We start from the raw sequence: 263,399 nt of genomic DNA, 5'->3' as shown, positions 1-263,399 counted from the left end.
TAAACACAGAAATGAAAAAGGAGGATGATATTTTAAGAGAAATGCTAAAAAGAAATAAAAATTCACTCAAAAAGTTAATTATTTTTTAATTTAGAAGTTTTTGAGAACTCAGATGATGTTCAATACAGGTGTCAATACAAGGTGTTCAGAATAAAGAATGAATGTGATACGAATGGTGAGAAAATGAGTTTAGGATTGATTATGATATTTCTTAAATCATAATCAGGGGGGACTGTAAAATATTAATCTTTTATGATATAAAATATTACATATAAGCTCTCAGAAGCTTAGTCTCATGCTTAGTAGGTTCAGAGCGTGACAGAGGTTATTCTGAGAACCTTGGCAGACACATCTGTTCTGTACATCAAATCTATAGGACTCGTTGTCAACATGGGTTATTTAGAGATAACGAACGATGAAAAGTCCTTAGCCATATGTTTGAAATATGCCAACATGAAGTAATTGTACACAGTCGAAAATACATACTCTATTATAGGTTACTGCCATATCAGCAAACCGCCATATTGGGTTATGTAACTGTAAAAAATAGTCTCCAATGTATATCTATGAGGCAAGATGGTATATAAGGAGAGGCATCAGTATGGTGGGTAGATTCTCATACCTTGAGGTCTCCACCACGGACCGTCACATACTGCCAAGACTGGATACGTAAGAACTTATAACTGTTTTCTTTTAACCTGATACTTCTTTTGTTGTGTGCTATGAACTATTTTCTTTCCATCTTTTGTAATCACCTTTTTGAATGAACATTAAATAAGCTTTTGTTTTATCCACACAATTCAAAGACTGATTTCCCTTTTATCTTCACTGTGCCCTTATCTAACATAAGGAAGTGTTAATTTTTCTAACACAGGAGTGGGAGCCAAAACCAGGAGTGGGTGATAAATGCAGAATTGGTGACTTGTTTCTATTCTACCTTTTCTCTGATTGTTCCTCACCTGGTTTTGGCTCCCACTCCTGAGAAAAAATACTGACCGTATACTGACCAAATACTGATAGTGGGGCCGTGGCCTTACACTAAGGCTTCCATGCACATAAGACTAAAGTCAACAGGTTCAGCCAACACTTTGATGTGTATGGGGCCTCTCGACTTTCCTTCTGTACTTTATGTGAGGGAAGGGAAGGATCCGGCGTGTTGGAATTCCAATGGTTGATCCTCTTGTTCTCTCTGAAGATAAGCTGCCACTCGATGAGCCAGACATCTGCTAATAGAGAGCACAAGAACGTTTGGTGAACTGCTCCTGTGTATGTGTTCGTCAGGGGAGATAGCTGTCTGCTATAAAGCCATTTGTCTGACAGCCATCTAATATATTTGAGGGCTTTAAAGGTTCTCTGTCAGTAGAGAATGACTGTTCAAACCAAGCACAGGTGCTCAAGGCACCCTTGGTGCTGCCAAGGATTTAAGTGCATCGTCCCACCTACTTGTTTTCCATCTATCTCCACCCTTCTCTGGTTCTATAAAGCCAGAGTTGTCAATCAAAGTAGAGGAAGGGCGGAGAGAGAGAAAAAAACAAGTAGATGATAAGGGACACTTAAATGTGTGGCCACACCAAGGGTGCACGGAGCACCTGTGCTTGCTTTGAATTCTGTGCTGAGTCCTTTTAAAGGGTTTGTGAAGACCTAGGGTCTTCCATGGGCATAATACTACTCAGACAACACAGGTGAGGGTAAAACAGTGTGGCAATACTTTATTGAACCACAAATCGGACAACAAACAGATAGAACAGTCCCAGCAAATACCCAAGATGGTGCAAAAATTACACAGTCTCACCCTTCCGCTGGCCCGCCTAGGATAGAACAGCTGCGACTTTGGGACTTCCAGAGCTTTCCCGAGCTTAAAAAAGAGATCTCCAGCCACGTCGACTCTGATATGAAATATGGAATAACTGATGTTCCTTAATTCTGACAATAACGAGACCCATATTTTTGGTGGCCGGGACAGCTAAGAAACAAGATGCTCAGTTTTTCATAGTCGTAAGCCCCTCTGGGGAGCTGTAGCACAAAAACACCAGAATAGCAGACTGCAGCAATGCGATGTGTGGTCTCTACATGAAGGTAAAATCATAATAGAAAATATGGTATTACTTTTGGACTTCTGGGATCAACGCACGATGAGTTATCCCAAAAACAGGTTTTTCATACAAATCTGAAGGGTGGAGCCCAGCCCCTGTGATATCATCACAGGGGGGTCTCTCCCTTCAGCATAAAATAGTTTGTTGAGGCTGAAGCCGTGTTCTTTGCCCGGGAGTATATGTCTATTATAGCGGAGGACCCTGTTCGATAACAGTAAGCGGAGCTTCTCCCCTCCACCTATATTGATTCGTCACAGCGATCTTTATAATGTAAGTTTCTCCTTTTATCCTGTTTTATTTTATGTAACTGCCTATGTATTTTAATGTCTCCTTTGTAACATCCTTGTATATATTTTCCTAAACACTGCTTCCCTTTTGGATTAAATATAAAATTTAATAGTTCTGTTTCTTTTGTCCTGTAATCGTTCCCTCTCCCGAAGCCATATACGCTACCAAAACTCAGGCGTCTGCCCAGGCCTGTATATATTTTTCAAATCTGGATGGTGGTGGCAGAGAATAATAATAATAATCGGGCTATCGTGCAGCTGACAGCAACCATATGGGGCGTACACACATATTCCTGGAGCTGGAATTCGGAGGTGTGACGCCATACTCTCACTGTTATGATCTGCTACAAGCACTAAGGAAAGACAGGAGATCTGTCCCTACAATAGAACTAAACTGGATCCCTACGATGTAACGGGGAACCTGATCCTGCGATCAGACCCGCTAAAGTCCTCGGCTAGTCTGTACGAAGACCTATAGATGCAAGGGAGGGATCCCTACAAGAACTAGGGACTGGGATAAAGTTGGACACCACCTAGCAGAAATTGTAGCAGTCAAAGACAAACACACAACAAAGAACATAGAGGTCCGAAGAACTAGCAAAACTAACAGAGAACTGTTAGAACCTTGCTGTTAGGTTTTTTTTCCTTTGCTGGTCACATGACCTTGTTGGCCTATTTAATCCTGCTCCGCCCTTCTGGCTTTGCTGGACTTCATTGTATATCTACTTTCTAGCTAGCCTGTGCTCTGTATCTAACTCTGTTAGTTTGCTTGGTCTACGGACCTCTAGGTTCTATCTATTTTGTTTGTTCGTCTGTCTGCTACTATTTCTGTTAGGAGGTGTCCCATATTCCTCCCAGTCCTTAGTACTTGTAGGGATTCCCTCCCCAAATCTATAGGTCTCCGTACAGACTAGATTAGGACTTTAGCAGGTCTGATCGCAGGATCAGGTTCCCTGTTACATCGTAGGGATTCAGCTGAGTCTTATAGTAGGGACAGATCTCCTCTCTTTCCTTAGCTTTGGTAGCAGAACATAACAGTAAGTCCAGCCTGTAAATTCTCTAAGGAAAGATTTTTTTTTGTTCCATCATGGTGTCGGTTCAGGATTTGGCTAAACACCTGCAGGGACTCTCTCTGGAAGTGGCCGAGCTCCGTCAGCACGTGAGTAACTGTCCTGGAGCATATTTCTTGGAGCCTAAGGTATGTTTGCCGGATTTATTTTTTGGTGAACATCGAGAATTTTTTTCATTTAAAAATGCTTGCTTATTGTATTTTCGTTTGAGACCCAAGTCCTCTGGGGATGAATCCCAGCGCGTAGGGTTCATAATGTCACTTTTGCGCAAAGAGCCTCAGGAGTGGGCCTTTTCTTTGCAACCTAGTGATACATGCTTCAGATCAGTGGATAGTTTTTTTTCTGCTTTAGGACTATTATATGATGATCCTGACCGTGTGGCATCAGCTGAGACTGAGTTGAGACGTTTAAAACAAGGATCAGGTAATATGGAAAAATATTGTACACATTTTCGTCGTTGGTCCACTCAAACAGGGTGGAACGATTCTGCTCTGAAAAGTCTATTTCTTGCTGGGCTCAGTGAAAAGGTTAAAGACCTGCTAATTGCTTATCCTACACCTGAGGATTTGCAACAGGCTATGCAATTAGCTATACGGGTGGACAGAAGACTGCGTGCTAGGGTTAATGAGAGCAAATCCTCTGCTATGTCAGTTTCTGGTTATGATAATGTGTGTACTAACAGTGGTGAACCGATGGAGATTGGATCGGTGGCACCTCGCTCTCAAGAAAAACACCGTCGTTTTTCAGAAGGCTTGTGTTTCTATTGCGGGAAATCTGGTCATTTGATTAAAGGCTGTGAGCTTCGTATGAAGAAAGAAAAAAAAATGGTCAGTCATGCCCGTATTGCCTGTTTAAATTCCAAGGGTATATTTTTAGCTGCTTCCACGATTGCTCAGGAAAAATTAATGGAATTTCGGGTGTTTGTTGATTGCGGGTCTACACTGAATGTTATTGATGGGGGATTCGTGGAAAAACTCAATTTAAAACCTGAACCTTTATCATCCCCCATTGCTGTGGTTTCTGTGGATGGCTCCCCTTTGAAGAATATTACTCTCAAGGTCAGTGAATTTCCTCTCACTATTAATGGTGTTCACCATGAGAAATTGGATTTGGTAGTGTTGAATAACTTGCCTTCTCCAGTAATATTGGGTTTGCCCTGGTTAAAATTTCACAATCCTGTACTGGATTGGTCTACCAGTGAAATTAAATCCTGGAGCCATAAATGTTATGACAAGTGTTGTAACGGGCGTATTGCAGCTTTGGATAGGGGAGAATTGCCTGTTCCTATTCAGGATTTTTGGAGAGTTTTTTCTGAGAAAGAATCGCAGGTTTTGCCTCCCCATAGAGACTATGATTGTTCTATTGAATTTGTCCCTGGAGCGACTCTTCCTAAAAGTCGTTTATTTAACCTTACTATTCCTGAGAGGAAGGCTTTGGAGGAATACATACAGACAAGTTTGGCCGCCGGTCACATTAGGCCCTCTAAGTCTCCTGTGGCGGTTGGATTTTTTTTTGTAAAAAAAAAGGACGGCGGTTTACGTCCTTGTCTGGATTTTCGTGAGATTAACAAAATTACGGTACGCAATCCTTACCCACTGCCATTGATTCCTGATCTGTTTAACCAGTTATTGGGGGCCAAGTGGTTCTCTAAAATTGACCTTAAGGGGGCATACAATCTGTTGCGCATGAAGGAGGGTGATGAATGGAAGACTGCTTTTAACACTCCTGTGGGTCATTTTGAGAATCTGGTTATGCCTTTTGGTCTTACTAATGCTCCTGCATTTTTTCAGAATCTTATTAATGACATCCTTAGACCTTTGATCGGTAAAAATGTGGTTGTGTATTTGGATGACATTTTGATTTATTCGCCAGATCTGGAGTCTCATTGGCGGAGCGTGCGTGAGGTATTACAGTTATTAATGGACAATTCGCTTTTTGCTAAGCTGGAGAAATGTGAGTTCGCTGTACAGAGAATTAGTTTTTTGGGCTACATTATCTCCAGCAAAGGTTTTGAGATGGATCCGGTTAAGGTTCAGGCTGTGCAGGAATGGCCTAGGCCTATTGGTTTGAAATCAATACAGAGGTTTTTGGGTTTCGCCAATTACTATAGAAAATTCATAAAAAATTTTTCTAGTATTGTCAAACCTCTGACTGATCTCACCAGGAAAGGTGCTGATGCGGTTCAGTGGTCTTCTGAGGCCATTGAAGCTTTTGTGTATCTCAAGGAGAGGTTCACCTCTGCTCCCATCCTTATGCAGCCTGATGTTACTAGGCCGTTTTTGGTTGAGGTTGATGCTTCCTCTGTGGGGGTTGGCGCAGTATTGTCTCAGGATAACGGGGATGGATTACATCCCTGTGCATTTTTTTCAAAAAAATTTTCGGAGACTGAATTGAATTACGATATTGGTAATCGGGAATTATTGGCTATTAAACTCGCATTTGAACACTGGCGCCACTTCTTGGAAGGTGCGGAATTTCCCGTTCAGGTTCTTACGGATCATAAAAATCTGATATATCTTGACGCTGCCAAGCGCCTGAATGCCCGTCAGGCTAGGTGGGCACTGTTTTTCTCGCGGTTTAATTTCTCCGTTACTTACATCCCTGGTACTAAGAATGTTAAGGCGGATGCCTTGTCTCGCAGTTTTTCTCCCATAGTCGGTGCTGAGAAAGAGGAGAACATTTTACAAGAAGGTGTTGTGATAGCTGCTTTAGACTCCGTTTTGGAAGATGAGATTCTTAAAGCTCAGGAGAATGCCCCATCTAACACTCCTCATGGGAGGTTGTTTGTGCCTGGGACCTTTAGGAGAGATTTGTTTGTTGAGTGTCACGAATCTCGGTTGGCAGGTCATCCCGGAATCTCTGAGACCAAGAGACTGGTGGGTCGCAGTTTTTGGTGGCCTGGATGGCAGAAGGAAGTCATTAAGTGGGTGCGCCAATGTACTATATGTGCTAGATCTAAGTCCTCACATACTCCTGCTGCGGGGTTGCTTTGTCCTTTGGAGGTCCCCAGTGCTCCTTGGACACATTTGGCTATGGACTTTATAACTGACCTTCCCCCCTCTGAGGGTTTTACTGTCATCTGGGTGGTCGTGGACCGTTTTAGCAAGATGTGTCACTTGGTTCCCTTCGTCAAACTGCCCTGCGCTAAAACTCTCGCTAAGGCCTTTGTCAAGGAAATTGTCAGACTTCATGGCGTTCCTACTGACATTGTTTCTGATAGGGGTCCTCAGTTCGTGGCTCGTTTTTGGCGTGCCTTTTGTGACAGGTTGGGAATTCATTTGTCGTTTTCGTCCGGATATCATCCTGAATCTAATGGCCAGACAGAAAGGAAAAACCAGGATGTTGAGCAGTTCTTGCGTTGTTTTGTGGCAGACAATCAAGAGGGGTGGTCTGAGTTTCTGCCACTTGCCGAATTTGCTCTGAACAATCATACATCTTCTTCTGCTGGTTGTTCGCCTTTTTTTTGTTGTTCTGGGAGACATCCGTCGTTTGGGTCGTTCTCCAAGTTGGGATCTGCCGTGCCTGAGGAGGAGAATTTTTCCGGTGATTTGGAAAGAGTTTGGACGGATGTGCGTGGTAATCTTCAGGAGGCCAACAGAAAATCTAAAGACTACTTTGATAGGAAACGACAGGAGGTTTTGTTCGCTGTTGGTGACATGGTTTGGTTGTCCTCTAGGAATCTGCGGTTGAGGATTCCTTCTAAGAAATTGGGTCCCAAGTTTGTAGGGCCCTTTAAGGTGCTTCAGGTTGTCAACCAATCTGCTGTTAGGTTGGAGGTTCCTACCTCCTGGAGAATTAATCCGGTCTTTCATGTCTCTCTGTTAAAAAAAGCTGTTGTGTCGGATGGTGACGCCTCTGCCTCTGTTCCTCCGGTGGTGGAGGACGGGGAATATGAAATTTCTCGCATCCTTGACTCTAGACGGTATAGAGGTAGTTTGCAGTATCTTGTGGCCTGGAAAGGTTTCGGACCCGAGGATAACTCTTGGGTGAGGTCAGATGATGTTTCCGCGTCCAGACTTATCAGAGCGTTTCACAGGAGATTTCCTGATAAGCCTGGTCCTAGGGGATCCGGAGGATCCTCTTAGAAGGGGGGGTACTGTTAGAACCTTGCTGTTAGGTTTTTTTTCCTTTGCTGGTCACATGACCTTGTTGGCCTATTTAATCCTGCTCCGCCCTTCTGGCTTTGCTGGACTTCATTGTATATCTACTTTCTAGCTAGCCTGTGCTCTGTATCTAACTCTGTTAGTTTGCTTGGTCTACGGACCTCTAGGTTCTATCTATTTTGTTTGTTCGTCTGTCTGCTACTATTTCTGTTAGGAGGTGTCCCATATTCCTCCCAGTCCTTAGTACTTGTAGGGATTCCCTCCCCAAATCTATAGGTCTCCGTACAGACTAGATTAGGACTTTAGCAGGTCTGATCGCAGGATCAGGTTCCCTGTTACATCGTAGGGATTCAGCTGAGTCTTATAGTAGGGACAGATCTCCTCTCTTTCCTTAGCTTTGGTAGCAGAACATAACAAGAACAGTAACAGAGCACCAAGCTAGCTCAAGAGTAGTAAATACAATGAAGTCCAGCAAGGCCAGGAGGGCGGAGCCGGATTAAATAGGCAAAAATGGTCATGTGACCAGCAAACTAGAAAAAACCTAACAGGAGAGTTCTAACAGTACCCCCTCTTCTAAGAGGATCCTCCGGATCCCCTAGGACCGGGCTTATCAGGAAACCTCCTGTGAAACGCTCTGACAAGTCTGGAAGCAGAAACATCATCCGCCCTCACCCATGAGTTATCCTCGGGTCCGAAACCCTTCCAAGCGACCAGATACTGCAAACTCTCTCTATACCGTCTAGAATTTAGGATGCGGGAAATTTCATATTCCCCGTCCTCCACCACTGGAGGAACAGTGGCAGAGGCGTCACCAACCGACACATCAGCTTTTTTCAACAGAGAAACATGAAACACCGGATTAATCTTCCAGGAGGTAGGAACCTCCAACCTAACAGCAGATTGGTTAACTATCTGAAGCACCTTAAAGGGCCCTACAAACTTGGGACCCAATTTTTTCGAAGAAATCCTCAATCGCAGATTCTTAGAGGACAACCAAACCATGTCACCAATAGCAAACGAAACCTCTTGCCGTTTCCTATCAAAGTACCTCTTAGATTTTTTGTTAGCCTCCTGAAGATTACCACGCACATCCGTCCAAACTCTCTCCAAATCACCGGAAAAACTCTCCTCCTCCGGCACAGCTGATACCAATTTGGAGAATGACCCAAAAGACGGATGTCTCCCAGTACAACAAAAAAAAGGCGAACACCCAGCAGAAGAGGATGTATGGTTGTTAAGAGGAAATTCAGCAAGTGGCAGAAACTCAGACCACCCCTCTTGATTGTCTGCCACAAAGCAACGCAAGAACTGCTCAACATCCTGGTTCTTTCTTTCTGTCTGGCCATTAGACTCAGAATGATATCCGGATGAAAACGACAAATGAACTCCCAACCTGTCACAAAAGGCACGCCAAAAACGAGCCACGAACTGAGGTCCCCTATCAGAAACAATGTCAGTAGGAACACCATGTAGTCTGACAATTTCCTTGACAAAGGCCTTAGTGAGTGTCTTAGCGCAAGGCAGTTTGATGAAGGGAACCAAGTGACACATCTTGCTAAAACGGTCCACGACCACCCAGATGACCGTGAAACCTTCAGAGGGGGGAAGGTCAGTAATAAAGTCCATAGCCAGATGTGTCCAAGGTGCACTAGGAACCTCCAGAGGGCAAAGCAACCCCGCAGCAGGAGCATGCGAAGACTTAGATCTAGCACACACAGTACATTGACGCACCCACTTGATGACTTCCTTCTGCCATCCAGGCCACCAAAAACTGCGACCCATAAGTCTCTTGGTCTCAGAAATTCCTGGATGACCTGCCAATCGAGACTCATGACACTCAACAAACAAATCTCCCCTAAAGGTCCTAGGCACAAACAACCTCCCATGAGGAGTGTTAGATGGGGCATTCTCCTGAGCTTTAAGAATCTCATCTTCCAAAACGGAGTCCAAAGCAGCAATCACAACACCTTCTTGTAAAATGCTCTCCTCCTCCTCCTCAACACCGACCATGGGAGAAAAGCTGCGAGACAAAGCATCAGCTTTAACATTCTTGGTACCCGGGATGTAAGTAACGGAAAAATTAAACCGCGAGAAAAAAAGTGCCCACCTAGCCTGACGGGCATTCAAGCGCTTGGCAGCATCAAGATAGATCAGATTTTTATGATCAGTGAAAACCTGAATGGGAAATTCAGCACCTTCCAAGAGGTGACGCCAGTGTTCAAATGCGAGTTTAATAGCCAATAATTCCCGATTACCAATATCGTAATTAAGTTCCGTCTCAGAAAATTTTTTTGAAAAAAAGGCACAGGGATGTAATCCATCCTTGATTTCCTGAGACAACACCGCACCGACCCCCACCGAAGAAGCATCAACCTCAACCAAAAATGGCTTAGTCACATCAGGCTGCATAAGGATGGGGGCAGAGGTGAACCTCTCCTTACATATACATAGTTACATAGTTAGTAAAGCCGAATAAAGACTTGCGTCCATCAAGTTCGACCTGTTAGTTCTGTAATTGCTAAAGTTGATCCAGAGGAGGGCAAAAACCCCAAATGATTTGGCCAATCTTCACCTGAGGAAAAATTCCCTCCCGACTCTGAAACCAGCAGTCAGAATAAATCCCTGTATCAACCTACTATTTTATTCTATTTTTAAGTATATGCAGAAATCTGCCTGGTATCTAGAAATGCATCCAGTCCCCGCTTGAACTGGTTTAGTGAATCCGACATTACCGTCTCCTCACTCAGTGAATTCCATATTCTCACTGCTCTTACCGTAAAGAACCCCTTCCTATGCTGGTGCTGAAACCTTTTCTCTTCCAGTCTTAGTGAGTGCCCTCTTGTTACCGTAATATCCCTCCTTTTGAACAAATCCCGGGCAAGGTCTCTATACTGTCCCCTAACATATTTGTACACATTTATTATGTCCCCCCTCAACCTTCTCTTTTCCAGGCTGAATAGTCCTAGTTTTGCCAACCTCTCTGGGTATTGCAGTCCCTCCATTCCCCTTATTAATTTTGTTGCCCTCCTTTGTACCTTTTCAAGCTCATTTCTATCCTTTCTATATAGTGGGGCCCATAACTGAGCACAGTATTCCAAGTGTGGTCTGACCAGTGCTTTGTACAGTGGAAGAACAATGTTCTCCTCCTTTGCAGCTATACCTCTTCTGATGCATCCCATTACCCTGTTTGCCCTTACAGCAGCCGCCTGACTTTGGGCACTCCAATTTAGTTTGCTATCAATCAAGATGCCCAAGTCCTTCTCCATCTCTGAATTCCCCAATGGTTTCCCATTCAGTGAGTACTGGTGACTTCCATTTTTCCTTCCCATATGTATGACCTTACATTTCTCCTCATTAAACCTCATTTGCCATTTAATGCTCCACCTACCCAGCTCATCCAAATCCCTCTGTAGGTCTGCACTGTCCTCTTTTGTATTAATTATTTTACATAACTTTGTGTCATCTGCAAATATTGATATTTTACTATTTATCCCGTTGACTATGTCGTTAATAAAGATATTAAATAACATTGGGCCTAGTACAGACCCCTGTGGTACCCCACTAGTGACGCTTACCCAATCTGAGTATATTCCATTTATAACCTCCATCTGCCTTCTATCCTTTAGCCAGTTAGCTACCCACTTGCAGACATTTTCCCCCAGCCCCATCATTCTCATTTTGTATACCAACCTATTATGTGGCACGCTATCGAACGCTTTTGAGAAGTCGAGATACACGACATCCACTGGTTCCCCCTGATCTACTCGAGAGCTCACCTCCTCGTAGAAGTCAATCAGGTTTGTTTGGCAGGAGCGATTCCTCATGAATCCATGTTGGTTCGGGGTTAATAGATTATTAGCATCAAGATGCTCCATGATTGCCTCATTAATAAAGCCTTCAAAAATTTTGCCCACAACGGACGTCAGACTCACCGGCCGATAGTTTCCGGCGTCACTTTTCGCTCCCTTTTTGAATATTGGCACTACATTCGCCTGTCGCCAATCAAGTGGCACAGACCCAGTCTCAACAGAGTCCTTAAATATAAGATATAACGGTCTGTCTATCACATTACTTAGTTCCCTTAGTACCCGTGGGTGTATGCCATCAGGTCCTGGTGATTGGTTTATTTTAATGTTACTGAGGCGTTTCTGTACCCCAGCTTGGGTTAGATTTGTCATACTTAGTGGAGGATTAAGCTTGTCACTTCTCATTTCGCCTGTTAGTTCTTTTTCCTTTGTGAAAGTTGACGAAAAAAATGTATTTAATAGATTAGCTTTATCCTCATCTTTCTCTATGATTTTACCTTCATCACTTTTTATCGGTCCAATATTATTCGATTTAATCCTTTTACTATTTATATACGTAAAGAACAGTTTGGGATTTGATCTACTTTCCCTAGCAATACGTCTCTCTGTTTCCTCCTTCGCTATTTTTATTTGTTTTTTACAGGTTCTCGTTTTTTCCTTGTAACACATTAGTGCCTCCTTACTGTTTTCCTGTTTTAATCTCTTGAATGCCTCTTTTTTGCTATTTAACGCCCCTTTTACGTTCTTGTTCAACCATACTGGTTTCCTCTTATTTCTGGCCCTTTTATTCCCATACGGTATATACCTCTCGCACTGAGTATTCAGAATTCTTTTGAAGGTTTCCCATTTACTATTCGTATTTCCTTGATTAAGAACTTTGTCCCAGTCTATAAGTTGAAGGTTTTCTTTCAGCTGATCAAACTTCGCCCTCCTAAAGTTTAATGTTTTTGTTGTTCCCTTATTGATAACCCTACTGAAGGGCATTTTGAAATTGATAATATTATGATCGCTATTACCTAGGTGCCCCCCTATCTGTACCTCAGTTATTCTATCAGGCCTATTAGTCAATATTAAGTCCAACACGGCCTTCCCTCTCGTTGGTTCCTGCACTAGTTGGGAGAGATAATTATCCTTGATATTTGTCAAGAACCGTTTTCCTTTCTGCGATCTACAGGTTTCTGTTTCCCAGTCAATATCCGGGTAGTTGAAATCCCCCATAACAATCACTTCATTATGTTTTGCTACTTTGTCTATTTGTCCTAATAGCAGATTCTCATTCTCCTCTGTTATATTGGGTGGCTTATAGCAGACCCCCAGTAATATTTTATTATTATTTTTTGCCCCCTCTATCTCTACCCACATGGACTCGACCCCCTCTTCTCCCTCTCCTATATCTTCCCTTAGTCTGGGCTTTAGACGTGACCTTACATATAAGCAGACTCCTCCGCCCTTCCCCTGTTTCCGGTCCCTTCTAAATAAACTATAATCTGTTAAATTTACCGCCCAGTCGTAGCTATCGTCTAGCCAAGTCTCTGTTATACCTACGATGTCATACCTCTCCTCCGATATAAGCGCCCGCAGCTCATCCGCCTTATTGGTCAGGCTTCTTGCGTTGGTCAGCATGCAAGATAAAACTTTGGGGTTATTTAGCATCCTATTCTTCTCTAACGATCTAACTGTACTATCCCCACCCCCCTCTCCACCCTCATTATATTCACTTCTCCCCTTCCCCCTTGCTTGCCTCACATCCCACCTATTTCCTTGGTTTCCCCCCCCGTCTCTAGTTTAAAAACTCCTCCAACCTATTAGCCATCTTCTTCCCCAGCACCGCTGCACCCTCCCCATTGAGGTGCAGCCCGTCCCTACGGTAGAGCCTGTAGCCGACAGCGAAGTCGGCCCAGTTCTCCATGAACCCAAACCCTTCTGCCTTGCACCAACTCTTTAGCCACTTATTCACCTCCCTAACCTCCCGTTGGCGCTCCTGTGTGGCTCGCGGGATTGGTAGTATTTCTGAGAAAACTACCTTGGAGGTCCTTGCCCTAAGCTTCCTACCTAGGTCCCTGAAATCATTTTTAAGGACCCTCCATCTACCACTCACTTTGTCATTGGTGCCAATGTGGACCATGACCGCTGGGTCTTCGCCAGCCCCACCCAGTAACCTGTCAACCCGATCCGCGATGTGCCGGACTCGAGCGCCAGGGAGGCAGCACACCGTTCGGCGATCCCGGTCTTTGTGACAGATTGCCCTGTCTGTCCCCCTAATAATAGAGTCACCCACTACCAGGACCTGTCTAGCCTGCCCTACACTTCCCCCCTCCCCCTCATTACTGGAGCATACACTCCCCCGGCGGTCAGAGGATCTGTCGTGCTCCAATAATGCCGGTTCTGAACCAGCCTTCCTATACTTCTTCCCTCTATCCCTTCTAACTGTTACCCAGCTCCCTGCCTGTTCAGCCTGCGCTTCCCCACTAAGCTCCACCCCCAGTGTTGACCCATTGAGTGTCTGCTCGGTGAGCAGCAAACTCCGTTCCATGTTGTCGATGCTCCTCAGTACCGCTATCTGAGCACTTAGATCCAGGATTTGGGCTTCCAAGTGCACGATATGCTCACATCTCTCGCAGCAGTATGGATCCCTGAGCGGTAGCTCAGGGAATGCATACATTGCGCAAGATGTACACTGCACGGCTCCGGCCAACATGGACGTCATTCTAAATATGGGGATACAGTCAGTATATATGTACAAGTACAAAACACAATTATTTATATATAGGTGTATGGACGGGGATCAATTAGGGATGTGCATGTATCCTTGAGATACACAAAAGCTTCAATGGCCTCAGAAGTCCACTGAACCGCATCAGCACCTTTCCTGGTGAGATCGGTCAGTGGTTTGACAATAATAGAAAATTTTTTTATGAATTTTCTGTAATAATTGGCGAAACCCAAAAACCTCTGTATCGATTTCAAACCAATAGGCCTAGGCCATTCCTGCACAGCTTGAACTTTAACCGGGTCCATCTCAAAGCCCTCGCTGGAGATAATGTAGCCCAAAAAACTAATTCTCTGTACAGCGAACTCACATTTCTCCAGCTTAGCAAAAAGCGAATTGTCACTCAATAACTGTAATACCTCACGTACGCTCCGCCAATGAGACTCCAGATCAGGCGAATAAATCAGAATGTCATCCAAATACACAACCACATTCTTACCAATCAACGGTCTTAGGATGTCATTAATAAGATTCTGAAAAAATGCTGGAGCATTGGTAAGACCAAAAGGCATAACCAGATTCTCAAAATGACCCACAGGAGTGTTAAAAGCAGTCTTCATCCCCCTCCTTCATGCGCAACAAATTGTATGCCCCCCGGAGATCAATTTTAGAGAACCACTTGGCCCCCACTAACTGGTTAAACAAATCAGGAATCAATGGCAGTGGGTAAGGATTGCGTACAGTAATTTTATTAATCTCACGAAAGTCCAGACAAGGACGTAAACCGCCATCTTTTTTTTTTAACAAAAAAAAATCCAACAGCCACAGGAGACTTAGAGGGCCTAATGTGACCGGCGGCCAAGCTTGTCTGCATGTATTCCTCCAAAGCCTTTCTCTCAGGAATAGTAAGATTAAATAAACGACTTTTAGGAAGAGTCGCTCCAGGGACAAATTCAATGGTACAATCATAGTCTCTATGGGGAGGCAAAACCTGCGACTCCTCCTCAGAAAAAAACTCTCCAAAAATCCTGAATAGGTACAGGCAATTCCACTTTTTCCACCGCAGCAATACGTCCGTTACAACACTTGTCATAACACTTAGGGCTCCAGGACTTAATTTCATTGGTAGACCAATCCAGTACAGGATTATGCAATTTTAACCAGGGTAACCCCAATATTACTGGAGAAGGCAAATTATTCAATACTACCAAATCCAAATTCTCTTGATGAATACCATTAATAGTGAGGGGAAACTCACAGACCTTGTGAGTAACACTCTTCAAGGGAGAGCCATCAACAGAAACCACAGCAATAGGGGATGACAAAGGTTTAGGTTTTAATGTAAGTTTTTCCAAGAATCCCCCATCAATCACATTCAGAGTAGAACCACAATCCACAAATACCCGAAATTCAATTAATTCTTCCTGAGCAGCGGTAGTAGCAGATAGGAATACTCCCTTTGTATTTAAACAGGCTATACGTGCATAACTGACCATTTTTTTTTTCTTTGTTCATACGAAGCACACAGTTCTTAATAAAATGAACAGAATTTCCACAATAGAAGCACAAACCTTCAGAAAGCCTGAGGTCTTTTTCCTGAGAGCGGGGTGTCATCACCCCAATCTCCATCGGCTCTCCTTTGTCAGCACTGAACCTCTCAGGACTCGGAGCTGACATAGCAGAGGATTTGCTCTCATTAACCCTTGCACGCAGTCTCCTGTCCACCCGTATAGCTAATTGCATAGCCTTCTACAAGTTTCCAGGTGTGGGATAAGCAATCAGCAAATCTTTAACCCTTTCACCTAGCCCCGCAAGAAACAAACTTTTCAAAGCTGAATCGTTCCACCCCACCTGGGCAGACCACCGACGGAAGTGAGAACAATACTTTTCCACATTACCTGATCCCTGCCTCAAACGTCTCAATTCAGACTCAGCAGATGAGACACGATCAGGATCATCGTACAACAAACCCAAAGCAGAAAAAAAACTATCCACTGATCTAAAGCATTTATCACTAGGTTGGAGAGAAAAAGCCCATCCCTGAGGATCCTTGCGCAAAAGTGACATTATGAACCCTATGCGCTGTGATTCATCACCAGAGGATCCGGGTCTTAAACGAAAATACAATAAACAAGCATTTTTAAAGGAAAAAAAATCTTGTTGATCACCAAAAAATAGATCAGGCAGACGTACCTTTGGCTCTACCAAATGTGCTCCAGAACAGCTACTCACGTGTTGTTGGAGCTCGGCCACCTCCAGAGAGAGTCCCTACAAGCGTTGAGTCAAATCTTGAACCGAGACCATGATGGAAACTGGAGGTCTTTCCTTAGAGAATTTTTTTGGGCTGGACTTACTGTTATGATCTGCTACAAGCACTAAGGAAAGACAGGAGATCTGTCCCTACAATAGAACTAAACTGGATCCCTACGATGTAACGGGGAACCTGATCCTGCGATCAGACCCGCTAAAGTCCTCGGCTAGTCTGTACGAAGACCTATAGATGCAAGGGAGGGATCCCTACAAGAACTAGGGACTGGGATAAAGTTGGACACCACCTAGCAGAAATTGTAGCAGTCAAAGACAAACACACAACAAAGAACATAGAGGTCCGAAGAACTAGCAAAACTAACAGAGAACAGTAACAGAGCACCAAGCTAGCTCAAGAGTAGTAAATACAATGAAGTCCAGCAAGGCCAGGAGGGCGGAGCCGGATTAAATAGGCAAAAATGGTCATGTGACCAGCAAACTAGAAAAAACCTAACAGGAGAGTTCTAACAGTACCCCCTCTTCTAAGAGGATCCTCCGGATCCCCTAGGACCGGGCTTATCAGGAAACCTCCTGTGAAACGCTCTGACAAGTCTGGAAGCAGAAACATCATCCGCCCTCACCCATGAGTTATCCTCGGGTCCGAAACCCTTCCAAGCGACCAGATACTGCAAACTCTCTCTATACCGTCTAGAATTTAGGATGCGGGAAATTTCATATTCCCCGTCCTCCACCACTGGAGGAACAGTGGCAGAGGCGTCACCAACCGACACATCAGCTTTTTTCAACAGAGAAACATGAAACACCGGATTAATCTTCCAGGAGGTAGGAACCTCCAACCTAACAGCAGATTGGTTAACTATCTGAAGCACCTTAAAGGGCCCTACAAACTTGGGACCCAATTTTTTCGAAGAAATCCTCAATCGCAGATTCTTAGAGGACAACCAAACCATGTCACCAATAGCAAACGAAACCTCTTGCCGTTTCCTATCAAAGTACCTCTTAGATTTTTTGTTAGCCTCCTGAAGATTACCACGCACATCCGTCCAAACTCTCTCCAAATCACCGGAAAAACTCTCCTCCTCCGGCACAGCTGATACCAATTTGGAGAATGACCCAAAAGACGGATGTCTCCCAGTACAACAAAAAAAAGGCGAACACCCAGCAGAAGAGGATGTATGGTTGTTAAGAGGAAATTCAGCAAGTGGCAGAAACTCAGACCACCCCTCTTGATTGTCTGCCACAAAGCAACGCAAGAACTGCTCAACATCCTGGTTCTTTCTTTCTGTCTGGCCATTAGACTCAGAATGATATCCGGATGAAAACGACAAATGAACTCCCAACCTGTCACAAAAGGCACGCCAAAAACGAGCCACGAACTGAGGTCCCCTATCAGAAACAATGTCAGTAGGAACACCATGTAGTCTGACAATTTCCTTGACAAAGGCCTTAGTGAGTGTCTTAGCGCAAGGCAGTTTGATGAAGGGAACCAAGTGACACATCTTGCTAAAACGGTCCACGACCACCCAGATGACCGTGAAACCTTCAGAGGGGGGAAGGTCAGTAATAAAGTCCATAGCCAGATGTGTCCAAGGTGCACTAGGAACCTCCAGAGGGCAAAGCAACCCCGCAGCAGGAGCATGCGAAGACTTAGATCTAGCACACACAGTACATTGACGCACCCACTTGATGACTTCCTTCTGCCATCCAGGCCACCAAAAACTGCGACCCATAAGTCTCTTGGTCTCAGAAATTCCTGGATGACCTGCCAATCGAGACTCATGACACTCAACAAACAAATCTCCCCTAAAGGTCCTAGGCACAAACAACCTCCCATGAGGAGTGTTAGATGGGGCATTCTCCTGAACTTTAAGAATCTCATCTTCCAAAACGGAGTCCAAAGCAGCAATCACAACACCTTCTTGTAAAATGCTCTCCTCCTCCTCCTCAACACCGACCATGGGAGAAAAGCTGCGAGACAAAGCATCCGCTTTAACATTCTTGGTACCCGGGATGTAAGTAACGGAAAAATTAAACCGCGAGAAAAAAAGTGCCCACCTAGCCTGACGGGCATTCAAGCTCTTGGCAGCATCAAGATAGATCAGATTTTTATGATCAGTGAAAACCTGAATGGGAAATTCAGCACCTTCCAAGAGGTGACGCCAGTGTTCAAATGCGAGTTTAATAGCCAATAATTCCCGATTACCAATATCGTAATTAAGTTCCGTCTCAGAAAATTTTTTTGAAAAAAAGGCACAGGGATGTACTCCATCCTTGATTTCCTGAGACAACACCGCACCGACCCCCACCGAAGAAGCATCAACCTCAACCAAAAATGGCTTAGTCACATCAGGCTGCATAAGGATGGGGGCAGAGGTGAACCTCTCCTTACATATACATAGTTACATAGTTAGTAAAGCCGAATAAAGACTTGCGTCCATCAAGTTCGACCTGTTAGTTCTGTAATTGCTAAAGTTGATCCAGAGGAGGGCAAAAACCCCAAATGATTTGGCCAATCTTCACCTGAGGAAAAATTCCCTCCCGACTCTGAAACCAGCAGTCAGAATAAATCCCTGTATCAACCTACTATTTTATTCTATTTTTAAGTATATGCAGAAATCTGCCTGGTATCTAGAAATGCATCCAGTCCCCGCTTGAACTGGTTTAGTGAATCCGACATTACCGTCTCCTCACTCAGTGAATTCCATATTCTCACTGCTCTTACCGTAAAGAACCCTTCCTATGCTGGTGCTGAAACCTTTTCTCTTCCAGTCTTAGTGAATGCCCTCTTGTTACCGTAATATCCCTCCTTTTGAACAAATCCCGGGCAAGGTCTCTATACTGTCCCCTAACATATTTGTACACATTTATTATGTCCCCCCTCAACCTTCTCTTTTCCAGGCTGAATAGTCCTAGTTTTGCCAACCTCTCTGGGTATTGCAGTCCCTCCATTCCCTTTATTAATTTTGTTGCCCTCCTTTGTACCTTTTCAAGCTCATTTCTATCCTTTCTATATAGTGGGGCCCATAACTGAGCACAGTATTCCAAGTGTGGTCTGACCAGTGCTTTGTACAGTGGAAGAACAATGTTCTCCTCCTTTGCAGCTATACCTCTTCTGATGCATCCCATTACCCTGTTTGCCCTTACAGCAGCCGCCTGACTTTGGGCACTCCAATTTAGTTTGCTATCAATCAAGATGCCCAAGTCCTTCTCCATCTCTGAATTCCCCAATGGTTTCCCATTCAGTGAGTACTGGTGACTTCCATTTTTCCTTCCCATATGTATGACCTTACATTTCTCCTCGTTAAACCTCATTTGCCATTTAATGCTCCACCTACCCAGCTTATCCAAATCCCTCTGTAGGTCTTCACTATCCTCTTTTGTATTAATTGTTTTACATAACTTTGTGTCATCTGCAAATATTGATATTTTACTATTTATCCCGTTGACTATGTCGTTAATAAAGATATTAAATAACATTGGGCCTAGTACAGACCCCTGTGGTACCCCACTAGTGACGCTTACCCAATCTGAGTATATTCCATTTATAACCTCCATCTGCCTTCTATCCTTTAGCCAGTTAGCTACCCACTTGCAGACATTTTCCCCCAGCCCCATCATTCTCATTTTGTATACCAACCTATTATGTGGCACGCTATCGAACGCTTTTGAGAAGTCGAGATACACGACATCCACTGGTTCCCCCTGATCTACTCGAGAGCTCACCTCCTCGTAGAAGTCAATCAGGTTTGTTTGGCAGGAGCGATTCCTCATGAATCCATGTTGGTTCGGGGTTAATAGATTATTAGCATCAAGATGCTCCATGATTGCCTCATTAATAAAGCCTTCAAAAATTTTGCCCACAACGGACGTCAGACTCACCGGCCGATAGTTTCCGGCGTCACTTTTCGCTCCCTTTTTGAATATTGGCACTACATTCGCCTGTCGCCAATCAAGTGGCACAGACCCAGTCTCAACAGAGTCCTTAAATATAAGATATAACGGTCTGTCTATCACATTACTTAGTTCCCTTAGTACCCGTGGGTGTATGCCATCAGGTCCTGGTGATTGGTTTATTTTAATGTTACTGAGGCGTTTCTGTACCCCAGCTTGGGTTAGATTTGTCATACTTAGTGGAGGATTAAGCTTGTCACTTCTCATTTCGCCTGTTAGTTCTTTTTCCTTTGTGAAAGTTGACGAAAAAAATGTATTTAATAGATTAGCTTTATCCTCATCTTTCTCTATGATTTTACCTTCATCACTTTTTATCGGTCCAATATTATTCGATTTAATCCTTTTACTATTTATATACGTAAAGAACAGTTTGGGATTTGATCTACTTTCCCTAGCAATACGTCTCTCTGTTTCCTCCTTCGCTATTTTTATTTGTTTTTTACAGGTTCTCGTTTTTTCCTTGTAACACTTTAGTGCCTCCTTACTGTTTTCCTGTTTTAATCTCTTGAATGCCTCTTTTTTGCTATTTAACGCCCCTTTTACGTTCTTGTTCAACCATATTGGTTTCCTCTTATTTCTGGCCCTTTTATTCCCATACGGTATATACCTCTCGCACTGAGTATTCAGAATTCTTTTGAAGGTTTCCCATTTACTTTTCGTATTTCCTTTGATTAAGAACTTTGTCCCAGTCTATAAGTTGAAGGTTTTCTTTCAGCTGATCAAACTTCGCCCTCCTAAAGTTTAATGTTTTTGTTGTTCCCTTATTGATAACCCTACTGAAGGGCATTTTGAAATTGATAATATTATGATCGCTATTACCTAGGTGCCCCCCTATCTGTACCTCAGTTATTCTATCAGGCCTATTAGTCAATATTAAGTCCAACACGGCCTTCCCTCTCGTTGGTTCCTGCACTAGTTGGGAGAGATAATTATCCTTGATATTTGTCAAGAACCGTTTTCCTTTCTGCGATCTACAGGTTTCTGTTTCCCAGTCAATATCCGGGTAGTTGAAATCCCCCATAACAATCACTTCATTATGTTTTGCTACTTTGTCTATTTGTCCTAATAGCAGATTCTCATTCTCCTCTGTTATATTGGGTGGCTTATAGCAGACCCCCAGTAATATTTTATTATTATTTTTTGCCCCCTCTATCTCTACCCACATGGACTCGACCCCCTCTTCTCCCTCTCCTATATCTTCCCTTAGTCTGGGCTTTAGACGTGACCTTACATATAAGCAGACTCCTCCGCCCTTCCCCTGTTTCCGGTCCCTTCTAAATAAACTATAATCTGTTAAATTTACCGCCCAGTCGTAGCTATCGTCTAGCCAAGTCTCTGTTATACCTACGATGTCATACCTCTCCTCCGATATAAGCGCCCGCAGCTCATCCGCCTTATTGGTCAGGCTTCTTGCGTTGGTCAGCATGCAAGATAAAACTTTGGGGTTATTTAGCATCCTATTCTTCTCTAACGATCTAACTGTACTATCCCCACCCCCCTCTCCACCCTCATTATATTCACTTCTCCCCTTCCCCCTTGCTTGCCTCACATCCCACCTATTTCCTTGGTTTCCCCCCCCGTCTCTAGTTTAAAAACTCCTCCAACCTATTAGCCATCTTCTTCCCCAGCACCGCTGCACCCTCCCCATTGAGGTGCAGCCCGTCCCTACGGTAGAGCCTGTAGCCGACAGCGAAGTCGGCCCAGTTCTCCATGAACCCAAACCCTTCTGCCTTGCACCAACTCTTTAGCCACTTATTCACCTCCCTAACCTCCCGTTGGCGCTCCTGTGTGGCTCGCGGGATTGGTAGTATTTCTGAGAAAACTACCTTGGAGGTCCTTGCCCTAAGCTTCCTACCTAGGTCCCTGAAATCATTTTTAAGGACCCTCCATCTACCACTCACTTTGTCATTGGTGCCAATGTGGACCATGACCGCTGGGTCTTCGCCAGCCCCACCCAGTAACCTGTCAACCCGATCCGCGATGTGCCGGACTCGAGCGCCAGGGAGGCAGCACACCGTTCGGCGATCCCGGTCTTTGTGACAGATTGCCCTGTCTGTCCCCCTAATAATAGAGTCACCCACTACCAGGACCTGTCTAGCCTGCCCTACACTTCCCCCCTCCCCCTCATTACTGGAGCATACACTCCCCCGGCGGTCAGAGGATCTGTCGTGCTCCAATAATGCCGGTTCTGAACCAGCCTTCCTATACTTCTTCCCTCTATCCCTTCTAACTGTTACCCAGCTCCCTGCCTGTTCAGCCTGCGCTTCCCCACTAAGCTCCACCCCCAGTGTTGACCCATTGAGTGTCTGCTCGGTGAGCAGCAAACTCCGTTCCATGTTGTCGATGCTCCTCAGTACCGCTATCTGAGCACTTAGATCCAGGATTTGGGCTTCCAAGTGCACGATATGCTCACATCTCTCGCAGCAGTATGGATCCCTGAGCGGTAGCTCAGGGAATGCATACATTGCGCAAGATGTACACTGCACGGCTCCGGCCAACATGGACGTCATTCTAAATATGGGGATACAGTCAGTATATATGTACAAGTACAAAACACAATTATTTATATATAGGTGTATGGACGGGGATCAATTAGGGATGTGCATGTATCCTTGAGATACACAAAAGCTTCAATGGCCTCAGAAGTCCACTGAACCGCATCAGCACCTTTCCTGGTGAGATCGGTCAGTGGTTTGACAATAATAGAAAATTTTTTTATGAATTTTCTGTAATAATTGGCGAAACCCAAAAACCTCTGTATCGATTTCAAACCAATAGGCCTAGGCCATTCCTGCACAGCTTGAACTTTAACCGGGTCCATCTCAAAGCCCTCGCTGGAGATAATGTAGCCCAAAAAACTAATTCTCTGTACAGCGAACTCACATTTCTCCAGCTTAGCAAAAAGCGAATTGTCACTCAATAACTGTAATACCTCACGTACGCTCCGCCAATGAGACTCCAGATCAGGCGAATAAATCAGAATGTCATCCAAATACACAACCACATTCTTACCAATCAACGGTCTTAGGATGTCATTAATAAGATTCTGAAAAAATGCTGGAGCATTGGTAAGACCAAAAGGCATAACCAGATTCTCAAAATGACCCACAGGAGTGTTAAAAGCAGTCTTCATCCCCCTCCTTCATGCGCAACAAATTGTATGCCCCCCGGAGATCAATTTTAGAGAACCACTTGGCCCCCACTAACTGGTTAAACAAATCAGGAATCAATGGCAGTGGGTAAGGATTGCGTACAGTAATTTTATTAATCTCACGAAAGTCCAGACAAGGACGTAAACCGCCATCTTTTTTTTTTAACAAAAAAAAATCCAACAGCCACAGGAGACTTAGAGGGCCTAATGTGACCGGCGGCCAAGCTTGTCTGCATGTATTCCTCCAAAGCCTTTCTCTCAGGAATAGTAAGATTAAATAAACGACTTTTAGGAAGAGTCGCTCCAGGGACAAATTCAATGGTACAATCATAGTCTCTATGGGGAGGCAAAACCTGCGACTCCTCCTCAGAAAAAAACTCTCCAAAAATCCTGAATAGGTACAGGCAATTCCACTTTTTCCACCGCAGCAATACGTCCGTTACAACACTTGTCATAACACTTAGGGCTCCAGGACTTAATTTCATTGGTAGACCAATCCAGTACAGGATTATGCAATTTTAACCAGGGTAACCCCAATATTACTGGAGAAGGCAAATTATTCAATACTACCAAATCCAAATTCTCTTGATGAATACCATTAATAGTGAGGGGAAACTCACAGACCTTGTGAGTAACACTCTTCAAGGGAGAGCCATCAACAGAAACCACAGCAATAGGGGATGACAAAGGTTTAGGTTTTAATGTAAGTTTTTCCAAGAATCCCCCATCAATCACATTCAGAGTAGAACCACAATCCACAAATACCCGAAATTCAATTAATTCTTCCTGAGCAGCGGTAGTAGCAGATAGGAATACTCCCTTTGTATTTAAACAGGCTATACGTGCATAACTGACCATTTTTTTTTTCTTTGTTCATACGAAGCACACAGTTCTTAATAAAATGAACAGAATTTCCACAATAGAAGCACAAACCTTCAGAAAGCCTGAGGTCTTTTTCCTGAGAGCGGGGTGTCATCACCCCAATCTCCATCGGCTCTCCTTTGTCAGCACTGAACCTCTCAGGACTCGGAGCTGACATAGCAGAGGATTTGCTCTCATTAACCCTTGCACGCAGTCTCCTGTCCACCCGTATAGCTAATTGCATAGCCTTCTACAAGTTTCCAGGTGTGGGATAAGCAATCAGCAAATCTTTAACCCTTTCACCTAGCCCCGCAAGAAACAAACTTTTCAAAGCTGAATCGTTCCACCCCACCTGGGCAGACCACCGACGGAAGTGAGAACAATACTTTTCCACATTACCTGATCCCTGCCTCAAACGTCTCAATTCAGACTCAGCAGATGAGACACGATCAGGATCATCGTACAACAAACCCAAAGCAGAAAAAAAACTATCCACTGATCTAAAGCATTTATCACTAGGTTGGAGAGAAAAAGCCCATCCCTGAGGATCCTTGCGCAAAAGTGACATTATGAACCCTATGCGCTGTGATTCATCACCAGAGGATCCGGGTCTTAAACGAAAATACAATAAACAAGCATTTTTAAAGGAAAAAAAATCTTGTTGATCACCAAAAAATAGATCAGGCAGACGTACCTTTGGCTCTACCAAATGTGCTCCAGAACAGCTACTCACGTGTTGTTGGAGCTCGGCCACCTCCAGAGAGAGTCCCTACAAGCGTTGAGTCAAATCTTGAACCGAGACCATGATGGAAACTGGAGGTCTTTCCTTAGAGAATTTTTTTGGGCAGGACTTACTGTTATGATCTGCTACAAGCACTAAGGAAAGACAGGAGATCTGTCCCTACAATAGAACTAAACTGGATCCCTACGATGTAACGGGGAACCTGATCCTGCGATCAGACCCGCTAAAGTCCTCGGCTAGTCTGTACGAAGACCTATAGATGCAAGGGAGGGATCCCTACAAGAACTAGGGACTGGGATAAAGTTGGACACCCCCTAGCAGAAATTGTAGCAGTCAAAGACAAACACACAACAAAGAACATAGAGGTCCGAAGACCTAGCAAAACTAACAGAGAACGGTAACAGAGCACCAAGCTAGCTCAAGAGTAGTAAATACAATGAAGTCCAGCAAGGCCAGGAGGGCGGAGCCGGATTAAATAGGCGAAAATGGTCATGTGACCAGCAAACTAGAAAAAACCTAACAGGAGAGTTCTAACACTCACTGGTCGCTTGCCGATACCTAAGAAGTGAGTAGTCTGGATCGTGTGCTCGCGATTCCGGACGAAATACTGACAGTGTGATGGCAACGGCGAGATATTGCGTGATCAAAAAAGAAATAAAAATAGCAAAGGAGGAAACAGAGAGACGTATTGCTAGGGAAAGTAGATCAAATCCCAAACTGTTCTTTACGTATATAAATAGTAAAAGGATTAAATCGAATAATATTGGACCGATAAAAAGTGATGAAGGCAAAATCATAGAGAAAGATGAGGATAAAGCTAATCTATTAAATAAATTTTTTTCGTCAACTTTCACAAAGGAAAAAGAACTAACAGGCGAAATGAGAAGTGACAAGCTTAATCCTCCACTAAGTATGACAAATCTAACCCAAGCTGGGGTACAGAAACGCCTCAGTAACATTAAAATAAACCAATCACCAGGACCTGATGGCATACACCCACGGGTACTAAGGGAACTAAGTAATGTGATAGACAGACCGTTATATCTTATATTTAAGGACTCTGTTGAGACTGGGTCTGTGCCACTTGATTGGCGACAGTTGAATGTAGTGCCAATATTCAAAAAGGGAGCAAAAAGTGACGCCGGAAACTATCGGCCGGTGAGTCTGACGTCCGTTGTGGGCAAAATTTTTGAAGGCTTCATTAATGAGGCAATTACGGAGCATCTTGACGCTAATAATCTATTAACCCCGAACCAACACGGATTCATGAGGAATCGCTCCTGCCAAACAAACCTGATTGACTTCTACGAGGAGGTGAGCTCTCGAGTAGATCAGGGGGAACCAGTGGATGTCGTGTATCTCGACTTCTCAAAAGCGTTCGATAGCGTGCCACATAATAGGTTGGTATACAAAATGAGAATGATGGGGCTGGGGGAAAATGTCTGCAAGTGGGTAGCAAACTGGCTAAAGGATAGAAGGCAGAGGGTGGTTATAAATGGAATATACTCAGATTGGGTAAGCGTCACTAGTGGGGTACCACAGGGGTCTGTACTAGGCCCAATGTTATTTAATATCTTTATTAACGACATAGTCAACAGGATAAATAGTAAAATATCAATATTTGCAGATGACACAAAGTTATGTAAAACAATTAATACAAAAGAGGACAGTGCAGACCTACAGAGGGATTTGGATAAGCTGGGTAGGTGGAGCATTAAATGGCAAATGAGGTTTAACGAGGAGAAATGTAAGGTCATACATATGGGAAGGAAAAATGGAAGTCACCAGTACTCACTGAATGGGAAACCATTGGGGAATTCAGAGATGGAGAAGGACTTGGGCATCTTGATTGATAGCAAACTAAATTGGAGTGCCCAAAGTCAGGCGGCTGCTGTAAGGGCAAACAGGGTAATGGGATGTATCAGAAGAGGTATAGCTGCAAAGGAGGAGAACATTGTTCTTCCACTGTACAAAGCTCTGGTCAGACCACACTTGGAATACTGTGCTCAGTTATGGGCCCCAATATATAGAAAGGATATAAATGAGCTTGAAAAGGTACAAAGGAGGGCAACAAAATTAATAAGGGGAATGGAGGGACTGCAATACCCAGAGAGGTTGGCAAAACTAGGACTATTCAGCCTGGAAAAGAGAAGGTTGAGGGGGGACATAATAAATGTGTACAAATATGTTAGGGGACAGTATAGAGACCTTGCCCGGGATTTGTTCAAAAGGAGGGATATTACGGTAACAAGAGGGCACTCACTAAGACTGGAAGAGAAAAGGTTTCAGCACCAGCATAGGAAGGGGTTCTTTACAGTAAGAGCAGTGAGAATATGGAATTCACTGAGTGAGGAGACGGTAATGTCGGATTCACTAAACCAGTTCAAGCGGGGACTGGATGCTTTTCTAGATACCAGGCAGATTTCAGCATATACTTAAAAATAAAATAAAATAGTAGGTTGATACAGGGATTTATTCTGACTGCTGGTTTCAGAGTCGGGAGGGAATTTTTCCTCAGGTGAAGATTGGCCAAATCATTTGGGGTTTTTGCCTCCTCTGGATCAGCTTTAGCAATTACAGAACTAACAGGTCGAACTTGATGGACGCAAGTCTTTTTTCGGCTTTACTAACTATGTAAACTATGTAACTATCTCCCCGGTGTCATCCCTGTAGACGAGCACTGACACCTAACTATGGGATAGGTGATAACTTGCTGATCAGTGAGTGTGCGAACGCTGGGACCTGCACCAATAGAAAGACCCTGTTTTGCCTATCGCCGTTACAAAATGGACCGGCTGGTTGGATGCCTGATGATCACTACTCTGTTCATTCTCAATGAAAAAGTAAAGCGCTCGGCAGCCCCATAGAGCAAGAATGGAGCTCAGATGGAGCATGTGCACTGCGGCTCAATTCTAAAGGCTCGCTCACACTAGCGTATAATCGCTCCCATTCTCATCCAGGAGAGTGGGAGGATTTTTTCTCACTTGTCATCTATATACCATCTGTTCTTTCACTGCAGCAGCTGTTAATCATTTACAGAACCATTTACCGTTTCCCATCTTACAGAATTGTAATGTATCCGTAATAATCGGATGCCACTGATGGTCTGTACGGCATCTGAATTGTTTTCTCACACCCATCAGATTTCAGAGTGAAATGGTAGCACGCTGAATACAGCGGAGAAAATCCCCAGATCTACACGGTCTCATTATAACATTGGTCTGAGTGCAATCTGATTCTTTACCGAATTGCACTCATCCGAGTTATATGCCAGTGTGAGCGAGACCTTAGAGAGATAAAGGTGCCCCATTGTGCTGACCAGTGCAGGTCCCCAGTGTTGGACACCACCGATCACCTATCCTGTTAGGTGATAAAGGCGGCGTCTGAATAAAACAAGTTCTCTCTATTCATGTGTGGAAGCCTCGGCATAAGATACAGATTCCCTCAGTGAGATTTTAGTATTATGTGTACCTGGGGTGGCCAATTTTCCCAAAGGGCCACAGGAGAGACTGTGAATGTTGTAGAGAGCCGAGCCAATAGGCTGAAATTAATTCTGCTCAATATTAACCCCTTTACAGCCCAGGACATACTAATACGTATCTGTGCCCTGGGCTTTAAGAGCCAGGTACGTATTAATACGCCCTGGCGATTTCACCCGCACACAGGCTGTGCAGGCGCGAACGCTGCCGAGTGTGAACTGATAGTCGCAGCTGACACCCGGTACTATGTGCTGGAGCGGGGCCGCACAGCTCCCGGAATGCTGCCATCGACTTCGGAGGTAAGCGCCGGTACTCACCTCCTCTCCGGCGTCCCGCGCTGTCTAAGGCCGGGTCCTGTGGTTCTCATGGTGACCCGGATGTCATCATGACAACATCCGGGTCACCAGACAGCCAGAAGATACTTTGATCATGTGCAGGGCATGACCAAAGTGTCTTCTGCATCTGCAGCTCTGACAGCCTGTATAGCACAGGGATGGGGCTCCATCCCTATGCTATACAGGCGATCAGAGTAAAAAAAAGTGAAAGTGCCATAGTGGGACAAATAATAAAAGTAAAAAAAGTGTTAGAAAATGAAAAAAAAAAAAAAAATGTAAAAATAAAATAAAAAAATAATACCCCAAAAATAAAAATATATTGTATCCATCAATAAATACGGTATTATTATGAAAAAACAAACAAACAATAAAAGTACACATATTTGGTATCGACGCATCCGGAACGACTTGACCTATAAAACTGTCCCACTAGTTAACCCCTTTAGTGAATACAGGAGAAAAAAAACTAAGCAAAAAACGATGCAAAAAACAATGCTTTATCATCATACCGCCAAACAAAAAATTGAATAAAACGTGATCAAAAAGACGAATATAAATAAAAATGGTATCGCTGAAAACGTCATCTTGTCCTGCAAAAAATAAGCCGCCATACAGCTCCAACGGCCAAAAATAAAAAAGTTATAGCTCTCAGAATAAAGCGATGCAAAAAATATTCTTTTTTCTATAAAAGTTTTTATTGTGTAAAAGCGCCAAAACATAAAAAACGATATAAATGTGGTACCGCTGTAAACGTACCGAGCCGAAGAATAAAGCTGCCTTATCAATTTTACCACACCCGGAGCAGCATAAAAAAAATTTAAAAAAACAATTCCTGAATTGCTGTTTTTTGTGTATTCTGCCTCCCAAAAATTGGAATAGAAAGCGATCAAAAAATGTCACGTGCCCAAAAATGGCACCAATAAAAACGTCAACTCATCCCGCAAAAAAACAAGCTGTCACATGACTCTGTTGGCTGAAATATAGAAAAATTATAGCTCTCAAAATATGGCGATGCAAAAACTAGTCTTTGCAAAAAAATTTGTTTTTTAGTGTGTGACAGCTGTCAATCATAAAAACCCCATATGATTCTGGTATCACTGTAATCGCACCGACCCAAAGAATAAGGTCGTCTAATCACTTATACCGCACGAGGAACGGCGTAAAAAATAAACTCTAGGGTTATGGTTGTATTAGGGTTGTGATTTTTTCGAAAGGAAAGAAAAAAAAAAAGATGACGATATGGCAACTAGTGTTGAGTGCTCGCTACTTCAGTTTGCATCGGGTACTCAGGTATGCACCATGTACAGCGTGTGCTCGAGTGACATGCTCGAGTCCCTGCCCCGCATGTTTCACGGTTGTTAGACACCCAAAAAAAACCATGCGGGGATCGCTCGTGAATGGCAGGCAATCCCAGCGAGTTTTTTTGACTGTGAAGCATATGGAGCGAGACTCGAGCATGTCACTCAAATACCCACGATACTCAATGCATACCTGAGTACCCAATGCAAACTCAAGTAGCGAGCACTTGCGGTCAAGACTAATGACAACTTATTCAATATGACGACCTAATGTTATCAAATTCTGTGTCGTACCTCTGGGGTCAAAATGTTCACCATACCCCTTGATAAAATCCTTGAGGGGTGTAGTTTCCAAAATGGGGTCACTTGTGGGGGAGCTCCACTGTTTAGGCGCATCAGGGGCTCTGCAAACAGAACATGGCGTCCGCTCTCAATTCCAGCCAATTTTGCGTTCAAAAGGTCACACAGTGCTCCTTCCCTTCTGAACTCTGCCGTGCGCCCAAACACTGTATTTTCCCCACATATGGGGTATTGGCGTACTCAGGAGAAATTGCACAAAAGTTTTTTGGGGTCCATTTTCTCCTCTTACCATAGCGAAAATAAAAAATTTGGGGCTAAAACATAATATTTGTGGAAAAAGTTAGATTTTTTGATTTTCACAGCTCCATGTTATAAACTTCTGCGAAGTACCTGGGGGTTCAGGGTGCTCACCACACATCTAGATAAGTTCCCTGAGGGGTCTAGTTTCCAAAATGGAGTCACTTGTGGGGGGTTTCCACTGTTTAGGCACATCAGGGGCTCCCCAAACGCAACATGGCGTCCGCTAATTATTCAAACAAATTTTACATTCGAAAAGTCAAATGGCGCTCCTTCCCTTCCGAGCCCTGCCGTGCGCCCAAACAGTGGTTTTCCCCCACATATGGGGTATCTGCATGATAAGGAGGAATTTCACAACAAATTTTGCGTCCATTTTTTCCTGTTACCCCTGCGAAAATATAAAAATTGGGTCTAAAGTAACATTTTTGTGAAAATAAAATAAATGTTCATTTTTTTCTTCCACATTGCAAAACTTCCTGTGAAAAACCTGAAGGGTTAATAAACTTCTTGAATGTGGTTTTGAGCACCTTGAGGGGTGCAGTTTTTAGAATGATGTCACTTTTGGGTATTTTCTGTCATAAAGACCCCTCAAAGTGACTTCAAATGTGATGTGGTCCCTAAAAAAATGGTTTTGTAAATTTTGTTGGAAAAATGAGAAATCGCTGGTCAACTTTTAACCCTTATAGCTCCCTAACAAAAAAAAATGTTGGTTCCAAAATTGTGCTGATGTAAAGTAGACATGTGGGAAATGTTATTTATTAACTATTATGTGTGACAAATCTCTCTGATTTAAGGGCATGAAAATTAAAAGTTTGAAAATTGCGAAATTTTCGCCAAATTTCACTTTTTTTTTTTATAAATAAACGCAAATGATATTGAATAAATGTTACTACTATCATGAAGTACAATATGTCACAAAAAAAACAATCTCAGAATCAGGGGGATCCGCTGAAGCTCCAGAGTAATTACCTCATAAAGTGACAGTGGTCAGAATTGTAAAAATTGGCCTGGTCATTAACGTTCTAACCACCCTGGGGGTAAAGGGGTTAATATATTACTATTTTATATTATTTGTATCACTTAATACTGAGCAGAATTAATTCCGCTGACTCACTGCTACATGTTACGATAGGGATTATTGTAACTCGTGTCCTTACTTGTAGCAGCGAATCAGCACCAGATAATTCACTGCTTTTTATAAAATTCATAAATCATTTGTTCCCGTTATTCAGCCATTGTACCTTGATAAACAGCTACACACAGTACGATGTCCCCACATCCCTCCCACACACAGTACGATGTCCCCACATCCCCCCCACACACAGTACAATGCCACCACATCCCCCCCACACACAGTACAATGCCACCACATCCCCCCCACACACAGTACGATGTCCCCACATACCCCCTGCACACAGTACAATGCCACCACACCCCTCCCACACACACACAGTACTGTGCCCTCACATCCCTCCCACACAGTACAATGCCACCACATCCCTCCCACACAGTACAGTGCCCCCACATCCCTCCCACACAGTACAGTGCCCCCACATCCCTCCCACACACAGTACAGTGCCCCCACAGCGCTACCACACACAGTACAGTGCCCCCACATCCCTCCCACACACAGTACTGTGCCCCCACATCCCTCCCACACACAGTACAATGCCACCACATCCCTCCCACACACAGTACAATGCCACCACATCCCTCCCACACACAGTACAATGTCACTACATCCCTCCCACACACAGTACAGTGCCCCCACATCCCTCCCACACACAGTACTGTGCCCCCACATCCCTCCCACACACAGTACTGTGCCCCCACATCCCTCCCACACACAGTACAATGCCACCACATCCCTCCCACACACAGTACTGTGCCCCCACATCCCTCCCACACACAGTACTGTGCCCCCACATCCCTCCCACACACAGTACTGTGCCCCTAAAGCCCTCCCACACACAGTACAATGCCACCACATCCCTCCCACACACAGTACAATGCCACCACATCCCTCCCACACACAGTACAATGCCACCACATCCCTCCCACACACTGTACAATGCCACCACATCCCTCCCACACACTGTACAATGCCACCACATCCCTCCCACACACTGTACAATGCCACCACATCCCTCCCACACACTGTACAATGCCACCACATCCCTCCCACACACTGTACAATGCCACCACATCCCTCCCACACACTGTACAATGCCACCACATCCCTCCCACACACTGTACAATGCCACCACATCCCTCCCACACACAGTACAGTGCCCCCACAGCGCTACCACACACAGTACAGTGCCCCCACAGCGCTACCACACACAGTACAGTGCCCCCACATCCCTCCCACACACAGTACTGTGCCCCCACATCCCTCCCACACACAGTACTGTGCCCCCACATCCCTCCCACACACAGTACTGTGCCCCCACATCCCTCCCACACACAGTACTGTGCCCCCACATCCCTCCCACACACAGTACAATGCCACCACATCCCTCCCACGCACAGTACAATGTCACTACATCCCTCCCACACACAGTACAGTGCCCCCACATCCCTCCCACACACAGTACAGTGCCCCCACATCCCTCCCACACACAGTACTGTGCCCCCACATCCCTCCCACACACAGTACTGTGCCCCCACATCCCTCCCACACACAGTACTGTGCCCCCACATCCCTCCCACACACAGTACTGTGCCCCCACATCCCTCCCACACACAGTACTGTGCCCCCACATCCCTCCCACACACAGTACAATGCCACCACATCCCTCCCACACACAGTACAATGCCACCACATCCCTCCCACACACAGTACAATGTCACTACATCCCTCCCACACACAGTACAATGCCACCAGATCCCTCCCACACACACAGTACGATGTCCCCACATCCGTCCCACACACACACAGTAAGATGTCCCCACAGCCCTCCCACACACAGTACAATGCCACCAGATCCCTCCCACACAATACAGTGCCACCACATCCCTCCCACACACACAGTACTGTGCCCCCACATCCCTCCCACACACACAGTACAGTGCCCCCACATCCCTCCCACACACAGTACGATGTCACCACTTCCGTCCCACATACAGTGCTGTGCCCCCACATCCCTCTCACACAATACAATGCCACCACATCCGTCCCACACACAGTACCGTGCCTCCACATCCGTCCCACACACAGTACCGTGCCACCACATCCGTCCCACACACAGTACCGTGCCACCACATCCGTCCCACACACAGTACCGTGCCACCACATCCGTCCCACACACAGTACCGTGCCACCACATCCGTCCCACACACAGTACCGTGCCACCACATCCATCCCACACACAGTACCGTGCCACCACATCCGTCCCACACACAGTACCGTGCCCCCACATTCCTCCCACACACAGTACCGTGCCCCCACATTCCTCCCACACACAGTACCGTGCCCCCACATTCCTCCCACACAGAGTACCGTGCCCCCACATCCCTCCCACACACACAATACAATGCCACCACATCCCTCCCACACACACAATACAATGCCACCACATCCCTCCCACACACACAATACAATGCCACCACATCCCTCCCACACACAGTACTGTGCCACCACATCCCTCCCACACACAGTACTGTGCCACCACATTCCTCCCACACACAGTACTGTGCCACCACATTCCTCCCACACACAGTACTGTGCCACCACATTCCTCCCACACACAGTACTGTGCCCCCACATTCCTCCCACACACAGTACTGTGCCCCCACATTCCTCCCACACACAGTACTGTGCCCCCACATCCCTTCCACACACAGTACTGTGCCCCCACATCCCTTCCACACACAGTACTGTGCCCCCACATCCCTCCCACACACAGTACTGTGCCTTCACATCCCTCCCACACACAGTACGATGTCCCCACATCCGTCCCACACACAGTACAATGTCCCCACATCCCTCCCACACACAGTACTCTGCCCTCACATCCCTTCCACACACACAGTACAATGTCTCCACAGGTCACTAACATAATTTGATGGCCCCACACAGACAGTATGATGGCCACACAGTATGGAGCCCCCTCCACACATGGTTTGATGGTCCCCACACCCACCACACGCAGCCTCCCACAGTGATGGCACCCATATCCCCCCACAGACAGTAATGATGGTCATCACAGCCCACCCCACACACAGCACAGTCATCACAGCCAGCCACACACGGTAGGACTGCCCTCACAGGGCCCAACACATGGTATAATTGTTCTCACTGGCCTCTATACACAATATGATCCACCACAGTCCCCCTATATAGCATAAGCTCCAACACAGCCCCCCTATATACTAAGGAGACCCCACACATTCACACCAACAAAAAAATACCTTGCTCCCATTCCCCCGGCGCTCTGGTTCTTTGTTTCCTGTGTGCACGGAGGTTCTGCACAACAGACGCGATGTAGTGACATCCTCACGTCTGCTGTCACAGTTGCTTGCGCTGAATAGTGGGAGTAGACAGCGCCTCCCTCTCCTCCATTATACATGGGGACGCTGGCAGGGTCGCCTCCTCCATTATACATGGGGACGCCGGCAGGGTCGCCTTCTCCATTATACATGGGGACGCCGGCAGGGTCGCCTCCTCCATTATACATGGGGACGCCGGCAGGGTCGCCTTCTCCATTATACATGGGGACGCCGGCAGGGTCGCCTCCTACATTAAATATTGGGACGCCGGCAGGGCCGCCTCCTCCATTCTACATGGGGACGCCGGCAGGGCCGCCTCCTCCATTCTACATGGGGACGCCGGCAGGGCCGCCTCCTCCATTCTACATGGGGACGCCGGCAGGGCCGCCTCCTCCATTCTACATGGGGACGCCGGCAGGGCCGCCTCCTCCATTCTACATGGGGACGCCGGCAGGGCCGCCTCCTCCGTTATACATGGGGACGCCGGCAGGGCCGCCTCCTCCGTTATACATGGGGACGCCGGCAGGGTCGCCTCCTCCGTTATACATGGGGACGCCGGCAGGGCCGCCTCCTCCGTTATACATGGGGACGCCGGCAGGGCCGCCTCCTCCGTTATACATGGGGACGCCGGCAGGGCCGCCTCCTCCGTTATACATGGGGACGCCGGCAGGGCCGCCTCCTCCGTTATACATGGGGACGCCGGCAGGGCCGCCTCCTCCGTTATACATGGGGACGCCGGCAGGGCCGCCTCCTCCGTTATACATGGGGACGCCGGCAGGGCCGCCTCCTCCGTTATACATGGGGATGCCGGCAGGGCCGCCTCCTCCTTTATACATGGGGACGCAGGCAGGGTCGCCTTCTCCATTATACATGGGTACGCCGGCAGGGCCGCCTCCTCCATTATACATAGGGACGCCTGCAGGGCCGCCTCCTCCATTATACATAGGGACGCCTGCAGGGCCGCCTCCTCCATTATACATGGGGACGCTGGCAGGGTCGCCTCCTCCATTATACATGGGGACGCTGGCAGGGTCGCCTCCTCCATTATACATCGGGACGCTGGCAGGGTTGGCTCCCATATTACTTCTACAACTGATCAGGCTGTATGGGCCACAGGGGATGGTAAGGGGCCACAGAAGGCCAGGATACACTGCTGGGACCTAATAAATTGGTTACATAAGTGATTATCACGTTTTTATTTACCGTATTTTTTGTACTATAAGACACCAAAATTTGGGGTGAGGAAAATAGGGTAAAAAAAAGAAAGTGTGGGGGGGTCCATCTTATAGTTCGAATTTATGGTAGCTTACCTGAGGGTCGGCGGAGCGTGGCCATAGGAGGCAGGGTCTCTGCGGCAGGAAGCAGGCGGCGGCAGAAGTGTGGTAAGGCTGGCAGGAGGGGCGTCCGTGGTGAGGCAGAGCGGAGTGCATGGATTTCCCGGCGGTGGGCTGCAGAAAGATGAGCAGAGACCCCCATCTGCCCACGCACCGCTTCCAGAGGCCATTTTCCTGAAGCCCACCGCCGGGAAATCAATGCACAGAGCCAGCACCCCTCCTTCCAGTCCAGGGCCCGCAGCCTCACCTTACTTCTGCAGCAGGGACCCTGCCTCCTGTGACCCCCGCTCCAGCACCGACCACCACCGGTAACCTATATTCAGGCTGTAAGACGCACCATCATTCTCCTCCCAAATTTGGCTGAAAAAAAAAAAAAGTGCGTCCTAAAAATCCGGTAAATACTAATGAGGACAGGAAAGAAACGGTCAGTGAGCTCTGTAGATTTACTGCGGGTGGTGAGGACTCGGAATATAGAAATGATAATTCAGCCCATTGTTCTCAAACAGTTTTATTAAAACAAATAAGTAACAAAAAGGAGAAAGATATAAATCTATTTACACATAAAAGTCTACAACAATGGAGTTTACAAAGCAACAGAACTAATCCAGAGATGAGGAGGAAACAAAGAGCACAGGAGGGACAGCGCCCCCCACAGCCACCAGCACGCAGCCCACCTAAGGCTGTGCGCCCACGATGCGGTTTTTAAGCGCTTCCGCAGTGGCAAAAATGCTTATAAAACGCTTTGTAGAAGGTTCGCTATGTCCCCCAATGATAATCCGCTTGTGCTGTGCACATCCTGCCGAAATATCCACTGCGGATTATCATTGCGGAAAAATCCACAGCACTACCAATTATTTTGGGAATCGCTGCGTTTTCTCCGCCATTGACTTGCATTGGACCGCATGGAATCCGCATCACTGTATATGTAGATGCGTAATTGGCGCGTTCTAATGTGCAGATGGTACCGGGGTGTGGAGAAGAGGAGACTCAACAACGGACCCGGGTACCAATAAAAAAGCTGTAGAAAAAGAATAAAATTAAAAACAAAGATTATATTCACCTTCCGCTGGCCCCCGGAGTCCTTCCCTGTGCTGGCTGCCGACAGATCACGCAGGACTGAAGGACCTGCGCTGACGTCATAGTCATGTGACGGCAGGTCCTTCAGTGTACCGCGATCTGCCGGCAGCCAGCACAGGAGCGCAGCAAGACAGCGCGGGCCATCGGAGGGCAAGGATAGGTTTATTTTTTACCATTCTTTTGGTCACACTATATATGCCGGTTGTATGGATTTATATTGTGTGACCAAGTTGTCAAGCACTTTCCAAGTGATGCTAAAATCACAACCCGCATGCAGAAATGCAAGTGAACAACACGTCACATCCGCATGTCCCTGGCAGGAAAACACATGTACAATCCGCATGCACAATCCGCACCCACAATCCGCACGTACCATGCGCCTGCACAATCCGCACCCACAATCCGCACGTACAATGCGCCTGCACAATCCGCACGCACAATAAGCCTCCACAATCCGCATGTACAATCCGCACGCACAATCTGCCTCCACAATCCGCACGCATAATCTGCACGCACAATAAGGATCCACAATCCGCCTGCACAATTCGCACGTACAATGCGCCTGCACAATCTGCCTCCACAATCCGCACGCACAATAAGGATCCACAATCCGCAGGCACAATCCCCACGCACAATAAGGATCCACAATCCGCCTGCACAATTCGCACGTACAATGCGCCTGCACAATCCGCACGTACAATACGCCTGCACAATCTGCCTCCACAATCCGCACGCACAATAAGCCTCCACAATCCGCACGCACAATCCGCATGTACAATAAGGATCCACAATCCGCCTGCACAATCCCCACGTACAATGCGCCTGCACAATCCGCACGCACATTCCGCAAGCACAATCCGCACCCACAATCAGCACGTACAATGTGCCTGCACAATCCGCACGCACAATAAGCCTCCACAATCCGCATGTACAATGCGCCTGCACAATAAGCCTCAACAATCCGCACGTACAATCCGCCTGCACAATAAGCCTCAACAATCCGCACGTACAATCCGCACCCACAATGCGCCTGCACAATCCCCACGCACAATAAGCCTCCACAATCCGCCTGCACAATGCGCCTGCACAATGCGCAAGTACAATCCGCACGCACAATAAGCCTCCACAATCCGCCTGCACAATAAGCCTCCACAATAAGCCTCCACAATCCGCACGCACAATCCACACGCATAATAAGCCTGCACAATAAGCCTCCACAATCCACACGCACAATAAGCCTCCACAATGCGCCTGCACAATCCGCACGCACAATAAGCCTGCACAATCCCCACGCACAATAAGCCTCCATAATCCGCACGCACAATCCGCACGTACAGTGCGCCTGCGCAATCTGCACGCACAATAAGCCTCCACAATCCGCACGCACAATCCGCACGCACAATCCGCACCCACAATGCGCCTGCACAATCCGCACGTACAATCCGCCTGCACAATCCCCACGCACAATAAGCTTCCACAATCCGCTTGTACAATCCGCACGCACAATCTGCCTGCACAATCCACACCCACAATCCGCCTGCACAATCCCCACGCACAATAAGCCTCCACAATCCGCCTGCACAATCCGCACGCACAATCTGCCTCCACAATCCGCGCCCACAATCCGCCTGCACAATCCGCCTGCACAATCCGCACGTACTATGCGCCTGCACAATCCGCACCCACAATCAGCACGTACAATGTGCCTGCACAATCCGCACGTACAATCCCCACGCACAATAAGCCTCCACAATCCGCACGCACAATAAGGATCCACAATCCACACGCAAAATCCGCACGCACAATAAGGATCCACAATCCACACGCAAAATCCGCACGCACAATCCGCACCCACAATACGCAAGTACAATCCGCCTGCACAATCCCCACGCACAATAAGCCTCCACAATCCGCACCCACAATCCGCACCCACAATCCGCACGTACCATGCGCCTGCACAATCCGCACCCACAATGCGCCTGCACAATCCGCACCCACAATCCGCATGTACAATCCGCACGCACAATCTGCCTCCACAATCCGCACGCACAATCCGCCTGCACAATCCGCTTCCACAATCCGCATGTACAATCCGCACGCACAATCTGCCTGCACAATCCACACCCACAATCCGCCTCCACAATCCGCCTGCACAATCCCCACGCACAATAAGCCTCCACAATCCGCACCCACAATCCACCTGCACAATCCGCACGTACAATCTGCCTCCACAATCCGCGCGCACAATCCGCACCCACAATCCGCCTGCACAATCCGCACCCACAATGCGCCTGCACAATCCGCACGTACAATCCCCACGCACAATAAGCCTCCACAATCCGCACGCACAATAAGGATCCACAATCCACACGCACAATAAGGATCCACAATCCGCACGCAAAATCCGCACCCACAATCCGCCTCCACAATCCGCCTGCACAATCCGCACCCACAATCCGCAAGTACAATCCGCCTGCACAATCCCCACGCACAATAAGCCTCCACAATCCGCACCCACAATCCACCTGCACAATCCGCACGTACCATGCGCCTGCACAATCCGCCTGCACAATCCGCACCCACAATCAGCACGTACAATGCGCCTGCACAATCCGCACGCACAATCTGCCTCCACAATCCGCACGCATAATCTGCACGCACAATAAGGATCCACAATCCGCCTGCACAATTCGCACGTACAATGCGCCTGCACAATCCGCACGTACAATCCGCCTGCACAATCTGCCTCCACAATCCGCACGCACAATAAGGATCCACAATCCGCAGGCACAATCCCCACGCACAATAAGCCTCCACAATCCGCACGCACAATCCGCACGTACAATGCGCCTGCACAATCCGCACCCACAATCAGCACGTACAATGCGCCTGCACAATCCGCACGCACAATCCCCACGCACAATAAGCCTCCACAATCCGCATGTACAATCTGCACCCACAATGCGCCTGCACAATCCGCACGTACAATCCGCCTGCACAATAAGCCTCAACAATCCGCACGTACAATCCGCACCCACAATGCGCCTGCACAATCCGCACGTACAATCCGCCTGCACAATCCCCACGCACAATAAGCCTCCACAATCCGCCTGCACAATCCGCCTGCACAATGCGCAAGTACAATCCGCACGCACAATAAGCCTCCACAATCCGCCTGCACAATAAGCCTCCACAATCCGCACGCACAATAAGCCTGCACAATCCGCCTGCACAATAAGCCTCCACAATCCGCACCCACAATCCACACGCACAATAAGCCTCCACAATCCGCACGTACAATCCGCCTGCACAATCCGCACGCACAATAAGCCTCCATAATCCGCACGCACAATCCGCACGCACAATAAGCCTCCACAATCCGCACGTACAATCCGCCTGCACAATCCGCGCGCACAATCCGCCTGCACAATCAGCTTCCACAATCCGCATGTACAATCCGCACGCACAATCTGCCTGCACAATCCACACCCACAATCCGCCTCCACAATCCGCACCCACAATAAGCCTCCACAATCCGCACCCACAATCCGCACGCACAATCTGCCTCCACAATCCGCGCGCACAATCCGCACGTACTATGCGCCTGCACAATCCGCACCCACAATCAGCACGTACAATGCACCTGCACAATCCGCACGTACAATCCCCACGCACAATAAGCCTCCACAATCCGCACGCACAATAAGGATCCACAATCCACACGCAAAATCCGCACGCACAATAAGGATCCACAATCCGCACGCAAAATCCGCACCCACAATCCGCACGCACAATCCGCAAGTACAATCCGCCTGCACAATCCCCACGCACAATAAGCCTCCACAATCCGCACGTACCATGCGCCTGCACAATCCGCACCCACAATGCGCCTGCACAATCCGCACCCACAATCCGCCTGCACAATAAGCCTCCACAATCCGCATGTACAATCCGCACGCACAATCTGCCTCCACAATCCGCACGCACAATCCGCCTGCACAATCCGCACCCACAATCCGCACGTACAATGCGCCTGCACAATGCGCACGTACAATGCGCCTGCACAATCCCCACGCACAATAAGCTTCCACAATCCGCATGTACAATCCACACCCACAATCCGCCTGCACAATCCCCACGCACAATAAGCCTCCACAATCCGCACCCACAATCCGCACGCACAATCTGCCTCCACAATCCGCCTGCACAATCTGCACGCACAATAAGCCTCCACAATCCGTATGTACAATCCGCACGCACAATCTGCGCGCACAATCCGCACGTACCATGCGCCTGCACAATCCGCACCCACAATCAGCACGTACAATGCGCCTGCACAATCCGCACGTACAATCCGCACGCACAATACGCATGTACAATCCACACGCACAATAAGCCTCCACAATCCGCATGTACAATCCACACGCAAAATCCGCATGCACAATCCGCACCCACAATCCAATCCGCACGCACAATCCGGATCCACAATCCGCCTCCACAATCCGCACGCACAATCCGCCTCCACAATCCGCACCCACAATAAGCCTCCACAATCCGCATCCAGAATCCGCACCCACAATCCGCACGTACCATGCGCCTGCACAATCCGCCTGCACAATCCGCACCCACAATCAGCACGTACAATCCGCACCCACAATCCGCCTGCACAATCCCCACGCACAATAAGCCTCCACAATCCGCATGTACAATCCGCACGTACCATGCGCCTGCACAATCCGCCTGCACAATCAGCACGTACAATCCGCCTGCACAATCCGCACGCACAATAAGCCTCCACAATCCGCATGTACAATCCCCACGCACAATAAGCCTCCACAATCCGCATGTACAATCCGCACGCACAATAAGGATCCACAATCCACACGCACAATCCAATCCGCACGCACAATCCAATCCGCACGCAAAATCCGCACCCACAATCCGCACGCACAATAAGCCTCCACAATCCGCATGTACAATCCGCACGCACAATCCGCACGTACCATGCGCCTGCACAATCCGCCTGCACAATCCGCACCCACAATCAGCACGTACAATGCGCCTGCACAATCCGCACGTACAATCCGCCTGCACAATCCGCATGTACAATCCCCACGCACAATAAGCCTCCACAATCCGCATGTACAATCCGCACGCACAATAAGGATCCACAATCCACACGCAAAATCCGCATGCACAATCCGCACGCACAATCCGCATCCACAATCCGCACGCAAAATCCGCACCCACAATCCGCACGTACAATCCGCCTGCACAATCCGCCTGCACAATCAGCACGTACAATCCGCCTGCACAATCCGCACGCACAATAAGCCTCCACAATCCGCACCCACAATCCGCACGTACCATGCGCCTGCACAATCCGCCTGCACAATCCGCACCCACAATCAGCACGTACAATGCGCCTGCACAATCCGCACGTACAATCCCCACGCACAATAAGCCTCCACAATCCGCATGCACAATCTGCCTGCACAATCCGCACGCACAATAAGGATCCACAATCCACACGCAAAATCCGCATGCACAATCCGCACGTACAATCCCCACGCACAATAAGGATCCACAATCCACACGCAAAATCCGCACCCACAATCCGCACGCACAATCCGGATCCACAATCCGCACGCAAAATCCGCACCCACAATCCGCACGTACAATCCCCACGCACAATAAGGATCCACAATCCACACGCAAAATCCGCACGCACAATAAGGATCCACAATCCGCACGCACAATCCGCCTGCACAATCCCCACACACAATAAGCCTCCACAATCCGCATCCAGAATCCGCACGTACCATGCGCCTGCACAATCCGCACCCACAATCAGCACGTACAATGCGCCTGCACAATCCGCACGTACAATCCGCACCCACAATCCGCCTGCACAATCCCCACGCACAATAAGCCTCCACAATCCGCATGTACAATCCGCACGCACAATCTGCCTCCACAATCCGCATGCACAATCAGCACGTACCATGCGCCTGCACAATCCGCCTGCACAATCCGCACGCACAATAAGCCTCCACAATCCGCATGTACAATCCGCACGCACAATAAGGATCCACAATCCACACGCAAAATCCGCATGCACAATCCGCACCCACAATCTGCCTGCACAATCCGGATCCACAATCCGCACGCACAATCTGCCTCCACAATCCGCATGTACAATCCGCACGCACAATCCGCACGTACCATGCGCCTGCACAATCCGCACCCACAATCCGCACGTACAATCCGCCTGCACAATCCGCATGTACAATCCCCACGCACAATAAGCCTCCACAATCCGCATGTACAATCCGCACGCACAATAAGGATCCACAATCCACACGCAAAATCCGCATGCACAATCCGCACCCACAATCCAATCCGCACCCACAATCCGCCTCCACAATCCGCACGTACCATGCGCCTGCACAATCCGCCTGCACAATCAGCACGTACAATCCGCCTGCACAATCTGCATGTACAATCCGCACCCACAATCCAATCCGCACCCACAATCCGCCTCCACAATCCGCACGTACCATGCGCCTGCACAATCCGCCTGCACAATCTGCACGCACAATCCGCACCCACAATCAGCACGTACAATCCCCACGCACAATAAGCCTCCACAATCCGCACCCACAATAAGGATCCACAATCCGCCTGCACAATCCGCACCCACAATCCGCACCCACAATCCGCACCCACAATCCGCACCCACAATCCGCACCCACAATCCGCCTCCACAATCCGCACGTGTTTTTTTCTGCCAGTGGAGATGCAGAAACGATCAGGAAACATCCGGGGCATTTCTGCATGGTGGGCACATAGTCAAACCCACAGCCCCCTCCTCACAGCAGCCGTATACAAGGAGCTGCGGCCATTTCTCTGTGCGACCCTGCAGCCCCCATACAGCACCATCATCATCATCCGCGCCCAGCTCCGGCCTCAGCACAACACCACGTCCTACTACCGGGGTGCTCTGCACCGGACTGCCGAGGCCCTGACGTCATCACAGGTCCTTCATCGCCACTTCTCTAGAGCCCCGCCCCCTGATCACATGGTGCTGACGTCATCACAGGTCCTTCATCATCACTGTTCTGCATAGCCCCGCCCCCCTGGTCACGTGGTGCGGACGTCATCACAGGTCCTGCAGTCTCGCCGTGCAGTGGGTGCAGCTGTTGTCTCTGGTGTCAGCACTGCGCACAGGACGCGTTCACACGGCTGCGGTATCAGGTGAGGTGACAGCAGCCAGGACTCGGCTCTCACACACAGTCTGCTGCAGTCATGGCTTCCTCTTCCTCAGTCACACAGTGTCCGCCGGTGTTCTGCTCCCTCCCTGCAGTCTCTGTGTCCCCTCTGTGACCGCAGACGTCTGAGTCCTCCCCGCGGTCCGCACACTGTCAGGACGAGGAGGGACCGCCCCCTTGTCTGCTCTGGAGGAGGAGGGACCGCCCCCTTGTCTGCTCAGGAGGATGAGGGACCGCCCCCTTGTCTGCTCAGGATGAGGGACCGCCCCCTTGTCTGCTCTGGAGGAGGAGGGACCGCCCCCTTGTCTGCTCTGGAGGAGGAGGGACCACCCCCTTGTCTGCTCTGGAGGAGGGACCGCCCCCTTGTCTGCCCTGGAGGAGAAGGGACCGCCCCCTTGTCTGCTCTGGAGGAGGAGGAGGGACCGCCCCCTTGTCTGCTCTGGAGGAGGAGGGACCGCCCCCTTGTCTGCTCTGGAGGAGGAGGGACCGCCCCCTTGTCTGCTCTGGAGGAGGAGGGACCGCCCCCTTGTCTGCTCTGGAGGAGGAGGGACCGCCCCCTTGTCTGCTCTGGAGGAGGAGGGACCGCCCCCTTGTCTGCTCTGGAGAAGTAGGAGGGACCACCCCCTTGTCTGCTCTGGAGGAGGAGGAGGGACCGCCCCCTTGTCTGCTCTGGAGAAGTAGGAGGGACCACCCCCTTGTCTGCTCTGGAGGAGGAGGAGGGATGCCCCTTTGTCTGCTCTGGAGGAGGAGGAGGGACCGCCCCCTTGTCTGCTTTGAAGGAGGAGGAGGGACAGCCCCCTTGTCTGCAATGGAGGAAGAGGAGGGACCGCCCCCTTGCCTGCTCTGGAGGAAGAGGAGGGACCGCCCCCTTGCCTGCTCTAGAGGAAGAGGAGGGACCGCCCCCTTGCCTGCTCTGGAGGAGGAGGAGGGACCGCCCCCTTGTCTGCTCTGGAAGAAGAGGAGGGACCGCCCCCTTGTCTGCTCTGGAGGTGGAGGAGGGACCGCCCCCTTGTCTGCTCTGGAGGTGGAGGAGGGACCGCCCCCTTGTCTGCTCTGGAGGTGGAGGAGGGACCGCCCCCTTGTCTGCTCTGGAGGAGGAGGGACCGCCCCCGTGTCTGCTCTGGAGGAGGAGGGACCGCCCCCGTGTCTGCTCTGGAGGAAGAGGAGGGACCGCCCCCTTGTCTGCTCTGGAGGTGTAGGAGGGACCGCCCCCTTGTCTGCTCTGGAGGAGGAGGAGGGACTGCCCCCTTGTCTGCTCTGGAGGAAGAGGAGGGACCGCCTCCTTGTCTGCTGTGGAGGTAGAGGGACCTCCCCCTTGTCTGCTCTGGAGGAGGTGAAGAGACCACCCCCTTGTCTGCTCTGGAGGTGGAGGAGGAACCGCCCCCTTGTCTGCTCTGGAGGTGGAGGAGGGACCGCCCCCTTCTCTGCTCTGGAGGAGGTGGAGGGACCGCCCCCTTGTATGCTCTGGAGGAGGAGGAGGGACCGCCCCCTTGCCTGCTCCAGAGGAGGAGGAGGGACCGCCCCCTTGTCTGCTCTGGAGGAAGAGGAGGGACCGCTTCCTTGTCTGCTCTGGAGGAGGAGGGACCGCCCCTTTGCTCTGGAGGAGGAGTGACCGCCCCCTTGTCTGCTCTGGAGGAGGGACCACCCCCTTGTCTGCTCTGGAGGAGGAGGGACCGCCCCCTTGTGTGCTCTGGAGGAGGAGGGACCACCCCCTTGTCTGCTCTGGAGGAGGTGAAGGGACCACCCCCTTGTCTGCTCTGGAGGTGGAGGAGGGACCGCCCCCTTGTCTGCTCTGGAGGTGGAGGAGGGACCGCCCCCTTGTCTGCTCTGGAGGAAGAGGAGGGACCGCCCCCTTGTCTGCTCTGGAGGAAGAGGAGGGACCGCCCCCTTGTCTGCTCTGGAGGAAGAGGAGGGACCGCCCCCTTGCCTGCTCTGGAGGAGGAGGAGGGACCGCCCCCTTGTCTGCTCTGGAGGTAGAGGGACCTCCCCCTTGTCTGCTCTGGAGGAGGTGAAGAGACCACCCCCTTGTCTGCTCTGGAGGAGGAGGAGGGACCGCCCCCTTGTCTGCTCTGGAGGTGGAGGAGGGACCGCCCCCTTCTCTGCTCTGGAGGAGGTGGAGGGACCGCCCCCTTGTATGCTCTGGAGGAAGAGGAGGGACCGCCCCCTTGCCTGCTCCGGAGGAGGAGGAGGGACCGCCCCCTTGTCTGCTCTGGAGGAAGAGGAGGGACCGCTTCCTTGTCTGCTCTGGAGGAGGAGTGACCGCACCCTTGTCTGCTCTGGAGGAGGGACCACCCCCTTGTCTGCTCTGGAGGAGGAGGGACCGCCCCCTTGTGTGCTCTGGAGGAGGAGGGACCACCCCCTTGTCTGCTCTGGAGGAGGTGAAGGGACCACCCCCTTGTCTGCTCTGGAGGTGGAGGAGGGACCGCCCCCTTGTCTGCTCTGGAGGTGGAGGAGGGACCGCCCCCTTGTCTGCTCTGGAGGAGGAGGGACCGCCCCCTTGTATGCTCTGGAGGAAGAGGAGGGACCGCCCCCTTGCCTGCTCCAGAGGAGGAGGAGGGACCGTCTCCTTGTGTGCTCTGGAGGAGGAGGGACCGCCCCCTTGTCTGCTCTGGAGGAGGGACCACCCCCTTGTCTGCTCTGGAGGAGGAGGGACCGCCCCCTTGTGTGCTCTGGAGGAGAAAGGACCACCCCCTTGTCTGCTCTGGAGGAGGAGAGACTGCCCCCTTGTCTGCTCTGAAGGAAGAGGAGGGACTGCCCCCTTGTCTGCTCTGGAGGTGGTGGAGGGACCGCCCCCTTGTCTGCTCTGGAGGAGGAGGAGGGACCGCCTGATTGTCTGCTCTGGAGGAGGAGGAGGGACCGCCTCATTGTCTGCTCTGGAGGAGGAGGAGGGACCGCCTCATTGTCTGCTCTGGATGAGGAGGAGGGACCGCCCCCTTGTCTGCTCTGGAGGAGGAGGAGGGACCACCCCCTTGTCTGCTCTGGAGGAGGAGGAGGGACCACCCCCTTGTCTGCTCTGGAAAAGGAGTAGGGACCGCGCCCTTGTCTGCTCTGGAGCAAGAGGAGGGACCGCCCCCTTGTCTGCCATGGAGGAGGAGGGACCACCCCCTTGTCTGCTCTGGAGGAGGAGGGACCGCCCCCTTGTCTGCTTTGAAGGAGGAGGAGGGACCGCCCCCTTGTCTGCTCTGGAGAAAGAGGAGGGACCGCCCCCTTGTGTTAGTTACACAGGTGAGAATCCTGCTCTGTGCCGTCATATTAGAGGCCCCTAAACGTATTCCCCGACCTCCTATATTCATGAGGCCGGAAGAAACTGAGAGAGTGTAAGAGAGCGCAAGCTGAGCGCTAACCGGAGGAAACCTCAGCTGATGCCCCGGTGTAAAATACCTATTAATAATCTGTAATGTCACTGCACTACGAGTTCAGCTCTGGATGTGACTAACCGTGATGTCCGTGTGATTACAGCCCCTCCGATCATAAAGACCCCGAAGACCAGAGACCTTCACACCACCCAGATTTACCCCAAATGACGAAGCAAACATGGACGAAGAGAAGGATAACAGAAGAATAACGGACATCGCCTTAGAGATCATCTCCCTGCTGAGCGGAGAGGTAAACTCTTCTATATTTCTATTATCTGCTGAGTGGAGAGGTAAACTCTTCTATATTTCTATTATCTGCTGAGTGGAGAGGTAAACTCTTCTATATTTCTATTATCTGCTGAGCGGAGAGGTAAACTCTTCTATATTTCTATCATTATCTGCTGAGTGGAGAGGTAAACTCTTCTATATTTCTATTATCTGATGAGCGGAGAGGTAAACTCTTCTATATTTCTATTATTATCTGCTGAGTGGAGAGGTAAACTCTTCTATATTTCTATTATCTGCTGAGTGGAGAGGTAAACTCTTCTATATTTCTATCATTATCTGCTGAGCGGAGAGGTGAACTCTTCTATATTTCTATCATTATCTGCTGAGCGGAGAGGTGAACTCTTCTATATTTCTATTATATGCTGAGTGGAGAGGTAAACTCTTCTATATTTCTATTATCTGCTGAGTGGAGAGGTAAACTCTTCTATATTTCTATCATTATCTGCTGAGCGGAGAGGTGAACTCTTCTATATTTCTATTATATGCTGAGTGGAGAGGTAAACTCTTCTATATTTCTATTATTATCTGCTGAGTGGAGAGGTAAACTCTTCTATATTTCTATTATTATCTACTGAGTGGAGAGGTAAACTCTTCTATATTTCTATCATTATCTGCTGAGCGGAGAGGTAAACTCTTCTATATTTCTATTATTATCTGCTGAGCGGAGAGGTAAACTCTTCTATATTTCTATTATTATCTGCTGAGTGGAGAGGTAAACTCTTCTATATTTCTATTATTATCTGCTGAGTGGAGAGGTAAACTCTTCTATATTTCTATTATTATCTGCTGAGCGGAGAGGTAAACTCTTCTATATTTCTATTATTATCTGCTGAGCGGAGAGGTAAACTCTTCTATATTTCTATTATCTGCTGAGTGAAGAGGTAAACTCTTCTATATTTCTATTATCTGCTGAGTGGAGAGGTAAACTCTTCTATATTTCTATTATCTGCTGAGTGGAGAGGTAAACTCTTCTATATTTCTATTATCTGCTGAGCGGAGAGGTAAACTCTTCTATATTTCTATTATTATCTGCTGAGTGGAGAGGTAAACTCTTCTATATTTCTATTATTATCTGCTGAGCGGAGAGGTAAACTCTTCTATATTTCTATTATTATCTGCTGAGTGGAGAGGTAAACTCTTCTATATTTCTATTATTATCTGCTGAGTGGAGAGGTAAACTCTTCTATATTTCTATTATTATCTGCTGAGTGGAGAGGTAAACTCTTCTATATTTCTATTATCTGCTGAGTGAAGAGGTAAACTCTTCTATATTTCTATTATCTGCTGAGTGGAGAGGTAAACTCTTCTATATTTCTATTATCTGCTGAGTGGAGAGGTAAGCTCTTCTATATTTCTATTATCTGCTGAGCGGAGAGGTAAACTCTTCTATATTTCTATTAACTGCTGAGTGGAGAGGTAAATTCTTCTATATTTCTATTATCTGCTGAGTGGAGAGGTAAACTCTTCTATATTTCTATCATTATCTGCTGAGTGGAGAGGTAAACTCTTCTATATTTCTATTAACTGCTGAGTGGAGAGGTAAACTCTTCTATATTTCTATTAACTGCTGAGTGGAGAGGTAAACTCTTCTATATTTCTATTATCTGCTGAGTGTAGAGGTAAACTCTTCTATATTTCTATTATCTGCCGAGTAGAGAGGTAAACTCTTCTATATTTCTATTATCTGCTGAGTGGAGAGGTAAACTCTTCTATATTTCTATTATCTGCTGAGTGGAGAGGTAAACTCTTCTATATTTCTATTATCTGCTGAGTGGAGAGGTAAACTCTTCTAGATTTCTATTATCTGCTGAGTGGAGAGGTAAACTCTTCTATATTTCTATCATTATCTGCTGAGTGGAGAGGTAAACTCTTCTATATTTCTATCATTATCTGCTGAGTGGAGAGGTAAACTCTTCTATATTTCTATTAACTGCTGAGTGGAGAGGTAAACTCTTCTATATTTCTATTATGTGCTGAGCGGAGAGGTAAACTCTTCTATATTTCTATTATCTGCTGAGTGGAGAGGTAAACTCTTCTAGATTTCTATTATCTGCTGAGTGGAGAGGTAAACTCTTCTAGATTTCTATTATCTGCTGAGTGGAGAGGTAAACTCTTCTAGATTTCTATTATCTGCTGAGCGGAGAGGTAAACTCTTCTAGATTTCTATTATCTGCTGAGTGGAGAGGTAAACTCTTCTAGATTTCTATTATCTGCTGAGTGGAGAGGTAAACTCTTCTATATTTCTATTATCTGCTGAGTGGAGAGGTAAACTCTTCTATATTTCTACTATCTGCTGAGTGGAGAGGTAAACTCTTCTATATTTCTATCATCTGCTGAGTGGAGAGGTAAACTCTTCTATATTTCTATCATTATCTGCTGAGTGGAGAGGTAAACTCTGCTATATTTCTATTTTCTGCTGAGTGGAGAGGTAAACTCTTCTATATTTCTATGATTATCTGCTGAGCGGAGAGGTAAACTCTTCTATATTTCTATTATCTGCTGAGTGGAGAGGTAAACTCTTCTATATTTCTATTATCTGCTGAGCGGAGAGGTAAACTCTTTTATATTTCTATTATCTGCTGAGTGGAGAGGTAAACTCTTCTAGATTTCTATTATCTGCTGAGTGGAGAGGTAAACTCTTCTATATTTCTATTATTATCTGCTGAGTGGAGAGGTAAACTCTTCTAGATTTCTATTATCTGCTGAGTGGAGAGGTAAACTCTTCTAGATTTCTATTATCTGCTGAGTGGAGAGGTAAACTCTTCTATATTTCTATCATTATCTGCTGAGTGGAGAAGTAAACTCTTCTATATTTCTATCATTATCTGCTAAGTGGAGAGGTAAACTCTTCTATATTTCTATTAACTGCTGAGTGGAGAGGTAAACTCTTCTATATTTCTATTATCTGCTGAGCGGAGAGGTAAACTCTTCTATATTTCTATTATCTGCTGAGCGGAGAGGTAAACTCTTCTATATTTCTATTATCTGCTGAGTGGAGAGGTAAACTCTTCTATATTTCTATTATCTGCTGAGTGGAGAGGTAAACTCTTCTATATTTCTACCATCTGCTGAGTGGAGAGGTAAACTCTTCTATATTTCTATTATCTGCTGAGTGGAGAGGTAAACTCTTCTATATTTCTATTATTATCTGCTGAGTGGAGAGGTAAACTCTTCTATATTTCTATTATCTGCTGAGTGGAGAGGTAAAGTCTTCTAGATTTCTATTATCTGCTGAGTGGAGAGGTAAACTCTTCTATATTTCTATTAACTGCTGAGTGGAGAGGTAAACTCTTCTATATTTCTATTATTATCTGCTGAGTGGAGAGGTAAACTCTTCTATATTTCTATTATCTGCTGAGCGGAGAGGTAAACTCTTCTATATTTCTATTATCTGCTGAGTGGAGAGGTAAACTCTTCTATATTTCTATCATTATCTGCTGAGTGGAGAGGTAAACTCTTCTATATTTCTATCATTATCTGCTAAGTGGAGAGGTAAACTCTTCTATATTTCTATTATCTGCTGAGCGGAGAGGTAAACTCTTCTATATTTCTATTATCTGCTGAGTGGAGAGGTAAACTCTTCTATATTTCTATTATCTGCTGAGTGGAGAGGTAAACTCTTCTATATTTCTATTATCTGCTGAGTGGAGAGGTAAACTCTTCTATATTTCTATTATCTGCTGAGTGGAGAGGTAAACTCTTCTATATTTCTACCATCTGCTGAGTGGAGAGGTAAACTCTTCTATATTTCTATTATCTGCTGAGTGGAGAGGTAAACTCTTCTATATTTCTATTATTATCTGCTGAGTGGAGAGGTAAACTCTTCTATATTTCTATTATCTGCTGAGTGGAGAGGTAAAGTCTTCTAGATTTCTATTATCTGCTGAGTGGAGAGGTAAACTCTTCTATATTTCTATCATTATCTGCTGAGTGGAGAGGTAAACTCTTCTATATTTCTATTAACTGCTGAGTGGAGAGGTAAACTCTTCTATATTTCTATTATGTGCTGAGCGGAGAGGTAAACTCTTCTATATTTCTATCATTATCTGCTGAGTGGAGAGATAAACTCTTCTAGATTTCTATTATCTGCTGAGTGGAGAGGTAAACTCTTCTAGATTTCTTTTATCTGCTGAGCGGAGAGGTAAACTCTTCTATATTTCTATCACTCTCTGCTGAGTGGAGAGGTTAACTCTTCTATATTTCTATTATCTGCTGAGTCGAGAGGTAAACTCTTCTATATTTCTATTATCTGCTGAGTGGAGAGGGAAACTCTTCTATATTTCTATTATCTGCTGAGTGGAGAGGTAAACTCTTCTATATTTCTATTATCTGCTGAGTGGAGAGGAAAACTCTTCTATATTTCTATTATCTGCTGAGTGGAGAGGTAAACTCTTCTATATTTCTATTATCTGCTGAGTGGAGAGGTAAACTCTTCTATATTTCTATTATCTGCTGAGTGGAGAGGTAAACTCTTCTATATTTCTATCATTATCTGCTGAGTGGAGAGGTAAACTCTTCTATATTTCTATCATTATCTGCTAAGTGGAGAGGTAAACTCTTCTATATTTCTATTATCTGCTGAGCGGAGAGGTAAACTCTTCTATATTTCTATTATCTGCTGAGTGGAGAGATAAACTCTTCTATATTTCTATCATTATCTGCTGAGTGGAGAGATAAACTCTTCTATATTTCTATCATTATCTGCTGAGTGGAGAGGTAAACTCTTCTATATTTCTATTATATGCTGAGTGGAGAGGTAAACTCTTCTATATTTCTATTATCTGCTGAGCGGAGAGGTAAACTCTTCTATATTTCTATTATCTGCTGAGTGGAGAGGTTAACTCTTCTTTATTTCTATTATCTGCTGAGTGGAGAGATAAACTCTTCTATATTTCTATCATTATCTGCTGAGTGGAGAGGTAAACTCTTCTATATTTCTATCACTCTCTGCTGAGTGGAGAGGTAAACTCTTCTATATTTCTATTATCTGCTGAGTGGAGAGGTAAACTCTTCTATATTTCTATTATATGTTGAGTGGAGAGGAAAACTCTTCTATATTTCTATTATCTGCTGAGTGGAGAGGTAAACTCTTCTATATTTCTATTAACTGCTGAGTGGAGAGGTAAACTCTTCTATATTTCTATTATCTGCTGAGTGGAGAGGTAAACTCTTCTATATTTCTATCATTATCTGCTGAGTGGAGAGGTAAACTCTTCTATATTTCTATCATTATCTGCTAAGTGGAGAGGTAAACTCTTCTATATTTCTATCACTCTCTGCTGAGTGGAGAGGTTAACTCTTCTATATTTCTATCACTCTCTGCTGAGTGGAGAGGTAAACTCTTCTATATTTCTATCACTCTCTGCTGAGTGGAGAGGTTAACTCTTCTATATTTCTATTATCTGCTGAGTCGAGAGGTAAACTCTTCTATATTTCTATTATCTGCTGAGTGGAGAGGGAAACTCTTCTATATTTCTATTATCTGCTGAGTGGAGAGGTAAACTCTTCTATATTTCTATTATCTGCTGAGTGGAGAGGAAAACTCTTCTATATTTCTATTATCTGCTGAGTGGAGAGGTAAACTCTTCTATATTTCTATTATCTGCTGAGTGGAGAGGTAAACTCTTCTATATTTCTATCACTCTCTGCTGAGTGGAGAGGTAAACTCTTCTATATTTCTATTATCTGCTGAGTGGAGAGGTAAACTCTTCTATATTTCTATTATATGCTGAGTGGAGAGGTAAACTCTTCTATATTTCTATTATCTGCTGAGCGGAGAGGTAAACTCTTCTATATTTCTATTATCTGCTGAGTGGAGAGATAAACTCTTCTATATTTCTATCATTATCTGCTGAGTGGAGAGATAAACTCTTCTATATTTCTATCATTATCTGCTGAGTGGAGAGGTAAACTCTTCTATATTTCTATTATATGCTGAGTGGAGAGGTAAACTCTTCTATATTTCTATTATCTGCTGAGCGGAGAGGTAAACTCTTCTATATTTCTATTATCTGCTGAGTGGAGAGGTTAACTCTTCTTTATTTCTATTATCTGCTGAGTGGAGAGATAAACTCTTCTATATTTCTATCATTATCTGCTGAGTGGAGAGGTAAACTCTTCTATATTTCTATCACTCTCTGCTGAGTGGAGAGGTAAACTCTTCTATATTTCTATTATCTGCTGAGTGGAGAGGTAAACTCTTCTATATTTCTATTATATGTTGAGTGGAGAGGTAAACTCTTCTATATTTCTATTATCTGCTGAGCGGAGAGGTAAACTCTTCTATATTTCTATCACTCTCTGCTGAGTGGAGAGGTTAACTCTTCTATATTTCTATTATCTGCTGAGTGGAGAGGTAAACTCTTCTATATTTCTATTATCTGCTGAGTGGAGAGGTAAACTCTTCCATATTTCTATTATCTGCTGAGTGGAGAGGTAAACTCTTCTATATTTCTATTATTATCTGCTGAGCGGAGAGGTAAACTCTTCTATATTTCTATCATTATCTGCTGAGTGGAGAGGTAAACTCTTCTATATTTCTATTATCTGCTGAGTGGAGAGGTAAACTCTTCTATATTTCTATCATTATCTGCTGAGTGGAGAGGTAAACTCTTCTATATTTCTATTATCTGCTGAGTGGAGAGGTAAACTCTTCTATATTTCTATCATTATCTGCTGAGTGGAGAGGTAAACTCTTCTATATTTCTATTATCTGCTGAGTGGAGAAGTAAACTCTTCTATATTTCTATCATTATCTGCTGAGTGGAGAGGTAAACTCTTCTATATTTCTATGATTATCCGCTGAGTGGAGAGGTAAACTCTTCTATATTTCTATTATCTGCTGAGCGGAGAGGTAAACTCTTCTATATTTCTATTATCTGCTGAGTGGAGAGGTAAACTCTTCTATATTTCTATTATTATCTGCTGAGTGGAGAGGTAAACTCTTCTATATTTCTATTATCTGCTGAGTGGAGAGGTAAACTCTTCTATATTTCTATCATTATCTGCTGAGTGGAGAGGTAAACTCTTCTATATTTCTATTAACTGCTGAGTGGAGAGGTAAACTCTTCTATATTTCTATTAACTGCTGAGTGGAGAGGTAAACTCTTCTATATTTCTATTATCTGCTGAGTGTAGAGGTAAACTCTTCTATATTTCTATTATCTGCTGAGTGGAGAGGTAAACTCTTCTATATTTCTATTATCTGCTGAGTGGAGAGGTAAACTCTTCTATATTTCTATTATCTGCTGAGTGGAGAGGTAAACTCTTCTATATTTCTATTATCTGCTGAGTGGAGAGGTAAACTCTTCTAGATTTCTATTATCTGCTGAGTGGAGAGGTAAACTCTTCTATATTTCTATCATTATCTGCTGAGTGGAGAGGTAAACTCTTCTATATTTCTATCATTATCTGCTGAGTGGAGAGGTAAACTCTTCTATATTTCTATTAACTGCTGAGTGGAGAGGTAAACTCTTCTATATTTCTATTATGTGCTGAGCGGAGAGGTAAACTCTTCTATATTTCTATTATCTGCTGAGTGGAGAGGTAAACTCTTCTAGATTTCTATTATCTGCTGAGTGGAGAGGTAAACTCTTCTAGATTTCTATTATCTGCTGAGTGGAGAGGTAAACTCTTCTAGATTTCTATTATCTGCTGAGCGGAGAGGTAAACTCTTCTAGATTTCTATTATCTGCTGAGTGGAGAGGTAAACTCTTCTATATTTCTATTATCTGCTGAGTGGAGAGGTAAACTCTTCTATATTTCTATTATCTGCTGAGTGGAGAGGTAAACTCTTCTATATTTCTACTATCTGGTGAGTGGAGAGGTAAACTCTTCTATATTTCTATCATCTGCTGAGTGGAGAGGTAAACTCTTCTATATTTCTATCATTATCTGCTGAGTGGAGAGGTAAACTCTGCTATATTTCTATTTTCTGCTGAGTGGAGAGGTAAACTCTTCTATATTTCTATGATTATCTGCTGAGCGGAGAGGTAAACTCTTCTATATTTCTATTATCTGCTGAGCGGAGAGGTAAACTCTTCTATATTTCTATTATCTGCTGAGTGGAGAGGTAAACTCTTCTATATTTCTATTATCTGCTGAGCGGAGAGGTAAACTCTTTTATATTTCTATTATCTGCTGAGTGGAGAGGTAAACTCTTCTAGATTTCTATTATCTGCTGAGTGGAGAGGTAAACTCTTCTATATTTCTATTATTATCTGCTGAGTGGAGAGGTAAACTCTTCTAGATTTCTATTATCTGCTGAGTGGAGAGGTAAACTCTTCTAGATTTCTATTATCTGCTGAGTGGAGAGGTAAACTCTTCTATATTTCTATCATTATCTGCTGAGTGGAGAAGTAAACTCTTCTATATTTCTATCATTATCTGCTAAGTGGAGAGGTAAACTCTTCTATATTTCTATTAACTGCTGAGTGGAGAGGTAAACTCTTCTATATTTCTATTATCTGCTGAGCGGAGAGGTAAACTCTTCTATATTTCTATTATCTGCTGAGCGGAGAGGTAAACTCTTCTATATTTCTATTATCTGCTGAGTGGAGAGGTAAACTCTTCTATATTTCTATTATCTGCTGAGTGGAGAGGTAAACTCTTCTATATTTCTACCATCTGCTGAGTGGAGAGGTAAACTCTTCTATATTTCTATTATCTGCTGAGTGGAGAGGTAAACTCTTCTATATTTCTATTATTATCTGCTGAGTGGAGAGGTAAACTCTTCTATATTTCTATTATCTGCTGAGTGGAGAGGTAAAGTCTTCTAGATTTCTATTATCTGCTGAGTGGAGAGGTAAACTCTTCTATATTTCTATTAACTGCTGAGTGGAGAGGTAAACTCTTCTATATTTCTATTATTATCTGCTGAGTGGAGAGGTAAACTCTTCTATATTTCTATTATCTGCTGAGCGGAGAGGTAAACTCTTCTATATTTCTATTATCTGCTGAGTGGAGAGGTAAACTCTTCTATATTTCTATCATTATCTGCTGAGTGGAGAGGTAAACTCTTCTATATTTCTATCATTATCTGCTAAGTGGAGAGGTAAACTCTTCTATATTTCTATTATCTGCTGAGTGGAGAGGTAAACTCTTCTATATTTCTATTATCTGCTGAGTGGAGAGGTAAACTCTTCTATATTTCTATTATCTGCTGAGTGGAGAGGTAAACTCTTCTATATTTCTATTATCTGCTGAGTGGAGAGGTAAACTCTTCTATATTTCTACCATCTGCTGAGTGGAGAGGTAAACTCTTCTATATTTCTATTATCTGCTGAGTGGAGAGGTAAAGTCTTCTAGATTTCTATTATCTGCTGAGTGGAGAGGTAAAGTCTTCTATATTTCTATCATTATCTGCTGAGTGGAGAGGTAAACTCTTCTATATTTCTATCACTCTCTGCTGAGTGGAGAGGTAAACTCTTCTATATTTCTATTATCTGCTGAGTGGAGAGGTAAACTCTTCTATATTTCTATTATATGTTGAGTGGAGAGGTAAACTCTTCTATATTTCTATTATCTGCTGAGCGGAGAGGTAAACTCTTCTATATTTCTATCACTCTCTGCTGAGTGGAGAGGTTAACTCTTCTATATTTCTATTATCTGCTGAGTGGAGAGGTAAACTCTTCTATATTTCTATTATCTGCTGAGTGGAGAGGTAAACTCTTCCATATTTCTATTATCTGCTGAGTGGAGAGGTAAACTCTTCTATATTTCTATTATTATCTGCTGAGCGGAGAGGTAAACTCTTCTATATTTCTATCATTATCTGCTGAGTGGAGAGGTAAACTCTTCTATATTTCTATTATCTGCTGAGTGGAGAGGTAAACTCTTCTATATTTCTATCATTATCTGCTGAGTGGAGAGGTAAACTCTTCTATATTTCTATTATCTGCTGAGTGGAGAGGTAAACTCTTCTATATTTCTATCATTATCTGCTGAGTGGAGAGGTAAACTCTTCTATATTTCTATTATCTGCTGAGTGGAGAAGTAAACTCTTCTATATTTCTATCATTATCTGCTGAGTGGAGAGGTAAACTCTTCTATATTTCTATGATTATCCGCTGAGTGGAGAGGTAAACTCTTCTATATTTCTATTATCTGCTGAGCGGAGAGGTAAACTCTTCTATATTTCTATTATCTGCTGAGTGGAGAGGTAAACTCTTCTATATTTCTATTATTATCTGCTGAGTGGAGAGGTAAACTCTTCTATATTTCTATTATCTGCTGAGTGGAGAGGTAAACTCTTCTATATTTCTATCATTATCTGCTGAGTGGAGAGGTAAACTCTTCTATATTTCTATTAACTGCTGAGTGGAGAGGTAAACTCTTCTATATTTCTATTAACTGCTGAGTGGAGAGGTAAACTCTTCTATATTTCTATTATCTGCTGAGTGTAGAGGTAAACTCTTCTATATTTCTATTATCTGCTGAGTGGAGAGGTAAACTCTTCTATATTTCTATTATCTGCTGAGTGGAGAGGTAAACTCTTCTATATTTCTATTATCTGCTGAGTGGAGAGGTAAACTCTTCTATATTTCTATTATCTGCTGAGTGGAGAGGTAAACTCTTCTAGATTTCTATTATCTGCTGAGTGGAGAGGTAAACTCTTCTATATTTCTATCATTATCTGCTGAGTGGAGAGGTAAACTCTTCTATATTTCTATCATTATCTGCTGAGTGGAGAGGTAAACTCTTCTATATTTCTATTAACTGCTGAGTGGAGAGGTAAACTCTTCTATATTTCTATTATGTGCTGAGCGGAGAGGTAAACTCTTCTATATTTCTATTATCTGCTGAGTGGAGAGGTAAACTCTTCTAGATTTCTATTATCTGCTGAGTGGAGAGGTAAACTCTTCTAGATTTCTATTATCTGCTGAGTGGAGAGGTAAACTCTTCTAGATTTCTATTATCTGCTGAGCGGAGAGGTAAACTCTTCTAGATTTCTATTATCTGCTGAGTGGAGAGGTAAACTCTTCTATATTTCTATTATCTGCTGAGTGGAGAGGTAAACTCTTCTATATTTCTATTATCTGCTGAGTGGAGAGGTAAACTCTTCTATATTTCTACTATCTGGTGAGTGGAGAGGTAAACTCTTCTATATTTCTATCATCTGCTGAGTGGAGAGGTAAACTCTTCTATATTTCTATCATTATCTGCTGAGTGGAGAGGTAAACTCTGCTATATTTCTATTTTCTGCTGAGTGGAGAGGTAAACTCTTCTATATTTCTATGATTATCTGCTGAGCGGAGAGGTAAACTCTTCTATATTTCTATTATCTGCTGAGCGGAGAGGTAAACTCTTCTATATTTCTATTATCTGCTGAGTGGAGAGGTAAACTCTTCTATATTTCTATTATCTGCTGAGCGGAGAGGTAAACTCTTTTATATTTCTATTATCTGCTGAGTGGAGAGGTAAACTCTTCTAGATTTCTATTATCTGCTGAGTGGAGAGGTAAACTCTTCTATATTTCTATTATTATCTGCTGAGTGGAGAGGTAAACTCTTCTAGATTTCTATTATCTGCTGAGTGGAGAGGTAAACTCTTCTAGATTTCTATTATCTGCTGAGTGGAGAGGTAAACTCTTCTATATTTCTATCATTATCTGCTGAGTGGAGAAGTAAACTCTTCTATATTTCTATCATTATCTGCTAAGTGGAGAGGTAAACTCTTCTATATTTCTATTAACTGCTGAGTGGAGAGGTAAACTCTTCTATATTTCTATTATCTGCTGAGCGGAGAGGTAAACTCTTCTATATTTCTATTATCTGCTGAGCGGAGAGGTAAACTCTTCTATATTTCTATTATCTGCTGAGTGGAGAGGTAAACTCTTCTATATTTCTATTATCTGCTGAGTGGAGAGGTAAACTCTTCTATATTTCTACCATCTGCTGAGTGGAGAGGTAAACTCTTCTATATTTCTATTATCTGCTGAGTGGAGAGGTAAACTCTTCTATATTTCTATTATTATCTGCTGAGTGGAGAGGTAAACTCTTCTATATTTCTATTATCTGCTGAGTGGAGAGGTAAAGTCTTCTAGATTTCTATTATCTGCTGAGTGGAGAGGTAAACTCTTCTATATTTCTATTAACTGCTGAGTGGAGAGGTAAACTCTTCTATATTTCTATTATTATCTGCTGAGTGGAGAGGTAAACTCTTCTATATTTCTATTATCTGCTGAGCGGAGAGGTAAACTCTTCTATATTTCTATTATCTGCTGAGTGGAGAGGTAAACTCTTCTATATTTCTATCATTATCTGCTGAGTGGAGAGGTAAACTCTTCTATATTTCTATCATTATCTGCTAAGTGGAGAGGTAAACTCTTCTATATTTCTATTATCTGCTGAGTGGAGAGGTAAACTCTTCTATATTTCTATTATCTGCTGAGTGGAGAGGTAAACTCTTCTATATTTCTATTATCTGCTGAGTGGAGAGGTAAACTCTTCTATATTTCTATTATCTGCTGAGTGGAGAGGTAAACTCTTCTATATTTCTACCATCTGCTGAGTGGAGAGGTAAACTCTTCTATATTTCTATTATCTGCTGAGTGGAGAGGTAAAGTCTTCTAGATTTCTATTATCTGCTGAGTGGAGAGGTAAAGTCTTCTATATTTCTATCATTATCTGCTGAGTGGAGAGGTAAACTCTTCTATATTTCTATTAACTGCTGAGTGGAGAGGTAAACTCTTCTATATTTCTATTATGTGCTGAGCGGAGAGGTAAACTCTTCTATGTTTCTATCATTATCTGCTGAGTGGAGAGATAAACTCTTCTAGATTTCTATTATCTGCTGAGTGGAGAGGTAAACTCTTCTAGATTTCTTTTATCTGCTGAGCGGAGAGGTAAACTCTTCTATATTTCTATCACTCTCTGCTGAGTGGAGAGGTTAACTCTTCTATATTTCTATTATCTGCTGAGTCGAGAGGTAAACTCTTCTATATTTCTATTATCTGCTGAGTGGAGAGGGAAACTCTTCTATATTTCTATTATCTGCTGAGTGGAGAGGTAAACTCTTCTATATTTCTATTATCTGCTGAGTGGAGAGGAAAACTCTTCTATATTTCTATTAACTGCTGAGTGGAGAGGTAAACTCTTCTATATTTCTATTATCTGCTGAGTGGAGAGGTAAACTCTTCTATATTTCTATTAACTGCTGAGTGGAGAGGTAAACTCTTCTATATTTCTATTATCTGCTGAGTGGAGAGGTAAACTCTTCTATATTTCTATCACTCTCTGCTGAGTGGAGAGGTAAACTCTTCTATATTTCTATTATCTGCTGAGTGGAGAGGTAAACTCTTCTATATTTCTATTATATGCTGAGTGGAGAGGTAAACTCTTCTATATTTCTATTATCTGCTGAGCGGAGAGGTAAACTCTTCTATATTTCTATTATCTGCTGAGTGGAGAGGTAAACTCTTCTATATTTCTATTATTATCTGCTGAGCGGAGAGGTAAACTCTTCTATATTTCTAGCATTATCTGCTGAGTGGAGAGGTAAACTCTTCTATATTTCTATTATCTGCTGAGTGGAGAGGTAAACTCTTCTATATTTCTATCATCTGCTGAGTGGAGAGGTAAACTCTTCTATATTTCTATCATTATCTGCTGAGTGGAGAGGTAAACTCTGCTATATTTCTATTTTCTGCTGAGTGGAGAGGTAAACTCTTCTATATTTCTATGATTATCTGCTGAGCGGAGAGGTAAACTCTTCTATATTTCTATTATCTGCTGAGCGGAGATTTAAACTCTTCTATATTTCTATTATCTGCTGAGTGGAGAGGTAAACTCTTCTATATTTCTATTATCTGCTGAGCGGAGAGGTAAACTCTTTTATATTTCTATTATCTGCTGAGTGGAGAGGTAAACTCTTCTATATTTCTATTATCTGCTGAGTGGAGAGGTAAACTCTTCTATATTTCTATTATCTGCTGAGTGGAGAGGTAAACTCTTCTATATTTCTATTATCTGCTGAGTGGAGAGGTAAACTCTTCTATATTTCTACCATCTGCTGAGTGGAGAGGTAAACTCTTCTATATTTCTATTATCTGCTGAGTGGAGAGGTAAACTCTTCTATATTTCTATTATTATCTGCTGAGTGGAGAGGTAAACTCTTCTATATTTCTATTATCTGCTGAGTGGAGAGGTAAAGTCTTCTAGATTTCTATTATCTGCTGAGTGGAGAGGTAAACTCTTCTATATTTCTATCATTATCTGCTGAGTGGAGAGGTAAACTCTTCTATATTTCTATTAACTGCTGAGTGGAGAGGTAAACTCTTCTATATTTCTATTATGTGCTGAGCGGAGAGGTAAACTCTTCTATATTTCTATCATTATCTGCTGAGTGGAGAGATAAACTCTTCTAGATTTCTATTATCTGCTGAGTGGAGAGGTAAACTCTTCTAGATTTCTTTTATCTGCTGAGCGGAGAGGTAAACTCTTCTATATTTCTATCACTCTCTGCTGAGTGGAGAGGTTAACTCTTCTATATTTCTATTATCTGCTGAGTCGAGAGGTAAACTCTTCTATATTTCTATTATCTGCTGAGTGGAGAGGGAAACTCTTCTATATTTCTATTATCTGCTGAGTGGAGAGGTAAACTCTTCTATATTTCTATTATCTGCTGAGTGGAGAGGAAAACTCTTCTATATTTCTATTATCTGCTGAGTGGAGAGGTAAACTCTTCTATATTTCTATTAACTGCTGAGTGGAGAGGTAAACTCTTCTATATTTCTATTATCTGCTGAGTGGAGAGGTAAACTCTTCTATATTTCTATCACTCTCTGCTGAGTGGAGAGGTAAACTCTTCTATATTTCTATTATCTGCTGAGTGGAGAGGTAAACTCTTCTATATTTCTATTATATGCTGAGTGGAGAGGTAAACTCTTCTATATTTCTATTATCTGCTGAGCGGAGAGGTAAACTCTTCTATATTTCTATTATCTGCTGAGTGGAGAGGTAAACTCTTCTATATTTCTATTATTATCTGCTGAGCGGAGAGGTAAACTCTTCTATATTTCTATCATTATCTGCTGAGTGGAGAGGTAAACTCTTCTATATTTCTATTATCTGCTGAGTGGAGAGGTAAACTCTTCTATATTTCTATTATCTGCTGAGTGGAGAGATAAACTCTTCTATATTTCTATCATTATCTGCTGAGTGCAGAGGTAAACTCTTCTATATTTCTATCACTCTCTGCTGAGTGGAGAGGTAAACTCTTCTATATTTCTATTATCTGCTGAGTGGAGAGGTAAACTCTTCTATATTTCTATTATATGTTGAGTGGAGAGGTAAACTCTTCTATATTTCTATCATTATCTGCTGAGTGGAGAGGTAAACTCTTCTATATTTCTATCATTATCTGCTGAGTGGAGAGGTAAACTCTTCTATATTTCTATGATTATCCGCTGAGTGGAGAGGTAAACTCTTCTATATTTCTATTATCTGCTGAGCGGAGAGGTAAACTCTTCTATATTTCTATTATCTGCTGAGTGGAGAGGTAAACTCTTCTATATTTCTATTATTATCTGCTGAGTGGAGAGGTAAACTCTTCTATATTTCTATTATCTGCTGAGTGGAGAGGTAAACTCTTCTATATTTCTATCATTATCTGCTGAGTGGAGAGGTAAACTCTTCTATATTTCTATTAACTGCTGAGTGGAGAGGTAAACTCTTCTATATTTCTATTAACTGCTGAGTGGAGAGGTAAACTCTTCTATATTTCTATTATCTGCTGAGTGTAGAGGTAAACTCTTCTATATTTCTATTATCTGCCGAGTAGAGAGGTAAACTCTTCTATATTTCTATTATCTGCTGAGTGGAGAGGTAAACTCTTCTATATTTCTATTATCTGCTGAGTGGAGAGGTAAATTCTTCTATATTTCTATTATCTGCTGAGTGGAGAGGTAAACTCTTCTAGATTTCTATTATCTGCTGAGTGGAGAGGTAAACTCTTCTATATTTCTATCATTATCTGCTGAGTGGAGAGGTAAACTCTTCTAGATTTCTATTATCTGCTGAGCGGAGAGGTAAACTCTTCTAGATTTCTATTATCTGCTGAGTGGAGAGGTAAACTCTTCTATATTTCTATTATCTGCTGAGTGGAGAGGTAAACTCTTCTATATTTCTATTATCTGCTGAGTGGAGAGGTAAACTCTTCTATATTTCTACTATCTGCTGAGTGGAGAGGTAAACTCTTCTATATTTCTATCATCTGCTGAGTGGAGAGGTAAACTCTTCTATATTTCTATCATTATCTGCTGAGTGGAGAGGTAAACTCTGCTATATTTCTATTTTCTGCTGAGTGGAGAGGTAAACTCTTCTATATTTCTATGATTATCTGCTGAGCGGAGAGGTAAACTCTTCTATATTTCTATTATCTGCTGAGTGGAGAGGTAAACTCTTCTATATTTCTATTATCTGCTGAGCGGAGAGGTAAACTCTTTTATATTTCTATTATCTGCTGAGTGGAGAGGTAAACTCTTCTAGATTTCTATTATCTGCTGAGTGGAGAGGTAAACTCTTCTATATTTCTATTATTATCTGCTGAGTGGAGAGGTAAACTCTTCTAGATTTCTATTATCTGCTGAGTGGAGAGGTAAACTCTTCTAGATTTCTATTATCTGCTGAGTGGAGAGGTAAACTCTTCTATATTTCTATTATCTGCTGAGTGGAGAGGTAAACTCTTCTATATTTCTACTATCTGCTGAGTGGAGAGGTAAACTCTTCTATATTTCTATCATCTGCTGAGTGGAGAGGTAAACTCTTCTATATTTCTATCATTATCTGCTGAGTGGAGAGGTAAACTCTGCTATATTTCTATTTTCTGCTGAGTGGAGAGGTAAACTCTTCTATATTTCTACTATCTGCTGAGTGGAGAGGTAAACTCTTCTATATTTCTATTATCTGCTGAGTGGAGAGGTAAACTCTTCTATATTTCTATCATTATCTGCTGAGTGGAGAAGTAAACTCTTCTATATTTCTATCATTATCTGCTAAGTGGAGAGGTAAACTCTTCTATATTTCTATTAACTGCTGAGTGAAGAGGTAAACTCTTCTATATTTCTATTATCTGCTGAGCGGAGAGGTAAACTCTTCTATATTTCTATTATCTGCTGAGCGGAGAGGTAAACTCTTCTATATTTCTATTATCTGCTGAGTGGAGAGGTAAACTCTTCTATATTTCTATTATCTGCTGAGTGGAGAGGTAAACTCTTCTATATTTCTACCATCTGCTGAGTGGAGAGGTAAACTCTTCTATATTTCTATTATCTGCTGAGTGGAGAGGTAAACTCTTCTATATTTCTATTATTATCTGCTGAGTGGAGAGGTAAACTCTTCTATATTTCTATTATCTGCTGAGTGGAGAGGTAAAGTCTTCTAGATTTCTATTATCTGCTGAGTGGAGAGGTAAACTCTTCTATATTTCTATTAACTGCTGAGTGGAGAGGTAAACTCTTCTATATTTCTATTATTATCTGCTGAGTGGAGAGGTAAACTCTTCTATATTTCTATTATCTGCTGAGCGGAGAGGTAAACTCTTCTATATTTCTATTATCTGCTGAGTGGAGAGGTAAACTCTTCTATATTTCTATCATTATCTGCTGAGTGGAGAGGTAAACTCTTCTATATTTCTATCATTATCTGCTAAGTGGAGAGGTAAACTCTTCTATATTTCTATTATCTGCTGAGCGGAGAGGTAAACTCTTCTATATTTCTATTATCTGCTGAGTGGAGAGGTAAACTCTTCTATATTTCTATTATCTGCTGAGTGGAGAGGTAAACTCTTCTATATTTCTATTATCTGCTGAGTGGAGAGGTAAACTCTTCTATATTTCTATTATCTGCTGAGTGGAGAGGTAAACTCTTCTATATTTCTATTAACTGCTGAGTGGAGAGGTAAACTCTTCTATATTTCTATTATTATCTGCTGAGTGGAGAGGTAAACTCTTCTATATTTCTATTATCTGCTGAGTGGAGAGGTAAACTCTTCTATATTTCTATTATCTGCTGAGTGGAGAGGTAAACTCTTCTATATTTCTATTATCTGCTAAGTGGAGAGGTAAACTCTTCTATATTTCTATTATCTGCTGAGCGGAGAGGTAAACTCTTCTATATTTCTATTATCTGCTGAGTGGAGAGGTAAACTCTTCTATATTTCTATTATCTGCTGAGTGGAGAGGTAAACTCTTCTATATTTCTATTATCTGCTGAGTGGAGAGGTAAACTCTTCTATATTTCTATTATTATCTGCTGAGTGGAGAGGTAAACTCTTCTATATTTCTACCATCTGCTGAGTGGAGAGGTAAACTCTTCTATATTTCTATTATCTGCTGAGTGGAGAGGTAAACTCTTCTAGATTTCTTTTATCTGCTGAGCGGAGAGGTAAACTCTTCTATATTTCTATCACTCTCTGCTGAGTGGAGAGGTTAACTCTTCTATATTTCTATTATCTGCTGAGTCGAGAGGTAAACTCTTCTATATTTCTATTATCTGCTGAGTGGAGAGGGAAACTCTTCTATATTTCTATTATCTGCTGAGTGGAGAGGTAAACTCTTCTATATTTCTATTATCTGCTGAGTGGAGAGGAAAACTCTTCTATATTTCTATTATCTGCTGAGTGGAGAGGTAAACTCTTCTATATTTCTATTAACTGCTGAGTGGAGAGGTAAACTCTTCTATATTTCTATTATCTGCTGAGTGGAGAGGTAAACTCTTCTATATTTCTATCACTCTCTGCTGAGTGGAGAGGTAAACTCTTCTATATTTCTATTATCTGCTGAGTGGAGAGGTAAACTCTTCTATATTTCTATTATCTGCTGAGTGGAGAGGTAAACTCTTCTATATTTCTATTATTATCTGCTGAGCGGAGAGGTAAACTCTTCTATATTTCTATCATTATCTGCTGAGTGGAGAGGTAAACTCTTCTACATTTCTATTATCTGCTGAGTGGAGAGGTAAACTCTTCTATATTTCTATTATCTGCTGAGTGGAGAGATAAACTCTTCTATATTTCTATCATTATCTGCTGAGTGGAGAGGTAAACTCTTCTATATTTCTATCACTCTCTGCTGAGTGGAGAGGTAAACTCTTCTATATTTCTATTATCTGCTGAGTGGAGAGGTAAACTCTTCTATATTTCTATTATATGTTGAGTGGAGAGGTAAACTCTTCTATATTTCTATTATCTGCTGAGCGGAGAGGTAAACTCTTCTATATTTCTATCACTCTCTGCTGAGTGGAGAGGTTAACTCTTCTATATTTCTATTATCTGCTGAGTGGAGAGGTAAACTCTTCTATATTTCTATTATCTGCTGAGTGGAGAGGTAAACTCTTCTATATTTCTATTATCTGCTGAGTGGAGAGGTAAACTCTTCTATATTTCTATTATCTGCTGAGTGGAGAGGTAAACTCTTCTATATTTCTATCATTATCTGCTGAGTGGAGAGGTAAACTCTTCTATATTTCTATTATCTGCTGAGTGGAGAGGTAAACTCTTCTATATTTCTATCATTATCTGCTGAGTGGAGAGGTAAACTCTTCTATATTTCTATTATCTGCTGAGTGGAGAAGTAAACTCTTCTATATTTCTATCATTATCTGCTGAGTGGAGAGGTAAACTCTTCTATATTTCTATGATTATCCGCTGAGTGGAGAGGTAAACTCTTCTATATTTCTATTATCTGCTGAGCGGAGAGGTAAACTCTTCTATATTTCTATTATCTGCTGAGTGGAGAGGTAAACTCTTCTATATTTCTATTATTATCTGCTGAGTGGAGAGGTAAACTCTTCTATATTTCTATTATCTGCTGAGTGGAGAGGTAAACTCTTCTATATTTCTATCATTATCTGCTGAGTGGAGAGGTAAACTCTTCTATATTTCTATTAACTGCTGAGTGGAGAGGTAAACTCTTCTATATTTCTATTAACTGCTGAGTGTAGAGGTAAACTCTTCTATATTTCTATTATCTGCTGAGTGTAGAGGTAAACTCTTCTATATTTCTATTATCTGCTGAGTGGAGAGGTAAACTCTTCTATATTTCTATTATCTGCTGAGTGGAGAGGTAAACTCTTCTATATTTCTATTATCTGCTGAGTGGAGAGGTAAACTCTTCTATATTTCTATTATCTGCTGAGTGGAGAGGTAAACTCTTCTAGATTTCTATTATCTGCTGAGTGGAGAGGTAAACTCTTCTATATTTCTATCATTATCTGCTGAGTGGAGAGGTAAACTCTTCTATATTTCTATCATTATCTGCTGAGTGGAGAGGTAAACTCTTCTATATTTCTATTATCTGCTGAGTGGAGAGGTAAACTCTTCTATATTTCTATTATCTGCTGAGTGGAGAGGTAAACTCTTCTATATTTCTATTATCTGCTGAGTGGAGAGGTAAACTCTTCTATATTTCTACCATCTGCTGAGTGGAGAGGTAAACTCTTCTATATTTCTATTATCTGCTGAGTGGAGAGGTAAACTCTTCTATATTTCTATTATTATCTGCTGAGTGGAGAGGTAAACTCTTCTATATTTCTATTATCTGCTGAGTGGAGAGGTAAACTCTTCTATATTTCTATTATTATCTGCTGAGTGGAGAGGTAAACTCTTCTATATTTCTATTATCTGCTGAGTGGAGAGGTAAACTCTTCTATATTTCTATTATCTGCTAAGTGGAGAGGTAAACTCTTCTATATTTCTATCATTATCTGCTGAGTGGAGAGGTAAACTCTTCTATATTTCTATTATCTGCTGAGTGGAGAAGTAAACTCTTCTATATTTCTATCATTATCTGCTGAGTGGAGAGGTAAACTCTTCTATATTTCTATGATTATCCGCTGAGTGGAGAGGTAAACTCTTCTATATTTCTATTATCTGCTGAGCGGAGAGGTAAACTCTTCTATATTTCTATTATCTGCTGAGTGGAGAGGTAAACTCTTCTATATTTCTATTATTATCTGCTGAGTGGAGAGGTAAACTCTTCTATATTTCTATTATCTGCTGAGTGGAGAGGTAAACTCTTCTATATTTCTATCATTATCTGCTGAGTGGAGAGGTAAACTCTTCTATATTTCTATTAACTGCTGAGTGGAGAGGTAAACTCTTCTATATTTCTATTAACTGCTGAGTGTAGAGGTAAACTCTTCTATATTTCTATTATCTGCTGAGTGTAGAGGTAAACTCTTCTATATTTCTATTATCTGCTGAGTGGAGAGGTAAACTCTTCTATATTTCTATTATCTGCTGAGTGGAGAGGTAAACTCTTCTATATTTCTATTATCTGCTGAGTGGAGAGGTAAACTCTTCTATATTTCTATTATCTGCTGAGTGGAGAGGTAAACTCTTCTAGATTTCTATTATCTGCTGAGTGGAGAGGTAAACTCTTCTATATTTCTATCATTATCTGCTGAGTGGAGAGGTAAACTCTTCTATATTTCTATCATTATCTGCTGAGTGGAGAGGTAAACTCTTCTATATTTCTATTATCTGCTGAGTGGAGAGGTAAACTCTTCTATATTTCTATTATCTGCTGAGTGGAGAGGTAAACTCTTCTATATTTCTATTATCTGCTGAGTGGAGAGGTAAACTCTTCTATATTTCTACCATCTGCTGAGTGGAGAGGTAAACTCTTCTATATTTCTATTATCTGCTGAGTGGAGAGGTAAACTCTTCTATATTTCTATTATTATCTGCTGAGTGGAGAGGTAAACTCTTCTATATTTCTATTATCTGCTGAGTGGAGAGGTAAACTCTTCTATATTTCTATTATCTGCTAAGTGGAGAGGTAAACTCTTCTATATTTCTATTATCTGCTGAGCGGAGAGGTAAACTCTTCTATATTTCTATTATCTGCTGAGTGGAGAGGTAAACTCTTCTATATTTCTATTATCTGCTGAGTGGAGAGGTAAACTCTTCTATATTTCTATTATCTGCTGAGTGGAGAGGTAAACTCTTCTATATTTCTATTATCTGCTGAGTGGAGAGGTAAACTCTTCTATATTTCTACCATCTGCTGAGTGGAGAGGTAAACTCTTCTATATTTCTATTATCTGCTGAGTGGAGAGGTAAACTCTTCTAGATTTCTTTTATCTGCTGAGCGGAGAGGTAAACTCTTCTATATTTCTATCACTCTCTGCTGAGTGGAGAGGTTAACTCTTCTATATTTCTATTATCTGCTGAGTCGAGAGGTAAACTCTTCTATATTTCTATTATCTGCTGAGTGGAGAGGGAAACTCTTCTATATTTCTATTATTATCTGCTGAGTGGAGAGGTAAACTCTTCTATATTTCTATTATCTGCTGAGTGGAGAGGTAAACTCTTCTATATTTCTATTATCTGCTAAGTGGAGAGGTAAACTCTTCTATATTTCTATTATCTGCTGAGCGGAGAGGTAAACTCTTCTATATTTCTATTATCTGCTGAGTGGAGAGGTAAACTCTTCTATATTTCTATTATCTGCTGAGTGGAGAGGTAAACTCTTCTATATTTCTATTATCTGCTGAGTGGAGAGGTAAACTCTTCTATATTTCTATTATCTGCTGAGTGGAGAGGTAAACTCTTCTATATTTCTACCATCTGCTGAGTGGAGAGGTAAACTCTTCTATATTTCTATTATCTGCTGAGTGGAGAGGTAAACTCTTCTAGATTTCTTTTATCTGCTGAGCGGAGAGGTAAACTCTTCTATATTTCTATCACTCTCTGCTGAGTGGAGAGGTTAACTCTTCTATATTTCTATTATCTGCTGAGTCGAGAGGTAAACTCTTCTATATTTCTATTATCTGCTGAGTGGAGAGGGAAACTCTTCTATATTTCTATTATCTGCTGAGTGGAGAGGTAAACTCTTCTATATTTCTATTATCTGCTGAGTGGAGAGGAAAACTCTTCTATATTTCTATTATCTGCTGAGTGGAGAGGTAAACTCTTCTATATTTCTATTAACTGCTGAGTGGAGAGGTAAACTCTTCTATATTTCTATTATCTGCTGAGTGGAGAGGTAAACTCTTCTATATTTCTATCACTCTCTGCTGAGTGGAGAGGTAAAATCTTCTATATTTCTATTATCTGCTGAGTGGAGAGGTAAACTCTTCTATATTTCTATTATATGCTGAGTGGAGAGGTAAACTCTTCTATATTTCTATTATCTGCTGAGCGGAGAGGTAAACTCTTCTATATTTCTATTATCTGCTGAGTGGAGAGGTAAACTCTTCTATATTTCTATTATTATCTGCTGAGCGGAGAGGTAAACTCTTCTATATTTCTATCATTATCTGCTGAGTGGAGAGGTAAACTCTTCTACATTTCTATTATCTGCTGAGTGGAGAGGTAAACTCTTCTATATTTCTATTATCTGCTGAGTGGAGAGATAAACTCTTCTATATTTCTATCATTATCTGCTGAGTGGAGAGGTAAACTCTTCTATATTTCTATCACTCTCTGCTGAGTGGAGAGGTAAACTCTTCTATATTTCTATTATCTGCTGAGTGGAGAGGTAAACTCTTCTATATTTCTATTATATGTTGAGTGGAGAGGTAAACTCTTCTATATTTCTATTATCTGCTGAGCGGAGAGGTAAACTCTTCTATATTTCTATCACTCTCTGCTGAGTGGAGAGGTTAACTCTTCTATATTTCTATTATCTGCTGAGTGGAGAGGTAAACTCTTCTATATTTCTATTATCTGCTGAGTGGAGAGGTAAACTCTTCTATATTTCTATTATCTGCTGAGTGGAGAGGTAAACTCTTCTATATTTCTATTATCTGCTGAGTGGAGAGGTAAACTCTTCTATATTTCTATCATTATCTGCTGAGTGGAGAGGTAAACTCTTCTATATTTCTATTATCTGCTGAGTGGAGAGGTAAACTCTTCTATATTTCTATCATTATCTGCTGAGTGGAGAGGTAAACTCTTCTATATTTCTATTATCTGCTGAGTGGAGAAGTAAACTCTTCTATATTTCTATCATTATCTGCTGAGTGGAGAGGTAAACTCTTCTATATTTCTATGATTATCCGCTGAGTGGAGAGGTAAACTCTTCTATATTTCTATTATCTGCTGAGCGGAGAGGTAAACTCTTCTATATTTCTATTATCTGCTGAGTGGAGAGGTAAACTCTTCTATATTTCTATTATTATCTGCTGAGTGGAGAGGTAAACTCTTCTATATTTCTATTATCTGCTGAGTGGAGAGGTAAACTCTTCTATATTTCTATCATTATCTGCTGAGTGGAGAGGTAAACTCTTCTATATTTCTATTAACTGCTGAGTGGAGAGGTAAACTCTTCTATATTTCTATTAACTGCTGAGTGTAGAGGTAAACTCTTCTATATTTCTATTATCTGCTGAGTGTAGAGGTAAACTCTTCTATATTTCTATTATCTGCTGAGTGGAGAGGTAAACTCTTCTATATTTCTATTATCTGCTGAGTGGAGAGGTAAACTCTTCTATATTTCTATTATCTGCTGAGTGGAGAGGTAAACTCTTCTATATTTCTATTATCTGCTGAGTGGAGAGGTAAACTCTTCTAGATTTCTATTATCTGCTGAGTGGAGAGGTAAACTCTTCTATATTTCTATCATTATCTGCTGAGTGGAGAGGTAAACTCTTCTATATTTCTATCATTATCTGCTGAGTGGAGAGGTAAACTCTTCTATATTTCTATTAACTGCTGAGTGGAGAGGTAAACTCTTCTATATTTCTATTATGTGCTGAGCGGAGAGGTAAACTCTTCTATATTTCTATTATCTGCTGAGTGGAGAGGTAAACTCTTCTAGATTTCTATTATCTGCTGAGTGGAGAGGTAAACTCTTCTAGATTTCTATTATCTGCTGAGTGGAGAGGTAAACTCTTCTAGATTTCTATTATCTGCTGAGCGGAGAGGTAAACTCTTCTAGATTTCTATTATCTGCTGAGTGGAGAGGTAAACTCTTCTATATTTCTATTATCTGCTGAGTGGAGAGGTAAACTCTTCTATATTTCTATTATCTGCTGAGTGGAGAGGTAAACTCTTCTATATTTCTACTATCTGCTGAGTGGAGAGGTAAACTCTTCTATATTTCTATCATCTGCTGAGTGGAGAGGTAAACTCTTCTATATTTCTATCATTATCTGCTGAGTGGAGAGGTAAACTCTGCTATATTTCTATTTTCTGCTGAGTGGAGAGGTAAACTCTTCTATATTTCTATGATTATCTGCTGAGCGGAGAGGTAAACTCTTCTATATTTCTATTATCTGCTGAGCGGAGAGGTAAACTCTTCTATATTTCTATTATCTGCTGAGTGGAGAGGTAAACTCTTCTATATTTCTATTATCTGCTGAGTGGAGAGGTAAACTCTTCTATATTTCTACCATCTGCTGAGTGGAGAGGTAAACTCTTCTATATTTCTATTATCTGCTGAGTGGAGAGGTAAACTCTTCTATATTTCTATTATTATCTGCTGAGTGGAGAGGTAAACTCTTCTAGATTTCTATTATCTGCTGAGTGGAGAGGTAAAGTCTTCTAGATTTCTATTATCTGCTGAGTGGAGAGGTAAACTCTTCTATATTTCTATTAACTGCTGAGTGGAGAGGTAAACTCTTCTATATTTCTATTATTATCTGCTGAGTGGAGAGGTAAACTCTTCTATATTTCTATTATCTGCTGAGCGGAGAGGTAAACTCTTCTATATTTCTATTATCTGCTGAGTGGAGAGGTAAACTCTTCTATATTTCTATCATTATCTGCTGAGTGGAGAGGTAAACTCTTCTATATTTCTATTATCTGCTGAGTGGAGAGGTAAACTCTTCTATATTTCTATTATCTGCTGAGTGGAGAGGTAAACTCTTCTATATTTCTATTATCTGCTGAGTGGAGAGGTAAACTCTTCTATATTTCTACCATCTGCTGAGTGGAGAGGTAAACTCTTCTATATTTCTATTATCTGCTGAGTGGAGAGGTAAAGTCTTCTAGATTTCTATTATCTGCTGAGTGGAGAGGTAAACTCTTCTATATTTCTATCATTATCTGCTGAGTGGAGAGGTAAACTCTTCTATATTTCTATTAACTGCTGAGTGGAGAGGTAAACTCTTCTATATTTCTATTATGTGCTGAGCGGAGAGGTAAACTCTTCTATATTTCTATCATTATCTGCTGAGTGGAGAGATAAACTCTTCTAGATTTCTATTATCTGCTGAGTGGAGAGGTAAACTCTTCTAGATTTCTTTTATCTGCTGAGCGGAGAGGTAAACTCTTCTATATTTCTATCACTCTCTGCTGAGTGGAGAGGTTAACTCTTCTATATTTCTATTATCTGCTGAGTCGAGAGGTAAACTCTTCTATATTTCTATTATCTGCTGAGTGGAGAGTGAAACTCTTCTATATTTCTATTATCTGCTGAGTGGAGAGGTAAACTCTTCTATATTTCTATTATCTGCTGAGTGGAGAGGAAAACTCTTCTATATTTCTATTAACTGCTGAGTGGAGAGGTAAACTCTTCTATATTTCTATTATCTGCTGAGTGGAGAGGTAAACTCTTCTATATTTCTATTATCTGCTGAGTGGAGAGGTAAACTCTTCTATATTTCTATTATCTGCTGAGTGGAGAGGTAAACTCTTCTATATTTCTATCACTCTCTGCTGAGTGGAGAGGTAAACTCTTCTATATTTCTATTATCTGCTGAGTGGAGAGGTAAACTCTTCTATATTTCTATTATATGCTGAGTGGAGAGGTAAACTCTTCTATATTTCTATTATCTGCTGAGCGGAGAGGTAAACTCTTCTATATTTCTATTATCTGCTGAGTGGAGAGGTAAACTCTTCTATATTTCTATTATTATCTGCTGAGCGGAGAGGTAAACTCTTCTATATTTCTAGCATTATCTGCTGAGTGGAGAGGTAAACTCTTCTATATTTCTATTATCTGCTGAGTGGAGAGGTAAACTCTTCTATATTTCTATTATCTGCTGAGTGGAGAGATAAACTCTTCTATATTTCTATCATTATCTGCTGAGTGGAGAGGTAAACTCTTCTATATTTCTATCACTCTCTGCTGAGTGGAGAGGTTAACTCTTCTATATTTCTATTATCTGCTGAGTGGAGAGGTAAACTCTTCTATATTTCTATTATCTGCTGAGTGGAGAGGTAAACTCTTCTATATTTCTATTATCTGCTGAGTGGAGAGGTAAACTCTTCTATATTTCTATTATCTGCTGAGTGGAGAGGTAAACTCTTCTATATTTCTATTATTATCTGCTGAGCGGAGAGGTAAACTCTTCTATATTTCTATCATTATCTGCTGAGTGGAGAGGTAAACTCTTCTATATTTCTATTATCTGCTGAGTGGAGAGGTAAACTCTTCTATATTTCTATCATTATCTGCTGAGTGGAGAGGTAAACTCTTCTATATTTCTATTATCTGCTGAGTGGAGAGGTAAACTCTTCTATATTTCTATCATTATCTGCTGAGTGGAGAGGTAAACTCTTCTATATTTCTATTATCTGCTGAGTGGAGAAGTAAACTCTTCTATATTTCTATCATTATCTGCTGAGTGGAGAGGTAAACTCTTCTATATTTCTATGATTATCCGCTGAGTGGAGAGGTAAACTCTTCTATATTTCTATTATCTGCTGAGCGGAGAGGTAAACTCTTCTATATTTCTATTATCTGCTGAGTGGAGAGGTAAACTCTTCTATATTTCTATTATTATCTGCTGAGTGGAGAGGTAAACTCTTCTATATTTCTATTATCTGCTGAGTGGAGAGGTAAACTCTTCTATATTTCTATCATTATCTGCTGAGTGGAGAGGTAAACTCTTCTATATTTCTATTAACTGCTGAGTGGAGAGGTAAACTCTTCTATATTTCTATTAAATGCTGAGTGGAGAGGTAAACTCTTCTATATTTCTATTATCTGCTGAGTGTAGAGGTAAACTCTTCTATATTTCTATTATCTGCTGAGTGGAGAGGTAAACTCTTCTATATTTCTATTATCTGCTGAGTGGAGAGGTAAACTCTTCTATATTTCTATTATCTGCTGAGTGGAGAGGTAAACTCTTCTAGATTTCTATTATCTGCTGAGTGGAGAGGTAAACTCTTCTATATTTCTATCATTATCTGCTGAGTGGAGAGGTAAACTCTTCTATATTTCTATCATTATCTGCTGAGTGGAGAGGTAAACTCTTCTATATTTCTATTAACTGCTGAGTGGAGAGGTAAACTCTTCTATATTTCTATTATGTGCTGAGCGGAGAGGTAAACTCTTCTATATTTCTATTATCTGCTGAGTGGAGAGGTAAACTCTTCTAGATTTCTATTATCTGCTGAGTGGAGAGGTAAACTCTTCTAGATTTCTATTATCTGCTGAGTGGAGAGGTAAACTCTTCTAGATTTCTATTATCTGCTGAGCGGAGAGGTAAACTCTTCTAGATTTCTATTATCTGCTGAGTGGAGAGGTAAACTCTTCTATATTTCTATTATCTGCTGAGTGGAGAGGTAAACTCTTCTATATTTCTATTATCTGCTGAGTGGAGAGGTAAACTCTTCTATATTTCTACTATCTGCTGAGTGGAGAGGTAAACTCTTCTATATTTCTATCATCTGCTGAGTGGAGAGGTAAACTCTTCTATATTTCTATCATTATCTGCTGAGTGGAGAGGTAAACTCTGCTATATTTCTATTTTCTGCTGAGTGGAGAGGTAAACTCTTCTATATTTCTATGATTATCTGCTGAGCGGAGAGGTAAACTCTTCTATATTTCTATTATCTGCTGAGCGGAGAGGTAAACTCTTCTATATTTCTATTATCTGCTGAGTGGAGAGGTAAACTCTTCTATATTTCTATTATCTGCTGAGCGGAGAGGTAAACTCTTTTATATTTCTATTATCTGCTGAGTGGAGAGGTAAACTCTTCTATATTTCTACTATCTGCTGAGTGTAGAGGTAAACTCTTCTATATTTCTATCATTATCTGCTGAGTGGAGAGGTAAACTCTTCTATATTTCTATCATTATCTGCTGAGTGGAGAGGTAAACTCTTCTATATTTCTATCATTATCTGCTGAGTGGAGAGGTAAACTCTTCTATATTTCTATCATTATCTGCTGAGCGGAGAGGTAAACTCTTCTATATTTCTATTATCTGCTGAGTGGAGAGGTAAACTCTTCTATATTTCTATCATTATCTGCTGAGTGGAGAGGTAAACTCTACTATATTTCTATCATTATCTGCTGAGTGGAGAGGTAAACTCTTCTATATTTCTATTAACTGCTGAGTGGAGAGGTAAACTCTTCTATATTTCTATTATGTGCTGAGCGGAGAGGTAAACTCTTCTATATTTCTATCATTATCTGCTGAGTGGAGAGATAAACTCTTCTAGATTTCTATTATCTGCTGAGTGGAGAGGTAAACTCTTCTAGATTTCTTTTATCTGCTGAGCGGAGAGGTAAACTCTTCTATATTTCTATCACTCTCTGCTGAGTGGAGAGGTAAACTCTTCTATATTTCTATTATCTGCTGAGTCGAGAGGTAAACTCTTCTATATTTCTATTATCTGCTGAGTGGAGAGGTAAACTCTTCTATATTTCTATTATCTGCTGAGTGGAGAGGTAAACTCTTCTATATTTCTATTATCTGCTGAGTGGAGAGGTAAACTCTTCTATATTTCTATTATCTGCTGAGTGGAGAGGTAAACTCTTCTATATTTCTATTAACTGCTGAGTGGAGAGGTAAACTCTTCTATATTTCTATTATCTGCTGAGTGGAGAGGTAAACTCTTCTATATTTCTATCACTCTCTGCTGAGTGGAGAGGTAAACTCTTCTATATTTCTATTATCTGCTGAGTGGAGAGGTAAACTCTTCTATATTTCTATTATATGCTGAGTGGAGAGGTAAACTCTTCTATATTTCTATTATCTGCTGAGCGGAGAGGTAAACTCTTCTATATTTCTATTATCTGCTGAGTGGAGAGGTAAACTCTTCTATATTTCTATCATTATCTGCTGAGCGGAGAGGTAAACTCTTCTATATTTCTATCATTATCTGCTGAGTGGAGAGGTAAACTCTTCTATATTTCTATCACTCTCTGCTGAGTGGAGAGGTAAACTCTTCTATATTTCTATTATCTGCTGAGTGGAGAGGTAAACTCTTCTATATTTCTATTATATGTTGAGTGGAGAGATAAACTCTTCTATATTTCTATTATCTGCTGAGCGGAGAGGTAAACTCTTCTATATTTCTATTATCTGCTGAGTGGAGAGGTAAACTCTTCTATATTTCTATTATCTGCTGAGTGGAGAGGTAAACTCTTCTATATTTCTATTATCTGCTGAGTGGAGAGGTAAACTCTTCTATATTTCTATTATCTGCTGAGTGGAGAGGTAAACTCTTCTATATTTCTATTATTATCTGCTGAGCGGAGAGGTAAACTCTTCTATATTTCTATCATTATCTGCTGAGTGGAGAGGTAAACTCTTCTATATTTCTATTATCTGCTGAGTGGAGAGGTAAACTCTTCTATATTTCTATCATTATCTGCTGAGTGGAGAGGTAAACTCTTCTATATTTCTATTATCTGCTGAGTGGAGAAGTAAACTCTTCTATATTTCTATCATTATCTGCTGAGTGGAGAGGTAAACTCTTCTATATTTCTATGATTATCCGCTGAGTGGAGAGGTAAACTCTTCTATATTTCTATTATCTGCTGAGCGGAGAGGTAAACTCTTCTATATTTCTATTATCTGCTGAGTGGAGAGGTAAACTCTTCTATATTTCTATTATTATCTGCTGAGTGGAGAGGTAAACTCTTCTATATTTCTATTAACTGCTGAGTGGAGAGGTAAACTCTTCTATATTTCTATTATCTGCTGAGTGGAGAGGTAAACTCTTCTATATTTCTATTATCTGCTGAGTGTAGAGGTAAACTCTTCTATATTTCTATTATCTGCCGAGTAGAGAGGTAAACTCTTCTATATTTCTATTATCTGCTGAGTGGAGAGGTAAACTCTTCTATATTTCTATTATCTGCTGAGTGGAGAGGTAAACTCTTCTATATTTCTATTATATGCTGAGTGGAGAGGTAAACTCTTCTAGATTTCTATTATCTGCTGAGTGGAGAGGTAAACTCTTCTATATTTCTATCATTATCTGCTGAGTGGAGAGGTAAACTCTTCTATATTTCTATGATTATCTGCTGAGTGGAGAGGTATACTCTTCTATATTTCTATTAACTGCTGAGTGGAGAGGTAAACTCTTCTATATTTCTATTATGTGCTGAGCGGAGAGGTAAACTCTTCTATATTTCTATTATCTGCTGAGTGGAGAGGTAAACTGTTCTAGATTTCTATTATCTGCTGAGTGGAGAGGTAAACTCTTCTAGATTTCTATTATCTGCTGAGTGGAGAGGTAAACTCTTCTAGATTTCTATTATCTGCTGAGCGGAGAGGTAAACTCTTCTAGATTTCTATTATCTGCTGAGTGGAGAGGTAAACTCTTATATATTTCTATTATCTGCTGAGTGGAGAGGTAAACTCTTCTATATTTCTATCATTATCTGCTGAGTGGAGAGGTAAACTCTTCTATATTTCTATCATTATCTGCTGAGTGGAGAGGTAAACTCTGCTATATTTCTATTTTCTGCTGAGTGGAGAGGTAAACTCTTCTATATTTCTATGATTATCTGCTGAGCGGAGAGGTAAACTCTTCTATATTTCTATTATCTGCTGAGCGGAGAGGTAAACTCTTCTATATTTCTATTATCTGCTGAGTGGAGAGGTAAACTCTTCTATATTTCTATTATCTGCTGAGCGGAGAGGTAAACTCTTTTATATTTCTATTATCTGCTGAGTGGAGAGATAAACTCTTCTATATTTCTATTATCTGCTGAGTGGAGAGGTAAACTCTTCTATATTTCTATTATCTGCTGAGTGGAGAGGTAAACTCTTCTATATTTCTATCATTATCTGCTGAGTGGAGAGGTAAATTCTTCTATATTTCCATCATTATCTGCTGAGTGGAGAGGTAAACTCTTCTATATTTCTATCATTATCTGCTGAGCGGAGAGGTAAACTCTTCTATATTTCTATTATCTGCTGAGTGGAGAGGTAAACTCTTCTATATTTCTATTATCTGCTGAGTGGAGAGGTAAACTCTTCTATATTTCTATTATCTGCTGAGTGGAGAGGTAAACTCTTCTATATTTCTATTATCTGCTGAGTGGAGAGGTAAACTCTTCTATATTTCTATTATCTGCTGAGTGGAGAGGTAAACTCTTCTATATTTCTATCATTATCTGCTGAGCGGAGAGATAAACTCTTCTATATTTCTATTATTATCTGCTGAGTGGAGAAGTAAACTCTTCTATATTTCTATTATCTGCTGAGTGGAGAGGTAAACTCTTCTATATTTCTATTATTATCTGCTTAGTGGAGAGGTAAACTCTTCTATATTTCTATTATCTGCTGAGTGGAGAGGTAAACTCTTCTATATTTCTATTATCTGCTGAGTGGAGAGGTAAACTCTTCTATATTTCTACTATCTGCTGAGTGGAGAGGTAAACTCTTCTATATTTCTATTGTCTGCTGAGCGGAGAGGTAAACTCTTCTATATTTCTATCATTATCTGCTGAGTGGAGAGGTAAACTCTTCTATATTTCTATCATTATCTGCTGAGTGGAGAGGTAAACTCTTCTATATTTCTATCATTATCTGCTGAGTGGAGAGATAAACTCTTCTATATTTCTATTATCTGCTGAGCGGAGAGGTAAACTCTTCTATATTTCTATTATCTGCTGAGCGGAGAGGTAAACTCTTCTATATTTCTATTATCTGCTGAGTGGAGAGGTAAACTCTTCTATATTTCTATTAACTGCTGAGTGGAGAGGTAAACTCTTCTATATTTCTATTATCTGCTGAGTGGAGAGGTAAACTCTTCTATATTTCTATCACTCTCTGCTGAGTGGAGAGGTAAACTCTTCTATATTTCTATTATCTGCTGAGTGGAGAGGTAAACTCTTCTATATTTCTATTATATGCTGAGTGGAGAGGTAAACTCTTCTATATTTCTATTATCTGCTGAGCGGAGAGGTAAACTCTTCTATATTTCTATTATCTGCTGAGTGGAGAGGTAAACTCTTCTATATTTCTATCATTATCTGCTGAGTGGAGAGGTAAACTCTTCTATATTTCTATTATCTGCTGAGTGGAGAGGTAAACTCTTCTATATTTCTATTATCTGCTGAGTGGAGAGATAAACTCTTCTATATTTCTATCATTATCTGCTGAGTGGAGAGGTAAACTCTTCTATATTTCTATCACTCTCTGCTGAGTGGAGAGGTAAACTCTTCTATATTTCTATTATCTGCTGAGTGGAGAGGTAAACTCTTCTATATTTCTATTATATGGTGAGTGGAGAGGTAAACTCTTCTATATTTCTATTATCTGCTGAGCGGAGAGGTAAACTCTTCTATATTTCTATTATCTGCTGAGTGGAGAGGTAAACTCTTCTATATTTCTATTATCTGCTGAGTGGAGAGGTAAACTCTTCTATATTTCTATTATCTGCTGAGTGGAGAGGTAAACTCTTCTATATTTCTATTATCTGCTGAGTGGAGAGGTAAACTCTTCTATATTTCTATTATTATCTGCTGAGCGGAGAGGTAAACTCTTCTATATTTCTATCATTATCTGCTGAGTGTAGAGGTAAACTCTTCTATATTTCTATTATCTGCTGAGTGGAGAGGTAAACTCTTCTATATTTCTATCATTATCTGCTGAGTGGAGAGGTAAACTCTTCTATATTTCTATTATCTGCTGAGTGGAGAGGTAAACTCTTCTATATTTCTATTCTCTGCTGAGTGGAGAGGTAAACTCTTCTATATTTCTATCATTATCTGCTGAGTGGAGAGGTAAACTCTTCTATATTTCTATTATCTGCTGAGTGGAGAAGTAAACTCTTCTATATTTCTATCATTATCTGCTGAGTGGAGAGGTAAACTCTTCTATATTTCTATGATTATCCGCTGAGTGGAGAGGTAAACTCTTCTATATTTCTATTATCTGCTGAGCGGAGAGGTAAACTCTTCTATATTTCTATTATCTGCTGAGTGGAGAGGTAAACTCTTCTATATTTCTATTATTATCTGCTGAGTGGAGAGGTAAACTCTTCTATATTTCTATTGTCTGCTGAGCGGAGAGGTAAACTCTTCTATATTTCTATCATTATCTGCTGAGTGGAGAGGTAAACTCTTCTATATTTCTATCATTATCTGCTGAGTGGAGAGGTAAACTCTTCTATATTTCTATCATTATCTGCTGAGTGGAGAGATAAACTCTTCTATATTTCTATTATCTGCTGAGCGGAGAGGTAAACTCTTCTATATTTCTATTATCTGCTGAGCGGAGAGGTGAACTCTTCTATATTTCTATTATCTGCTGAGTGGAGAGGTAAACTCTTCTATATTTCTATTAACTGCTGAGTGGAGAGGTAAACTCTTCTATATTTCTATTATCTGCTGAGTGGAGAGGTAAACTCTTTTATATTTCTATCACTCTCTGCTGAGTGGAGAGGTAAACTCTTCTATATTTCTATTATCTGCTGAGTGGAGAGGTAAACTCTTCTATATTTCTATTATATGCTGAGTGGAGAGGTAAACTCTTCTATATTTCTATTATCTGCTGAGCGGAGAGGTAAACTCTTCTATATTTCTATTATCTGCTGAGTGGAGAGGTAAACTCTTCTATATTTCTATCATTATCTGCTGAGCGGAGAGGTAAACTCTTCTATATTTCTATCATTATCTGCTGAGTGGAGAGGTAAACTCTTCTATATTTCTATCACTCTCTGCTGAGTGGAGAGGTAAACTCTTCTATATTTCTATTATCTGCTGAGTGGAGAGGTAAACTCTTCTATATTTCTATTATATGTTGAGTGGAGAGATAAACTCTTCTATATTTCTATTATCTGCTGAGCGGAGAGGTAAACTCTTCTATATTTCTATTATCTGCTGAGTGGAGAGGTAAACTCTTCTATATTTCTATTATCTGCTGAGTGGAGAGGTAAACTCTTCTATATTTCTATTATCTGCTGAGTGGAGAGGTAAACTCTTCTATATTTCTATTATCTGCTGAGTGGAGAGGTAAACTCTTCTATATTTCTATTATTATCTGCTGAGCGGAGAGGTAAACTCTTCTATATTTCTATCATTATCTGCTGAGTGGAGAGGTAAACTCTTCTATATTTCTATTATCTGCTGAGTGGAGAGGTAAACTCTTCTATATTTCTATCATTATCTGCTGAGTGGAGAGGTAAACTCTTCTATATTTCTATTATCTGCTGAGTGGAGAAGTAAACTCTTCTATATTTCTATCATTATCTGCTGAGTGGAGAGGTAAACTCTTCTATATTTCTATGATTATCCGCTGAGTGGAGAGGTAAACTCTTCTATATTTCTATTATCTGCTGAGCGGAGAGGTAAACTCTTCTATATTTCTATTATCTGCTGAGTGGAGAGGTAAACTCTTCTATATTTCTATTATTATCTGCTGAGTGGAGAGGTAAACTCTTCTATATTTCTATTAACTGCTGAGTGGAGAGGTAAACTCTTCTATATTTCTATTATCTGCTGAGTGGAGAGGTAAACTCTTCTATATTTCTATTATCTGCTGAGTGTAGAGGTAAACTCTTCTATATTTCTATTATCTGCCGAGTAGAGAGGTAAACTCTTCTATATTTCTATTATCTGCTGAGTGGAGAGGTAAACTCTTCTATATTTCTATTATCTGCTGAGTGGAGAGGTAAACTCTTCTATATTTCTATTATATGCTGAGTGGAGAGGTAAACTCTTCTAGATTTCTATTATCTGCTGAGTGGAGAGGTAAACTCTTCTATATTTCTATCATTATCTGCTGAGTGGAGAGGTAAACTCTTCTATATTTCTATGATTATCTGCTGAGTGGAGAGGTATACTCTTCTATATTTCTATTAACTGCTGAGTGGAGAGGTAAACTCTTCTATATTTCTATTATGTGCTGAGCGGAGAGGTAAACTCTTCTATATTTCTATTATCTGCTGAGTGGAGAGGTAAACTGTTCTAGATTTCTATTATCTGCTGAGTGGAGAGGTAAACTCTTCTAGATTTCTATTATCTGCTGAGTGGAGAGGTAAACTCTTCTAGATTTCTATTATCTGCTGAGCGGAGAGGTAAACTCTTCTAGATTTCTATTATCTGCTGAGTGGAGAGGTAAACTCTTATATATTTCTATTATCTGCTGAGTGGAGAGGTAAACTCTTCTATATTTCTATCATTATCTGCTGAGTGGAGAGGTAAACTCTTCTATATTTCTATCATTATCTGCTGAGTGGAGAGGTAAACTCTGCTATATTTCTATTTTCTGCTGAGTGGAGAGGTAAACTCTTCTATATTTCTATGATTATCTGCTGAGCGGAGAGGTAAACTCTTCTATATTTCTATTATCTGCTGAGCGGAGAGGTAAACTCTTCTATATTTCTATTATCTGCTGAGTGGAGAGGTAAACTCTTCTATATTTCTATTATCTGCTGAGCGGAGAGGTAAACTCTTTTATATTTCTATTATCTGCTGAGTGGAGAGATAAACTCTTCTATATTTCTATTATCTGCTGAGTGGAGAGGTAAACTCTTCTATATTTCTATTATCTGCTGAGTGGAGAGGTAAACTCTTCTATATTTCTATCATTATCTGCTGAGTGGAGAGGTAAATTCTTCTATATTTCCATCATTATCTGCTGAGTGGAGAGGTAAACTCTTCTATATTTCTATCATTATCTGCTGAGCGGAGAGGTAAACTCTTCTATATTTCTATTATCTGCTGAGTGGAGAGGTAAACTCTTCTATATTTCTATTATCTGCTGAGTGGAGAGGTAAACTCTTCTATATTTCTATTATCTGCTGAGTGGAGAGGTAAACTCTTCTATATTTCTATTATCTGCTGAGTGGAGAGGTAAACTCTTCTATATTTCTATTATCTGCTGAGTGGAGAGGTAAACTCTTCTATATTTCTATCATTATCTGCTGAGCGGAGAGATAAACTCTTCTATATTTCTATTATTATCTGCTGAGTGGAGAAGTAAACTCTTCTATATTTCTATTATCTGCTGAGTGGAGAGGTAAACTCTTCTATATTTCTATTATTATCTGCTTAGTGGAGAGGTAAACTCTTCTATATTTCTATTATCTGCTGAGTGGAGAGGTAAACTCTTCTATATTTCTATTATCTGCTGAGTGGAGAGGTAAACTCTTCTATATTTCTACTATCTGCTGAGTGGAGAGGTAAACTCTTCTATATTTCTATTGTCTGCTGAGCGGAGAGGTAAACTCTTCTATATTTCTATCATTATCTGCTGAGTGGAGAGGTAAACTCTTCTATATTTCTATCATTATCTGCTGAGTGGAGAGGTAAACTCTTCTATATTTCTATCATTATCTGCTGAGTGGAGAGATAAACTCTTCTATATTTCTATTATCTGCTGAGCGGAGAGGTAAACTCTTCTATATTTCTATTATCTGCTGAGCGGAGAGGTAAACTCTTCTATATTTCTATTATCTGCTGAGTGGAGAGGTAAACTCTTCTATATTTCTATTAACTGCTGAGTGGAGAGGTAAACTCTTCTATATTTCTATTATCTGCTGAGTGGAGAGGTAAACTCTTCTATATTTCTATCACTCTCTGCTGAGTGGAGAGGTAAACTCTTCTATATTTCTATTATCTGCTGAGTGGAGAGGTAAACTCTTCTATATTTCTATTATATGCTGAGTGGAGAGGTAAACTCTTCTATATTTCTATTATCTGCTGAGCGGAGAGGTAAACTCTTCTATATTTCTATTATCTGCTGAGTGGAGAGGTAAACTCTTCTATATTTCTATCATTATCTGCTGAGTGGAGAGGTAAACTCTTCTATATTTCTATTATCTGCTGAGTGGAGAGGTAAACTCTTCTATATTTCTATTATCTGCTGAGTGGAGAGATAAACTCTTCTATATTTCTATCATTATCTGCTGAGTGGAGAGGTAAACTCTTCTATATTTCTATCACTCTCTGCTGAGTGGAGAGGTAAACTCTTCTATATTTCTATTATCTGCTGAGTGGAGAGGTAAACTCTTCTATATTTCTATTATATGGTGAGTGGAGAGGTAAACTCTTCTATATTTCTATTATCTGCTGAGCGGAGAGGTAAACTCTTCTATATTTCTATTATCTGCTGAGTGGAGAGGTAAACTCTTCTATATTTCTATTATCTGCTGAGTGGAGAGGTAAACTCTTCTATATTTCTATTATCTGCTGAGTGGAGAGGTAAACTCTTCTATATTTCTATTATCTGCTGAGTGGAGAGGTAAACTCTTCTATATTTCTATTATTATCTGCTGAGCGGAGAGGTAAACTCTTCTATATTTCTATCATTATCTGCTGAGTGGAGAGGTAAACTCTTCTATATTTCTATTATCTGCTGAGTGGAGAGGTAAACTCTTCTATATTTCTATCATTATCTGCTGAGTGGAGAGGTAAACTCTTCTATATTTCTATTATCTGCTGAGTGGAGAGGTAAACTCTTCTATATTTCTATTCTCTGCTGAGTGGAGAGGTAAACTCTTCTATATTTCTATCATTATCTGCTGAGTGGAGAGGTAAACTCTTCTATATTTCTATTATCTGCTGAGTGGAGAAGTAAACTCTTCTATATTTCTATCATTATCTGCTGAGTGGAGAGGTAAACTCTTCTATATTTCTATGATTATCCGCTGAGTGGAGAGGTAAACTCTTCTATATTTCTATTATCTGCTGAGCGGAGAGGTAAACTCTTCTATATTTCTATTATCTGCTGAGTGGAGAGGTAAACTCTTCTATATTTCTATTATTATCTGCTGAGTGGAGAGGTAAACTCTTCTATATTTCTATTGTCTGCTGAGCGGAGAGGTAAACTCTTCTATATTTCTATCATTATCTGCTGAGTGGAGAGGTAAACTCTTCTATATTTCTATCATTATCTGCTGAGTGGAGAGGTAAACTCTTCTATATTTCTATCATTATCTGCTGAGTGGAGAGATAAACTCTTCTATATTTCTATTATCTGCTGAGCGGAGAGGTAAACTCTTCTATATTTCTATTATCTGCTGAGCGGAGAGGTGAACTCTTCTATATTTCTATTATCTGCTGAGTGGAGAGGTAAACTCTTCTATATTTCTATTAACTGCTGAGTGGAGAGGTAAACTCTTCTATATTTCTATTATCTGCTGAGTGGAGAGGTAAACTCTTTTATATTTCTATCACTCTCTGCTGAGTGGAGAGGTAAACTCTTCTATATTTCTATTATCTGCTGAGTGGAGAGGTAAACTCTTCTATATTTCTATTATATGCTGAGTGGAGAGGTAAACTCTTCTATATTTCTATTATCTGCTGAGCGGAGAGGTAAACTCTTCTATATTTCTATTATCTGCTGAGTGGAGAGGTAAACTCTTCTATATTTCTATTATTATCTGCTGAGCGGAGAGGTAAACTCTTCTATATTTCTATCATTATCTGCTGAGTGGAGAGGTAAACTCTTCTATATTTCTATTATCTGCTGAGTGGAGAGGTAAACTCTTCTATATTTCTATTATCTGCTGAGTGGAGAGATAAACTCTTCTATATTTCTATCATTATCTGCTGAGTGGAGAGGTAAACTCTTCTATATTTCTATCACTCTCTGCTGAGTGGAGAGGTAAACTCTTCTATATTTCTATTATCTGCTGAGTGGAGAGGTAAACTCTTCTATATTTCTATTATATGCTGAGTGGAGAGGTAAACTCTTCTATATTTCTATTATCTGCTGAGTGGAGAGGTAAACTCTTCTATATTTCTATTATCTGCTGAGTGGAGAGGTAAACTCTTCTATATTTCTATTATCTGCTGAGTGGAGAGGTAAACTCTTCTATATTTCTATTATTATCTGCTGAGCGGAGAGGTAAACTCTTCTATATTTCTATCATTATCTGCTGAGTGGAGAGGTAAACTCTTCTATATTTCTATTATCTGCTGAGTGGAGAGGTAAACTCTTCTATATTTCTATTATCTGCTGAGTGGAGAGGTAAACTCTTCTATATTTCTATTATCTGCTGAGTGGAGAGGTAAACTCTTCTATATTTCTATTATTATCTGCTGAGCGGAGAGGTAAACTCTTCTATATTTCTATCATTATCTGCTGAGTGGAGAGGTAAACTCTTCTATATTTCTATTACCTGCTGAGTGGAGAGGTAAACTCTTCTATATTTCTATCATTATCTGCTGAGTGGAGAGGTAAACTCTTCTATATTTCTATTATCTGCTGAGTGGAGAGGTAAACTCTTCTATATTTCTATCATTATCTGCTGAGTGGAGAGGTAAACTCTTCTATATTTCTATTACCTGCTGAGTGGAGAAGTAAACTCTTCTATATTTCTATCATTATCTGCTGAGTGGAGAGGTAAACTCTTCTATATTTCTATGATTATCCGCTGAGTGGAGAGGTAAACTCTTCTATATTTCTATTATCTGCTGAGCGGAGAGGTAAACTCTTCTATATTTCTATTATCTGCTGAGTGGAGAGGTAAACTCTTCTATATTTCTATTATCTGCTGAGTGGAGAGGTAAACTCTTCTATATTTCTATTATTATCTGCTGAGTGGAGAGGTAAACTCTTCTATATTTCTATTATCTGCTGAGTGGAGAGGTAAACTCTTCTATATTTCTATCATTATCTGCTGAGTGGAGAGGTAAACTCTTCTATATTTCTATTAACTGCTGAGTGGAGAGGTAAACTCTTCTATATTTCTATTAACTGCTGAGTGGAGAGGTAAACTCTTCTATATTTCTATTAACTGCTGAGTGGAGAGGTAAACTCTTCTATATTTCTATTATCTGCTGAGTGTAGAGGTAAACTCTTCTATATTTCTATTATCTGCCGAGTAGAGAGGTAAACTCTTTTATATTTCTATTATCTGCTGAGTGGAGAGGTAAACTCTTCTATATTTCTATTATCTGCTGAGTGGAGAGGTAAACTCTTCTATATTTCTATTATCTGCTGAGTGGAGAGGTAAACTCTTCTAGATTTCTATTATCTGCTGAGTGGAGAGGTAAACTCTTCTATATTTCTATCATTATCTGCTGAGTGGAGAGGTAAACTCTTCTATATTTCTATCATTATCTGCTGAGTGGAAAGGTAAACTCTTCTATATTTCTATTAACTGCTGAGTGGAGAGGTAAACTCTTCTATATTTCTATTATGTGCTGAGCGGAGAGGTAAACTCTTCTATATTTCTATTATCTGCTGAGTGGAGAGGTAAACTCTTCTAGATTTCTATTATCTGCTGAGTGGAGAGGTAAACTCTTCTAGATTTCTATTATCTGCTGAGTGGAGAGGTAAACTCTTCTAGATTTCTATTATCTGCTGAGCGGAGAGGTAAACTCTTCTAGATTTCTATTATCTGCTGAGTGGAGAGGTAAACTCTTCTATATTTCTATTATCTGCTGAGTGGAGAGGTAAACTCTTCTAGATTTCTTTTATCTGCTGAGCGGAGAGGTAAACTCTTCTATATTTCTATTATCTGCTGAGTGGAGAGGTAAACTCTTCTATATTTCTACCATCTGCTGAGTGGAGAGGTAAACTCTTCTATATTTCTATTATCTGCTGAGTGGAGAGGTAAACTCTTCTATATTTCTATTATCTGCTGAGTGGAGAGGTAAACTCTTCTATATTTCTATCATTATCTGCTGAGCGGAGAGGTAAACTCTTCTATATTTCTATTATCTGCTGAGCGGAGAGGTAAACTCTTCTATATTTCTATTATCTGCTGAGCGGAAAGGTAAACTCTTCTATATTTCTATTATCTGCTGAGTGGAGAGGTAAACTCTTCTATATTTCTATTATCTGCTGAGCGGAGAGGTAAACTCTTTTATATTTCTATTATCTGCTGAGTGGAGAGATAAACTCTTCTATATTTCTATTATCTGCTGAGTGGAGAGGTAAACTCTTCTATATTTCTATTATCTGCTGAGTGGAGAGGTAAACTCTTCTATATTTCTATCATTATCTGCTGAGTGGAGAGGTACATTCTTCTATATTTCTATCATTATCTGCTGAGTGGAGAGGTAAACTCTTCTATATTTCTATCATTATCTGCTGAGTGGAGAGGTAAACTCTTCTATATTTCTATCATTATCTGCTGAGCGGAGAGGTAAACTCTTCTATATTTCTATCATTATCTGCTGAGTGGAGAGGTAAACTCTTCTATATTTCTATTATCTGCTGAGTGGAGAGGTAAACTCTTCTATATTTCTATTATCTGCTGAGTGGAGAGGTAAACTCTTCTATATTTCTATTATCTGCTGAGTGGAGAGGTAAACTCTTCTATATTTCTATTATCTGCTGAGTGGAGAGGTAAACTCTTCTATATTTCTATCATTATCTGCTGAGCGGAGAGGTAAACTCTTCTATATTTCTATTATTATCTGCTGAGTGGAGAGGTAAACTCTTCTATATTTCTATTATTATCTGCTGAGTGGAGAGGTAAACTCTTCTATATTTCTATTATTATCTGCTGAGTGGAGAGGTAAACTCTTCTATATTTCTATTATCTGCTGAGTGGAGAGGTAAACTCTTCTATATTTCTATTATCTGCTGAGTGGAGAGGTAAACTCTTCTATATTTCTACCATCTGCTGAGTGGAGAGGTAAACTCTTCTATATTTCTATTATCTGCTGAGCGGAGAGGTAAACTCTTCTATATTTCTATTATCTGCTGAGTGGAGAGGTAAACTCTTCTATATTTCTACCATCTGCTGAGTGGAGAGGTAAACTCTTCTATATTTCTATTATCTGCTGAGCGGAGAGGTAAACTCTTCTATATTTCTATCATTATCTGCTGAGCGGAGAGGTAAACTCTTCTATATTTCTATTATCTGCTGAGTGGAGAGGTAAACTCTTCTATATTTCTATTATCTGCTGAGCGGAGAGGTAAACTCTTCTATATTTCTACCATCTGCTGAGTGGAGAGGTAAACTCTTCTATATTTCTATTATCTGCTGAGCGGAGAGGTAAACTCTTCTATATTTCTATTATTATCTGCTGAGTGGAGAGGTAAACTCTTCTATATTTCTATCATTATCTGCTGAGTGGAGAGGTAAACTCTTCTATATTTCTATTATCTGCTGAGTGGAGAGGTAAACTCTTCTATATTTCTATCATTATCTGCTGAGTGGAGAGGTAAACTCTTCTATATTTCTATCATTATCTGCTGAGCGGAGAGGTAAACTCTTCTATATTTCTATTATCTGCTGAGTGGAGAGGTAAACTCTTCTATATTTCTATCATTATCTGCTGAGTGGAGAGGTAAACTCTTCTATATTTCTATCATTATCTGCTGAGTGGAGAGGTAAACTCTTCTATATTTCTATTATCTGCTGAGTGGAGAGGTAAGCTCTTCTATATTTCTATCATTATCTGCTGAGTGGAGAGGTAAACTCTTCTATATTTCTATTATCTGCTGAGTGGAGAGGTAAACTCTTCTATATTTCTATTATCTGCTGAGCGGAGAGGTAAACTCTTCTATATTTCTATTATCTGCTGAGTGGAGAGGTAAACTCTTCTAGATTTCTATTATCTGCTGAGTGGAGAGGTAAACTCTTCTATATTTCTATTATCTGCTGAGTGTAGAGGTAAATTCTTCTATATTTCTATCATTATCTGCTGAGTGGAGAGGTAAACTCTTCTATATTTCTATTATCTGCTGAGTGGTGAGGTAAACTCTTCTATATGTCTATTATCTGCTGAGTGGAGAGGTAAACTCTTCTAGATTTCTATTATCTGCTGAGTGGAGAGGTAAACTCTTCTAGATTTCTATTATCTGCTGAGTGGAGAGGTAAACTCTTCTAGATTTCTATTATCTGCTGAGCGGAGAGGTAAACTCTTCTAGATTTCTATTATCTGCTGAGTGGAGAGGTAAACTCTTCTATATTTCTATTATCTGCTGAGTGGAGAGGTAAACTCTTCTAGATTTCTTTTATCTGCTGAGCGGAGAGGTAAACTCTTCTATATTTCTATTATCTGCTGAGTGGAGAGGTAAACTCTTCTATATTTCTACCATCTGCTGAGTGGAGAGGTAAACTCTTCTATATTTCTATTATCTGCTGAGTGGAGAGGTAAACTCTTCTATATTTCTATTATCTGCTGAGTGGAGAGGTAAACTCTTCTATATTTCTATCATTATCTGCTGAGCGGAGAGGTAAACTCTTCTATATTTCTATTATCTGCTGAGCGGAGAGGTAAACTCTTCTATATTTCTATTATCTGCTGAGCGGAGAGGTAAACTCTTCTATATTTCTATTATCTGCTGAGTGGAGAGGTAAACTCTTCTATATTTCTATTATCTGCTGAGCAGAGAGGTAAACTCTTTTATATTTCTATTATCTGCTGAGTGGAGAGATAAACTCTTCTATATTTCTATTATCTGCTGAGTGGAGAGGTAAACTCTTCTATATTTCTATTATCTGCTGAGTGGAGAGGTAAACTCTTCTATATTTCTATCATTATCTGCTGAGTGGAGAGGTAAATTCTTCTATATTTCTATCATTATCTGCTGAGTGGAGAGGTAAACTCTTCTATATTTCTATCATTATCTGCTGAGTGGAGAGGTAAACTCTTCTATATTTCTATCATTATCTGCTGAGCGGAGAGGTAAACTCTTCTATATTTCTATCATTATCTGCTGAGTGGAGAGGTAAACTCTTCTATATTTCTATTATCTGCTGAGTGGAGAGGTAAACTCTTCTATATTTCTATTATCTGCTGAGTGGAGAGGTAAACTCTTCTATATTTCTATTATCTGCTGAGTGGAGAGGTAAACTCTTCTATATTTCTATTATCTGCTGAGTGGAGAGGTAAACTCTTCTATATTTCTATCATTATCTGCTGAGCGGAGAGGTAAACTCTTCTATATTTCTATTATTATCTGCTGAGTGGAGAGGTAAACTCTTCTATATTTCTATTATTATCTGCTGAGTGGAGAGGTAAACTCTTCTATATTTCTATTATTATCTGCTGAGTGGAGAGGTAAACTCTTCTATATTTCTATTATCTGCTGAGTGGAGAGGTAAACTCTTCTATATTTCTATTATCTGCTGAGTGGAGAGGTAAACTCTTCTATATTTCTACCATCTGCTGAGTGGAGAGGTAAACTCTTCTATATTTCTATTATCTGCTGAGCGGAGAGGTAAACTCTTCTATATTTCTATCATTATCTGCTGAGCGGAGAGGTAAACTCTTCTATATTTCTATTATCTGCTGAGTGGAGAGGTAAACTCTTCTATATTTCTATTATCTGCTGAGCGGAGAGGTAAACTCTTCTATATTTCTACCATCTGCTGAGTGGAGAGGTAAACTCTTCTATATTTCTATTATCTGCTGAGCGGAGAGGTAAACTCTTCTATATTTCTATTATTATCTGCTGAGTGGAGAGGTAAACTCTTCTATATTTCTATCATTATCTGCTGAGTGGAGAGGTAAACTCTTCTATATTTCTATTATCTGCTGAGTGGAGAGGTAAACTCTTCTATATTTCTATCATTATCTGCTGAGTGGAGAGGTAAACTCTTCTATATTTCTATCATTATCTGCTGAGCGGAGAGGTAAACTCTTCTATATTTCTATTATCTGCTGAGTGGAGAGGTAAACTCTTCTATATTTCTATCATTATCTGCTGAGTGGAGAGGTAAACTCTTCTATATTTCTATCATTATCTGCTGAGTGGAGAGGTAAACTCTTCTATATTTCTATTATCTGCTGAGTGGAGAGGTAAGCTCTTCTATATTTCTATCATTATCTGCTGAGTGGAGAGGTAAACTCTTCTATATTTCTATTATCTGCTGAGTGGAGAGGTAAACTCTTCTATATTTCTATTATCTGCTGAGCGGAGAGGTAAACTCTTCTATATTTCTATCATTATCTGCTGAGTGGAGAGGTAAACTCTTCTATATTTCTATTATCTGCTGAGTGGAGAGGTAAACTCTTCTATATTTCTATTATCTGCTGAGCGGAGAGGTACACTCTTCTATATTTCTATCATTATCTGCTGAGTGGAGAGGTAAACTCCTCTATATTTCTATTATCTGCTGAGCGGAGAGGTAAACTCTTCTATATTTCTATCATTATCTGCTGAGTGGAGAGGTAAACTCTTCTATATTTCTATTATCTGCTGAGTGGAGAGGTAAACTCTTCTATATTTTTATCATTATCTGCTGAGTGGAGAGGTAAACTCTTCTATATTTCTATTATCTGCTGAGTGGAGAGGTAAACTCTTCTATATTTCTATTATCTGCTGAGTGGAGAGGTAAACTCTTCTAGATTTCTATTATCTGCTGAGTGGAGAGGTAAACTCTTCTATATTTCTATTATCTGCTGAGTGTAGAGGTAAATTCTTCTATATTTCTATCATTATCTGCTGAGTGGAGAGGTAAACTCTTCTATATTTCTATTATCTGCTGAGTGGTGAGGTAAACTCTTCTATATGTCTATTATCTGCTGAGTGGAGAGGTAAACTCTTCTATATTTCTATTATCTGCTGAGTGGAGAGGTAAATTCTTCTATATTTCTATCATTATCTGCTGAGTGGATAGGTAAACTCTTCTATATTTCTATTATCTGCTGAGCGGAGAGGTAAACTCTTCTATATTTCTATTATCTGCTGAGCGGAGAGGTAAACTCTTCTATATTTCTATTATCTGCTGAGTGGAGAGGTAAACTCTTCTATATTTCTATCATTATCTGCTGAGTGGAGAGGTAAACTCTTCTATATTTCTATTATCTGCTGAGTGGAGAGGTAAACTCTTCTATATTTCTATTATCTGCTGAGCGGAGAGGTAAACTCTTCTATATTTCTATTATTATCTGCTGAGTGGAGAGGTAAACTCTTCTATATTTCTATCATTATCTGCTGAGTGGAGAGGTAAACTCTTCTATATTTCTATTATCTGCTGAGTGGAGAGGTAAACTCTTCTATATTTCTATCATTATCTGCTGAGTGGAGAGGTAAACTCTTCTATATTTCTATCATTATCTGCTGAGCGGAGAGGTAAACTCTTCTATATTTCTATTATCTGCTGAGTGGAGAGGTAAACTCTTCTATATTTCTATCATTATCTGCTGAGTGGAGAGGTAAACTCTTCTATATTTCTATCATTATCTGCTGAGTGGAGAGGTAAACTCTTCTATATTTCTATTATCTGCTGAGTGGAGAGGTAAGCTCTTCTATATTTCTATCATTATCTGCTGAGTGGAGAGGTAAACTCTTCTATATTTCTATTATCTGCTGAGTGGAGAGGTAAACTCTTCTATATTTCTATTATCTGCTGAGCGGAGAGGTAAACTCTTCTATATTTCTATTATCTGCTGAGTGGAGAGGTAAACTCTTCTAGATTTCTATTATCTGCTGAGTGGAGAGGTAAACTCTTCTATATTTCTATTATCTGCTGAGTGTAGAGGTAAATTCTTCTATATTTCTATCATTATCTGCTGAGTGGAGAGGTAAACTCTTCTATATTTCTATTATCTGCTGAGTGGTGAGGTAAACTCTTCTATATGTCTATTATCTGCTGAGTGGAGAGGTAAACTCTTCTAGATTTCTATTATCTGCTGAGTGGAGAGGTAAACTCTTCTAGATTTCTATTATCTGCTGAGTGGAGAGGTAAACTCTTCTAGATTTCTATTATCTGCTGAGCGGAGAGGTAAACTCTTCTAGATTTCTATTATCTGCTGAGTGGAGAGGTAAACTCTTCTATATTTCTATTATCTGCTGAGTGGAGAGGTAAACTCTTCTAGATTTCTTTTATCTGCTGAGCGGAGAGGTAAACTCTTCTATATTTCTATTATCTGCTGAGTGGAGAGGTAAACTCTTCTATATTTCTACCATCTGCTGAGTGGAGAGGTAAACTCTTCTATATTTCTATTATCTGCTGAGTGGAGAGGTAAACTCTTCTATATTTCTATTATCTGCTGAGTGGAGAGGTAAACTCTTCTATATTTCTATCATTATCTGCTGAGCGGAGAGGTAAACTCTTCTATATTTCTATTATCTGCTGAGCGGAGAGGTAAACTCTTCTATATTTCTATTATCTGCTGAGCGGAGAGGTAAACTCTTCTATATTTCTATTATCTGCTGAGTGGAGAGGTAAACTCTTCTATATTTCTATTATCTGCTGAGCAGAGAGGTAAACTCTTTTATATTTCTATTATCTGCTGAGTGGAGAGATAAACTCTTCTATATTTCTATTATCTGCTGAGTGGAGAGGTAAACTCTTCTATATTTCTATTATCTGCTGAGTGGAGAGGTAAACTCTTCTATATTTCTATCATTATCTGCTGAGTGGAGAGGTAAATTCTTCTATATTTCTATCATTATCTGCTGAGTGGAGAGGTAAACTCTTCTATATTTCTATCATTATCTGCTGAGTGGAGAGGTAAACTCTTCTATATTTCTATCATTATCTGCTGAGCGGAGAGGTAAACTCTTCTATATTTCTATCATTATCTGCTGAGTGGAGAGGTAAACTCTTCTATATTTCTATTATCTGCTGAGTGGAGAGGTAAACTCTTCTATATTTCTATTATCTGCTGAGTGGAGAGGTAAACTCTTCTATATTTCTATTATCTGCTGAGTGGAGAGGTAAACTCTTCTATATTTCTATTATCTGCTGAGTGGAGAGGTAAACTCTTCTATATTTCTATCATTATCTGCTGAGCGGAGAGGTAAACTCTTCTATATTTCTATTATTATCTGCTGAGTGGAGAGGTAAACTCTTCTATATTTCTATTATTATCTGCTGAGTGGAGAGGTAAACTCTTCTATATTTCTATTATTATCTGCTGAGTGGAGAGGTAAACTCTTCTATATTTCTATTATCTGCTGAGTGGAGAGGTAAACTCTTCTATATTTCTATTATCTGCTGAGTGGAGAGGTAAACTCTTCTATATTTCTACCATCTGCTGAGTGGAGAGGTAAACTCTTCTATATTTCTATTATCTGCTGAGCGGAGAGGTAAACTCTTCTATATTTCTATCATTATCTGCTGAGCGGAGAGGTAAACTCTTCTATATTTCTATTATCTGCTGAGTGGAGAGGTAAACTCTTCTATATTTCTATTATCTGCTGAGCGGAGAGGTAAACTCTTCTATATTTCTACCATCTGCTGAGTGGAGAGGTAAACTCTTCTATATTTCTATTATCTGCTGAGCGGAGAGGTAAACTCTTCTATATTTCTATTATTATCTGCTGAGTGGAGAGGTAAACTCTTCTATATTTCTATCATTATCTGCTGAGTGGAGAGGTAAACTCTTCTATATTTCTATTATCTGCTGAGTGGAGAGGTAAACTCTTCTATATTTCTATCATTATCTGCTGAGTGGAGAGGTAAACTCTTCTATATTTCTATCATTATCTGCTGAGCGGAGAGGTAAACTCTTCTATATTTCTATTATCTGCTGAGTGGAGAGGTAAACTCTTCTATATTTCTATCATTATCTGCTGAGTGGAGAGGTAAACTCTTCTATATTTCTATCATTATCTGCTGAGTGGAGAGGTAAACTCTTCTATATTTCTATTATCTGCTGAGTGGAGAGGTAAGCTCTTCTATATTTCTATCATTATCTGCTGAGTGGAGAGGTAAACTCTTCTATATTTCTATTATCTGCTGAGTGGAGAGGTAAACTCTTCTATATTTCTATTATCTGCTGAGCGGAGAGGTAAACTCTTCTATATTTCTATCATTATCTGCTGAGTGGAGAGGTAAACTCTTCTATATTTCTATTATCTGCTGAGTGGAGAGGTAAACTCTTCTATATTTCTATTATCTGCTGAGCGGAGAGGTACACTCTTCTATATTTCTATCATTATCTGCTGAGTGGAGAGGTAAACTCCTCTATATTTCTATTATCTGCTGAGCGGAGAGGTAAACTCTTCTATATTTCTATCATTATCTGCTGAGTGGAGAGGTAAACTCTTCTATATTTCTATTATCTGCTGAGTGGAGAGGTAAACTCTTCTATATTTTTATCATTATCTGCTGAGTGGAGAGGTAAACTCTTCTATATTTCTATTATCTGCTGAGTGGAGAGGTAAACTCTTCTATATTTCTATTATCTGCTGAGTGGAGAGGTAAACTCTTCTAGATTTCTATTATCTGCTGAGTGGAGAGGTAAACTCTTCTATATTTCTATTATCTGCTGAGTGTAGAGGTAAATTCTTCTATATTTCTATCATTATCTGCTGAGTGGAGAGGTAAACTCTTCTATATTTCTATTATCTGCTGAGTGGTGAGGTAAACTCTTCTATATGTCTATTATCTGCTGAGTGGAGAGGTAAACTCTTCTATATTTCTATTATCTGCTGAGTGGAGAGGTAAATTCTTCTATATTTCTATCATTATCTGCTGAGTGGATAGGTAAACTCTTCTATATTTCTATTATCTGCTGAGCGGAGAGGTAAACTCTTCTATATTTCTATTATCTGCTGAGCGGAGAGGTAAACTCTTCTATATTTCTATTATCTGCTGAGTGGAGAGGTAAACTCTTCTATATTTCTATCATTATCTGCTGAGTGGAGAGGTAAACTCTTCTATATTTCTATTATCTGCTGAGCGGAGAGGTAAACTCTTCTATATTTCTATTATCTGCTGAGTGGAGAGGTAAACTCTTCTATATTTCTATTATTATCTGCTGAGTGGAGAGGTAAACTCTTCTATATTTCTATCATTATCTGCTGAGTGGAGAGGTAAACTCTTCTATATTTCTATTATCTGCTGAGCGGAGAGGTAAACTCTTCTATATTTCTATCATTATCTGCTGAGTGGAGAGGTAAACTCTTCTATATTTCTATTATCTGCTGAGCGGAGAGGTAAACTCTTCTATATTTCTATCATTATCTGCTGAGTGGAGAGGTAAACTCTTCTATATTTCTATTATCTGCTGAGCGGAGAGGTAAGCTCTTCTATATTTCTATTATCTGCTGAGTGGAGAGGTAAACTCTTCTATATATCTATTATCTGCTGAGTGGAGAGGTAAACTCTTCTATATTTCTATTATCTGCTGAGGGGAGAGGTAAACTCTTCTATATATCTATTATCTGCTGAGTGGAGAGGTAAACTCTTCTATATTTCTATTATCTGCTGAGTGGAGAGGTAAATTCTTCTATATTTCTATCATTATCTGCTGAGTGGAGAGGTAAACTCTTCTATATTTCTATTATCTGCTGAGTGGTGAGGTAAACTCTTCTAGATTTCTATTATCTGCTGAGTGGAGAGGTAAACTCTTCTATATTTCTATTATCTGCTGAGTGGAGAGATAAACTCTTCTATATTTCTATTATCTGCTGAGTGGAGAGGTAAACTCTTCTATATTTCTATCATTATCTGCTGAGTGGAGAGGTAAACTCTTCTATATTTCTATTATCTGCTGAGTGTAGAGGTAAATTCTTCTATATTTCTATCATTATCTGCTGAGTGGAGAGGTAAACTCTCCTATATTTCTATTATCTGCTGAGTGGAGAGGTAAACTCTTCTATATTTCTATTATCTGCTGAGTGGAGAGGTAAACTCTTCTAGATTTCTATTATCTGCTGAGTGGAGAGGTAAACTCTTCTATATTTCTATTATCTGCTGAGTGTAGAGGTAAATTCTTCTATATTTCTATCATTATCTGCTGAGTGGAGAGGTAAACTCTTCTATATTTCTATTATCTGCTGAGTGGAGAGGTAAACTCTTCTGTATATCTATTATCTGCTGAGTGGAGAGGTAAACTCTTCTATATTTCTATTATCTGCTGAGTGGAGAGGTAAATTCTTCTATATTTCTATCATTATCTGCTGAGTGGAGAGGTAAACTCTTCTATATTTCTATTATCTGCTGAGTGGTGAGGTAAACTCTTCTAGATTTCTATTATCTGCTGAGTGGAGAGATAAACTCTTCTATATTTCTATCATTATCTGCTGAGTGGAGAGGTAAACTCTTCTATATTTCTATTATCTGCTGAGTGGAGATGTAAACTCTTCTATATTTCTATTATCTGCTGAGTGGAGAGGTAAACTCTTCTATATTTCTATTATCTGCTGAGTGGAGAGGTAAACTCTTCTATATTTCTATTATCTGCTGAGTGGAGAGGTAAACTCTTCTATATTTCTATTATCTGCTGAGTGGAGAGGTAAACTCTTCTATATTTCTATTATCTGCTGAGTGGAGATGTAAACTCTTCTATATTTCTATTATCTGCTGAGTGGAGAGGTAAACTCTTCTATATTTCTATTATCTGCTGAGTGGAGAGGTAAACTCTTCTATATTTCTATTATCTGCTGAGTGGAGAGGTAAACTCTTCTATATTTCTATTATCTGCTGAGTGGAGAGGTAAACTCTTCTATATTTCTATTATCTCCTGAGTGGAGAGGTAAACTCTTCTATATTTCTATCATTATCTGCTGAGTGGAGAGGTAAACTCTTCTATATTTCTATTATCTGCTGAGTGGAGAGGTAAACTCTTCTATATTTCTATTATCTGCTGAGTGGAGAGGTAAACTCTTCTATATTTCTATTATCTGCTGAATGGAGATGTAAACTCTTCTATATTTCTATTATCTGCTGAGTGGAGAGGTAAACTCTTCTATATTTCTATTATCTGCTGAGCGGAGAGGTAAACTCTTCTATATTTCTATCATTATCTGCTGAGCGGAGAGGTAAACTCTTCTATATTTCTATTATCTGCTGAGTGGAGAGGTAAACTCTTCTATATTTCTATCATTATCTGCTGAGTGGAGAGGTAAACTCTTCTATATTTCTATTATCTGCTGAGCGGAGAGGTAAACTCTTCTATATTTCTATTATCTGCTGAGTGGAGAGGTAAACTCTTCTATATTTCTATTATCTGCTGAGTGGAGAGGTAAACTCTTCTATATTTCTATTATTATCTGCTGAGTGGAGAGGTAAACTCTTCTAGATTTCTATTATCTGCTGAGTGGAGAGGTAAACTCTTCTATATTTCTATTATCTGCTGAGTGGAGAGGTAAACTCTTCTATATTTCTATTATCTGCTGAGTGGAGAGGTAAACTCTTCTATATTTCTATTATTATCTGCTGAGTGGAGAGGTAAACTCTTCTATATTTCTATTATCTGCTGAGCGGAGAGATAAACTCTTCTATATTTCTATCATTATCTGCTGAGTGGAGAGGTAAACTCTTCTATATTTCTATCATTATCTGCTGAGTGGAGAGGTAAACTCTTCTATATTTCTATTATTATCTGCTGAATGGAGAGGTAAACTCACCTGTAATTACTGCAAGGAATGACTACAAAATATTCCATTCTCACAGTGTAAGCGATGACTTTTTATAGAAACCATTCAGGGATGAATTGTTTGCTGCTTGTTTCATATTTTTTTCCAAGTTGCAGTCAACAAACAGCTGCAATTGTCTTTTTTTCTTTTTTTTTTCACTGTTTTTCTTAATCAGTTCGATTAATTCTTGCATTTTGATAGCTCTGACTTTTACAGATGTGGTGATGCCAGATATATTTTTACTTTTTAGCATCTTTATTTTTAATGGGGGTAAAGTGAGGGTGATTTTTATGCATTTACGGTATTAAAATATTTTTTAATTTTGTCTGTGTTGCAGAGATATTAACAATTAGACTATTTGTCACCAAATGATTCACATTTTGTTTAGTTGAAATGTGTGTTACAGATTTTTCACTGGGGGAGTGTCCTTCTTGTCACTGTAGGATGCTGACCAATCATGATCAGGCAGCAACACACAGTAGATGAAGATCACGCCCCTACAATAACTTAGAGCAGGTTTCTCAGACCTGCATTTAGAGGCTTTTTCACACAAGTATTAACTGATAACAGCTGTACTCCAGAGCAGAGTATTATATTATTTCATGGTGTTAGAAGAGCTGAAGAATAAATGTTAACGGTGCTATTTCATTATTTCACCTTTGAATTCTGAATATAAGCACAATATACATGAGATCCATCAGTGAGGTCTGAACAGGAACCAGAGCATCAGTCTCCATTGTGATTATTGCTGAACTAAGAAGAAACATTGAAAGTGAGCCGACACCTGTCAGACAACTGCCCAAAATGTTATCTTACATCTACAGTCCTGCACCTGCGAGGGATCACTGAGGACAATTAGGAGTCGTCCACCCATGATATTCCGTAGACCCAGAAGAGTGGTGGATGGACACTGAAGCTTTCTGCTTCTCTGTGTGAATAGTGATGATATTTCAGTTGTCTTCCTGCCTTCTCTGATGGTGACTTCTCCATGTTACCCATCTGCTTCTCTTCTTTCCGACTACTCGGCTCCCTATTCCTTCTTTACAATTTCATATCGAGGAAACCTAGGGGGAAATGCAGTAGAGAAAGTTCTCTCATAATGATCCGCAGTTCTGGTAATCATGGTCGCCATGGTCTCCTGAAATAAAGTATTTAGTGAAACTGCTCAGAGATATTGAGACTACAAGGATATGAAATAGGGATCAAAGCCAGGACCCGATTAATGGTGAAGTGATAATCAGGCTGGCGGTGATTAATCCGTATGTAGACTCGTCGTCCGCACCTTGTCAGTGATCACAGGACTTTAATTGGCCCGACAATCATTATATTCCTTGTCCACAGCGGTAAAGGTGAGGCCGTCGTTGGAGCAGATCAGAAATGCTATTATTACTAGGCTCAAGCAGTCTGGAGGATTGCATCGAGACGGTGAGGCCGTCGTGGGAGCAGATCAGAAATGCTATTATCACTAGGCACAAGCAGTCTGGAGGATTGCATCGAGACGGTGAGGCCGTCGTGGGAGCAGATCAGAAATGCTATTATTACTAGGCACAAGCAGTCTGGAGGATTGCATCGAGACGGTGAGGCCGTCGTGGGAGCAGATCAGAAATGCTATTATTACTAGGCACAAGCAGTCTGGAGGATTGCATCGAGACGGTGAGGCCGTCGTGGGAGCAGATCAGAAATGCTATTATCACTAGGCACAAGCAGTCTGGAGGATTGCATCGAGACGGTGAGGCCGTCGTGGGAGCAGATCAGAAATGCTATTATCACTAGGCACAAGAAGTCTGGAGGATTGCATCGAGACGGTGAGGCAGTCGTGGGAGCAGATCAGAAATGCTATTATCACTAGGCACAAGCAGTCTGGAGGATTGCATCGAGACGGTGAGGCCGGCCTCACTAACTGGGAGGCCAATGTCATGAAAGTGACGACATGTCGCTCAGCTCTCTCTACGATATCTACATCTGATCCATTAATCGCATAACCTATACTGCCGGATAATAGAGACTCTCGCTGAATAAAATGAATGTATGCAAAGACAATTAAAGGTAACAAAAAAACAGGGTGGGAGAAATCCTGCAATGGAGAGAGGTGATGACTATGGCTAGGTTACATCAGATACAGACCAAAAATATATCAAATATCATTGCTGTAAAATCAAAATCACGGGGTATGGCTGGACAGAGGGGACAAAGCCTCACGGCCTGTATGTAATAACACTACGCGTATAGATACCCTCCTCCACAACAAGAAGGGGACGGAGAAATTACCGGCAACATGCAAAGCAGCTGGATGTCATCAGAGAAGACAAGAAAGTGCCAAGTGCAATATATATATATATATATATATATATATATATATATATATACATTTATTTATCAGGTGTGATTGTAGCAGCCCATAGTAGATACACCCCCCGGGAGAAGCGTATTGCGTAGGGGTCTTCAGAGGCGAGGCTATTCACATGGGGGCATCTTGATCCATATATTGTGAAAACAAAAGGTAATTTATAGGTATTCTGCCCCCTTAACATGCTGCGGGATTGGGGCTGCATTATACGCATCCGATTATAGATTTGTACGATTAAGTAGGCGTTTGGCACTTTGTACCATCTACTATAGGCTGCTATAAACAGTCCGTAAATCGTTATCCTTGTTTCTAATAAATGATATAGACTTTATACTCTCTTGAGCTGGAGTCACTTTTTATCCCAAAGCCTATCATATGGCGGACAGGGATCTAAGGTATTAATAAATGGGGAATGTCTAGAGATCTGGCTACAAAGGAGCATCTGCCCAACCTTTGAGGCTCCACTCACCAGGCCGAGGTGCCCGGGATGACATTGTTGGATGGTGGGCTGGCAGCCGACTAACATGGCTGTGTGAGCACTGACCTCCCACCCGCCCAGGGCCTGTTCAGCAACTTATCCTGCCTTTACTCTGCTTTTTACGGCTCAGTCCCCTCACCTAACACCTGGCATCTCTGATGGTGACTTCTCCATGTTACCTATCTGCTTCTCTTCTTTCCGACTACTCGGCTCCCTATTCCTTCTTTACAATTTCATATCGAGGAAACCTAGGGGGAAATGCAGTAGAGAAAGTTCTCTCATAATGATCCGCAGTTCTGGTAATCATGGTCGCCATGGTCTCCTGAAATAAAGTATTTAGTGAAACTGCTCAGAGATATTGAGACTACAAGGATATGAAATAGGGATCAAAGCCAGGACCCGATTAATGGTGAAGTGATAATCAGGCTGGCGGTGATTAATCCGTATGTAGACTCGTCGTCCGCACCTTGTCAGTGATCACAGGACTTTAATTGGCCCGACAATCATTATATTCCTTGTCCACAGCGGTAAAGGTGAGGCCGTCGTTGGAGCAGGTCAGAAATGCTATTATTACTAGGCACAAGCAGTCTGGAGGATTGCATCGAGACGGTGAGGCCGTCGTTGGAGCAGGTCAGAAATGCTATTATTACTAGGCACAAGCAGTCTGGAGGATTGCATCGAGACGGTGAGGCCGTCGTGGGAGCAGATCAGAAATGCTATTATTACTAGGCACAAGCAGTCTGGAGGATTGCATCGAGACGGTGAGGCAGTCGTGGGAGCAGGTCAGAAATGCTATTATTACTAGGCACAAGCAGTCTGGAGGATTGCATCGAGACGGTGAGGCCATCGTGGGAGCAGATCAGAAATGCTATTATCACTAGGCACAAGCAGTCTGGAGGATTGCATCGAGACGGTGAGGCCGTCGTGGGAGCAGATCAGAAATGCTATTATTACTAGGCACAAGCAGTCTGGAGGATTGCATCGAGACGGTGAGGCCGGCCTCACTAACTGGGAGGCCAATGTCATGAAAGTGACGACATATCGCTCAGCTCTCTCTACGATATCTACATCTGATCCATTAATTGCATAACCTATACTGCCGGATAATAGAGACTCTCGCTGAATAAAATGAATGTATGCAAAGACAATTAAAGGTAACAAAAAAACAGGGTGGGAGAAATCCTGCAATGGAGAGAGGTGATGACTATGGCTAGGTTACATCAGATACAGACCAAAAATATATCAAATATCATTGCTGTAAAATCAAAATCACGGGGTATGGCTGGACAGAGGGGACAAAGCCTCACGGCCTGTATGTAATAACACTACGCGTATAGATACCCTCCTCCACAACAAGAAGGGGACGGAGAAATTACCGGCAACATGCAAAGCAGCTGGATGTCATCAGAGAAGACAAGAAAGTGCCAAGTGCAATATATATATATATATATATATATACATTTATTTATCAGGTGTGATTGTAGCAGCCCATAGTAGATACACCCCCCGGGAGAAGCGTATTGCGTAGGGGTCTTCAGAGGCGAGGCTATTCACATGGGGGCATCTTGATCCATATATTGTGAAAACAAAAGGTAATTTATAGGTATTCTGCCCCCTTAACATGCTGCGGGATTGGGGCTGCATTATACGCATCTGATTATAGATTTGTACGATTAAGTAGGCGTTTGGCACTTTGTACCATTTACTATAGGCTGCTATAAACAGTCCGTAAATCGTTATCCTTGTTTCTAATAAATGATATAGACTTTATACTCTCTTGAGCTGGAGTCACTTTTTATCCCAAAGCCTATCATATGGCGGACAGGGATCTAAGGTATTAATAAATGGGGAATGTCTAGAGATCTGGCTACAAAGGAGCATCTGCCCAACCTTTGAGGCTCCACTCACCAGGCCGAGGTGCCCGGGATGACATTGTTGGATGGTGGGCTGGCAGCCGACTAACATGGCTGTGTGAGCACTGACCTCCCACCCGCCCAGGGCCTGTTCAGCAACTTATCCTGCCTTTAATCTGCTTTTTATGGCTCAGTCCCCTCACCTAACACCTGGCATGATGACCCGCTGTAAAATACATCAGAAGAAACAAGGAAAAGTGGGGTTTTATGTTACAGAAGACCTGAGCAAAGATGGTGCCGAGGCCTCTGCTCACAGCCGTGTCTCAGCTGATGGTGTGTCGCCCCCCGCGACCCAGACTCCTCTAACGGAGTCGCTCACCCTGCCCGCAGTGAGTACTGGGCCCCCGGGTCCCTCCCCGCAGCAACATCACTCACCGGGATCGAGATATAGTCCCCTGGCAGGCGTGGAGGAGGATGTCCCATCAGGGAGGTGGAGGGATATCTCCTCTCCCACGGTCAGCCCAGCGAAACAGAGACAGAGGCTGTAGGGGGAGCTGCTAGTGTCAGCAGGGGAATCGGCCATTGCTGCTACATCCAGCTCTGCTACATCCAGCTCTGCTACATCCAGCACTCCCAACAGCGTGGCCACAATTCTCCACATCAGATGAACCAGCATCCGGCCACTTACAGATATGATGGTGGCTTTCAGCAGTTCTGTGCGAAAGGTATATAGTGCCTATACAAAGTCTAACTAAGGAACTAGATAAGAGACTATCTCACATGGAACAGAAAATGGGAGACTTGACACCCAACAAGCTGATGGATGCACATAATGAACTCTCAGACGAACTGGAAGCCATACAATCTAAATGAGTGGATTTAGAGGATTGTGAGGGATAGCAGAAGATGGTGTGCCTCCTCAAGAACTGAGGGGATCCTTCAAGGTGTGATTGAAGCTGCTATCCCTGACTGCTCCCCAATAGACACCATCATTGACAGAGTCCACAGGGTCCCGCGCCCAAAGTATCTACCTGAACCAATGCCCAGAGATGTGCTGGCCGCATCCACTTCTTTCACATAAAAGAAGACCTTCTATTCTTTTCTAGAAAAAAGGGAGAACTCCCACACCCTTATCAACAAATTAAGATCTTCTCAGATGTTTCGGGAGCGACCCTCCGCTTCCACAGATTATTGACTCTGCGAGAAAAGGAAGTGGCATAAAGATGGGGTTCCCTGCTGATAAACCACAGAGAAGAGGCACACGGTCACCTCCTACGGTGAGGGAGAAAACCTCACGCGTAACTTTACACGAATAGAATCCACTCCACATAAGAGACCTCACCCACAATTAGTGGACACCGGCTGGCAACTGTCCTCAACCAAGAACAAGCCGAAGCGCTGAACGAGAGAAACCTCTGTGTCTGGGTAGAGACGGAACCGTGTTCCTTTTTCTTTTCAGGTTAATCAGGCGGACTTTCCCCTCCCCCTTCTGGTTACTGATTAGTCCGTCGCGCAGGTTCAGTAGATTGTTAATATTGGTCAGGTTATCGTTTTGTATTTTTATGTTCTCCTTTACATACTGGCTAATTCTGAAATGTTGGTGGAGTTTGGGACAGATGGAGTTGATGTTGCACCTCTGTATATGGTTGGTCACAGATTTTATCTGGCTTCAGCATTTTCTTAATTATAAAAATGGATATATTTTAATGAAGATATGTTCATGGTCTTAACAGTCCACAGAAAAGATTGTTTATGTGGAAGGAGGCTTTTTCCTCTAAGGGTATGTGCAGACTCTCCGCAGCCGGCTGCGGCCCCGAGGCTGCGGAGAAGCCGCCTCCCACTTCTGCTCATTATGCAAATGAGCGCCGGCCTTTTTTTTCTTTGTCACCTGCAGACTTTCCCCATACAGATTAGGTCTATGGGGAAAGTGCGCATGCGGACCCGCCGGAGAAATTGACAGATCTGGAAAGACGTGCCGCATGTCGATATCCGCGGGTGATCCGCAGACGCATAGTGGACATGAGATTTGTATAAATCCCATCCACTATGCTGTAACATCTGGCCCCTGCGGACTGCACGCAGCACTGTATCCAATCTGCAGGGACCACCGATCGTCTGCACGCACCCTTAATGTCATAGAATGGTAGAGTTGGAGCGGACCTCCTGGGTCATCTGGTCCAACCCCCTGCTCAAAGCAGGATTCACTAGATCATCTCAGACAGATGTCTGTCCAGACTCTGTTTGAAGACGTCCATTGAAGGGGAACTCACCACCTCTCGTGGCCGCCTGTTCCACTCATTAATCACCCTAACTGTCAAAAAGTTTTTTCTAATATCTAATCTGTGTCTCCTCCCATTTAGTTTCATCCCATTGCTTCTAGTCTTTCCTTGTGCAAATGAGAATAAAGATGATCCTTCTACAATGTGACAGCCCTTGACATATTTGTAGACAGCTATTAAGTCTCCTCTCAGTCTTCTTTTTTGCAGGTTAAACATTCCCAAATCCTGCAACCGTTCCTCATAGGACATGGTTTGCAGACCGGTCACCATTCTGGTCGCTGTTCTCTGAACTTCCTCCAGTTTGTCGATGTCTTTTTTTAAAATGTGCCCAAAACTGTACACAGTATTCCAGATGAGGTCTGACCAAAGAGGAGTAAAGACCGATAATGACTTCACGTGATCTAGACTGTATGCTTCTGTTAATACATCCCAGAATTGTATTTGCCTTTTTTGCTGCTGCATCACACTGTTGACTCATGTTCAGTCTATGATCTATTAGTATACCTAAGTCTTTTTCACATGTACTGTTGCTTAGCTCTATTCCTCCCATTCTGTATATGCTTTTTTCATTTTTATTGCCCAGATGTAGTACTTTGCATTTTTCCCTGTTATAAACAATTCTGTTGGTTGCTGCCCACTGCTCCAGTTTATTTAGGTCTTTTTGAATCCTCTCTCTCTCTTCTCTAGTATTAGCTATCCCTCCTAGCTTTGTGTCATCAGCAAATTTAATCAGTTTACTCTCAATTCCTTCATCTAAATCATTGATAAAGATGTTGAACAATACAGGTCCCAGGACGGAGCCCTGTGGTACCCCACTTGAGACATTCATCCAGCTGGATGTGAAGCCATTTACGACCACTCTGAGTCCGATCACTAAGCCAGTTATGAATCCACCTAACAGTTGCCTGGTCCATTCCATACTTGGTCATTTTTTCAATAAGGATGGTGTGAGATACTGTGGCATCTTCTGTGCTCAGGAAACTCATATTAACCATAAAGATGCTGGTAGACTGCGCCACCCCCTCTCCCACATGTGTTACAGGCCAATAATAAGTAAAATCAGAGAGGGGCTCTGCTGGCTATCAGCGACTCTGTGGCTTCTGACTCCCAGGGGAGATATATCATAATAATGTAATATATACCATTACACTTTCTGTATGTTAGTGAAAAAAGTAAATAAAATAAAACAAGGCCCCTGTTATCTACTGCGGAGATCTCTTCATCAATATCCAGAAGATATTCCTCCCCCAATTTAGCATCTTTAATTAACAAAGAAGATCTGTCTGATATTTGAAGAATCCATCATATGAATGAACGAGCTTATTATTATTATTATTTATTATTATAGCGCCATTTATTCCATGGCGCTTTACATGTGAAAAAGGGGTATAATACAAGAACAATTACAATAATCTTGAACACAATGTGACGGCGACTGGTCCAGGAGGAGCGAGGACCCTGCCCGCGAGGGCTCACAATCTACAAGGGGTGGGTGAGGATACAGTAGGTGAGGGTAGAGCTGGTCATGCAGCGGTATGGTGGAGAGAGGACCCTGCCCGCGAGGGCTCACAGTCTACAAGGGATGGGTGAGGATACAGTAGGTGAGGGTAGAGCTGGTCGTACAGCGGTATGGTGGAGCGAGGACCCTGCCCGCGAGGGATCACAATCTACAAGGGATGGGTGAGGATACAGTAGGTGAGGGTAGAGCTGGTCGTGCAGTGGTATGGTGGAGCGAGGACCCTGCCCGCGAGGGCTCACAATCTACAAGGAATGGGTGAGGATACAGTAGGTGAGGGTAGAGCTGGTCGTGCAGCGGTATGGTGGAGAGAGGACCCTGCCCGCGAGGGCTCACAGTCTACAAGGGATGGGTGAGGATACAGTAGGTGAGGGTAGAGCTGGTCATGCAGCGGTATGGTGGAGCGAGGACCCTGCCCGGGAGGGCTCACAGTCTACAAGGGATGGGTGAGGATACAGTAGGTGAGGGCAGAGCTGGTCGTACAGCGGTATGGAGGAGCGAGGACCCTGCCCGCGAGGGCTCACAGTCTACAGGGGATGGGTGAGGATACAGTAGATGTGGGTAGAGCTGGTCGTGTAGCGGTATGGTGGAGCGGTGGTTACTGCAGGTTGTAGGCTTGTCGGAAGAGGTAGGTCTTCAGGTTCCTTTTGAAGGTTTCCACGGTAGATGAGAGTCTGATATGTTGGGGTAGAGAGTTCCAGAGTAGGGGGGAAGCACGGGAGAAATCTTGTATGCGATTGTGGGAAGAGGAGATAAGAGGGGAGTAGAGAAGGAGTTTATTCCTTCTTCTCGTCTGTCCATAACACATACTCCAGCATTGATCTATTTTGGTGAGCAGATCACTTCTGGATGACATTGTACTCTCGTCCATAGGCATCATCACAACTTCGGATCCTGCCCCGCTAATGTTACATGTGGAGGAGAGACATTCGTCCCCCCACCTATCTTTGGAAAGCCAACTCGTATCTTCTATCTTCTCCACAAAACGTAGAGAGCCTTCAAAATAGTTTACAAGAGTTTTCTCGAATTAACGCCCAATCAGTGGATGGCCCTCTCCCCCTGTGGAGCTCGCACAAGGCATACACCAGAGGGATTTTTATTAAATTAGGCCATAAACTTAAAAAAGAAAGAGAGAAACAAAAAAATCAATGAACTCCTCTCTGAAATCCAGAATCTAGAAGTCGTAAACACTCTTTCAGTAGACAGAGAGCTAGTAAACGATGTTATCTTCAAATTCAATTGAGGGACCGCTTATTGTATAAGTATGAGAAAAATCTCTAAAAGCACAATATTACTCTCAAGATAATAAAACCAGGGAATTTATTAGCGAGTAGACTAAAATCCAGAAAAATCAAAGCAAAAGTTCCCTATCTCAAAAACGGCCCTCAACAACAGAAATGATACGGCCCTAAAGATATTGCAAACAAATTTAAGGAATATTCTTCCTCACTTTATAAGTTGTCCTCGGCTCCTGACCATATTCCTCCCAGCTTGATGGACATTGAGTCTTTCTTATCTAACCTTAGTCTTCCCTCTCCGTCTAAGGATCACCTGGAGCAGTTGAGCGGCCATCTTACTAACACAGAAATAAAGGAACACGTCTTATCTTTGCCATCACACCAAGCGCTGGGACCTGACGGTTTTCAAATATATATTATAAAGTCTTTGTAGACCAGTTAACCCCATATCTGACAGAGACCCTTCAGCACAGAGTATCTCAGGGTTCATTCCCCAAAAAGATGTTATCAGCCACAATAATATTACCAAAACGCGGCAAACAGCCAGACATCCCACAATATTTTAGTCCCATATTCTTATTAAATACCGACCTTAAGATTTATGCTAAATGCCTTGCGACACGCCTAGCCTCTATCCTCCCATCATTAATATCATTACATCAAACTGGCTTCATGAAAGGGAGACAGGCGGCAGATAGCACTAGGGGGGTCATAGACTTGATAGACGTCATAAATAATAGGGGAACCTTGGCGGTTCTGGTGGCTTTGGATGCCGAGAAGAGATTTGATCACTGGGTTAACTGGTCGTTCACCATCTCGGTGCTGGGTCGGATGGGGTTTAGGGCCCCAATATTAAACGCCATTAAAGCCCTTTACTCCACACCCTGAGCTAGACTTTACACTAATGGCGCCGTATTGGTAGAATTTTTTATAACAAACGGAACAAGACTGGGATGCCCCTTGTCCCCCCTGGTGTTTGTGCTCACTATTGAACCGTTGGCACAAGCCCTTGGGCACAATGGAAGGATAAGGGGGTGGAGATATCCAGACATTTCGGGAACGCATTGCAATATTTTCTGATTTCAGAGAGAATGGTTAACTCAGGACTAATATCGACTCTTTCCAATGTTTCACCTAATATAGGGGGCCTAAAACCTATATATAATACTAGCTTTTACCCGCGGCTTCGCTCGCGTGGAATTTAGTCTGCCACATTAAGTTTCATGACAGATCATTTTAATAGTAAAAAAAAATAATCTTATTTAGTTACTCGTACATCCAAAATTTCAGATGTCTAACTTCAAAACTGACGGTTTCCATACAATCTTTGAACCCCTATAATATGAAGAGGGAAACTCTTGAGGGTGGAATTATCAAAATTCCTTTCTTAGTGCTCATTTAAGCTATAATAGAACCTATCTGCAAATTTCAAGATGCTAAATTCAGTGGTTTCGGCTGTGCGTTGACCGCTAGGTGTCTCAGTCAATCAGGTTTACAGTTTTATATAATCTTCGCCTGTATGGTGTGTTTATATAAAGTAACCCTATGTCCTTCCCCAGGCTTGAAATTATCCATATCAAATGTCATCACAAACGGATTACTAAACACTGATTAATAAACAGGACGGACTGAAGTTACTTGCGTTTAATATTGTTCGTGTTAGTAAAGAATTAGTATGTAATTGGAATAATGGACATCTGCAGGTCATTTATCTATGTGTTTTTACTGCAATATACTCCTGTAAACTATGTTATTTGATTTCTTTCGTTCAGCGAAAATATGTAGATTTTGCGATTTAGAAACACGTGAGCAAGCTACGTATAGCTGACCGTGGGAAAAACAGGGCGCGCCTAAATGTATCCCCGCTACCTTCAAAGTTTGCCCTTGCGATTTATTGATGGTCATTGAAAATGCAACTTTAAGTGGGAACAGCAAACGTTTGAAATTAAAGGGTAAGTTATTGGGTATTATTGGGATGCGTGGTATAAGAATATTTTCACCCTTAGCTTCTCCAGTTAAAATTGTGGCCTTTACAATGTGCCTGCCTAGTTCAGTGACTCGCAATCTAGTGCCATTACATAATCTCGGGGCGTCCAAGTTGCGCATTAACAAAACGGGTATACCGACCTTTAATTCGAGCTTATGAGATGGGACCCCGGATAGCTCGTACAGTCTTCAGATGACATGACTGTGTCGATGGAGTTGTAGGTTGTTGCATCGCTGGTTACTTGGTCCAAGATAATTTTATTGATTTTTGCAACTGTTTCATTTCTTGGTGCTAGTATAGTTCTTTCACATAGCCAATTTTCATCGTGGATGTTTTGTTGCAAATTTGGAAAAACTTGAGCAATAAGTGCGTCTTCCGAATCCACAACATGACAAAATTGGTTAGTGAATAGAACCATACCTTCTTCGTCAGTTTCGATTCGACCTTCACCGATCTCAAGCAGTTTCTCAGCGTACGCGCCCGACTCTAGATCACTGAATAACTGGACACGCATGTTGGTGGTGAGGTGCAGCTTTTCAACTTTGGTCCATAAATATGAGGATTTCAGACATGCGTTAATTTCGTCTGCTGCAGTGCCTCGCTCGATGACGGGCAAATTTTGCCTAAAGTCTCCAGCCAATAAAACAACCACACCACCCATTATTGTTTATTTACTGTGTAAGTCTTGTAGACAACGATCAAGAGCTTCGATGGCGCGTTTGTGTAACATTGTGCACTCGTCCCACACGATTAGTTTGCACTGTTGCAACAGGAGGCCACGGGCGCTGCTCTTGCTGATATTACACGATGGGGTTTCTTCGTTCACCAGATTAAGAGGTAATTTAAAGACTGAATGTGCCGTCCGTCCACCGCTTAGCAATGTTGCAGCAATTCCAGAGGAAGCCACAGCTAATGCAACGTTATGACCTCTACGAATTTTTGCTAAAAGTAAATTAAGCAAGAAAGTTTTTCCTGTACCACCCGGGGCATCAAGGAAAAAAAGTCCGCCTTCACCATTCTCAACTCGTCCTACTATTTTGTGATAAATCTCTCTTTGATCAGGTAGCAAACGTGGCTCAGTTTCGCAAACGTGAGCGTCTAACTGGTTGGTATCATAGCTTAGCTCTTTTATCAACTCGTTCGACAACTCTCCTCTACGCCGCGGTGAGGGTAGACCAAAATCGGACAATTTCTTTACAGAAATTATTAATATTTTGTCCTCGATAAGCCCCAACGCCTCATTGAAACAGAGATCATCGTTAACGTGATCCATTCTTTCAAATCTGTGCATGATATCCTCTGATAACGCAGTTTTATACTTGTGCCAGAGTTGTAGAGGATTGGATAAACCGCAAGTGCATATCAATATGGCAAACAGCTCTCTTATTTGCGCCGGGGAGCGACATAGCACGGCCTCTTCTAAGGTGGTATCCCAGTGGTTATCATCTTCCAACAACCCCATCTTCTCACACACCTGCCGAAAAGTTGCAAGTTCTTGACCTTCAAATGTTTTTAAATCCGAGAAGTTGGTTGGACCCCTTATTACATTCAGCAGCATACGCAAGCAATAACATTCAAAATTGCTAACGTGCACCGTGTAAATGTGACCTAGAGCGTCTCCTGCCTTCACACCTGGCCAGCCATCGACAGGTGTTCCTTGTAAATGACGTTTCCATTGCTTCCGTGCCACATTCCAAGTATAGTAGCGAGGCACGTCAATGTAAAGTAATGTTTTTGCAAACGTATCACTTTGGCACAACAGGAAAAATGCAGTTAGTGTAGTTTTAGGTGGTGCTTCTAATCTCTCTCTAAAATAATTTTCCGTAAAGTAAACCCTCTCGCCATTGGGTAAATGAATCGCGAGATGAGTGACGGTTGGGTGTCTCTTGTGCAGAGGCAGACCTAAGATCCGCCACGCTGCTTCGTTACTACTAACATATCGGCCGGTTCTAAAGGTCTGCACCTTATCTCTTGGGTCAATGTTAACATTCCCTTGCTGGCGGATGTTAAAAATAGCCTGGTCGCTACCCTTATTAATATATTTACAAATATATTTTATCGCCTGTACCGTATTACAGAACTCTACATTTAAATGAGAATTAAAAATTTTTTGATAAGATTGGAGAATATTGGACCACCCAGCTATTGTCCACCAATATTTCCGGTGTTCCTCTACGGGTTTTTATAATCGTCGTGCGTCCACCATTCTCTGGTGCTCTGCGCCTGTACAAAGGATAACCTTTGTCATTGGTTTGAGTATCTTTTAAAAGCTTCCTCGGATATTTTTTGGTACATTTTCCTTCCTTCATGCATGGCGATGAAGAATTGAATGTACCACATGGCCCGTGAATCATATTCTTTGTCACTGTATCATAGAGCTTTTGATCGGTTTCTGGGTTTGGTATCTCAGCACATATGATTTCGTCAATTTGGTTCGGATGCAATTTTTCCTTTAACCACAGCAGTAAGTGCACATGAGGCAATCCTCGCTTTGCCACTCGATCGAGTACATGAAGCATTGCATATCACCAAATATGTTACCTTTTATTCTAAATACTCGAGCTGTTAAGTCATGTCTGTCCGTTGAATTCTGACCAGCCATAAGCTCTTTGGTGATTTCTGGCCAAGCGGGGTTGCAAGTCATTGTAATAAATAAATCAGGCCTCCCATAATTACGTACGTATGTGAACGCATCTTGTGTGTATTCGTGTAGGTATCTCGGGCTATTTACAAATGATGACGGGAGAATCACCATCTGACCTAAGTTATTTGGATTCAAATCCGCATCATTTCTTATTGCATCTTGCAAGTGAATATAATTTTCTGCGCGCAGTTTTTTTTGATTTAAAGAAATGAACCTTAAGCGCTCACTTTCCATCTTTACATACATGTCGACCAGAAACTGATGAAGTAGGAGCCTACACTTAAGCATCAAATTAAAATCGCTGCGAAGGATCATCAAGTGAAAGGCATAAAAATCTTTGCAGGACACCTTTTTGCTTGGCATTGCTTGTTTGGTAATTGGATTTATCTGAGGAATATCAATGCTGTACCCCTCTTGTCCTTTCCAAAAAATTATTGGGTACTCGAGAGCGTCATAGAATCTATGTGTATCGGGAACCCTAGTGAGCATGCCATGCGCGGCTGCACAACGATGTCCCGAGACATAGTTTGTTCGCTACTAACTATTACAGCAGCTATTTCATTTGTAGTAGGGGCATTGAATCGTCTCTCATGTTGACCACGTGGTACACGATCTGGGTGAATCACTACTTTGAAATGATCGTCATTGATCATTCTGTCTCTAGCCGTTTTAAATTCATGCACCAAAATGTTGTGGTCGTGAAGTACTCGTTGTAATTTTTTAACTATGTTTCTATCTACGCTTTGCACGCACTCAGTACGCCTGTTGATTTGTTCTTCTTCGTCACCTATGAAATAAACTTGTAAAAATTGTGGTTGCGAAATGGACGTAGGAATTAAAGAACCGATACGGTGGTATACTTGTCCTTGTATTGTAAAGGTCGGGCAAAACCCTGGCATTGAGACAATTTGATCTGCTCCAAAAGACGTCATATGAAAGCACATGTTGTATTTTCTTATATTATTTAGAAAAAGGCGAGATTCATCCGTTTCTTTAGAGAAAAGCTCTTTTAAAGGTTGAACTGGCTCGTCTATATAAGGAAGAGCTACTTTCCCGCCCAAACAACACATACCTGCTGCTTCCTCTTTCCACTTAAGAGCTCCGCAATATTTGCAATCTATGGTCATTGCTTCTATTTTTATAAGCTTGTGAGTTTCATAATCAAGAGTCTCGTCATACTCAAATTCAGCTTTATTAAACAATATCCATGTATTTCTTGTAAATGTTTGACGTCGCTGTGCTGCCCTTTCAGCAACAGTGCGTCTGCGAGATTCGGCCATTTCATAAGTTTCAGTAGCTCTTTGGGACGCCATGTAAGTCGCTTGCTGCTGACGTCGGGCTTGGGACTGTTCTGGAGTTTCAGCAGCCCGTTGAGACGCCAGATACTCCGCATGCTGTTCACGTCGGGCTTGGGACTGTTCTGGAGTTTCAGCAGCCCGTTGAGACGCCAGATACTCCGCATTCCGTTCACGTCGGGCTTGGGATTGCTCTTGAGTTACAGCAGCCCGTTGAGACGCCAGATACTCCGCATGCTGTTCACGTCGAGCTTGGGACTGTTCTGGAGTTTCAGCAGCCCGTTGAGACGCCAGATACTCCGCATGCTGTTCACGTCGAGCTTGGCACTGTTCTGGAGTTTCAGCAGCCCGTTGAGACGCCAGATACTCCGCATGCTGTTCACGTCGGGCTTGGGATTGTTCTTGAGTTACAGCAGCCCATTGAGACGCCAGATACTCCGCATGCTGTTCACGTCGGGCTTGGGACTGTTCTGGAGTTTCAGCAGCCCGTTGAGACGCCAGATACTCCGCATGCTGTTCACGTCGGGCTTGGGACTGTTCTGGAGTTTCAGCAGCCCGTTGAGACGCCAGATACTCCGCATGCTGTTCACGTCGGGCTTGGGATTGTTCTTGAGTTACAGCAGCCCGTTGAGACGCCAGATACTCCGCATGCTGTTCACGTCGGGCTTGGGATTGTTCTTGAGGTTCAGCAGCCCGTTGAGACGCCAGATAGTCCGCGTGCTGTTCACTTCGGGCTTGGGATTGTTCTTGAGTTACCGCAGCCCTTTGAGACGCCAGATACTCCGCATGCTGTTCACGTCGGGCTTGGGATTGTTCTTGAGTTACAGCAGCCCGTTGAGACGCCAGATACTCCGCATGCTGTTCACGTCGGGCTTGGGATTGTTCTTGAGTTACAGCAGCCCGTTGAGACGCCAGATACTCCGCATGCTGTTCACGTCGGGCTTGGGACTGTTCTGGAGTTACAGCAGCCCGTTGAGACGCCAGATACTCCGCATGCTGTTCACGTCGGGCTTGGGACTGTTCTGGAGCCTCTGCAGCTCTATGTGCCGCACAACGCACCGCCTGCTCAAGCCTTCGTTGCTCGGCTTGTTGAGACGTCTTAATTATTTTCATAGCTCGGGCTTTATTAGAGCTTTGCGAAATGTTAGACTTACGCTTTCGCGGCATTTTTATAAGTACTAATTACAAAATAGGTACTTAGTAAAGTTCAAACAAAATACTAAAACAATCTAATTAGTTATATTACGATCGCTGTACAGACGATATCAGTTGTATATGACTGGTCTATGAGGAGCAGCTGTGGCGCGGTTACCCATAGCAACCATTCCCAGTGCTCTGTGGGAGCTGAGAGCAGCCTGCTGGTGCTGTGGGTGACAAGCTGCGCTGCACACACACAGGGCTGTGCTGCACTCAGGAGGGGAGGACGCCATTTGTGTAGCGCTGCTGCCGGTGCTGTCAGGCTGCCTGTGCTGCACTCAGGAGGGGAGGACGCCATTTGTGTAGCGCTGCTGCCGGTGCTGTCAGGCTGCCTGTGCTGCACTCAGGAGGGGAGGACGCCATTTGTGTAGCGCTGCTGCCGGTGCTGTCAGGCTGCCTGTGCTGCACTCAGGAGGGGAGGACGCCATTTGTGTAGCGCTGCTGCCGGTGCTGTCAGGCTGCCTGTGCTGCACTCAGGAGGGGAGGACGCCATTTGTGTAGCGCTGCTGCCGATGCTGTCAGGCTGCCTGTGCTGCACACAGGAGGGGAGGACGCCATTTATGTAGCGCTGCTGCCGGTGCTGTCAGGCTGCCTGTGCTGCACTCAGGAGGGGAGGACGCCATTTATGTAGCGCTGCTGCCGGTGCTGTCAGGCTGCCTGTGCTGCACTCAGGAGGGGAGGACGCCATTTGTGTAGCACTGCTGCCGGTGCTGTCAGGCTGCCTGTGCTGCACTCAGGAGGGGAGGACGCCATTTGTGTAGCGCTGCTGCCGGTGCTGTCAGGCTGCCTGTGCTGCACACAGGAGGGGAGGACGCCATTTATGTAGCGCTGCTGCCGGTGCTGTCAGGCTGCCTGTGCTGCACTCAGGAGGGGAGGACGCCATTTGTGTAGCGCTGCTGCCGGTGCTGTCAGGCTGCCTGTGCTGCACTCAGGAGGGGAGGACGCCATTTGTGTAGCGCTGCTGCCGGTGCTGTCAGGCTGCCTGTGCTGCACTCAGGAGGGGAGGACGCCATTTGTGTAGCGCTGCTGCCGGTGCTGTCAGGCTGCCTGTGCTGCACTCAGGAGGGGAGGACGCCATTTATGTAGCGCTGCTGCCGGTGCTGTCAGGCTGCCTGTGCTGCACTCAGGAGGGGAGGACGCCATTTGTGTAGCGCTGCTGCCGGTGCTGTCAGGCTGCCTGTGCTGCACACAGGAGGGGAGGACGCCATTTGTGTAGCGCTGCTGCCGGTGCTGTCAGGCTGCCTGTGCTGCACTCAGGAGGGGAGGACGCCATTTGTGTAGCGCTGCTGCCGGTGCTGTCAGGCTGCCTGTGCTGCACTCAGGAGGGGAGGACGCCATTTGTGTAGCGCTGCTGCTGGTGCTGTCAGGCTGCCTGTGCTGCACTCAGGAGGGGAGGACGCCATTTGTGTAGCGCTGCTGCCGGTGCTGTCAGGCTGCCTGTGCTGCACTCAGGAGGGGAGGACGCCATTTGTGTAGCGCTGCTGCTGGTGCTATCAGGCTGCCTGTGCTGCACTCAGGAGGGGAGGACGCCATTTGTGTAGCGCTGCTGCCGGTGCTGTCAGGCTGCCTGTGCTGCACTCAGGAGGGGAGGACGCCATTTGTGTAGCGCTGCTGCCGGTGCTGTCAGGCTGCCTGTGCTGCACACAGGAGGGGAGGACGCCATTTGTGTAGCGCTGCTGCCGGTGCTGTCAGGCTGCCTGTGCTGCACTCAGGAGGGGAGGACGCCATTTGTGTAGCGCTGCTGCTGGTGCTATCAGGCTGCCTGTGCTGCACTCAGGAGGGGAGGACGCCATTTGTGTAGCGCTGCTGCCGGTGCTGTCAGGCTGCCTGTGCTGCACTCAGGAGGGGAGGATGCCATTTGTGTAGCGCTGCTGCCGGTGCTGTCAGGCTGTCTGTGCTGCACTCAGGAGGGGAGGACGCCATTTGTGTAGCGCTGCTGCCGGTGCTGTCAGGCTGCCTGTGCTGCACTCAGGAGGGGAGGACGCCATTTGTGTAGCGCTGCTGCTGGTGCTGTCAGGCTGCCTGTGCTGCACTCAGGAGGGGAGGACGCCATTTGTGTAGCGCTGCTGCCGGTGCTGTCAGGCTGCCTGTGCTGCACTCAGGAGGGGAGGACGCCATTTGTGTAGCGCTGCTGCCGGTGCTGTCAGGCTGCCTGTGCTGCACTCAGGAGGGGAGGACGCCATTTGTGTAGCGCTGCTGCCGGTGCTGTCAGGCTGCCTGTGCTGCACTCAGGAGGGGAGGACGCCATTTGTGTAGCGCTGCTGCTGGTGCTGTCAGGCTGCCTGTGCTGCACACAGGAGGGGAGGACGCCATTTGTGTAGCGCTGCTGCTGGTGCTGCCTGTGCTGCACTCAGGAGGGGAGGACGCCATTTGTGTAGCGCTGCTGCCGGTGCTGTCAGGCTGCCTGTGCTGCACTCAGGAGGGGAGGACGCCATTTGTGTAGCGCTGCTGCTGGTGCTGTCAGGCTGCCTGTGCTGCACACAGGAGGGGAGGACGCCATTTGTGTAGCGCTGCTGCCGGTGCTGTCAGGCTGCCTGTGCTGCACACAGGAGGGGAGGACGCCATTTGTGTAGCGCTGCTGCTGGTGCTGTCAGGCTGCCTGTGCTGCACTCAGGAGGGGAGGACGCCATTTGTGTAGCGCTGCTGCCGGTGCTGTCAGGCTGCCTGTGCTGCACACAGGAGGGGAGGACGCCATTTGTGTAGCGCTGCTGCCGGTGCTGTCAGGCTGCCTGTGCTGCACACAGGAGGGGGGGACGCCATTTGTGTAGCGCTGCTGCCGGTGCTGTCAGGCTGCAGTGCGTGCATCCTCCATGGAGCCGCGCTCAGGTTACTGCCCCTCCCCGTGTGTCACTTCCCCTCCGCCCAGGTGAGGCGCTCAGAACTTTCCCGGCTGCAGCAGCTGGCGCAGGTGAGCGCATGTTTTATTATACGGTGTTATGTGGAGGGACAATGGCGGCGGGGACCCCCTGTGTGAGGACAATGACGGCCCGGTGCCCCCGGGCAACCTGCAGGAGGAAGCCTCACACTCCCCCCGGGCTGTGGGCGCGGGCAGGCCGTGCTGGGACGTGTAGTTCCTTAGTAACCTGTTCCTGACATATGGGCTGTTTTCTGTGTTTTTTTTTTTTTTTAAGTCTGAGAAAATGTCATAAATGATCCTTCTCCCTTCAGCTGTTTCCAGAGTGTAATGTATCAGGGTGAGCTCATGACTGACAGCTGCCAACGTTTCTAGGAAATGTCAGTCCCTGGGGGTCGTGTGTGAACCCCCTGTGCCACACTTGTACCTGGCCACGGTATATGATCACCCCTGTATTCTGACTGTGGACAGGCGGCAACTGTGACCTCACTATACAATGATCCACTATGGGCAAATGATTGTATTATCAATCTCTTCTGACTGCTGTAAATCAGCCATTTAAATATCACCTGTGTATGTGCGTATATAAGAGTTTGATAAATATACTAAAATGTGCATTGTAAAATAGTATCTAATTTAATTAAATTTATGGTTCACAATTTTGGTCATAGTGGCTTCCACATAAAAGGTAGATATATGCTGTCGCGGACTTTTATTTAGAACTATTCAAGACAAACAATTCTACGGTACATCATCTTTGTGTAACTCCAACGGTTTAGGCAGCGTACGCCAAGATAGCTCTCAGAGGCCAGATTTTTTTCCGACTTAATTGACATGTATCGTTATATTATGACCAAAATTACATAAAATCATTACAAATTGTAGCCTATATGTTATTCCGATGTATAATCTATATTACTGTAAAGTTTCATGCAAATCCGTCCAGTAGTTTTTTCGTGAAAGAGTAACAAACATACATACTCACAAACTTTCGCATTTATAATATTAGTAGGATAATAGACATGAAAAATGCTTTTAGAAAGTAGACTCCCTTTATATTATGGGAAAAAGAATTAAATAAGACCTTTTCGAGCAATGAATGGATAAGTGCATTAGCCTTTGCAGTTCATACGTTCAAATGTGCCTCTTATCTAGAATCATATTTGAAAACTGTTTTAAGATGGTACTACACCCCAGCGAGGCTCCATTCTCTGTTCCCCTCCTCTCCGTAACTATTTGGTGTAACTGTGGCCTTAAAGGTTCTTTAATCCATACATTTTGGAGGGGTCCAGTTATCATTTCCATCTGGATGTTCACTTTTCACCTGCTATCTTCTCTACTTCACCAAACAATAAAGCCATCTACTTCTTTAGGTTGTTGTCGGCTTACCCCTTTTCCAGGCTGCCTGAAGCTTGTTCTGGGTCATTGGGACTAGGACCCACACCTTCTGACCCACTTTGTACTCCCGGGTGTTTCGGTCGTACCACAGCATCTAGCTGGCCTGGGTTTGCACCATATTCTCATGTGCCAGCCGCGTCATTGACTGCATTCTGTCACGGAGCCGCATGACATACTCTATGACGGACACCTCGGGGGGTATTCTGTTCTCCTTCCCAGGATTCCCCTATGTCTTCCGTACAGAAGCTCGGAGGGGGAGAACCCAGTTGAGGCCTGTGGTACCTCTCTATAAGCAAAGAGCAGATGCGGGTGGTACCTCTCCCAATAGCGCCCATGGGACTCAACCAGCATCTGCTTAAGGGTAGCATTGAATCGTTCACACAAACCATTGGTCTGTGGGTGATACGAACTTGATACCAGGTGCTGCACCTGTATTCTCTTACAGAAGGCTTCCATTGATCGAGGCATGAACAGAGTCCCATGGTCCGTAAGCATCTCTCTGAGAAATCCTACTCGCAAAAAAAATGGCCAAAAGGGCATCTGCCACAGCAGTGCCACCTTATCGGCCCTAATTGAGGACAGAGGTACTTCCTCTGGGTACCAGGTAGCATAGTCTACCACAGTAAGGATAAACTGTTTTCCAGAGCTGCTGGGGATGGCCAGTGGGCCAATGATGTCCACTGCAGCCCTCTGGAACGGCTCCTCTATCACCAGCAAAAGGATCTGGGGAGCCTTGGGCGCAGGCCCACTCTTTGACACATGATACAGGAGCGGCAGTAGTTGGCAACAACTGTCCCCAGTTTGGGCCAATAGAAGTGGTGTGATAGCCGGGCCTTGGTTTTGCAGACCCCCAAGTGTCCGGCTACCGGAATCTAATGGGCAATCCGTAAACTAATAGGGCACGATCAGCTGTCTTTCCCTCATCCACTGCAGTTGGGGGTTACCTGGAACCGTCTCGTGGTAAAACCTCCCCTGGTCCCAGAATACCCTCTCCTTATCGGACTTGGAGATAGGCTTCTCTGTAAGGTCCCTTAACACCTCTAGACTGGCATCTGAGCACAGAACCGCCTACAACTCCTGGCTAGAGGTAGCCAGAAACAACTTTAAGGCCCCAACCTCACTGGAACCGTCCGGGACCTGATCTGGAACCGTCCGGGACCTGATCTGGAACTGTCCGGGACCTGATCTGGAACCGTCCGGGACCTGATCGGGGTCCGCAGCCGGTTCTGTTATCCCGCTGGGTGATGAAGGCCTAGAAGGCAGCACATCGCTTGCGTTCTGGGCACTCATACTACAAGTGACAGCGGCTATGTAGGCGGTCTCCCCGGAGGATAACCCTTTCCTATCAGCCCGATAGGCTGTGGGTACCACTTCCCCATCCTCCTCCAATACCTCAGGAGCTGTGCTAATCATGGGACAGCTATCACAGGCTATGTCACAGTCTGTCGTTACGCTGGTCAGCTGCGCTGGACCACCTGCTTCATGGTCTCCGTGCCTCCTCCCATCTCCCTTAGCACTCATGCTGGCTCCTTTTAGGGGATCCTCAGCAACATCACCCCGCAGCTTGACACGGCTGAGCTCTCCAGTACCACAAGACATATTACCATTAGGCATCACATTAACATTCACATAATCAACATTTGCATTACAGGAAGCAGAAGATTTATACCATCAGACAAAGATTTTGCCTAAAATCCCCACAGCCCCTTCTCATATCTACTCAATCCTCCTCCTCCAAAAGCTGCTTCTCCGCCATTACGGAAGATCAACTTTCCTCCTTACTCTTCAAGTCACACCGACCCTATCCCATCCCACCACATCCCTAACCTTACTACAGTCTTCATCCCAACTCTAACCCACCTCTTCAACCTGTCACTAAGAACTGGTGTCTTCCCCTCATGCTTCAAACATGCTTCGATCACACCCATCCTCAAAAAAACCTCCCTCGACCCATCCTCTCTGACTAGCTATTTCCCCATATCACTTCTCCCCTATGCCTCAAAACTACTGGAACAACATGTCCATTTTTAACTGTCCTCCCACCTCTCCTCCTGCTCCCTCCTTGATGCTTACAATTTGGCTTCCGACCGCACCATTCTACTGAAACTGCCCTGACTAAAGTCACCAACGACCTACTAACCGCCAAATGCAAGCGACACTATTCTGTCTTTCTCCTCCTGGACCTGTCATCTGCCTTCGACACAGTGGACCATTCCCTCTTACTACAGACACTCGAATCTCTTGGCATCAAAGACTTGGCCCTATCGTGGATCTCCTCATACCTAACAGACAGGACCTTCAGTGTTTCTCACACACCACCTCCTCATTTCGCCCCCTATCTCTCGGTGTCCCTCAAGGTTCAGTACTAGGACCCCTGCTCTTCTCAATCTACACCCTCGGCCTGAGACACCTCATAGAGTCTCACGGCTTTCAGTATAATCTCTATGCTGACGACACACAGATTTACTTCTCTGGACCTGATATCACTTCCTTACTAACCAGAATCCCACAATGTCTGTCCGCCATCTCATCCTTCTTCTCTGCTAGGTTTCTAAAACGTAACATGGATAAAACTGAATTCATCATCTTTCCCCCATCTCACTTAGCCCCTCATCTGACCTATCCATCAAAATCAATGGCTGTCCACTGTCCCCAGTCCCACAAGCTTGCTGCCTTGAGGTAACCCTGGACTCTAACCTCTCCTTCAAACCACATATCCAAGCCCTTTCCACTTCCTGCTGACTCCAGCTCAAAAACATCTCCCGGATCCGCACATTCCTCAACCACGAATCTGCAAAAACACTAGTGCACGCCCTCATCATCTCCCGCCTCGACTACTGCAACCTCCTGCTCTGTGGCCTCCCTTCTAACACTCTCGCACCCCTCCAATCTATCCTAAACTCTGCTGCCCCACTAATCCACCTGTCCCCCGCTATTCCCCGGCCTCTCCTCTCTGTCAATCCCTTCACTGGCTCCCCATTGCCCTGAGACTCCAGTTCAAAACCCTAACCATGGCATACAAAGCCATCCACAACCTGTCTCCTCCATACATCAGTGATCTAGTCTCCCGGTACATACCCGCACGCAACCTCCGATCCTCACAAGATTTCCTTCTCTACTCCCCTCTTATCTCCTCTTCCCACAATCGCATAAAAGATTTCTCCTGTGCACCCCCCCTACTCTGGAACTCTCTACCAAAAAGCATCAGACTCTCAACCTACCGTGGAAACCTTCAAAAGGAACCTGAAGACCTACCTCTTCCGACAAGCCTACAATTTGCAGTAGCCATCACTCCACCATATCGCTGCATGACCATTTCTACCCTCACCTACTGTATCCTCACCCATCCCTTCTAGACTTTGAGCCCTCGTGGGCAGGGTCCTCTCTCCTCCTGTACCAGTTTGCCGTTGCATTTTTGCTCAAGATTTTTGTAATTGTTTTTGCTATGTATACCCTGTTTTTCACATGTAAAGCGCCATGCAATAAATACATAGTAACATAGTTTTTAAGGTTGAAGGAAGACTAAGTCCATCTAGTTCACCCCATAGCCTAACATGCTCATCCAGAGGAAGGCAAAAAAAAACATGTGGCAAACACTAAGCTCCACATTGGGGAAAAAAATTCCTTTCCGACTCCATACGACAATCAGACTAGTTCCCTGGATCAACGCCCTATCAAGGAATCTAGTATACACTGTGTTCCAAATTATTTTGCGAATAATATTTTCTCAGATTTTCCCCAGATTCCCTATATGAATTGCAGTCATTGTAATTTTCCAGTCAAATAACTATTCGAGTACAATTGAAAGGTTTTTGTATAAACTGCCGATGATAACAGGAGATTTTTAAAAAAATAAAACACTCAAACTGCCCTCAAAATGCATGTTCCAAATTATTCTGCACAGCAGAGTTTTCAACCTTTTCATTTTAATAAAGAACAAAAAAATGGTCATTTTTGAAATTATAAGCATTAGCCGGTTATTACACACTGAAATCAAACAGTTTTCAACTCAAAACTTTATTCTAGGTGATGTTACATTTGCACATAGGACCGCTTGTTTGAAAGGAGCTTCTGAACTCTCTCGTCCATTGAATTTGTCAGGTTTTGGATGGTTTCTGCTTCAATTGTTTTGCATGAGGACAGAATACCCTCCCAGAGCTGTTGCTTAGATGTGAACTGCCTCCCGCCATCATAGACACTCCTTTTGATGATGCTCCAGAGGTTCTCAATGGGGTTGAGGTCAGGGGAGCATGGGGGCCACACCATAAGTTTATCCCCTTTTATGGCCATAGCAGCCAGAGATGCAGATGTGTTATGTGCAGCATGAGACGGGGCCCCCCAGTCCTCTAATAACCTGTCTTGGTATTGCAGACCCCCCCAGTCCTCTAATAACCTGTCTTGGTATTGCAGACCCCCCAGTCCTCTAATACCCTGTCTTGGTATTGCAGACCCCCCAGTCCTCTAATACCCTGTCTTGGTATTACAGACCCTCCAGTCCTCTAATAACCTGTCTTGGTATTGCAGACCCCCCAGTCCTCTAATAACCTGTCTTGGTATTGCAGACCCCCCCAGTCCTCTAAAAACCTGTCTTGGTATTGCAGACCCCCCAGTCCTCTAATAACCTGTCTTGGTATTGCAGACCCCCCAGTCCTCTAATAACCTGTCTTGGTATTGCAGACCCCCCAGTCCTCTAATACCCTGTCTTGGTATTACAGACCCTCCAGTCCTCTAATAACCTGTCTTGGTATTGCAGACCCCCCAGTCCTCTAATACCCTGTCTTGGTATTGCAGACCCCCCAGTCCTCTAATAACCTGTCTTGGTATTACAGACCCTCCAGTCCTCTAATAACCTGTCTTGGTATTGCAGACCCCCCAGTCCTCTAATAACCTGTCCTGGTATTGCAGACCCCCCAGTCCTCTAATAACCTGTCTTGGTATTGCAGACCCCCCAGTCCTCTAATAACCTGTCTTGGTATTGCAGACCCCCCAGTCCTCTAATAACCTGTCTTGGTATTGCAGACCCCCCAGTCCTCTAATAACCTTGGTCGCTCTTCTCTGCACCCGCTCTAGTTCAGCTATGTCTTTCTTATACACCGGAGACCAGAGCTGTACACAGTATTCTAAGACTATGTGCCCACGATGCAGAAATGAAGCAGAAAATTTCTGCAGCATTTCTGCATCTCCCTGGCAGATTGTGCATGCGTTTTTCCTGCAGAATACATGCGGATCCACATGCGGATTGACAAGCGCTTTCCAGGCGATAGCATCACTTGGAAAGTGCTTGACAACTAGGTCACACTGTATAAATCCATGCAAACAGCAACCAGCAAACAGCATGGATTTATACAGTGTGACCGTAAAAATTAAAACAAATAAAGCTATACTCACCCCCGATGTCCCGGCGTGGCTGCAGCGCTCGTTCCTGTCTGGTTCCCGGCTGCCGGCATATCGCGAGACAGAGCGGTGAAGGGCCTGCGGTCACATGACTGTGACGTCACCGCAGGTCTCAAGCGATGCCGGCATTCAGAGAGAAGCCTTCGGAAAGGTGAGTATAAACTTTATTTGTTATTTTATTCTTTTCTTACAGGTACAATGGTACCCAGGTCTGGATGAGAGTCTCCTCTCCTCTACACCCGGGCACCATCCGCACATAGAGACGCATAGAAGCCGCTTGTAAAAATGTACAGTCGCGGTTTCTATGCGTCTCAATGCAAGTCAATGGCGGGAGTTCCGCTGCGCTTCCGCAAAATTAAATGACATGCTGCGGATTTTTGTACGCAGCATAAACGCTGCGGAAAAATCTGCAGCATGTGCATAGAACATGCGGAATCCCCTTGGGGACCATGGGGTGCGGATTACCTAGCGTTTCACAAGCGTTTCCGCTGTAGAAATTCCGCAGCATAAACGCTTGAAAAACGCTACGTGGGCACCCAGCCTCAGTGTGGTCGCACTAGTGACTTGTATAGAGGTAAAATTATCTTCTCCTCATCAGCATCTATGCCTCTTTTAATGCATCCCATTATTTTATTTGCCTTTGCAGCAGCTGCCTGACACTGGCCTCTAAACGTGAGCTTGTCGTCCACCAATACACCCAGGTCTTTTTCAGTGACAGTTTTGCCCAGTGTTTTACAATTAAGCATATAATTATACATTTTATTTCCTCTGCCCAAGTGCATTACCTTATGTTTATCCCCATTAAAGCTCATTTGCCATTTATCAGCCCAAGCTTCTAGTTTACATAGATCCTCCTGTAATATAAAATTGTCCTCCTCTGTATTGATTACCCTGCAGAGTTTAGTGTCATCTGCAAATATTGAAATATTACTCTGTATGCCCCCTACAAGGTCATTAATAAATATGTTAAAAAGAAGGGGGCCCAATACTGACCCCTGTGGTACCCCACTGTTAACTGAGACCCAGTCTGATTGTTTTCCATTAATAACCACCCTTTGTTTCCTATCACTGAGCCAATTCTTAACCCACATACATATATTTTTCCCCATCCCCATTGTTCTCATTTTATGTATCAACCTTTTGTGTGGAATCGGTTCAAAAGCTTTTGAAAAGTCCATATACACAACATCCACTGCATTTCCTTGGTCCAGTCCAGAACTTACCTCCTCATAAAAGCTGATCAGATTAGTCTGACAGGAACTGTCCCTCGTAAACCCATGTTGATATTGGGTCATGAGGGTCTTCTTCTTCAGATACTCTAGTATAGCATCTCTTAGGAAACCCTCCAGGATTTTACCCACAGTAGAGGTTAAGCTTACCGGCCTAGAATTTCCAAGTTCAGTTTTTGTCCCCTTTTTGAATATTGGCACCACATTTGCTATACGCCAGTCCTGGGGTACAGACCCTGTTATTATGGAATCTTTAAAGATTAAAAATAATGGTCTATCTATGACGTTACTTAACTCCTGCAGTACTCGCGGGTGTATCCCATCCGGGCAGTGGCGTACCGCCAATAGCGGCAGACCACGCCACTGCTATGGGGCCCGTGGCCGGAGGGGGCCCGTGAGCCGGGAGGGCCCCAAGCAGCGTGGGAACGAGGAGGATAGGTGAGTAGGAGGTTGCGGCAGTGGAGGAGCGGAGCACACACAGTAGCCGCTGCTGCAGCTATCACATGTGCCCGCTGCTAAAGGGACATGAATATTCCCTCTTCTCCACTCCCGTGGGCGTGGAGAAGACGGAATATTCATTCTCTTTAGTAGCGGCCACGGAGGAGCGCTGAGCCCCGGCTCCTGCTGTCAGTGGCCGCCACTAAAGAGAATGCATATTCACGCGAGAGGAGTGAATGTGCCGGCAGCAGCTCACCTCGGCTTCTGAGAGCGCACGCAGCTCAGATGCCGACATGAGCTGCTGGAGCAGAGGTGAGGAAGGAAGGTGAGTATAAGTGTTTATTGTTTTGTGTGCAGTGATTGGGGGATGAGGGGGCCACACATGCCAGGATACTTGGATTGAGGAAGCCACACATGCCAGGATTGGGGGATTGAGGAGGCCACACATGCCAGGATTGGGGGATTGAGGAGGCCACACATACCAGGAATGGGGGATTGAGGAGGCCACACATACCAGGAATGGGGCATTGAGGAGGCCACACATTCCAGGATACTTGGATTGAGGAAGCCACACATGCCAGGATTGGGGGATTGAGGAGGCCACACATGCCAGGATTGGGGGATTGAGGAGGCCACACATACCAGGAATGGGGGATTGAGGAGGCCACACATACCAGGATTGGGGGATTGAGGAGGCCACACATACCAGGAATGGGGGATTGAGGAGGCCACACATACCAGGAATGGGGGATTGAGGAGGCCACACATACCAGGAATGGGGGATTGAGGAGGCCTCACATACCAGGAATAGGGGATTGAGGAGGCCACACATACCAGGATTTGGGGATTGAGGAGGCCTCACATACCAGGAATGGGGGATTGAGGAGGCCTCACATACCAGGATTTGGGGGTTGAGGAGGCCACACTTACCAGGATTTGGGGGTTGAGGAGGCCACACTTACCAGGATTTGGGGATTGAGGAGGCCACACATACCAGGATTTGGGGATTGAGGAGGCCACACATACCAGGATTTGGGGATTGAGGAGGCCACACATACCAGGATTTGGGGATTGAGGAGGCCACACATACCAGGATTTGGGGATTGAGGAGGCCACACTTACCAGGATTTGGGGATTGAGGAGGCCACACATACCAGGATTGGGGGATTGAGGAGGCCACACATATCAGGGATTGTGGGATTGAGGGGGCCACACATGCCAGGGATTGTGGGATTGAGGGGGCCACACATACCAGGGATTGGGGGATTGAGGAGGCTACACATACCAGGGATTGTGGGGGCCACACATACCAGGGATTGTGGGATTGAGGGGGCCACACATACGAGGATTGGGAAATTTACCAGTAGCTGCTGCATTTCCCACCCTAGGCTTATACTCAAGTCAATAGGTTTTCCCATTTTTATGTGGTAAAATTAGGGGCCTTGGCTTATACTCGAGTCGGCTTATTTAAAATATACGGTATTTTAAAATCAGTAACTACGTGGTGCCCATAATACTGCAGGACTGTGGCGTGCATTATACTATATGGGGGCTGCATTTTACCCTATGGGGTGTGTAATATACTGTATGGAGGACTATGGGGAGTGCATTATATTCTATGGAGGACCATGGGAAGTTCATTATACTATATGGAGGATTATGGGGGGCGCATTATACTATATGGAGGTTTATGGGGGGAGCATTATACTATATGGAGGATTATGGGGGCGCATTATAATATATGGAAGATTATTGGTGGTGCATTATACTATATGGAAGGCTATGTGGGGCCATTATAATATTTTGAGGGCTGTGTGGGGGCCATTATACTGTTTGGAGGGCTGTGTGGGGGCCATGAGAGTGTATGGAGGGCTCTGTGGGGTTCACAGTTGGGGGATTATACTGTGTTAGGGTCACCATACTTTGCCGTGGGAGTTGATGTGGGGTACAATAGGGTCATTATACTGTGCATGTGGAGGCTAATGTGGAGGAATGCACCATAGGGGTATCATACTGTTTGGGGGGCACTTTTGTTGGCATCATACTTTATGGGGGCAATGAAGGAGGAATCTACGACTTCAGAAGGAGGTAAATTACTATGTAAAGGCTGGAAAGTTATGAGAGCTGCTCTTCTGTGACACAGACAAATATTTATTTTTTGTAGGGGGGGGGGGCAATTAGAGCTTCTGCTATGGGGCCCCATGACTTCTATGTACGCCCCTGCATCCGGGGCCGGGGATTTGTCACCTTTAGTGATTTTTAGACGCCGCCGCACTTCCTGCTGGGTGAAGCAAGTGACATTTAATGGAGAATTTTTGTTATCACGAATCATGTTTTCTGTCATGCGATTTTCTTGTGTAAATACGGTTGAAAAAAAATCATTTAGCATATTGGCTTTTTCCTCATCCTCATCCACCATTTCACCCAGACTATTTTTAAGGGGGCCAACACTATCATTTGTTAGTTTTTTACTATTTATGTAGTTAAAGAATATTTTGGGATTATTTTTACTTTCTCTGGCAATGATTCTCTCTGCCTCAATCTTTGCTGCCTTGATTTGGTTTTTACATAATTTATTACATTTTCTATATTTATTTAATGCCTCATCACTACCTACTTGCTTTAGTTCTCTAAATGCTTTCTTTTTGTCACTTATTGCGCCCCTTACAGCTCTATTTAGCCATAGTGGTTTCCTCCTATTTCTAGCATGTTTATTCCCATAGGGTATATATTGTGCACAGCTCCTATTCAGGATGTTAATAAATGTCTCCCATTTGCTTTGTGTAGCTTTATGTCTCAGGATATCGTCCCAGTTTAATGCACTAAGATCATCTCTCAACCGTTGGAAATTTGCCTTCCTGAAGTTTAGTGTCCTTGTAACCCCTTTACTACACATCTTATTAATGGTTACATGAAGACGTATTATTTTGTGATCACTATTACCCAAGTGACCCCCAACTCGTATATTTGATATGCGGTCTGGCCTATTGGTTAATATTAAGTCTAGCAGTGCCCCCCTTCTTGTTGGGTCCTGAACCAGTTGTGAAAGGTAATTGTCTCTCATAGTAGTCAAAAACCTATTACCTTTGCTTGAACTACAGGTTTCTGTCCCCCAATGTATTTCAGGGTAGTTGAAGTCTCCCATAATAATGACTTCTCCTTGAGTCGCTGCTTCATCTATTTGCTTTACGAGGATATTCTCCGCTACTTCCATTATTTTTGGAGACTTATAACAAACCTCTATCAGTAATTTATTATTTTTTCCCCCTCCCCTTATCTCCACCCACAGGGACTCTACATTTCCATTAGATTCACATATATCCTCCCGCAAGACGGGTTTTTAAGCATGATTTTACACATAAATACACACCCCCCCCTCGCTTGTTTGTACGGTCATTTCTGAACAGACTATAGCCCTGTAAATTACCTGCCCAGTCATGGTTCTCATCCAGCCACGTCTCAGATATCCCTACCATGTCATAATTGTTTTCCAACAAAATTAATTCTAATTCCTCCATTTTGTTGGTGAGGCTTCTAGCATTAGTGTACATGCATTTTATGTATCTCTCTGTACCTCTATTCCTTCTTACTTTATTGACTGTTCTAACCCCACCCCCAATTTCTTTATTTGTGCCCAGGTCACTATCTGCACTCTCTTCCCCACCTATAAAATGAATACCCTCCCCCCAATCCCTAGTTTAAACACTCCTCCAACCTTCTAGCCATTTTCTCCCCCAGCACAGCTGCACCCTCCCCATTGAGGTGCAGCTGGTCCCTAGCGTAGAGTCTGTAGCCAACTGAGAAGTCGGCCCAGTTCTCCAGGAACCCAAATCCCTCCTTCCTACACCAGTTCTTGAGCCACTTATTTATCTCCCTAATCTCCCGTTGCCTCTCTGGCGTGGCACGTGGTGCCGGTAGTATTTCAGAGAATACCACCTTGGAGGTCCTTGCTTTCAGCTTGCAGCCTAATTCCCTGAAATCATCTTTAAGGACCTTCCACCTACCTCTAACTTTGTCATTTGTGCCAGTGTGCACCATGACCGCTGGGTCCTCACCAGCCCCTCCCAGTAAACTGTCAACCCGATCAGCGATGTGCCGGACTCGAGCGCCAGGTAGGCAGCACACTGTTCGATGATCCCTGTCTTTGTGACAGATTGCCCTATCTGTTCCCCTAATAATTGAGTCCCCACTACCAGCACCTGCCTGGCCTGCCCTGCTCTCCTATTTCCCTCTTTACTGGAGCTGACACTCCTCCGGCTTTCTGGGGACATGCCTTGCTGCAACAGTGCTACCCCTGTACCGTCACTCCCCTCATCTGCCAACTTTGCAAACTTATTGGGGTGTGCCAGATCAGGACTAGCCTCCCTGGCACTCTTCCCTCTACCCCCCTTCTAACTGTCATCCAACTAGCGGCCTCACTGTCCTGCAGCTCCCGACTACCACCCCCCCCACATCTATCCCAGTGAGCTGCTGCTCAGTGACCAGCAGACTCCTTTCCATATTGTCAATGGATCTCAGTGTTGCCAGCTGCTCATTTAGATCCAGCACCTGGGCTTCCAAACGCACAACGTGCACACATCTCGCGCAGCAGTAAGCAACCCCGACCGGCTGTTCAAGGAATGCATACATGTGGCAAGATGTACACTGGATAGCATTGTCAATAATGGAGCTCATTTCCTAATGGGGATTGCAATAGACAGAATGTTAAGTAAAAAGAAAAGTAAAGAATTAATAAAATACAGACAGCAATTCAGTCCAAAGTCCTCCCTTCCAAACTCCCTGAATCCAAAGTCACTGAAAAGCAAGTCACACACTTACTTTCGTTCGCACTTACGCTCCGGCCACACTCAGCTCGTTCACACTCGCAAACTAAGAGATTTAAAGAGTTTTTTTTTTTTTCCCCTTTTCCAGCAATGCACCCTACAGCTCAGTGCACTTCCAAAGGACTGGATGCCCAACCAGCTGCCCCTTATAAATCCTTAATTATGACCCCTCCCCCTTAATTAACCCCTTGTGAGTATAGCTACACCTCAGGATTTTAGTGCAATGTAGTTAACCCTTAAATACACAAGTAGCAAACTAAGAAACTGTAAAACTGTAGTGAGAAAATAGGTTTTAAAAAGCCCAATAAAACTAAACAGGTAGAAAAGCACTCAGCAGGTCACAATGCAGCAACTCACCGCAATTCACACAGGTATTTTCTGCAGGATTCCCAAATACCTCTTCACTGAAAAACAAGTCACACACTTACTTTCTTTCGCACTTACGCTCCGGTCACACTCAGCTCGTTCACACTCGCAAACTAAGAGATTTAAAGAGTTTTTTTTTTTTTTCCCTTTTCCAGCAATGCACCCTACAGCTCAATGCACCTCCAAATAGCGCTATAATAAAAATAATAATTAGCAGATCCGAGAGGGTTGTCAGGAATGTATTGGGCAAACCATCTTCCCAGATCAGTCCCCAATAGAACACTTGTGGGGAGGTGTGACAAATGGCACCAGAGGGACCCCGCAAAATCCCACCGCTGCCACCACATGTGATGAATGGCAGCAGAGGGACCCCGCTGAATCCCACCGCTGCCACCACTTGTGCAGGATCCACACTTCGCCACCCACCTGACGTCACAATTACGTCAGACAGTCATGGATCACGTGATATGGATCTGCCCTTTGCACCAACTTGACATTCCGCACCCCCTCGAGGACATGTAAGGTCAGATTGGTACAGTTCTACACAGACATTCCCTGTCCACATGAGTACAGGAAGGCACCGGGAGTGAGAAGAGGTGGCCCACTCAGTCACTGACGTGGCACCACACTCACTCACGCCAGTGACAGGCTGAAAGGCCCCTTCACTAGCTCAAGTGAAGCGGAACCTTCTCGGCCTGGTAGAGCTGCCACCAGTTTTTATTAGATATAATTTCCGTTAACAGACCGGGGACTTATATCGGCCCAGAAACTTGCCCCGGTAGCACGAGGATTAAGCGGAACAATGGACGTTGTGGGTTCGTGGATCAAGATAAAAAAGCAGCCCAAGGTTAAATTATATATTTAATCACCTTAGGGCACACTAGACATTACACTATATACATAAGGGTTATACATACATAATGGTCAGAGATGCAAACACAGTAGTAGTGGTACAAAAGATATAAAGCAGTTATTAAGAGTCCATTACCAGTCAGATGAAAGGCCTGGCTTTTGGGGGAGGGGCTGCCACATGGGAGGCTTGTGGGGTCCTCTCTTTGTTGCAGGACTTCTCCCACATGATGTATCCTCGCGACCTCCCAAGGACAAAGACAATGGAGCTAGTGCTCCGGAGCTCTTAACTCCTCTGGATCACTCCCCCTCCTGCCTCCTGGCTGAACCTAAATCTCCACCCTGGCCTCTCTCCGCTAAAAACTCCAAAAATTAAAATGGGCTATACTTCCTTAATGGACAGTCCTAGGGAGCCGGTTCTGGTGTCATCGGATCCAGCCAGGCCCCTGCTACGTGTGGATACCAAGCACAGGGGCCCTAAGGGCTCCTTCAAGGCTGTGCCGTGTATCTCCCTTTCCCTACATGCTGGACTGTGCTGAAAGCCAGGGTGACATTCAACCTATTCGTGTGTTTCCAAAAATCTATTTGGTGTATCACTGGGATGTGTCGTATTCCCATAACTCGGTGTTGAATTATAATTGTCTGATACAAAGAACATGCCACATGGCTTGGAAGCCACAGGGGGCCTTCCTGTGGCAGCTCACAGCTCCTGTGAGGTATGTCACTCCCTGCCTCTCTGCCCCCTCTCTTGCAGGAGTGTCCGGTTTCAGTTTTACATTTGTAGATCTCTATAATCCCCCGCCAAACAGGGCACAATGATTGACATGGGATTATCTTGAACCCGGGCCATTGGCAAATTCGCTGAACACCCCCAATTCCAGTGACAGTCAGAGTTTTCCCAGGAATAAGGTCTTCAGGGGGCACCAACTCAGGGCGGATGAGCGTTCATTCGGCTCCGGTGATCCTGAGTCTCGTAGTGACTTTACCACTTACAGTAACTGATTGTAAGATGTCACAGACATGCCCAACCTCCCCACCCACAAAAATAAAAGCTGCATTAGGCCCCTGGGCTTTAGATGGGGGGTTCTTCTGCCTCTGTGGGCAGATGAGGCTGATGTGACCAGTTTGGTCGCAGGTATAGCACCGCCGGGAGTCAGATGCAGGCCGGGTGCTGGAAGATGGGGAAGGACCACCTGAGGGCCTGCTGGCAGGGGAGCTGGAGGTGGTTGTCAGCTTACCCCCTTTGTAGCTGGCAACAGCTGACATACGCATCTCTGGCATGGGATTGGCCTCATACGCATCAGCGATCTGTGCTGCTTTAGCGGCCTCCTTTGGCTCCCGGTCCAGCGCGAACTGTCGCACCTCTACTGGGCAAAGATGAAGGAACTGGTCTTTTTACCATCAGGTCCTTCAGGTCCTCAAAGGTGGTGACTGACAGTCTTTGGACCCACAGTTCAAAGTTGGTTCGGAGTTTGTCCACCACATCACCATAGCTGTTGTATGGTCCACACTGGAGGGCCCTGAACCCTTTGCGGTACACCTCTAGTGTCAGCTGGTACTTCTTTATCTGGGCCTGCTTGATGGCCTCATAGTCTCCGTCTTGGTCTCGAGGGAGAGAGGCCAACACCTCCAGAGCTTATCCTTGGAGCCCTGGGGTTAAGTATCGGGCCCACTGGTCCTCAGACAGCTGGTACTGCCTGCAGGCCTTTTCAAACCCCCCGCAGAAATATGTCAAAGTTACTGTCCTTTTCCATCACAGGAAAATGTTCAGGACGGGGTTTAAAGCTGTTGGTCTCACTGTTCTGTGGGGTGGGTGTCTCCTTATGGATTCGGGATAACTCCAGCTGGTACAGACGCTCATCTTGCCGCTCTCGCTCAGCAGCTTCTCGGTCTACTTGGGCCTGTCACTCAGCCGCCTTTTGCTCCTGGAATCAGGCTGGCATCCACACATGGGACCTCTGCAGCAGTGTCATCCAGGCCTTAGCTGACCTCCCCATCATCAGGGCTCTACTGACGGACTGGCTCTGAGGCACCTAGCAACAGTTCAGCATTCATTTATTGCTTGGTTTTGTTTGTGCAGTCAATCTGTCTCAGCTCACAGAGTGCAATAAGAGTATCCTTGGACTGCTGTTTATACCAGAGCTCTCCAAACGTACCCATCATTGCCAAACAACAGATAGGACAAAAAAAACGAGAGGGGGAGGTGTGTAACTGCTACATGTACAGTAATGTCCCAAATAAAAAATAATAAAACATAGTCTGATTCCTCAAAACTTTGCACAGAATCTCAGAAGAACCGTGCATGTTTGCAGTTACAGGAATCATTGCTCAACCCAGATCACTGATGTTTTGTAATATCCCACCGCTTGCCTCCAATTTGTCAAGATTATCGCAGCCCAGGAAAGTCACGCAGGACTGCCCTCTGTGATATCTTGAGCGAACAGCTCTCTGCCATCAGCTATCGTCCGGACAATTACACGATAGGCCGATAATTAATGTAGGAGGCTGCAGGCTGTTTGCATTAACCTCCAGATTCCAACACATGGAATATATGTATATACCCCTTGTGGTAGATCGCTCAATTAGCTGCACACGGAGGTAAACACATCTCTTGTTGGTTTATTAGGATGTGGCATAAACTAACGCTGAGTCCACGAAAATAAACACAGGCCTTTGGGCAAAACGGGAAGACAAGCAAAACAGCGTGGCCACGCACAACACAGTCCTTGTGTTAGCAGGGGTCCGACTGCTTACAGTTTAGCAACTTCATATGGTTCAGGTCAGCACAGAACACACATCTCCTGTGTGGATTTTTCCTCTCCAGATACACTGAACAACTAATGCCTCAGCAGTCCTTGTATTTAAACCCCAGACCACACCCTGAGGTGGAGATATGGAGAACAACCTCCCGCCCGCTCTATTTTTTATTTTCTCATAAAAACACGCCCTTTTACAAATGGTGTCTTAACCCCAAATAACATGCTGGTGAAAACTTAACGGTTTTAATTCACTGAAGCTAATAGCCTCAGGGAACATATCTCACCTCCAGCCCTTTACTAGTGACTTTGTGACATATCCCCCTCTCCTGCCCAAAGCCAGGGGTTTGGCACCTTCACTCGCTAAACAGGGAAGTCTGGACAGGGCATCTGCGTTACCATGTAGTTTCCCGGGCCTGTGCTCTACATGAAAATTAAAGTCCTGGAGTGCTAGAAACCACCTAGCCACCCTGGCATTCTTCCCCTTCCTTTCCCTCATCCATCTAAGGGGTACACCTGATACGGCTTTCTTCTCCCAGGTTGGTGGACCTTGTAGTTGACATTACTCAACTTTTCGACCACCTCATATGGCCCTTGCCACTTGGCCAGGAATTTACTTTCCCCCGTGGGGATTAACACCAAAACCCTGTATCCAGGGCTAAACTGCCTCAGTCTTGCCCACTGATTGTAGACCCTTGCCTGGGCCTCTTGTGCTTGAAGGAGGCTTTTCCTTACAATCTCCATTACCCTCTCGATCTGGTCTTGCATCTGGGCCACATGCTCGATGACACTCTGGTGGGGTGTTACCTTGGCTTCCCAGGTCTCCTTTGCAATGTCCGATAGTCCCCGAGGGTGCCGTCCTTAAAGCAACTCGAAGGGGTGAGAATCCCGTAGAGGCCTGGGGAACTTCCCTAATGGAGAATAGCAGGTAGGGGAGTAGGCAATCCCAGTCTCGGCCATCCTTCTCCACGACTTTTTTAAACCTGGACTTATTGGACCTCTCCACCAGGCCGTCCGTCTGCAGATGTTACACTGACGTCCTGAGTTGTGTAATCTGGAGAGCCTTACAGAACTCCCTCATCACTTTTGACATGAAAGGAGTTCCCTGGTGTGTCAGGATATCCTTTGGCTGGCTCTTCCGGGAGAAGATATGTACCAGCTCTTGGGCTATACTCCTGGCAGAAGAGTTTCTCAATAATACTGCCTCTGGGTACCGTGTTGCATAATCCAGCACCACCAGGATGTATTGGTGACCCCTGGCGGACTTAACTAAGGGCCCTACCAGGTCCTTTGGCAATTCGGTCAAATGGGACCTTATAATGGGCAACGGGACCAGGGGACTTCGGAAATGGGATACGGGAGCAGTTAGCTGACAAGTAGGGCAAGACCGGCAGAAGTTAACAATATCTCGGTGACACCCAGTCCAGTAGAACCTCTGCAGGACCTGCTCTTGGGTTTTGTCTAATCCCAGCTGCCCACCTAAGACATGTGAATGGGCCAAATCTAATAACCTACGTCTACAGAGACCCGGCACCAACAACTGCTCTATCACTTCCCCCCCTTGCTTTATTGACCTGCTAAAGTAGCTCCTCATTTAAGGTGAAATATGGGAACCTGATGTCAGCCCCCGGCTCTTGAGCAACCCCATTTATTACAGTCACATTGTCAAATGCACCTTTCAATGTAAGATCCTGCATTTGTGCTGTACCAAAATCCCCCCCCCCCCCCCCAGATACTCCTAGTTCAGGAATCTTATTCTCATCGGTCCCTGTCTCGTCCTCGTCGCCAGCAAGGACACAGAGTGAGAACTCATCCGCCTCTGGCTGTAATTCTTCATGGACAAACCGGCTCCGGTCTGAGCTATTGGGCACCCCCGCCTTTCCCCACAAGTCCCAGAACAGCTGGAAGTCCCACCCGATTATAACCGGGTATAACAAGTCTCTCACTACCGCGACCTCTTGGGACTCAGTACCCCGGTTTGTTTTTATAGTCACTTGGGCAACAAGGTAGTCCTCGGTGTCCCCGTGGATACGGCGGACACCCACGTTTTTCCCAGGGATCAACTGGTGGGGGAGTGTGGGCCTGATCAGACTCACCAAACTCCCCGAGTCCAAAAGTCCCAACACTAGTACCCCATTTATGGTCACAGGACAGGACTGTGGCCTCCTCACCGGGCTGATAGTCCACACTGCAGGCGGGGTAAGCATAATACAAATAGCGCCTTCCAACGTTGCAGTCCATCTGCTAGGAGGACATAGGACAACTGGCCGCTATCTGTCCAGAACTGTGATATCTCCAGCAGATCATGTGTTTCACAGCGGCCTTTGGCAAGCCCTCAGCAACCCCTTGGGACCTTGGACCCCCCCACCCCCCAGTTATGGCTCTAGTCCCCCTCTTTTGGGACTCTGGCTCCCTCTGAGTACCCCACTATGAGGATAAAGCGCCGCCCGGCTTCCTTAGGGACCTCTTGACCACCTGGTATCTTTCTACAAGGCCGACCAGGTCATCCGCATTCCGGGGGTCTCCCTGGGCAACCCAGGTCTGTACCGGCCTAGGAAGGGAGTGCACAGATCTGTCCATGATAACCCGCTCGACCATCTGGACTTGAGTGGAGGACTCCGGCTGCAGCCACTTCTGTACAAGATTAAGATTGTCGAACATTTGGGAGTGAGGGGGTGGGCTCTGACTGACATAGTCACTCCTTCACGTGCCAGTATTTCAGTTTTAAGTTTAACATATTCCTGGGCATATTGCAAGGGCAGGTCGTAATAAGCCTTCTGGGACTCACCAGTCCGATAGGGGGCCAGCACCTCTAACCACTGCTCCGGCAGTAGCTTTTCCCGCTCTTTTCACATCTGTTTAGCCATTGGAGTAGCTATGGTTACCTAATTCCAAAGGAGGGGGTAAACTGCACAAAGAAGAGTGCAAGCTCTTCTTTCTCATCTCTGTAAGCATTTTAATTTTCTCCATGACACAAGACAACCCAGGAATCTCACAGAACTGGAAGAATTTTCCAAGGAAGAATGGATGAAAATCCCTCAAACAAGAATTGAAAGACTCTTCTCTGGCTAAAAAAAAGCTTTTATAAGCTGTGATACTTTCAAAACTGGGTGCTACCAGGTACTAACCATTCTGACCACTTCTCCGGCAGTAGCTTTTCCCGCTCTGCCACCCTCTCAAACACAGTCAAAAATGCCTCCACATCATCTCCCGGGGTCATTTTTTACATGTCTTGTCTTACTTTTATTAGCTCCTAAGTTACACCCACACCCCTTCCCATCATGCCTCATACAGGGTTAGACTTTTCAGTTTCAGAAAATTATGAGATTCCCTATATTGACTATATCTTTGCTTTGGAAAGTTGCATGTGCTCGATATCGACGTCATATTTTGTATCCCGATTTTATCTTTACATAGTGACCAAATATGCCAGGTGTAGCCTCGTCTGTCAGGTCTGTATTCAATTGACATGATTCTGGTCATCTTGCAGGGACTTGAAACTATGCTTTGCATTCGCCAATTCATCACTTTTCCGAAAATATGATTTTCCTATCTATTGAATCGATGCAGTTCATGCAAGCCTCCCTTTTTATTTTTCTAAAGCAGACAAAGACATTCCAGAAACTTAGTTTCTAAAGTACTTATCTCGGTCTTAAATCTCCTCCACATTCCTGAAGCAGGGCCTCACATCTGTTTAGCCATTGGAGTAGCTATGGTTACCTAATTCCAAAGGAGGGGGTAAACTGCACTAAGAAGAGTTCAAGCTCTTCTTTCTCATCTCTGTAAGCATTTTACTTTTCTCCATGACACAAGATGACCCAGGAATCTCACAGAACTGGAAGAATTTCCCAAGGAAGAATGGATGAAAATCCCTCAAACAAGAATTGAAAGACTCTTGTCTGGATACAAAAAGCGTTTATAAGCTGTGAAACTTTCAAAACGGGATGCTACTAGGTACTAACCATTCAGGGGGCCCAAACGTTTACGTGCCACTGTATATACATAAATACAAAACAAAGAGAACAAGAAACTTCGAAGAGACGTCCCAAATCATGAAAATGCAAAATCTTTATTGAAAAACATTAATATGAACAATGAGGATCACTCAGAAGCACACAATATAAAAACAATGGAAGAGCATGACAACGAGGAGCAATATCCATTCATCATTTAGAGAAAATGTGACTGCCCAATATGAGTGAATTACCTATAAGCACAATAAAGCACCACAATGCAAACCATGAAAGGATAACTCATGAGGAGGTTAATGGAGAAACCACATAGTTTTGAACACTCTGTCCAGTGTGGAATCTAGTATAAAGGCATTTGCCCAGAGCAACAAGTTAATATAAACATGACACCTCGACTATGAGCAGAGACGCACACTCTAGATAATGAGGTCTCCAAACGACAGCTCATACAATAAGTAATGTATCCGGATCATGTACTTACACCCACACTGGTCAGATAACAGCTCCTCTCTCGTGCTCGACCCGACACGCGTTTCGGCATGGCTGCCTTCGTCAGGGAGTGGTGTACAAGAGGGTAGGAAGGATTAAAAAGGCCACGTCGGCCAATCGGATAGGGAGGTGTGTGGGTCTCAAGCCAATGAGCACGGAGAGCAGGTGTGCGAGGTACCGCTCCCAGTCGCGCCCATGTGACTCAATCAGCATCTTAAGCATCTGCTTAAGGGTACCATTGAATCGTTCACACAAGCCTTTGGTCTGTGGATGATACGAACTTGATACCAGGTGCTGCACCTGCATTTTCTTAGAGAGCTTCCACTAACCAAGACATGAACTGAGTCCCCTGGTCCATAAGCATATCCCTGGGAAATCCTACTCTCGAAAAAATGGGCAGAAGGGCATTCGCCACCTTATCAGCCCTAATGGAGGACAGAGCCACTGCCTCCGGGTACCGGGTAGCATAGTCTACCACAGTAAAGATGAACTGTTTTCTAGAGCTGCTGGGGATGTCACACAATATCCCACTTATGCCACCAATTTGTCAGGGATTCGCGCGCGCACGATCCTGATTGCTCACTACGTAGCTATCTGCAAGCGACCAGTGAGAGTATGGCGTACACACCTCCGGATTCCAACGCATGGAATATGTCTATATGCCCCCTACGGTCACTGCGAGCTTCACGATAGCCCAATTAAGATTATTCGCTGCCACCACCGATCAGTTTTAAAATATAATACAGGCCTAATCGGACGCCTGCTTTCTGGTAGTAGGAAACGTCTGACCTCTGTAATTGCAAACAAAAGTTTCTGTACCAAGTATTAAGTTCTGTTTTCTATTGTATCAAATACTTATTTTATGCAATAAAATGCAAATTAATTAATACAATGTGATTTTCTGGATTTTTTTAAGATTCTGTCTCTCACAGGTGAAGTTGTACCTACAATAAAAATTACAGACCTCTCCATTCTTTGTAGGTGGGAAATCTTGCAAAATCGGCAGTGTAGGAAATACTTATTTTGCCCACTGTACATTTATTATTATAGCGCCATTTATACCATGGCGATTTACATGTGAAAAGGGGTATACATGCTAAACAAGTACAATAATCTTAAACAGTACAAGTCACCAACTGGTAAAGGAGGAGAGAGGACCCTGCCCACGAGGGCTCACAGTCTAAAAGGGATGGGTGAGGATACAGTAGGTGGGGGCTGATCTGGTCATGCAGCGGTGCGGTGGAGCAAGGGTTACTGCAGGTTGTAGGCTTGTCGGAAGAGGTAGCTCTTCAGGTTCCTTTTGAAGGTTTCCACGGTCGGCGAGAGTCTGATGTGTTGGGGTAGAGAGTTCCAGAGTTGGGGGGATGCACAGGAGAAATCTTGTATACGATTGTGGGAAGAGGAGATAAGAGGGGAGTAGAGAAGGAGATCTTGTGAGGATCGGAGGTTGCATACAGGTAAGTACCGGGAGACTAGGTCACAGATATATGGAGGAGACAGGTTGTGGATGGCTTTTTATGCCATGGTTAGGGTTTTGAACTGGAGTTTCTGGGCAATGGGGAGCCAATGAAGGGATTGACAGAGGGGAGAGGCCGGGGAATAGCGGGGGGACAGGTGGATTAGTTTGGCTGCAGAGTTTGGGATAGATTGAAGGGGTACGAGAGTGTTAGAAGGGAGCCACAGAGCAGGAGGTTGCAGTAGTCGAGACGGGAGATGATGAAGGCATGCACTAGGGTTTTTGCATGTTCTTGATTAAGGAATGTACGGATCCGTGAAATATTTTTGAGGTGGAGTCGGCAGGAAGTGGAAAAGGCTTGGATATGTTGTTTGAAGGAGAGATCAAAGTCCAGGGTTACCCCGAGGCTGGGTTTAGTGAGCAGCTATTGATTTTGATGGATGGGGGGGGGTTGAGTAAGATGGGGGGAAAATGATGAATTCTGTTTTGTCCATGTTAAGTTTTAGAGAACTAGCAGAGAAGGATGAAATAGAGGACAGACATTGTGGAATTCTAGTTAGTAAAGTTGTGATTTTGGGTCCAGAGAGGTAGATCTGTGTGTCATCAGCATAGAGATGATACTGAAAGCCGTGGGACTCTATGAGCTGTCCCAGGCCGAAGGTATCGATGGAGAACTTAACTTTGGGGGTCACCGACAGATAAGGGGCAAGATAAGGAGGTGGTGTGTGAGTTGGAGATGCTGAATGTCCGGTCTGTTAGGTATGAGGAGATCCAAGTTAAAGACAAGCCTGTGATGCCAAGAGATGAGAGAGTCTGTAGTAAGAGGGAATGGTCCACTGTGTCAAAGGCAGATGACAGGTCCAGGAGGAGGAGGACAGAGTAGTGTCGCTTGGATTTGGCGGTAAGTAGGTCATTGATGACTTTAGTCAGGGCAATTTCAGTGGAATGATGTGGTCGGAAGCCAGATTCTAAGCGGGAGCAGGAGAAGAAGTGGGAGGACAGTTCAAGATGGACATGTTGTTCCAATAGTTTTGAGGCAAAGGGGAGAAGTGATATGGGGCGCTGGCTAGACACCGAGGATGGGTGTAGGGAGGGCTCTTTGAGGATGGGTGTGATCTAGGGATGTTTGAAGCATGAGGGGAAAACACCAGTTGTTAGTAATAGGTTGAAGAGATGGGTTAGGTTTGGGATGAAGACTGGTGAGGTATAGGATGAGGTGGGACGGTATCTGGTCAAGTGCACAGATGGTGAGATGTGATCTGGAGAGTAGGGAGGGAAGTTGATCTTCTGTAATGGTAGGGAAGCTGTGTTTTTTTTTAATTCGTTTTATTAAACATCATTTCAAACCAGTATACTTTATATTACATTAGACAATCAGGGTTACAACATGTTTTGTTGAATATTTCAAAAACATTTGTTAGTCAGGCATATATGTGTCTCATTGTACCATAATCATTTCTTTAAACTTAAAACATAAGCAATAACTTCAACGTCAATTCAGCTACCAGGGTTACCTCCATGACTATATCACCTTTTAACTCAGGGTATCACTATGCAACTATATATATACAGTACAGACCAAAAGTTTGGACACACCTTCTCATTTAAAGATTTTTCTGTATTTTCATGACTATGAAAATTGTCCATTCACACTGAAGGCATCAAAACTATGAATTACCACATGTGGAATTATATACTGAACAAAAAAGTGTGAAACAACTGAAAATATGTCTTATATTCTAGGTTCTTCAAAGTAGCCACCTTTTGCTTTGATGACTGCTTTGCACACTCTTGGCATTCTCTTGATGAGCTTCAAGAGGTAGTCACCGGAAATGGTCTTCCAACAATCTTGAAGGAGTTCCCAGAGATGCTTAGCACTTGTTGGCCCTTTTGCCTTCACTCTGCGGTCCAGCTCACCCCAAACCATCTCGATTGGGTTCAGGTCTGGTGACTGTGGAGGCCAGGTCATCTGGCGTAGCACCCCATCACTATCCTTCTTGGTCAAATAGCCCTTACACAGCCTGGAGGTGTGTTTGGGGTCATTGTCCTGTTGAAAAATAAATGATGGTCCAACTAAACGCAAACCGGATGGAATAGCATGCCACTGCAAGATGCTGTGGTAGCCATGCTGGTTCAGTATGCCTTCAATTTTGAATAAATCCCCAACAGTGTCACCAGCAAAGCACCCCCACACCATCACACCTCCTCCTCCATGCTTCACGGTGGGAACCAGGCATGTAGAGTCCATCCGTTCACCTTTTCTGCATCGCACAAAGAGACGGTGGTTGGAACCAAAGATCTCAAACTTGGACTCATCAGACCAAAGCACAGATTTCCACTGGTCTAATGTCCATTCCTTGTGTTCTTTAGCCCAAACAAGTCTCTTCTGCTTGTTGCCTGTCCTTAGCAGTGGTTTCCTAGCTGCTATTTTAACATGAAGGCCTGCTGCACAAAGTCTCCTCTTAACAGTTGTTGTAGAGATGTGTCTGCTGCTAGAACTCTGTGTGGCATTGACCTGGTCTCTAATCTGAGCTGCTGTTAACCTGCGATTTCTGAGGCTGGTGACTAGGATAAACTTATCCTCAGAAGCAGAGGTGACTCTTGGTCTTCCTTTCCTGGGGCGGTCCTCATGTGAGCCAGTTTCTTTGTAGCGCTTGATGGTTTTTGCAACTGCACTTGGGGACACTTTCAAAGTTTTCCCAATTTTTTGGACTGACTGATCTTCATTTCTTAAAGTAATGATGGCCACTCGTTTTTCTTTACTTAGCTGCTCTTTTCTTGCCATAATACAAATTCTAGCAGTCTATTCAGTAGGACTATCAGCTGTGTATCCACCAGACTTCTGCACAACACAACTGATGGTCCCAACCCCATTTATAAGGCAAGAAATCCCACTTATTAAACCTGACAGGGCACACCTGTGAAGTGAAGACCATTTCCGGTGACTACCTCTTGAAGCTCATCAAGAGAATGCCAAGAGTGTGCAAAGCAGTCATCAAAGCAAAAGGTGGCTACTTGGAAGATCCTAGAATATAAGACATATTTTCAGTTGTTTCACACTTTTTTGTTAAGTATATAATTCCACATTTGTTAATTCATAGTTTTGATGCCTTCAGTGTGAATGTACAATTTTCATAATCATGAAAATACAGAAAAATCTTTAAATGAGAAGGTGTGTCCAAACTTTTGGTCTGTACTGTGTATATATATATATATATATATATATATATATATATATATATATATATATATATATATATATATATATATATATATATATATATATAAATAAATTTATTCTATTTTAATAATGATTAAATTCCCTAGCCCATTTGTACACTTTAGGTCAGGGGTCTCAAACTCGGCTGGGTATATGGGCCGCACATGGAAAAAATTTTAATTTGGGGGGCCGCATTCTTTGTTCAATGTGACATTTTTAGTGATACCATTTTTTTTTGTGTACACCTTTTGAACATTTTTGCCGTGTTTATTTTTTTATGGCTTGGGTCGTTATGGATGTGGCGATAATAAACGTGCACTTTTTTGTGTTTACTTTAGTTTACATATAAAACAGCATTTTTAGTGCCCAATATTTTTTCATGCTTTATTTTATTTTTTATTTTTTTTACAATTTTATTTCCCCCAATTGGCCACATACAGTAATATTGTCTTACAATTAGCATCATATAGTAATAATGGAAAACATCTTGTAGTAATGTTCCCCATCCAAGTCCCCATCTTGTACTAATGTGCCCCATCCAGGTCCCCATCCTGTGGCTATGTGCCCCATCCAGGTCCCCATCCTGTGGCAACGTTCCCCATCCTGGCGCCCATCTTGTACTAATGTGCCTCATCCAGGTCCCCATCTTGGGGCTATGTGCCCCATCCAGGTCCCCATCCTGTGGCAATGTTCCCCATCCAGGTCCCCATCTTGTGGCTCTGGTCCCCATCTTGTGGCTCTGGTCCCCATCTTGTGGCTCTGTGCCCCATCCAGGTCCCCATTATGTGCCCCATCCAGGTCCACATCTTGAGGCTATGTGCCCCATCCAGGTCCACATCTTGAGGCTCTGTGCCCCATCCAGGTCCACATCCTGTGGCTATGTGCCCCATCCAGGTCCCCATCTTGTGGCTCTGGTCCCCATCTTGTGGCTCTGGTCCCCATCTTGTGGCTCTGTGCCCCATCCAGGTCCCCATTATGTGCCCCATCCAGGTCCACATCTTGAGGCTATGTGCCCCATCCAGGTCCACATCTTGAGGCTCTGTGCCCCATCCAGGTCCCCATCCTGTGGCTATGTGCCCCATCCAGGTCCCCTCTTGTGGCTATGTGCCCCATCCAGGTCCCCTCTTGTGGCTATGTGCCCCATCCAGGTCCCCTCTTGTGGCTATGTGCCCCATCCAGGTCCCCTCTTGTGGCTATGTGCCCCATCCAGGTCCCCTCTTGTGGCTATGTGCCCCATCCAGGTCCCCTCTTGTGGCTATGTGCCCCATCCAGGTCCCCTCTTGTGGCTATGTGCCCCATCCAGGTCCCCTCTTGTGGCTATGTGCCCCATCCAGGTCCCCTCTTGTGGCTATGTGCCCCATCCAGGTCCCCTCTTGTGGCTATGTGCCCCATCCTGGTCCCCATGTTGTGGCTCTGTGCCCCCTGTGCTGTTCTTCACACACATAAAATAGAAAAAAAAAAAAGATGATTCTCACCTGTCCTCCGTTCCCTCGGCGGCCTTCCTGCAGATGTGGCCCGCAGGCACCACAGAGTCCGACCCCTTGACGATCCCGACCTGGTCCAGGAGGAGCCGCCGACAGCAGCGCTGCATTGCCGCACAGAGACTGTCTCCCAGCACAGCATTTTCAATGTCAGCCGCCGGCCAATCAGAGGCCAGCAGCTGACATCTGCATATGGCAATGACGTCATACTCGCTGCGCCGACACGCAGATATCAGCTGCTGGCCTCTGATTGGCCAGCGGCTGGCATTGGAAATACAGTGCTGGGAAACAGTCTCTGTGCGGCAATTCAGCGCTGCTGGCGGCGGCTCCTCCTGGACCAGGTCGGGATCGTCAAGGGGTCTGTGCCTGCGGGCCGCATAAAGCAGCCTCAGGGGCCGCATGCGGCCCGCGGGCCGCGTGTTTGAGACCCCTGCTTTAGGTATTACAGCCAAACATGTCATTAATCATGTGCAGATACAAAGAGAGGTGAAGACTTCTAGAAATCCCAAATTCTAGAAAATTTTAAAGGGCAACCTCTATTTTGATGGACTATTTTCATGGAGAAGCTAGTTTTGAAGGAGAAGGTCTGAGTAGTTATGAGGAGGGGCTGTAGGCACAAGCTTGTTCTGATGTTATCAATCTTCTGCTTGAAGAATGAGGCAATGTATTCAGCTGAGATGAGAGGAGAGGGAGGAGGTGCTAGGGGAAGGACGAGAGAATTGAAAGTGTTGAATAGCTTTTTAGGGTTGTGAGACAGGGAGGATATGAGAAATTAGAAGTATTTTTGTTTTGCTGCAGTAAGTGTGGAATTGAAAGTGGTGAGGGACTATTTGAATGTGATGAAGTGCTCTTTGGAGTGGGATCTTTTCCATCTTCGCTATGCAACCCTGGAAGGCCGCCTCAGTTCTTTAGTCAGGCTGGTGTGCCAGGGTTGTCTGTTGATTGTTGGAGATTTGGTATGTGTGAGGGGAGCGCTGTCATCAGTCTTGATGGGGAAGCGTTCATTGGCCAGCATCCTCTCTTCCTGATTGACACGTCCCCTTTTTCAATGCCTGCACTCAGCTCTGGGTAGCCACATGACTATCGGTGGGAGTGGGAGGGGCCTGGTGTCAAGCAGCACCGAGCCCCTTGAATTAGGGGCTGCATAGCGGCTACGTGGTCTGCCGCTATGGGCTGTACGCCCCTTCCTGCAAGGGTCCTCCTTCGGGCCCCATTGCAGCTGCACCGGCGATGTCTGTCCCTGAATTGTAGCACACTGACTGCATATTAGACCCTACTTCATGCTTCCATACATGTCAGACCTAGTGGATATTGTTAGGCTCCAGTAGCCATCGCAGCCCTTTGGCACCTGACGATCATGGTGCGGGGATGAGTTGTGTTCTGCCCCTTTCCTCTCTCACCATCTGGCAGAGCTGCATCTCTGGCTATAAACTGCAAGGACCTGAGCGACCTCAGTAGTTTCTGTAGTCAGTTATTTGTTTCTATAAAATATTTCCATTCTTTTTAGTTTTTGTTGAAACATTTTGATATCCAAAACTACCTGCTTCATGCCCCTAAATTCAGCCTAAAGAAAACAAAACCCTCCAGCAATCACTTTCCTGAATCCATCCCCTGACCGGAGCGCTCAACCGGGAGAATCCAACTCCACCGCAAGTAACAAAGTAATCTCTCCCCCTAACTCCTCCATGTAATTCATATGGACAAGGGTAAGGTGTCCCTCCCATACAGTCCTGATATATATATATATATCATACAGTCCTGACCTTCAGGGCCCTCAGGAAGATCTGTACATCTAATGTTCACTCATGTACATTGATCTTCTAAATCGGTCACTTTGTTGGTCTACACAAAACTAAATTCCTTTAGCAGAGAAGAAACTTGTTCTTCTACAAAAGAGATTCCTCATCAACATCAACCCCCTTCATCCTTTTTACTATTGCTAATAGATCTTATTGATAGAACTTTGACTTTTTGGCAAACGGCACCCATTGTTAGTACAGCTAATAAGACGTCTTTCAGAGGGATTCCGGTTATTCTCTGAGAAGTTACCAGGTCTTGTTCCTGATTCTACCTTGGCTTCTATGTCCCAGTTGGACTCCATAGAAGAGTCTCCTGTATCACTGTCTGCCTGTATATTTCTATGTCACCCTTCACTGCTGACAGAGCGGCCTAGACAGCACCACCACCAAACCACTGGAGGCAACTTTCGGTTGATCTCCAACTTCCAGGGTCCTTAGACCTCCCAAACAGCAAAGAGTAAACCAGGTAGTGAGTGCCACATGAGATATCCTATTAAGATGAATGGGCGGCTGCTGAGGCGACACATAAAATGTCATGCTGTTCTGTTTCCTTCCGTGTAATATTCATATCTTTATATAGGATTGCACAATAGTGAAGAAGACATCAGGTGACTGTGTGACTCCCATCAGGAGCAGGAATACGAGACCCAACACAGAAGCCCCACACTTCTCGGTGCCTGAGAAGAAGATCCTAGATCTTACCAGCGAGATCACAGAGCTGCTGACCGGAGAGGTGAATGTTGGGAAATACACTGGAGCATTCTGGGTGATGTTGGTATACAGTTAGGTCCAGAATTATTTGGACAGTGACACAAGTTTGGACATTTACAAGATACAGTTATTACAGTTATATAATCAAGCTGGGCTTACACTGCCGACTCTCAGCTTTTAATTTGAGGGGATTCACATCCTATTTGGAGGAAGGGTTTAGGAATTACAGCTCTTTGATATGTAGTTCCCTCTTTTTCAAGGAACAAAAGTAATTGGACAATTATCTCAGAAGCTCTGCAATCAGCTGCATGGGCTTTTCCCTCTTTAATACATCATTAGTTAAGCAGGGAAAAACTCTCGGAGCTGCCTCCTAGTGTGGCATTTGCATTTGGAAGCTGTTGCTGTGAACCCACAACATGAGGTCAAATAGCTCTTAGTGGAAGTGAAGCAGACCATTATTAGGCTTAAAAAAAGAAATCCATCAGAGAGACAGGAAAAATGTTAGGAGTGACCAAATCAACAGTTTGTATGTTCTGCAAAAAAAGACCACCCTGGTGAGTTCAGGAACTCAAAGAGACCTGTACATCCATGGAAGACAACCGTGGTGGATGATGGTAGAACCCTTGGTGAAGAAAAACCCATTCACAACATCCACCCAAGTAAAGAACACTCTCTAGGAAATTGGTGATTCAGAATCTAAGTCTACCATAAAGAGAAGACTTTATGAATGCAAATATGGAGGTGCAAAAGTTTAATCTGCCTGAAAATAGGCCAGATTAGACTTTGCCAAAAACATCGAAAGAAGCCGCCCAGTTCTGGAAGCATTTTTTGGACAGATAAAACTAAGGGAATAAGAAAAGTCTAGAAAGTCTGGAGAAGGCTTGGAACGGCTCCTGATCCTCTGCACAGCACATCCTCTGTAACACATGGTGGAAGCAGTATGAAGGCGCGGGCATGCATGGATTCCAATGACCCAGGTCACTAGTGTTTTTTGATGATGTGACTGAAGACAGAAGCAGCCGGATGAATCCTGTGTGTACAGAGCGAGACTTTCTGCTCAAATTCAATTAAATGAAGCAAGGTTGATTTTGTGTCTCCCCCATTTCCTCATAGACTGTAAGCTTGCGAGCAGGGCCCTCACTCCTCTTGATATGAGATATGCTTATTCTGTATTGTCTATACAAGTCCCCCCTAAAATTTGTAAAGTGCTGTGGAATATGTTGGCGCTATAAAAATGAAAATGATTATTATTATTATTATTATTATTATAGGACGACTGTGAAGACATAGGTTCTTCTGTGGGCAGAACACTAGTCAGACAACGCAGGGTGATGGTAGATAGTGTGGCAATAATTTATTGAACCACCAGCAATCAATAACATATAGAACAGTCCCAGCAAATACACGAGATGGTGCAAAATTACACAGTCTCACCCTTCCACTGGCCCGCCGGGATTAGAGTCGTGAGATATGTGGCCAGGTGACCTGATTGTCCCAACCTGGATTCTTCACATCGTCTCTGAGAGTTCAGCAATGGTCAATGGAGCAGTTCTGTATCTTTCCAGCCAGGGCTGTGGTCCCTTAGGCTTTCATCCTGTAGTGTCTCTCTGAACAGACGCAGAGACCCCCTTTTTGTAGTTCAGATTTGTCCTTTCAAGCCATCATTCACAGGTCAAGGGTCAGGGATCATGATATTAATTTACAATGCGCTAATATCCACAGCTCATCCCCCCATTGTTGGCTGGCAAACACCCTACAATGGTACAATGGTATATATCTTAGCAGACTTTCATTGTTCAGAGTCCCTGTATGGCAGACGATACATTGTAAGAGCTGATATAAGATGTAGATAACAGCAATTCATTAATCACCAATATCACCTCAAGTGATCAGCATTCAGGTTTATACGAAAAATAGTCTGTATTGAGCAACCAAAGAAGAACACAGGTTAAAAAGTCAACATAAAAATAAAGGTATATTGCTCTTGGCCATCAGAAAGTATGTCTGGCATAACTAAGAAGAAAAGCTGTGTCGTCACAACGATGCTTCACAGGACAGATGGACAATGACCCAAAACATCCTGCGAGTGCAAAAAAGTGGAATATTCTGCAATGGTCGAGTCAAACACCAGATCTCAGCCCCATCGAGCAGCATTTCACAGGCTGAAGACAAGACCTAAGGCAGAAAGAGCCACAAACAAGCGACAATTGAAATCACTGCAGTAAAGACGGCAAAGCCTCACACCGGAGGAGACCAGCGATGGTGATGGACATGGCCTCCAGACTTCAGGCCGTCATTCCTGCAAAGCCTCACACCGGAGGAGACCAGCGATGGTGACGTCCATGGCCTCCAGACGACTTCAGGCCGTCATTGCTGCAAAGCCTCACACCGGAGGAGACCAGCGATGGTGACGTCCATGGCCTCCAGACTTCAGGCCGTCATTCCTGCAAAGCCTCACACCGGAGGAGACCAGCGATGGTGACATCCATGGCCTCCAGACTACAGGCCGTCATTCCTGCAAAGCCTCACACCGGAGGAGACCAGCGATGGTGATGGACATGGCCTCCAGACTTCAGGCCGTCATTCCTGCAAAGCCTCACACCGGAGGAGACCAGCGATGGTGACATCCATGGCCTCCAGACTACAGGCCGTCATTCCTGCAAAGCCTCACACCGGAGGAGACCAGCGATGGTGATGGACATGGCCTCCAGACTTCAGGCCGTCATTGCTGCAAATAATAAAAGTGGACATTTTATTTATGGGAAATTAATTTGTCCGATTACTTTTGAGCCCCTAAAATGCGGAGGCTTTATAGAAAAATTGCTGCAATTACTAATCGTTTCACAGGAGGTTTCTGTTCAGCCCCTTTAATTAAATCTGAAAGTCTCCACTTCAGTTACATCTCAGTTGTTTCATTTTTCATCCAAAATAGTAGAATATCAGCCTGCAGAGCTGAAATCACGTAGATGTGTCACTGGGTAAAGATTTCTGTAGCTAACTGTATGTGTGTCAGGTTCCTGTCAGGTGTCAGGATGCCGCTGTCTATTTCTCCATGGAAGAGTGGGAGTACATGGAAGGACAGAAGGATCAGTACCAGGACATCAGGATGAAAACTGACCCCCCGAGGATCGACCAGGACAAAAGCAACATGACTGCAGGAATATTACTCCTCGCCCTGGAGATCATCGACTTGTTACAGGGAAAGGTGAGAGTCTGACATGAGATCACTCTTATCTCTATTACTATAACAGGAAAGATGGAAGATGAGTAGAATCTATGTGGTGATCAGCGTCTCTCCCTGTACACAGGAGCACACAGTGGTGAAGAAGACGTCCGGTGACCGTGTGACCCCCTGTGTGTCCGGAGGACGGAGCCAGATCCAGAGCCCCATCACAGAAGCCCCGCACTCCCCGACACCGGAGAAGAAGATCCTAGAGCTCACCACCAAGATCACTGAGCTGCTGACCGGAGAGGTGACTGCTGGGAGATTATACACTGGAGGATTCTGGGTGATGAGAGGAGACTGCTGGGAGAGTATACACTGGAGGATTCTGGGTGATGAGCGGAGACTGCTGGGAGATTATACACTGGAGGATTCTGGGTGATGAGGGGAGACTGCTGGGAGATTATACACTGGAGGATTCTGGGTGATGAGAGGAGACTGCTGGGAGATAATACACTGGAGGATTCTGGGTGATGAGGGGAGACTGCTGGGAGATTATACACTGGAGGATTCTGGGTGATGAGGGGAGACTGCTGGGAGATTATACACTGGAGGATTCTGGGTGATGAGAGGAGACTGCTGGGAGATAATACACTGGAGGATTCTGGGTGATGAGGGGAGACTGCTGGGAGATTATACACTGGAGGATTCTGGGTGATGAGAGGAGACTGCTGGGAGATTATACACTGGAGGATTCTGGGTGATAAGAGGAGACTGCTGGGAGATTATACACTGGAGGATTCTGGGTGATGAGGGGAGACTGCTGGGAGATTATACACTGGAGGATTCTGGGTGATGAGAGGAGACTGCTGGGAGATTATACACTGGAGGATTCTGGGTGATGAGAGGAGAATGCTGGGAGATTATACACTGGAGGATTCTGGGTGATGAGAGGAGAGGTGACTGCTGGGAGATTATACACTGGAGGATTCTGGGTGATGAGGGGAGACTGCTGGGAGATTATACACTGGAGGATTCTGGGTGATGAGAGGAGACGGCTGGGAGATTATACACTGGAGGATTCTGGGTGATGAGAGGAGAGGAGACTGCTGGTAGATTATACACTGGAGGATTCTGTGTGATGAGAGGAGACTGCTGGGAGATAATACACTGGAGGATTCTGGGTGATGAGGGGAGACTGCTGGGAGATTATACACTGGAGGATTCTGGGTGATGAGGGGAGACTGCTGGGAGATTATACACTGGAGGATTCTGGGTGATGAGAGGAGAGGTGACTGCTGGGAGATTATACACTGGACGATTCTGGGTGATGAGAGGAGACTGCTGGGAGATTATACACTGGACGATTCTGGGTGATGAGAGGAGAATGCTGGGAGATTATACACTGGAGGATTCTGGGTGATGAGAGGAGAGGTGACTGCTGGGAGATTATACACTGGAGGATTCTGGGTGATGAGGGGAGACTGCTGGGAGATTATACACTGGAGGATTCTGGGTGATGAGAGGAGACGGCTGGGAGATTATACACTGGAGGATTCTGGGTGATGAGAGGAGAGGAGACTGCTGGTAGATTATACACTGGAGGATTCTGGGTGATGAGAGGAGACTGCTGGGAGATTATACACTGGACGATTCTGGGTGATGAGAGGAGAGGAGACTGCTGGGAGATTATACACTGGAGGATTCTGGGTGATGAGGGGAGACTGCTGGGAGATTATACACTGGAGGATTCTGGGTGATGAGAGGAGAGGTGACTGCTGGGAGATTATACACTGGACGATTCTGGGTGATGAGAGGAGAATGCTGGGAGATTATACACTGGAGGATTCTGGGTGATGAGAGGAGAGGTGACTGCTGGGAGATTATACACTGGAGGATTCTGGGTGATGAGGGGAGACTGCTGGGAGATTATACACTGGAGGATTCTGGGTGATGAGAGGAGACGGCTGGGAGATTATACACTGGAGGATTCTGGGTGATGAGCAGAGAGGAGACTGGTGGGAGATTATACACTGGAGGATTCTGGGTGATGAGAGGAGACTGCTGGGAGATTATACACTGGAGGATTCTGGGTGATGAGAGGACACTGCTGGGAGATTATACACTGGAGGATTCTAGGTGATGAGAGGAGACTGCTGGGAGATTATACACTGGAGGATTCTGGGTGATGAGAGGAGACTGCTGGGAGATTATACAGTATACACTGGAGGATTCTGGGTGATGAGAGGAGACGGCTGGGAGATTATACACTGGAGGATTCTGGGTGATGAGCAGAGAGGAGACTGGTGGGAGATTATACACTGGAGGATTCTGGGTGATGAGAGGAGACTGCTGGGAGATTATACACTGGAGGATTCTGGGTGATGAGAGGACACTGCTGGGAGATTATACACTGGAGGATTCTAGGTGATGAGAGGAGACTGCTGGGAGATTATACACTGGAGGATTCTGGGTGATGAGAGGAGACTGCTGGGAGATTATACACTGGAGGATTCTGGGTGATGAGCGGAGACTGCTGGGAGATTATACACTGGAGGATTCTGGGTGATGAGAGGAGAGGAGACTGCTGGGAGATTATACACTGGAGGATTCTGGATGATGAGGGGAGACTGCTGGAGGATTCTGGGTGATGGAGGAGACTGCTGGGAGATTATACAGTATACACTGGAGGATTCTGGGTGATGAGGGGAGACTGCTGGGAGATTATACAGTATACAGTGGAGGATTCTGGGTGATGAGAGGAGACTGCTGGGAGATTATACACTGGAGGATTCTGGGTGATGAGAGGAGACTGCTGGGAGATTATACACTGGAGGATTCTGGGTGATGAGGGGAGACTGCTGGGAGATTATACACTGGAGGATTCTGGGTGATGAGCGGAGAGGAGACTGCTGGGAGATTATACACTGGAGGATTCTGGGTGATGAGGAGAGACTGCTGGGAAATTATACACTGGAGGATTCTGGGGGATGAGAGGACACTGCTGGGAGATTATACAGTATACACTGGAGGATTCTGGGTGAGGAGAGGAGACTGCTGGGAGATTATACAGTATACACTGGAGGATTCTGGGTGATGAGCGGAGACTGCTGGGAGATTATACACTGAAGGATTCTGGGTGATGAGGGGAGTCTGCTGGGAGATCATACACTGGAGGATTCTGGGTGATGAGAGGAGACTGCTGGGAGATTATACACTGGAGGATTCTGGGTGATGAGAGGAGACTGCTGGGAGATTATACACTGGAGGATTCTGGGTGATGAGGGGCGACTGCTGGGAGATTATACACTGGAGGATTCTGGGTGATGAGCAGAGAGGAGACTGCTGGGAGATTATACACTGGAGGATTCTGGGTGATGAGAGGAGACTGCTGGGAGATTATACACTGGAGGATTCTGGGTGATGAGAGGAGACTGCTGGGAGATTATACACTGGAGGATTCTGGGTGATGAGGGAGACTGCTGGGAGATTATACACTGGAGGATTCTGGGTGATGAGCGGAGACTGCTGGGAGATTATACAGTATACACTGGAGGATTCTGGGTGATGAGGGGAGACTGCTGGGAGATTATACACTGGAGGATTCTGGGTGATGAGGGGAGACTGCTGGGAGATTATACACTGGAGGATTCTGAGTGATGAGAAGAGAGGAGACTGCTGGGAGATTATGCACTGGAGGATTCTGGGTGATGAGAGGAGACTGCTGGGAGATTATACACTGGAGGATTCTGGGTGATGAGAGGAAACTGCTGGGAGATTATACACTGGAGGATTCTGGGTGATGAGCAGAGACTGCTGGGAGATTATACACTGGAGGATTCTGGGTGATGAGGGGAGACTGCTGGGAGCTGGGAGATTATACACTGGAGGATTCTGGGTGATGAGCGGAGACTCCTGGGAGATTGTACACTGGAGCAGGGGCGGAACTACCGCCCGTGCAGCCCGTTCATTGAACGGGGGCCCCGAGGGAGAGGGGGCCCCTCCAGCAGGGCCGCCATCAGGTTATGACTGTCCTGACTCCAGTATGGGGCCCGGCCGGTAGGGGCCTCCTCGGAGCCCCATTGGGGGCCCCCCCTCTTGTGCGTCTCTCTCCTCATGGGGCCCCCGGCCGCATGCTAAGCGCCGGGTCCGGGACATCTCAGCGCTGCGCTGCTGCGGCAGCACCTTCATGATTCCCCTGACTTCCGGTCATGTGACGGCGCCGTCACATGGCCGGAAGTCAGGAGAACCTGGTGTCAGCGATTTGGACGAGCGCCAGGATTCTGCAGGGATCGCATGGGGGTAAGTATAACAAGTTTTATTTTTTTTTAAATACAATTAACTAGGAGTGGGGGGAATGGGAGATGCACATGGGGGGGAGATGAGAGATGCACATGTGGGGGGGGGAGATGAGAGATGCACATGTGGGGGGGGAGATAAGAGATGCACATGTGGTGGAGGGGGATGAGAGAGATGCCCATGTGGGGGAGGGGGATGAGAGAGGTGCACATGTGGTGGAGGGGGATGAGAGAGGTGCACATGTGGTGGAGGGGGATGAGAGGTGCACATGTGGTGGAGGGGGATGAGAGAGGTGCACATGTGGGGGAGGGGGATGAGAGATGCACATGTGGAGGGGGATGAGAGAGGTGCACATGTGGGGGAGGGGGATGAGAGAGGTGCACATGTGGGGGAGGGGGATGAGAGAGGTGCACATGTGGAGGGGGATGAGAGAGGTGCACATGTGGGGGAGGGGGATGAGAGAGGTGCACATGTGGTGGAGGGGGATGAGAGGTGCACATGTGGTGGAGGGGGATGAGAGATGCACATGTGGAGGGGGATGAGAGAGGTGCACATGTGGGGGAGGGGGATGAGAGAGGTGCACATGTGGGGGAGGGGGATGAGAGAGGTGCACATGTGGGGGAGGGGGATGAGAGAGGTGCACATGTGGGGGAGGGAGATGAGAGATGCACATGTGGGGGGGGAGATGAGAGATGCACATGTGGGGGAGGGGAGATGAGAGATGCACATGTGGGGGGGCGGAGATGAGAGATGCACATGTGGGGGCGGAGATGAGAGATGCACATGTGGGGGGGGAGATGAGAGATGCACGGGGGGGATGAGATCTGCACATGGGGGGGGTGAGATCTGCACATGGGGGGGATGAGAGATGCACATGGGGGGGTTATGTTTACATAACTTTGTTGCCTTATGAAGGGAGGGGCCCCCCAAAATTTCTTGCACAGGGGCCCACTACAGTCTGTGTCCGCCCCTGCACTGGAGGATTCTGGGTGAGGAGAGGAGACTGCTGTGAGATTATACACTAGAGGATTCTGGGTGATGAGCAGAGACTGCTGGGAGATTATACAGTATATACTGGAGGATTCTGTGTGTTGAGAGGAGACTACTGGGAGATTATTCAGTATACACTGGAGGATTCTGGGTGATGAGCAGACAGGAGACTGCTGGGAGATTATACACTGGAGGATTCTGGGTGATGAGAGGAGACTGCTGGGAGATTATACAGTATACACTGGAGGATTCTGGGTGATGAGCGGTGACTTTTGGGAGATTATACACTGGAGGATTCTGGGTGATGAGCGGAGAGGAGACTGTTGGGAGATTATACGGTATATACTGGAGGATTCTGGGTGATAAGAGGAGACTGCTGGGAGATTATACAGTATACACAGGAGGATTCTGGGTGATGAGCGGAGACTGCTGGGAGATTATACAGTATACACTGGAGGATTCTGGGTGATAAGAGGAGACTGCTGGGAGATTATACAGTATACACTGGAGGATTCTGGGTGATAAGAGGAGACTGCTGGGAGATTATACAGTATACACTGGAGGATTCTGGGTGATGAGAGGAGACTCCTGGGAGATTATACAGTATACACTGGAGGATTCTGGGTGATGAGCGGTGACTTTTGGGAGATTATACACTGGAGAATTCTGGGTGATGAGGGGAGAGGAGACTGGTGGGAGATTATACAGTATACACTGGAGGATTCTGGGTGATGAGAGGAGAGGAGACTGCTGGGAGATTATACAGTATACACTGGAGGATTCTGGGTGATGAGATTAGACTGGTGGGAAATTATACAGTATACACTGGAGGATTCTGGGTGATGAGAGGAGACTGCTGGGAGATTATACAGTATCCACTGGAGGATTCTGGGTGATGAGCGGAGACTGCTGGGAGATTATGCAGTATACACTGGAGGATTCTGGGTGATGAGACTGCTGGGAGAATATACAGTATACACTGGAGGATTCTGGGTGATGAGAGTAGACTGCTGGGAGATTATACAGTATACACTGGAGGATTCTGGGTGATGAGCGGAGACTGCTGGGTGATTATACAGTATACACTGGAGGATTCTGGGTGATGAGCGGAGACTGCTGGGAGATTATACAGTATACACTGGAGGATTCTGAGTGATGAGAGGAGACTGCTGGGAGATTATACAGTATACACTGGAGGATTCTGAGTGATGAGAGGAGACTGCTGGGAGATTATACAGTATGCACTGGAGGATTCTGGGTGATGTCGCTCTCGTTGGTTGTCAGGTTCCTCTCCGGTGTCAGGACGTCTCTCTCTATTTCTCCATGGAGGAGTGGGATTATGTAGGAGGACACTGGGATCAGTATGAGGACGTTGTGGTGGAGGAGCACCGGCCTCTGGTGTCACCAGGTAAGAGGAGACCTCAGTCATTTCTTTTTGGGTGTTGTGGAGGTTTCTGTGGTCGGCACTGGCAGATGTAATACAGCCTCACTGCTGCCACAGGCCGTAGTTGTAAGATGATTTCGCTTGTGTCTGAATGTGCACTGATGATGATGATGGAAGAGAAGCAAGTCGGCTCTGGGACGGGGTCTGGAAGTTCAGGGGTCTCCTTTGTGTTACCCCTGATGATTGATGAGAACTTCTCATACACATTTACTAGGGAAGCAAGAACCATTGGAGGATCCCATATTCAGCATCTTCTGTTCCTCTCCTCTGATCGGGGGTTTTGCCCCTAATGTGCTATTGGATCCCATAACATTTCTTGTAGATCCTCCATCCTGGATCAGAGGTGGGACATGGATGGGCCTTTACATTTATAGTTGTGATTTTAAAAAATAATGAAATCTATTTTTTTTTCTAACAGAAAATGCAAGTGATCATCCTGGAGGAAATGTGATGTTATTGCTAAAATATAATGTAAAAGAAGAAGATATCCTGTGTCAGTCCTCAAGAGAAAACCTCATTACCCTTAATGAACATCGAGAACATCTTGTTAAATATAAGAGAAGTCACACAAGAGAGAAGCCGTATTCATGTTCAGAATGTAAGAAATGCTTTTCAGACAAATATTATCTTATGAGACATCAGAGAATACACACAGGAGAGAAGCCGTATTCATGTTCAGAATGTGGGAAGCGTTTTATAAACAAATCAAATCTTGTTTTACATGAGAAAAGTCACAAAAATGAGATGCCGTATTCATGTTCAGAATGTGGGAAAAGTTTTTCCCAAAAATCTAACCTTGTTAAACATGAGAGAATTCACAAAGGAAAAAGGCCGTTTTCATGTTCAGAATGTGGAAAATGTTTTATAGGTAAATCAGATCTTGTTAGACATCAGAGAATTCACACAGGAGAGAAGCCGTATTCATGTTCAGAATGTGGAAAATGTTTTTCACTCAAAGTTCTTCTTATTAGACATCAGAGGATTCATACAGGAGAAAGGCCATTTTCATGTTCAGTATGTGGAAAATGTTTTATAGATAAATCAGATCATACTAAACATGAGAAAATTCACAAAGAGAAGCCGTATTCGTGTTCAGAATGTGGAAAATGTTTTATTATAAAATCACATCTTGTTATACATGAGAGAATTCACACAGGAGAGAAGCCGTATTCATGTTCAGTATGCCAGAAAAGTTTTACATATAAATCAAGTCTTATTTCACATGAGAGAATTCACACAGGAGTAAAGCCGCACTCATGTTCAGAATGTGGGAAATGTTTTCTACATAAATCAACTCTTAATAAGCATAAGAGTTTTCACACAGGAGAGAAGCCGTATTCATGTTCTGAATGTGGGAAATGTTATAAAAAAAAATCACATATTGTTGCGCATAGGTTAATTCACACAGGAGAGAAGCCGTATTCATGTTCAGAATGTGGGAAATGTTTTACTATAAAATCAAGTCTTGTTACACATAACAGAATTCACACAGGAGAGAAGCCGTATTCATGTTCAGTTTGTCAGAAAAGTTTTACATATAAATCAAGTCTTATTGCGCATGAGAAAAGTCACACAGGAGAGACGCCTTATTCATGTTCAGTATGTCAGAAAAGTTTTACAGATAAATCAAATCTTTTTACGCATGAGAAAATTCACACAGGAGAGAAGCCGTATTCATGTTCAGAATATGGGAAATGTTTTAAAGAAAAATCAAATATTGTTGCAAATAGGAGAATTCACACCGGAGAGAAGCCGTACTCATGTTCAAAATGTCAGAAAGTTTTTAAATGTAAATCAAGTCTTACTGCACATGAAAGAATTCACACAGGAAATGCATATACATGTTCAGAATGTGGAAAATTCTTTATGAGTAAAGCAAATCTTATTACTCATGTGAAAATGCACACAGAAAAAATGCAGTTTTCATGCTCAGAATGTGGGAAATGTTTCCATACTGAAGCTTTGCTAAGTTCTCATCAAAGAGATCACACTGGAGAGAATCCGGTTACATGTAGCGAATGTGGGCTCTGTTTTATATATGAATCAAGTCTTCTCAGACATAAGAAAGTTCATGTTCAGAGTGTGGAAAATGTTTCTATAAACGAATCATTTCCGGTGAAACATCAGAGAAGTTACACAGTGGAGAAGCCGTATTCATGCTCCGAATGTGGGAAATGCTTTATTAGCAAAGACAAACTCCATAGTCATCAGAGAAGTCGAACACTGGGGGGAAGCTGTTTTACTGTTTAATATGAAACATATTTACAAAAGTTTTTCCAGTTTTACAAAGAATATACTTTTTTTTGTTTTGATAGTCAAAAATGTTATATATAGACATTAAAGGGGTTGTCCACCTCTTCTCAATCTGAATGTTTGCCCCCACTAAAATAACACTTATACTCACCTCATGTGTCTACGCCATTCCAGCAAGGTCGGCACTTGCACTCCCAAAGCTCATGTGAGGTTGTTACGTCATGTGAGCCCTGCGCCCAATCAGCGCCGGCTTCACTGTCCCCAACATCGGACATATAAGTAATCAACAGTAAGGGAGCGGCCAGCCGCAGCTATGTTAATTTAGTGTGTTGCTAAAAGAGGATGTTCCCTTGGTAATATGATGTCCCCCGGATTGTATCACAACCAGTTTAGAACATCTTGGCTTTCCATCAAAGGTTTTCTCACCTTGCTTGTGTGGCTCAGTCTGCTAGAGGCTGAGGGAAGGTCTGACATTTATCTGGGTGAGCCCATGCTGTATATGGACTGTTTATTTTTCATTTTGGTGCTGTTATACCTTTTGTACTCAGAAGAGGCTGTTTTTGTTTGTTAAGCTGGATGGTCTATAAACATTTAATAAACCTCACTTTTGTTTTGAACCAACGAATTGGACCATTGTGTGTGTGCACCTCCGTCTACCTGAGAGCTGATCCTTTACAATTCATGCTTCTAATGCCGGCAGATATCCCAGAGGACAGGTGATTGCCATTAGGAAACTATGTCCTGGGTCAAGGCAACTATGGCAGCGCCAACACATTCTGAAGCCATGGAGGAGCTAATCAAGCAGCTGGTTCAGGCTAACATACAGAAGCAGATGGCGCTCTTAATAGAGGTGATACGTGGCAGATGATACACATGTGAGGAAGAAAGTAAGGAGTGCCTTGCAAAAGATGCGGTCAAGGCGCTTGGTGGTTTCCGACAGGGTGGTGTAATGGGAGAAATTGCCTTCGAAACAGTGGGCAGTTCTGGCGCCATATCTAACAAGGGAACTGCAGAAGGCCTGGCCGTGCAGGATGCAAAAGAGTATGCCAAGTTAAAAGCAGAGATCCTGGTGCACTTAGGAGTAACTCTGACTGTCAGGGCGCAACGGCTGCACCACTGGGCCTATCACAGAGACAAAGCTCCCCAGTCCCAAATGTTTGACTTATTAAATCTGGTTTTAAAGTGTTTGCAACCGAAATCTTCCTCCCCAGCACAGATAGTGGAGGGCATTGTCATGGACAGGTTTATACACTCCCTTCCGAGGCCGGGGCAGTCCTGAGTTACCTGGGGAGATCCCTGGAATACTGATGACTTGGTGGAAAGTTACCAGACGGTCGAGAGTTCCTTGGGGAAGCAAGGGGTCTTGGCATCTCTATACTTGCGTTCCCAAAGGTATGCTGGCACCCAAAAGAAGGGAACTAGGGCCACATCTGAGGGGCATCCAAGAACCCTGGAGGTGTCTGAGTTGTTTGGAAAAGCCCCATCTATTAACATGATTTGTTTGTTAATAACAACGGCCGAGACTGGGACTGTCTATTGCCGTGCCAAAGATCACAGCCTGGGAGGTCATGCAGATCCACTTGCTGTTATCTTTTTGTCACAAATAGCTACCTGCTGCCCCCTACCGTCCACATAATTATGCGATTGATCGACGATTAATGGAAGAGACCACAGGCTGTTTCCACTAATAGGTCGGTTATTGAGAAACTAACAGTGAGTGTATGGTGGTGACCCCGTCTTATGTCAGGGCTTCTTAAATCAGTGCACGCTGCACTTTGAACTCCTGGCACACCAGTTCACCTCCGACCGGGCCAAGGTCGCGTTCATCATGTCTCACCTCGCCGGGGAGGCATTGGCATGGCTAAACCCTCTGTGGGAAAGAGGGGATCCCCTGGTGTCCAATCTTCTGGCTTTCCTCGCCGCCTTCCGGAAGGTCTTCGATGAGCCCGGACGAAAATCTTCTACTGCCTCCTCACTTCTCCGTCTCCACCAAGGGAGTCTCACCGTGGCCAGTATGCCATACGTTTCTGAACCCTTGCATCTGAGCTTGCCTGGAACAATGAGGCCCTGGTGTCAACCTTTTGGGAGGGTCTTTCCAAACGGATCAAGGATGAGCTAGCCAGTCGTGACATCCCTTCCACCCTTGACGGCCTGGTGTCTTTAGCTACCTGGATTGACATCCGTTTTCTGGAATGTGCTAAGGAGACTACCCTGGAGAGAAGATTTCCGAGTCTCGCTCTTGTATTCCAAAGGCCAGCCTCGCAACCAGCAATTCCCCGGGCATGTTCGCCTGAGCCTATGCAAATTGACCAAACCAAGATGGTCAAGTCTCGCCTGGAGACGCGCTGAGCCGAGGGGAGTTGCTTCTACTGTAGCAGTAAAGAGCATCTGATCCGTTCCTGCCCGGTGAGGTCGGAAAACTCCAGTGTCTAGGACCGCTCAGAGAGGTCGTCCTAGGCAAGAGTAAATCTTCTCCGTCCTTGACTCTGTCTGTTTCTATTTCCAGTGGTGAGATCTGCTTCTTCGAGACTGCCCATCTGGATTCCGGAGCCGCTGGGAATCTCATTCAACAGGCTGTTGTGGAGCGGTATAAGATTCATACCGTACGTCTGGCTGAACCGTTGGCGCTTGCCTCCGTGGATGGGAGGCTTCTTCCGGAGACCATCTTGCTGGTCACAGAGCCTGTAACCCTTCAGGTGGGAATGCTGCACTCGGAGAAGATCTCCTTTCATGTGCTGTCCGGTCTTTCTCACCCCCTCTTGCTTGGTCTACCCTGGTTACAAAGACATGAGCCCGATTTGAATTGGAGATCTAGTGAAGTGCTCCGTTGGGGTCCAGAATGCCATGAGTCCTGTCTGTTTCCGGTTCGTCCAGCTTGACCCCTGTCTACTCCGGCTAATCTACCTGGTCTGCCAGCACCCTACTGGTCCTATGCGGACGTCTTCAACAAAAAGGAAGTAGAGACACTACCACCTCATAGGCCGAATCTACTCCTTGTCGCTGGCTGAGACCCAGGCCATGTCTGAGTACATAGAAGAGAGTCTTGCTAGGGGATTTATCCAGAAATCCACCTCTCCGGTTGGAGCAGGATTCTTCTTCGTCAAGAAGAAAGACGGCTCTCTATGTCCCTGTATCGATTACAGGGGCCTTAACCAGATTACCATAAAAAATAAGTACCCCCTGCCTCTCATCTCGGAGCTGTTCGACCGCTTTAAAGGCGCGAAGATCTTCACCAAGCTCGATCTTCATGGGGCGTACAGTTTGGTCCGGATCCGCCAGGGAGATGAGTGGAAAACGACATTCAACACCCGGGACTGTCACTACGAATACCGCGTGATGCCCTTTGGTCTCTATAATGCTCCAGCCATCTTCCAGGAGCTTGGTAACGACATCTTCAGTGACCTCCTGTATTCTTGTGTGGTGGTGTACCTGGATGATATCTTGGTCTTCTCTCCGGATCTGCCCTCACACCTGAGGGATGTTCGTCAGGTTCTGCTAAGGCTCCGGCAGAATCGCCTATACGCTAAATTCGAGAAATGCCTCTTTGAGCAGACCTTCCTACCGTTCCTGAGCTATATTATCTCCGAGACTGGTCTGCGGATGGATCCCGAGAAGGTCTCTTCCATCTTCAAGTGGCCCCGACCGGAGGGGTTGAAGACGATTCAGCGATTCCTGGGCTTCGCAAACTATTACCGCCTCTTCATTCCTTATTTCTCCTCCCGGACTGCTCCCATCTACGCGCTCACCTGTAAAGGAGCAAATCCCAGGGAATGGACTTCCGAAGCAGAGGAGGCCTTCGTTTCCCTTAAACAAGCCTTCTCCTCCGCTCCTGTGCTTTACCGTCCGGATTGCAACAATCAGTTCTTCCTGGAGGTTGGTGCATCCTCCTCTGGAGCCGGAGCGGTGCTCACCCAGAAATCCTCGTCCGGGAGAATGGTAATCTGAGCCTTCTTCTTCAAGCTCTTCTCCTCGCCCGAGCGCATCTACTCAATAGGAGATCGTGAGCTGCTGGCCATCAAATTAGCGCTGGAGGAGTGGCACTACTTGCTGGAGGGGGCTCTGCACCCGGTGGTCATCTCCACTGACCACAAAAACCTCGCTTATTTACAGAACGCCCAAAGACTAAATCCGCGTCAGGCCAGGTGGTCTCTATTCTTTGCCCGATTTTGCTTCACTCTGCATTACCGCCCGGCGGACAAGAACATTAAGGCAGATGCTCTATCCCGGTCATTCCTGTCTTCTGACCAGGAGGAGGAGCCTCTACATACCATTGATCAATCCAAAGTAATGACTGTGGCTCCATTTGACCTGTCTCATCTTCCACCCGGTAAGACCTTTGTAGCCGTTCCGGATCGAAAGAAGGTTCTACTCTGGGGCCATTCATCCAAACTAGCCAGTCATGCTGGCCAGAGGAAGACCTTTCTTCTCATCGCCCGACATTACTGGTGGCCCTCCCTGCGCAAGGATGTTGCGGACTTTGTCGTTGCTTGTTCCTCTTGTGCCCTTAACAAGGTTCCCAGGCACCTTCCATCCGGCCGTCTCCTTCCTCTTCCCATGCCTTCCGCTCCATAGCAGCACATTGCAATGGACTTCATCACGGATCTCCCTGTTTCTGCCTTTTGTACTGTCATTTGGGTGGTCGCTGACCGTTTTTCTAAAATGGCCCACTTCATCCCTCTGCCTGGTCTTCCGTCTGCATCTGTGCTGGCTAAGGATTTCATCCATCACATCTTTCGTCTTCACGGCCTACCCCTCCACATTGTGTCTGATCGCGGGGTTCAGTTCACTTTGCGCTTCTGGAGAGCTACGTGCAAGCTGCTGGATGTCTCCTTGGATTTCTCCTCTGCTTATCATCCTCAATCCAATGGTCAAGTGGAACATATCAACCAGATCCTTACCAGCTTTCTTCGGCACTTTGTCAACGCTCACCATAACGATTGGGTTGAGCTCCTGCCCTGGGCCGAGTTCTCCTATAACAACCATGAGAGCGAGTCTTCTTCTAAATCCCCGTTCTTTGTGGTCTACGGTCAACACCCCCGGATTCTGTTTCCCGTCTCCTCTTCAGTGGACAATGCTGCCGTAGAGTCTTGTCAGCGAATTTTCAGCTATTTGGGAAGACACTAGATCTGCACTTCTTCAGTCCTCCGAGCGGATGAAGAGACATGCTGATAAGAGACTTCTGGATCCGGCTCAATTCCGTCTGGGAGACAAGGTTTGGCTTTCCTCCAAATATGTTCATCTCAAGATACCTTCCTATAAGTTGGGTCCGCGGTTCATCGGTCCATTCGAGGTTCTGAACCAAATCGATCCCGTGGCTTACAAGCTGAAACTCCCGGTCACCTTACGGATTCCCAACTCCTTTCATGTATCCCTCCTCAAACCTGTTTGGTCCTGAGGAGACGTCTTGGGAACCCAGGGAGAACATTCATGCCCCTCCTCTTCTTAAAAAATTTCTCATGGGCGTAAAGAAGAGGGGGTGTAAAGGGGGGGGTACTGTAGCATCGACGTCTCTGCCTCCTGCAGGGCAAAGACGCCGTTCCCCTCACCGCCGCAGTCCCGGTCCGGCGTCTTCTGTGGCATGCACCGTGCGCAGCTTCCCGGGCGCTGTGCTTAGGGCGTGGGCGCGCTCCCTCCCTCTTAAAGGGGCCGCGTGCGCCGTCCTATAGAGTCCCCGGCCAATGGCCGGAGGACTTCCCCTGTATAAGGCACCTCCTCCTAAATGGAGGTGCCTGGCCAAGGTTGTTGTTCCGTGTTCTAACACTTGCTTCTGCCCTCAGATCCCGCTGCCTGTCAGTCCTGCCCGCCAGTCTGTCTAACAGTCCAGTCCGCCAGCCTGGCTACAGTCCAGCCCACCAGTCTGTCATACATCTGCCCACCAGTCTGCCAGTTACCGGCCGTGCCCGCAAGCCTACCTGGGGCACCTGTCAGTTACCTGCCAGTTATCTTCCGTGCCCGCCAGCCTGTCTACCCGGAGCATCTGTCAGTTACCTGCCATACCCGCCAGCCTGCCAATCCGGAGCACCTGCCAAGTAACCTGTCGTGCCCACCAGATTGCCTACCCTGAGCACCTGCCAAGTAACCTGTTGTGCCCGCCTGCTTGCCTACCCGGAGCGCCTGTCTGGCTATCAGCCGTACCTGCCTGCTTATCTACCTGGACCACCCGCCAGCCTGCCTGCCGTGCTCATCCGCTGTACCGGTCAGCTCCTGTCATCTGACCCGTAGGAGTCGCCTGCTCTCACACAAGGTCAGTCCCAGAGTGGCACCTGGTTCACCTGCCCGGTCCCTCCCTGGTTCACAGAGTCGACTAAGCCGCCGTGTGACCTGGCTCAGGCCAAGTAGGCACTTAGTCACGCCCCTCTGGTCCCTCCTTGCACCGCAGCACAGAGGTTCCACCACCCGGACCCGTAACACGGGGTTGATTTAGAGATAGTTCCCCAAGCCCACCTTCTCGGCATCCCCCTGGCGGGACCGCTCATCTGCGTTGCCATGTTTGCTACCCCTCTTCTGCTGAATGGTAAAATCTTACTTCTGTAGAGCCAAACTCCACCGCAGTAGTTTACCATTGTCACCAGCCACCCGATGCGGCCAGCTGAGTGGGTTGTGGTCAGTCACTATGGTGAAGTTGTGCCCGTATAGGTAGGGCTGCAGCTTCTGCAGGGCCCACACTATAGCGAGACACTCCTCCACAGAGGCATATGCCACTTCCCAGGGTAAGAAATTGCGACTGAGGAACATCACTGAATGCTCTTCCACCTCCCGTTTACCTTGCTTAGCACAGCACCTAGGCCGAACAATCTGGCATCCGTTTGGACTGCAAACCGCTGGGCGAAGTCCGGGGTCTGTAGAACTGAGGAACTGGCAAGGGCAGCCTTCAGTGCTGTGAAGGACGCCTCACCATCAGCGGTCCAGTTGACTGTGGTAACTTGTTTTTCGTGAGGTCCGTCAGAGGCTCAGCAAGGGTACGATAGTCTTCGTTACCTACCGGTAATGGGATTTTTCGGTGTCAGGTACGTCAGCGACGACACCGCGGAGATCACACAATATCTCACTGCTGCCATCACGTCAGGATTGAGCAGGGATTTGCGCGTACACGATCCTAATTACTCACTACATAGGTATCGTCAAGCACGCAGTGATCGTATGGCGTATACACCTACAGATTCCAACGCATGGAATATGTGTATACGCCCCCGTACGGGTACTGCCAGCTTCACAATAGCCCAATTATTATTATTTGCTGCTGCCTGCGTTCTGATAGCGTATATGGCTTCGGGGGAGGGAACGATTACAGAACAAAAGAAAGAGGACTATTAAATTTTATATTTAATCCAAAAGTACTGCGGCGGAGGAAATCTGCCTTGGTGTTTTCGCTTCCCTTAATATGTAGGGCAGTAAGGGAGTGTAGATGAATTTCTGCCTTCTGCAACAGTTTGTCAGTTTCTTTAGCATTTTTGACCGAGTACCCCCTTGGTGGTTTATATAAGCCACGGCTACACGGTTGTCCGAGAACACTCTGCCGTCCTCGTCCTGCAAGGATACAAGGAACTTGCTTACTGCTCGATCTACCGCCAATAGCTCTTTGGCATTAGAGGAGATACTTCTCTCTTCCTCCGACCAAACACCCTGGACTAGGTCTTCTCCTAGATGGGCTCCCCATCCTGAGGGGCTTGCATCAGTAACCAACAGAGGAGGGGCTCTCCCCCCAGGGAACCCCCCTGGACAGGTTTCTGTTAACCAACCACCACCCAAGGGACTGTGTCGAGCGGGGGGATAATGTTAATTTACTTTCCAGATACCCCCTTAGGACCCACTCACTGTAGAGCTCTAGAGTGAAATTGAGCGCATAAGACTTTGGGGAAACAGGACGTTAAGGTACCCAATAAGTACATCGCGCTCCTAAGTGACATAGAGGGGACATCTATGGCTTTTCTCACCTGATGCTGAATCATTCTAATTTTTTGGGCCGGTAAGTATGATTCTTGCCTTTCTGAATCTAGCATGACTCCCAGGAATTGCTGGACCTTTGAGGGTACTAGCTTAGGTTTTTGCAAATTTAACAACCAACCCAGACTCTCCAGGGTAGACATTACTTCCTTCAAGTGATATTCACAACTATGGAAGGAATTTCCTACTACAAGGAAATCGTCCAAATCGGGGATGATGAGAATATCTTTTTCTCAAACATGAGCCATAGCTTCAGTCACCACTTTAGTGAAAACCCTGGGTGCTACGGCTAGCCCAAAGGGAAGGGATGTGTACTGGAAGTGTTTAATTACACCCTCTATATTCACTGCTACCCTTAAATATTTTTGGTGATCCGTATGAATGGATACATGATAGTACGCATTTTTGAGATCTAAGACCGCCATGTAACAACCAGGAAAGAGAAATTTTATTGCTGTTTTCAGTGTTTCCATTTTAAAAGTATGCAATTTTAGGTATTTGTTTAGGGCCTTCAGATTAACTATGGTCCTGAAGGAGCCATCTGGTTTGGGCACTAAGAAGAGAGGGGAGTAAAACCCCTGACCTCTCTCTGCTTCTGAAACCTCCAACAAGACTTACTTTGTCACCAAGTCATGAACCTCCTGCTGCAGGGCCAATTGCTGCTCCAGGGAGAAATGGGAGGGAGTAATCATAAACCTTCCTCGGGGTAGAGAATGAAACTCCAACCTCAGTCCTGATTTCACCAGACTGAGGATCCACCTGCTCCATTTGATGCGTTCCCAGGCTGGGAAAAAGGAGGAAAGCCTTCCGCCCACCTGGGCTAAGCATCATTGCCCTGACTTTCGGGCTTCCTGCGAAGAGCATCCAAACAGCAGTCCTCTACCTCTTGGCCTGCGCTCCTTGTACTTGTCCTGGTCCTTCGCTGGCCTCCTGCGAATATACTTCCTCTTCCGAAACGACCACTTGTAATTAGGCATGGACACTGACAGAAACCTTTTTTAGAGTCTCCTGCCTTTTCTAGTATCTCATCCATAGTAGGACCGAATAGGTACTCTCCTTCGCAAGGGATGGAACACAATCTGGACCTAGCTTGATTGTCCTCTGGCCAAAATTTTAGCCACAAGGCCCGACGTGCAGCATTTGACATGGTGGCCGATCTTGCTGCTAGCCTTACAGAGTCTGCCGATACATCAGCGAGTAAAGCTGCAGCACTGTGAATGAGGGGAATTGAAGACAGGATTTGACTCCTTGATACCCCCTCTTTTAGCTGCGACTCCAACTGCTCCAACCAAATCATTAAAGACCTGGAAGTGTAGGTAGCTGCCATCGCAGGTTTTAAGGCCAGTTGCAGTCTCCCATGTGTCTTTTAGAAAGGTATCCACCCTTCTGTCAAGCGGATCATTTAATGCCCCCATGTCGTCAAAGGGTAGGGAAGATTTTTTTGAGGCTTTGGTTATGGCGACATCTAACTTAGGGGCTTTAGACCAAGAGGACCATGATGCCTCTTCAAAAGGGTACTTCCTCTTGAACGAAGGTGGAAGAGAGCCCTTTCTTTCTGGCTTCTTCCACTCTTTCTGAATTAAACCTTGTATTTTACTATTCAAGGGAAAAGACTTTTTCTTTTTCTGTTCTAGGCCCCTGAACATCCTATCCTCAACCGATTTTTCTGTCTTAGAGTCCACGATACCCATTGTGGAACGGACGGCTTTAACTAGAGCTTCAACTTCGTTCAGGGGGAAACAGTGACAACCCAATTTGCTATCTGAAGAAGATGCACATAGCCACTGTCTGCTCAATACAAGATTGACAGAGCTTTTTAAGGCAAGAGTCTGGCAGAGGGATTTACATAAGGCACACTCCTTTTTGCTTTGATTTGGCACCACACTTTTTACCCTAGAAAATTTAATAAGGAGAAGGGACAATCACCAAGTGAACTTTCACGAAGATCACTTACCCTTTGCTCAAACATACGGTACCTGGTTCGCTGAAGAATCTTTCTTAGCTGGAGGATTCTCCCTCGGGGCTGGAGAAATCTTCCTCCTGCTCAAGCTTTTCTGGCTGGACCTCGTGGATCCACACCTCTGTGGAACGGCTGCTCCCTTTGGTATGAGGGCGGCGCTGGTCCACTTGCATTTGGGGCACCCCGGGCAGCAGCTGATCTTGTTGCTGCTGCTCTTGCTGCTGCTGCTGCCAATGCTCCATCATGAACATACATGTGGTGAGCTGGGAAGCACCCCCGCAGTGGAGCCAGTCATTATTATACTGGTCATTGCCCGGTTCCTTCGGGTCACCTGACCCCCTGCGTGGCTCCAGATAGGTTCTCCAGTGGGAAAACCCCTCCGCAGACGAGCACGCCCCTTCTGGGAGCGTCATCTGCCAAAAAATGCCGGTATTTCCGGGCAACCATGCGGGCCGCCATCTTGGCCGCGTCATCCGGCCGCACCTGCCGCGTCACACACCAGTGCGGCCCGCACTTCCTGTTTCAAGCCGCCGGGCAGAATTGCGGACCTGCAGGCCTTATTACCCACCATCCGGGCCACACATGAGCGGTCCATCCCCAGGCAGGGGAGGCCAACTCCTACCACCACCGCTCACAGAGCAGGCCCCCTTGAGCCCACCGTGACGCTTCCAGTGACCCCAGACTCTTGCCCTTACAAGTGCAGTCCACAGATAGCCCTGTCAAGCTAGGCAACCCTGGACTGACCCTGTGTGCCTCCCAAAAGTTGATTCATCGGGGGAATGGCACTAGCTATGTCTCAGATAAACAGGGCACTTGACCCTTCACTAGGAATCTTGAATTGCCACATATTAGGTGAACATTTGGGTTTAAAAGCATGAGTAATCAAAGGTAAATTAATCATAGTGTGAATCAAATCAGTGTGGACTTCCCCCATCTGAGTTCAAGTAGTTGTGTGTGTCAGAGAAAAGGCGGCTTCCCAGATCCTAGAAAGCATGCCGGTATGTGGGAGGGTGTCTAGAACATACAAAATACCCAGTAGGGGCCATCCCCACCTCTTATTGGTCTGAGACGCTTGGTATGTGTCACACATAGTTGTCACGGGTGTGTCAGGTGTTACAGTCGATCTGGATCAGGCTGTAGAAGGTCATTGCGGTTGGCATTGCAGATGCCTTCTTGATTCTCTCATAATTATGTAGCGTCGGCAGGGACGCTGTTCCCCTCACCTCTCCACTCCGTGCCCGGCGTCTTCCTCCCGCTCTGCTGGCAGCGCGCGCTCCTTCCCGGCCACTGTGCTTAGGGCGCGCGCGCTCCCCCTCTCTTAAAGGGGCCGCGCGCGCCGTCCTAAGGGGTCCCCGGCCAATGGCCGGAGGATCTCTCCATATATAAGGCACCTCCTCCAAAATGGAGGTGCCCGAGCAATGTTGTTGCATAGCCTATCACTCAGCTTCAGCCCTCAGGTCCCGTTACCAGATACCTGCCAGTTACCTGCCAGTTTCCTGCTTGATACCTGCCTGATACGTGTCTTTCTGCTGACATTCCTGCGGTCCGACAGTCTGCCTACCAGCCCTGCCAGTCTGTCTATGGACCTGTCTGCCCGCTCACCTGGGAGCGCTCACCTGCTACCTGCCTGCTAGCCTACCTGGAGGCCCTGCCGTCACGTACTGTGACCACCTGCCTGTCCAGAGACTCTTACCCGCTCACCTGCTACCTGCCTGCTAGCCTACCTGGAGGCCTTGCTATCACGTGCTGTGACCACCTGCCTGTCCAGAGACTCTTACCCGCTCACCTGGGAGCGCTCACCTGCTACCTGCCTGCTAGCCTACCTGGAGGCTCTGCCGTCACGTGCTGTGACCACCTGCCTGTCCAGAGACTCTTACCCGCTCACCTGGGAGCGCCTACCTGCTACCTGTCTGCTAGCCTACCTGGAGGCTCAGCCGTCACTTGCTGTGACCACCTGCCTGTCCAGAGACTCTCGCTCGCTCACCTGGGAGCGTCCACCTGCTACCTGCCTGCTAGCCTACCTGGAGGCTCAGCCGTCACTTGCCGTGACCTCCTGCCCTCTTACCCAGAGACTGTCCCCGTCACTTGCCGTGACCTCCTGCCCTCTTACCCAGAGACTGTCCCCGTCACTTGCCGTGACCTTCTGCCCTCTTACCCAGAGAGTGTCCCCGTCACTTGCCGTGACCTTCTGCCCTCTTACCCAGAGACTGTCCCCGTCACTAGCCGTGACTGCCTGCCCGCCTTCCCTGGGAGCCGCCCGCTTCCTTACAAGGACAGCCCCTTTGTATAGTTGCTCAGAGATTCCACCGCCCAGACCCGTTACACATTATAGTATAGTTATATCCTTCTTCCTTCAGGACCAAGGACCTTCACCTTCTGCTGCTGATTGACACACGCTTGCTTGGTAGTTAAAAACTCTCAGTTTCTCCAGAAAGTTGCCGGTGATAGTTCTATGTACCTTTGTGCAGACTCGGAGCACTAGCAGTCGGCTAGTCTTGTCTTAGTGCCCTTATAATAATAATAATAATTTTTATTTTTATAGCGCCAACATATTCCGCAGCACTTTACAAATTTTAGGGGGGACATATACAGACAATACAGAATAAGCATATCTCATATCGAAAGGAGTGAGGGCCCTGCTCGCAAGCTTACAGTCTATGAGGTAATGGGGGAGACACAAAAGGTAAAGTGTACATATATTGTATAATGCAGCCTTGATATACTAAATAGGATAAATAATAATACATGGACTGGTCGCCTGCCAGTATGTGTACAGTCCTGACCGAGGCTATTAGGTGCATGGATGGTATGAACCTGAAATTGAAGATTTTAATATGGGGGAAAACTGGGACGGACAATTGGGATGGACAGATAGTGTGTGGAGGCGATACGCCAGTCTAAAGAAATAGGTTTTTAGGGTCCGCTTGAAACTGTGGGTATTGGGAATTAATCGAACTGTCCTGGGTAGTGCATTCCAAAGAATTGGCGCAGCACGCGAGAAATCTTGGAGACGGAAGTGGGAAGTTCGGATTATGGAGGATTTTTTAAGTCATTGGCAGAACGGAGGGCACATGTAGGGTGGTAGACTGAGACAAGGCAGGAGATGTAGGGGGGTACTGAAGCATGGAGCGCTTTGTGGGTAAGCGTGATAAGTTTAAATTAAACTCTATATTGGATGGGTAACCAATGCAATGACTGGCACAGGGAAAGGGCATCGGTGTAGCGGTTGGCGAGGAATATGATCCTGGCTGCTGCATTAAGGACGGATTGGAGAGGGGAGAATTTAGTAAGAGGGAGCCCGATAAGTAGAGAGTTGCAGTAGTCCAGACAAGAGTGAATAAGAGCTACAGTAAGAGTTTTTGCCGAGTCAAAGGTGAGAAAAGTCCTGATTCTTGAGATGTTTTTGAGGTGTAGATGACATGAACAAGCGAGTGATTTGATGTGAGGAGTGAAAGAAAGATCTGAATCAAAAATGACCCCAAGACAGCGGGCTTATTGCTGGGGAGTAATGGTTGAGCCACAAACGGAAATGGCAATTGTAATGCACACGCCCGGGCTGAGCGGCGTGTGCGTGTGATTCCACTGGACCGTGCCAGAGAGTGAATGCCTGGAGGGGCGTAACTAGGTATTCACCCGATCCGACCAGGGTCGCACGATGGCATACGACGCCAGTGCACCAAGGAGGAACCGAGCAGAGGGACCAGGTGCTACTCCAGGACAGACCCCGGACACGGCTGTTGACCCACACAGGGGAATACAGGAACAGACAGGTTAGGCTGGCACACAGACTGGTGGGTATAGGCAGGCACGACTGGTATGCAGGCAGGCGGGTATGCAGGCAGGGGGGTACAGGCAAGCACGGCTAGAGTGCAGACAGGGAGGCACTAGCAGGTAGGAACACAGGCGGGGTAGGACCCAGTACACACTGGGACTCAGGAACAGAACCACAGATGTGGCGGACAAACACAGCAGAGTAAGGCCGTCCAGAGTGGTGAGCGAGAGCAGGGCAAGACGAGACCGCCTGGAGCGGTGAGCAAGAGTAGAGCAGGACGAGGCCGCCTGGAGCGGTGAGCAAGAGTAGAGCAGGACGAGGCCGCCTGGAGCGGTGAGCAAGAGTAGAGCAGGACGAGGCCGCCTGGAGCGGTGAGCAAAGGGTCAGAGCTGAGCGAGACTGCCGGAGCAGTGAGCAAGGAGTCAGAGCAGAGCGAGACTGCCGGGGCAGTGAGCAAAGGAGTCAGAGCAGAGCGAGACTGCCGGGGCAGTGAGCAAAGGGTCAGAGCGGAGCGAGACTGCCGGAGCAGTGAGCAAAGGGTCAGAGCGGAGCGAGACTGTAGGAGCAGTGAGCAAAGGGTCAGAGCGGAGCGAGACTGCCGGAGCAGTGAGCAAAGGGTCAGAGCGGAGCGAGACTGCCGGAGCAGTGAGCAAAGGGTCAGAGCGGAGCGAGACTGCCGGAGCAGTGAGCAAAGGGTCAGAGCGGAGCGAGACTGCCGGAGCAGTGAGCAAAGGGTCAGAGCAGAGCGAGACTGCCGGAGCAGTGAGCAAAGGGTCAGAGCGGAGCGTGACAGCCGGAGCAGTGAGCAAGGCAGAGCAGGGGGGACAGGGCTCTGTACACACGGAACAGGCAGGAAGGGAAAGGCAGAACCAGATACCCACAGGGTACTTGCAGTGAAGTAGCGAGTGGACCACAAACTCACAAACGGGAGTACAGTGACAACGAGCAGGAGTTAGGTACGAGTTCAGACTCTGCAGAAAAAGGAAAGGTACGGTCATAGAGAAACACAGGAAACAGGCTAGAAGAGTATACAGACAAGAACAGACACAGTAGCAAGATACAGGAGCGGGTCTAGGTATGCAGCCCCTAGAAGGCGGGAGGAACAGGCTAGGAGCGTGTTCAGACAGGACAGACAAGATACAGCAGCGGGTCTAGGTATGCGGCCCCTAGAAGGCGAAACGAACAGGCAAGGAGCGTGTTCAGACAGGCCTGGAAATACAGCCTGCAGGAAGGGCAGGCAAGCAAACACAGAAGAGGACGTGGCACATTCAGAGTGAAAGAGCACACTGAATGAAACACAATGCTCAGGCATGGGTTAATTGGAGCAGCTGGTTTAAATACCAGGTGACAGACAGCAATAGGCTGAGGATGCACAAGGGGTGTGCCTGCAGCAGGTACAAGAAACAGGAAGTGATCGGGCGCCGTCCTTAAGCAGCAGACACAGAGGCAAGCAGACAGCATGGAGGGAAGCCAGAGAGACATTCTGGATTGGAGATCAAGTGCGCGCTCTTGCACAGTGGGAGATGGACCACTATGCAAGGACGCCGCCAGGTATGTTACAGCAATATCGGGTACAGGTAGGTTAGTGGAGGGAGGAAATACGAGGAGTTCAGTTTTTGACAGATTCAGTTTTAGACAAAGGGAGGACATAATGTTAGACACAGCAGAAAGACAATCACTGGTCTTTTGTAGTAATGCAGGGGTGATGTCCGGAGCAGATGTGTATAATTGGGTGTCATCAGCATAGAGATGGTACTGAAAGCCGAATCAGCTCATTGTTTGTCCAATGGGAGCGGTGTATAAGGAGAAAAGAAGGGGGCCTAGGACTGATCCTTGAGGAACCCCGACAGTAAGGGGAAGGAGAGAGGAGGAGGAGCCGGCAAAAGACACTGAGAAGGAGCGGTCAGAGAGGTAGGAGGAGAACCAGGAGAGAACAGTGTCCTTGAGGCCAATAGTGCGGAGCATAGTGAGGAGGAGCTGGTGATCCACAGTGTCGAATGCTGCAGAGAGATCCAGGAGAATCAGCAGGGAGCAGTGACCATTAGATTTGGCTGTTAGTAGATCATTAGAGATTTTAGTGAGGGCAGTTTCAGTAGAATGTAAAGAGCGGAAACCAGATTGTAAAGGGTCAAGAAGAGAGTTGTCTGAGAGATAGCGGATTAGACGGGAGAGGACCAGGCGTTCCAGGAGTTTAGAGATAAAAGGAAGATTAGAAACAGGTCTGTAGTTGGCCGTGCAGTTCTGGTCAAGGGATGCTTTTTTAAGTAATGGATGTATGCTGGCGTGTTTAAAAGAAGAGGGAAAGATACCGGATGAGAGGGAGAGGTTGAAAATTTTAGTTAGGTGAGTGGTGACAGCTGGAGGAAGGGACTGAAGGCGATGTGAGGGAATAGGGTCACTGGTGCAGGTGGTAGGGCGAGAAGATGCAAGGAGCCTGATCAGTTCATCTTCCGTGACCGGTTCGAAGTCAGAAAGTGAGCAAGATACAATATGGTGGGGGAGAGCATGCATAACGTTTGGGGATTGGGAGAAAATTTCCTGTCGGATATGGTCATTTTTTTCTTTGAAATAATTGGCCAGATCGTCTGCGCTGAGGTCGGTGGTCGGGGCCTGTGCTGTTTGATTGAGGAGAGAATGAAACGTGTCAAAGAGTCGTTTAGGATTATTGGAAAGTGAGATGATGAGGTTGTTAAAGTAGGTTTGTTTGGAGAGGTGAAGTGCAGAGTTATATGTTTTCAGCATAAATTTATAATGGAGGAAATCTTCGGGCAGATTAGATTTTCTCCACAGCCGTTCAGCGCACCTGGAACAGACGTGTTTGAGGCGTGTGCCAGGGTTGTCGCCGTCTATGCCGAATTGTTCTTTGTGTAGGAGGTGCGGCTTCATCCAGGGCACATTGCAATATTTCGTTATAATGCTTCAATGCAGAGTCGGGACACGAGAGGGAGGAGATTGGGGCCAATGATGATTGCAATGTTTTCATAAATTTCTGGGTGTTAATGGCGCGTATATTTCTATAAGTGTGGAAAGTGGGGGGGTCTTGAGTAGAGTCACAGTTCTTGACAGAGAATGAAAGAAGATTATGGTCAGAGGGTGGAAGGGGAGAGTTAGTAAAGTCATGTACTGAGCAGAGCCGGGAGAAGATCAGGTCCAATGTGTTCCCGTCCTCATGTGTAGGAGAATTAGCAAGCTGTGAAAGGCCGAAGGAGGAGGTTAGTGATAAAATGTGAGCGGCAGATGGGGAAAGAGGATCGCCAATTGGGATGTTAAAATCTCCCATGATTATCTTGGGGATGTCGCAGGATAGAAAATTTGGAAGCCAGGCAGCAAAGTGATCCATGAACTGACGGAAGGGACATGGAGGGCGATAGACAACCGCCACTCGCAGGGAGAAGGGCCGGTAGAGTCTGATTGTGTGGGCCTCAAAAGAAGGGAAGACAAGGGATGGTACTGGGGGGATAACCTGAAAAGTACATTTTGTTGAAAGAAGCAGACCAACACCTCCACCTGATCTGTTGTCAGGTCTCGGAGTATGAGAGAAGTGTAGGCCACCATAGGAGAGAGCTGCAGTAGCGGTGGTGTCCAACTGCTGGATCCGACTGCCCTTGGAGGACAGTTGGCGTTAGCTCTCTGGTGTCTGCTCAAGCTAAGTGTATCCCCTTTGTTTGTTTACCTTGTTGTCTTTAGTTTGTAGTGGGGCCTAACTAGTGCTCACCCCGTCACTTTCCTATCTAGGGCCAAGATCTAGAGACATTCAGGGTTTAGGTTCCTGCTCGGCGATAGGTGCAGAACCAATATAGGGACAATAGGGTAGGCAGTGTGATATCAGATCTGCCTAGGGGTCTCCACTACCCCTTCCCCTAGTTGGTGGGCTCCCTTCCCCCTCTTCCCGTCATTGTACACTTATTCCTTCCCTCACGTTGCGTGACAATAGTGAAGCCCTTATCGCGGTGTCACTTCCAGTTATCCTGGAACGCATCCCTGTGCTCCAAAACGTGTGACGCCCATATGTTGTGTCTCTTCCGGATGTAACCGTGGCGTCACTTCCGGTATACGTGGAACGCATTCATGCGCTCCAGGGCGAGAAACACCCATATCACGATGTCACAGCCAATCATCGTGACGTATCCACAGCTTACGCCCGCATCATTGTGGGGCAGCCCAGGTGACAACACTGTGTACCATATGCTTGTACTTTCTTGATATCTGCCCTATTCAAGAAAGAAAGGGCAGTATTTATCCTGCAAACGTACAGGTATAAATGTGCACATGGATCTAAAATAGATCATTAGACCACCTTTAATTTAGGGCATTATTAGTCACTCATCAAGGATGGAACTGAGGGAGAAATAAACACGATGAACCCTCTACCATATCAGGGTAACTGTTTCAAGACTTCATCCCTGACACCCAGAGATATGAGGTTCACAAAGAGGTTCACACAGGAGGCTGACTTCGGGACAAGGGAGACCAAGCTACAGCGGGATCTTGAATGTTTCCAGTATCACCTCAAAGAGAGGAAACATAAGCAGTACTTAAGGGACGTTCAAGACTTCAAAGACAACAAAGCGTATATTTTCTTTAATAATAAAAACCCTTTCTGTCGAACAGGTAACAGATCTCTCGTCCACGGATACTGACCTATCTGACACTGACAATAGGATCAGGTCTAAGGACAGAGACGTGAGTCGACAAGAGGAAGGGGGAGGCAATAGACCAACCAAGGTGCGCATTTTTTAGATTCAGTATACACCCTCAGGAACAGGATCAACCCGGGGAGGACACCATTCCTAAATTGAACGCCAGGGTTATTAACCTGTCATCTAGAGAGTTGACTTCAACAGAAATGATGGTATTGAGTAAAGGCTTATCATTTGTCCCGACATGAACCACTTTGAATATACGAAAGATTTGCATCTCTTTGCACGAAAACTTAAATGGCGTAAATTTTTTAACCAGATCCTGTGAGGAGATGTGTATTCCTATCGATATACTCCCAGATGTGTGCCTTCTTAATAGTCTTGGATGCCTGGGACCCAGCTCCAAAGGTTTGGGCCCATTCTGTAATCCAAAGAAAAAAAGCATGAAAATGTCGCCCTGCCAGGGAGATATTTCGTTCACTGACGTATTTGTAAATATGGTGTCGTACAAGTTATATTGTGGTACCGTGTTAGCCAGAAAAATCGTTAGCCAATAAAGGTATGACTCTGACAATACTTTTGTCATTTTTGGGCATAAAAGTATTTACATAAATATGGTGTCGAGAGAGTTAGCATCTTTGGATAAACGGGGCTATCATTCGCAATATAACTGTAGCAAGAAGGAAATGAGGGTGGTCAGGGGTCTGGAGCAGGACCGCCACATTGTGATTAAGCCCTCTGACAAGGGCGGCAATGTGATGGGCCTGGATTCTAGCCAATGCAGCCAATTATGTAAGGATCTCCTACAAGATGGGGACTGTTATGTGGTTCTATCTGCCAATCCCACATCTGGGTTCCTGGATGAACTTACACATACACTACCGTTCAAAAGTTTGGGGTCATTTAGAAATTTCATTATTTTTGAAAGAAAAATACTTTTTTTTTTTCAATGAAGCTTGTGGCACCCCAGGGGTCTGGTTTCCACAGTAACAGCAATGTTATGTCTGAGAGCAGGTGGGAGGTCTCTTGGTCAGGGATCCTATGCATGCCACACCTCCTGCCCAGTCCTGGGAGGGGAAGAACTTCCCCTATATAAACCTAGGGCTGAGGCAGGGTTAGTGAGTAGAGAAGAAGTAGAGACAGAGAAGCAGATATAGGAAAAGAACATCAGGAGCTCTGTGGGAGCAGTGCTACAAGGAGTCAGGGGCTGGCAGCTGCAGAGCTCGCCCTGACTGAGAAGTTATCACCGGACCCGGAGTCCGAGGCTGTGGGGACTAACTCCTATCCAGCAGCAGAAACCGACCGGCAGGGGATTGCAGGTCCTCTGGCCCAGAAACCCGAAGGCACGGTCACACGCATGGGACCAGCACCGCCGTCGTGGAGCGGAAGCTACTAGAAGGCCCCGAGTCACCGGCCATACGGGTGAGCACCACACGGTACACTCAGGGACGTGGGCTACTTATACCCGCCTCTAGCAAGGTAGCCGGAAGAGTATCGTTAGTTTGGGAGGCCTACAACTCCGCCTGGCCAGGAGAGATCCCATCTGCTCAAGGACTGACCAGGCCCCCAATCGCTAGCCAGTACTCCGGGAGGGTCTATCTTTGTCACCAGTAAAGACCCTGAACTACACCGTACCGTCTCCGAGTGGTCCCTGCTACCCCCATCATCCACGTCGGCTGCCCTGAGGCCATACCCCTCCCGTTGGGGGTTATACTATCACGCTGCACAATCCTACCACCGGCCTCAGCGGTCTGCCCTGCAGCAGCAGCTCCTTAGCTGTACTCAACGGGTGGCGTAGTCGTCCAACATCTACCGCTAATACAGCGCCACTTAGTCTGACTCCCTGGGCACGGACCGGATCACCGCCACGAGACTACAACCCTAAAGAGATCCGGCTCCGGGTAAGCTCCCGCGTGCGCAACGCAGCGCGACACAGGCCCAGGGGTGCGTCAACTTTTGGCGTAGTCGGCAGGATATCGTCCCCGCAACCACCGGGTACTGCGTGCCTGAAAAAGACTGTTCAAACTTACCTGTGGTGAAGATTCCCGCCATCCGGCGCCATCTTCGGCCTTCTTCCCGCCATACGTGGAGTTTTCCCGCCATTGGACGCCATCTTGAGGACGCCGCGCGGGAAGAAGAGGGGCGTGGACTCCAAAAGCGCGCGAGAACTGAAGCCCCGCCTCACGTCCGGACGTTGCGTAAGGTCCTGGAAGGAGCCCAGCAGACGCCGACGTCACAGGAGCGCGACGGAAGGTCCTCAACCCTGACGATCCACTGCGGAGCCGCGGCCTACGGAAGAGGATCATCGCAAGGTAGGCCACAGTCCACTAGGGGGGAGAAGGATGTCGGATACGGAGGAGAGCTTCACCGCTTCAACCCCCGCCAGCGCCACCGCTGTTGCGGTCATGCCTTTCACCATGCCCTATATCCCGGGGGCAGCCTGGCTACCCCAGTACTCAGGGGAGTCACATACCCTGCATGACTTTAGAGAAAAGCTGGATAGCCTCTTCCAGGTGTACCCCCTCACAGAGGAGCAAAAAGTGAGCATCCTGGTGGCCCAATTAACCGGGGCAGCCCAAAGGGAGGTAAAGTCCTGGCCACCTGGGGGGAGGACTGTCGCAGGGATACTAACCCGGCTGAGGGACACCTTTGATACCCGCACCTCAGCCGAGATCAAGCTTAGATTCTACGGGTGCAAACAGCGGGCACATGAGAGTATAAGGGACTATGCCCTGAACCTACAAGAGGCCCTGAGAGCCATTTAGCAGACCGACCTTGACGGCGTGGGAGACGAGGACAGACTGTTGACTGAACAATTTATAGAGGGTTTATATTGCAATGCCCACCGAACCCAGTTGCGGGCAATGGCCTTACAGGACCCTCATCTGGGATTTGCACAGTTCAAGGACAGAGCCATCCGGGTGCTTCGAGAACCGGCACCAGGTGGCGTTGTGACCCCCAGACGCCCCACTACCACTTACCACCAGGAGGAGGCGCCCTTGTCGGCAGGGCCTGTGGGAGCTGGTGCGCAGGCTTTGAACAATGACCCAGCTCCAGACCTGCACCATCAGGTCCAAGAGCTAGCTAAAAGCGTTGCTGCTCTAACCCGAACTGTGCAGTCTTTACAGGTTTCCACTCCAGGGAAGATCCAGCTGGCATCCGGACCGGAGGACATCCCGTGGCGTCGACCAAGGAGGACCCCACCGGCCAGAGGAAGACCCAGCGACCGATACAACGAGGACGGACGACCCATCTGCTGCCGCTGCAATCAACCCGGACATATGGCAAGGTACTGTCCTTTAAACTGGCACAACCTGGGGTAGAGGGCCAACCCCCAGGAAAAAGATCACCAGGCCCATCGAACTGGCGTGACAAATATGTGGGAGGACGTCCAGTCTTACCCGTGGTACTGGATGGCATTCCTATGAGTGCCCTACTGGACACTGGGTCACAGGTCACCACCATCCCGTACGTGCTCTTCCAGCAGTACTGGAATGACTCGGATATCACCCGCTACCCTGACGACGACTTGAGTATCATCGCCAGCAATGGTCAGCCCGTGCCACAGATTGGATTTAAAGAGGTGACCATTAAAATCGGTAGAGTCGAACTGGCAGCACAGGGACTGATCATTGTAGACATTGACAAACACGAGAGTCACCCAAAGATAACTCTAGGAACTAATGTAATTGAAAATTGTCTTGCAGAGGTGATTTTCCTTTTACAGCAGGTTGCCAAGAACGCCAGCTCCGGCCAGCAGCGAGTGCTCCAGAAAGAGATCCGGGCACTGATGCGACGGCAACAGCTAGAACTCTCCGGTGGTGAGATTGGTAGCGTGCGAATGTGTGACCCTTTCCCTATTGTCATGCCCCCGAAAAGTGAAATGATGATTTGGTGCCGGGCAGCTATTGGTCTGAGAGGTAGAGATTACCAGGCAATGGTAGAACCAGTTTACTCAGACAGTAGGCCCACCATTTTGACAGCACGGGGGGTGGTCAATGTACGCCATGGGAGGGTGCCCGTTCGCATAATAAATATCGGGAAGAGGGAAGTGTACCTGTCCCGGTATGCCACGCTAGCCAAATTGTATACCATCAATCAAGATTCCATACAGTCCGTAGAACCCTTGCCTCCATCTTCCCCGGAGGAAGGTAACGGCTCTCAGAAAACAATGGAGGACTGGTGTCAGCAACTACATTTGGGTACTGACTCCACTCCCTCACACCAGAAACAGGGAGTCTATCGGGTGGTTCAAGAGTACGAGAGAGTGTTTAGTAAACACCCGTTAGACTTCGGGCGAGTCAAGGGGGTAGAACACCACATCCCCACGGGAGACCATCCTCCCATAAAAGAGAGGTATCGACCCGTACCCCCTGCACACTACCAACACGCCAAGGGGATGCTTAGAGACATGAAGGAGGCTGGGGTGATCAGGGATAGCTGTAGCCCCTGGGCAGCTCCACTAGTCTTAGTCAAAAAGAAAGACAACACCATGAGGATGTGTGTAGATTACCGGAAAATCAACCGTATCACACACAAGGATGCGTACCCCTTACCAAGGATAGAGGAGTCTTTGGCTGCTCTAAGATCTGCTAACTTCTTCTCTACCTTGGATCTCACTAGTGGGTACTGGCAGGTTCCTGTAGCAGAGGCGGACCGGGAGAAGACCGCATTCACCACCCCGATGGGACTTAGCGAGTTTACCTGCATGCCGTTCGGACTCTGCAACGCACCAGGAACCTTCCAACGATTAATGGAGTGCTGTCTGGGCCACAGAACTTTGAGACGGTCCTGCTGTACCTGGACGATGACATCGTATATTCCAAGACGTATGAGGACCACCTGAAACACCTGGCGGAAGTGTTCGAAGCTCTGGCAAGCTACGGCCTAAAGGTGAAACCCTCCAAGTGTCACCTCCTGAAACCAAAGGTGCAGTACCTGGGACACGTGGTGAGCGCTGATGGAGTGGCTCCCGACCCTGATAAGATCACCGCAATTAAGGAATGGCCAAGTCCCTCCAGTGTAAAGGAAGTGCGGCAGTTCCTCGGGTTGGTAGGCTATTACCGCAGATTCATCCCCGGTTTCACCAAAAAGGCAGCTCCTATGCAGGACCTCCTGATAGGCCAGTCCCGGAAGGCCAAGAACCAGAAGCCACCCTTCAGATGGGAGAAGTTAGAAGAAGAGTCCTTCTGCCAGCTGAAGATGGCCCTCACGGGGGATGAAATCCTGGCGTACCCTGATTACAGCCAGCCCTTTATCCTCTACACCGACGCAAGTAACATCGGGCTAGGAGCCGTGCTGTCCCAGATCCAGCAGGGGAAAGAACGAGTAATTGCTTACGCCAGCCGAAAACTGCGACCCACCGAGAGAAACCCTGAGAATTACAGCTCATTTAAGCTAGAGTTCCTGGCAGTGGTGTGGGCAGTCACCGAACGCTTTAAGCACTACCTCGCTTCTTCCCGGTTCACCTTGTACACGGATAACAACCCGTTGACACGCCTGGACACGGCAAGACTCGGTGCCCTAGAGCAGAGATGGATGGCCCGTCTGTCCAACTACGAGTTCACAATCAAATACCGGGCAGGACGCTCCAATACCAACGCGGACGCCCTGTCCAGGATGCCAAACCTACCAGACGTAGGAGAAGATCCAGAGGGCCTGGAAGAAGTCGAACTCCCCGCGTTCCACCGTCATGGGACTATCCAGTATTCCCATCGGGTAAGGAGTAAGCAAGCCGCTACGTTTAACCCCTTGCCTCACTACAACTGGGAGGAAACGCAAGACAGTGACCCTGCCGTCCGACTGGTGAAGGAGATGCTGACTCGGCCAGAGGCTCGCCTTGACCCAGACGCTCCGGAGGAAGCCAAGCAACTGTGGGCTGAGAAGAGTCGACTGTTCCTTTATAAGGGGAAGTTGTGCCGCCGAATGGTTAACTCCCGGACGCATGAACTAATCTGGCAAGTAGTGGTGCCACGAAGAGACGCAGCCGTGGTTATGGAGGCATACCACGACGGGGCTGGACACTTCGGATGGAAGAAGCTGGAGTTCCTGCTGCGCGGGCGGTTCCACTGGGTAGGCATGAGGGGAACCATCGAGAGGTGGTGCAGAGACTGTGGCCCGTGCAACCTAAGAAGGAAGGACCGTGCCAGCCAGAAGACTCCCCTGCAGTCCATCGTCACCCGGCAGCCGTTGGAACTGGTAGCCTTGGATCATGTAAAACTGACCCCAAGCAGAAGTGGCTACGTCTACGCACTAACCATCGTGGATCACTACTCCCGGTTCTTGGTTGTCGTCCCCGTCAAGGACTTAACCGCTCGAACAGCAGCTAGAGCCTTCCAGCAGCATTTCTGCCGTCCACACGGGTACCCGGACCAAGTGTTGACAGACCAGGGACCTGCCTTTGAAGCGGAGGTCTTCCAAGAATTCTGCACTCTGTATGGCTGCCGGAAGATAAGGACGACACCCTATCATCCGCAAACTAATGGACTTTGTGAGAAAATGAACCAGGTGGTGATAGATCTTCTGAAAACATTGCCCCTGGAAGAACGCAGTCTGTGGCCTGAGAGGCTGCCCGACCTAGTGGACCTATACAACCACATCCCGGTAGGTTCCACCAACTGTACCCCGGCTTACCTGATGAGGGCAAGACCTGGTAAGCTACCTGTTGACCTGGAGATGGGAGTCCTGACACCCGAGGACACTTCACCAGAAGCAGACTGGGACACAGAGAGGCAGCAGCAGTACCGGAAAGTACAGGAGAGCGTGGAGCGAAGTCTCTGTCAAGCTAGGGAAAGACAAGAGAAAACTTACAACCAGTATGCTCCCGCTGTTCCCCTGGTACCCGGAGAGCAGGTCTTGAAGAGGAAAAGGCGGCTCCACAAGTTGGACGACCAGTGGGAGAAGGACCCGTACATCGTACTGCCCTCAAGCCACGACAACCCAAAGGTCTGTACCATCAGTAAAGACGGAGGGGAAACCACAACCATTGTATCCCGGGATCACCTGAAGAAGTGTCCCGAACAGCTACGGAACCCTGAAGAGGAACAAGAAGACCCTCGACCCGTAGAGGAAAGGGAAGATATGGTTAGTACTGTGCTCGGAGACTTCCCTCGGTCTTGGACTCAAGTCAATGGCGCAGTTGTGGTACCCGTACTCACCTTCCTCCAACCAGCATCCCAAGCACCTACGGAGCAACAGGTAGAGCTGGAAGAACAGCCGGTCCAGGAGGCAGAAGACCCCACACCAGCAGACCAGGAGGATCAACCCTCTGCTTATAGTGAACCTGCCATGCCTCTAGTGAGCCAAAGGGCCCGTGGACAGCTGCCCAGTTTACCCTTGACAGTTCCTACACCCTGTAGTTCGGGGCTAGACAGTCAGCTCCGTAGGTCCACTAGGGCCACTAGAGGCCAGTTACCCGCACGTTGGAGGATTTGAAGTGTATAAGTTGTTTTATTTATGGTTACCTGTTTTTCTTGTTACTTGTAAATAATTATGTGTTTCTAGTTATTTTTAGGAGTCCTTGGTGGATTTACCGGGAATCCTTGTACAATTGGTTGGAGCGTAACCTAGGAATGGACTAAAGACTGTTAAGGACTCGGGGCAGGACAGACCCCTACCTGGTTACGTCTCCCTGTTTTGGTGAAATGGACACCTTGCTTTTCTTCACAACTGCACCCGGTTGCGGACACGCCGTAACCATCTTTATGTGTTTTTCTTATTGTATTATTATTGTTTATACCTTGTTATGTTTTTCTAAAAATATGTTTAGTCCCGGAGTACTAAATTTCACTAGGGGGGAATGTGGCACCCCAGGGGTCTGGTTTCCACAGTAACAGCAATGTTATGTCTGAGAGCAGGTGGGAGGTCTCTTGGTCAGGGATCCTATGCATGCCACACCTCCTGCCCAGTCCTGGGAGGGGAAGAACTTCCCCTATATAAACCTAGGGCTGAGGCAGGGTTAGTGAGTAGAGAAGAAGTAGAGACAGAGAAGCAGATATAGGAAAAGAACATCAGGAGCTCTGTGGGAGCAGTGCTACAAGGAGTCAGGGGCTGGCAGCTGCAGAGCTCGCCCTGACTGAGAAGTTATCACCGGACCCGGAGTCCGAGGCTGTGGGGACTAACTCCTATCCAGCAGCAGAAACCGACCGGCAGGGGATTGCAGGTCCTCTGGCCCAGAAACCCGAAGGCACAGTCACACGCGTGGGACCAGCACCGCCGTCGTGGAGCGGAAGCTACTAGAAGGCCCCGAGTCACCGGCCATACGGGTGAGCACCACACGGTACACTCAGGGACGTGGGCTACTTATACCCGCCTCTAGCAAGGTAGCCGGAAGAGTATCATTAGTTTGGGAGGCCTACAACTCCGCCTGGCCAGGGGAGATCCCATCTGCTCAAGGACTGACCAGGCCCCAATCGCTAGCCAGTACTCCGGGAGGGTCTATCTTTGTCACCAGTAAAGACCCTGAACTACACCGTACCGTCTCCGAGTGGTTCCTGCTACCCCCATCATCCACGTCGGCTGCCCTGAGGCCATACCCCTCCCGTTGGGGGTTATACTATCACGCTGCACAATCCTACCACCGGCCTCAGCGGTCTGCCCTGCAGCAGCAGCTCCTTAGCTGTACTCAACGGGTGGCGTAGTCGTCCAACATCTACCGCTAATACAGCGCCACTTAGTCTGACTCCCTGGGCACGGACCGGATCACCGCCACGAGACTACAACCCTAAAGAGATCCGGCTCCGGGTAAGCTCCCGCGTGCGCAACGCAGCGCGACACAGGCCCAGGGGTGCGTCAAGCTAACATTAGATGAATCAGAAATCCACTCTATACATTGTTAATGTGGTAAATGACTATTCTAGCTGCAAACGTCTTGTTTTTATTGCAATATCTACATAGGTGTATAGAGGCCCATTTCCAACAACTACCACTCCAGTGTTTTAATGGTACATTGTGTTTGCTAACTGTGTAAGAAGGCTAATGGATGTTTAGAAAACCCTAGAAAACCCTTTCACAAGTATGTTAGCCCAGATGAAAACGGTTTGGCTGATTTGAGAAGCTATAAAATTGACCTTCCTTTGAGCTAGTTGAGAATCTGGAGCATTACATTTGTTTGTTCTATGAAACTCTCAAAATGGCCAGAAAAAGAGAACTTTCATCTGAAACTAGACAGTCTATTCTTGTTCTTAGAAATGAAGGCTATTCCATGAGAGAAATTGCCAAGAAACTGAAGATTTCCTACAACGGTGAGTACTACTCCCTTCAGAGGAGAGCACAAACAGGCTCTAACCAGAGTAGAAAGAGAAGTGGGAGCCGCGCTGCACAGCTGAGCAACAAGACAAGGACATTAGAGTCTCTAGTGTGAGAAATCCACGGCTCACAGCTCCTCAACTGGCAGCTTCATTAAATAGTACACGCAAAACGCCAGTGTCAACGTCTACAGTGATGAAGCGAATCCGGGATGCTGGCCTTCAGGGCAAAGTGGCAAAGAAAAAGCCATATCTGAGACTGGCTAATAAAAGGAAAACATTACTATGGGAAAAAGAACACAAACATTGGACAGAGGAAGATTGCAAAACAGTTTTATGGACACACAAATCAAAGTTTGAGGTGTTTGGATCACACAGAAGAACATTTGTGAGACGCAGAACAACTGAAAAGATGCTGGGAGAGTGCCTGACGCCATCTGTCAAGCATGGTGGAGGTAATGTGATGGTCTGGGCTTGCTTTGGTGCTGGTAAAGTGGGAGATTTGTACAAGGTAAAAGGGATTTTGAATAAGGAAGGCTATCACTCCATTTTGCAACACCATGCCATACCCTGTGGACAGCACTTGATTGGAGCCAATTTCATCCTACAACAGGACAATGACCCCAAACACACCTCCAGGCTGTGTAAGGGCTATTTGACCAAGGAGAGTGCTGGGGTGCTCCACAGTCACCAAACTGAACTCAATCGAGATGGTTTGGGGTGAGCTGGACCGCAGAGTGAAGGCAAAAGGGCCAACAAGTGCTAAGCATCTCTGGGAACTCCTTCAAGATTGTTGGAAGACCATTTCCGGTGACTACCTCTTGAAGCTCATCAAGAGAATGCCAAGAGTGTGCAAAGCAGTCATCAAAGCAAAAGGTGGCTACTGTGAAGACCCTAGAATATAAGACATATTTTCAGTTGTTTCACACTTTTTTGTTAAGTATATAATTCCACATGTGTTAATTCATAGTTTTGATGCCTTCAGTGTGAATGTACAATTTTCCTAGTCATGAAAATACAGAAAAATCTTTAAATGAGGTGTGTCCAAACTTTTGGTCTGTACTGTATATACATACATACATACAATCATATATACACACACAAACACACACAGATATATACATACATGCACGCACACATACATACACGCATACATATGTAAGGGGGGCAGGGTGGTAGTAGTGGCGAGGGATTGCTGTGGTATTATATTCTCACTCTGACCGCCCACAAATACCAGATAATGTCGGTGTTGTATTGTGCTTTGCGTGTTATAATGTCGCTGTTGTATTGTGCTTTGCGTGTTATAATGTCGGGGTTGTATTGTGCTTTGCGTGTTATAATGTCGGTGTTGTATTGTGCTTTGCGTGTTATAATGTCGGTGTTGTATTGTGCTTTGCGGGTTATAATGTCGGTGTTGTATTGCGCTTTGCGGGTTATAATGTCAGTGTTGTATTGCGCTTTGCGGGTTATAATGTCGGTGTTGTATTGTGCTTTGCGTGTTATAGTGTCGGTGTTGTATTGTGCTTTGCGTGTTATAATGTCGGTGTTGTATTGTGCTTTGCGTGTTATAATGTCGGTGTTGTATTGTGCTTTGCGTGTTATAATGTCGGTGTTGTATTGTGCTTTGCGTGTTATAATGTCGGTGTTGTATTGCGCTTTGCGTGTTATAATGTCGGGGTTGTATTGTGCTTTGCGGGTTATAATGTCTGTGTTGTATTGTGCTTTGCCTGTTATAATGTCGGTGTTGTATTGTGCTTTGCGTGTTATAATGTCGGTGTTGTATTGTGCTTTGCCTGTTATAATGTCGGTCTTGTATTGTGCTTTGCGGGTTATAATGTCGGTGTTGTATTGCGCTTTGCGTGTTATAATGTCGGTGTTGTATTGCGCTTTGCCTGTTATAATGTCGGTGTTGTATTGTGCTTTGCGTGTTATAATGTCGGTGTTGTATTGAGCTTTGTGTGTTATAATGTCGGTGTTGTATTGTGCTTTGCGGGTTATAGTGTCGGTGTTGTATTGTGCTTTGCGGGTTATAGTGTCGGTGTTGTATTGTGCTTTGCGGGTTATAATGTCGGGGTTGTATTGTGCTTTGCCTGTTATAATGTCGGGGTTGTATTGTGCTTTGCCTGTTATAATGTCGGGGTTGTATTGTGCTTTGCCTGTTATAATGTCGGGGTTGTATTGCGCTTTGCGTGTTATAATGTCGTTGTTGTATTGCGCTTTGCGGGTTATAATGTCGGGGTTGTATTGTGCTTTGCGTGTTATAATGTCGTTGTTGTATTGTGCTTTGCCTGTTATAATGTCGGGGTTGTATTGCGCTTTGCGTGTTATAATGTCGGTGTTGTATTGCGCTTTGCGTGTTATAATGTCGAGGTTGTATTGCGCTTTGCGGGTTATAATGTCGGGGTTGTATTGTGCTTTGCGTGTTATAATGTCGGTGTTGTATTGTGCTTTGCGGGTTATAATGTCGGGGTTGTATTGTGCTTTGCGTGTTATAATGTCGGTGTTGTATTGCGCTTTGCGGGTTATAATGTCGGTGTTGTATTGTGCTTTGCGGGTTATAATGCCGGTGTTGTATTGCGCTTTGCGTGTTATAATGTCAGGGTTGTATTGTGCTTTGCGTGTTATAATGTCGGTGTTGTATTGTGCTTTGCGTGTTATAGTGTCGGTGTTGTATTGTGCTTTGCGTGTTATAATGTCGGTGTTGTATTGTGCTTTGCGTGTTATAATGTCGGGGTTGTATTGTGCTTTGCGTGTTATAATGTCGGGGTTGTATTGTGCTTTGCGTGTTATAGTGTCGGTGTTGTATTGTGCTTTGCGGGTTATAATGTCGGGGTTGTATTGCGCTTTGCGTGTTATAATGTCGGGGTTGTATTGTGCTTTGCGTGTTATAATGTCGGTGTTGTATTGTGCTTTGCGTGTTATAATGTCGGTGTTGTATTGTGCTTTGCGTGTTATAATGTCGGTGTTGTATTGTGCTTTGCGGGTTATAATGTCGGGGTTGTATTGTGCTTTGCGTGTTATAATGTCGGTGTTGTATTGTGCTTTGCGTGTTATAATGTCGGTGTTGTATTGTGCTTTGCGTGTTATAATGTCGGTGTTGTATTGCGCTTTGCGTGTTATAATGTCGGTGTTGTATTGCGCTTTGCGTGTTATAATGTCGGTGTTGTATTGTGCTTTGCGTGTTATAATGTCGGTGTTGTATTGTGCTTTGCGTGTTATAATGTCGGTGTTGTATTGTGCTTTGCGTGTTATAATGTCGGTGTTGTATTGTGCTTTGCGTGTTATAATGTCGGTGTTGTATTGCGCTTTGCGGGTTATAATGTCGGTGTTGTATTGCGCTTTGCGTGTTATAATGTCGGGGTTGTATTGTGCTTTGCGTGTTATAATGTCGGGGTTGTATTGTGCTTTGCGGGTTATAATGTCGGTGTTGTATTGTGCTTTGCGTGTTATAATGTCGGGGTTGTATTGCGCTTTGTGGGTTATAATGTTGGGGTTGTATTGCGATTTGCGGGTTATAATGTCGGGGTTGTATTGCGCTTTGCGTGTTATAATGTCGGGGTTGTATTGCGCTTTGCGGGTTATAATGTCGGGGTTGTATTGTGCTTTGCGTGTTATAATGTCGGTGTTGTATTGTGCTTTGCGTGTTATAATGTCGGTGTTGTATTGCGCTTTGCGTGTTATAATGTCGGTGTTGTATTGTGCTTTGCGTGTTATAATGTCGGTGTTGTATTGTGCTTTGCGTGTTATAATGTCGGTGTTGTATTGTGCTTTGCGTGTTATAATGTCGGTGTTGTATTGTGCTTTGCGTGTTATAATGTCGGTGTTGTATTGTGCTTTGCGTGTTATAATGTCGGTGTTGTATTGTGCTTTGCGGGTTATAATGTCGGTGTTGTATTGTGCTTTGCGTGTTATAATGTCGGTGTTGTATTGTGCTTTGCGGGTTATAATGTCGGTGTTGTATTGTGCTTTGTGTGTTATAATGTCGGTGTTGTATTGCGCTTTGCGGGTTATAATGTCGGTGTTGTATTGTGCTTTGTGTGTTATAATGTCGGTGTTGTATTGCGCTTTGCGGGTTATAATGTCGGGGTTGTATTGCGCTTTGCGTGTTATAATGTCGGTGTTGTATTGTGCTTTGTGTGTTATAATGTCAGTGTTGTATTGTGCGTGGCGTGTTGTGTGAAGCACTTACTGTTTCCGGTCGCTCCTCCATCTTGTGTAGGGGTCCAGCCGTCGGTGGCAGCCGTCATCGTCACATACGGTCTCTCTTATATAACATACCTTTACTAACCTCCTTTTCTTACTCAGTTCTAGTATCTCGCTCCTTTGCACATTACACTTGTCCTCCTCTCTTCTGTCCCTTTCGGTCCTATCTTCAGGGTTAGTTTCTCCAGAACACGGTCCCACTCTCCTCAGGTATGTCCCTGTCCACGGTCCCACTCTCCTCAGGTATGTCCCTGTCCGCGGTCCCACTCTCCTCAGGTATGTCCCTGTCCACGGTCCCACTCTCCTCAGGTATGTCCCTGTCCGCGGTCCCACTCTCCTCAGGTATGTCCCTGTCCGCGGTCCCACTCTCCTCAGGTATGTCCCTGTCCGCGGTCCCACTCTCCTCAGGTATGTCCCTGTCCGCGGTCCCACTCTCCTCAGGTAAGTCCCCGTCCGCGGTCCCACTCTCCTCAGGTAAGTCCCTGTCCGCGGTCCCACTCTCCTCAGGTAAGTCCCCGTCCGCGGTCCCACTCTCCTCAGGTATGTCCCTGTCCGCGGTCCCACTCTCCTCAGGTAAGTCCCCGTCCGCGGTCCCACTCTCCTCAGGTATGTCCCTGTCCGCGGTCCCACTCTCCTCAGGTATGTCCCTGTCCGCGGTCCCACTCTCCTCAGGTATGTCCCTGTCCGCGGTCCCACTCTCCTCAGATATGTCCCTGTCCGTGGTCCCACTCTCCTCAAGTATGTCCCTGTCCGCGGTCCCACTCTCCTCAGGTATGTCCCTGTCCGTGGTCCCACTCTCCTCAGGTATGTCCCTGTCCGCTCTCTTAGGGAGTAGTGAAGGCCGGCTCCATCAGTCCTTCTACAGGCCTCGGACGTTTCGGGACTTTTCCTCAGAGTTTACCGCTTCAGCGTTCCCCAAGCTGCCTGCCGCTTTCTATCATGGACCGTCGGTGTCCTTACTGACCTTCAGCCCCCCAGGACCCCGAGCTTCTCCTCAGTCTTCCTCCAGCACAGACATCACGTCACCAACAGCAACAACTGCTCTGACTGAACTGATTCCTGACAGGAAGAACCGTTGCTCTCTCTGGGAAACTCCTCCCCCTTTTTCAACTGGACCAATCATCAACCGTCTCCGTCGTTTGCTGGGCAAATGTCTCCGTTACTACCCCGACGCCTTCTACACTGGAGCCATTACTAAATATATTAACTGTTTCTATCCTAAACTCTTCTGCCCCCCACTGACCTGTACCCACTGCACTGTACCCACTGCACTGTACCCACTGCACTGGACCCACTGCACTGTACCCACTGACCTGTACCCACTGCACTGTACCCACTGCACTGTACCCACAGACCTGTACCCACTGACCTGTACCCACTGCACTGTACCCACTGACCTGTACCCACTGACCTGTACCCTCTGACCTGTACCCACTGCACTGTACCCACTGCACTGTACCCACTGCACCGTACCCACTGCACTGTACCCACTGCACTGTACCCACTGCACTGTACCCACTGACCTGTACCCACTGCACTGTACCCACTGCATTGTACCCACTGACCTGTACCCACTGACCTGTACCCACTGCACTGTACCCACTGCACTGTACCCACTGCACTGTACCCACTGACCTGTACCCACTGCACTGTACCCACTGACCTGTGCTCACTGCACTGTACCCACTGACCTGTACCCACTGACCTGTACCCACTGCACTGTACCCACTGCACTGTACCCACTGACCTGTACCCACTGCACTGTACCCACTGACCTATACTCACTGCACTGTACCCACTGCACTGCACCCACTTCACTGTACCCACTGACCTGTACCCACTGACCTGTACCCACTGCACTGTACCCACTGACCTGTACCCACTGACCTGTACCCACTGCACTGTACCCACTGCACTGTACCCACTGACCTGTACCCACTGCACTGTACCCACTACACTGTACCCACTGCACTGTACCTACTGACCTATACTCACTGCACTGTACCCACTGCACTGCACCCACTGCACTGTACCCACTGCACTGTACCCACTGACCTGTACCCACTGCACTGTACCCACTGACTTGTACCCACTGCACTGTACCCACTTACTTGTACCCACTGCACTGTACCCACTGCACTGTACCCACTGCACTGTACCCACTGCACTGTACCGACTGACCTGTACCACTGACCTGTACCCACTGCACTGTATCCACTGACCTGTACCCACTGCACTGTACCCACTGCACTGTACCACTGCACTGTACCCACTGCACTGTACCCACTGCACTGTACCCATTGACCTGTACCCACTGAACTGTACCCACTGCACTGTACTCACTGCACTGTACCCACTGCACTGTACCCACTGACCTGTACCCACTGACCTGTACCCACTGCACTGTACCCACTGACCTGTACCCACTGCACTGTACCCACTGCACTGTACCCACTGACCTGTACCCACTGCACTGTACCCACTGCACTGTACCCACTGCACTGTACCCGCTGACCTGTACCCGCTGCACTGTACCCGCTGCACTGTACCCGCTGCACTGTACCCGCTGACCTGTACCCACTGACCTGTACCCACTGACCTGTACCCACTGCACTGTACCCACTGACCTGTACCTACTGCACTGTACCTACTGCACTGTACCTACTGCACTGTACCCACTGCACTGTACCCACTGACCTGTACCCACTGACCTGTACCCACTGACCTGTACCCACTGCACTGTACCCACTGACCTGTACCTACTGCACTGTACCTACTGCACTGTACCTACTGCACTGTACCCACTGCACTGTACCCACTGACCTGTACCCACTGACCTGTACCCACTGACCTGTACACACTGCACTGTACCCACTGACCTGTACCCACTGCACTGTACCCACTGCACTGTATCCACTGACCTGTATCCACTGACCTGTATCCACTGACCTGTATCCACTGACCTGTACCACTGCACTGTACCCACTGCACTGTACCCATTGAACTGTACCCACTGACCTGTACCCACTGCACTGTACCCACTGACCTGTACCCACTGCACTGTACCCACTGCACTGTACCCACTGACCTGTACCCACTGACCTGTACCCACTGCACTGTACCCACTGACCTGTACCCACTGCACTGTATCCACTGCACTGTACCCACTGACCTGTACCCACTGCACTGTACCCACTGCACTGTACCCACTGACCTGTACCCACTGCACTGTACCCACTGCACTGTACCTACTGCACTGTACCCACTGCACTGTACCCACTGACCTGTACCCACTGACCTGTACCCACTGACCTGTACCCACTGCACTGTACCCACTGACCTGTACCTACTGCACTGTACCTACTGCACTGTACCTACTGCACTGTACCCACTGCACTGTACCCACTGACCTGTACCCACTGCACTGTACCCACTGACCTGTACCCACTGCACTGTACCCACTGCACTGTACCCACTGCACTGTACCCACTGACCTGTATCCACTGACCTGTATCCACTGACCTGTACCACTGCACTGTACCCACTGCACTGTACCCATTGAACTGTACCCACTGACCTGTACCCACTGCACTGTACCCACTGACCTGTACCCACTGCACTGTACCCACTGACCTGTACCCACTGACCTGTACCCACTGACCTGTACCCACTGCACTGTACCCACTGCACTGTATCCACTGCACTGTACCCACTGACCTGTACCCACTGCACTGTACCCACTGCACTGTACCCACTGACCTGTACCCACTGCACTGTACCCACTGCACTGTACCCACTGCACTGTATCCACTGACCTGTACCCACTGCACTGTACCCACTGCACTGTACCCACTGCACTGTACCGACTGACCTGTACCACTGACCTGTACCCACTGCACTGTATCCACTGACCTGTACCCACTGCACTGTACCCACTGCACTGTACCACTGCACTGTACCCACTGCACTGTACCCACTGCACTGTACCCACTGCACTGTACCCACTGCACTGTACCGACTGACCTGTACCACTGACCTGTACCCACTGCACTGTATCCACTGACCTGTACCCACTGCACTGTACCCACTGCACTGTACCACTGCACTGTACCCACTGCACTGTACCCACTGCACTGTACCCATTGACCTGTACCCACTGAACTGTACCCACTGCACTGTACTCACTGCACTGTACCCACTGCACTGTACCCACTGACCTGTACCCACTGACCTGTACCCACTGCACTGTACCCACTGACCTGTACCCACTGCACTGTACCCACTGCACTGTACCCACTGACCTGTACCCACTGCACTGTACCCACTGCACTGTACCCACTGCACTGTACCCGCTGACCTGTACCCGCTGCACTGTACCCGCTGCACTGTACCCGCTGCACTGTACCCGCTGACCTGTACCCACTGACCTGTACCCACTGACCTGTACCCACTGCACTGTACCCACTGACCTGTACCTACTGCACTGTACCTACTGCACTGTACCTACTGCACTGTACCCACTGCACTGTACCCACTGACCTGTACCCACTGACCTGTACCCACTGACCTGTACCCACTGCACTGTACCCACTGACCTGTACCTACTGCACTGTACCTACTGCACTGTACCTACTGCACTGTACCCACTGCACTGTACCCACTGACCTGTACCCACTGACCTGTACCCACTGACCTGTACACACTGCACTGTACCCACTGACCTGTACCCACTGCACTGTACCCACTGCACTGTATCCACTGACCTGTATCCACTGACCTGTATCCACTGACCTGTATCCACTGACCTGTACCACTGCACTGTACCCACTGCACTGTACCCATTGAACTGTACCCACTGACCTGTACCCACTGCACTGTACCCACTGACCTGTACCCACTGCACTGTACCCACTGCACTGTACCCACTGACCTGTACCCACTGACCTGTACCCACTGCACTGTACCCACTGACCTGTACCCACTGCACTGTATCCACTGCACTGTACCCACTGACCTGTACCCACTGCACTGTACCCACTGCACTGTACCCACTGACCTGTACCCACTGCACTGTACCCACTGCACTGTACCTACTGCACTGTACCCACTGCACTGTACCCACTGACCTGTACCCACTGACCTGTACCCACTGACCTGTACCCACTGCACTGTACCCACTGACCTGTACCTACTGCACTGTACCTACTGCACTGTACCTACTGCACTGTACCCACTGCACTGTACCCACTGACCTGTACCCACTGCACTGTACCCACTGACCTGTACCCACTGCACTGTACCCACTGCACTGTACCCACTGCACTGTACCCACTGACCTGTATCCACTGACCTGTATCCACTGACCTGTACCACTGCACTGTACCCACTGCACTGTACCCATTGAACTGTACCCACTGACCTGTACCCACTGCACTGTACCCACTGACCTGTACCCACTGCACTGTACCCACTGACCTGTACCCACTGACCTGTACCCACTGCACTGTACCCACTGCACTGTACCCACTGCACTGTACCCACTGCACTGTATCCACTGCACTGTACCCACTGACCTGTACCCACTGCACTGTACCCACTGCACTGTACCCACTGACCTGTACCCACTGCACTGTACCCACTGCACTGTACCCACTGCACTGTATCCACTGACCTGTACCCACTGCACTGTACCCACTGCACTGTACCCACTGACCTGTACACACTGCACTGTACACACTGCACTGTACCCACTGACCTGTACCCACTGCCTAATCTAATACCATCCACTCCTCACATATACTGACCCTATAAGTAACATTACACAGTAGACATTTACACACACACACACACATACAGACGTACAGTACAGACCAAAAGTTTGGACACACCTTCTCATTTAAAGATTTTTCTGTATTTTCATGACTATGAAAATTGTACATTCACACTGAAGGCATCAAAACTATGAATTACCACATGTGGAATTATATACTTAACAAAAAAGTGTGAAACAACTGAAAATATGTCTTATATTCTAGGTTCTTCACAGTAGCCACCCTTTGCTTTGATGACTGCTTTGCACACTCTTGGCATTCTCTTGATGAGCTTCAGGAGGTAGTCACCGGAAATGGTCTTCCAACAATCTTGAAGGAGTTCCCAGAGATGCTTAGCACTTGTTGGCCCTTTTGCCTTCACTCTGCGGTCCAGCTCACCCCAAACCATCTCGATTGGGATCAGGTCTGGTGACTGTGGCGGCCAGGTCATCTGGCGTAGCCCCCTATCACTCTCCTTCTTGGTCAAATAGCCCTTACACAGCCTGGAGGTGTGTTTGGGGTCATTGTCCTGTTGAAAAATAAATGATGGTCCAACTAAACGCAAACCGGATGGAATAGCATGCCGCTGCAAGATGCTGTGGTAGCCATGCCGGTTCAGTATGCCTTCAATTTTGAATAAATCCCCAACAGTGTCACCAGAAAAGCCCCCCCACACCATCACACCTCCTCCTCCATGCTTCACGGTGGGAACCAGGCATGTAGAGTCCATCCGTTCACCTTTTCTGCGTCACACAAAGACACGGTGGTTGGAACCAAAGATCTCAAATTTGGACTCATCAGACCAAAGCACAGATTTCCACTGGTCTAATGTCCATTCCTTGTGTTATTTAGACCAAACAAGTCTCTTCTGCTTGTTGCTTATCCTTAGCAGTGGTTTCCTAGCAGCTATTTTACCATGAAGGCCTGCTGCACAAAGTCTCCTCTTAACAGTTGTTGTAGAGATGTGTCTGCTGCTAGAACTCTGTGTGGCATTGACCTGGTCTCTAATCTGAGCTGCTGTTAACCTGCGATTTCTGAGGCTGGTGACTCAGATAAACTTATCCTCAGAAGCAGAGGTGACTCTTGGTCTTCCTTTCCTGGGGCGGTCCTCATGTGAGCCAGTTTCTTTGTAGCGCTTGATGGTTTTTGCAACTGCACTTGGGGACACTTTCAAAGTTTCCCAATTTTTCGCACTGACTGACCTTCATTTCTTAAAGTAATGATGGCCACTCATTTTTCTTTACTTAGCTGCTTTTTTCTTGCCATAATACAAATTCTAGCAGTCTATTCATTAGGACTATCAGCTGTGTATCCACCAGACTTCTGCACAACACAACTGATGGTCCCAACCCCATTTATAAGGCAAGAAATCCCACTTATTAAACCTGACACGGCACACCTGCGAAGTGAAGACCATTTCCGGTGACTACCTCTTGAAGCTCATCAAGAGAATGCCAAGAGTGTGCAAAGCAGTCATCAAAGCAAAAGGTGGCTACTGTGAAGACCCTAGAATATAAGACATATTTTCAGTTGTTTCACAATTTTTTGTTAAGTATATAATTCCACATGTGTTAATTCATAGTTTTGATGCCTTCAGTGTGAATGTACAATTTTCATAGTCATGAAAATACAGAAAACTCTTTAAATGAGAAGGTGTGTCCAAACTTTTGGTCTGTACTGTACATACACACATAGATACACGCACACACACACGCACACACACACACACACATACATACACACACCTATAGCTATACATATGAAACCAGCAGTTTCCATCCACTATATATAAAGACACATCTCCATGTTTCTCTTAATATCGGACATGAGATCAGAATAATCCTTTCCCATTTTAGGACAATTAGGATTTTACCATAATGTTTAATATTAGCCCAATGCCGGAATAATGAGAGAGAGAGAAGGTTTAAGGCATTTTTATTACTTACTGCAGAGTCAGGAGTTTCCATACACTACGATTACTCTGCCTTTATACAATTCTGGACGGCCCATATGATGAGGTCGGGTGCTTGGAAGCTTCTAGTCTGGTCCCCAACTAATAGTATAAATTATAGCAGAGGGGTAAATCGAATAAACTTTATTGAATAAATCTTACAATGGATCCCAGAGTGCAATAGGTCAGTGAGTGCCCCACATATAAGAATATACTCTGTAGATGTACTAGGAAAAGAAAATGTATCCAACAAGGACCAAAATGCCCCCAAGGAATAGGAGCAAATGGGACCCTAGCTGTATATGATCTCATACTATAAACATGCCCACCCCGACACAGGCAAGGGGGGTAGAGTCCCTCTTCAGGTCAACCCCACAACAGATCGTGTCAAAATTACCAAGTTTTATACCCAAATGTAGAACACAAGCGGCGCCGGGCTCAATGTGCGGGGTCTACACTCTGTATACGGCCATATAATATACACCGGGCTCAATGTGCGGGGTCTACACTCTGTATACGGCCATATAATATACAACGGGCTCAATGTGCGGGGTCTACACTCTGTATACGGCCATATAATATACACCGGGCTCAATGTGCGGGGTCTACACTCTGTATACGGCCATATAATATACAACGGGCTCAATGTGCGGGGTCTACACTCTGTATACGGCCATATAATATACACCGGGCTCAATGTGCGGGGTCTACACTCTGTATACGGCCATATAATATACACCGGGCTCAATGTGCGGGGTCTACACTCTGTATACGGCCATATAATATACACCGGGCTCAATGTGCGGGGTCTACACTCTGTATACGGCCATATAATATACACCGGGCTCAATGTGCGGGGTCTACACTCTGTATACGGCCATATAATATACACCGGGCTCAATGTGCGGGGTCTACACTCTGTATACGGCCATATAATATACAACGGGCTCAATGTGCGGGGTCTACACTCTGTATACAGCCATATAATATACACCGGGCTCAATGTGCGGGGTCTACACTCTGTATACGGCCATATAATATACACCGGGCTCAATGTGCGGGGTCTACACTCTGTATACGGCCATATAATATACACCGGGCTCAATGTGCGGGGTCTACACTCTGTATACGGCCATATAGTATACACCGGGCTCAATGTGCGGGGTCTACACTCTGTATACGGCCATATAATATACACCGGGATCAATGTGCGGGGTCTACACTCTGTATACGGCCATATAATATACACCGGGATCAATGTGCGGGGTCTACACTCTGTATACTGCCATATAATATACACCAGGCACAATGTGCGGGGTCTACACTCTGTATACGGCCATATAATATACACCGGGCTCAATGTGCGGGGTCTACACTCTGTATACGGCCATATAATATACACCGGGATCAATGTGCGGGGTCTACACTCTGTATACGGCCATATAATATACACCGGCATCAATGTGCGGGGTCTACACTCTGTATACTGCCATATAATATACACCAGGCACAATGTGCGGGGTCTACACTCTGTATACGGCCATATAATATACACCAGGCTCAATGTGCGGGGTTTACACTCTGTATACGGCCATATAATATACACCGGGCTCAATGTGCGGGGTCTACACTCTGTATACGGCCATATAATATACACCGGGCTCAATGTGCGGGGTCTACACTTTTTATACGGCCATATAATATACACCGGGCTCAATGTGAGGTGTCTACACTCTGTATACAGCCATATAATATACACCGGGCTCAATGTGCGGGGTCTACACTCTGTATACTGCCATATAATATACACCGGGCTCAATGTGCGGGGTCTACACTCTGTATACGGCCATATAATATACACCGGGCTCAATGTGCGGGGTCTACACTCTGTATACTGCCATATAATATACACCGGGCTCAATGTGCGGGGTCTACACTCTGTATACGGCCATATAATATACACCGGGCTCAATGTGCGGGGTCTACACTCTGTATACTGCCATATAATATACACCGGGCTCAATGTGCGGGGTCTACACTCTGTATACTGCCATATAATATACACCAGGCACAATGTGCAGGGTCTACACTCTGTATTCTGCCATATAATATACACCGGGCTCAATGTGCGGGGTCTACACTCTGTATACGGCCATATAATATACACCGGGCTCAATGTGCGGGGTCTACACTCTGTATACGGCCATATAATATACACCAGGCTCAATGTGCGGGGTCTACACTCTGTATACGGCCATATAATATACAGCAGACTCAATGTGCGGGGTCTACACTCTGTATACGGCCATATAATATACACCGGGCTCAATGTGCGGGGTCTACACTTTTTATACGGCCATATAATATACACCGGGCTCAATGTGCGGGGTCTACACTCTGTATACGGCCATATAATATACACCGGGCTCAATGTGCGGGGTTTACACTCTGTATACTGCCATATAATATACACCGGGCTCAATGTGCGGGGTCTACACTCTGTATACGGCCATATAATATACACCGGGCTCAATGTGCGGGGTCTACACTCTGTATACGGCCATATAATATACACCAGGCTCAATGTGCAGGGTCTACACTCTGTATACGGCCATATAATATACACCGGGCTCAATGTGCGGGGTCTACACTCTGTATACGGCCATATAATATACACCGGGCTCAATGTGCGGGGTCTACACTTTTTATACGGCCATATAATATACACCAGGCTCAATGTGCGGGGTCTACACTCTGTATATTGCCATATAATATGCACCGGGCTCAATGTGCGGGGTCTACACTCTGTATACGGCCATATAATATACACCGGGCTCAATGTGCGGGGTCTACACTTTTTATACGGCCATATAATATACACCAGGCTCAATGTGCGGGGTCTACACTCTGTATACTGCCATATAATATACACCGGGCTCAATGTGCGGGGTCTACACTCTGTATACGGCCATATAATATACACCGGGCTCAATGTGCGGGGTCTACACTCTGTGTACGGCCATATAATATACACCGGGCTCAATGTGCGGGGTCTACACTCTGTATACGGCCATATAATATACACCGGGTTCAATGTGCGGGGTCTGCACTCTGTATACGGCCATATAATATACACCGGGCTCAATGTGCGGGGTCTACACAAAAGTCATTATCTCAGTAAATTAGAATAATAAACAAAAAACACCCGCAAAGGCTTCCTAAGCGTTTAAAAACGTCCCTTAGTCTGTTTCAGTAGGCCCCACAATCATGGGGAAGACTGCTGACTTGCCGGATGTCCAGAAGGCAGTCATTGACACACTCCACAAGGTCCGTTCACAGACTGCTGTATCCAAGCTTATTAATGGAAAGTTGAGTGGAAGGAAAAAGTGTGGTAGAAAAAGGTGCACAAGCAACCGGGATAACCGCAGCCTGGAAAGGATTGTTAAAAAAAGGCCATTCAAGTTTGGGGGAGATTCACATGGAGTGGACTGCTGCTGGAGTCATTGCTTCAAGAGCCACCACACACAGACTTATCCAGGACATGGGCTACAAGTGTCACATTCCTTGTATCAAGCCGCTCATGACCAATAGACAACGCCAGAAACGTCTTACCTGGGCCAAGGAGAAGAAGACCTGGACTGTTCTCAGTGGTCCAAGGTGTTGTTTTCAGATGAAAGTAAATTTTGCATTTCATTTGGAAATCAAGGTCCCAGAGTCTGGAGGAAGAGTGGAGAGGCCACAATCCAAGCTGCTGGAGGTCTAGTGTGAAGTCTCCACAATCAGTGATGGTTTGGGGAGCCATGTCATCTGCTGGTGGAGGTCCACTGTGTTTTATCAAGACCAAAGTCAGCACCGCCGTCTACCAGGACATTTTACAGCCCTTCATGCTTCCCTCTGCCGACAAACTTTATGGAGATGGAAATGTCATTCTCCTGCAGGACTTGGCCCCTGTCCACACGGCCAAAAGTACCAATACCCGGTTTACACACAACAGTATTACTGTGCTTGATTGTCAGCAAACTCGCCTGACCTTAACCCCATAGAGAATCTATTATAGAGAATCTATGGGGTATTGTCAAGAGGAAGATGAGACCCCAGAGCCAACAATGCAGACGAGCTGAAGGCGGCTATCAAAGCCACCTGGGCTTCCATAACACCTCAGCAGGGCCACAGGCTGATCCCTCCATGCCACAGGCTGATCCCTCCATGCCACAGGCTGATCCCTCCATGCCACAGGCTGATCCCTCCATGCCACAGGCTGATCGCCTCCATGCCACAGGCTGATCCCTCCATGCCACAGGCTGATCCCTCCATGCCACAGGCTGAGAAGACTGAGAGGAGACTTAATAGCTGTCTACAAATATGTCAAGGGCTGTCACATTGTAGAAGGATCATCTTTATTCTCATTTGCACAGGGAAAGACTAGAAGCAATGGGATGAAACTAAATGGGAGGAGACACAGATTAGATATTAGAAAAAACTTTTTGACAGTTAGGGTGATTAATGAGTGGAACAGGCTGCCACGAGAGGTGGTGAGTTCCCCTTCAATGGACGTCTTCAAGCAGAGGCTGGACAGACATCTGTCTGAGATGATCTAGTGAATCCTGCTTTGAGCAGGGGGTTGGACCAGATGACCCAGGAGGTCCCTTCCAACTTTACCATTCTATGATTCTATGATTCTATGATCCCTCCATGCCACATTGCTGCATTGATGCAGTAATTGATGCACAAGGAGCCGCGACCAAGTATTGAGGCATTTACTGAACAGACATTTCAGGAGGACGACGACAAGCTGCTGTTATAAAGTATTCTAATTTACTGAGATAATGACCATTGTGTTTTCATTAAGCCATAATCATCAACATTAACAGAAATAAACACGTGAAATAGATCCCTCTGTGTCTAATGACTCTATTTAATAGATCCCTCTGTGTGTAATGACTCTATACAATAGATCCCTCTGCGTGTAATGACTCTATATAATAGATCCCTCTGTGTGTAATGACTCTATACAATAGATCCCTCTGCGTGTAATGACTCTATATAATAGATCCCTCTGTGTGTAATGACTCTATATAATAGATCCCTCTGCGTGTAATGACTCTATATAATAGATCGCTCTGTGTGTAATGACTCTATATAATAGATCCCTCTGCATGTAATGACTCCATATAATAGATCGCTCTGTGTGGAATGACTCTATATAATAGATCCCTCTGTGTGTAATGACTCTATATAATAGATCCCTCTGTGTGTAATGACTCTATATAATAGATCCCTCTGTGTGTAGTGACTCTATATAATAGATCCCTCTGTGTGTAATGACTCTATATAATAGATCCCTCTGCGTGTAATGACTCTATATAATAGATCCCTCTGTGTGTAATGACTCTATATAATAGATCCCTCTGCGTGTAATGACTCTATATAATAGATCCCTCTGTGTGTAATGACTCTATATAATAGATCCCTCTGTGTGTAATGACTCTATATAATAGATCCCTCTGTGTGTAATGACTTTATATAATAGATCCCTCTGTGTGTAATGACTTTATATAATAGATCCCTCTGTGTGTAATGACTCTATATAATAGATCCCTCTGTGTGTAATGACTCTATATAATAGATCCCTCTTCGTGTAATGACTCTATATAATAGATCCCTCTGTGTGTAATGACTCTATATAATAGATCCCTCTGTATGTAATGTCTCTATATAATAGATCCCTCTGTGTGTAATGACTCTATATAATAGATCCCTCTGTGTGTAATGACTCTATATAATAGATCCATCTGTGTGTAATGACTCTATATAATAGATCCCTCTGTGTGTAATGACTCTATATAATAGATCCCTCTGTGTGTAGTGACTCTATATAATAGATCCCTCTGTGTGTAGTGACTCTATATAATAGATCCCTCTGTGTGTAATGACTCTATATAATAGATCCCTCTGTGTGTAGTGACTATATAATAGATCCCTCTGTGTGTAATGACTCTATATAATAGATCCCTCTGTGTGTAATGACTCTATATAATAGATCCCTCTGTGTGTAATGACTCTATATAATAGATCCCTCTGTGTGTAGTGACTCTATATAATAGATCCCTCTGTGTGTAATGACTCTATATAATAGATCCCTCTGCGTGTAATGACTCTATATAATAGATCCCTCTGTGTGTAATGACTCTATATAATAGATCCCTCTGTGTGTAATGACTCTATATAATAGATCCCTCTGTGTGTAATGGCTCTATATAATAGATCCCTCTGTGTGTAATGCCTCTATATAATAGATCCCTCTGCGTGTAATGACTCTATATAATAGATCCCTCTGCGTGTAATGACTCTATATAATAGATCCCTCTGCGTGTAATGACTCTATATAATAGATCCCTCTGTGTGTAGTGACTCTATATAATAGATCCCTCTGTGTGTAATGACTCTATATAATAGATCCCTCTGTGTGTAGTGACTCTATATAATAGATCCCTCTGTGTGTAATGACTCTATATAATAGATCCCTCTGCGTGTAATGACTCTATATAATAGATCCCTCTGCGTGTAATGACTCTATATAATAGATCCCTATGTGTGTAATGACTCTATATAATAGATCCCTCTGCGTGTAATGACTCTATATAATAGATCCCTCTGTGTGTAGTGACTCTATATAATAGATCCCTCTGTGTGTAATGACTCTATATAATAGATCCCTCTGTGTGTAGTGACTATATAATAGATCCCTCTGTGTGTAATGACTCTATATAATAGATCCCTCTGTGTGTAATGACTCTATATAATAGATCCCTCTGTGTGTAGTGACTCTATATAATAGATCCCTCTGTGTGTAATGACTCTATATAATAGATCCCTCTGTGTGTAGTGACTATATAATAGATCCCTCTGTGTGTAATGACTCTATATAATAGATCCCTCTGTGTGTAATGACTCTATATAATAGATCCCTCTGTGTGTAATGACTCTATATAATAGATCCCTCTGTGTGTAGTGACTCTATATAATAGATCCCTCTGTGTGTAATGACTCTATATAATAGATCCCTCTGCGTGTAATGACTCTATATAATAGATCCCTCTGCGTGTAATGACTCTATATAATAGATCCCTCTGTGTGTAATGACTCTATATAATAGATCCCTCTGTATGTAATGTCTCTATATAATAGATCCCTCTGTGTGTAATGACTCTATATAATAGATCCCTCTGTGTGTAATGACTCTATATAATAGATCCCTCTGTGTGTAATGACTCTATATAATAGATCCCTCTGTGTGTAGTGACTCTATATAATAGATCCCTCTGTGTGTAGTGACTCTATATAATAGATCCCTCTGTGTGTAATGACTCTATATAATAGATCCCTCTGTGTGTAGTGACTATATAATAGATCCCTCTGTGTGTAATGACTCTATATAATAGATCCCTCTGTGTGTAATGACTCTATATAATAGATCCCTCTGTGTGTAATGGCTCTATATAATAGATCCCTCTGCGTGTAATGACTCTATATAATAGATCCCTCTGCGTGTAATGACTCTATATAATAGATCCCTCTGCGTGTAATGACTCTATATAATAGATCCCTCTGTGTGTAATGACTCTATATAATAGATCCCTCTGTGTGTAGTGACTCTATATAATAGATCCCTCTGTGTGTAATGACTCTATATAATAGATCCCTCTGTATGTAGTGACTCTATATAATAGATCCCTCTGCGTGTAATGACTCTATATAATAGATCCCTCTGCGTGTAATGACTCTATATAATAGATCCCTCTGTGTGTAATGACTCTATATAATAGATCCCTCTGTGTGTAATGACTCTATATAATAGATCCCTCTGTGTGTAATGACTCTATATAATAGATCCCTCTGTGTGTAATGACTCTATATAATAGATCCCTCTGCGTGTAATGACTCTATATAATAGATCCCTCTGCGTGTAATGACTCTATATAATAGATCCCTCTGCGTGTAATGACTCTATATAATAGATCCCTCTGTGTGTAATGACTCTATATAATAGATCCCTCTGTGTGTAATGACTCTATATAATAGATCGCTCTGTGTGTAATGACTCTATATAATAGATCCCTCTGTGTGTAATGACTCTATATAATAGATCCCTCTGTGTGTAATGACTCTATATAATAGATCCCTCTGCGTGTAATGACTCTATATAATAGATCTCTCTGTGTGTAATGACTCTATATAATAGATCCCTCTGTGTGTAATGACTCTATATAATAGATCCCTCTGCGTGTAATGACTCTATATAATAGATCCCTCTGCGTGTAATGACTCTATATAATAGATCCCTCTGCGTGTAATGACTCTATATAATAGATCCCTCTGCGTGTAATGACTCTATATAATAGATCCCTCTGTGTGTAATGACTCTATATAATAGATCGCTCTGTGTGTAATGACTCTATATAATAGATCCCTGTGTGTGTAATGTCTCTATATAATAGATCCCTCTGCGTGTAATGACTCTATATAATAGATCCCTCTGCGTGTAATGACTCTATATAATAGATCCCTCTGCGTGTAATGACTCTATATAATAGATCCCTCTGTGTGTAATGACTCTATATAATAGATCCCTCTGTGTGTAATGACTCTATATAATAGATCCCTCTGTGTGTAATGACTCTATATAATAGATCCCTCTGTGTGTAATGTGTATATGTGACTGTGTCTGTGTATACTGTATATATGGTGTGTGCATGTGCCTGGACACGTGTATGTGCATACTGTTTATACGATATGTGTGTATCTTCCTATATATATGAGTGTATGTGCCTATATATATGGTATATGTGTGTTTATACCGTATATGTGGATGTGCTTATATATAAGGTATGTGCTTATATGCCGGTATATATTCTATGTATCTGTTATAAGGTTGCTGCCGGACAGGTCATGGACGGAAGTATGTGTCCCCGAAGTGCTGAGCGGTGTTTAATGGGCCTGGATTATGGGTCCGGGTTTTACGAGCAGCTGGATGAGCTGGGTGGGACCGGCTGCTCACTTACCTCCAGTCCAGGTCTTGGAAGTCCTGATTTAAGACGTCTGCGCCTGTCTCAGCCTGTCTGTGTGTGTTGAGCCAGGTGAGAAAGCCTTGCATGTGCTGCTCAGACCTTCCTGGAGGCAGAGGAAGGCATCTGCATTTACACGTCTCAGGCCGTGCTGTACATGGACTTGTTATTTTGTCTTTTGTTATACCTTTTTGGAACCTGAAAGAGGCTGTGTTATTTTTGTTTCCTGCCTGGTTTATGGACATGTAATAAACCATCAGTTTGTTTTGAATCATTGGACTGCATCCCTGTGTGAACCAGCGCCTACCACAGAGCTGACCCCTCACACTGTATATATGGTATTGGTATATACCTGTAATTTGTGTGTATGTGCCTGTATATCTGTGTCCCTACCTGGATATCTGGTTTGTATGTATTTGCCTGTGATAAATATTCTTAGTGGTGTGACTGACTTATGATGTAGATTGTGCAGTAATAATTGTGCACATCCGGTGTCTGATGTTTGTGTTCGTTGTGTGTCCTGCACTTCTGTGATGTGTGCGGCGTACTCGTATGTTTATAATATGTGCACTTGTGAGATTTGTGCGCTGTACTTGTGTGATATCTGTCATGTCTACGCTGTGCTTGTGTGATATCTGTCATGTCTACGCCGTGCTTGTGTGATATCTGTCATGTCTACGCTGTGCTTGTGTGATATCTGTCATGTCTACGCTGTGCTTGTGTGATATCTGTCATGTCTACGCTGTGCTTGTGTGATATCTGTCATGTCTACGCTGTGCTTGTGTGATATCTGTCATGTCTATTCTGTGCTTGTGTGATATCTGTCATGTCTACGCTGTGCTTGTGTGATATCTTTCATGTCTACGCTGTGCTTGTGTGATATCTGTCATATCTACGCTGTGTTTGTGTGATATCTGTCATGTCTACGCTGTGCTTGTGTGATATCTGTTATGCCTACGCTGTGCTTGTGTGATATCTGTCATGTCTACGCTGTGCTTGTGTGATATCTGTCATATCTACGCTGTGCTTGTGTGATATCTGTCATGTCTACGCTGTGCTTGTGTGATATCTGTTATGTCTACGCTGTGCTTGTGTGATATCTGTCATGTCTACGCTGTGCTTGTGTGATATCTGTCATGTCTACGCTGTGCTTGTGTGATATCTGTTATGTCTACGCTGTGCTTGTGTGATATCTGTCATGTCTACGCTGTGCTTGTGTGATATCTGTCATATCTACGCTGTGCTTGTGTGATATCTGTCATGTCTACGCTGTGCTTGTGTGATATCTGTCATGTCTACGCTGTGCTTGTGTGATATCTGTCATGTCTACGCTGTGCTTGTGTGATATCTGTCATGTCTACGCTGTGCTTGTGTGATATCTGTCATGTCTACGCTGTGCTTGTGTGATATCTGTCATGTCTACGCTGTGCTTGTGTGTTGTGTCTGATGTGTGTGCTACTCATTTATGTGTGTGATTGTGATTTTTTGATGTGTGTCCAACATGTTTTTGTTGTATTTGTTGTAATGTTACTTAAAGCATCACTATTGCAGTTTTTTTTCTTCAGCGCTGGAGTGACACTTTAAATGTAAGTCTCCTGCCCCCCAGTCATATACTCACCCTCCGGCGTCTTTACCAGTTTTCAGCACCGCTCCTATGGCGTTCTGTAGCGCCATCTTGTGAGCACAGCTTCTGAGTGCGCGGAAGTCAGAAGCTACGTCACTCGCTCCCAGTGCAAGTCTATGAGAGCCAGAACAAGGCCGGGGGGGAGGCCAGAACAAGGCCGGAGGGAGGCCAGAACGAGGCCAGAACAAGGCCGGGGGAGGCCAGAACGAGGCCAGGGGGAGGCCACACCGAGGCTCTCATACACTTGTATTGAAAGTGACCTCCAGCGCGCGGCATGAAACACTGCAGCTGCCGGCAGGTCACTTTTCGCCGGAGATCAACAGGAGCGACTCTGGAAAAGGGTGAAGGTGCCATTAGATGAGCGTGAGACGGGGAAGGGGAACTACTTTTAAAGCACCACTTCAGCGGTACAATAAAAAAAAATCGCAGGGTGATGCTTTAAAAGGATTTTCTGTTTTCATTCTTTTAATGCCCTTCGGCTTGCCCTAGGGAAAAGCAATAAAATCAGAGATACTCATCCACCTCGGGGCCGGCAATTCCTCTTTGCTACTGCCCTGGTCTTTGTTTTTAGGGTTCTGCCGTGATGTCGTGACTAAAACACGTGAGTACTGCAGCCAATCGCTGAGCTCAGCAGTACTGCCGAGGTGGACGGAGCGAGGTGTTGAGCCCTGCGATTGGCTGAAGAGGTCATATGTGACATTACCACTGCAGCCTGTAAACCTAGACAGAGCCGTAACACAGAGATATCAGTAGACCGGGGAAAAATGAGTAACCCTGATTTAACTATGTTTTCCATAGCCCAAGCCGATGAGCACAGAAAATATTAAAATGGAAGTACCCTTTAAGAAAGGGGCCCCATACACAATTCTTGCACAGGGGCCCTTTGCTCTCAGTTTCCGCCCCTGGCTAATAGGATGTCTCTCAGAGGGATTCCGATTATTCTCTGAGAAGTTACCAGGTCTTGTTCCCGATTCTACCTTGGCCTCTATATCTAAGTTGGACTCCATAGAAGAGTCTCCTGTATCACGGTCTGCTGACAGTGTGGCCTAGACAGCACCACCACCAAACCACTGGAGGCAACTTTCAGTTCACTATTGATCTCCAACTGCGAGGGTCCTCAGACCTCCCAAACAGCAAGAAGTAAACCAGGTAGTGAGTGCCACATGAGCTCTCCTATTGAGATGTATGGGGGGCTAGCTGGTGAGGCGACACATAAAATGTCCTGCTCTTATGTTTCCTTCCGTGTAATTTTTATCTCATTCTACAGGATTGCACATTAGTGAAGAAGACATCAAGTGACTGTTTGACTCCCATCATCCATCACCACGTATCCAGAAGAAGGAGCAGGAATGAGAGCCCCATCACTGAAGCCCCGCACTCCCCAATGCCTGAGAAGAAGATCCTAGATCTCACCAACAAGATCACAGAGCTGCTGACTGGAGAGGTGAATGCTGGGAAATACACTGGAGCATTCTGGGTGATGTTGATATACAGTTAGGTACAGAATTATTTGGACAGTGACACAAGTTTTCACATTTACAAGATACAGTTATATTTTCAATCTGGGCTTACACTGCCGAGACTGAGATTTAATTTGAGGGGATTCGCATCCTAATTGGAGGAAGGGTTTAGGATTACTGCTCTTTAATATGTAGTTCCCTCTTTTTCAAGGAACAAAAAGTAATTGGACAATTATTTCAGTAACTTTGTAATGGGTTGCATGGGCTTTTCCCTAATTAATTCCTCACCAATTAATAAGGTAAAAGGTCTGAGCTGATTCCAGGTGCAGCATTTGTATTGGGAAGTTGTTGCTGTGAATCCACATCATGCAGTAAAAGGAGCGCTCAGTGGAAGAGAAACAGACCATCATTAGGCTGATAAAAAGAAGGAATCCAAAAGAGAGATAGCAGAAATGTTAGGAGTGGCCAAATCAACAGTTTGTGCACCCTGGTGATGTCACGCAAGGTGTGAGAAAGACTTAGTGCAACACAAAGGGAAGAGGGAAAGGAAACCCAGACTCTAGGGAAAGCGGGGAGTGGAGACCTCCTGGCTGATAGAACATCACCCTGTCTCCCCTAACATCCCTATATTGTCTCTTCATCAATCGCTGCACGCTTTCCTCGCCCTGCCTGGCGTTTGGCCCTGGCTAGGGAAGGAAGGGGATGAGCACTAGTCGATCCCCACTGAACACTAAAGACAACAAGGGAAGACAACAAGGGAAAATGCTTAGCTTTAGACGACTGAAGACAAATGCGCAAGCGTCCTCAAGCACCAGAGAGAAAGAAGTGCTGCTCTCGCTAAGCCATCACAAGGACTAATGAATATCGCTGGCACCTCCCTCTGATACACAGCAGGTATTTATATACCCAGGCCAGGGTATTAATTAGCCAGAGGAAGGTAGCCACTGGTCCTAGAGACAGCCTCTAAGAAGATGTCTGCAAAGGTAGAGATGTACAACTGCAGGGCGACTGTCTGTCACTTCTGCCATACCCGTGACAGTACCCCAAGCTCAAGTGGTTCCACATAAGTCTTGAGTAAGGACCTGTGGAACACATTGTGGACCTTAAGGGCCTGAGGAAGTTCAAGACGAAACGCTGCTGGGTTAATGACAGCGCTTATTTTATAGGGACCAATAAACCCAGGTCCCAGCTTCCAAGAAGGAACTTTCACTCTTATATTCCTGGTAGACAGCCACACAAAGTCATTCAGGTCCGAACCTGGCAAGCGTTTTCTGTCAGCCATACGTTTATACTTATTTCCCATGATCTTTAAATTACTCAGAACACCCTGTCATACCGAGGAGAGCGACGAAGCAAACTGTTCCTTCTCAGGCCGACGTCGAAAAGCACTCAGAGAAAAAAAAAACCAAAGTGTCAGTTTTCTTTTTTCTTTTTCAAAATGTGTTTGGTCGGTGATAATGTCACGCAAGGTGTGGGAAAGACTTAGTGCAACACGAAGGAAAGAGGGAAAGGGAGCCCAGACTCTAGGGTAAGGGGGGGAGTGGAGAACTCCAGCCTCTCCTAACGTCCCTATATTGGCTCTTCACCAATCGCCGCACGCGTTCCTCACCCTGTCTTTCCCTGGTGTTTGGCCCTGGCTAGGTAAGGAAGGGGATAAGACGGACAGCACAGTGGCTCATTGGTTAGCACTGCAGCCTTGCAGCGCTGGGGTCCTGAGTTCAAATCCCACCAAGGACATCATCTGCAAGGAGTTTGTATGTTCTCCCCATGTTTGCGTGGGTTTCCTACGGGTTCTCCAGTTTCCTCCCACACTCCAAAGACATACTGATAGGGAATGCAGATTGTGAGCCCTAATGGGAACAGTACTGATAATGTCTGTCAATTATCTGAATTGTAAAGCGCTGCGGAATATGTTGGCGTTATATAAATAAAAAAATAAAAAAAGATGAGCACTAGTCAATCCCCACTGAACACTAAAAGCTACAAGGGAGGACAACAAGGGAAAATGCTTAGCTTTAGACGACTGAAGACAAATGCGCACACGTCCTCAAGCACCAGAGATGAAGAAGTACTGCTCTCGCTAATCCTTCACAAGGAGTAATGAATATCGCTGGCACCTCCCTCTGATACATCTAATACACAGCTGGTATTTATACCCCCAAGCCAGGGTGTTAATAGCCAGAGGAAAGTAGCCGCTGGGTCCTAGAGACAGCCTCTAAAAAGATGTCTGCAAATGCCAAACGTAGAGATCTCCTGCAACCAACTGCAGGGCGACTGTCTGTCACTTCTGACACACCCGGGACAGGTGAGCTCAGAAACTCAGAAGGGCCTGGATGTCCATGGGAGACAACAATGGTGGATGATGTGAAAATCCTTCCAATGGTGAATAAAAACTCCTTCACAGCATCCACCCAAGTGAAGAACAGTCTCCAGGCAGATGATGATTCAGTGTCTAAGTCTACCATAAAGAAACTTCATTAAGGCAAATAAAGAGGTTTAATCACAAGGTGCAAACCACGAATCTGCCCGAAAATAGGCCGGATTAGACTTTGACAAAAAAACTTTTAAAGAAGCCGCCTAGTTCTGGAAAAGCATTATTTCAGCAGAGAAAACGAAGATCAGCCTGTACCAGAATGATGGGAATAAGAAAGTCTGGAGAAGGCTGCAGCGGCTCCTGATCCTCTGCACAGCACATCCTCTGTAACACATGGTGGAGGCGGTGTGATGGCGCGGGCATGCATGGATTCCAATGGCCGCAGGTAACTAGTGGTTATTGATGATGTGACTGAAGACTGAAACAGCTGGATGAATCCTGTGTGTACAGGGCGATACTTTCTACTCAGATCCAACCAAATGCAGCAAGGTTGCTTGGACGACGCTTCACAGGACAGATGGACAATGACCCAAAACATCCCGAGAAAGCAAAGAAGTGGAATATTGTCCAATGGCCGAGTCATCACCTGATCTCAGCCCCATCGAGCCGCATTTCACAGGCTGAAGACAAAACCTAAGGCAGAAAGAGCCACAAACAAGCGACAACTGAAATCACTGCAGTAAAGATGGCAAAGCCTCACACCGGAGGAGACCAGTGATGGTGATGGACATGGCCTCCAGACTTCAGGCCATCATTGCTGCAAAGCCTCACACCGGAGGAGACCAGCGATGGTGATGGACATGGCCTCCAGACTTCAGGCCATCATTGCTGCAAAGCCTCACACCGGAGGAGACCAGCGATGGTGATGGACATGGCCTCCAGACTTCTGGCCGTCATTGCTGCAAAGCCTCACACCGGAGGAGACCAGCGATGGTGATGGACATGGCCTCCAGACTTCAGGCCATCATTGCTGCAAAGCCTCACACCGGAGGAGACCAGCGATGGTGATGGACATGGCCTCCAGACTTCTGGCCGTCATTGCTGCAAAGCCTCACACCGGAGGAGACCAGCGATGGTGATGGACATGGCCTCCAGACTTCAGGCCGTCATTGCTGCAAAGGATTCTCTACAAAGGATTAAATATGGATGTTTTATTCATGGGAAATTAATTTGTCCAATTAATCTGAGGCCCCAAAATGAGGAGGGTTGATTGAAAAATGGCTGCAATTCCTAAACCTTTCACAGGAGATTTCTGTTCAGCCCCTTTAATTAAACCTGAAAGTCTCCACTTCAGTTACATCTCAGTTGTTTTATTTTACATCCAAAATAGTAGAATATCAGCCTGCAGAGCTGAAATCACGTAGATGTGTCACTGGGTAAAGATTTCTGGGCGTAACTGTATGTGTGTCAGGTTCCTGTCAGGTGTGAGGATGCCGCTGTCTATTTCTCCATGGAAGAGTGGGAGTACATGGAAGGACAGAAGGATCAGTACCAGGACGTCAGGATGAAAACTGACCCCCCGAGGATCAACCAGGACAAAAGCAACATGACTGCAGGAATATTACTCCTCGCCCTGGAGATCATCGACTTGTTACAGGGAAAGGTGAGAGTCTGACATGAGATCACTCTTATCTCTATTACTATAACAGGAAAGATGGAAGATGAGTAGAATCTATGTGGTGATCAGCGTCTCTCCCTGTACACAGGAGCACACAGTGGTGAAGAAGACGTCCGGTGACCGTGTGACCCCCTGTGTGTCCGGAGGACGGAGCCAGATCCAGAGCCCCATCACAGAAGCCCCGCACTCCCCGACACCGGAGAAGAAGATCCTAGAGCTCACCACCAAGATCACTGAGCTGCTGACCGGAGAGGTGACTGCTGGGAGATTATACACTGGAGGATTCTGGGTGATGAGAGGAGACTGCTGGGAGATTATACACTGGAGGATTCTGGGTGATGAGAGGAGACTGCTGGGAGATTATACACTGGAGGATTCTGGGTGATGAGCGGAGCCTGCTGGAGGATTATACACTGGAGGATTCTGGGTGATGAGCAGAGACTACTGGGAGATTATACAGTATACACTGGAGGATTCTGGGTGATGAGAGGAGACTACTGGGAGATTATACACTGGAGGATTCTGGGTGATGAGCGGAGACTACTGGGAGATTATACACTGGAGGATTCTGGGTGATGAGAGGAGACTGCTGGGAGATTATACACTGGAGGATTCTGGGTGATGAGCGGAGCCTGCTGGAGGATTATACACTGGAGGATTCTGGGTGATGAGAGGAGAGGAGACTGCTAGGAGATTATACACTGGAGGATTCTGGGTGATGAGAGGAGACTGCTGGGAGATTATACACTGGAGGATTCTGGGTGATGAGCGGAGACTGCTGGGAGATTATAGACTGGAGGATTCTGGGTGATGAGAGGAGACTGCTGGGAGATTATACACTGGAGGATTCTGGGTGATGAGAGGAGACTGCAGGGAGATTATACACTGGAGGATTCTGGGTGATGAGAGGAGACTGCTGGGAGATTATACACTGGAGGATTCTGGGTGATGAGAGGAGACTGCTGGGAGATTATACACTGGAGGATTCTGGGTGATGAGAGGAGACTGCTGGGAGATTATACACTGGAGGATTCTGGGTGATGAGGGGAGACTGCTGGGAGATTATACACTGGAGGATTCTGGATGATAAGCGTAGACTGCTGGGAGATTATACACTGAAGGATTCTGGGTGATGAGGGGAGACTGCTGGGAGATTATAAACTGGAGGATTCTGGGTGATGAGAGGAGACTGCTAGGAGATTATATACTGGAGGATTCTGGGTGATGAGAGGAGAAGAGACTGCTGGGAGATTATACAGTGTACACTGGAGGATTCTGGGTGATGAGAGGAGACTGCTAGGAGATTATACACTGGAGGATTCTGGGTGATGAGGGGAGACTGCTGGGAGATTATACACTGGAGGATTCTGGGTGATGAGGGGAGACTGCTGGGAGATTATACACTGGAGGATTCTGGGTGATGAGGGGAGACTGCTGGGAGATTATACACTGGAGGATTCTGGGTGATGAGGGGAGAGTGCTGGGAGATTATACAGTATCCACTGGAGGATTCTGGGTGATGAGAGGAGACTGCTGGGAGATTATACAATATACACTGGAGGATTCTGGGTGATGAGAGGAGAGGAGACTGCTGGGAGATTATACAGTATACACTGGAGGATTCTGGGTGATGAGAGGAGACTGCTGGTAGATTATACAGTATCCACTGGAGGATTCTGGGTGATGAGAGGAGACTGCTGGGAGATTATACAGTATACACTGGAGGATTCTGGGTGATGAGAGGAGACTGCTGGGAGATTATACAGTATACACTGGAGGATTCTGGGTGATGAGAGGAGACTGCTGGGAGATTATACACTGGAGGATTCTGGGTGATGAGCAGAGACTACTGGGAGATTATACAGTATACACTGGAGGATTCTGGGTGATGAGAGGAGACTACTGGGAGATTATACACTGGAGGATTCTGGGTGATGAGCGGAGACTACTGGGAGACTATACACTGGAGGATTCTGGGTGATGAGAGGAGACTGCTGGGAGATTATACACTGGAGGATCCTGGGTGATGAGCGGAGACTGCTGGGAGATTATACAGTATACACTGGAGGATTCTGGGTGATGAGCGGAGAGGAGACTGCTGGGAGATTATACAGTATACACTGGAGGATTCTGGGTGATGAGCGGAGAGGAGACTGCTGGGAGATTATATAGTAGATACTAGAGGATTCTGGGTGATGAGAGGAGACTGCTGGGAGATTATACACTATACACTGGGGGATTCTGGGTGATGAGAGGAGACTGCTGGGAGATTATACACTGGAGGATTCTGGGTGATGAGGGGAGACTGCTGGGAGATTATACACTGGAGGATTCTGGGTGATGAGCGGAGCCTGCTGGAGGATTATACACTGGAGGATTCTGGGTGATGAGAGGAGAGGAGACTGCTAGGAGATTATACACTGGAGGATTCTGGGTGATGAGAGGAGACTGCTGGGAGATTATACACTGGAGGATTCTGGGTGATGAGCGGAGACTGCTGGGAGATTATAGACTGGAGGATTCTGGGTGATGAGAGGAGACTGCTGGGAGATTATACACTGGAGGATTCTGGGTGATGAGAGGAGACTGCAGGGAGATTATACACTGGAGGATTCTGGGTGATGAGAGGAGACTGCTGGGAGATTATACACTGGAGGATTCTGGGTGATGAGAGGAGACTGCTGGGAGATTATACACTGGAGGATTCTGGGTGATGAGAGGAGACTGCTGGGAGATTATACACTGGAGGATTCTGGGTGATGAGGGGAGACTGCTGGGAGATTATACACTGGAGGATTCTGGATGATAAGCGTAGACTGCTGGGAGATTATACACTGAAGGATTCTGGGTGATGAGGGGAGACTGCTGGGAGATTATAAACTGGAGGATTCTGGGTGATGAGAGGAGACTGCTAGGAGATTATATACTGGAGGATTCTGGGTGATGAGAGGAGAAGAGACTGCTGGGAGATTATACAGTGTACACTGGAGGATTCTGGGTGATGAGAGGAGACTGCTAGGAGATTATACACTGGAGGATTCTGGGTGATGAGGGGAGACTGCTGGGAGATTATACACTGGAGGATTCTGGGTGATGAGGGGAGACTGCTGGGAGATTATACACTGGAGGATTCTGGGTGATGAGGGGAGACTGCTGGGAGATTATACACTGGAGGATTCTGGGTGATGAGGGGAGAGTGCTGGGAGATTATACAGTATCCACTGGAGGATTCTGGGTGATGAGAGGAGACTGCTGGGAGATTATACAATATACACTGGAGGATTCTGGGTGATGAGAGGAGAGGAGACTGCTGGGAGATTATACAGTATACACTGGAGGATTCTGGGTGATGAGAGGAGACTGCTGGTAGATTATACAGTATCCACTGGAGGATTCTGGGTGATGAGAGGAGACTGCTGGGAGATTATACAGTATACACTGGAGGATTCTGGGTGATGAGAGGAGACTGCTGGGAGATTATACAGTATACACTGGAGGATTCTGGGTGATGAGAGGAGACTGCTGGGAGATTATACACTGGAGGATTCTGGGTGATGAGCAGAGACTACTGGGAGATTATACAGTATACACTGGAGGATTCTGGGTGATGAGAGGAGACTACTGGGAGATTATACACTGGAGGATTCTGGGTGATGAGCGGAGACTACTGGGAGATTATACACTGGAGGATTCTGGGTGATGAGAGGAGACTGCTGGGAGATTATACACTGGAGGATTCTGGGTGATGAGCGGAGCCTGCTGGAGGATTATACACTGGAGGATTCTGGGTGATGAGAGGAGAGGAGACTGCTAGGAGATTATACACTGGAGGATTCTGGGTGATGAGAGGAGACTGCTGGGAGATTATACACTGGAGGATTCTGGGTGATGAGCGGAGACTGCTGGGAGATTATAGACTGGAGGATTCTGGGTGATGAGAGGAGACTGCTGGGAGATTATACACTGGAGGATTCTGGGTGATGAGAGGAGACTGCAGGGAGATTATACACTGGAGGATTCTGGGTGATGAGAGGAGACTGCTGGGAGATTATACACTGGAGGATTCTGGGTGATGAGAGGAGACTGCTGGGAGATTATACACTGGAGGATTCTGGGTGATGAGAGGAGACTGCTGGGAGATTATACACTGGAGGATTCTGGGTGATGAGGGGAGACTGCTGGGAGATTATACACTGGAGGATTCTGGATGATAAGCGTAGACTGCTGGGAGATTATACACTGAAGGATTCTGGGTGATGAGGGGAGACTGCTGGGAGATTATAAACTGGAGGATTCTGGGTGATGAGAGGAGACTGCTAGGAGATTATATACTGGAGGATTCTGGGTGATGAGAGGAGAAGAGACTGCTGGGAGATTATACAGTGTACACTGGAGGATTCTGGGTGATGAGAGGAGACTGCTAGGAGATTATACACTGGAGGATTCTGGGTGATGAGGGGAGACTGCTGGGAGATTATACACTGGAGGATTCTGGGTGATGAGGGGAGACTGCTGGGAGATTATACACTGGAGGATTCTGGGTGATGAGGGGAGACTGCTGGGAGATTATACACTGGAGGATTCTGGGTGATGAGGGGAGAGTGCTGGGAGATTATACAGTATCCACTGGAGGATTCTGGGTGATGAGAGGAGACTGCTGGGAGATTATACAATATACACTGGAGGATTCTGGGTGATGAGAGGAGAGGAGACTGCTGGGAGATTATACAGTATACACTGGAGGATTCTGGGTGATGAGAGGAGACTGCTGGTAGATTATACAGTATCCACTGGAGGATTCTGGGTGATGAGAGGAGACTGCTGGGAGATTATACAGTATACACTGGAGGATTCTGGGTGATGAGAGGAGACTGCTGGGAGATTATACAGTATACACTGGAGGATTCTGGGTGATGAGAGGAGACTGCTGGGAGATTATACACTGGAGGATTCTGGGTGATGAGCAGAGACTACTGGGAGATTATACAGTATACACTGGAGGATTCTGGGTGATGAGAGGAGACTACTGGGAGATTATACACTGGAGGATTCTGGGTGATGAGCGGAGACTACTGGGAGACTATACACTGGAGGATTCTGGGTGATGAGAGGAGACTGCTGGGAGATTATACACTGGAGGATCCTGGGTGATGAGCGGAGACTGCTGGGAGATTATACAGTATACACTGGAGGATTCTGGGTGATGAGCGGAGAGGAGACTGCTGGGAGATTATACAGTATACACTGGAGGATTCTGGGTGATGAGCGGAGAGGAGACTGCTGGGAGATTATATAGTAGATACTAGAGGATTCTGGGTGATGAGAGGAGACTGCTGGGAGATTATACACTATACACTGGGGGATTCTGGGTGATGAGAGGAGACTGCTGGGAGATTATACACTGGAGGATTCTGGGTGATGAGGGGAGACTGCTGGGAGATTATACACTGGAGGATTCTGGGTGATGAGCGGAGCCTGCTGGAGGATTATACACTGGAGGATTCTGGGTGATGAGAGGAGAGGAGACTGCTAGGAGATTATACACTGGAGGATTCTGGGTGATGAGAGGAGACTGCTGGGAGATTATACACTGGAGGATTCTGGGTGATGAGCGGAGACTGCTGGGAGATTATAGACTGGAGGATTCTGGGTGATGAGAGGAGACTGCTGGGAGATTATACACTGGAGGATTCTGGGTGATGAGAGGAGACTGCAGGGAGATTATACACTGGAGGATTCTGGGTGATGAGAGGAGACTGCTGGGAGATTATACACTGGAGGATTCTGGGTGATGAGAGGAGACTGCTGGGAGATTATACACTGGAGGATTCTGGGTGATGAGAGGAGACTGCTGGGAGATTATACACTGGAGGATTCTGGGTGATGAGGGGAGACTGCTGGGAGATTATACACTGGAGGATTCTGGATGATAAGCGTAGACTGCTGGGAGATTATACACTGAAGGATTCTGGGTGATGAGGGGAGACTGCTGGGAGATTATAAACTGGAGGATTCTGGGTGATGAGAGGAGACTGCTAGGAGATTATATACTGGAGGATTCTGGGTGATGAGAGGAGAAGAGACTGCTGGGAGATTATACAGTGTACACTGGAGGATTCTGGGTGATGAGAGGAGACTGCTAGGAGATTATACACTGGAGGATTCTGGGTGATGAGGGGAGACTGCTGGGAGATTATACACTGGAGGATTCTGGGTGATGAGGGGAGACTGCTGGGAGATTATACACTGGAGGATTCTGGGTGATGAGGGGAGACTGCTGGGAGATTATACACTGGAGGATTCTGGGTGATGAGGGGAGAGTGCTGGGAGATTATACAGTATCCACTGGAGGATTCTGGGTGATGAGAGGAGACTGCTGGGAGATTATACAATATACACTGGAGGATTCTGGGTGATGAGAGGAGAGGAGACTGCTGGGAGATTATACAGTATACACTGGAGGATTCTGGGTGATGAGAGGAGACTGCTGGTAGATTATACAGTATCCACTGGAGGATTCTGGGTGATGAGAGGAGACTGCTGGGAGATTATACAGTATACACTGGAGGATTCTGGGTGATGAGAGGAGACTGCTGGGAGATTATACAGTATACACTGGAGGATTCTGGGTGATGAGAGGAGACTGCTGGGAGATTATACACTGGAGGATTCTGGGTGATGAGCAGAGACTACTGGGAGATTATACAGTATACACTGGAGGATTCTGGGTGATGAGAGGAGACTACTGGGAGATTATACACTGGAGGATTCTGGGTGATGAGCGGAGACTACTGGGAGACTATACACTGGAGGATTCTGGGTGATGAGAGGAGACTGCTGGGAGATTATACACTGGAGGATCCTGGGTGATGAGCGGAGACTGCTGGGAGATTATACAGTATACACTGGAGGATTCTGGGTGATGAGCGGAGAGGAGACTGCTGGGAGATTATACAGTATACACTGGAGGATTCTGGGTGATGAGCGGAGAGGAGACTGCTGGGAGATTATATAGTAGATACTAGAGGATTCTGGGTGATGAGAGGAGACTGCTGGGAGATTATACACTATACACTGGGGGATTCTGGGTGATGAGAGGAGACTGCTGGGAGATTATACACTGGAGGATTCTGGGTGATGAGGGGAGACTGCTGGGAGATTATACACTGGAGGATTCTGGCTGATGAGCAGAGACTGCTGGGAGATTATACACTGGAGGATTCTGGGTGATGAGAGGTGACTGCTGGGAGATTATACAGTATACACTGGAGGATTCTGGGTGATGAGCGGAAAGGAGACTGCTGGGAGATTATACAGTATACACTGGAGGATTCTGGGTGATGAGAGGAGACTGCTGGGAGATTATACACTGGAGAATTCTGGGTGATGAGCGGAGACTACTGGGAGATTATACACTGGAGGATTCTGGGTGATGAGGGGAGACTGCTGGGAGATTATACACTGGAGGATTCTGGGTGATGAGGGGAGACTGCTGGGAGATTATACACTGGAGGATTCTGGCTGATGAGCAGAGACTACTGGGACATTATACACTGGAGGATTCTGGGTGATGAGAGGAGACTGCTGGGAGATTATACACTGGAGGATCCTGGGTGATGAGCGGAGACTGCTGGGAGATTATACAGTATACACTGGAGGATTCTGGGTGATGAGCGGAGAGGAGACTGCTGGGAGATTATACAGTATACACTGGAGGATTCTGGGTGATGAGCGGAGAGGAGACTGCTGGGAGATTATACAGTAGTTAATAGAGGATTCTGGGTGATGTGAGGAGACTGCTGGGAGATTATACACTATGCACTGGAGGATTCTGGGTGATGAGAGGAGACTGCTGGGAGATTATACACTGGAGGATTCTGGGTGATGAGGGGAGACTGCTGGGAGATTATACACTGGAGGATTCTGGGTGATGAGCAGAGACTGCTGGGAGATTATACACTGGAGGATTCTGGGTGATGAGCGGAAAGGAGACTGCTGGGAGATTATACAGTATACACTGGAGGATTCTGGGTGATGAGAGGAGACTGCTGGGAGATTATACACTGGAGAATTCTGGGTGATGAGCGGAGACTACTGGGAGATTATACAGTATACACTGGAGGATTCTGGGTGATGAGAGGAGACTACTGGGAGATTATACACTGGAGGATTCTGGGTGATGAGCGGAGACTACTGGGACATTATACACTGGAGGATTCTGGGTGATGAGCGGAGACTGCTGGGAGATTATACACTGGAGGATCCTGGGTGATGAGCGGAGACTGCTGGGAGATTATACAGTATACACTGGAGGATTCTGGGTGATGAGCGGAGAGGAGACTGCTGGGAGATTATACAGTATACACTGGAGGATTCTGGGTGATGAGCGGAGAGGAGACTGCTGGGAGATTATACAGTAGTTAATAGAGGATTCTGGGTGATGAGAGGAGACTGCTGGGAGATTATACACTATGCACTGGAGGATTCTGGGTGATGAGAGGAGACTGCTGGGAGATTATACACTGGAGGATTCTGGGTGATGAGGGGAGACTGCTGGGAGATTATACACTGGAGGATTCTGGGTGATGAGCAGAGACTGCTGGGAGATTATACACTGGAGGATTCTGGGTGATGAGAGGTGACTGCTGGGAGATTATACAGTATACACTGGAGAATTCTGGGTGATGAGCGGAAAGGAGACTGCTGGGAGATTATACAGTATACACTGGAGGATTCTGGGTGATGAGAAGAGACTGCTGGGAGATTATACAGTGTTGGAATAATACATATTAATCTGTATGTGTATTGCAACAACTACTGTGCTGTTTCATATGTTGTGCATATTGTGAGGTTGTTAACAAAGTTTAGTTAAAAAAAAAAATAAAACTCCCACAGACAGGATGCCCCCTCCTTCTCTTCCTGTGTTGTTGTTTTATATGTATTTGATTTCCTCATGCTGCAGTAACACCAGACTCCATGCTGTGCCTATGCTGGATATGAATAAACCTACATTCTGTGTTCTAAACAATGGATGTCACGTGGATTAATCCTCTGCTAACAGGTTATGGGCCCAGATGTACCTGAGTCTCAGAGTCACAGATCCCCAGAACACAGAGGAAAGAAAAGAAAGAAAGACAGCAAACTGAGAAGAAGCAAAGATGGCCACCAGCAGCAGCTCCATGAAATTTACAGTGCCAAGTCTCACTAACCAGAATTATCAATCCTGGAAATTCAAAGTGAAAATGCTGCTGATAAGAGAAGGTACGTGGAAATACACACAGGAGCCTAAACCTGACCCAGTGCCACAGGAGTGGACAGAGATGGATCAGAAAGCACAAAGTACCATATCACTCAGTATAGATGATGACCAGATTGTGCATGTGTGTAAATGTAATACTGCAAAGGAAATGTGGGAGCAGTTGCAAAAGGTACATGAGAGGATAAATTTAAGCAATAAGCTCTATCTCATGAGAAAGCTCTACCAGTCTAAGCTACAGAAAGGTCAGGATATGCAGAATTACATAAGAAATGTTCTGGAAGTTGTAGAACGCCTGAGAGGCATTGGGGAAGATCTAAAGGACTTTCATGTGGCTGCATTACTGCTTAGTGGCCTTCCAAAGAGCTATAATACGCTTGTAACCGCACTAGATGCGCGTCCAGATGATGAGCTTACACTGGAGTATGTCAGGGGGAAGCTCATAGATGAATATAAGCGAAAGGCAGAAGGTGTAAACAGTAGGACATGCAACACAGAATCTGCTTTACAGACACAAAACCTAACTGATAACAGGAAGCACATAAAAGAAACACGTGAATGTTTTGTTTGCAAGAAATCAGGACATTTGAAAGCTGACTGCAGAGTCTGGAAAGCTAGAATGAATCAGCTGAAAAAGCAAAGCAGTCATCAAAGGGTTAAAAGTGCTGTATCTGGAGAAAATGATTCTGTGAATACTGAAACTGCATTTACTGTCAGTGCAAATACATCAAAGCATGCATGGTGTATAGACTCTGGAGCAACTAGTCACATGACTAATAACAGAGACTTCTTTTCTAAGCTTGACCAAAGTAAATCAGAGAAAGTGATTATGGCTAATGGTCAGTACATGACTTCAGAAGGCATAGGAGATGGTTATATTGATTGTCAAATCTCACCAAAACAAAGCAGGAAGATCCCAGTAAAGGATGTGCTGTATGTGCCTAGTCTTGAAACTAATCTTCTATCTGTGAAGAAACTCACAAAACAAGGAAATGAAGTTACATTTAAGCATGATAGCTGCATCATCTCAAAGGAAGGTCACACACTAGCAGAGGGAAACATCACAGATGAACTTTATCAGCTGAAATGCAAAGAGTGTGTGTATACAGCGCAACAAGAAGAGCATAAAAACTGTATTCATGTGTGGCATAGGCGTCTGGCACACAGAGACCCAGAAGCAATAAGAAAGTTAGTCCAAAAGCAACTAGCTGAGGATATTATAATTGATCTATGTAACCAGACAATGAAGTGTACTAGCTGCATCAAAGGGAAAATGTCTAGGAAAGCTTTTCCTAAGAGAATTAGTACAACAACAGCACAGCCACTAGATTTAATACACACAGATGTCTGTGGTCCAATGAGCACTCTGACTCCAGGGAAGAAGAGATATTTTCTCACATTTATTGATGATCATTCAAGATATACAGTTGTCCACCTGCTTCACAACAAGAAGGAAGTTCCAGAGAAACTTGAAATATACCTAGCTGAAGTATATAATAAATTTGGAAGAATGCCAAAGATTCTACGTGCAGATAATGGGACTGAATATACAAGTAATGAGACACAGAGCATTTTAAAGAAAAATGGAATCCTATTTCAGACCACTGTACCGTACAACCCAGAGCAAAATGGTGTCGCGGAAAGAAGGAACCGAACACTATGTGAAAGTGGAAGAAGCATGTTATTTGATGCAAATCTGCCCACAGCATATTGGGGTGAAGCAATCATGACAGCTTGCTATCTTCAGAACAGACTACCAGGTAAAGCTACAGAGAAAACTCCATTTGAGCAATGGAATAGCAGAAAGCCAAAACTACATCACATAAGAATATTCGGAAGTAAAGCATTTGTACATGTTCCCAAAGAAAAGCGAACTAAGTGGGAATCTCACGCTAAGGAAGGTATCCTGGTAGGCTACAGCGAAACCCAGAAAGGTTATAGGATTCTACACCCAGAAACAAACAAGGTCACAATAAGTAGAGATGTAGTGATTGATGAGAACTTTGTATCACCCAAGTTTTGTGACATCACGCCAGTAGTCCAGCTGAAGTCACAATTGCAAGACAGCAACAAGGAGGATGTAGAGGTCTGGCTGGATTCTTCAACTAATGAAGGAGCAACAGAAAAATCAGGTGAATCTGAAATCAGGAGATCGTCAAGATCAAACAAAGGTATACCAGCTAAACGTCTATCCTACATTGTCAAGACACTACCTGAGTCAGAGCCGCAGTCATGGGATGAAATGCAAGCACTACCTGTCCATGAAAGAACAAAGTGGATCGATGCCGCTAATGAGGAAATCAAATCGCTTCATCAACTCCAAACTTGGAAACTCACCAAGCTATGACAGGGCAAAAAGGCAATCAAGTGCAAATGGGTCTTCAAAACCAAATATGACTCTGAAGGTAAAGTCCACAGATTCAAAGCAAGGTTGGTCGCAAAAGGATATTCTCAAAAGTATGGCGAAGATTACGATGCTACATTTGCTCCAGTCGCTAAACAGACCACGTTCAGAGCTTTGTTAGCTGTAGCTGCTGTACAAAAGATGTATGTCAGACATTTGGATATAAAAACTGCCTTTTTAAATGGTGACATTGAGGAGGACTTATACATGACTCAACCTGAAGGTTATGTAAAAAGAGGTGAAGAGAATCTTGTTTGCAAACTACAAAAATCTCTCTATGGTCTTAAGCAATCAGCAAGAGCATGGAACACCAAGATGAATAAAGTCTTGTTGGAAGAAGGATTTAAAAGAGGTCAAGCAGATCCGTGCTTATACACAAAATATACAGATGGGAAGTGGATGTATATTCTCTTATATGTGGACGACGTGATTGTTGTTCATCAAGACGACGCAGAAATTGGAAAAATGACTGAAATTCTGAATCAGCACTTTGAAACAAAAGACCTTGGGACCTTGGAAGTGTGACATATTATCTAGGAATCCAAATCCAGAGAGAGGAAGATGGAAGTTTTCTTCTAAACCAAAGTGCAAAAATTAATTTGATTCTGAATCAGTTTAAAATGTCAGAGGCCAAAGGTATATCAACCCCAATGGAACCATCCTACCTGAAGCTGGAAGGAGAAGATGACCTGTTGCCTAACAATGAGAAATATCGTCAGGCAGTGGGGGCACTTCTATACATATCAACTATGACTCGACCGGATATCACAACAACAGTTGGAATCCTTTGCAGATATGTGGAAAAACCGCGCCAAACAGACTGGAATGCTGTTAAGAGACTTCTCCGATATTTGAAAGAAATGCAAGATGTAAATTTAAAACTATCTGCAGCAGGAGATCTAGAACTTACCGGCTATGTAGATGCGGATTGGGCTGGTGATTCGCGTGATCGTAAATCCACAAGTGGATACTTGTTTAAAGTTGGAGAAAGTTCAATCTCCTGGTCTAGTAGGAAACAAATGTCTGTTGCCTTGTCATCTACAGAAGCGGAGTATGTGTCCGCAGCCTATGCAAGCCAGGAGGTTATTTGGCTAAGACAATTGATGGACGATCTTGGCAAACCGACAACTCAGCCGACGGTGATTTATGAGGACAACCAAGGATGCATTAAACTTGCGTGCAGTGAAAAGATCAGTGCTAGAACCAAGCACATTGACGTCAGACATCATCATCTACGTGATTTGATAGATCGTGGGATAATTCAGTTTGTCTATTGTGAAACTGATAAGATGGTAGCTAACATTATGACAAAGCCATTGCCACGAGCTATGCCAAGAATTGAGAACCACAATGGGACTAAGAGGATAAGTATTGTTGAGTGGGGGTGTTGGAATAATACATATTAATCTGTATGTGTATTGCAACTGTGGCACCCCAGGGGTCTGGTTTCCACAGTAACAGCAATGTTATGTCTGAGAGCAGGTGGGAGGTCTCTTGGTCAGGAATCCTATGCATGCCACACCTCCTGCCCAGTCCTGGGAGGGGAAGGACTTCCCCTATATAAACCTGGGGCTGAGGCAGGGTTAGAGAAGAAGAGTAGAGAGAAGAAGAGAAGCAGTGATAGGAAAGAAAGATCAGGATCTCTGTGGGAGTCGTGCTAAGAGGAGATCAGGGCTGGAAGCTGTAGAGCTCGCCCTGATTGAAGATTTCTTACCGGACCCGGAGTCCGAGGCTGTGGGGACTAACTCCTACCCAGCAGCAGAAACCGACCGGCAGGGGATTTCAGGTCCTCTGGCCCAGAAACCCGAAGGCTCGGTCACACGTGTGGGACCAGCACCGCCGTCGTGGAGCGGAAGCTACTAGAAGGCCCCGAGTCACCGGCCATACAGGTGAGCACCACACGGTACACTCAGGGACGTGGGCTACCTTTACCCGCCTCTAGCAAGGTAGCCAGAAGAGTACAATTAGTTGGGGAGGCCTACAACTCCGCCTGGCCAAGGGGGATCCCATCAGCTCAAGGACTGACCAGGCCCCGACCGCTAGCCAGTACTCCGGGAGGGTCTATCTTTGTCACCAGTAAAGACCCTGAACTACACCGCATCGTCTCTGAGTGATTCCTGCTACCCCCATCATCCACGTCGGCTGCCCTGAGGCCATACCCCTCCCGTTGGGGGTTATACCATCCACGCTGCACCATCCTTCCACCGGCCTCAGCGGTCTGCCCTGCAGCGGCAGCTCCATAGCTGCATTCAACGGGTGGCGTAGTCGTCCTACATCTACTGCTAATATACCGCCACTTAGTCTGACTCCCTGGGCACGGACCGGGTCACCGCCACGAGACTACTACCCCTATCAGATCCGGCTCCGGGTAGTCCCTGCGTGCGCAACGCTACATCACATAGGCCCAGGGCGCGTCAACTTTTGGCGTAGTCGGCAGGATTTTGTGCCCGCAACCACCGGGTACTGCGTGCCTGAAAAAGACTGTTCAAACTTACCAGTGGTGAAGATTCCCGCCATCCGGCGCCATCTTCAGCCTTCTTCCCGCCATCCGTGAAGATTCCCGCCATCCGGCGCCATCTTTTGCCTTCTTCCCGCCATCCGTGGAGTTTTCCCGCCATTGGACGCCATCTTGAAGACGCCGCGTGGGAAGAAGAGGGGCGTGGACTCCGAAAGCGCGCGAGAACTGAAGCTCCGCCTCACGTCCAGACGTCGCGTAAGGTCCTGGAAGGAGCCCAGCAGACGCTGACGTCACAGGAGCGCGACGGAAGGTCCTCAACCCTGACGATCCACTGAGGAGCCGCGGCCTACGGAAGAGGATCATCGCAAGGTAGGCCACGGTCCACTAGGGGGGAGGAAGATGTCGGATACGGAGGAGAGCTTCACTGCCTCAACCCCCGCCAGCGCCACCGCTGCTGCAGTCATGCCTTTCACCATGCCCTATATCCCGGGAGCGGCCTGGCTACCCCAGTACTCAGGGGAGTCACATACTCTGCATGACTTTAGAGAAAAGCTGGATAGCCTCTTCCAGGTGTACCCCCTCACAGAAGAGCAAAAAGTGAGCATCCTGGTGGCCCAATTAACTGGGGCAGCCCAAAGGGAGGTAAAGTCCTGGCCACCTGGGGGGAGGACTGTCGCAGGGATACTAACCCGGCTGAAGGACACCTTTGATACCCGCACCTCAGCCGAGATCAAGCTTAGATTCTACGGGTGCAAGCAGCGAGCACAAGAGAGTATAAGGGACTATGCACTAAACCTACAAGAGGCCCTGAGAGCCATTAAGCAGACTGACCCTGACGGCGTGGGAGACGAGGACCGGCTGTTGACTGAACAATTTATAGAGGGTTTATATTGCAATGCCCACCGAACCCAGTTGCGGGCAATGGCCTTACAGGACCCTCATCTGGGATTTGCACAGTTCAAGGACAGAGCCATCCGGGTGCTCCGAGAACCGGCACCAGGTGGCGTTGTGACCCACAGACGCCCCACTACCACTTACACCAGGAGGCGGCGCCCTTGTCGGCAGGGCCTGTGGGAGCTGATGCGCAGGCTTTGAACAATGACCCGGCTCCCGACCTGCACCATCAGGTCCAAGAGCTAGCTAAAAGCGTTGCTGCGCTAACCCGAACTGTGCAGTCTTTACAGGTTTCTACTCCAGGGAAGATCCAGCTGGCATCCGGACCGGAGGACATCCCGTGGCGCCGACCAAGGAGGACCCCACCGGCCAAAGGAAGACCCAGCGACCGATACAACGAGGACGGACAACCTATCTGCCGCCGCTGCAATCAACCCGGACATATGGCAAGGTACTGTCCTTTAAACTGGCACAACCTAGGGTAAAGGGCCAACCCCTAGGAAAAAGATCATCAGGCCCATCAAACTGGCGTGACAAATATGTGGGAGGACGTCCAGTCTTGCCTGTGGTACTGGATGGCATTCCTATGAGTGCCCTACTGGACACTGGGTCACAGGTCACCACCATCCCGTACGTGCTCTTCAAGCAGTACTGGAATGACTCGGATATAACCCGCTACCCTGACGACGACTTGAGTATCATCACCAGCAATGGTCAGCCCGTGCCACAGATCGGATTTAAAGAGGTGACCATTAAAATCGGTAGAGTCGAGCTGGCAGCCCAGGGACTGATCATTGTGGACATTGATAAGCGCGAGAGTCACCCTAAGATAACTCTAGGAACTAATGTAATTGAAAATTGTCTTGCAGAGGTGATTTTTATTTTACAGCAGGTTGCCAAGAACGCCAGCTCCGGCTAGCAGCGAGTGCTCCAAAAAGAGATCCGGGCACTGATGCGACGGCAACAGGTGGAACTCTCCGGCGGTGAGATTGGTAGCGTGAGAATGTGTGACCCTTTTCCTATTGCCATGCACCCAAAAAGTGAAATGATGATTTGGTGCCGGGCGGCTATTGGTCTGAGAGGTAGAGATTACCAGGCAATGGTAGAACCAGTTTACTCAGACAGTAGGCCCACCATTTTGACAGCACGGGGGGTGGTCAATGTACGCCATGGGAGGGTGCCCGTTTGCATAATAAATATCGGGAAGAGGGAAGTGTACCTGCCCCGGTATGCCACGCTAGCCAAATTGTATACTATCAATCAGAATTCCATACAGTCCGTAGAACCCTTGCCTCCATCTTCTCCGGAGGAAGGTAACGGCTCTAAACAACAAATGGAGGATTGGTGTCAGCAACTACATTTGGGTACTGACTCCACTCCCTCACACCAGAAACAGGGAGTCTATCGGGTGGTTCAAGAGTACGAGAGAGTGTTTAGTAAACACCCGTTAGACTTCGGGCGAGTCAAGGGGGTAGAACATCACATCCCCACGGGAGACCATCCTCCCATAAAAGAGAGGTATCGACCCGTACCCCCTGCACACTACCAACACGCCAAGGGGATGCTTAGAGACATGAAGGAGGCTGGGGTAATCAGGGAAAGCTGTAGCCCCTGGGCAGCTCCACTAGTCTTGGTCAAAAAGAAAGACAACACCATGAGAATGTGTGTAGATTACCGGAAAATAAACCGTATCACACACAAAGATGCGTACCCCTTACCAAGAATAGAGGAGTCTTTGGCTGCTTTAAAATCTGCTAACTTCTTCTCCACCTTGGATCTCACTAGCGGGTACTGGCAGGTTCCTGTAGCAGAGGCGGATCGGGAAAAGACCGCATTCACCACCCCGATGGGACTTAGTGAGTTTACCTGCATGCCGTTCGGGCTCTGTAACGCACCAGGAACCTTCCAACGATTAATGGAGTGCTGTCTGGGACACCGAAACTTTGAGACGGTTTTGTTGTACCTGGACGATGTCATCGTATATTCCAAGACTTATGAGGACCACCTGAAACACCTGGCGGAAGTGTTCGAAGCTCTGGCAAGCTACGGCCTAAAGGTGAAACCCTCCAAGTGTCACCTCCTGAAGCCAAAGGTGCAGTACCTGGGACACGTGGTGAGTGCGGACGGAGTGGCTCCCGACCCTGATAAGATCACCGCAATTAAGGAATGGCCAAGCCCCTCCAGCGTAAAGGAAGTGAGGCAGTTCCTCGGGTTGGTAGGCTACTACTGAAGGTTCATTCCCGGTTTCACCAAAAAGGCAGCCCCTATGCAGGACCTCCTGATAGGCCAGTCCAGGAAAGCCAAGAACCAGAAGCCACCCTTCAGATGGGAGAAGCTGGAAGAAGAGTCCTTCCGTCAGCTGAAGATGGCCCTCACGGGGGATGAAATCCTGGCGTACCCTGATTATAGCCAGCCCTTTATCCTCTACACCGACGCCAGTAACATCGGGCTAGGAGCCGTACTGTCCCAGATCCAGCAGGGGAAAGAACGGGTAATTGCTTACGCCAGCCGAAAACTGCGACCCACCGAAAGAAACCCTGAGAATTACAGCTCATTTAAGCTAGAGTTCCTGGCAGTGGTGTGGGCAGTCACCGAACTCTTTAAGCACTACCTCGCTTCTTCCCGGTTCACCGTGTACACGGATAACAACCCGTTGACACACCTGGACACTGCAAGACTCGGTGCCCTAGAGCAGAGATGGATGGCCCGCTTGTCCAACTATGAGTTTACAATCAAATACCGGGCAGGACGCTCCAATACCAACGCGGACGCCCTGTCCAGGATGCCAAACCTACCGGACGAGGGTGAGGATTCAGAAGACTTGGAAGAGGTCGAACTCCCTGCGTTCCACCGTCATGGGACTATCCAGTATTCCCACCGTGTAAGGGGTAAGCAAGCCGCTACGTTCAACCCCTTACCTCACTACAACTGGGCGGAAACGCAAGACAGTGACCCTGCCGTCCGGCTGGTGAAGGAGATGCTGACTCAGCCAGAAGCTCGCCTTGACCCAGACGCTCCGGAGGAGGCCAAGCAACTGTGGGCAGAGAAGAGTCGACTGTTCCTTTACAAGGGGAAGTTGTGCCGCAGAATGGTTAACTCCCGGACGCATGAACTGATCTGGCAAGTAGTGGTGCCAAGAAGGGACGCAGCTATGGTGATGGAGGCATACCACGACGGGGCTGGGCACTTCGGATGGAAGAAGCTGGAGTTCCTGCTGCGCGGGCGGTTCCATTGGGTAGGCATGAGAGGAACCATCGAGAGGTGGTGCAGAGACTGTGGCCCATGCAACCTAAGAAGGAAGGACCGTGCCAGCCAGAAGACCCCCCTTCAGTCCATCGTCACCCGGCAGCCGTTGGAACTGGTCGCCTTGGATCATGTAAAACTGACCCCAAGCAGAAGTGGCTACGTCTACGCATTAACCATCATGGATCACTACTCCCGGTTCTTGGTTGTCGTCCCCGTCAAGGACGTAACGGCTCAAACAGCAGCTAGAGCCTTCCAGCAGCACTTCTGCCGTGTACACGGCTACCCAGAGCAGGTGCTGACGGACCAGGGACCTGCCTTTGAAGCGGAGGTCTTCCAAGAGTTCTGTACTCTGTATGGCTGCCGGAAGATCAGGACGACACCCTATCATCCGCAAACTAATGGACTTTGTGAGAAAATGAACCAGGTGGTGATAGATCTTCTAAAAACATTGCCCCTGGAAGAACGCAGTCTGTGGCCTGAGAAGCTGCCCGACCTGGTGGACCTATACAACTACATCCCTGTAGGTTCCACCAACTGTACCCCGGCTTACCTAATGAGGGCAAGACCCGGTAAGCTACCTGTTGACCTGGAGATGGGAGTCCTGACACCCGAGGACACTTCACCGGAAGCAGACTGGGACACAGAGAGGCAGCAGCAGTACCGGAAAGTACAGGAGAGCGTGGAGCGAAGTCTCTGTCTAGCTAGGGAAAGACAAGAGAAAACTTACAACCAGTATGCTCCCGCTGTTCCCTTGGTACCCGGAGAGCAGGTCTTGAAGAGGAAAAGACGGCTCCACAAGTTGGACGACCAGTGGGAGAAGGACCCGTACATCGTACTGCCCTCAAGCCACGACAACCCGAAGGTCTGTACCATCAGTAAAGACGGAGGGGAAACCACAACCATTGTATCCCGGGATCACCTGAAGAAGTGTCCCGAACAGCTACGGAATCCTGAAGAGGAACAAGAAGACCCTCGACCCGTAGAGGAAAGGGAAGATGTGGTTAGTACTGTGCTCGGAGACTTCCCTCGGTCCTGGACTCAAGTCAATGGTGCAGTTGTGGTACCCGTCCTCACGTTCCTCCAACCAGCATCCCAAGTACTCACGGAGCAACCGGTAGAGCTGGAAGAACAGCCGGTCCAGGAGGCAGAAGACTCCACACAAGCAGATCAGGAGGATCAACCCTCTGCTTATAGTGAGCCTGCCATACCCCTAGTGAGCCAAAGAGCCTGTAGACAGCTGCCCAGTTTACCCTTGACAGCTCCTACACCCTGTAGTTCAGGGCCAGACAGTCAGCTCCGTAGGTCCACTAGGGCCACTAAAGGCCAGTTACTCGCACGTTGGAGAATTTGAAGTATTTAAATTGTTTTATTTGTGGTCACCTGTCTGTTACTTGTAAATAATTATGTGTTTCTAGTTATTTTTAGGAGTCCTTGGTGGATTACCGGGAATCCTTGTACAATTGGTTGGAGCGTAACTTAGGAATGGACTAAAGACTGTTAAGGACTCGGGGCAGGACAGACCCCTACCTGGTTACGTCTCCCTGTTTTGGTGAAATGGACACCTTGCTTTTCTTCAAAAACTGCACCCGGTTGCGGACACGCCGTGACCATTCTAATATGGTTTTTTTTTATTATTGTACCGTTTCTGTTTGTATTGGTTATGTTTTTCTAAAAATATGTTTAGTCCCGGAGAACTAAATTTCACTAGGGGGGAATGTGGCACCCCAGGGGTCTGGTTTCCACAGTAACAGCAATGTTATGTCTGAGAGCAGGTGGGAGGTCTCTTGGTCAGGAATCCTATGCATGCCACACCTCCTGCCCAGTCCTGGGAATGGAAGGACTTCCCCTATATAAACCTGGGGCTGAGGCAGGGTTAGAGAAGAAGAGTAGAGAGAAGAAGAGAAGCAGTGATAGGAAAGAAAGATCAGGAGCTCTGTGGGAGTCGTGCTAAGAGGAGATCAGGGCTGGAAGCTGTAGAGCTCGCCCTGATTGAAGATTTCTTACCGGACCCGGAGTCCGAGGCTGTGGGGACTAACTCCTACCCAGCAGCAGAAACCGACCGGCAGGGGATTTCAGGTCCTCTGGCCCAGAAACCCGAAGGCTCGGTCACACGTGTGGGACCAGCACCGCCGTCGTGGAGCGGAAGCTACTAGAAGGCCCCGAGTCACCGGCCATACGGGTGAGCACCACACGGTACACTCAGGGACGTGGGCTACCTTTACCCGCCTCTAGCAAGGTAGCCAGAAGAGTACAATTAGTTGGGGAGGCCTACAACTCCGCCTGGCCAAGGGGGATCCCATCAGCTCAAGGACTGACCAGGCCCCGACCGCTAGCCAGTACTCCGGGAGGGTCTATCTTTGTCACCAGTAAAGACCCTGAACTACACCGCATCGTCTCTGAGTGATTCCTGCTACCCCCATCATCCACGTCGGCTGCCCTGAGGCCATACCCCTCCTGTTGGGGGTTATACCATCCACGCTGCACCATCCTTCCACCGGCCTCAGCGGTCTGCCCTGCAGCGGCAGCTCCATAGCTGCATTCAACGGGTGGCGTAGTCGTCCTACATCTACTGCTAATATACCGCCACTTAGTCTGACTCCCTGGGCACGGACCGGGTCACCGCCACGAGACTACTACCCCTATCAGATCCGGCTCCGGGTAGTCCCTGCGTGCGCAACGCTACATCACATAGGCCCAGGGCGCGTCACAACAACTACTGTGCTGTTTCATATGTTGTGCATATTGTGAGGTTGTTAACAAAGTTTAGTTAAAAAAAAAAAAAAAAAACTCCCACAGACAGGATGCCCCCTCCTTCTCTTCCTGTGTTGTTGTTATATATGTATTTGATTTCCTCATGCTGCAGTAACACCAGACTCCATGCTGTGCCTATGCTGGATATGAATAAACCTACATTCTGTGTTCTAAACTCTGGATGTCACGCGGATTAATCCTCTGCTAACATACAGTATACACTGGAGGATTCTGGGTGATTATACAGTATACACTGGAGGATTCTGGGTGATGAGCGGTGACTGCTGGGAGATTATACAGTATACACTGGAGGATTCTGGGTGAGGAGAGGAGACTGCTGGGAGGTTATACAGTATACAATGGAGGATTCTGGGTGATGAGAGGAGAGAAGACTGCTGGGAGATTATACAGTAAACACTGGAGGATCCTGGGTGATGAGAGGAGACTGCTGGGAGATTATACACTATACACTGGAGGATTCTGGGTGATGTCGCTCTCGTTGGTTGTCAGGTTCCTCTCCGGTGTCAGGACCTCGCTCTCTATTTCTCCATGGAGGAGTGGGATTATGTAGGAGGACACTGGGATCAGTATCAGGACGTTGTGGTGTAGGAGCACCGGCCTCTGGTGTCACCAGGTAAGAGGAATTGCAAAAAGAACTTCGGCACTCCATACATGAAAATATAAGAAATATTGTATCTAGACTAATGTCACTTTGAAAAATGAAGGTTTTTTGCGCATAATTTGGCCAATTTATGTGTGCCCATCAACCACGACAAGGTCACCTTCGTATGATGGGAAACTACGCTACGCTACCACTGGATATGCCACTCTTGGGCTGTAAGCCTGTATGGACAATATGTCTTTGCTTGGGCTTTTAACCTACAATGTATGGGCTGGTAGAGCTAGTTAAAACCACCTGTGACTGAATGGGAGGGACACATGGTCAGAGAAAAGGCTGTCAAACTTCTAATAGTGTGAAAACGTACCTGCTGCAATGCTCCAGGAGCGGGATCCCAAAAATGATTAATAGAAAAAAGAGAGGGGTCGCTCACTGGTATATTCGGGTGCTCTGAAGAAAAGAGTAATATCAATTGCAAAAAGAACTTCGGCACTCCATACATGAAAATATAAGAAATATTGTATCTAGACTAATGTCACTTTGAAAAATGAAGGTTTTTTGCACATAATTTGGCCAATTTATGTGTGCCCATCAACCACGACAAGGTCACCTTCGTATGATGGGAAACTACGCTACGCTACCACTGGATATGCCACTCTTGGGCTGTAAGCCTGTATGGACAATATGTCTTTGCTTGGACTTTTAACCTACAATGTATGGGCTGGTAGAGCTAGTTAAAACCACCTGTGACTGAATGGGCTTACAGCCCAAGAGTGGCATATCCAGTGGTAGCGTAGCGTAGTTTCCCATCATACGAAGGTGACCTTGTCGTGGTTGATGGGCACACATAAATTGGCCAAATTATGCGCAATAAACCTTCATTTTTCAAAGTGACATTAGTCTAGATACAATATTTCTTATATTTTCATGTATGGAGTGCCGAAGTTCTTTTTGCAATTGAGATTACTTTTTTCTTCAGAGCACCCGAATAGACCAGTGAGCGACCCCTCTCTTTTTTTCTATTAATCATTTTTGGGATCCCGCTCCTGGAGCATTGCAGCAGGTACGTGTTCACACTATTAGAAGTTTGACAGCCTTTTTTCTGACCATGTGTCCCTCCCATTCAGTCACAGGTGGTTTTAACTAGCTCTACCAGCCCATACATTGTAGGTTAAAAGCCCAAGCAAAGACATATTGTCCATACAGGCTTACAGCCCAAGAGTGGCATATCCAGTGGTAGCGTAGCGTAGTTTCCCATCATACGAAGGTGACCTTGTCGTGGTTGATGGGCACACATAAATTGGCCAAATTATGTGCAAAAAACCTTCATTTTTCAAAGTGACATTAGTCTAGATACAATATTTCTTATATTTTCATGTATGGAGTGCCGAAGTTCTTTTTGCAATTGATATTACTCTTTTCTTCAGAGCACCCGAATAGACCAGTGAGCGACCCCTCTCTTTTTTCTACCATGTAAGAGGAGACCTCAGTCATTTCTTTGTGGTTGTTGTGGCCGTTTCTGTGGTCGGCACTGGCAGATGGTTGTAAGATGATTTCGCTTGTGGCTGAATGTGCACTGATGATGATGATGATGGAAGAGGAGCAGGTCTGTTCTGTGACGCGGTCTAGAAGTTCAGGGGTCTGCTTTGTTCTACCCCTGATGATTGATGAGAACTTCTCAGACACAATTACTGGAGAAACAAGAACCATTGGAGGATCCCATATTCTGCACCTTCTGTTCCCCTGCTGATCCGGGGATTTGCCTGTAATGTGTATTGGATCCCATAACATTTCTTGTAGATCCTCCTTCCTGGATCAGAGGTGGGACATGGAGGGGCCTTTACATTTAAAGTTGTGATTTCAAAAAATTATTTAATCTGTTTTTATTTCCAACAGAGAATGCAAGTGATCATCCTCATCCTGGTGGAAATGTCATGTTATCTCTAAAATATAATGTAAAAGAAGAAGATATCTCGTGTCAGTCCTCAAGAGAAAACCTCATTACCCTTAACGTACATCGAGAACATCTTGTTAAATATAAGAGAAGTCACACAAGAGAGAAGCCGTATTCATGTTCAGAATGTAAGAAATCCTTCTCAGGCAAATATCATCTTATTAGACATCAGAGAATACACACAGGAGAGAAGCCGTATTCATGTTCAGAATGTGGGAAGCGTTTTATAAACAAATCAAATCTTGTTTTACATGAGAAAAGACACAAAATTGAGATGCCGTATTCATGTTCAGAATGTGGGAAATGTTTTTTAGGTAAATCAGATCTTGTTAGACACGAGAGAATTCACACAGGAGAGAAGCCGTATTCATGCTCAGAATGTGAAAAATGTTTTTCACTCAAAGTTCTTCTTATTAAACACCAGAAAATTCATACAGGAGAAAGACCATTTTCATGTTTAGAATGTGGAAAATGTTTTATAGATAAATCACATCTTGTTAGACATTAGAGAAGTCACACAGGAGAGAAGCCGTATTCATGTTCAGAATGTGGGAAACGTTTCACACATAAATCAGATCTTGTTACACATAAGAAAATTCACACAGGAGCGAAGCCATATTCATGTTCAGAATGTGGGAAGCGTTTTATAAACAAATCAAATCTTGTTTTACATGAGAAACTACACAAAATTGAGATGCCGTATTCATGTTCAGAATGTGGCAAATGTTTTTCCCAAAAATCTAACCTTCTTAAACATGAGAGAATTCACAAAGGAAAAAGGCAGTTTCCTTGTTCAGAATGTGGAAAGTGTTTTTCACTCAAAGAAGTTCTTACTAAACACCTGAAAATTCATACAGGAGAAAGGCCGTTTTCATGTTCAGAATGTGGGAAATGTTTTTTAGGTAAATCAGACCTTGTTAGACATGAGAGAATTCACACAGGAGAGAAGCCGTATTCATGTTCAGAATGTGGGAAATGTTTTTCACTCAAAGTTCTACTTATTAAACACCAGAAAATTCATACAGGAGAAAGACCATTTTCATGTTTAGAATGTGGAAAATGTTTTATAGATAAATCACATCTTGTTAGACATGAGAGAAGTCACACAGGAGAGAAGCTGTATTCATGATAAGTATGCGATAAAAGTTTTAACTATAAATCAAGTCTTATTTCACGTGAGAGAATTCACACTGGAGAGAAGCCGCACTCTTGTTCAGAATGTGGGAAATGTTTTGTAAATAAATCATCTCTTAATGAGCATAAGAGTGTTCACACAGGAGAGAAGCCGTATTCATGTTCAGAATGTGGGAAATGTTTTAAAAAAAATCAAATATTGTTGTGCATAGAAAAAGTCACACAGGGGAGAAGCCGTATTCATGTTCAGAATGTGGGAAATGTTTTACTTTAAAATCAAGTCTTGTTATACATAAGAGAATTCACACAGGAGAGAAGTCATATTCATTTTCAGAATATGGGAAATGTTTTAAAGAAAAATCAAATATTGTTGAGCATAGAATAATTCACACAGGAGAGAAGCCGTACTCATGTTCAAAATGTCATAAAGTGTTTAAATATAAACAAAGTCTTACTGCACATGAGAGAATTCACACAGGAGAGAAGCCGTACTCATGTTCAGAATGTGGGAAATGTTTTAAAGAAAAATCAAATATTGTTGCGCATAGAATAATTCACACAGGAGAGAAGCCGTACTCATGTTCAAAATGTGAGAAAGTATTTAGATGTAAGTCAAGTCTTACTGCACATGAGAGAATTCACACAGGAAATGCATATACATGTTCAGAATGTGGAAAATTCTTAATGAGTAAAGCAAATCTTATTACTCATGTGAAAATGCACACAGAAGAAAAGCCGTATTCATGTTCAGAATGTGGGAAATGTTTCCATACTGAAGCTTTGCTAAGTTCTCATCAAAGAGATCACACTGGAGAGAATCCGGTTACATGTAGCGAATGTGGGCTCTGTTTTATATATGAATCAAGTCTTCTCAGACATAAGAAAGTTCATGTTCAGAGTGTGGAAAATGTTTCTATAAACGAATCATTTCCGGTCAAACATCAGAGAAGTTACACAGTGGAGAAGCCGTATTCATGCTCCGAATGTGGGAAATGCTTTATTAGCAAAGACAAACTCCATAGTCATCAGAGAAGTCGCACACAGGGGGGAAGCTGTTTTACTATTTAATATGAAACATTTTTACAAACATTTACAAAGTGTGTGTGTGTAGAAGCTCAAAAGGGGGCTTTTACTCAATACTGAGCAAAGGGTCTGGATACTTATGACCATGTGATATTTCAGTTTTTCTTTTTTAATAAATTTGCAAAAATTTCTACATTTCTGTTTTTTTTTTTAGTCAAGATGGGGTGCAGAGTGTACTATAATGAGAAAAAATGAACTTTTTAGAATTTATCAAATGGCTTCAATGAAACAAAGAGTGAAAAATTTAAAGGGGTCTGAATACTTTCCGTACCCACTGTATATATAAAGGGGTTGTCCACTACTAGCTCAACCTCTTCTCAATCTGAATGTTTGCCTCGTTAAAATAATAACACTTTAAATTGGTCCAGCACCATAGTAAGAGAAACATGCCTATATCATGATGCTTCCACCATGCTTCACTGTCTTCAGAGTGTACTGTGGCTTGCATGCAGAGTTTGGGGGTCGTCTGATGAACTGGCTGCGGCCCTTGGGCCCAAAAAGAACAATTTTACTTTTATCAGTCCACAAAATGTTTCTCCATTTCTCTTTAGGCCAGTTGATGTGTTCTTTGTCAAATTGTATCCGCTTCAGTACATGTCTTTTTTTTAACAGTGGGACTTTGCCGGGACTTCTTGCTAAGAGATTAGCTTCACACAGGCGTCTTCTAACTGTCACAGTCCTTACAAGTAACTTGAGACTGTCTGTGATCATCCTGGAGCTGATCATTGGCTGAGCCTTTGCCATTCTGGCTATTCTTCCATCCATTCGAATGGTAGTCTTTCGTTCTCTTCCATGTCTCTCTTGTTTTGCTTTCCATTTTAAAGCATTGGAGATCATTTTAGCTGAACAGCCGATCATTGTCTGCATTTCTTTATAAGTTTTACCCTCTCCAATCAACTTTTTAATCAAAGTACGCTGTTCTTCTGAACAATGTCTGGAACGCCCCATATTTCTGAGGCTTTCAAGGAGAAATGCATGTCCAACATGTGCTGGCTTCACCCTTAAATAAGGGCCACCTGATTCACACCTGTTTCTTCACAGAATGATTGACCTCACTAATTGACCTCCACACTGCTATTATTGTGAACACATCCCGTACAATTAATTATCCATACTGGTATTATATTGAATACACCCCCTGACAATTATTCAGATACACAGACTCAAAAACCTGCAGATGATGAATGTGGAGTCTGGGGGTTTCTTACAATCTCCTGCACCAACTGGTAAATTGTTTGACATGTGGTGATAGAATTTATACCAAAAACACTGATTAATCTGGTCAGTCATATTGGACTGCGATTATTCTGAACACTACAGTAAGTAATTAACAGTTAGTGAGCGGCCAGATACAGCTCGATTCCTGTTAATTTAGTGTGTTGCTAAGAGAAAGCGCTCCCTTGGTAATATGATGTCCCCCGGATTGTATCACAACCAGTTTAGAACATCTTTGCTTTCCATCAGAGGTTTTCTCACATCTGCAGGCAGTAAATGTAAAGCGTATATCGGAAAAGCTACAAAACATTAACAGTAACAGGACACATTCGGGGGGAACTAGACATTTTTGGAGACACGTAATGGGAACATCCAAAGTCTCACATTCTTTGGAATTGAGAGAGTTAATCGTCCAGATAGAGGAGGAGGCTGAGGGAAAAACTGTTATTGAGGAAGATATTCGGGATTAGGTTGGACACGAAGGCACCAAAAGGAATGAATTATAAAAATGATACTGCGCTTAATTACTGACATTTAGTATTGATATTGTTCTCTAATTATGATTTTGTGTATATTCCGTATAGCGCTGTATTAATGAATTTTGTTACATTTATTTTTATCATTTCTATGTCCGCCTGGTTTTTCATGGTTCTCATAATTGGTGATTGGTTGTTATAAATGGTATATAACATAAACAGAGAAAATCCGCTCACCTGAATGGCTATTTGAACTAAAATATGATGATCAGATAATTTGACCTATGGTAACACCTCTTCTAGCCACCACTGAACAATGAGACTGTAATAATTGGGAAAGTTACCTGTCCTCATACAAAATGGGAATATGCTTATAAAAAATAGATTTTATTGCATTGTACTGGGGACTATATTGCAAAGACAATACTAGTTTTATTAGATTTTATATCGGGACTCATAATTTTGTTCTTGATTGGGTCATCCCGATTTCTTTTTACTATCTGATTGGCTCTGTTCAGTGTCCACTTGGGATACTTCAGTTTACTTAATTTAGAATGCAGTTGAATTCAGTTGTTAACTTAGCACTGTCATTGCAATTCCCCTATTGGTATTGTGTGTAATGGATGACTACTATCCGCATGCAGGATAGTGTTACCTGACAAAGGTTTACAGTAAGTACAGATGGATATATTGGTTCTGTATTCCACTTAAATTCAGATCTAAAAATGAAATATTAGAAACATGAGTGAAAGTAAGATTACAGTGATTGATATTGAGGTATTCAACAAATTCTGGTATGGCAGATACATCGCTCTCCCAAATGAAGAGTAGGTCGTCGATGTATCTGCCATACCTGAACAAATGACAGATATTTGGATTGTCTTCAGTATATAGATAATTCTCCTCCCAAAAAGCCATCACCAGATATTGGCCAGAGATGGAGAGTGCTTCGCACCCATCGACACCCCTCTGCATTGGACAAAATATTGATCATCAAAAAAAAATACAAATCATGAGAAAATGCCGGACTTGAACAATAAATAAAGATCATCAGAGTAATTACTGTATTTAAAAAGATGATATTGTAAAGCTTCTACGGCAATTTCTGGTGGAATTGAAGTATATAGAGCATCCGCATCATGGCTCACAAAAGAAAAATTGTCTTTCCAGATAATGTTTGAAAATTGATCCAAAACATCCCTTGAATCTTTTAGAAAACCGGGTGTTCTCTGGGAGAGTGGTCGTAGAAGGGAATTGACCCATTCACTAAGATGTTCCGATATAGAGCCAATGCCGGATATAATGGGTCTCATTGGTGGGTGATTAGTACCCTTATGAACAGGGTCGGACTGGGGTGTCTGGGGCACACAGGAGAAATTGACTCTAAGGGCCCACCCTACGGCCCTTACCTGTTATCCGTTACCCCTGTTATAGTGGAGCGTCGCCTGTAAAACACAGGCGCCTCTTGCACATCTACTGTGCACCACTATAACTGATGTACAATTACGGTATGTTACATTACAGGGGTTCTTTGATGAAAACAATTTATCACCGATCCACAGGTTAGGTAGGAGCTTACTGATCGGTGGAATCCGACCATTGAAAACCGCACCGATCAGAAGAATGGGGAACTTTTATCCCTGACAGGACACTTTTATCCCCGTTTTAAAATGGAGCTGCTGGTGGGACGTCTGACCGCAGTCTCATTCATTCTCTTTGGGGCTTCCAGAAAAAAAACAAGAGAAGAGCTCGCAGCCACTGAGGGAATGAATGGATCGGTGGTCAAGTCGCACATGAGCTCCAGTCTAATGGGGAGAAAAGCTCCACATTCTGCAGATAGGTGCCGATCCCAGCAGTCAGACCCCCACTAATCAATAACTTATCCTTACGTCACGTTCACACGTTCAGTATTTTACATCACTTATATGTAAACCAAAGCCAGGAGAGGAACTATCAGATGAAAAGTATAATAGAAACACGTCACCACTTCTGTATTTATCACCCACTCCTAGTTTTGGTTTACAAATAATGATGTAAAATCCTGACCAAATACTGAACGTGTGAATGTGGCCTTAGGATAAGCGATTACCTGTTTTCACCGGAGAACCTCTCTAAGTGCATATTTGCTATTGTGTAATAGACACAGGACAGGGAGGGGTTAAATGTCAAAATAATTAATCTCTATTGTAAATGAAGAATCTTCTACTTATTGATATCATAGAGAACAAGTGAATACTTCATACACAATCTAATCTCCTATACCAAGACCAATAATATCACATAGAAGGGGACAAATACTGTCACACTATGACCAGACCACATATTACCACCACATAGTGACCGAATAATACCACATACAAGGGACAAAAACCAACACATCATGGCCCAACCATATGTTACCACGATATAGTGACCGAATAATACCACATACAAAGAAGAAATACCCCCACAATATCACCAGACCACATATTACCACCACATAGTGACTGAATAATACCACATACAAAGGAACAAATACTGCCACATCGTGACCAGACCACACGTTACCACCACATACACGTGACAAATACCACCATACCATGACCAGACCACATGTTACCATTACATAGTCACCGAATAATACTACCACAAGGATCATGAATAAAAAAACACAATACTAATACACAGGAGCTCTGTATACAGTGTATAGTGTGCATTTACATGTAATACACTGACTCACCAGTGACGTCTCTAGGTGAAGTCCTTCATCTTCGCTTTTCTTCTTCATCCGGCACAGACCGCCATCACTTCTTCCATCCAGGTCTTGTCGCTGCAGAAAATAACACACAGTTATCAATAGCTGATCACTTCTAGAGCACAGTCCACACTTATTCCCTGATTTCTACACTACAGCAGATGAAGAAAAAAAGTGACATAGTGCCGCCCTGCACAGTAACAGGACCCCCCTTTTGTTACTCCCCCATGGAGAACAGGATCCTCAAGAGTAAATTATTACAGCAGTAATGTTCCCTACAGTAATTATGTCCCCACTTGCCACCATAATCTAATAATACCTCATCCTGGCCCCCATACTGTAATTGTCACCCATCCTGGCCCCCTTTATTAAATAATATCCCCCATCCTAGGCTCCCATGTATCTCCCCCACCGATCCTGGGCTTGTATGTATCCCCTCCCACCCGTCCTGGGCCTGTATGTATCCCCTCCCACCCGTCCTGGGCCTGTATGTATCCCCTCCCACCCGTCCTGGGCCTGTATGTATCCCCTCCCACCCGTCCTGGGCCTGTATGTATCCCCTATCACCCGTCCTGGGCCTGTATGTATCCCCTCTCACCCGTCCTGGGCCTGTATGTATCCCCTCCCACCCGTCCTGGGCCTGTATGTATCCCCTCCCACCCGTCCTGGTCCTGTATGTATCCCCTCCCACCCATCCTGGGCCTGTATGTATCCCCTCCCACCCGTCCTGGGCCTGTATGTATCACCCCCCTATGTATCATCCCCCCCCCCCCCCCGTCATGGGCCCCTATGTATCATTCCCTTTCCATCATGGGCCCATACGTAGCATCCGCTCCTTCATGTTCCCCTATATAGCATCTCCCTCCCCATCATGTTCCCCTATATAGCATCTCCCTCCCCATCATGTTCCCCTATATAGCATCCTTCCCCCCATCATGTGCCCCTATATAGCATCTCCCTCCCCATCATGTGCCCCTATATAGCATCATCTCCCTCATGTACCCCTATATAGCATCATCTCCCTCATGTGCCCCTATATAGTATCATCTCCCTCATGTGCCCCTATATAGCATCTCCCTCCCCATCATGTTCCCCTATATAGCATCTCTCTCTCCATCATGTGCCCCTATATAGCAACTCCCTTCCCATCATGTGCCCCTATATAGCATCTCCCTCCCCATCATGTACCCCTATATAGCATCTCCCTCCCCATCATGGGCCCCTATATAGCAACTCCCTTCCCATCATGTGCCACTATATAGCATCTCCCTCCCCATCATGTACCCCTATATAGCATCTCCCTCCCCAACATGGGCCCCTATATAGCTTCTCCCTCCTAATCATGTGCTCCTATATAGCATCTCCCTCCCCATCATGGGCCCCTATATAGCATCTCCCTCCCCGTCATATGCCCCTATATAGCATCATCTACCTCATGTACCCCTATATAGCATCATCTCCCTCATGTGCCCCTATATAGCATCTCCCTCCCCATCATGTGCCCCTATATAGCAACTCCCTTCCCATCATGTGCCCCTATATAGCAACTCCCTTCCCATCATGTGCCCCTATATAGCATCTCCCTCCCCATCATGTACCCCTATATAGCATCTCCCTCCCCATCATGGGCCCCTATATAGCTTATCCCTCCTAATCATGTGCCCCTATATAGCATCTCCCTCCCCATCATGGGCCCCTATATAGCATCTCCCTCCCCATCATATGCCCCTATATAGCATCTCCCTCCCCATCATGGGCCCCTATATAGCATCTCCCTCCCCATCATGGGCCCCTATATAGCATCTCCCTCCCCATCATATGCCCCTATATAGCATCTCCCTCCCCATCATGTGCCCCTATATAGCATCATCTACCTCATGTACCCCTATATAGCATCATCTCCCTCATGTGCCCCTATATAGCATCTCCCTTCCCATCATGTGCCCCTATATAGCATCTCCCTCATGTGCCCTATATAGCATCTCCCTCCCCATCATGGGACCCTATTTAGCATCTCCCTCCCAATCATGGGCCCCTATATAGCTTCTCCCTCCCCATCATGTGCCCCTATATAGCATCACCCTCCCCATCAAAAGCCCCTATATAGCATCTCCCTCCCCATCATGTGCCCCTACATAGCATCTCCCTCCCCATCATGTCCCCCTATATAGCATCATCTCCCTCAAGTGCCCCTATATAGCATCTCCCTCCCCATCATGTGCCCCTTTATAGCATCATCTCCCTCAAGTGCCCATATATAGCATCTCCCTCCTAATCATGTGCCCCTATATAGCATCTCCCTCCCCATCATGTGCCCCTATATAGCATCTCCCTCCTCATCATGTGCCCCTATATAGCATCTCCCTCCTAATCATGTGCCCCTATATAGCATCTCCCTCCCCATCATGTGCCCCTATATAGCATCTCCCTCCCCATCATGTGCCCCTATATAGCATCTCCCTCCCCATCATGTGCCCCTATATAGCATCATCTCCCTCATGTGCCCCTATATAGCATCTTCCTTCCCATCATGTGCCCCTGTATAGCATCATCTCCCTCATGTGCCCGTATATAGCATCATCTGCCATTATGTGCCCCTATATAGCATCTCCCTCCCCATCATGTGCGCCTATAGAGCATCTCCCTCCCCATCATGTGCACCTATATAGCATCATCTCCCTCATGTGCCCCTATATAGCATCATCTCCCTCATGTGCCCCTATATAGCATCTCCCTCCCCATCATGTTCCCCTATATAGCATCATCTCCCTCATGTGTCCCTATATAGCATCTCCCTCCCCATCATGTTCCCCTATATAGCATCATCTCCCTCATGTGCCCCTATATAGCATCTCCCTCCCCATCATGTACCCCTATATAGCATCATCTCCATCATGTGTCCCTATATAGCATCTCCCTCCCCATCATGTTCCCCTATATAGCATCTCTCTCCCAATCATGTGCCCCTATATAGAAGCTCCCTTCTGATCATGTGCCCCTATATAGCATCTCCCTCCCCATCATGGGCCCCTATATAGCATCTCCCTCCCCATCATGGGCCCCTATATAGCTTCTCCCTCCTAATCATGTGCCCCTATATAGCATCTCCCTCCCCATCATGGGCCCCTATATAGCATCTCCCTCCCCATCATGGGCCCCTATATAGCATCATCTACCTCATGTACCCCTATATAGCATCATCTCCCTCATGTGCCCCTATATAGCATCATCTCCCTCATGTGCCCCTATATAGCTTCTCCCTCCCCATCATATGCCCCTATATAGCATCTCCCTCCCCATCATGTGCCCCTATATAGCATCTCCCTCCCAATCATGGGCCCCTATATAGCTTCTCCCTCCCCATCATGTGCCCCTATATAGCATCTCCCTTCCCATCATGTGCCCCTATATAGCATCTCCCTCCCCATCATATTCCCCTATATAGCATCTCCCTCCCCATCATATGCCCCTATATAGCATCTCCCTCCTAATCATGTGCCCCTATATAGCATCTCCCTCCCCATCATGTGCCCCTATATAGCATCTCCCTCCTAATCATGTGCCCCTATATAGCATCTCCCTCCCCATCATGTGCCCCTATATAGCATCTCCCTCCCCATCATGTGCCCCTATATAGCATCACCTCCCTCAAGTGCCCCTATATAGCATCTCCCTCAAGTGCCCCTATATAGCATCATCTCCCTCAAGTGCCCCTATATAGCATCTCCATCCCCATCATGTGCCCCTATATAGCATCATCTCCCTCCCCATCATGTGCCCCTATATAGCTTCTCACTCCCCATCATGTGCCCCTATATAGCATCATCTCCCTCCCCATCATGTGCCCTATATAGCATTTCCCTCCTCATCATGTGCCCATATATAGCATCATCTCCCTCCCCATCATGTGCCCCTATATAGCATCATCTCCCTCATGTGCCCCTAGATAGCATCTCCCTCCCCATCATGTGCCCCTATATAGCATCTCCCTCCCCATCATGTGCCCCTATATAGCATCATCTCCCTCATGTGCCCCTATATATCATCTCCCTTCCCATCATGTGCCCATATATAACATCTCCCTTCCCATCATGTGCCCCTATATAGCATCTCCCTCCCCATCATGTGCCCCTATATAGCATCTCCCTCCCCATCATGTGCCCTATATAGCATCTCCCTCCCCATCATGTGCCCCTATATAGCATCTGCCTCCCCATCATGTGCCCCTATATAGCATCTCCCTCCCCGTCATGTGCCCCTATATAGCATCATCTCCCTCATGTGCCCCTATATATCATCTCCCTTCCCATCATGTGCCCCTATATAGCATCTCCCTTCCCATCATGTGCCCCTATATATCATCTCCCTCCTAATCATGTGCCCCTATATAGCATCATCTCCCTCATGTGCCCCTATATAGCATCTCCCTCCCCATCATGTGCCCTTATATAGCATCTCCCTCCCCATCATGTGCCCCTATATAGCATCTCCCTCCCCATCATGTGCCCTATATAGCATCTCCCTCCCCATCATGTGCCCCTATATAGCATCTCCCTCCCCATCATGTGCCCCAATATAGCTTCTACCTCCCCATCATGTGCCCCTATATAGCATCTCCCTCCCCATCATGTGCCCCTATATAGCATATCCCTCCCCATCATGTGCCCCTATATAGCATCATCTCCCTCATGTGCCCCTATATAGCATCTCCCTCCCCATCATGTGCCCCTATATAGCATCTGCCTCCCCATCATGTGCCCCCTATATAGCATCTCCCTCCCCGTCATGTGCCCCTATATAGCATCATCTCCCTCATGTGCCCCTATATATCATCTCCCTTCCCATCATGTGCCCCTATATAGCATCTCCCTTCCCATCATGTGCCCCTATATATCATCTCCCTCCTAATCATATGCCCCTATATAGCATCATCTCCCTCATGTGCCCCTATATAGCATCTCCCTCCCCATCATGTGCCCCTATATAGCTTCTCCCTCCCCATCATATGCCCCTATATAGCTTCTCCCTCCCCATCATGTGCCCCTATATAGCATCTCCCTCCCCATCATGGGCCCCTATATAGCATATCCCTCCCCATCATGTGCCCCTATATAGCATCATCTCCCTCATGTGCCCCTATATAGCATCTCCCTCCCCATCATGTGCCCCTGTATAGCATCATCTCCCTCATGTGCCCGTATATAGCATCTCCCTTCCCATCATGTGCCCCTATATAGCATCTCCCTCCCCATCATGTGCCCCTATATAGCATCTCCCTCCCCATCATGTGCCCCTATATAGCATCATCTGCCATCATGTGCCCCTATATAGCATCTCCCTCCCCATCATGTGCCCCTATATAGCATCATCTGCCATCATGTGCCCCTATACAGCATCATCTCCCTCATGTGCCCCTATATATCATCTCCCTTCCCATCATGTGCCCATATATAACATCTCCCTTCCCATCATGTGCCCCTATATAGCATCTCCCTCCCCATCATGTGCCCCTATATAGCATCTCCCTCCCCATCATGTGCCCTATATAGCATCTCCCTCCCCATCATGTGCCCCTATATAGCATCTGCCTCCCCATCATGTGCCCCTATATAGCATCTCCCTCCCCGTCATGTGCCCCTATATAGCATCATCTCCCTCATGTGCCCCTATATATCATCTCCCTTCCCATCATGTGCCCCTATATAGCATCTCCCTTCCCATCATGTGCCCCTATATATCATCTCCCTCCTAATCATGTGCCCCTATATAGCATCATCTCCCTCATGTGCCCCTATATAGCATCTCCCTCCCCATCATGTGCCCTTATATAGCATCTCCCTCCCCATCATGTGCCCCTATATAGCATCTCCCTCCCCATCATGTGCCCTATATAGCATCTCCCTCCCCATCATGTGCCCCTATATAGCATCTCCCTCCCCATCATGTGCCCCAATATAGCTTCTACCTCCCCATCATGTGCCCCTATATAGCATCTCCCTCCCCATCATGTGCCCCTATATAGCATATCCCTCCCCATCATGTGCCCCTATATAGCATCATCTCCCTCATGTGCCCCTATATAGCATCTCCCTCCCCATCATGTGCCCCTATATAGCATCTGCCTCCCCATCATGTGCCCCCTATATAGCATCTCCCTCCCCGTCATGTGCCCCTATATAGCATCATCTCCCTCATGTGCCCCTATATATCATCTCCCTTCCCATCATGTGCCCCTATATAGCATCTCCCTTCCCATCATGTGCCCCTATATATCATCTCCCTCCTAATCATATGCCCCTATATAGCATCATCTCCCTCATGTGCCCCTATATAGCATCTCCCTCCCCATCATGTGCCCCTATATAGCTTCTCCCTCCCCATCATATGCCCCTATATAGCTTCTCCCTCCCCATCATGTGCCCCTATATAGCATCTCCCTCCCCATCATGGGCCCCTATATAGCATATCCCTCCCCATCATGTGCCCCTATATAGCATCATCTCCCTCATGTGCCCCTATATAGCATCTCCCTCCCCATCATGTGCCCCTGTATAGCATCATCTCCCTCATGTGCCCGTATATAGCATCTCCCTTCCCATCATGTGCCCCTATATAGCATCTCCCTCCCCATCATGTGCCCCTATATAGCATCTCCCTCCCCATCATGTGCCCCTATATAGCATCATCTGCCATCATGTGCCCCTATATAGCATCTCCCTCCCCATCATGTGCCCCTATATAGCATCATCTGCCATCATGTGCCCCTATACAGCATCATCTCCCTCATGTGCCCCTATATAGCATCTCCCTCCCCATCATGTTCCCCTATATAGCATCTCCCTCCCCATCATTATCCCCTATATAGCATCTCCCTCCCCATCATGTGCCCCTATATAGCATCATCTGCCATCATGTGCCCCTATATAGCATCATCTCCCTCAGGTGCCATTATATAGCATCCCCCTCCCCATCATGTTCCCCTATATAGCATCTCCCTCCCCATCATGTACCCCTATATAGCATCATCTCCCTCATGTGCCCCTATATAGCATCTCCCTCCTCATCCTGTGCCCCTATATAGCATCTCCCTCCCCATCATGTGCCCCTATATAGCATCTCCCTCCCCATCATGTTCCCCTATATAGCATCATCTCCCTCCCCATCATGTGCCCCTAAATAGCATCTCCCTCCCCATCATGTGCCCTATATAGCTTCTCCCTCCCCATCATATGCCCCTATATAGCTTCTCCCTCCCCATCATGTTCCCCTATATAGCATCATCTCCCTCCCCATCATGTGCCCCTATATAGCATCTCCCTCCCCATCATGTGCCCCTGTATAGCATCATCTCCCTCATGTGCCCGTATATAGCATCATCTGCCATTATGTGCCCCTATATAGCATCTCCCTCCCCATCATATGCACCTATAGAGCATCTCCCTCCCCATAATGTGCCCCTATATAGCATCATCTCCCTCATGTGCCCCTATATAGCATCATCTCCCTCATGTGCCCCTATATAGCATCATCTCCCTCATGTGCCCCTATATAGCATCATCTCCCTCATGTCCCCCTATATAGCATCATCTCCCTCATGTGCCCCTATATAGCATCTCCCTCTCCATCATGTGCCCCTATATAGCATCTCCCTCCCCATCATGTACCTCTATATAGCATAATCTCCATCATGTGTCCCTATATATCATCTCCCTCCCCATCATGTGCCCCTATATAGCATATCCCTCCCCATCATGTGCCCCTATATAGCATCATCTCCCTCATGTGCCCCTATATAGCTTCATCTACCTCATGTACCCCTATATACAGTTATATGAAAAAGTTTGGGCACCCCTATTAATCTTAAGCTTAATGTTTTATAAAAATTGGTGTTATTGCAGCAGCTATTTCAGTTTGATATATGTAATAACTGTTGGACACAGTAATGTTTCTGCCTTGAAATGAGGTTTATTGTACTAAAAGAAAATGTGCAATCTGCATTTAAACAAAATTTGACAGGTGCATAAGTATGGGCACCCTTATCATTTTCTTGTTTTAAATACTCCTACTTACTTTTTACTGACTTACTAAAGCACTTTTTTTGGTTTTGTAACCTCATTGAGCTTTGAACTTCATAGCCAGGTGTATGCAATCATGAGAAAAGCTACTTAAAGTGGCCACTTGCAAGTTGTTCTCCTGTTTGAATCTCCTCTGAAGAGTGGCATCATGGGCTCCTCAAAACAACTGTCAAATGATCTGAAAACAAAGATTATTCAACATAGTTGTTCAGGGGAAGGATACAAAAAGCTGTCTCAGCGATTTAACCTGTCAGTTTCCACTGTGAGGAACATAGTAAGGAAATGGAAGAACACAGGGACAGTTCTTGTTAAGGCCAGAAGTGGCAGGCCAAGAAAAACATCAGAAAGGCAGAGAAGAAGAATGGTGAGATCAGTCAAGGACAATCCTCAGACCACCTCCAGAGAGCTGCACCATCAACTTGCTGCAGATGGTGTCACTGTGCATCGGTCAACTATACAACGCACTTTGCACAAGGAGAAGCTGTATGGGAGAGTGATGCGAAAGAAGCCGTTTCTGCAAGCATGCCACAAACAGTCGGCTGAGGTATGCAAAAGAACATTTGGAGAAGCCAATTTCTTTTTGGAAGAAGGTCCTGTGGACTGATGAAACCAAGATTGAGTTGTTTGGTCATACAAAAAGGCGTTATGCATGGCGGCAAAAAAACACAGCATTCCAAGAAAAACACTTGCTACCCACAGTAAAATTTGGTGGAGGTTCCATCATGCTTTGGGGCTGTGTGGCCAATGCCGGCACCGGGAATCTTGTTAAAGTTGAGGGACACATGGATTCCACTCAGTATCAGCAGATTCTTGACAATAATGTTCAAGAATCAGTGACAAAGTTGAAGTTACGCAGGGGATGGATCTTTCAGCAAGACAATGATCCAAAACACCGCTCCAAATCTGCTCAGGCATTCATGCAGAGGAACAATTACAATGTTCTGGAATGGCCATCCCAGTCCCCAGACCTGAATATCATTGAACATCTGTGGGATCATTTGAAGAGGGCTGTCCATGCTCGGCGACCATCAAACTTAACTGAACTGGAATTGTTTTGTAAAGAGGAATGGTCAAAAATACCTTCATCCAGGATCCAGGAACTCATTTAAAGCTACAGGAAGCGACTAGAGGCAAAAGGAGGATCTACTAAATATTAATGTCACTTTTCCGGTGAGGTGCCCATACTTATGCACCTGTCAAATTTTGTTTGAATGCAGATTGCACATTTTCTGTTAGTAAAATAAACCTCATTTCAAGGCAGAAACATTACTGTGTCCAACAGTTATTACATATATCAAACTGAAATAGCTGCTGCAAAAACACCAATTTTTATAAAACAATAAGCTTAAGATTAATAGGGGTGCCCAAACTTTTTCATATAACTGTAGCATCATCTCCCTCATGTGCCCCTATATAGCATCATCTCCCTCATGTGCCCCTATATAGCATCTCCCTCCCCATCATGTGCCCCTATATAGCATCATCTCCATCATGTGCCCCTATATAGCTTCTCCCTCCCCATCATATGCCCCTATATAGCATCTCCCACCCCATCATGTGCCCCTATATAGCATCTCCCTCCCCATCATGTGCCACTATATAGCATCTCCCTCCCCATCATGTGCCCCTATATAGCATCTCCCTCCCCATAATGTGCCCCTATATAGCATCTCCCTCCCCATCATGTGCTCCTATATAGCATCTCCCTCCCCATCATGTGCCCCTATATAGCATCATCTCCCTCAAGTGCCCCTATATAGCATCTCCCTCCCCATCATGTGCCCCTATATAGCATCTCCCTCCCCATCATGTGCCCCTATATAGCATCTCCCTCCCCATCATGTGCCCCTATATAGCATCATCTCCCTCCCCATCATGTGCCCCTATATAGCATCATCTCCCTCAAGTGCCCCTATATAGCATCTCCCTCCCCATCATGTGCCCCTATATAGCATCATCTTCCTCAAGTGCCCCTATATAGCATCTCCCTCCCCATCATGTGCCCCTATATAGCATCATCTCCCTCATGTGCCCCTATATATCATCTCCCTTCCCATCATGTGCCCCTATATAGCATCTCCCTCCTAATCATGTGCCCCTATATAGCATCATCTCCCTCATGTGCCCCTATATAGCTTCTCCCTCCCCATCATGTGCCCCTATATAGCATCTCACTCCCCATCATGTGCCCTATATAGCATCTCCCTCCCCATCATGTGCCCCTATATAGCATCTCCCTCCCAATCATGGGCCCCTATATAGCTTCTCCCTCCCCATCATGTGCCCCTATATAGCATCATCTCCCTCAAGTGCCCCTATATAGCATCTCCCTCCCCATCATGTGCCCCTATATAGCATCATCTCCCTCATGTGTCCCTATATATCATCTCCCTTCCCATCATGTGCCCCTATATAGCATCTCCCTTCCCATCATGTGCCCCTATATAGCATCTCCCTCCTAATCATGTGCCCCTATATAGCATCATCTCCCTCATGTGCCCCTATATAGCATCACCCTCTCCATCATGTGCCCTATATAGCATCTCCCTCCCCATCATGTGCCCCTATATAGCATCTCCCTCCTCATCATGTGCCCCTATATAGCATCTCCCTCCTAATCATGTGCCCCTATATAGCATCATCTCCCTCATATGCCCCTATATAGCATCATCTCCCTCATGTGCCCCTATATATCATCTCCCTTCCCATCATGTGCCCCTATATAGCATCTCCCTTCCCATCATGTGCCCCTATATAGCATCTCCCTCCCCATCATGTTCCCCTATATAGCATTGACGCACCCCTGGGCCTGTGTCGCGCTGCGTTGCGCACGCGGGAGCTTACCCGGAGCCGGATCTGTTGAGGGTTGTAGTCTCGTGGCGGTGATCCGGTCCGTGCCCAGGGAGTCAGACTAAGTGGCGCTGTATTAGCGGTAGATGTTGGACGACTACGCCACCCGTTGAGTACAGCTAAGGAGCTGCTGCTGCAGGGCAGACCGCTGAGGCCGGTGGTAGGATTGTGCAGCGTGATAGTATAACCCCCAACGGGAGGGGTATGGCCTCAGGGCAGCCGACGTGGATGATGGGGGTACCAGGAACCACTCAGAGACGGTACGGTGTAGTTCAGGGTCTTTACTGGTGACAAAGATAGACCCTCCCGGAGTACTGGCTAGCGATTGGGGCCTGGTCAGTCCTTGAGCAGATGGGATCTCCCCTGGCCAGGCGGAGTTATAGGCCTCCCAAACTAACTGTACTCTTCTGGCTACCTTGCTAGAGGCGGGTATAAGTAGCCCACGTCCCTGAGTGTACCGTGTGGTGCTCACCCGTATGGCCGGTGACTCGGGGCCTTCTAGTAGCTTCCGCTCCACGTCGGCGGTGCTGGTCCCATGCGTGTGACCGTGCCTTCGGGTTTCTTGGCCAGAGGACCTGGAATCCCCTGCCTGACGGATTCTGCTGCTGGGTAGGAGTTAGTCCCCACAGCCTCGGACTCCGGGTCCGGTAAGAAATCTTCTCAGTCAGGGCGAGCTCTGCAGCTGCCAGCCCCTGACTCCTTGTAACACTGCTCCCACAGAGCTCCTGTTGTTTCTTCCCATAGCTGCTTCTCTTCTCTGTCTCTACTTCTGGCATGGCCCAGGAGCTGGGCCCAGCCGGAGCCACAGCTCCCTGTCAGCCCTCCTGGCTGAACTCTCCCTCTGAACTCTCTAACCCTGCCTCAGCCCCAGGTTTATATAGGGGAAGTTCTTCCCCTCCCAGGACTGGGCAGGAGGTGTGGCATGCATAGGATTCCTGACCAAGAGACCTCCCACCTGCTCTCAGACATAACATTGCTGTTACTGTGGAAACCAGACCCCTGGGGTGCCACAGCATCATCTCCCTCCCCATCATGTACCCCTATATAGCATCTCCCTCCCCATCATGTGCCCCTATATAGCATCTCCCTCCCCATCATGTGCCCCTATATAGCATCTCCCGCTGCTCTACATATGGTGGAGAATGTGTGAATTGAGACATATCATGAAGAAAACTGCATGTTGGTGATCAAGCCTGCAAAATTGCAAATTATGCCTGTGGACAATATGGAGGAGCTACTGAAGCAGTTGGTCCTCACTCAGCAGCTGCAGCTGAACCACAAGCAGCAGACGGACAAGCTGATTCTGTAACAGATTGCAGCCCTCCGAGAGACCCCCCACTGCCGACCCTGGTTCGTACTGAGGACAAAGTCAGGTCAGCACTGAGGAATATGAGTCCTGAGGACGACATGGCAGCTTTCCTCACCGTGTTTGAATGCACAGCGGAGCAGAAGAGCTTGTCAATTTCCCAGTCGCTGAAGTGGTGGCCCCGTTCCTGATGGGAGACACCCAGAAGGCGTACGTTAACCTCAGGTGGGAGGATGTCCAGAACTATGGGAATTCAAAGGTGAGATCCTTTCCCAACTGGGGGTTAATATGTACGTACGGGCACAACATGTGTACCAGTGGTCCTTTGTGGAGACCCCTTCCCTCTAGGTCTCATGAGGATGACTTGTTGGAGTTAGTAAATAAATGGCTCCAGCCTGAGACCTTGAGCCCAGCCCAGATGGTAGTGGGGGTAGTAATCAACCGGTTGGTGCGAACTCTGCCAGTAGCCGTACAGCGCTCGGTGGGGCAAGGGAACCCGGGCAACCTAGATCAAGTGGCTAGCCTATGTGGCCACCCACGACTTATTACAGGACTCTGGCCCACTTCGAGTATCACGCCGAACCCTACAAGCTTAGGAGCCTGGAAAAGGGATACGATCCTCTGCTAGTCCAAACCATGTCACAACTAAGGGGAGGAGCCCAGTATCACCTAAACCGATCTCGCGGACCAGAGGTGCTACTGCTATCAGTTGCTGGCAGTGCCAAGGGCCAGGACATGCGGCTGCCAACTACCCCCTGACTGCTGAGCCCATGGACTGCGGGTTTACTTGACGGGTATCTTTGTATGCCCAGACTGTCAGCAGCGTGGATGCAGGTGCCACACAAAGTGAACCCCGTTTGTGCCAGGTATGCATCAACAGGTACCATACGGAAGCTCTCTGGGACTCAAGGAGCCTAGTGACACTTGTCCATGAGTTATTGGTTGCCGGGGAAAACCCCAATGTTCAGAGAATCGGGGTTGTTTGTATACATGGGGATCTTCGGGAGTATCTGATGGCGGAGGTTACTTTTTCCACCCCATGTGGGGAGATTAAACATACAATGGGAGCGGTAAAGACCCTTCCATATGGGACTGTTTTGGGAAGAGGCTTGCCCTGTTTTCGTCCCTCTGGGAGAGCAAAAGTAACCCTCCCAAGGTAAAGGTATATCTGGGTGCTGAACC

At 45.5% G+C, this 263,399-nt stretch overlaps 1 pseudogene; it reads left to right on the top strand.

Annotated features, from left to right (window-relative positions):
- Positions 1–44,778: 44,778 nt before the first annotated feature.
- Positions 44,779–245,640, top strand: LOC141258725 (uncharacterized; annotated as a pseudogene).
- Positions 245,641–263,399: the final 17,759 nt, after the last annotated feature.

This window comes from Phyllobates terribilis, unplaced genomic scaffold, assembly GCF_046119375.1.
Source record: "Phyllobates terribilis strain yellow unplaced genomic scaffold, ASM4611937v1 Scaffold_3__8_contigs__length_932513732, whole genome shotgun sequence".
Lineage (NCBI taxonomy): Eukaryota > Metazoa > Chordata > Amphibia > Anura > Dendrobatidae > Phyllobates > Phyllobates terribilis.
Note: the sequence above shows the minus strand (reverse complement) of the source record. Positions and strands in the feature narration are given on the sequence as shown.